The 225,807-nt window shown below is 35.9% G+C and overlaps 10 protein-coding genes and 1 long non-coding RNA gene across 23 annotated transcripts; 5 read left to right on the top strand and 6 right to left on the bottom strand.

The window, feature by feature from the left end:
- Positions 1 to 30,339: 30,339 nt before the first annotated feature.
- LOC137393120 (transmembrane protein 117-like) lies at positions 30,340 to 58,027 on the top strand. Of its 3 annotated transcripts, none has more exons than XM_068079541.1 (10): positions 30,340 to 30,437; positions 33,990 to 34,141; positions 34,400 to 34,520; positions 35,735 to 35,902; positions 37,503 to 37,746; positions 38,918 to 39,153; positions 40,734 to 40,991; positions 44,133 to 44,259; positions 56,687 to 56,800; positions 57,002 to 58,027. In XM_068079541.1, exons 2-10 carry the CDS (start codon positions 34,014 to 34,016, stop codon positions 57,430 to 57,432), a joined length of 1,827 nt encoding a protein of 608 aa, XP_067935642.1. In that variant the 5' UTR covers positions 30,340 to 30,437; positions 33,990 to 34,013; the 3' UTR covers positions 57,433 to 58,027. The 3 variants fall into 3 exon arrangements, with proteins under 3 accessions (XP_067935642.1, XP_067935640.1, XP_067935641.1); XM_068079539.1 differs by having other exon boundaries at positions 34,397 to 34,520; XM_068079540.1 differs by lacking the exon at positions 30,340 to 30,437 and adding an exon at positions 32,242 to 32,354 and having other exon boundaries at positions 34,397 to 34,520.
- On the bottom strand, positions 57,971 to 65,644 carry LOC137393122 (troponin I-like). The gene is made up of 5 exons (XM_068079544.1): positions 65,423 to 65,644; positions 64,490 to 64,670; positions 61,875 to 61,975; positions 58,446 to 58,531; positions 57,971 to 58,171 (listed from the first exon to the last, which is right to left on the bottom strand). Exons 1-5 carry the CDS (start codon positions 65,423 to 65,425, stop codon positions 58,081 to 58,083), a joined length of 462 nt encoding a protein of 153 aa, XP_067935645.1. The 5' UTR covers positions 65,426 to 65,644; the 3' UTR covers positions 57,971 to 58,080.
- A 1,034-nt stretch (positions 65,645 to 66,678) lies between these two features.
- Positions 66,679 to 77,789, bottom strand: LOC137393121 (bifunctional apoptosis regulator-like). Its single transcript, XM_068079542.1, has 6 exons — positions 77,433 to 77,789; positions 75,191 to 75,454; positions 73,149 to 73,276; positions 72,875 to 73,003; positions 67,715 to 67,772; positions 66,679 to 66,830 (listed from the first exon to the last, which is right to left on the bottom strand). Exons 2-6 carry the CDS (start codon positions 75,452 to 75,454, stop codon positions 66,807 to 66,809), a joined length of 603 nt encoding a protein of 200 aa, XP_067935643.1. The 5' UTR covers positions 77,433 to 77,789; the 3' UTR covers positions 66,679 to 66,806.
- A 134-nt stretch (positions 77,790 to 77,923) lies between these two features.
- LOC137394905 (ADP-ribose pyrophosphatase, mitochondrial-like) lies at positions 77,924 to 91,340 on the bottom strand. The gene is made up of 7 exons (XM_068081689.1): positions 91,084 to 91,340; positions 86,819 to 86,923; positions 83,805 to 83,891; positions 83,222 to 83,333; positions 81,033 to 81,176; positions 79,106 to 79,223; positions 77,924 to 78,924 (listed from the first exon to the last, which is right to left on the bottom strand). The coding sequence occupies exons 1-7, from the start codon at positions 91,290 to 91,292 to the stop codon at positions 78,812 to 78,814; spliced, it is 888 nt and encodes a 295-aa protein (XP_067937790.1). The 5' UTR covers positions 91,293 to 91,340; the 3' UTR covers positions 77,924 to 78,811.
- Positions 85,574 to 118,699, top strand: LOC137394903 (synaptic vesicle 2-related protein-like). Of its 2 annotated transcripts, none has more exons than XM_068081682.1 (14): positions 85,574 to 85,647; positions 100,510 to 100,808; positions 101,915 to 102,000; positions 102,312 to 102,482; positions 104,405 to 104,529; positions 108,086 to 108,149; positions 108,355 to 108,480; positions 108,864 to 108,992; positions 110,887 to 111,046; positions 111,272 to 111,379; positions 112,350 to 112,461; positions 112,596 to 112,677; positions 113,187 to 113,276; positions 118,177 to 118,696. In XM_068081682.1, the coding sequence occupies exons 2-14, from the start codon at positions 100,691 to 100,693 to the stop codon at positions 118,300 to 118,302; spliced, it is 1,497 nt and encodes a 498-aa protein (XP_067937783.1). In that variant the 5' UTR covers positions 85,574 to 85,647; positions 100,510 to 100,690; the 3' UTR covers positions 118,303 to 118,696. The 2 variants fall into 2 exon arrangements, with proteins under 2 accessions (XP_067937783.1, XP_067937782.1); XM_068081681.1 differs by lacking the exon at positions 85,574 to 85,647 and adding an exon at positions 96,658 to 96,752 and having other exon boundaries at positions 118,177 to 118,699.
- Positions 118,700 to 118,861: 162 nt separating this feature from the next.
- LOC137394904 (tRNA N6-adenosine threonylcarbamoyltransferase-like) lies at positions 118,862 to 131,335 on the bottom strand. Of its 5 annotated transcripts, none has more exons than XM_068081686.1 (10): positions 131,187 to 131,335; positions 130,439 to 130,509; positions 128,127 to 128,272; positions 127,227 to 127,448; positions 124,779 to 124,852; positions 124,444 to 124,589; positions 123,915 to 123,993; positions 122,880 to 123,112; positions 120,727 to 120,825; positions 118,862 to 119,345 (listed from the first exon to the last, which is right to left on the bottom strand). In XM_068081686.1, exons 3-10 carry the CDS (start codon positions 128,239 to 128,241, stop codon positions 119,306 to 119,308), a joined length of 1,008 nt encoding a protein of 335 aa, XP_067937787.1. In that variant the 5' UTR covers positions 128,242 to 128,272; positions 130,439 to 130,509; positions 131,187 to 131,335; the 3' UTR covers positions 118,862 to 119,305. The 5 variants fall into 5 exon arrangements, with proteins under 5 accessions (XP_067937787.1, XP_067937788.1, XP_067937789.1 ...); XM_068081683.1 differs by having other exon boundaries at positions 118,863 to 119,345; positions 130,417 to 130,509; XM_068081685.1 differs by lacking the exon at positions 131,187 to 131,335 and adding an exon at positions 130,858 to 131,036 and having other exon boundaries at positions 118,863 to 119,345; positions 130,417 to 130,509.
- On the top strand, positions 125,872 to 126,692 carry LOC137394933 (uncharacterized). The gene is made up of 2 exons (XR_010978412.1): positions 125,872 to 125,956; positions 126,079 to 126,692. It is a non-coding gene; the product is annotated as an uncharacterized lncRNA (long non-coding RNA).
- A 3,431-nt stretch (positions 131,336 to 134,766) lies between the features above and the next one.
- LOC137394050 (uncharacterized) lies at positions 134,767 to 148,761 on the top strand. Its single transcript, XM_068080768.1, has 4 exons — positions 134,767 to 134,920; positions 139,718 to 139,864; positions 147,377 to 147,556; positions 148,350 to 148,761. The coding sequence occupies exons 1-4, from the start codon at positions 134,767 to 134,769 to the stop codon at positions 148,556 to 148,558; spliced, it is 690 nt and encodes a 229-aa protein (XP_067936869.1). The 3' UTR covers positions 148,559 to 148,761.
- Positions 148,762 to 149,052: 291 nt separating this feature from the next.
- Positions 149,053 to 208,632, bottom strand: LOC137393409 (serine-rich adhesin for platelets-like). 3 transcript variants are annotated; one of them, XM_068079956.1, is made up of 17 exons: positions 208,508 to 208,632; positions 205,914 to 206,211; positions 192,042 to 192,200; positions 185,701 to 185,860; positions 180,350 to 180,535; positions 178,147 to 178,229; positions 175,657 to 175,760; positions 172,313 to 172,446; positions 171,983 to 172,111; positions 155,255 to 155,465; positions 154,614 to 154,740; positions 154,128 to 154,341; positions 152,095 to 153,235; positions 151,695 to 151,766; positions 151,508 to 151,565; positions 149,837 to 150,027; positions 149,053 to 149,631 (listed from the first exon to the last, which is right to left on the bottom strand). In XM_068079956.1, exons 2-17 carry the CDS (start codon positions 206,178 to 206,180, stop codon positions 149,535 to 149,537), a joined length of 3,333 nt encoding a protein of 1,110 aa, XP_067936057.1. In that variant the 5' UTR covers positions 206,181 to 206,211; positions 208,508 to 208,632; the 3' UTR covers positions 149,053 to 149,534. The 3 variants fall into 3 exon arrangements, with proteins under 3 accessions (XP_067936057.1, XP_067936058.1, XP_067936059.1); XM_068079957.1 differs by having other exon boundaries at positions 180,350 to 180,523; XM_068079958.1 differs by lacking the exon at positions 180,350 to 180,535.
- Positions 208,633 to 215,202: 6,570 nt separating this feature from the next.
- Positions 215,203 to 218,996, top strand: LOC137393431 (mitochondrial import inner membrane translocase subunit Tim21-like). Of its 2 annotated transcripts, none has more exons than XM_068079982.1 (7): positions 215,203 to 215,286; positions 216,772 to 217,026; positions 217,147 to 217,209; positions 217,736 to 217,833; positions 217,946 to 218,019; positions 218,161 to 218,263; positions 218,871 to 218,996. In XM_068079982.1, exons 2-7 carry the CDS (start codon positions 216,795 to 216,797, stop codon positions 218,985 to 218,987), a joined length of 687 nt encoding a protein of 228 aa, XP_067936083.1. In that variant the 5' UTR covers positions 215,203 to 215,286; positions 216,772 to 216,794; the 3' UTR covers positions 218,988 to 218,996. The 2 variants fall into 2 exon arrangements, with proteins under 2 accessions (XP_067936083.1, XP_067936084.1); XM_068079983.1 differs by having other exon boundaries at positions 218,865 to 218,942.
- Positions 218,997 to 219,545: 549 nt separating this feature from the next.
- On the bottom strand, positions 219,546 to 223,545 carry LOC137393430 (CAP-Gly domain-containing linker protein 1-like). 3 transcript variants are annotated; one of them, XM_068079979.1, is made up of 8 exons: positions 223,371 to 223,545; positions 222,360 to 222,558; positions 221,900 to 221,980; positions 221,367 to 221,562; positions 221,163 to 221,259; positions 220,596 to 220,625; positions 220,001 to 220,187; positions 219,546 to 219,725 (listed from the first exon to the last, which is right to left on the bottom strand). In XM_068079979.1, exons 1-8 carry the CDS (start codon positions 223,452 to 223,454, stop codon positions 219,553 to 219,555), a joined length of 1,047 nt encoding a protein of 348 aa, XP_067936080.1. In that variant the 5' UTR covers positions 223,455 to 223,545; the 3' UTR covers positions 219,546 to 219,552. The 3 variants fall into 3 exon arrangements, with proteins under 3 accessions (XP_067936080.1, XP_067936082.1, XP_067936081.1); XM_068079981.1 differs by lacking the exon at positions 223,371 to 223,545 and adding an exon at positions 222,843 to 222,934; XM_068079980.1 differs by lacking the exon at positions 220,596 to 220,625.
- Positions 223,546 to 225,807: the final 2,262 nt, after the last annotated feature.

Genomic DNA, 225,807 nt, shown 5'->3' with positions numbered 1-225,807 from the left:
CTCTTTTTTATCACTTTCACTCAGTATGGTCCATGATTACGGTAATTTTACAATAAGTTAAGTTAATACCTCCAATGTCAATTTACAATGATTTGTTAATTTTTTTGCCAGCAAGTCCATTGTGCAAAAAAACAATTTCTTTATAAGTCTACAATCAAAAAAAAAATATGTTTTACTATAACAAGAACAGTGTCATCTGTCCATCTGTCTATTCATCGCCAGGCTTCAAGACTGGGAGAAAAAATAGCTTTCAACGATATTCCAACATGTGACATTCAGATTGGGCGACCGACACGCTAACACTTGCATAAATTCTGAATAATTGCGCAGCAACTAATTTTCTGCGCTTTATCGACACATCTGAGGTTCTCCAACAGCGAACTAGACTACCAGAGTACTTGTATATATATATACTAGAGATGTAGGCCGTCTTCTCTTGTAAATGTGACAAGAGAAAATGTGATATTTTCAAGGGTTAACTATGATACTCTCGTTATTCAAGTTGAATGTGAGAACTTGCACTGACTAAACACGTTACGTTATGTGGAATTTATTACGTAGTATAAAGCCAAAACTACAGTGGAATCGTGGTTCTTGAACGCTTCGGTTTTCGACTAACTCTGTTTTCGACCAAAAATTTTGAGATTTGTTCCTCTCGGATCTCGAACATAAATTCGGTTCTCAACCAAATCGGAACATGTGCATTGGAATTGGAACACCTCCGGAAACAGCATAGAAACATTCGTTAACAAAAGGAAAAACAATTTATGCTTCATAAATTCTTTACAAAAAGGTAGGAACCATCTGGGACGACATTTCCTCTACCGAAGAGATTTGCTAGGGGATAACCCTTCCAGTCGAGTTAACCAAAATTGCTTTGGAAAAGGATTCTATTTCAAAGATGTGAAGTAAACAAGCCATTGCGGTTTATATTTTCTTTTTTCTACGATTTTTGATGTAACTGATCTGTCGGATTTTTTGCTGTTTCATTATCGATTTCTGCAATTTTCGGTATAGTATCTCAACCTTTATTGTTTTTTGTTTCAAGAGGAAAACATACGGAATGTTTATTTTTGTTTTCTTTGTCCATCATCACAAATAGAAAACCTTTTATTAAAATTAAACACAATCTATATCTTCCCGTTTTTATTTATAGTATGCAGTATACAGAACAGCTGATGGTGTAAAATGTTGAAAAAATACTTTACCGAAGTTGTTGTCTCGCCTTGGAACGGATTAAAATTTACATACATTTATTTATGGGAAAAATTGTTTCGGATCTCGAACAACTGGTTTTCGAACAACTTCTGGAACGGATTATGTTCGAGAACCGAGGTTCCACTGTACATAAATTCTTTACGCTATGTGGAATTTACGTTCTAGGAAGTATACGCCATAGGAGCGGCTACTGTACATGTATTTATTTGTTTGCTTTCTTGGAAAGCAAATCTCTGGCTTAATATGATTTTTAAATATAGTAAATGCAAGTATTATCCTCCTTCCCCACCACTGATTGGTTGCATATGTGTTCATTGCTGTGAATGAGAAATACAACATATACTATTGGCATTTCAGCTTATACAAGGAAATATTGAACTAAACTTATAAGATGCGTTAACCAAGCATGAATAAGAATAATTTGACAGAATCAGAATTCATGAGATATGAGAGGAAACTTGTAGCTTATTATATTTGTTAGTGTGTTGATTGTGACATTACCGCAACAGTAGAGTTGTAGAAATTACATGTAGACTTTCAGATTTAATTTAGAAATAACCAGCTGATACTGATCCAGATACTTCTTCTTGGCTACAAATACTGACACCAAGATGAGGGCATCTCTAATCTGAACTGCATTCAACACCAGGATACGGGCATCTCCAATCTGAACTACAGTGGACACCTGGATAAGGGCATCTCTAATCTGAACTGCAGTAGACACCAGGGTAAGGACATCTCTAATCTGAACTACAGTGGACACCAAGATGAGGGCATCTCTAATCTGAACTGCAGTAGACACCAGGGTAAGGGCATCTCTAATCTGAACTACAGTGGACACCAAGATGAGGGCATCTCTAGTCTGAACTACAGTGGACACCAAGATAAGGGCATCTCTAATTAATTTGTTTTGTTAAATGTCATATGGAGGGGCATACAAACTGATAGTAATTATCTAATGTAAACACTATCTAATTTTCTTGTTTTTCCCCGTTAACAGCATTATCAATCTTAAGGCCCATGGCTAACGAATTATAGTTATATAATTAAATATGATGAATTAAAGTTTATAGTAAATATTATGCAGTATTAAATACTTTGATGCACAATAAATTCGACATCGTTTCACTCATACAAGATCAAGCCTTTACAAAAAACCAAGAATGCTCAGCTGAGAGAGCATCGTATCCTTTTCAGGCATTGTGGGAGGTATTTCAGCAAATAGCGTCTTTCGTATTGTAAAGCGAAAAAACTATAGGGCATGTACGCCATAGCCTGGGGGCCAACTGTATTCTGTTTTAAATGTCACTGTTGGTGATAATCCTTTTACGTCAATGGTTGGCCCTGTCTATCCATTCAACCGATCTAATAATGATCGCATTGCAAAATTCAAAATCTAAGCTCCATTTCAACAGACCGGTTTGCAATTTATATATGACCTTTACTGATAGGTTATTGAATTCTAATTAATCACACAAGTCATATCATAATAGACAAATGATTATACTAGGGGATCATAGCTATATATTAATGAGTAATTATCTGCCAACGGTTTCGCAGTCTGCAATTAAAATTGTAAGAAAATGAGTGTATATTTATATGTAATCGCCTGCCTATGATTACACAGTCCGCTTTCAAACTTGGTGAAAAATGAACTACAGTAATAAAAATTAAGGCTTAAAGCTTTATATATTTAGCTTTTTAAATAGGATTCAAGTCTAGTTATTTTGTCGTAAAGTTCAGGTAATTTTATTAATACTCATGTCATTGCTGTATCAACCATTGCCATCATTTCATCGAATGACGTTGAGCTTAATATTAATAATGCTCTTCTGTCAGCACTTACTATTACTATTACTCACTTACTCACTCTAGGGGAAAATAACTCTACGGTCAGCACTTACTATTCGTTTGAGTGATTTTAGCCTCTCAACCTTTCTGAGGCCATAAAATATCCCAGGCATGGAGTCTCATCTCATGTATGCATGAATGCAGCATGAATGCAGCATGAATGCAACATGAATCCCAGGCATGAATTTCAAAGCTTAATAAAAGCCGGTGTCCTTACACCAGCCGAGAGTCAAATGATTTATGCGAGTTTATAATCCTGTGGTGACACACAAGGCTTGGTGGTCGTCTCCTGGTTGTAGTGATAATACAATGTGTCACTCCAAATAACCTGTTTGCATTATTAATAGTAGGTCACAAGTAATATCTTAGCGTTTTTCTGCCTGTGTTGATATAATGAAAAGAAACGCGTGTTTCAGGAGCATTGTTGCAAACAATGATTCTGTGTTTGTTGGCTCTTGGCTGTCCATGTCTGAGTCCAGCGGCAAACAATTTTGACGACTGGAGATATGCCCAGACACGGCAAGCGAGCTAAGGTTGGTTGTCATTCCTGTCACTACCAGTGATCCTTTTACTAGTGGCCTTTTGTAAGGTAATTGACCCCTAACCTGTAGTCTGCTGGTCAGGAGTTCTAGACCACTAGGCCACGGCTGCTTTGAGTCTTCAACAAGTGGATATATTTAGTTCGTTACGGGGCTTGTTACCCAGTCATATTTGCCTTACACCATTGTTCAGCTGAATTAGCATATGGTGCACCCAACCATACGACATTAATTCGTTCCAGTGTTGGCATCATAAGGCGAAAATGTCATATAGAGGGCAATAGAAACTCAGTAATTATTTAATGCAAATACCTCCTAGTAAAAAACATCAAAATTTCATATATGTACTGTGCATACTCATTTTACATGTAGTTACAAAATATAACTTTAGTGTATTGAGTGGTTACGATCTACAATAAAATGTAGCAGTTTAATGTACTATGTGCAGTACGTACCATAAGGAGTTTTTACCTTTGAGACAGACATATAACATAATTTTTGAATTCAGCTTAAATGAATTTAGCTTACTCAACAAACACTTAAAGCTAAGTTCCAGCAAGTATGTTGCTAGTTTCAGCACGTATGTTGCTAGTTTCAGCCCGTATGTTGCTAGTTTCAGCCCGTATGTTGCTAGTTTCAGCACGTATGTTGCTAGTTTCAGCACGTATGTTGCTAGTTCCAGCACGTATGTTGCTAGTTTCAGCACGTATGTTGCTAGTTTCAGCACGTATGTTGCTAGTTTCAGCACGTATGTTGCTAGTTTCAGCACGTATGTTGCTAGTTTCAGCACGTATGTTGCTAGTTTCAGCACGTATGTTGCTAGTTTCAGCACGTATGTTGCTAGTTTCAGCACGTATGTTGCTAGTTTCAGCACGTATGTTGCTAGTTTCAGCACGTATGTTGCTAGTTTCAGCACGTATGTTGCTAGTTTCAGCACGTATGTTGCTAAACTAAACTTAAATTTGGTCATCGTCTAAAACTTTATTATCTATCTGTTTCCGGTTTCGTTTTTATTATTATAACTAATAACGTTGAACTGAGAGAGAGAGAGCGAGCATCATATCTCTTTCAGGCCTTTTGTATAACTATACGTGTATATTTTGGCCACCGCTAACAAAAATACTATGGCTTGGACAGTTACTTGATAAAACATAAAAAGGATTGAGCATTGTTGTTCAGAGCAGTTGTCGATAAATTAATGGCATTCGATCCTTACGTATATAATGATCGTGCACAAACTGATAGCTGAATCTCTCAGCTATCCTACTGAATAACGCTAAATAATTGTTGAGGCAGATAAAGTCCTACCTTCTCATGTAGACTTCTAGAGAGTAAACTATTTCAGCGATGTCTAGGTACAATATGTCGTTTAAGGGCATTTCCTGAGCTAGTATTAAACATTATTGGTACCTGTACGAATGTGTCACTGAACTGTGCTACACAAACTGCGAGCAAAAAATTTACACTCCAAAAACAGATCTCAATTGGTTGAAGTATTTAGGAATTCGAACTTTTTGTACATCACTAAATGGCTGATCAAGATTGAAGTTGTTTGCTAGCACTGGCCAAACATGCCTGTACATTTCAGCTAGTTACAGAAACTGATGTTTAAAATGACACAAGATTTGGTGATTTTATATAAAGGACTCTGCTTAACAACACGGTGTTAACCGGTTGTCTGACCTGAACATGAGCCAACAGGGTCGTTAATATATGTTTAGTAAAAAATTGGCTTGCTGATTAATATAAATTTAACAGGTTAAATTATGCTCATAATTTTCATATTAAACTTTCACAAGAGTTGTGACAAAGTCATAGCCATATTGACAAACATCCGTAGTGCTGATTCACGATGAGTACCGCTAGTCGGACACTTGTCATTGATTGTCAGACAGACAATAGGTTCAAGTTTGACTAGATCAGATTGATGGTTTTTATTAGCAGAAGACTTGATGGGAAGAATCTTAAATGTCAATAAAGTAACAAAGTATGCCAACCGCTGTAGAGGCACAGCCATACTTTGTGGTTCATCTTAATAGACAACTGGCTAGGAGCCAACTTTAAGTGACTTTTGTTTGGCAAATGCCTAGACACACAATAGCGATTAAGAATAAAGGAGGACTTTAACACACTGAATTTTTTATCCAATTCATATTGCAAAAAGTATTTTTATTGAAGGAATTAAGAGAGTAATGTTTAATGCTTATTCCAATACATGCACTGATCGTCAGCATAGGATTTTTTTACTAAATATGTTATTAGTTTTATTCTTGATCATAATGCCACGATCGTACACAAGCGAAGCGAGTGTTTGGGAGCTTTATGATAAATGCATATGTGCACACAACTCCCGAAAATTATCCAACAACGGCCATAACCAAACCCTTGTACCGAAATCCTATCAAAAAATTTAACCATTCTTGTGTGGAGTCGTTTAAATATAATAATGATACAAAACACATATAAACCTATTTAAATATGTTACCAAGTCTTTGAAAAGTGTCGACAATATCCTAAAATTTACCCATCTGATCGGAGTATACATAACTAGAAGGATTAATTTGGTCTAAAATCGCCATTGAAACCTGACAAGCCTTTTTAGTTAAAATTAAGACTGGCCAACGAAACGCCCATAAAGCCATGCGACAGATAGTAGAACCATAAAGCCGTGCGCATTTCACGAGAAAAACGTGCGCATTTCACCAGTCTATGGCATTGTCCAACTGCCGAAGGTTTCTGTAATAAACGTAGACCGATTTACAGGTACGAAAATGTGGTACACAGTTTATCAGCCTATGTTTTTTGTCCAATTACCAAAGGTTCCATTAAATTATCTAGAACATTAGCCAAATTACTTTACATCTTATGTACAAGCTAGGGCCGAACTACAATGCCCCTTTATGACAAGAACATTTCTTTATTTTGCTCCAGTTTGCAGAAAACTTCCAGACACACGTGAATGCTAATGCTTGCTTTCTGTTACAGAACCATTCTATCAAAACCATTCTACATCTTGTCCTGTCAAAACCATTCTACATCCAACACAAACAACTTGCAAACTGTGTATATTACACAGCAGCTTGCCATTTTACTTCTAATAATGCATTTCTCCTATTGCAGGGGAGAGATATAAACATACGGTCAAACATGCATAACTTGCCCTCGAATAGCTTGAACACATGGTTAACTCGAACGGTTTTGTTTAGTCCGTTCCCACGATAAATTGCTTCAGATAACTCGACCTCGACTTCGTTAACTCTAACTGTTTTTTGCCCAACAGCTACCGAGACGGTTGTTATCGCTTTAGAATATCACTTTATTCCAAGCCATAGAGATAAACCTCAAGTTTTAGTGGTTCGTAGGCTTCGTTATTACCATCATCGTCATGACATTTTTGTTAACGAATTTTCTAAAGGTTTGATGAAATTTGATTTTTACCAAACATCCGCTTAGCGATGCTATTTTGAAAGCAAGGAAAAGCGAGGTAACCTTCGCATGAACTTCAAGAAAAATCGGCAAAATTGATCTTGGTTAAAACGCTCAAAAGAAAAAGATGTATTTTCTTCTGAGCATTTCAACAGCGATCAAGATTTGCAAATTTTAACCTGAAAACGTCCTGACAGTCACATCACATAAAACAACAAACAAATCTCAAGTGATATATACTATACTCTATACTTTCTAGAGATGCCCCGATTCTAATTTCACCAGCCGATTCAGATCTTTTGTGTTGCATAGATAATTGTTAATTTTACAATGCAAATATAAATATAATGCAAAGAAAATATAACAAAACAGTCCATGTTTCTTAAAATCTGTTATTAATAATGGTAATTATTGTTAGTGGTACAGCTTTCTCTGTGATAATGAAGTCTCTCTTCTACTGCTGAACAAACTGCTGAGCCTGTACAAGTTTAGAGCAAATAAATGTTTCTTTTAATTACCGTTAGTGCTTCAATTCTCCCAGTGAGACGTCTTTATCTCCTATCACTATCGATGTAGCCAGTCGTACTGAAGAAGGAATCACTTGCCACAGATGATGGAGGACAGGCTAAATGCCGCTAAGACACTGAGGTTATTTTATGGAATACAAACGATACATCGTATCATCAGGATCAAAAGAGAGATAGATAACTTTATGCATCAACTGCTCAAATTACTTTTGCAATGCTAGTAAATAGGAACATTACACCGCATTCTTGTTGCTCATCATTGTTCTCTTGTTCGTGATTGGCTGCAATATATCATATTCCCTGCTGTAATTTGGGAAATACCGCACTATGTGATTACGTCCTAATTGAAGCCAAAAGATTCTTCAGCTGTGTGGATGTTCATTAGGCTATAAACATGAAATAGATTGTGTGACATTTCCGGAATTCATTAGGTAAAAGTAAGGAACTTGCAGCTGAGGATTTTTTATTAGTGTAGCAGGCTAAAATACGGTTTTCTGCTAAATAGTTGATTTGTAAAAAGTATCTGAAGTTTCCGATTTTTTAAGAAAAGATCGGCCGATACCAATTCAGATACTTAACACCCATATCGACACCGATTCCGATATTAAAATCGGGGCAACTCTAATACTTTCTGATAAAAAAATTTTAAACTTTACATTAGAAGCATTTAATTTGAAACAAGCCATCCATCCTTTTGATTTATATTATAGTTTGTATATGTAAATGTATCTACTAATAAATACATGGACTTATGACAGTGCTCTGATAACTTGAGCGCTCTAATAACTCAAACACTTTCACTCGGTCCGTGAAGTTTGAGTTATCAATGTTTGACTGTATAATCTTTTCCTTTCGTTATTGCTGTTTGTTGTACATAATAACACCCAGTACATTACAGCTACCATTGCAGCTACCATTGCAGTTCTCCTATTGCACTGCAGTGCCATTTGACTGCTAATATTGCATTTCTCAACCAGCAGTACCCTTTCTTTTTTCCATTATCACTTTGGTCATGGGCTGTATGACAGGGGAATTTCTAGTAATACATTTGTGAAAGATTTAAATGAATGTTGGTGTCACTTGAACTTGTTGACGGACATGTCACACATGTCACACTCAGATACAAGCACAAGAACCAATGACTGGAAAGATATTGTAGCAGAGTTGGTTGCTTGTAATTTCCCACCGAGTAGTTAGATGAAATTATATACCCGTACTATATATATATATATACTGATATTATAGCATGATAGTGCACAAATCTTTCATTAAAACAGATAATTTACAAGCTCAACAAAATAAAAAATGCTAACAGTAAAATAAAATAGGCACTAACGTATTTTGTTCAGTTATTTTATGACCTTTTAATGACCTTTTAATGATAAAATATGATCAAAGCGTCCTTGCTCATCCATAAATCGTGATGGCACTCATTCAGCGTTATCTAGATGTAAATCAGATACTATATTAGGACAGAGGCTTTTTCTTTTCGCTTGTTGACATATGTACATACAGGCGATTCTTATCATCCTGTTTTAATAACAAGTCTCTTCTTACAAGGTAAAATTATTCAGCATCGTCAATCCATACGGACTTTAGTTTATCGCTTTGGTTTGCTAGTTGTGAGAGTAGGCTTATATTTTTAATCAGGCTGCACCTTACTGGCGAGATCGCAAAAACTGGTACGGTAGACGTACAAAGTAAGCTTCTTATTACGTAAATTCTAATTAACGTAAAGACTTTACATGTATGTAAAGTCTTGCTTCCTATTACGTAAAAAGTTCCATATAACGTAAAGCATCATGTAGGTGCAAGTTCTCAAATCCGATTTGAATTACGAAAATCTCATAGTTGACCTTAAAAACATAATTTTCTCTGATCGCACTTGGGAGAGAAAAAGACTTATAGGTGTATCGCTATTGTATATCCTTGTAATTTTTTTCATGACAGCAGTCCTGCTGCATAAATACAAATGCAAAGACCAAATTAAATTGATATTGAAGGTATGCGCGCCGCCTAACTTAATGTTAAGTTTTTATAATCATGATATCAAAACCGAGTGAAAGTGATAAAAAAGAAAAGTTGTCGATACAAACCGATAATACCACAGTTATTGTACATTAAAATTGTAAATTAAAAGGTTAATTTAGTTTTTTTCCTTTTTGAAGGGCCAAAGGGTTAGTTTGAAATGATCTTGGAACGTATTAGGCAATTTACGGATATTTCACTGTTCACATAACATAATATCCCTCCAATGGAAACATTCTCGCAAAATATTCTATTGTATTTCGCAATCAGATGATCACGTGTTTTCATTAGGTGAAATTCGGCCATTATAAACTTGGTGCTCGTGTGACGAATTTTTACTCATCTGCTTCATTGTGCGGGCCACAGTATGCATTTTAAAATAATTAGTCACTTCATCTGACCAAAATGGAGCGTATCTTTTATAAACCCATAATGCTAACATCATAATACTAACATAATGATACCTACATGTAGGCCTACATGTGTCAGTTGGTCTATGGCAGTTATGAAACCAATTTTTTTATCCATAACATTTCATATTGATCAATACTGCAATACTAACTTTAGCCACTACTGCAAATCGTGTCCAGGTTGATAGTATTAATTGCAGAGCTTCGTAATTGTGTACTTTAATTTTGGTAATAGTATATTGTTGCCTGAAAATTTGGGTTGACATATTTGATGTTTTACAACAATAGTACTTTTTGGCAACTGTATGGTTAGAAGCTTTGTGTTTTTATGTAAGATTTGCAAAAACTACTTGATAAATGGTTAAAAGGTTTTTGTTCAAGTTATATGCTGTGCAATCAATCAACTGTTAATGGTACTTGACACAAAATATGTTAGCTTAAAGGTTGACTTGCAACAAAATTCACATTAAAGTTATTTGGTATCAAAAGATTCACCATGTCTTACTCTGCTGTGTTGTAAGTGCTAAATATGTGGAAATGTGATTACAAGCTCTTAAAGTCTCAAAAATGAACAGTTAATCGCAGCTATCACGAAAACGTCGTAGTTTGGAATCCCTTTATTTCGGCGACGTACTCAACTCGACGTTGTTATTTTTTTGTCACATGCTGTTATCACTTGAAATGAAAGGCCAATAAAAGGCTCAATATAAAATGTTTCGTAACACTAGTTTATGGCAAACACTTCAAGTTTTACCGAAAAGCTCTTATTAAATATAGATGCTCGCTACTTTACAGTTTTGTTTCAGTTTTGTCTAATCATCTAGTCGTAATCTGATCATGTGACCCATACTTCTTGCCAAATAGCGCGAACAATTTCTGCAGCATTTTTCGATTATCACAGGTGACCAACAGGCTTGTCATGTTTATCAGAGGATGAAATGCACTCCTTCGAGCTAAAGTTAGAAAATTAAACGAATTTTCACAGTAAGTTTTAAGATATCAGCGCTCAAAGTGACAGCATTACGATGATGATGAAATAGACACGTAAGGACAATAGACATGGTTTTATTGAATGCGTGAAGTACATGTATATTTGTGAAAATATTTCGACGAATGAGGTTGCGTGAAAGTGTAAACAGAAGCCATCTTGCACAACTACGTCTCATTTGAGTCGTTTTGGAAAGAGATTTTATGGCGGTTTTGTGATAGCGGTGATTAACTGTTCGTTTTTAAGCTTTTAAAAGCTCGTAATCACATTTCCACATATTTTGGATCTACAACACAGCAGAGTAAGACATAGTAAATCTTTTGATACCAAATAACTGTAATGTGAATTTTGTTGCAAGTCAACCTTTAAGCAAGTAGCCAATAACAATGACAAAAAAGGCTAAATAGTTCTATGAATATTACGGTATATGTCGACGACTGAAATATCTATGCAAAAAACAACCTGTATAAAAATTAGAACAGGTGACATACACAACAATAGAATGTCTGTGCCTTACACTATCATAAAGAAATCAATTTTGTAGCTGTATGCTGTATCACGCTAGGCTCCTACCAAGCATAGCTACCTAGCAAGCATAGCTCCTACCAAGCATAGCTACCTTGTTTTAATCACGCACCAATATTACTGTTAAAATTCTTTATAATACATCGACATTAACCCTTTCGCAGGCAAGTTTTATTGGGCTATTTGAGACCCCCTGGGCAGATTAATTTTTCACAAATTGATTTTAAAAATTCATTGATACACTTATATTTATGATACTGCATATGGGCATTATGTTTTTATTATACAGGCAAAGTCAAATAAACATTTATAAGTCAAATTCTTATATAAGTGTTTCTCTAGCTATAGTAATTTTGGAAACATTTGCCCTTGCAGAGGCCTACACCACAGTCTTGACATCATGTGCTCATTATTGTTCCTCTAAAGCTTTGCCTTTGCCTATTGCCTTTGGAGGACGCCATGACAGTAAAGGAAAGTTGTTTCACTCTGGGAAAACATTCAGAAAGCAGAAACAGAAGCATAAACAAGCTGCAAACACAAAATTTCCATTTTATTCAAATACGTTTTTATTTCTGATTTTTCGTTCGTTCAGTATTGCAAAAACGATCGTTTTTTTTTCTCAAAACAGCTAAATTTTTGGTTGCTAACAGAGACCAATATATTTTAGTTTACTGTTAGTCGAAAAATTAAATAAAAAATGTAATAAGCTAACCAGAAATCAATTTATAAAAAACGCTCGCGCGGCGACATAATAGTCGCTCTGCCCATTGGCGTCAGTATCGCGAAATGACAATAATGTCGCTATGCCTGCAAAAGGGTTAATAATAGAACTACATAAAATACTGTTTTCTACACATAAATTAACCTTTTCAGCTCTAATCCTGAAATATACAGAAAGAAGTTGTTATACCCTTAGCCGAATCCCGAGTTGATCGGAATCGACTTTTTATATATCGACTTTGCTATATTGTAATTCTGTAACAATAATTCGGAAGTAAACATTTTACGCTTTCAAATGAGTACCAGTTTGCTCTAAGTTGGAGCTAGTAAAGAAGACCAATGAGACATTTCTCTTAAGTTGTAATAAAAATCTGCTATATCGGCGAATTTTGAAGATCTTTTTTTTTAGCAGTATCATTACAATTCAAATATTATATTCCAACTCTACAACTTAACCACTTTACCACAAGGTCTAGATAAGTCTCTAGAGCAGATGTGATGACAAGATTCACTTACAGGTAAGTACTAAATTTTGAATAAAGGCTGAGCAAAAAATTTGTTTAATAATAACAATAATTTTACTATCTGACTGAGTATGACAGCTGTGATAGAAGTTTTTTGCGAGTTGAGTCAACCTTGATGTAAGTATGACTTTGTTTCCACCCAGCTTTACTACTTGCTGCTAGAACTGGTCATTTTGACAATAATAATTACTTAATAGCAGCTGAATACAATCAGAAGTTGACAGACCATGTTTTACATAATCACAATTATCTCAGCTTGTAAGGCTGAGATAATTGTGATTATGTAAATTTTCATAAACTTTTTCACTGCTCATGCCAACAAATGTGTCTACAACCTAAATTTATAGTTTGCCAAGTCGAGTTAATTTTTCATGCTTTTAGCAGCTAGTACCATTTTAAATCGTTTTCTGAATTGAAGCAATTTTTTGATTTCGCTTACAAAGTTTTTTGATTGTACATGGCTACACTAAGTTAATATAGAAAAGTAGCTTCAGATGTTTTCTTTCTAAATAAAAAAACAGAGTTATGGTAAAATCAATAAAAAAGGAGGCATGTGTACCTGCAAATTAGTAACACTGAGTCTATAACTTGTTAGCAGCCAATTGGTTAATTGGGCACGGATGCCCGCAATAGAGTTATGTAATCCAGTATGAAGGGTCAATGCTATATGATCCTCAAAAGTATCCCAACTCTATTTCAAGTTGAAGATCTGTCAGAAAGCTTGTATCATAATCACATAACAACCATTTTGTGAGAAAACAATAGTCGATTTATCAGCTTATCTATATATATATTTATGTCCGTGCGTCGTCATCAGAAATCCGGCTATAGATCTTAAAATCTTGGAACAAATACTCCGTACCGAGGAGGACTCGATCTCGGAACAAACTGCTCACCAGTCTGACGCCTTGAACACTAGACTACGGAAGTCGAATTGCTACCCTGCCAATATAAGTCATTATATCAGAGCAAAACCTAACTGCTTTGCGTAGGACGAAGGTCATAGCATAACGTCACGGCTGTTTGCTCACATTATTAAACTGGCTAATAGCAAAACTCTCACTACTTCTCATTGTTTATAAGACAAAAAACTTTTCTCAAGATATGTAGTTTGAAAGTTAGAATGGCAAATGTTGTTATATGTTAAATACAAATCTATTTTCTGTCCAAATACTCTTCTATTACACGGGCAACACTGGGTGGCACAGCTAGTTCTGCAATAAATGTCACATTCATTTTTAACTGTTGCTAGCAAAAAAGCTTTTCATAGCTGTACATGTACTCATTATAGATACAACCAGTGTCGATACGTATTTACTTTTATATGATATACTGCTGCAAAAGTAGATTGTTATATGATTACTGATATATTCTAACTTTTGAAATGTTCATTTTTGAGAACATGTTTTACCATTAAACCTTTCAAAAATCATTTTCAAGTTCTAACATCTCTAAGTTCACAACAGACTTGACTTAAGATTATAAATGAAGAACAGTAGACGCTCCTGCAACGTATACCTTCTATAATGTAAATTCCAGATAACATAAAAAATTTATGTACAGTTTTTGCTACATACAATGCAACAATTTTCAAATAACGTAGTGTCAAGTTGGGGCGAGTTCTCAAATTCGATTTTAATGGTAACATACCTTGCCACACTTATGAGAGAAAAATTGACGTACGCATAGCATTGTATCTATTATATATACAACTTCCATGACATTTTAGCTTGTCTTGTCCGATCATCAGATGTGTCGATAAAACAGAGAACAGGTAGCTGCACAATTGTTCATAAATACTTATCGATTGGCGCAGATGTTGCAGTGTCAGTCTACCAATCTGAATGTCACGGGTTTGAGTTTCGGTGAAAGTTCTTTTTAAACCTAACCTTGACACTGCTCTTTCTATAGTAACAAATATATTTTCGTTTAGGTTTATTATAGACATAAAATATTTGTTATTAGTTTTACTTTGCAGAATAGACTTCGCTGTCTATAAAAAATAAAAAAATCGTTGTAAATGGACATCGAAGGGGTGGAACATACCCATCAACTTCTTGTAAAATTACCGCAATCATAGTCTATAAAACGAGCAAAATTGATTAGCAAAAGTAGAAAAGTTGTCGATGCAAACTAATAATATTGCAGTTATGGTAGACAAAAAATTAAAAAGCCAAGTCTATTTTTTTCATTTTTATATGGCCAAAGATGTTAGTTTAGAAAGATCTTGGAATGGATCAGGCAATTTACATGTCATTTACTTTTCGGATAATGTAAAATCCCTATAACGTAAACGTCCCTGGAACAGATTATTTACGTTGTAGGAGCGTCTGCAGTACAGCTAAACACAGAATTAGCAGGGTAAAATTTCAAACGTTCTTCACTCCGAACATTTATACCTAACAGGTAATGAAGCAGCCATGGTGTTACTTATAACAAATAATGAAGTTGCTCTAGTTGTTGAATGATGAAAAAAAGCTTTTTGTAGGTGTATTTTTCTCTTTACTTACACAAAGCATAATGTTGAGTTAAGATTAAATGAACCTAACCTTCTATTCCATCGTCTGAGTATTTTCTAGGAGTAGAGATTCACCCAAAGTTATCTCCCCAACAATGTACTCCTTAGAAATTGAATCGGAAAGAGGTTTCATAGGTATTGTTCAGTTGTATTGAAATTGTTCCTGAAGTTTCATAAACCTTTTTGATAAAATCATGGTCTCTTACAGTAAAGACTTGTATTACATGACCTAGACATCATTGAACATTTACTATAAACACCGATATTCAAATTACTGTACATTCTAAAATCCTTCAATTATTTTGTACGTACCTTCTAACAAACTCTATTACTTTGTGTCTTTTTCATTTTTCAGACTGCAAATTTTTACTTCATGTCAACTTACAGTATTTCAATACGGTGATCAATAATAATAATGAGTATGAGGTATGTGAATCTTGGTTGATTAAACAGCTAAAATCAATGAACAACAGGCAATATCCGGTAGAATGGAAGCTCCGCCCATGTTAGCTGAGGAGATAACTTCAACTAGATCCCCCACTGAACTCAGTTTCAGAAGTCAGCAACTTGATCAAATCAAGAATTTTCAAAACACCACTGTTAATGACCTACATTTGATTGTTCTTTTAAAATATGTACCTTACAAAGATATCACTCCGGAAGATCAATCCGTTTTCAAGCTTAGCGATGATGTCTCATTATGCATGTGAATGTCAAAGTAATAGCTTGGCAACCATAACAACGGTATGTCAAGTTCTGTAGTGACAATAGATTACTTATTGCTTTGCAAGAATGTCACCCCTTTTTGAAGTAATAAGATCACTTTTTCTGGGCCAACTTTCTTCTGTGAGCAACATTTCTTTGATAGGATTGATCCTTTAAATTGTTTTGATCTAATTTATGTCAACCTTAAACCATAACTGCCACGTACAACTTTTATCGTTTTTGCTAGGTAAACCAGACACGCCGATTCCGATTTTGTACTCAAAATAAAGATTAGTCCACTAACTTTCAAAGTCATGAAGGCTTTTTTAAAGCGTTTCAATATCCGTCTCGAAAACAATGCAGTCGACAAACCCATTATTATCTAAATTCAGCCTGCAAAATAATCTCAGTCTTTTATGAAAGGTAGATAAACTATTTAAAATTGCTCGTAGCTTGCTACAGGTTGTTTAATGGGCTGAACGCCAAAAAAAATGAGCCTAAAAAGCGCGGTTTTATCACAAGCTAGCATTGTTATTGCGCTTTTTTGAGCTCATTTTAAAATATGCTATGTTAAATAGCTTATCTACCTTTCAGAAAAGACTGAGATTATTTTGAAGGCTGAATTAAGATAATAATGGGTTTTAAGACACTCATCTCTATTATTCTACGTAAATTGGACTAAACATCCCTAACTTCCGTTCCTAAAAAGCTAGCGTACATCACATATTTATGGGTGGCGTTTGTTGCGCCGATTGTGTTTGTTTTCGAAACCGATATTAAAACGCTGTAAAAAAGCCTTCATTACTTTGAAAGTTAGTGGATCAATCTTTATATTGAGTACAAAATCGGAATCAGCGTGGCTGATACACATACCTAGAAACTATGACAAAAGTTGTACGTGACAGTTATGGTTTAAGCAAGCATGATGACCAGCCCATGGCTATATTTTATCGATTTTTAAATGTATCACACTTTAGTCACTCCAATTTGTATCATAGGAAATGTGATGTTTTTGTGAGCATTTAGAGAGAAGGATTATATGGAGATGTGTGTCTAAAGTTCTCAATATGCCCAAATAACTACGCAATAAATCAGATATAATACAAAAAACAATCAAGCGAAGTATTTCGCGCCAAAAGTATTTCCAAATGGAACATGATTAGCGGGAGGACAGGGTGGATAAAAACACATCTGGACAGGTGCCAAGTGAAGGTTAGTCGTTAGTCAACATACTAAATTACCTGATATGTAATGCAGAGCAGCAAATCTCTGCCGGCATTAAAAATAACCTTCACCCTTTTGCTACAGTCATTAATCTGAACTCATCATAAAAAAGACAGACGACTAGCAATCACCTAGATTTGCTAAGATTGCCATGAAGGCCATATTCTTCAACTAAACTGGAATGTTGGGTACAGGATTTGCTTCGGCTGGTGAGCTGTGAGCTATGCCAGGTCTGATCCATGAAATCTTAATTACACGTCCTTTGAAGTGAATTAAACTGAGTTTGCTCTACTAGCTAAGGATTGAGCTGTGAAGGCACAAACCTACCTAGCCAATGGCGGTCACATAATGTAAATGAATGGAAGTGTGCGGTATACACAGAACATCATTAAAACATTGAAGCTTGTAGACATTTACTATTGGCTGCTTTGTAAGAGCTAAATTACACTTGAAAATTGAAAAAAGCTCTTTTGCACAAAATAACAAATTTTTTTTACTCAAGCTTTTTTTAAGTTCCGTATTGATAATTAATATAAAACTTAAAATAAAAAGACCATCAGGTAAAAGAGAGGTCTTTTTAGGAGATGGGTTATGCCTATTGGGCTGGCTAATGATGGAGAGAATAGGTCAAATACATTGAGAAACTCTGATCTAGCCGCTTTCAACCTTGTTTAGGCTTTAAATTGTTTAGCTTTTTAATATCAGAAAAAATTGTGGAAGAGAGAGGACATGTATTGCACTTCCTAGCATACCTCTACTGGAAGCACCATAAGTATTTATATGTCCATTACAGTGTCGTGAGGTAATGCTTGATAGAGGCATATTAATTATTCATTTATGTAAGGTTTATATGGGTTGGTCACACACTTGCTATTGATCAAAACATATCGAGGTAAGGAGACAGAGTTAGTTGAAAACTGACGATACGCACTATCAGTTAATACCGATAGTTAGCTAAGATGATAAAAGTAAAAAATGCTTTCTCATCGCATAACTTTTGGTGTTATTTATACAACCATTATCAATTCGTATTATATGATTTGCAAAAGTGTTAGTTCTTTATTAAATTATCTATGGCAGTTATTTCTATAAATAAAATACTATTTATATAGAAATCATCGTTATATCTTTATTATCATAGGTTGTGGTTTCTGACAAAGGAAAATTAAGCGGTTCTCCCAGATACTAGCTTGTGGTTATAAACATAAGGGCTGACGAAGAGCTGCTTACTCCTACCAACTCCTCATCCCAAGGTCATGTATAAAGGTCATTCGAAAGCAGCGAGGGACTGATCTGATGCATTAGACTGATTAGAGTCATCTCACAACTTTCAAACGTTCCCCTCTGCCACAAACCCTGAGACACACCGATCTGCCTCACAACGTCGACACACCCAACTCTCTATCTCCAAGTTTTGATACTTATATTCTGTCTTAAACTTTGTCATTGGTAGAAAGACGCTTGAGTTTACATAGGCGTCTCATAGTTGACATAGGAATATTATACTCATGGCTTACAAATCCCAATAAAAACTACAAAATTAGTGTTTGTTAAAATCCCAATTAAAACTACAAAATTAGTGTTTGTGAAAGTTTTGAAACCTACGTATAATAATAGAACAATGACACATATTTTCAGTTTCACAGCCACATGGGCACTCACTAAAGCTTGGTTCCCATATCGATTGCGAAATTCCGGCGGTAACTTGCGCAGCAAAACGCTTGCGATGCTAGGCTCAGCGGGTTCTGTTCACATATAAGGCTGCATCGCTAAACTAATCGCATAATCACATAAAATGTTCGCTGGCCACGCCGTTTCAATAATGGTAACCTTCCCTTGTACAGTGCATTTTGGGAAGGTTTTGCCTGCGGCTTTTCGAAAAATTTGAACAGCGCTAAACTCTTGGTTGACCGCCTGCAACTACCGGAGGTCCTACTCGGCGGTACCCGGCGTGTAGGTTCACATTTCACTGCAATAGCCAGCAGTGCTGTCGCTGGTGCTTTACGACATACATGTATGTGGGAACCAGGCTTTAGCCATGTGGTTTTAACCATGTGAGTCAGGATCAAGTCTGCCATTCATTGTTAAAGCCTCTAAATGATCATAACAATAGCAATTATTATAATATGAATGTTGATATTCTCCCAAATAGACAGCAAAAGAGCGGCTAACCTAACCACCAGTGACAAGAAAATATGCCTTGACTGAAACCACTTGCAGCAGAATGTCATGTTTGGTGACACGACGACCGATGGGCTAGTTGTTGTACATAAAACAGCTGTTATTGACCCCCACCACTTGTTATCAACAAAAATTACAATTACAGTGTTCCTACAGGATTGGACTGTCTTATACAAACTGCATACAAATGTAGATGACCGTCAAGAAGAGCACTAAGAATGCATCTGAGGGCAACTTTAACATTCTAAACTAAAAAAGGAGTTTTGAAGAAGGCTCAACCTTTCGAAAAAAATTTCATGCTTTCTAGTGATGCCTATGGCATCTTACGTTGTTAAAAAGAACGAAGATGAAGATGACACAGCGTTTTTGGAAAAAAAACAACTAATGAAAATGTTACAAAATAGTGAATGGAGATACACGTACCTAGCAGGGTAGACCAGTGATATCTCTCCTGTACTGTCAGGAGTTTTTGAAGGGGTTCTACCCATTGACTGTTGAGATGCAATAGAAACACTGTGCTGATGGGCAGCAGCTGGCTGTGGTTGTGATGTCGTTAGCAACATTTGGCGGGGGCTCCTCATGATATCAGGTGGACCCCTCGCAACACCAAGTTTTCCACTTGTAATACCAGGTAAGCCTTTTTCGATACCTCTGGGAATACCATCTGGTCCTTTTGTTATGCCAGAGTGGGCTCTTTCAAATCCTGGTAGTCCTCTGGAGATACCAGCTGGCCCTCTTGTAATGCCAGGTAAGTGATATGAAGTAGCTGCAAAATTTTTAGAACTAATCTATAACCTTTGATGCTTTTGCTGCTTTTAGTCTTCATCTATTAAAAATGCCATTGATATAATGCTTTTGAGGTCTTTAGTACTAGACCACAAGGCACTTGGCATAAGCTATAAAACAATGTACATAATAGTCATGCCAATGAGAATGGTAGTTAATGGTCTAGTAAAATTTAACTGTATATGTAAGTACCTTGTCAAAGATTTGCATTCATGAATTTTGACAAGTATATCTGGATTATCCGAGGCATAGCTCAGACAAATAAAGATATAAATGCAAACGCATTCATTACATTAGGTATTACTGCAACTGGTATAGATTATTTATATACCGTTATGCGTAGTTTGGAAATTTTTAATGTGTGTAACACTGAGCTACAGAACAGTCTGTGGATACAAATTATCAAAGATTAGGTCATTCTGCACCGCACCAGAAACCAAGTGGCTCTGTCTGGTGTCCATGTCATAGTAAGTGAGTTTGCCAGGTGAGTTCATGTCCTGGTTATTGCATGGCTTGTGAGCGAAGAGCAGATCAGCAGGAGCAGAGTGAGGATGCTCGTGTTGGTAAGACAAATCTAAAGGTGCTGTTCCTCTAAAATAAAACAAACAAATGAACAACTTTCTCCTGATATGTAAACAAAATATGTCATGCTGAGACAGAGGTAGCGTGTAAGTGGCTATTGTAAGACCAAATTCTCATTGCAACAAAATCTATAACAATGCATTATGGAAAAAGCCAATGCCAACGTACTCCCAACGGTAACGGCTATTCAGGTCTTAACCATTTCACAGTATTCGAGTCCACTGCTTTTCATCACTTAAAAGCAGACTTGAGTTTTGCTAAGATTGAAACTGATGCTGGTAAATGCTTGCTTTTTGTGGAGAACTGTTTACTCCATTTGAGTGGTTGATGATACAATTCTTCATTCTGACTTGAGAGCAAGTCAAGCTCTTACTTACCTTGGGCGGTACAGCTGTGGGTTCAGATGAGCTGGAACAAAGCAAGCAGGCGGTGCTGGTGGAAACCATGATAGATGTTCATTGTTAGCCAAAGCTGTTGTGTAGCTGATGAAAGACTTGTGAGGCTGAGACATTGTGAATGATACTATGATACTGCAGGGCTACAACTACTAGCGGTACTGTCAGTGCTGCAATGCTACGCTATAATCTACTAGGATCATAAAATATGCTTGTGACTTATAGACCACGTGTTTGGCTTCCCGCCAGTACTTGTCACTGAATTGCGCTGTGGCTATCTATTCAAAAATTGTCATATGCCTATGCATGTACTTGTTCAAGCGTAAAAAGGGTACAACATAATTATATTTTATTACTTAGCCCTGCAACCATGCGCAGGCATAACTATCTTTAATCGCAATTCCCATAGGGTTTTAGCGTGCCAGCTTCAGGTCAATGCCCTGCATACAGACTTATAAAAACAAACACCATGTAATTATGAGCAAGCATGGGAAAGTTTCCTTGATTTTCGAAGGATTGGAAAAGTACTTCACCTGACAATGAATGATAGAACCATCGGTTGCGTGCGACAGCCAAGAAAATAATCTTTCAGCTAACCATAAAGTTTGATTAGCTAATTTTTATTCCATCAACAGCATTTAAGACTAATCACATGTCTAGCATGGTCCTGCATTGCAATAATGGTGTAGAGGATTGCTCCATGATCATGTGAAGGAAAGTGGAGGAAATGACATATTCATATTAAATTTACTTCGTTCAATAGTTAGTTTTAAAAGCAGAAATAAACCTACTCGCAATATTGACAATTGAAATTCTTTAAAATTTACTGGTTTGTGACAAAGCTCTTGCTTAATTCTGCTTTTACCTACAATGTTTGATATGATTCTGCATTACACGCAGCAGCACCTGGCAACTACTGCTTCAAGCTTGAGCAAGTGATCTTAGCTTTTGTACAAAAAATGATGAAATTCAGAGCCTTGTTTCGAGTACTCGGAATAATCTTCTTACTCTAGCAAACTTGTTTAACTTTCTGATATATGGATTGCACTATCACTTATCATTGCTGAGGTCGTTCGTTAGCATATTATTAGTGTCAGTACACCAAAGCTATAACCATATCGCTATATTTAGTCTGTAAATTGTGGACAAATCCTAAACATTACAAGCAACTACAAGCGCTTGACATGCTCTAGGAAACATGCGAGTGTTTACATATACTGCCGAGTGATTTGGGCAAGTCAGCTGAGTCTGTTGAGCAGTGTATCTGTTTGTGTACAACATTCATTCGTAATACTGTGGTACGCAGCCCAACCAACATTGCAGCATTGAACAGCATAATATCTCACATGTGTCCTGTGTGGGCGCTAGTAACAGTTTTAAGGGAAAGCGTAAAGCTATAGATAGTTATAAGCTGTAAAGCTAAAATCTATAAGTTTGCATGCTAATGTCAAGGAAAGCAATTCTCTTCACAGTTGAGTCTTGGGCTAGCACATATCGATACATGCAGTATACTGAAACACTCTTTACCTGCTTACAGCTTACTCCTGCTCAGTTTCCATCTGAAATAACTCAGGTTACAGCAAATCTGCCTTTTGTTCCTTTCAGTAATGCTAAGATATGTCAATTATAACTTTTTAATGGGTCTAAGAATGTTCTAATAAATTGCTAGTTTACTTCAGAACACAAGCAGTGACTTTTAATTTTTGATCTCATAAGCAGTGTAACTCTAGTCTTTTGCACGTGTTGTGCCCCCTACAAAATCCAAGTTTTTTGGAACGCTTATTTCCAAGCAAAATTTGAAGATGAACTTACAGTCAATTTGTTATTTGAAACTGACTTTTACTGCTCAGAGATTTAATTAGGTTTAGCGTTGTCTTAGCCTGACAGTATAAGGTTTCTATTATTTTTTTATATACTAGTAACAGCAAAAATCTTATAATTGCTTGGTGAGTTTGTAGCGGCTGTAGAGCTATAAAAATGCTCCTCTGCAAACAGATAGGTACAAAAGCTATATCTATACTTATCTATTGCAATTCAGTTTTAGATTAATGATAACCAACAAAACCTTGCAGTAAAATAAATTGTCAACTTGGTTCATGAATATTAATGAGTTTTGTACTCATGCAGTTTTGACAGAAAAATTACCATGAGGTATTTATCAGTTGTGTAGGAAAGCGATTTCTCATACATTTACTGTTAGTTTTTATTTAAGCAAATTGATGGCAGTATTGTAATTGTTTTTCCTTTAATGCAGACACCCATACAAAGCTTCAACTCGTTCAACACACCTCTCATGGCATTGCCATAAGTTAATCATGACTGCAGAAAGTTTAAAAGCTTTTGCATTGCTCGAATCTCATAGGCTAATTTCATAAGCACGCTACGAGATTTTAAAAATTATTACAAATAAGTATGTATTATTGACCAAAATACATGGCAGAGTTTCATTTTTGAGCAGTGGTGTACTTCCACAAAAGACTGAGTTAATTGGAGTTATCAGCCTTACAAGAAAAGATAAGTCCTTTATTCAATACAACTGTTGTCCTTGCATATTTGTTGATCTAACACGTGTAAGACACCAGCAGCCACTAGGTGGATTAGGAAGGTGCCACCACAAACTACAGCATTGAAAGAGCACATTTTGGTCATTAGTGGCAAATCAATATATTGACTAGGGCTTCTTGCACGAAGAAAAATGCCCATATGTGAATTACTACATGGGCGGCCTACTGACACATGTGACTATCACAAGTAATTATTTGCACTACCTCCTCCTAGCTCACAATGATCTTTACACATATAGCAGAAGTATTACTAAATTCTAAATTTGATCATTATTTGCATTGTACCAAATGAATTCAATTTTGCGCAATAGCTAACAAATACGCCAGACAAGCGACAACCTGCAAGTAACTTATAATAACACTGTCTAGGTGAATGGTCATAAACAAGCTTTTACAAGTTTTATTTCAGCTTTGGCAAAACTCAGATTTCTTAATCATAACAATGCAAACATTTATGCTTATAAAATGAAACTACAGTGAAATTTAGAATATATGAAGAATTAAACAATAACTTTTTAAAACACCCAATATTATTGAGTAATACTACCTTTATGTCAAAAACCTAAAACTATTGTATCAAAGTTGCTCTACCTACTTTAGAGCTAAAGGTTTACCTGTTGGACATCCTTAATAGTGTGTTTTAAAACTGGAGAGAGCTTTTGATTATATTCTGTAACTGCGTCAAACTGTCTTTCACGGTCTACAGATAATGCAAAAAACAGTATTCTATTGATATCTCCTAGGCAAAGTCTGAACAGTTATGGGAACTCCTGTCAGCCAAACCGGGACTTGTTCAGGTATCAGAATCCATGAAATGCTATAACTTTGGTTTATGTTAAATCTGCAGTCGAATAACAAAGAGCTTCAAAGGCCTGCAAACCATTTGTGCCGTCAATTTTATCTAATGTCCTCATTTAATGTATCTTCTTGAATGTTTCGACCTTCAGTATTTTTAGCATTGGCTTCCAGTGTGACATCAGCTACCAATACGGAAAACCACTTGTGTGTTCTACAAGTCTGGCTTGCTTCTCCAACCTTCATTATTCTTAGCATTGGCTTCCAGTGTGACATCAGCTACCAATACGGAAAACCACTTGTGTGTTCTACAAGTCTGGCTTGCTTCTCCAACCTTCATTATTCTTAGCATTGGCTTCCATAGTGACATCAGCTACCAATACGAAAAACCACTTGTGTGTTCTACAAGTCTGGCTTGCTTTTCCAAAATTTATTGGGTAGCTTCTCAAAAATTGAGCAGTATATAATAGCCTCAAGTTCCGGATATGCATCTTCAGTAAACATTGACCTTAACTGCTCCTATACAACTGTCATGATTTCGATTATATGAAATGTTTGCTAGATTTTTGCTAGAATTTTCTACTGTCTTTATTTTCGCGTACAGTAGACGCTCCTGTAACGTATACCTCCTGTAACATAAATTCCAGATAACGTAAAAAATTTATGCGACGTTTTTGCTTTGTACTACGTAAAAAAATTCTAAATAACGTAAATGTCAAACCAGACGAGTTCTCAAATTCGATTTTAATGATAACCTGACTTGCTGCAATTGCAAAAGAGAAAACAGAATCTGTATAGCGTTATAATACAACTTCCATAATATTCTAATTAACTGTGATAGATTGTAAGATGTGTCGATAAAACAGATAATAGGTAGTTGTGCAATTGTTCATAAATACTTGAAGGTTGACTTGCAACAAAATTCATATTACAGTTATTTGATATGACCAGATTCACCATGTCTTACTCTGTTGTGTTGTAGGTACAAAATATGCCGAAAGGTGATTACAAGCTCTTAAAAGCTAAAAAACGAACAAAAAATCACAGCCACACGAGACCGCCGTAGTTTGGATTCCCTTTCCAAAACGGCTCAAATGTGACGTAGTTGTGAGAGATGGTTTCTGTTTACACTTTCATGCAACCTTATTGGTAGAAATATTTTCACAAATATAATTCACGCATTCAATCAAACTATGTCAATTGTTCTTACGTGTCTGTTTTATCGTCATAGTAATGCTGTCACTTTTAGCAGTGAAATCTTATAACTTACTGTAAAAATTCGTTTAATTTATTAGCCTTAGCTTGAAAGAGTACGTATCATTATCTGATAATTATGACGAGCCTGTTGGCCACTTGTGATAATCGAAAAGTGCTGCAAAAACTATTTGCGAAGTATTGGGTCACATGATTAGATTACGACTTGCCAATTAGACCATACCAAAAAAAACTGTAAAGTAGCGAGCATCTATGTTTGATACAGGGTTTTTGGTAAAACCCGAAGTGTTTGTCATAAATTACTGCTACGATAAGTTTTTTATTGAGCTTTTTATTGGCCTTTCAATTCACGTGAGAACATCACATAACAAGACAATAACCAAATTTCGTGGCTACGTCAGAGAAATAAAGGGATTCCAATCTATGGCGGCTTTTCGTTTTGGAGCTTTTAAGAGCTTGTAATCACATTTCCACATATTTGGCACCTACAACACAACAGAGTAAGACATGGTGAATCTTTTGATACCAAATAACTGTAATGTGAATTTTGTTGCAAGTCAACCTTTAAAGGCGATCGATTAGTGCAGGTGTTACAGCGTCGGTCTACCAATCTGAATGTCATGAGTTGGAGTATCGTCGAAAGTTATCTTTTATCGTAACCTTGATCTTAACCTAGGTCTTTGCACAAAAGTTTTATTTAACATATAACAGCAGTTACCATTCTAACTTTCAAACTTCATATCACGAGAAAAGTGTTTTGTGCAGTTTAAATAAATTAAGAGAAAAAATAAAACAACTGTAAAGGTTTACAAACTTTGTTAAACAATTACAACTTTACATTGTAACTTTCAAACTTCATTTCATGAGGAAAATGTTTTGTGCAGGTCAAATAAATTAAGAATCAAAATAAAACAACTATAAGTGTTTAAATATAAACGTGAATTTATTAGCAATTAATAGCTAAATTAAGTCTGTTTTGCTACGATTACAATAAAAGATGATTCGGCAATGATACAATTATTACGAACTTTGAAAACAAAATCCTGAATAGGTTGAACTAACAATAACAATTCGTTGCACAGAAGATATGATATAAACCACCTCCCAGAATAGGCGTTATAACTTTCTTAATATAATCAGTAGTTGTCCTACATTGCTTGTTATAACTTTCTTAATATAATCAGTAGTTGTCCTACACTGCTTGTTAAAACTTTCCTAATATAATCAGTAGTTGTCTTACCCTGCTTGGTTAAACTTTCCTACTGTAATCAGTAGTTGTTCTACACTGTTTGTTTAAATTTTTCTAATGTAGTCTGCAGTAGCAATGATATAAACTGCACAGGATAGGTGAAGGCGATCATATGGGCGGGTTTAATGATCGGGCTCTGTTGGGATGAACCCGAACTTAGCACCAGAACAAAAAAATATGCAGAATAAAGCCACCATTGAATTTACAAATATTAAGAACAATGGTGGTTATTTTACTGAGCTGTTGGTTTCATTTTGTTGTCAAATAAATATAGTTGCCCAATATTGTCACCGTTATGATCAGTCAGTTGCCATTCACAAGCATTCGTGATATTAATAGTTGCCATCATGAATGGCCCGAATAAGGTTTTATATTTAGATTTTGTGTATGAAAACTACACTGCACAGCTTTGCATGCTGTTCCATCTTATTGGCAAGGTCAAACAATGTGACGACGATGAAAGACTTTGTCATTTTATATTAGGGGTGGCAAAATATTAATCAAAAACTAGGGAAAAAAGGACGTTGTTCGAGTGATAGCAAGTAAATTATATTTAACTGTAAGCATAGATTACGACTCCTACTAATCTCAAAATTGGTAAAAATAGGTAATTTGAAATGTTTTATTTTCCATGGATCAACTTTTTTAGTTAGGTATTACCCTAACACTGTAGAAATTCAAGGTTTGCTATTGTGAACCGCGAGGGTTTACTGACTGAATGAATTAATAACACGATAACAGAGAGTCATGTTTTCTAAAACCTAACAAGGCAACACGACCGCCCCGCGAGATCTGTGTTAGCCCCGAAACCCAGGCTAGGACAATCCCAACAGAGCTCGATCATTAAACCCCGCCCATATGATAGTCGTCGCCTATCCTTGTGGGGGTTTTATATCATTGATAGAAGTGTGTGTGTGTGTATATAAAAAGGTTACTGTTCCAGCAGCAGATATCCAACAAAACTTGAAATACAACGATGCTGGTACCTTTAGATACTAATATAAATGATAAATTGGACTGTCTTTGTCTGACCAAACAGAGAGAGAATGTAGAGGCTATTCCTACTCAGGATAATACAATGGTCTGCGTAAAAGTATTGGCCTTTACCAACTTTCCAATTGAACCTTACGAAAAACCGGAAATAGAAGTTCACGAAAAACCGAAAAAAAGCATCGTATTTTATAGTTTAAATTAATAATTTTATCAAATTCTATTGTGTTTCATAGAGTTTCGATTCTTAGCGTATAAAATCGGGAAAAGGGTGTATAAAGTATATAGTAAGGGCTTTGAATCATAAGAGCCTCCGCGGTCTCTTGAATAGGAAATTGGATTGCAAATCTGCAGGTGCAATCTTTGTGAGTTTGAGTACAGCCGAACGCAAACTTTTAATATTTAAGATTCTAATAGCTATAGCCGGACAGACTGACAGATACTCAAACGTACAGACAAACTTTGAGAAATATATATAACTAGCGAAATGCTTGGCGTTGCACTGGTATTAAAAATCAGCTTATAAACAATGAGAGGAAATGTAGTTGTCTGCCACTTGCTATTAGCTTGGTACATTGCCAATGGCTAATTTGAGTAAGCTTACTAATAAGAGCTAACTACTTGCTCTCATTGAGAACGCATAAAATTACACTGCCGCTCTCCATGACGTTGCGCCATAGCCTAGAGCGGTAGCATATTTGCACGCATATAATAACATATATCGCCGAAAGAATCCATTGAGCTCATGTGGCTTAACACACACACACTAAAATCTTTTAGCGTAAACGTTTCTGGAACGAATTATTTACGCTGTAAGAGAGCCTACTGTACTTATAAAATTGTGCAAAAGTAGCAAAAATCGGGATAGTACCTAAAATTCATAATCGATTTTTAACTTTTCACTTTTGTTTCATAGTCACCTCAATATATCAATATACTAAAGTTGAATAGCATGTTTTTTATATGAGGCTCTGGATAGAAATGAGAAAACAACGTTCATTGAGGCTAAGTGACGTGATTGACTGTAATTAATCTGGACAAACATTACAAACACATACACAGCTACATGAGACTACAAAAATAAGCCGGTATTTCAGGCGTCAATACCAAACAAATCTACATAATAACTGGCTTTGAAACTGTATTGGTGTGATCCAATAAGTTGGTAAATACTATTTGCAAACACCACAGGCAAGGCCATTTTTAATAGACTTTTAATAAAAAGAAAAATGTTTGAATATCTTTTCATCAGCCAAGTGTTCACATATATTTACACATACAAGAATGTAATAGAATGTCTATTTCTCTGAGATGAAATATGACATTTTACATCATTCACAGCTAACATAATTAAAAATCTAGATAAAGGAATGGATACACTACAGTAACGACAGCACAAGACAAGGAGCATACAGACAAAAAGGTGCAACTTTGGTCCCCATCGTAAAAACTAACAGTACATATTTTTTGAAAGTTCTATGCTCTTTTTTTTCAAGTGCACACACACTACCCTACAAGACTCCTCAACTAATGGCTCAAACATCTTTTTTTGGCAATATTAAAAGATGAAACAGTGATAGATAAAGTAAAAGGGGACGCTTGACTTTATTAGTATTATATATGTATATGTTTATATTATTCTATTACAAACAGAGATTTTTGGAAAACATGCTCTCAGTCATATTAATCTATAATGCCACAATAAAGATTGCTCATATATATAAACTTCGTTTAGAACAAAACGCCAAAAGCAAACATTATGAGCACAATCATAGCGTAGTGGTGTGGCTGCAAGCAAACTACCTAAGCCAGCACACAAACAAGGAGAGCACAAAAGTTACACTTATGCTTTTTTGGTACTTAATTATGTATATCAGTCAATCGTTATACCTATCAGTACTACAGCGGTTGGTGACAAATGTATCACAAATATTCACAATTTAGGCCTATTGTAAATCAAATTTGATTAACTCCAGTTTTATAAAACGTCAGCACAGCCTGTTTTTAACTGTTCTTATACCAATGCATATCTTTACAAAATAAATAAGAATTACTTTTAAATAAATTATTCTTCCGTAAAAACCAAAGTTACTAGCTAACTAATAAAATGGCTAAGAAATAGTTGAAGCGTGCTGAGGTCTGCTAATAGGCTAAGCGCCTACAATACCTCAATTCGTTTTATTAGATATGAACCGTATACCGATTTTCATAAGCTTCCCAGCTTGTGAAGCTACCTATACTATACGGCTCTGTATTATCGTACGCCGTAAAAGCTGGCTAAGTCTAGCCTTAGCACCTACAATAAAATAGTGGACGACTCTTATAGTAAGTCACTAACTAAACAATATTGAGGTTAGTTAACAGTCTAAGCAAGGCCGATGTGCATCAACACCATTGCTCTACGGAAAGAAGGTTTCCTAAAACCGCCTACACACCTTCTACCTCTATTTGCGATGCTTCTTCACCGCGGTATATAGGTTAGTGGGACAAAGTGGAAATTGAAATAATTTTTTTTGTTGGAGTTGGTAGCTTCTGTAAATAGGATCAGAAATGTCAACAATTTGTGTTCTACTTGTATGTATGAAGTTAGTTAGTTTTTTAGTTAGTTTACTTGCCGTGGTACCTTGTGGAAAACATATTGTAAAATATGACTATTGATTACCACAATAAAGATTGTTCATATAAAGATTGCTCATATATATATGACGAAACCTTGCAAGGAGTTCAAGTACGTGTATTCCATGTGTGCTTTTACAGTGACTTACTCATAAGTTTCAAGCAAAAATTTGGCATTGGTTTTATGGTAGATGTATATTTTCACTATCAAAATCTGTGCTTGAAGTAGAAGACTAAAGAGCGTCTGCACCTTGAACAAGGGATGAATGTATTAGAGGAAAACTTTTATTGAATGAAAATCACGACGACAGAAAATGTTCAGAAAATGAGTTGTTTTGTCATGGGTGGATGTGGAAAAGTTATGTTATTCATAACCAATCCGAATCTACACACAACATCAGTGTTGATTTTGCTTTGTCATTTCATTCTATTTTGACTATGTTCAGTTTGTGTACTTTTGCTTTTTGCTTTGTCATTGGAGAACTAAATAGATTATTACTGGTTCAGGTATAAGTGAAGGTGTTAAGCTGTTGTGAGCAATACTGGTATTTACCAGTAAAAGTCAATTATTTATTCTATAATTCCAACAGTTAAAATACACAACTAACAAAATTCTAAACAATAATATTAATGACGAAAAAATAAGAGCCAATAAAAGTTACCCTTACTCGAACGGTTTTGCTTGCTCGGTCCATACGGCTGCGAGTTTCAACGTCAGATGAGAGTCATGCCAGTCGTTATATATAGAGGCTTGATAATTGATATAAGGAAGTACAAGAAGATCAGCTGATGATGGAGAAGAAAGCTCCATAGGTAGGGAAATGATAGAGGCTCCAGAGGCAGAGGGAAAAGAGAGGGAGACTTCAGAGGCTAAGGGAAGAGAGAAGGAGGCTTCAGAGGCAAAGGAGGTGCCTCAGCAGGTCCTTCAGGAAGGAAAGATAGCTAGATTGACCGCTAGACAGAGGCTGAGTCGTTGGAGCTGTTCTCTTTTATAGATGTGTCTATTAGCCTGTGAGGTGTTTCGTTGCTCAGGCTCTGTCCTTCATGTTGCAGAGGGTTAGCAATTTAGTGAATTTGTCTTAAGTGCGCCATGAGAGTATAATGATTGAAAATGGTGTCTAACTCCAATTGTCTTGGTCATGTCTGGTACAGGTCTGATATCTTTTAATGGTTTTCTGGCATGTGAATTGCTGTCTCTTTCCTCATGGGCTACTTCCACAGGAGGTTTCTAAGCTGCTTGTAGATGAGTATATGATGACTGTCTTTATTGCTAGTCCTCTAATGTATTAGGCGTCATGTTCATTGTAATGGTGCATATATGTCCCCGGGGTTTCGACGCTTCTCCATTACGCTATCTGCTTTAGCTAATACTTCTATACATTTTATTAGGTAAGGCCATCACTGAAGATACCTAGGAACATCTTATTAGAGATATAAATAAATCTATCAACGTTTCATAAACTAATAAAACTTTGACTTGAACACAATAGAGGTAAGATTAGTACTAAATTCCTTAATTATTGTCGAACAAATCAGCGTGCGCTAGTAAAAGTGGGAAAAAGTAAATATATCCATAGATATAATAGCTTGCTTGAAGGCTTTTAAGATAGTCAGCAAAACTAAGTGGAACTAGGTCCAATTCTGTTTTAGCATTCACACTTGTGCCCAGTATCCAGTTTTTCTATATGCACAGAGAATATTTTTCTGCTGTTGAGAGAGGCAAATCGAAAATAAAGGATATCAGTACTTCACTACAGCAACAAAAAGCAATATAAAAAGTATGTACATGTATATAACTTTTTTCTTTACATGCTGTAAAGGAATGTTGCTGAAAATTGGCTGCACTTGTTTGCAATGTTAATTTTATTTGTCCAACTCAAACACATGCTGACGGTACAGTAACATGGTTGATATTGTAAACTAAGAGTTTTTAACTTTATTACACCATATATAAAGAGATGCAATTTGCATTTAAACAGTAATTTCACTGAAATGCACAAATGTAAACAGCAGCGTTTATGACAGAAAAAACTTCTTTGTTTAAAAATTCTTTTTAAAATTACTAATACATGTACATGTATTTGGTTGCAATTTACTACATGCATATCTAAACAACAAATAAAAAGTGATATATTAAACTTAAGGAATTTTAAACGTCACGATCATTACTTGATATTTGTGCAAGCTATGAGCCTACATGGTGTAGCCTGAGAAAGCTTGACAGTTTTACACACTCCAACATATAACTCAAGCCATCAATGCAACAGTTTGTTACATGTTCAATGCACATCGGCTGCTACAACTCAATGCAATTTTCTAGACCTGCTATCGGTGACAATGTTATGATAGCTACTGGCTTTACCGTAGCCAATGGCTCCTATCCATGTGGTTCTGATCTGTAAACTCTGTCGATTTTTCTGAAAGTGTATGCTGATCTTTTTTATAAATATTTTAAACTGATATAATCCTTGTCACATAAGGAAACTGTCTAAGCAATTTTAAACTTTTCAACTCTTCCAAAGGCCATCAAACACAATGTGCCAGTTAACACTTGTAATGAGAAATTTAATTTACCCAAGTGACTAACTGAACATATCAAAGGCTGCTGATAAAAGCTAAGAATCTTTTTTAATTTAGTATATATAATATACTATTTTTGTTAATTTTTTGTTTCTAAGATGCTGGTACCACTGAAACTTAGTTGAATGATACATTTTATATGCAATGGTAATAGTAGGCTATTTTATATGCTCTCATGTTTGACGTGTACTTTCAGGTGTTTGTACTTTACAAATCTGTAATATGTAGTTGCAAGCTTCATATTACAACAGAGACATCAGAGATTGTATGTTTTGTTGTCGTTATGGAATATCAGAATAAAAACTTTTGGAGGACCATTAATTAGCTCAATTTGTTGCTTATATTTGTCTACCACATCCTTCATTTTAATTGTAACAAGTGGAGTAGCTACTTACTCCGCGCATCAGAATGTATTCTAGTTGCATGGGGAGATTAATCCTGTAAATAATTGTTGATAACGTAAAATGAGTCGATGAAGAGAATGCTAATAGCTAGATGTTGCATTTTCTACTAACGAGTTTCGCAGGAAGAGGTTTTCAAGGGTAATCTTTGATAACATCATTTATGACATGTAAAACATTGATCTAATGGATCAGATTTTTTTTAACATGCTAGATAGATTTTCTATTTTACATAAATAATATCTCTTGTAGGCATGTCAAATTGTTAACAAAATATTTTAACAATTAAAAAACCATAGAATTTTTTTTAATGACTCATGAAGTTGGTAGTAGGAGATGGTATCTACAGTATTTGCTATTTTAGTCCTCAGTAGTTTAATGTATCCTAGATTGTTTATAGCAGTATGCAAATAAGGTGTTATTGCTTGGCAGGCCAAAGAATCTCGGTGTATCTCTATGGAAACATCTGTTTCCGAAAATGCTCCATTGGGCTTATACGATGAGGAGACAACTCGGCCGCCTCCCACCATCGTCCTTCCAGAGTCCACTAATGACAATCTTCAAAAAAATAGTTTGTCTCCGCGGTAAGCTCGATGCTAATTTTTTAAGTTTCAGTATTTTTTATACCATTATTTGCCGTAATCTGGCAATTGTGTGGCTGCAAATTAGGAGTCGGCTGTTGGTCTTGTAGACGCATTTAACTTCATGAATTATTTCTCTTATATCGATACTATTTCTTAAGCTTTAAAAAAAGTAAGAGATGAGCTCATTTTTTGCAGTTGGCGTTGTACCGAAAACAATATCAGTTAATCACGTTCTTCACCGGAATTTTCTATTAGCAGGCAGTCAGAGAATGAGATGACTACACCTGATACAGAAAACTCTAACCTTAGTAAGGTTGAAGATTCTGTCGCTTCAAAGGATGAGGGAGAAAACTCAAAAGTTCCAGGGTTGAAGTTCAAGGTATGTAATTATATTTTTAAGAAAGCAAACCTGTTTGCCATGATATCATTCATTGTACTTGATACCATTCATTGTACTTGATACCATTCATTGTACTTGATACCATTCATTGTACTTGATACCATTCATTGTACTTGATACCATTCATTGTACTTGATACCATTCATTGTACTTGATGTCATTCATTATACTTGATACCATTCATTGTACTTGATACTATTCATTGTACTTGATACCATTCATTGTACTTGATACCATTCATTGTACTTGATACCATTCATTGTACTTGATACCATTCATTGTACTTGATACCATTCATTGTACTTGATACCATTCATTGTACTTGATACCATTCATTGTACTTGATACCATTCATTGTACTTGATACCATTCATTGTACTTGATACCATTCATTGTACTTGATACCATTCATTGTACTTGATACCATTCATTGTACTTGATACCATTCATTGTACTTGATACCATTCATTGTACTTGATACCATTCATTGTACTTGATACCATTCATTGTACTTGATACCATTCATTGTACTTGATACCATTCATTGTACTTGATACCATTCATTGTACTTGATACCATTCATTGTACTTGATACCATTCATTGTACTTGATACCATTCATTGTACTTGATACCATTCATTGTACTTGATACCATTCATTGTACTTGATACCATTCATTGTACTTGATACCATTCATTGTACTTGATACCATTCATTGTACTTGATACCATTCATTGTACTTGATACCATTCATTGTACTTGATACCATTCATTGTACTTGATACCATTCATTGTACTTGATACCATTCATTGTACTTGATACCATTCATTGTACTTGATACCATTCATTGTACTTGATACCATTCATTGTACTTGATACCATTCATTGTACTTGATACCATTCATTGTACTTGATACCATTCATTGTACTTGATACCATTCATTGTACTTGATACCATTCATTGTACTTGATACCATTCATTGTACTTGATACCATTCATTGTACTTGATACCATTCATTGTACTTGATACCATTCATTGTACTTGATACCATTCATTGTACTTGATACCATTCATTATACTTGATACCATTCATTATACTTGATACCATTCATTGTACTTGATACCTATGTCTGACTGCTATGTTTGAAGTAGTTAGATGAAGGCTCAGCGATTAACATTCTGTATCACAGGAAGCTGTAAGACGGGTCAGGCGTAATTCAGCTGAAAGCATCGGCCATGCCAAAGACCTTCTAGATCCCTCCGCCGCCAAACGCGATGGGGAGGATGAGCCAGATTTCTGGGACAAAATGAGCCAGTATACATTTCGCATGAAACATGACTGGCTCTATTACTTTCAGGTATGATGAGTTTTATTCATATGTACATATTACTGGTTTTAGGTATATGTACATATTGCTGGTTGATTTGTTGAGTTTATATCATACGATTGCTCATATAACTACAAGCACCTACGCCAAAATATTCCTTTATATTAAAACACCCCTTTCAAATTAATAATACGCCATTACTATTAACTACATGTATTATAGACAAATTTAAATAATGTGCATGGGAAAGTAACAGTATGTGAGGTGGTTTTTACATTCTACAATTATCAGTTCATATTTGTATAAGATGCTACTGCTTAAAGCTAAAAAAGCTCGAGTATTCTCACAAATGTTGCTACTCACAGCATTTAATCGCTGATCGATTAGCATAATAATGGGAATCAATTATCTGTGTATAAGTGGCAACTTTTTTACCACTCTCTGTAGCTATTCATGCATTGCGAATATGCTCTAATCATTACTACTACTAGTGTATTATTAGTATGTTGTAGTCATTACTAGTAATGCATTTCCAGTATTATCTAGTTATTATGTCTGACATTTAAACACTACTTAGTATATTGTGTATAAAGCTAACCATAGTATTTTATGTAATAAAGATACGTAATTTGATATGAATTTAGTAGATAACTCGCTATCTTCTGTTTTGCTTCTTTTTTTATCTCATCAGTCATTTATTTAGTCTCCTAGTTCTCTGCATTCTTACCCCTGTCCTTAGGTACTGGTTTATATTGTTGCTATGCCAAATGTTACTATATTATTAACTGTATATGCTGTAGTGCGGTAATTGATGGAGGCGAATAGAGTACGATATCAAATTGGAGGTAAAGGCAATATGCATAATTTCTGCGACTTTGATACTTGTTTTTGTGTGTGCGTGTGATAGCTTTTACAAATTGACACTCTGTAGTTGGACTAGACTCTTTTTGGCGTGTGTTTAATATAATGTGTACTTTTATTACGTTGTGTATACTTAGTACAATGTGTATACTTGGTGTAGTGGGTATACTTAGTACGATGTGTATACTTGGTGTAGTGGGTGTACTTAGTACGATGTGTATACTTGGTGTAGTGGGTATACTTAGTACAATGTGTATACTTGGTGTAGTGGGTATACTTAGTACGATGTGTATACTTGGTATAGTGGGTATACATAGTACGATGTGTATACTTGGTGTAGTGGGTATACTTAGTACGATGCGTATTCTTAATACAGATGTACAGCATGTATGCTTAGAGTAGTGTGTATCCTTAGTCTACTCTGTATGCTTAGTGTAGTTGGTATACTTGGTGCAGTGTGTATACCTAGACCAGTCTGTGTACTTAGCGTAGTCTGTGTACCATCCGCTTTCATGTCTGAACTATAGAACCGATGCACCAGGAAACGTTGAGATTATTAAAAGCGGTTTGAGTTGAATCAACAACTACCTACGTATTGACTCATAACCCATTGACTCAACTCCAATGACTCTTCTCTTATTCATCCGACGCTCCATCAGTCTTCATGCTTCAATGTTAGTTCTGGTAACCTCACTCTTTCCAGGAATATTATGTCCTAGTAGAAGGGCCTGCGTACTAACTCGTACAGAATTCTATGCGCTTGTTGCAGCACCCATATGCTAGGCTCTTTGTAGCCTACTTGGTGACCTTCTGCAACTTTCTGATATACGCGGAAGACCCTGTGGCTCACAGCGCTGCCGAGTGCAATATCATCGTCGTTGGTAACATCTATTCTTTTGTCATCACCAAGTACCCACCAAATGGCTTCAGCGTGCTCAAGGTCTTTCTCTGGATTGTCGCCATCATTGTCGGCATTCTAATAGGAAAACTCGTCATACATAGGATATTGCTCAGTGAGTGGCTTCTGTATGTCATACACTTTTTACTTGTTTATTCTCTAAAGGCTGTTGTGTGACCAGTCAGTAGAGGCTGCTGGTGTGTGCACGCAGTCGGGCATGAATGACTAAGTTTTCAGTCAAGATACATTTTTAGTACGCCTGTGCGTGCATGCGCTAGTTTGACCTTGCGTGTGCATTCAGCACGCTGAAAATGTAACTTTGTGTCTAGTCAGTAGATGGTATCGGGTCTAGACGCTAAAGAAACTCAATGTATCTAGTCAGTCATCGATGCACGAATGTGTCCAGACAGTGGCGTGTATCAAGTGTTCAGGCAGTACAGGGTGTCTGCGTGTATTGAGACGGTGGCGGGTGCATAAGTGTTCATCATTTAGTACTAAGAATTTTACTATATCAACCGTAACACTTTCACCTGACAAACATGTAGGGGTTGATTAGAGAGATTACAGTTCTGAGTAACCAGCTTAGTATGATAACGAAAGTGAGCTTAGTGCAAGACAAACATTTGTTTTACTGTCTAGAATGGCTTGCTAATCGTAGGTTTCATAGGTTAGCAAGCCATGTTTAGCTTTCTCCAAATTTATGTTTTTATGTTTCTTTCTAATTGATTTAGTATGGCTCATTAACATGGTCCACCTGAGCACGTGTGTTTCTTCTGCGCAGTTAGTACCTTTATAGCGGGAAAGGCAGCCAATCGTACAATGCTCCACTTCCTTAAACTCTCTGCTCAAATTTTCAACGAAATGTTTCTAATATGTTTCTTATCGTTGTTTTCCTTTTGTGGTTATTTTTTTATCAACTGCACGTCATTGACCTAACAGTGCTGTATGAAGCTAGTAATCCAGAACCTGTTTGTGCTTTGTCAAAAAAACAACATATAATCAGATTGAAGTAAACTCCAATTGGCTTGTGCCAGACAGAATTGGTGAAAATGATGTTTGCGAAGTGTGAATTCACCTGCCATGACATTAGTTTGTCTCTCTTTATGACTTGTTTTTTTTTTTTTGATAAAATGTACTTAGTTGAGTTAAGCTCAGCAGTATTTAACCTGGGGTTTCATTGTGTGATGATTTATTAGCTGCGTGGACACATTTGCGTTAGAATGTTTTTTTGTTTTAACAACAAGCACTGTTTATATCAGATAACAAAAGTGAAGCATTGCTTGCAGAAAGACTCTTCAGACTGCAGATGTTTCAAGAAGACATGGGTTCGTTTATGGTCATGTTTCTCACGACGCTGCTTTCTCTCTACATATTCTCATGGATTTACAATGGCTTCTTGTCACTCGGAGGACCTGAGATGAGTTACTACACCATAACTGGCTACATGGACATGAAGAATACAGCATTTATGAAGGCTGCAGCGTGTGGCACGTGGCTAGGGGACTTTCTCACTGCCTGGATGGTGAGTTCCGTAGCACATATTGTCTCATGGAGACCACTTTATGATGGGAGATAAGTTTATGTTAACATATTTGGATGTGTTTCTAAGTTATTCTTTTGGTGATTGAGTTTTATATGTTAATGGGTGTTCACACCTGTTCGCAAATGGCAGCACATTCATCTTCTAGACTAGGTTTCTTCTTATGAAGTGATTAAATTCTGAGAGTGGTAACTATATCATCTCGCGCTCTCAAGGCCAGACTTCAAGTTGAAATAACATGAGTCTTCAAAAGTGCCTAGGTGAAAACACATAAAACAGATGCCATGTATTTTATTAGTCTTATGCGCTTCACACAAACATGAGAGTATGCAAGTTACTCTGTACTAAAATATATCAGAAGAACTCATACCGGAAGAACTCATACCAGAAGAACTAATACCAGAAGAACTCATACCAGAAGAACTCATACCAGAAGAACTCATACCAGAAGAACTCATACCAGAAGAACTCATACCAGAAGAACTCATACCAGAAGAACTCATATCAGAAGAACTCATACCAGAAGAACTCATACCTGAAGAACTCATACCGGAAGAACTCATACCAGAAGAACTCATACCAGAAGAACTCATATCAGAAGAACTCATATCAGAAGAACTCATACCAGAAGAACTCATACCAGAAGAACTCATATCAGAAGAACTCATACCAGAAGAACTCATACCTGAAGAACTCATACCGGAAGAACTCATACCAGAAGAACTCATACCAGAAGAACTCATACCAGAAGAACTCATATCAGAAGAACTCATATCAGAAGAACTCATACCAGAAGAACTCATATCAGAAGAACTCATACCGGAAGAACTCATACCTGAAGAACTCATACCGGAAGAACTCATACCGGAAGAACTCATACCGGAAGAACTCATACCATTGCTTGCTCGAAAGCACCAATAAGTGAAATTTGATTGTTGTAAGCATGATTAAAGATCAGAATCAAAGCACTAGCAAAACATCTTGCTGTGCTGTCTCATGTTTTTGCTGCAACACTCAGCTGTCGCATGCTGTTGCTGTTTCAACTACATTGTGGATATCTTTATTGTGGTTAGTCATTAATAGTGTAGCCTGGTTCACACTAGATTGCTGTATGTCAGCGGTGTACTCACGGCGATCATTCGTCGCTATGTGCGCTGTAAACCGATGCAACTATCAAACTTTCCCAATAGTTCGCTGAGCACCCACGACAGCCTGTGTAATTTGCACCACTTCGGTGATGGTGATTAGCCGTTGTAGATTGATTGATCTGTGTTTTCTTTCATGACAGTTGCTGCAGGACTAGTAATAGTAAACGCTGATTCACACTGTATCGACACACATCAGTGTTAATCCCGCAATACTTCATTGATCTTCTGTGATAACATTGTTCACACTATCACAAAACCCATCCGTGGTTAAATCAGTCAATACGCTGAAACAAAGTGATACAAATCATGGATAATCATGATGCAACTGCAGTACTGCTAGTTAAATCATAATTATTAATATAATAGTGTATACAGAGCCTTGATAATATAATATCATACTGGCACCCATTGTAGGTCACAGATGTCATGCTACAGGAGCGGTTTTATCCAGAGTATGCAAAAGCGGCCAAAGTCTGGTGGAGGACTGGCTACCATCGAATCATTCTTTTCTGGTGCATGGCTGTTGTAGCTACCATACTTGTAATTATGGTAATTGCAACCGATTGGATACGCTGGGACAACATAAATGCTAGTTTTCTCGCCACTAATGAACTTTCAAGGGCCTTTCTTGCATCGTTCATCCTTGTTATGGACCTTTTGATTGTAATGCAGGTGAGAATAACTTGAGTGTCCTAGTTCTCATTCACTATGCTGTTTAGTGTTTTAGTAAGTAGTAGGATATACATGTATGATCAACTGTAACTGACCTCAGCTCCATCATATCATATAGAATATATAGTAGAGAGGTTGGACAGACGGCAAGTCTAATTAGTTTGACTGTAGGAACTAAAGCTGTTGTATATATCATAGACTTAGTCATAATAAAGCCTGGTTTCCATATGATAGCGCAATGACCGTGCGAGGCCCAGTGATCATGCGCAATGCATTTCTTGGGCTGCGATGAAGTGCTTCCATAGCGCGCGTAGGCGCCATGCTTGCATTGGACAGGGTGGATAATTTCCTTACTTTTTCATACGGGAGACCGATTTCTTCGGAAAACAGCCCTCTGTTTGAATTGTGGGATAGGTTGAAAAGGTCGCGCGGTGTATTGTGGGATACATCATCGCGCATTCGTCGCAAGGATCCATTCTGTTGGATCCTTGCGGTCAGCGTATGCACGTCGCGCGATCGTCGTGCTGACGTTTTCACAGCCGGCCTACGCACGACGTCGCGCGCCTTGTTGCGCGTCTTGCACTGTCATATGGAAACCAGTCTTAACTGTCATTGCTAGCCCTGTCTCTTGCATTTCATTTGTGAACAAATAGACATATACAGTAATACTTCAACTTACGAGTGCTCCAACGTACGAGAAACTTGAGATACGAGCCAGCTTTTAAGCAAGTTTTAGCACTAACATACCAGCCATGTTTGAGATACGAGCACGTGAGTCAGTTTGCAAGTATGCCGGAGGTGTTTTATGAGAACAGCATCACTCTGTATCTTTCAACTGCTCAGGTTATACTTTTGTACCGTGTTTTTTGTGCGCGGTTTTCAGTGCAGAATTATGTGAATTAGAAGTACTGTGCGTAGACTGAAAGTTTACCAGTAAAATGAAAGATAATTCAAAGAAATAGCAAATGATAACAATTGATATTAAACAGAAAATTATTGAAAAATACGCCAAATGTGTATGCGTGATTGAGCTAGCTCAGCAGTATGACAAAAATACATCCACAATTATCAAACAGAAAGATTATATTCAGGTCATTTAGTTTGCAAAAGGACTAACCATGGTTTCTAAACGGCACCGCGATCTTCACAACCGCTGATGGAGATACTGCTCAGGCATTGGATAAAAGGTAAACAATTGGCCGGTGACAGCGTAACTGAAACGATGTTATGTTAAAAGGCCGGTGTTATCCATCAAAACTATAAAAAATAGACATTCGGACACGTTGGCTAGTGGGCGTGCATTAACCCTTTGTGACGACACCTGTATTTGTCCTAATCGAAACATGTTGAAAGGACAACAAAGGCAAACGTCCTTAGATAGGTTTATCTTAAAACGGCCGGCTGGTCGTGAAAGCCAAACAAAGGAAAAATTAGCTAACCAGCGAGAAACTTCAAACTATGAACGCCGAAGTAATTTTAATTACGTTAAGTTAAAAATGAAAGTTTGCTTTTAGGTTTGCTTCTAAGTTTGTCTTTTAAGACTTTGATAAAATTCAAACTTATCAAAATCAGCTGTTGTAATGAAGGATAACTTATATCTCCCTTCCTGGCAAATGCTAGCATTAGCTGCTATTGTATGTATTTAATTTTACATTTTAATTAATCACATTTCCTTGCATTATTTTTTATTTGTTGCTTTTTGAAAGCATGTGGTAAGTTAGGACAATAACCAACATGTTTTTTCTATTACAATATCTTGTTTTGAGTGTTTTATTTGCATTTTTTTAGAGTATGGAAACCAATCAATATATATTTAATTGTTCTATATTTATATAAATTGCACCAACATGCGAGTAAATTGACATACGAGCTCAGTCTCGGAACACATCAAGCTCGTAAGTCGAAGTATGACTGTACATGTATCTCATTGCTTTTGCTAACTTACATATATTACATTTAGAGATGTTTGTATACATGAATGTGCTTATTGAATGGCATAATACATTTATTGTAATTTCTTAAATGTGTGAATGACCGTTGCATTGCAGGAACATCGTATGGGGCCAATACTTAAATAACCTATAATGGTAGCTGTTTTATTGATTGTAGTTGTACATCTTCTGTGTTATAATTATGTAAAGAAAGGCTCAAGCTACCTGAGCACCTACCAGTTGATTAGCTGGCAGATTATTGCAGCCACCATTATTACTATGTCTTACATGTACATATGTATATATTGTCTCTAACCACCATCCACTATATCTTATATGTACATGCATATATACATTTCTCAACGTATGTCCGTATGTCGTATATTTGTCTGTCATTCCGGCTATAGCTATTAGTAGAATAGCCTAGCTGGGCAACAATGCTGACGCAATGTAATTGCATTAGAAGCTAACTAACTAGCTTAGGGGAATTTTCCATTGGCAATGTGCCTGGCTAACAGCTTGAAAGTTAGTTGTTTGACAAAGTTTTAAAACCTTTACAACTGTTTTTATTTTTCTCTTAATTTATTTCAACTACACAAAAACATTTTTCTCATGTTATGTAGTTTTAAAGTTAGAATGGGATATGTAATATGTTGTTATATGTTAAATACAAATCAATTTTCTGTTCAAAGACTTTTTATTACCCGGGCAACGCCGGGAAGCACAGCTAGTGCACATATATAGGCCTATATGGTCTCCAGCTACCATCATTGTATCTTACATGCACATACATTAACATTGTCTCTAGCTACCTACCTCCAGCTATCTTCAAAGAGTCTTTATAACATTTAAAAGTTTTGACCATTCAAGCAACTTGTAAAGAAATTATTCAAATTTTTTTTAAGCAAAGTCAAATTTGTCTTTTTCACCAGCTTAAACAACAAGGCTGTCCATGTCTCAGACCTCACATTTTATTGTCGTATATAATACAAATATGACTTCATAATACTCACCAAGCACTTCGCACCTCCATACAAGGGAAACTATTACCTACTGACATCTTATTTACCACATTATCTATAGATTTAAATGATATCTTGTTTGTTAAGACCAAAATTGTTGCAATAGATTAGAGAGTTAGTATAGCTTTGCATTATAATCTGACATTTTTCTCAGCTCACCTTCACTTATGTTTTGTACATTTTTGTAGGACTGGGATTTCCCTCAGTTTATGAATCACCTTGACATCAAGTTGCCAGGGCTCAACACGGCTGATCTCAAGATTACTGTTCCTAAGATCCTTCGAAGACTTGAGGCCTTCACTATCCACATTACTGGTATTTACTTGCTCTCTATATCAAGTCTAGTCTTTACCTAATCTGCTCTCTATATCAAGTTTAGTCATTACCTAACCTGCTCTCTATATCAAGTCTAGTCTTCACCTAACCTGCTCTCTATATCAAGTTTAGTCTTTATCTAGCCTGCTCTCCATATCAAGTTTAGTATTTACCTAATCTGCTCTCTATATCAAGTCTAGTCGTTACCTAACCTACTCTCTATATCAAGTCTAGTCTTTACCTAACCTGTTCTCTATATCAAGTCTAGTCTTTACCTAACCTGCTCTCTATATTAAGTCTAGTCTTTACATAACCTGCTTTCTATATCAAGTCTAGTCTTTACCTAACCTGCTCTCTATATCAAGTCTAGTCATTACCTAACCTGTTTTCCATATCAAGTCTAGTCTTTACATAACCTGCTCTCTATATCAAGTCTAGTCTTTACCTAACCTGCTCTCTATATTAAGTCTAGTCTTTACATAACCTGCTCTCTATATCAAGTCTAGTCTTTACCTAACCTGCTCTCTATATCAAGTCTAGTCATTACCTAACCTGTTTTCCATATCAAGTCTAGTCTTTACATAACCTGCTCTCTATATCAAGTCTAGTCTTTACCTAACCTGCTCTCTATATCAAGTCTAGTCTTTACCTAACCTGCTCTCTATATCAAGTCTAGTCTTTACCTAACCTGTTTTCCATATCAAGTCTAGTCTTTACATAACCTGCTCTCTATATCAAGTCTAGTCTTTACCTAACCTGCTCTCTATATCAAGTCTAGTCTTTACCTAACCTGCTCTCTATATCAAGTCTAGTCTTTACCTAACCTGCTCTCTATATCAAGTCTAGTCATTACCTAACCTGTTTTCCATATCAAGTCTAGTCTTTACATAACCTGCTCTCTATATCAAGTCTAGTCTTTACCTAACCTGCTCTCTATATCAAGTCTAGTCTTTACCTAACCTGCTCTCTATATCAAGTCTAATCTTTACCTAACCTGCTCTCTATATCAAGTCTAGTCTTTACCTAACCTGCTCTCTATATCAAGTCTAATCTTTACCTAACCTACTCTCTATATCAAGTCTAGTCTTTACCTAACCTGCTCTCCATATCAAGTCTAGTCTTTACCTAACCTGCTCTCTATATCAAGTCTAGTCTTTACCTAACCTGCTCTCTATATCAAGTCTAATCTTTACCTAACCTACTCTCTATATCAAGTCTAGTCTTTACCTAACCTGCTCTCTATATCAAGTTTAGTCTTTATCTAGCCTGCTCTCTATATCAAGTCTAGTCATTACCTAACCTGCTCTCTATATCAAGTCTAGTCTTTACCTAACCTGCTCTCTATATCAAGTTTAGTCTTTATCTAACCTGCTCTCTATATCAAGTCTAGTCTTTATCTAACCTGCTCTCCATATCAAGTCTAGTCTTTACCTAACCTGCTCTCTATATCAAGTCTAGTCTTTACCTAACCTGCTCTCTATATCAAGTCTAGTCTTTACCTAACCTGTTCTCTATATAAAGTCTAGTCTTTATCTAACCTGCTCTCTATATTAAGTCTAGTCATTACCTAACCTGCTCTCTATATCAAGTCTAGTCTTTACCTAACCTGCTCTCTATATCAAGTCTAATCTTTACCTAACCTACTCTCTATATCAAGTCTAGTCTTTACCTAACCTGCTCTCCATATCAAGTCTAGTCTTTACCTAACCTGCTCTCTATATCAAGTCTAGTCTTTACCTAACCTGCTCTCTATATCAAGTCTAATCTTTACCTAACCTACTCTCTATATCAAGTCTAGTCTTTACCTAACCTGCTCTCTGTATCAAGTTTAGTCTTTATCTAGCCTGCTCTCTATATCAAGTCTAGTCATTACCTAACCTGCTCTCTATATCAAGTCTAGTCTTTACCTAACCTGCTCTCTATATCAAGTTTAGTCTTTATCTAACCTGCTCTCTATATCAAGTCTAGTCTTTATCTAACCTGCTCTCCATATCAAGTCTAGTCTTTACCTAACCTGCTCTCTATATCAAGTCTAGTCTTTACCTAACCTGCTCTCTATATCAAGTCTAATCTTTACCTAACCTACTCTCTATATCAAGTCTAGTCTTTACCTAACCTGCTCTCTATATCAAGTCTAGTCTTTACCTAACCTGCTCTCTATATCAAGTTTAGTCTTTATCTAACCTGCTCTCCATATCAAGTCTAGTCATTACCTAACCTGCTCTCTATATCAAGTCTAGTCTTTACCTAACCTGCTCTCCATATCAAGTCTAGTCTTTACCTAACCTGCTCTCTATATCAAGTCTAATCTTTACCTAACCTACTCTCTATATCAAGTCTAGTCTTTACCTAACCTGCTCTCTATATTAAGTCTAGTCATTACCTAACCTGCTCTCTATACCAAGTCTAGTCTTTACCTAACCTACTCTCCATATCAAGTCTAGTCTTTATCTAACCTGCTCTCTATATCAAGTCTAGTCTTTATCTAACCTGCTCTCCATATCAAGTCTAGTCTTTACCTAACCTGCTCTCTATATCAAGTCTAGTCTTTACCTAACCTGCTCTCTATATCAAGTCTAATCTTTACCTAACCTACTCTCTATATCAAGTCTAGTCTTCACCTAACCTGCTCTCTATATCAAGTTTAGTCTTTATCTAGCCTGCTCTCTATATCAAGTCTAGTCATTACCTAACCTGCTCTCTATATCAAGTCTAGTCTTTACCTAACCTGCTCTCTATATCAAGTTTAGTCTTCACCTAACCTGCTCTCTATATCAAGTTTAGTCTTTATCTAGCCTGCTCTCTATATCAAGTCTAGTCATTACCTAACCTGCTCTCTATATCAAGTCTAGTTTTTACCTAACCTGCTCTCTATACCAAGTCTAGTCTTTACCTAACCTACTCTCCATATCAAGTCTAGTCTTTATCTAACCTGCTCTCTATATCAAGTCTAGTCTTTATCTAACCTGCTCTCCATATCAAGTCTAGTCTTTACCTAACCTGCTCTCTATATCAAGTCTAGTCTTTACCTAACCTGCTCTCTATATCAAGTCTAATCTTTACCTAACCTACTCTCTATATCAAGTCTAGTCTTTACCTAACCTGCTCTCTATATCAAGTCTAGTCGTTACCTAACCTGCTCTCTATATCAAGTCTAGTCTTTATCTAACCTGCTCTCTATATCAAGTCTAGTCTTTACCTAATCTGCTCTCTATATCAAGTCTAGTCGTTACCTAACCTGCTCTCCATATCAAGTCTAGTCGTTACCTAACCTGCTCTCTATATCAAGTTTAGTCGTTACCTAACCTGCTCTCTATATCAAGTCTAGTCTTTCTCTAACCTGCTCTCTATATTAAGTCTAGTCATTACCTAACCTGCTTTCTATATCAAGTCTAGTCTTTATCTAACCTGTTCTCCATATCAAGTCTAGTCATTACCTAACCTGCTCTCTATATCAAGTCTAGTCTTTACCTAACCTGCTCTCCATATCAAGTCTAGTCTTTACCTAACCTGCTCTCTATATCAAGTCTAATCTTTACCTAACCTACTCTCTATATCAAGTCTAGTCTTTACCTAACCTGCTCTCTATATCAAGTCTAGTCTTTACCTAACCTGCTCTCTATATCAAGTTTAGTCTTTATCTAACCTGCTCTCCATATCAAGTCTAGTCTTTACCTAACCTGCTCTCTATATCAAGTCTAGTCTTTACCTAACCTGCTCTCTATATCAAGTCTAATCTTTACCTAACCTACTCTCTATATCAAGTCTAGTCTTTACCTAACCTGCTCTCTATATTAAGTCTAGTCATTACCTAACCTGCTCTCTATATCAAGTCTAGTCTTTACCTAACCTACTCTCCATATCAAGTCTAGTCTTTCTCTAACCTGCTCTCTATATTAAGTCTAGTCATTACCTAACCTGCTCTCTATATCAAGTTTAGTCGTTACCTAACCTGCTCTCTATATCAAGTCTAGTCTTTCTCTAACCTGCTCTCTATATTAAGTCTAGTCATTACCTAACCTGCTTTCTATATCAAGTCTAGTCTTTATCTAACCTGTTCTCCATTTCAAGTCTAGTCATTACCTAACCTGCTCTCTATATCAAGTCTAGTCTTTACCTAACCTGCTCTCCATATCAAGTCTAGTCTTTACCTAACCTGCTCTCTATATCAAGTCTAATCTTTACCTAACCTACTCTCTATATCAAGTCTAGTCTTTACCTAACCTGCTCTCTATATCAAGTCTAGTCTTTACCTAACCTGCTCTCTATATCAAGTTTAGTCTTTATCTAACCTGCTCTCCATATCAAGTCTAGTCTTTACCTAACCTGCTCTCTATATCAAGTCTAGTCTTTACCTAACCTGCTCTCTATATCAAGTCTAATCTTTACCTAATCACTCTCTATATCAAGTCTAGTCTTTACCTAACCTGCTCTCTATATTAAGTCTAGTCATTACCTAACTTGCTCTCTATACCAAGTCTAGTCTTTACCTAACCTACTCTCCATATCAAGTCTAGTCTTTATCTAACCTGCTCTCTATATCAAGTCTAGTCTTTATCTAACCTGCTCTCCATATCAAGTCTAGTCTTTACCTAACCTGCTCTCTATATCAAGTCTAGTCTTTACCTAACCTGCTCTCTATATCAAGTCTAATCTTTACCTAACCTACTCTCTATATCAAGTCTAGTCTTCACCTAACCTGCTCTCTATATCAAGTTTAGTCTTTATCTAGCCTGCTCTCTATATCAAGTCTAGTCATTACCTAACCTGCTCTCTATATCAAGTCTAGTCTTTACCTAACCTGCTCTCTATATCAAGTTTAGTCTTCACCTAACCTGCTCTCTATATCAAGTTTAGTCTTTATCTAGCCTGCTCTCTATATCAAGTCTAGTTTTTACCTAACCTGCTCTCTATATCAAGTCTAGTTTTTACCTAACCTGCTCTCTATACCAAGTCTAGTCTTTACCTAACCTACTCTCCATATCAAGTCTAGTCTTTATCTAACCTGCTCTCTATATCAAGTCTAGTCTTTATCTAACCTGCTCTCCATATCAAGTCTAGTCTTTACCTAACCTGCTCTCTATATCAAGTCTAGTCTTTACCTAACCTGCTCTCTATATCAAGTCTAATCTTTACCTAACCTACTCTCTATATCAAGTCTAGTCTTTACCTAACCTGCTCTCTATATCAAGTCTAGTCGTTACCTAACCTGCTCTCTATATCAAGTCTAGTCTTTATCTAACCTGCTCTCTATATCAAGTCTAGTCTTTACCTAATCTGCTCTCTATATCAAGTCTAGTCGTTACCTAACCTGCTCTCCATATCAAGTCTAGTCGTTACCTAACCTGCTCTCTATATCAAGTTTAGTCGTTACCTAACCTGCTCTCTATATCAAGTCTAGTCTTTCTCTAACCTGCTCTCTATATTAAGTCTAGTCATTACCTAACCTGCTTTCTATATCAAGTCTAGTCTTTATCTAACCTGTTCTCCATATCAAGTCTAGTCATTACCTAACCTGCTCTCTATATCAAGTCTAGTCTTTACCTAACCTGCTCTCCATATCAAGTCTAGTCTTTACCTAACCTGCTCTCTATATCAAGTCTAATCTTTACCTAACCTACTCTCTATATCAAGTCTAGTCTTTACCTAACCTGCTCTCTATATTAAGTCTAGTCATTACCTAACCTGCTCTCTATATCAAGTCTAGTCTTTACCTAACCTGCTCTCTATATCAAGTTTAGTATTTACCTAATCTGCTCTCTATATCAAGTCTAGTCGTTACCTAACCTGCTCTCTATATCAAGTCTAGTCTTTATCTAACCTGCTCTCTATATCAAGTCTAGTCTTTACCTAACTTGCTCTCTATATCAAGTCTAGTCGTTACCTAGCCTATTCTCTATATCAAGTCTAGTCTTTACCTAACTTGCTCTCTATATCAAGTCTAGTCGTTACCTAACTTGCTCTCTATATCAAGTCTAGTCTTTACCTAACCTGTTTTCCATATCAAGTCTAGTCGTTACCTAATCTGCTCTTTATATCAAGTCTAGTCGTTACCTAACCTGCTCTCTATATCAAGTCTAGTCGTTACCTAACCTGCTCTCTATATCAAGTCTAGTCTTTATCTAACCTGCTCTCTATATCAAGTCTAGTCGTTACCTAACCTGCTCTCTATATCAAGTCTAGTCGTTACCTAACCTGCTCTCTATATCAAGTCTAGTCTTTATCTAACCTGCTCTCTATATCAAGTCTAGTCTTTACCTAACCTGTTCTCTATATCAAGTCTAGTCTTTACCTAACCTGCTCTCTATATTAAGTCTAGTCATTACCTAATCTGCTCTCTATATCAAGTTTAGTATTTGCCTAATCTGCTCTCTATATCAAGTTTAGTCATTACCTAACCTGCTCTCTATATCAAGTCTAGTCTTCACCTAACCTGCTCTCTATATCAAGTTTAGTCTTTATCTAGCCTGCTCTCTATATTAAGTCTAGTCATTACCTAACCTGCTCTCTATATCAAGTCTAGTCTTTACCTAACCTACTCTCCATATCAAGTCTAGTCTTTATCTAACCTGCTCTCTATATCAAGTCTAGTCTTTATCTAACCTGCTCTCCATATCAAGTCTAGTCTTTACCTAACCTGCTCTCTATATCAAGTCTAATCTTTACCTAACCTACTCTCTATATCAAGTCTAGTCTTTACCTAACCTGCTCTCTATATCAAGTCTAGTCTTTACCTAACCTGCTCTCTATATCAAGTCTAGTCTTTACCTAACCTGCTCTCTATATTAAGTCTAGTCATTACCTAACCTGCTCTCTATATCAAGTCTAGTCTTTACCTAACCTGCTCTCTATATCAAGTTTAGTATTTACCTAATCTGCTCTCTATATCAAGTCTAGTCGTTACCTAACCTGCTCTCCATAACAAGTCTAGTCGTTACCTAACCTGCTCTCTATATCAAGTCTAGTCGTTACCTAACCTGCTCTCTATATCAAGTCTAGTCTTTATCTAACCTGCTCTCTATATTAAGTCTAGTCATTACCTAACCTGCTCTCTATATCAAGTCTAGCCTTTATCTAACCTGCTCTCTATATCAAGTCTAGTCTTTACCTAACCTGCTTTCTATATCAAGTCTAGTCTTTACCTAACCTGCTCTCTATATCAAGTTTAGTCTTTACCTAACCTGCTCTCTATATCAAGTCTAGTCGTTACCTAACCTGCTCTCTATATCAAGTCTAGCCTTTATCTAACCTGCTCTCTATATCAAGTCTAGTCTTTACCTAACCTGCTCTCTATATTAAGTCTAGTCATTACCTAACCTGCTCTCTATATCAAGTCTAGTCTTTACCTAACCTGCTCTCTATATCAAGTTTAGTATTTACCTAATCTGCTCTCTATATCAAGTCTAGTCGTTACCTAACCTGCTCTCCATAACAAGTCTAGTCGTTACCTAACCTGCTCTCTATATCAAGTCTAGTCGTTACCTAACCTGCTCTCTATATCAAGTTTAGTATTTACCTAATCTGCTCTCTATATCAAGTCTAGTCGTTACCTAACCTGCTCTCCATAACAAGTCTAGTCGTTACCTAACCTGCTCTCTATATCAAGTCTAGTCGTTACCTAACCTGCTCTCCATAACAAGTCTAGTCGTTACCTAACCTGCTCTCTATATCAAGTCTAGTCGTTACCTAACCTGCTCTCTATATCAAGTCTAGTCTTTACCTAACCTGCTTTCTATATCAAGTCTAGTCTTTACCTAACCTGCTCTCTATATCAAGTTTAGTCTTTACCTAACCTGCTCTCTATATCAAGTCTAGTCATTACCTAACCTGCTCTCTATATCAAGTCTAGCCTTTATCTAACCTGCTCTCTATATCAAGTCTAGTCTTTACCTAACCTGCTCTCTATATTAAGTCTAGTCATTACCTAACCTGCTCTCTATATCAAGTCTAGTCTTTACCTAACCTGCTCTCTATATCAAGTTTAGTATTTACCTAATCTGCTCTCTATATCAAGTCTAGTCATTACCTAACCTGCTCTCTATATCAAGTCTAGTCTTTACCTAACCTGCTCTCTATATCAAGTTTAGTATTTACCTAATCTGCTCTCTATATCAAGTCTAGTCGTTACCTAACCTGCTCTCCATAACAAGTCTAGTCATTACCTAACCTGCTCTCTATATCAAGTCTAGCCTTTATCTAACCTGCTCTCTATATCAAGTCTAGTCTTTACCTAACCTGCTTTCTATATCAAGTCTAGTCTTTACCTAACCTGCTCTCTATATCAAGTTTAGTCTTTACCTAACCTGCTCTCTATATCAAGTCTAGTCATTACCTAACCTGCTCTCTATATCAAGTCTAGCCTTTATCTAACCTGCTCTCTATATCAAGTCTAGTCTTTACCTAACCTGCTCTCTATATTAAGTCTAGTCATTACCTAACCTGCTCTCTATATCAAGTCTAGTCTTTACCTAACCTGCTCTCTATATCAAGTTTAGTATTTACCTAATCTGCTCTCTATATCAAGTCTAATCGTTACCTAACCTGCTCTCCATAACAAGTCTAGTCGTTACCTAACCTGCTCTCTATATCAAGTCTAGTCGTTACCTAACCTGCTCTTTATATCAAGTCTAGTCTTTATCTAACCTGCTCTCTATATTAAGTCTAGTCATTACCTAACCTGCTCTCTATATCAAGTCTAGCCTTTATCTAACCTGCTCTCTATATCAAGTCTAGTCTTTACCTAACCTGCTTTCTATATCAAGTCTAGTCTTTACCTAACCTGCTCTCTATATCAAGTCTAGTCTTTACCTAATCTGCTCTCTATATCAAGTCTAGTCTTTACCTAACCTGCTCTCTATATCAAGTTTAGTATTTACCTAATCTGCTCTCTATATCAAGTCTAGTCGTTACCTAACCTGCTCTCTATATCAAGTCTAGTCGTTACCTAACCTGCTCTCTATATCAAGTCTAGTCTTTATCTAACCTGCTCTCTATATCAAGTCTAGTCTTTACCTAATCTGCTCTCTATATCAAGTCTAGTCGTTACCTAACCTGCTCTCCATAACAAGTCTAGTCGTTACCTAACCTGCTCTCTATATCAAGTCTAGTCGTTACCTAACCTGCTCTCTATATCAAGTCTAGTCTTTATCTAACCTGCTCTCTATATTAAGTCTAGTCATTACCTAACCTGCTCTCTATATCAAGTCTAGTCTTTATCTAACCTGCTCTCCATATCAAGTCTAGTCTTTACCTAACCTGCTCTCTATATCAAGTCTAATCTTTACCTAACCTACTCTCTATATCAAGTCTAGTCTTTACCTAACCTGCTCTCTATATTAAGTCTAGTCATTACCTAACCTGCTCTCTATATCAAGTCTAGTCTTTACCTAACCTGCTCTCTATATCAAGTTTAGTATTTACCTAATCTGCTCTCTATATCAAGTCTAGTCGTTACCTAACTTGCTCTCTATATCAAGTCTAGTCGTTACCTAACCTGCTCTCTATATCAAGTCTAGTCTTTATCTAACCTGCTCTCTATATCAAGTCTAGTCTTTACCTAACTTGCTCTCTATATTAAGTCTAGTCGTTACCTAGCCTATTCTCTATATCAAGTCTAGTCTTTACCTAACTTGCTCTCTATATCAAGTCTAGTCGTTACCTAACCTGCTCTCTATATCAAGTCTAGTCTTTACCTAACCTGTTCTCTATATCAAGTCTAATCTTTACCTAACCTGCTCTCTATATTAAGTCTAGTCATTACCTAACCTGCTTTCTATATCAAGTCTAGTCTTTACCTAATCTGCTCTCTATATCAAGTCTAGTCTTTACCTAACCTGCTCTCTATATCAAGTTTAGTATTTACCTAATCTGCTCTCTATATCAAGTCTAGTCGTTACCTAACCTGCTCTCTATATCAAGTCTAGTCGTTACCTAACCTGCTCTCTATATCAAGTCTAGTCTTTATCTAACCTGCTCTCTATATCAAGTCTAGTCTTTACCTAATCTGCTCTCTATATCAAGTCTAGTCGTTACCTAACCTGCTCTCCATAACAAGTCTAGTCGTTACCTAACCTGCTCTCTATATCAAGTCTAGTCGTTACCTAACCTGCTCTCTATATCAAGTCTAGTCTTTATCTAACCTGCTCTCTATATTAAGTCTAGTCATTACCTAACCTGCTCTCTATATCAAGTCTAGTCTTTATCTAACCTGCTCTCCATATCAAGTCTAGTCTTTACCTAACCTGCTCTCTATATCAAGTCTAATCTTTACCTAACCTACTCTCTATATCAAGTCTAGTCTTTACCTAACCTGCTCTCTATATTAAGTCTAGTCTTTACCTAACCTGCTTTCTATATCAAGTCTAGTCTTTACCTAACCTGCTCTCTATATCAAGTTTAGTCTTTACCTAACCTACTCTCTATATCAAGTCTAGTCTTTACCTAACCTGCTCTCTATATCAAGTCTAGTCTTTACCTAACCTGCTCTCTATATTAAGTCTAGTCATTACCTAACCTGCTTTCTATATCAAGTCTAGTCTTTACCTAACCTGCTCTCTATATTAAGTCTAGTCTTCACCTAACCTGCTCTCTATATCAAGTCTAGTCTTTACCTAACCTGCTCTCTATATCAAGTTTAGTCTTTACCTAACCTACTCTCTATATCAAGTCTAGTCTTTACCTAACCTGCTCTCTATATCAAGTCTAGTCTTTACCTAACCTGCTCTCTATATCAAGTCTAGTCTTTACCTAACCTGCTCTCTATATTAAGTCTAGTCATTACCTAACCTGTTCTCTATATCAAGTCTAGTCTTTACCTAACCTGCTCTCTATATCAAGTCTAGTCATTACCTAACCTGCTCTCTATATCAAGTCTAGTCTTTACCTAACCTGCTCTCTATATCAAGTCTAGTCTTTACCTAACCTGCTCTCTATATCAAGTCTAGTCTTTACCTAACCTGCTCTCTATATCAAGTCTAGTCATTACCTAACCTGCTCTCTATATCAAGTCTAGTCTTTACCTAACCTGCTCTCTATATCAAGTTTAGTATTTACCTAATCTGCTCTCTATATCAAGTCTAGTCGTTACCTAACCTGCTCTCCATAACAAGTCTAGTCGTTACCTAACCTGCTCTCTATATCAAGTCTAGTCGTTACCTAACCTGCTCTCTATATCAAGTCTAGTCTTTACCTAACTTGCTCTCTATATCAAGTCTAGTCGTTACCTAACCTGCTCTCTATATCAAGTCTAGTCTTTACCTAACCTGTTCTCTATATCAAGTCTAGTCTTTACCTAACCTGCTCTCTATATCAAGTCTAGTCATTACTTAACCTGCTCTCTATATCAAGTCTAGTCATTACCTAACCTGCTCTCTATATCAAGTCTAGTCTTTACCTAACCTGCTCTCTATTTTAAGTCTAGTCATTACCTAACCTGCTTTCTATATCAAGTCTAGTCTTTACCTAACCTGCTTTCTATATCAAGTCTAGTCTTTACCTAACCTGCTCTCCATATCAAGTTTAGTCATTACCTAACCTGCTCTCTATATCAAGTCTAGTCTTCACCTAACCTGCTCTCTATATCAAGTCTAGTCATTACCTAACTTGCTCTCCATATCAAGTCTAGTCATTACCTAGCCTGCTCTCTATATCAAGTCTAGTCTTCACCTAACCTGCTCTCTATATCAAGTCTAGCCTTTATCTAACCTGCTCTCTATATCAAGTCTAGTCATTACCTAACCTGCTCTCTATATCAAGTCTAGTCTTTATCTAACCTGCTCTCTATATCAAGTCTAGTCTTCTCCTAACCTGCTCTCTATATCAAGTCTAGCCTTTATTTAACCTGCTCTCTATATCAAGTCTAGTCTTTACCTAACCTGCTCTCTATATCAAGTCTAGTCTTTACCTAGCCTGGTTTAGTCTTTAACTAGCCTGTTCTCTATTATTGATTCTATTTCTCTTTTTAATTATAACTGCCTATCATCTGATCATCTATATTCATCTGACAAACTCAGTATATTGCTCTCCTAGCCTTGAACTACCTCGCCAACCATTTTCAGTTCCTCCTTTTTACATTACCTCTTCTGGTATCTACCTTACTGTCTTTTGGTGTCTGCCTTACTGTCTTTTGGTGTCTGCCTTGCTTACTGTTGTTGTTTCTATCTATTTCATTTAACTCACAATATCTGTTTTTCTTCATCTTCTTCATTTACCCTATGTTTTTATGTCCCTGGGTTTTTACCTACCGTGTCAACTTTTTCTTGGCCGGCTGCACTTAGCTTCTTTTGATACATCAATGCTTCTTTCCACCTTCTTCATCCATGCTCTTGAGCTACTGCTCCTAGCCTTGCTTTTACCTCACTAATTCTGTACTTCTTTTGGATAGTCTCCATGCGCCTTTCTTACTTCTGTGGCTTGTTTACTTTTGTAGGCAAATGGTTCAACTATGGTATAATTTTCCTGGTGATGATACTGGATTTGAACATGTGGAAAAATCAGATATTTTACGCTCCCGAGGACTTTGCTCAATACACAGATGATGAAGGTAAGTAAAAGTGTTCTACTTGCATATAAGTTTATTTGTTCTGTTTGTTTTAGGCTACCATAGCACTATTTAGTATTGCTGAAGTGACAGTCAACTTCCTCTATCTTTTCGGCATTGTAGCTTTTATTGAAGGAGTCAATAGATGGCAGCACTTTATTTCGCTTTAGCTTGCCCTGCTTAGCTCTGATTTTGTTATTGCAGGCTTCATATATTCATTCCGACCAAATGATACAAACGTTGGCTATCTGAAACACGAAGGAGCAAACGTCATCTTGGCAAATTCAACGCTTCCTGTTGAGAAAATGGAATCCAAGTATTTGGGGTTTTCCTTAGGCGTTAAAGCAATAGCATTCATTCCTTCATTAGCAGTTTTGATAGCGTTTATAGTTTTGATAGTAAAATATGGCCGAGTGAAGAGAACCAAAGCCGACCCATACGCTGGGCGACTTCAGAAGAGTTTACGATCAAAGAATAAGATGACCCTTTACACAATCGTTAAAATGAAGCTGCTGGGTAGGAAAAAAGTTACTAGCGAGTCAACCCAATTTCAAGAAGTTGAGAGCAGACACTCTGTTAAATCATGTCCACCTGCAGGCCTGGATGAGCCTGATAATGCACCAGCGGAGCCATGAAGGTCAATAGAGGCATTTCAGCATTGTGGCTGAAAAAAGAATCGCCGTACTGTGGTGTTAATAATATTATTATAGCTGTGGTAAGTTGCATAGTAGGGCTGCAAAATCTTAATTATGTTTAACTGTCGAAATCGCGTTAACAAAACATTTTTATTTGCTAAAACGCTACACTTTACACTAATCAATTTTTTCATCTCCTACATGGTTCATGTTTCAAGTGCATATTTCCATTACTTACACTTTACACCTTTGCCTTTATGGCACTACTTATTATTTCTGTTTGAAATTGATTTTTGATTTTATTTGTTATGTTTAAGTAGTATTTTTTTATTAAGCCTAGTCTGTATTTATATAAGAATCTTTTTCTAATAATTATTCAAGTCAACTCCATGCGTAAATGTTACCATGAATGTAGCTCCGCATCCCCATTCTTTTGGTTGTGACAGGATTTCTTTTTATATTCATTTTTTTCACATCAGGTATTGGTTTCTTCTTTGCCAGTGACTTTGTAATGTACTATAGAAAAAATTGCGATAACTTTGTGATTGTCACACATGTATTAAATCAATACAATATTGAGACGAACAATTGTTAACAGATTGTGTTATTGGCTCTCATATAAATCTAAAATGTAATGAATCTTCAATGTTAGACTTCCACAGGTGCTTCGACATGCTTGGTAAGCGCTTTAGCAAATTCTTCAATATGTGCTGGCTTACTCCCTCGAATAGCCCTTGTTCTACAATACAAGGGTCAACAGAATTAAAATATCAGACATAAATTTAGTTTAACCGTAAACTTGTCAGAGTGTTCACTCGGGCTATACATAGCAGGTATACCTGTTCTCTATTGGAGTTTGTTTGATTGTCTTGTGAATCTGGTATGAAATCTGAATGAAAGATTTGAAGTTTCTGCTCAAATTGGATGTTTAAGACTAATGACTGGTGTTATAAACCATCCAATATTACCATCAAAAACTGTACATTAGTCTTCTGATATCCAGGATTACTTACTTGCTTGTGTCTGATCGATTGACTTTCCTGAGAATAGGTTTGACGAACTTTCCCTTCAGCTGTATTTTCATTTGCAGCTCTTTTATCTAGACAGTAAATAAAAGAGCTGTTTTGTAAATGGTCACCAATCCTAGCCTTACCGAACAACAATACATGCTCCCATAATTCTGGTTTCTAAAATTAATCACAGTTCTATCAAATGTTTGCATTTTATTGCGCCAAACTTCTTTTTATCAAGTGTAAGTAATTTAAGTAAATTATAAACATGGAACAGTAGAAGAGCTGTACAGAGAAATCACATGGAGGTAAGTCTTTCATTTTATTTATCACAATTGATGGGGCAGTCCTTTTGATTCTGGCAACAGAATGTGGAATATGAGCCTAACCTTGAGAATATGGTAAATTGATATTCAATTTATTAGATTATCTAGTTTTGAAATCCAATTGCAATATATATAGTTACATATAAATTTATTATTACTAAAGCGTTAGCTAAAAATAATTCTACATCAAAAATAACATAAGAGAAAGATACCTGAAAATCGCTACAAATCTTTTTAGCTTCTCATCACCTTAAGATGTCATTGGGCAAGACAGATTTGTAGTGACTTTTAGATAAGCATTTATTTCTCTTACCTATATTACTATATACATATTTATATAAATATTCATCTATATACATACATTGTACACACATGTTACATGTATGTACACACGTGAATATATGCATATATTTATATACTTTTGTTTTCTTCATTTGATATATATATTGTATGTATATGGCAATTATAAATGCCTCTGCACTTTTGACAATAAGATACCCAGCAGGTATTACAATATAGACTGGGAATTCTATCAAAGAAACGGCAACTCACAAGCTGCTGACCATGCATGGAGCACTATCTGAAGTCCAATACTGCCAGGTTGTATCTTAGTAGAAAAGATGGAGGCAGGAGCTCAAAAGCACAACAGACAGTAAAAGAAGAACATATCATGAAAGCCTATGCCGTTTCCATAGCCACCATTGACAAGTTGTTAGATGAATTTCATTTGATTGCTATGACAATGGAACTGCACACTGATGGTGAAGCCGAGGGCCACACCAAACCTCACCATGGTGCCTACCACTGACTGAGGTTGCCAACCTCCACCAGACATACATGTGGCTAAACAAAGGTGAGCTAATGGCCAGTACAGAGTCGATAATCACGACTCCATAAACTTGCTCCTGCCGTGGAGGAGCAAGTTCCCCCAACTAAGCAACTCCATAGGCAGATTTATCACGCTAGAAAAGATCCTCGATGCAAACTGTGCAAGGATGCGTCAGAGATCATCCAATGCATCATCGGTGGCTGCAAGCAGCTAGTAGGAAATGCATACACTGAGCGGCATAATTATGTGGCTGGTGTAGTGTAGTGTACAGAAGCCTATGCAATGAAGATTGCATCAATAAAACACAACACTGGTTAGAAGCTCCTGATAAAGCCAATAAAATGGCCGTACTAAGCTCTTCTGCGACTTTCACATCCAGACTAACAAGCAAGTTTTGGCAAACCAGCCAGATATCATGGTGGGAGACAAGGAGAGCAAGAGAGCTACATTAATGGACACAGCAGTACCCAATGAGTACATCTCCTCCTCGGAGAGGAGATTAATGTGCTGGCATATAAGAACAACTGTAATTCCAGAAGTCATTGAAGCTTTGGGTACAATAGCACCTGCACATCAAATGTTGTTTCCCCAAATATCGGCAACGATCAAAACAAGTCAGTTGCTATTGGTGACGGCTAAGATCTTGAGGTGAGTGCTCAAACTCCCAGGTCTTTGGTAGGAGGCCCAAGCTTGACTAGACATTATCACCCACTTGGGTTAACTGGGTGAGTAAACAACTTTCTTATTTACATGTACATATCAAGTGAAGAATGCAAGAGTTCGGTTAAACCATGGTCACTTCCAAGTCATCAATTTGGAGCTGATGGTTCTTAAACAGCAAATTGTCAGATGCTTTTCAATAAAGAAGAAACCTTTTTGAAGGAGTTCTGAAGCTTTATAACATGGAACTCTTATTTGTGAACGGGACAATAAATCTTAGCTCTGGTTATTGAAAGCAGAGCTTATCTATAAAGCAACCATAGCAAATTATCATTGTCCAAGTAGTATTATATGTAATGTATATCTGATATAAACGTTGTTTGGACATAAACAAAGGTTTACTAATGGAAATAATATACAATAGCGTATTTAATTGCGCTGTCCCACAAAACACAGAGACAGCCTCATCTATTGAATACATAGTAAAAGTTGCGCAAGCCAATAAAAGGTACCGAATGACTGCTTTAGTGTTTGATAGTATTAGTGCTTACCTTGCTGAGCAACTGTATAACTATTGCAGCAGTCTTGTGGCACCTTAGCTAAATTTACTATAAAACCGCTCATTAGTGTAATTATAGCTGAACTAGCTTCACCTAGAGTGAAACTATGATGACTAAATTTGCATCATGGCATATTCAAAAATATCTCATTACCATTTTCTAATCAAGCGCTATTATAATCTCTCTGAAGAATCATTGATATATATACACATGTATATATATACACATGTATATATATATACACACACATATACACACACACATATATATATATATATATATATATATATATATATACACACACATATACACACACATATACACACACATATATATATATATACACACACATATATACACACACATATATACACACACATATATACACACACATATATACACACATATATACACACACATATATACACACGTGTATATACATATATATATATATATATATATATCTATATATATATATATATATATATATATATATATGTATATATATATATATGTATATATATATATATATATATATATGTATATATATATATATATATGTATATATATGTATATATATATACACATATATATATGTATATAAATATATATATACACATGTATATACATGTGTATATATGTATATACATATATATATGTATATATACATGCGTATATATATATACGCAGAGTATAGCTATTTGACCATGATGGTAAACCAATAGTGATAAGCTGGCTAAACTTTCAACTCTTCTGATATTATCATTATCTTTATTTTAAATACATCTTCTGCTAAATCATTGTCAGTGCTAACCATATTTTGATAGCTATGATAAGCTATCACAATGCTTAAATTGCATTGAAATAAAATTCAATACATTTTTTATTTTTAAATTAGAAAGTCCATTTCAAGTCCTTGTAAGCCATCATGAATACCCAGTGAATTTTGCAAATATTTAGAATGGGAACCAATGAGTGTGTAGGAATAGCTAACTAAACTCAAACCACTGACTTGTTGTTTATCTAATAGGCACACATTGAGACCAACTTGACTTACATCAGCTTCTTGTTGACATAATTTCTGTTCTAGGTCATATTTTTCCTCTTCTGCTTGAACCAGCTTTTTTTGGAGGCCGTTGCACATTTTTTCCAGATTTTCTGAAACCATTAAAATTGGTTGTAAAATTAATCTGTTTGCTAGTATGCATTGATATCAGAAGTAACTTTTCAGCAAGCAATAGCTCATAGCTCTAACAGCTTCACTATACTATTCAAACATTTGTACAAAGTTTAACAAACTATTGAAATTAAGTATGCTACTGACTCAATGCTTCCGGCATTATTTGTTGTCAAAAGCTGACATGTGTAACCTCTCTGGCAGCTGATATTACAATGTTGCATTCAAAACTAAGAGATGTAAATATTGAAACAACAACATGAACAGTGTCTTTTTTTAAGTTTTGCATGAGCCGCAGGTTGAATGCAAGACTCAGCAGTAATAAGTTGGATAAGATGGCTTGACAGCTTGCGGGTGCTCATGTTCCTGATGTTCTATAACGCTTAAAGATGTAGTTGCGTCAAAAATGAAATTAGGACCCATAAAAGGCTAAAACATCAGCTACAATTTGATGCCATTTTTGTCTTTGTAGACCAACCCTGTCCAGAGATATATGCGTTTGAATGAGGCCCTCTGTTAAAAAGCTCACGTTCCAGCGGGTGCCAATTTCGTGACGTAACAAGCTTGTTATCTGAAACGAAACCACGAGCGATAAAAATGAGGTCGATTCGTTAGCCAATCATGCGTGCGAAATTTTTATATAGGCCGTAATAAATGTTATCACTCGTAAAACGCGTTGTCTGTGGTCTCGAAGATTCTCATCATAGAGAATTCATTCTCGTTGTTTCTGATTCAACGCGGTTCAACAATTACTAAGTTATACATAGTTTTAAAATGGCTTCAAGTTCGAGCGACCGCTACTCAGAGTTTTCTGAGCAACTTTAAGTAAAATATTAGAGTAGACAGCCTATGGCCAAAGCTGACAGGCGTCAGCAGCGTTTTGCTGCAGAAGAAGACATAATGGAGGTAAATTAACTTAGAGTCTTCTATACTTTAGTAAATGTAATATTTTTTATAGTCATAAATACATGTACTAATTAATAAAATGATAATTCTTTGCTATCTTCAATCATCGTTTCATAGCTTATCTGCCGTTTTACCTAGCTATAATATTTTTTTCGAATTTTCTTTGGTAAATTAGAGTCATGATTACAAATTATTTTCACTCGTAGGAAGTGGGTAAAATCGATTGATCATTGCAAATCTTTAATTTCCAGAACCAAAGCTTCGAATCGTTGGCTTGGCGTACTTGCGCCTTTATTAAATGTTTATTCGTTTTTAAAATTACACTCGCAATCTATTCAACTCCCAATTTGGAAGCTGTCAATAGATACGCTTTAGAATGACATATCTATGAATGACATATTTATTGCATCTACTTTGTTTACATTTACTTGTTTTACTATTTACAGAATGTTTATGTCGTCCCACCAGCCGAAGAAGCTTTGTCAGTGTGGAAACTGCCATAAAGGAGAAAGCGAGAATTGAATGCGTGCTGGATGATGTTTTGTTGAGTTTGTTGCAGTAGATGAATTTGTCTTATTGTATCAGCTAATACTATGTGAGTGGCCACGACTTGATGAATATCTTTAATAAAAGCTTCATGCCGAGATGAAAATATTTTTGCTTGTAAAAATTATATAATAAAATAATATTGTTAAAGATAATGCAAAACATGATTTGCAGAATATTGTAGTGAATCGGATATGGTATATGGGTGTCCGCAGAACTGAAGAATGTGAGTTCAAATCCAGTTTGCAGCAGACTTCTCATCCTTAAAACTCTATCCCTGTCTATATTCTTTTCAAAGAGGTGGCTTGCTTATTTCATTAATTTAGTATTCGGTAAGAATACTACTAGCAATGATATACATCAATGTATATCATTGCTACTAGCAAGAAACTAGTACGTAGGCAATATGTAATAGGCGACATAATGTGGGCGGGGCTTATGGGAGGCTGTATAGGGTAGCTGCAAAACTGCTGATACAAAGACCGCGTTCTACATAAAGTGACTTGACAGAATTACCGTAGACCGGTAGAATTGGTAGTCGGTACCCAAATGTTTAAACAACATTTGGAGAAAGTGAGTAGAACAAATTTTCAATTTTCGTTATTTGAGGCCTTTGAAACATTCATAATAATGCATCTGTAGCAGGATTTAAAATTTTATTCTAGCTAACATGAGCAAATACAAAATAAGATATATGCCAATAGAGCCGCGTAAGACTAGACTTTTATCGCAAATAGCCGATGTGAATACGAGAGATACAGACAGGTTGCCAAACGCGTGACATCATTTTTGGCGAGGCTGGGCACGTTTTTGTGGCCTGAGCGTTTTTACGGCGATCAGATTTTTTCGGTTTTAATCTTCAAATATCTTGGCAATGCGATCGCGTAACACAACAAACAACATATCAACTGATAGAGAAAAAAAAATGCTTTCTTTTAAGATCAACTTAAATTTTGACGCAACTACATCTTTAAAATAGAAGGATATGGCACGTAATAATACCATGCCTATTTATAGTTTTGCAGCTGTGCAGTTACATGTACCTGTTGTGATGTCAATTAACGAAGGAAGCTCCTGAACCTTCTCAGCTATAAGCTTCTCCTTTTGCTCCTTTTTCTCAAGAGCCTCTTTGCGCATCTCCTCCCTCACTTTCTCCATAATAATCTTCTTGAGAAGAGCTTTTTTCTCAGCCGTCAGGCCACCGAGACCTCGTCTCCTTCTCTCCTGATGGGCAATAGCAGTCTTTAGCAATGACAATTACTCACTAAACAGCCTGGCAGTGAGGATACTGCATATCTACAAGTCTAAGAAATCGACATAGTGGCCTGTCAGTAATATTTTTATTTAATTTCAACCTCTGCAGAAGGATCTGAATATTTATGGAAGATTTAATGCTGTAGCTCTCATTAACATATAACCGGATGGTTATATGTTAAAACATGGCAAAACACTAACAAATGCTTCGATTATCTTTTACCATGAAAAGTAAAACAATTGTAATCAACCTTGATTTTGGATGCATGTTTTATGACTGGGTTGTTATGGCTGAGCACACTTGAATGACATTTAGTAAGATTTGAGATGTAATGGCAGGTGATAGCAGAGGTAAACAAATGAATGAGTATCAAAATATCCTAGGTAAATCTGTATTTTGATTACCGCACTAAATGTATTTCTCTATGCGTCAAATATGTGAGAAAAGAATGGTTTGCAACTTAGCAAACCATTTTATGTAACTCGGCATAAACCTATAAGCACTATTCTGTATTTAGGAAGATAATCACACATAGCTTGGGTTATTCTGACACAACTGTCAAAGACCTAACTTACAGGAGACTGCATCGAATTCAACAAACTTTCATTATTAATATGCAGCAAAACATCAAAACCATAGCAAAGCAACAGACATGGTAACTCATTGAAATCGATGATAAATATAGCAGCAACAAGAAAGCATGAAGCTTGGTATAACTTACCATATTCTTGCAATGTAAACAGTGTTTAGAGACGTCTCATGCCACTACTACGAACACAGCAATTGTTTCTACCATTCCTGCTGAGATCCGAAATGCTCCACATAAAACAAACCATTCATTATATCCACAATCGTATTTAGTACCAATTAGTGAGAAAGGGCAGCTAGACTAATTTTATGCCAGCACACTAAAATCAGTGAAACAAACTGTACTAGAATGTAAATGGTGGCATAAAAGATAGAGCGGAAGATTTGTGCTACTGTCAACTATAATGACCTGCATAAGATCTTGGAGAATAATAATAGCTCACAACTGGCATAATTAATCGCTGTACCTTGACACATAATACAGCGCGTAGTAGGAACGCTACAGTAGTTACTCCAAATAGATACATAAACATGTACCGTATGTACCGTATGTATAGTAACAAGTACAACACGTGCATCGTGTAACTCCATATGCATAACAGTAAGTTATGCTTATAGTATGTTATAAATAACTCACAATGAGCTATATTTGAATGAAATACATATCCATAACAAAAATAAAACAAAGTTATCACAATGCCACAAGTTTGCGATGATAATGCGTTCCCGAGTATAACAATGAGCAGAGGTGTGGTTAAACCTTTCAATTGTGCTGTTGATGGACTAGCTCTCGAAACAGGCACTTTATATAATAAATGGGTGTACAGTACATCTCTATATAGAACAGGACATCTGTAAGTAATTTTGGCGTCAACCACCATATGTAACTCAAACAGTAGAACATGAACATGCTTAAAAATGGTCGCAGAAAAACATTAAAATAAGAGATATTTTGCGGTGCATGAAATGATTTACCAATATTGATAAGGTCAAGAAGAGCTTTGCACAGACACTGAATAATTAAAAATATACTTATCCAAAAATGCACATCGGTAAAGCAAACCAAAAACTTTATGTGTAAAATCTGTGGAGCAATGAACGAGCCAGCCATAAACCACCAGCTGTACGTCTCACTGGAGCTACTTCCACACCCCTCCACTGCTTGCTGGTATGAGTCAAATGTTTTTCTATCGTATTTATAGAGATAAAGGAGTGCCAGCCTTGGTGTGCGGCGTAATGAGTACAAAAGGAAAAATGTGTAGCCTCTGTTTATATCCTTATACTCCCAGAGGTTTGTAGGCGAGAGTGAGCGAGTTTTTTCCTGTTCAATACTATTCAAGATCAGTCGCTGATGCATAGGGTTGTGCATATAAAAAAGAGATTCGAGGTCTGCTTGACATAACGATACGAGCATCTGCCCATCTACCCGCTGGTCAGCAAATGTTTCTCTATAAGAGTCTAGGCCAAGGCTTTCCAGCCATTGCGAGACGTCCTCGGTGTCCCACTTTTCTAAGGGTCTAGCCGCCCACAATTTGGAGCTCCTATTAATTACACAGAGGCAATAAATCCCATTTCACAACATGTGACTATTTCTGAAAAAGGCAACCATATGGCAGTGTGGCAGTCAACAATGACCATAATTAGCCAACAAAATCAATAGTTCGAATGTTGCGCAATGATGGGTAGTAAAGAGGAGTTATCATACCTTGATGACTATCAAAACTGACTAACATTATAACTGATAAATGCATTCCATGTAAACAAAAGAGCAGCAAGCCCAATGCAGGCAGGTAAAAACTCTGAAGCCGCGTTTAATGTCAGCATGATTTAGGTGTACTGTAGGCTGGTGATAAGCCTTAACACACAGGCACACGCACACACACACCCACTGGCGCACGCACACGCACTAACAATACACAATCTCTGCCAGATGTCACCCAGGAATACTTCTTACTCCCTAGCTAGCACGGTGCGATGCATTGTGAAAGTCAGTGCTGCCAACCTGAGTGTTGGCAGCACGTAGCCTACTCCTTGCACCCCATGACTATCTATTTGAAGATTTGCTACCCAAGCAATCTTTCATTAAAACTTAGTATTTTTTTCGCTTGACGATATAAGAGTTGCCTTTTGGCTCTGTAAACCGGCTGCACCCTGTTTGTGAGGCGAAAAGACCATTGGAGATCATCCCAAACTCATTTATAAAACAACCGCAGATAATGTCTGTTATCACAGCTTGTCTTGAAGGGATTGCAGCATCGGGGAAACATGTATAATGAATTTGGATAGAAAAGAGTAGGGGAGCTAAGGCTGTCGGCACTAGCTTTAATACAGCAACTAAGGTGCATTGCAGGTCACCTCTTAACCCAACCATACCAGGAATTGGTCTACATATGACACTGGAAACCAGCATGGACTTAGCACAAACCTGTTTTGAAAGAGAAAGCGTTTCTTCTATATCAACGCACTGTTGATGATGATGAAGACTGGCAAATCGCGTAAAATGAGCATTGATAAAAGTCAACTAACTATTGCATGAACCCATTTCTTTCCAAATGCATCTATAGAAACGAATACGACAGACACAAATGACATAGACATCTGAGATTTAATAATGTCTGCTGGCATCGAGATGATAGCACCTCTACATCTAGTGCTCCCTTAAAGGTTCACTTGCAACAAAATTCACATTACAGTTATTTGATATCAAAAGATTCACCATGTCTTACTCTGTTGTGTTGTAGGTGCAAAATATGTGGAAATGTGATTACAAGCTCTTAAAAGCTCAAAAGCGAACAAGTAATCGCAGCCATCACGGAAATGCCGTAAATTAGAACCCTTTTGCAAATCGGCTCAAATGGGACGTAGTTTAACAAGATGGCTTCTGTTTACAATTGAATGCTACCTCATTCGTCGAAACATTTTCACAAATATAGTTCTCGCATTCAATAAAACCATGTCTATTGTCCTTGCGCGTCTATTTCATCATCATTGTACTGCTGTCATTTTGAGCACCAATATGTCACAACCTACCGTAAAAATTCGTTAATTTTTTAACCTTAGCTCGAAGGAGTGCATATCATCTTCTGATAAACATGAGGAGCCTGTTGGTCACCTGTGATAGTCAAAAAATGCTGCAAAAATTATTCGTGCTGTTAGGCAGGAAGTATGGGTCACATAATCAGATTACGACTAGACGATTAGACCAAGCCGAAACAACACTGTGAAGTAGCGAGCATCTATATTTTGTATAGGCTTTTCGGTAAAACCCGAAGTGTTTGTCATAAACTAGTGTTACGAGACGTTTTATATTGAGCCTTTTACTAGTTTTTCAATTCGCGTGATAACATCACGTGTCAAAACAATAACCAAAATGTTTGAGAACATCATCAAAATAAAGAGATTCTAAACTGCGACGTTTTCGTGATGGCGGTGATTAACTGTTCGTTTTTGAGCTTTTAAGAGATTTTAATCACATTTCCACAAATTTTGCACCTACAACACAGGTGCAAGTAAGACATGGTGAATCTTTTGATACCAAATAACTGTAATGTGAATTTTGTTGCAAGTAAATCTTTAAGCTTAAAGAGATGTCACAAGTGATGAGGATGTAATCTGTGATAAAAAATGAACTCGCCATCTATAATACAATACAACTCGGCTAGTTGTGGCCAAAAGTATTAACACTAGTGCCTTTGTTACCTAGTTCATTTAGCGAAAATTGGACCAACTTTGAAAAAACATTACTTACTACATAATTTATTTTAGCCATGCATATTCCGCATCATTAGAAAGCTGCGCAAAAATCTTTCTAACGAGATCAAAACCTCTAACAAGAAATCAATTTTCGCTGAGGAACTGTCCTCTGAGATTAATTCCAAATTTTGCACCAAAATAACTCCGGTTTTACATGCCCCAGAGACTGCTGGGATAGTTTTTGTTTTAGATAAATGTTTTTAAAGGATAGAAAATCTTCTGAGTAATCATTTGATATGCATATTGTCTGGTCTGGGTAGAACAGAGTGGTGGTAAAAGACAAAAACCTAATTGATTACAAAATGATGAAGGGTGGTAATACTTTTGGCCACAACTGTAAATATATAAGAACAAACTCAACGGTAGGGAGTTGTGCAAGCTGAGAGAACAAATGTAATAGATGACTTTATCATTGACATGCATGCGAAAACATCTCAAACAGAGCGCATTTCTTGATATCCTGTAAAACCTCTAATTGAACGCCACTCGAGAAAAGGGTTGAAAAATACACCTCCACAAATCTCCAATTGAAGGCCACTTCCATTTGACCACCACTTTGACATTATTTCATCTTTTTGAGCCAATAATATCAACTGATCAGTAGAAAAGTGTCCATAAAATTGTATTAATAATAAATCGTTTATATCAATAACAGTTAATACTCTCGTTGTGTAATTTCAAAGCTTTCCATTTATTCCCTTAAAATTTTGAAAGCAACACCGTAGTAATAATCAATAACGGTATCAGGCTAGTAGTAGTTCTATGTTTAATGCAGTCTTTCTAGTTCGAAGAAGCCTACAGATTAAAAAAACGGTTTAAATTTATGATGGTAGATGAAACTTGGAAAGCAACGCCATAGAAATAACTACTAACTGTCTCGGGTTTATAGTAGTGCTTGTTTAAGGCGGTCCTAATACTGCGAAGAACATGCATATAAAATCTGGTTCGCAATTTTTGGACCAAAGGTTACGTTTAGCGAGCAAACTTTTAGTATCGCATTAGTGCTAAAGGCAGTGTGTAAAAGTTTTGCTCTGTCAAAAATTGGTTGGACGTTAAGTTCGTCTAGTTTGGCAGTGCGGAAGAAGAGTTGAAGCCAGAAGATATTGTGGAAGGTATTGGACAACTACATGTAGAAGATGTTCGTTCCATCGAAAGCAACAATCAGAACGCAGCTATTCGAGCAAACGATGAAAATATTTTTGTTTTAAAAATGTTAGTTTTTGTTTCTGCATGTAATATAACCATTTTATGTCACTTGTTCATAAAATATATTTGTATCATTTGATAAATTTTTGTTGTATAACTAATAAATACGCAGATTTATAGCACTTTATTTAATAGCATCCTTGCGGCTATCTTACCACGGCTTACAGTAGATCGATGCTCTTAACTCCACTTCTATTGCACATAAAAAGCTAGTTTTGGCTGTAAGCTGTAGCAAATATATCAGTGAGTGCAATGAGTTTTTATTCAACAATGTTAAATATAAATATAAAATAAAAATATGTCTTTAAATTTAGAATGAAATAGAAATTGAAAAGTCCAACAAGTTGCAAAGAAGGACACAGGCTATAATATCATCGCAGGTCAATTTCCAGCAATAGATATCAACTGGTAGAGATATTTCTGGGTTTCTCGATGCCCATTTATTAAGATGTCTTTGACAAGTTAGAGGTAAGTTAGCATATTTAATGCATTCAAAATTTTTAATATCGGTTCCGCCGAAAAAAGAGGACAAAATATAGGTGACATTCGCTTCGCCCGTAATAATGCTAAATTTATCTTCTGAAGAGCCATTTGAAAATTAGACTGCCAGCCTCTATTTGAACGCCGCCTCCAATTGACCGCCACTAAAGAAGGGTTGAAAAATAGAGCGGCATGGCGTTCAATTAGAGGTTTTACGGTAAACTGAAGTTGAAGGCAATAGGATTCCAGTCAGCTTTGGTGATAACAAACACACCAGGTGATGTGAAGTGTGTGATGCCGCGAGAGTGCGTGTCAACAGATTCCTAGTTTGTATTTCAACTTTCAAGATACATATATATGTATATATATATATTGTATACCGTACTTTTCAGACTGTTACCCGCTACTTTTTTCTGATGGTTTGAGCCATGCAGCTTATATAAGGGTGCGGCTATTCTGTCGCTTTTTCTTTTACCGCTAGGGCGCATTAACCAGAATCTCCGGTTTGTGCGCCTCGAGCGGTGAAAGAAAAAACGAAACAATGCCTAACGGTACTGTTCCGCTAGGCACTAGGTTAAAAAGCGTCGGCTAATACGGAACATGCTGTTAGGTACTGTTTCGTTTTAAACAGAAAAGTTGCTGCTGTGTTAAAAAGCAAAGTCCTGAGTTCTGCGGCCTATACAAAAATGCGGCCTATGTATTGTTTTATTATCATTTTTTGAAAAATAAAGCAGGTGTGGCTTATATAGGGGTGCGGTTTATAGTCCGAAAAGTACAGTATATACATATGCCTGGACTACTGTTATCTTTGACCACATATTATTAATAACAGTTAGCTTTAGATTACATCTTGCGTACCTATGATTTAGCCCATACTTCTCTACAACGACAGGCTAGTGGCTGTTTATATCAACCTACAGTTTAACCCTCTTACTGTCGTATGCACATTTATGCGAAAACTATAGTCGACTGCCATATGTGCACTTTTGTGAATTTCCCAGCAATTACATAGTAACTTAATTTTATTATTCGTTGACAACATAACCAACGATCTTGAGCATTTTTATGGCATTGACAGTGTTGTTCGAAACCTCGTTTAAAAAATTAGCCTGAATTCACGAAACAATTTTAAATTTTTGTTTGGAAATTTCCAACTCAAAAATGTACATTTTTTTCTTTTTGACGTTTGAACTATATAGCGTTATTATGGCTTTCGTAAGAACTTCCGAGTTAGAAAACAAAGAATTACTTATGTTGATGACATTCTCGCCGATTCAGATTTTAGTGATTACACAGATAATTAAAGTAGCAGCACTGACTCTGATGGTGGTGAAAGTAATAGTTTTGTAAGAGAAGTAAGAATAGTAAGGAACGTTGTAGAGGATAGTTTTAGCTTCGTAGCGATCGTAGCTTCACATAGCTTTAGCAAATGCACAAAGTATAGATAAATTGAATTTTTTGCATAGCACTGTTTATTAACATGTTGGCAAAATAAAATATATAACAAAAATGTTCTAGATGGAGTTCGATGTTAAAAGAAATTTGTATACATATCATGAAGCTAAATCGGCAATTTATGGCAAAATGGCTGGTAGTAAAGGATCATATTGGACCAGTCGAGTTAGCTCTCCTAGATTGTACTATGCATTTTTACAGTTTTCATAGTTTGACAGAGTTAACAATGGGAAATTCTATGTTTTCTTCTCACAATTAAGCTATATAATTACAAAACTCAGTTTCGTAATCTTGCCTAATATGGTTGCACTGAGGAAATAATACAGGCAGTGATCAACGTGTTTGATAAAAGACTTCTATGCTCAGGGTTTGAACTCTTGACATTACATTTGCTATATTAATGCTCTACTAACTGTGCTAAACTGACTGACCTATATACATGCATAACAATCTGCACTACAGGAGCAGTGTTCCATGAAATTAAAAAGTTTTTGCATAAAGGAAGAGTTACAAGATCAGACTGCCAGAGTTCTAGACTTTCTCTATGGTTTATCTTCGTGTATTGTGAAAAAGCAGGCCCACTGCAAGTAAGGTCGGGCTCAATTCAGTCAATTGGCCAATGCAACCCGAACTATGATTGTAGACATAGCAACACGAATATACAACCTTTCTTATATCGCTGAAGACTTACCCAAAGCCAAACATCATGAAGTACACCGTTGCTATAGCAACAATAGCTATGACCACACCTATGAAGAAGCCACAGGAAGCTGCTGTGATGTCCTCTTCATCACGGTGTTTCTTTACCAAAGCTTCGAAACTGTAAAATTAATATATCACAATCTTTACATATGTACGATATAATTATGCTACACCTGCAAAACTGGCCAGCAAGCAAAAGCAAATATAAAATCCAGATATCATAGTAAGTGTTTGAGATAAGGAGCTACTAGAATGCAACATACCCTTCAATAGCATTCACATTTTCAGCACTTGCCATAGTTGACTCAAGTCGATAATCATATTTTTCTGGGAACAGTTTTTGAATCGAAGACTTGATTTGCACATTTTCTTGGGGTAAGCCAACTAATTTCTGCAAATCGAAAACAAGATAACAGTGTATCATTGTCAGTGTGATGCGCTTAGCCGCAATTTGGATTACCGTGGATTATTGAAATATGCTGCTTTAAAAGAAAAAAAATTTGAAAATCAAGCAAATTTGCAAACAAGACTTTTGAGGTAAGGCCGTATCCTGGTAACTGGAAGACTTACACTATATCTGATCAAAACACATCAGGAAAATATTGTTCTATTTTATTAACAAATTGATACAAATAAATAATGTCGATATTAAAAGATAACATAATTTTTAAATAGTAAACCCAAAATTCTAAACTAAACTATTTTTTACTTCCTAAATCAACAGTGGGAAGTTTTCTTAGTAAAGTGATTTAATTGGACTGTGACTGTGAAGCAAAACTCACACCTTTATGAGTTGTCTTTCCAGTTTACTTGCATGTAGATGTAAGCAAAAGCTTATCAAAGAAGGCAACTCTTATAAATTCCAATGAAAACACTTCCAGCATTTCTGGTTGCACTTTGTTAATTAAACAATTTCGACAAGTTGTGCAAATGCAATATTGTTATTCTTTTACCTTAAAGTTACCTAACATTTAGCAGACAACCCGATATATGGTTACATTTTGATAAACAAACTCGTACAGAATGCAGAAGTTAGTTCATTCATCATTAAACTATTCAATTATTTCTAAATGATGAGACACTCCATTCAGGCCTAGATACTTATTAACATAATACAACAGAAGTTTGTTGATACAAACTATTTAACTAGCAATGATAATAATACAGTATTAATCGCAGCAATAACTCAAAGTTTAGGTTAACTTGCGATGATTAATTACGGTTGTGCTTATATTGTTGACATTTATATAGTGAAACATCTACATACGAATTTTGTTCATTTCAAGACCTGCTTATATTAGAACATTTACATGTTAGAGCAAATATTTCGATAAAAACATACTGTAATTTATAAATATTTTAGCCTCCAACTTACTTTAATAAAACTTCAACTGTATTAATGTAATTGTCTTTAATTAATACTGCAGACAATTACAGATAGCAATACAAGAAGTACAATCTAGAAAGATGTAATTTAAAGGACATAAGCAAAATTTAGATAGAATAAAAAGTTTTTTTATCGTTATTACATTAAAGACAGGTGATAGGTAAAGATGGTAAATAAATATGCTGCGTAACTTACTCGTGTTCGAATCAGACAAAGTTCAACAAACTTGGCTTACATATCTCTTGACAATTTTATATTTATTTACATTTACCTTTCAGTGTTGTCTTTCAGTCTCTCTTCTTAAACATTGAGGAACTTTAAATGAAATAAGTTGGAAAAGACTTTGAGAACAGAGTTGAATGATTATTAGGTGCTAGGTTAGGACAATGAGAAGAGGTTGACTATACATGACATACTCGGCATGATATCTGTTGACCCACATGATATCTGTTGACCCACATGATATCTGTTGACCCACACTATATCTGTTGACCCACACTATATCTGTTGACCCACACTATATCTGTTGAACCACACCCCAACCTAACTGATTAAATCATGTCTTCTTAATCTAAACCATAGAACAATTTGTAAAATATTCTCCCATTTAACATGTTACGTTAAGGCATAGATTGGGCACAACTTTGGCGTCTACTGAATGTACATTCCCTAGCTGCATTTCATCTGACCGTAAATACCTAACACAGCTGTTGGGCCACATACTAACCTATATCATTGCTTAGATATGAGCTGACAGCTGAGAGAGCTTCTTATGCTTCATTCATACTACCAATGAAGACGATAAACGCAGTGATGGACGAAAATGCCACGTCATAAATATGAGAGTAGGCCTTACGCAATGCAAACAGCATCAACAGCAAATTGTACCTAACATAGTATACTTCATTAGCTGTTTACCTCTCTGCATGAAGGACATTCCATCCTCTTACCAACATCACACCAGTGTGCAAGGCAGTGTCTGCAGTATGTGTGACCACATGTAAGACTTGTTGGCATCACAATTAACTCAAAACAAATAGCACATGTTAACTCTTCTTCTAAGGCAGAAAGACAGCTTGTAGAATCACGGGGAGTTAGAGTTTTGTTTTCATCGAGACAACTCAACTCCGTACCATTCTCTCTGTCATCCAATCGATCTCCACTACCATCTTCAGATTCCATCTAACGTCAATGAGAGATCATTGAGTAAATCCTTATAGATTACACGTATAACTAATTGCTGTATAAGATAATGTTAGAGTTTCCTATAAGGTTGAAACATTTTTTACATGTACATTCTGAGAGAGTTTGATCTATGCTCCGTATTATTTCGGTGATGAGAAGGTTCTATTTCAGTTAATAGACTTCACCATAATTTCACTTACTGAGTGACTGGCTATTATGATATAGCTATCTACATGCTGTCAGTTTGTTTGTTTATAAACTGTCTAGAGTTTAAGAAATGAACATCTGACACTGCATAATAATAGTTATTAAGACAACTTTATTTTATTTTCATATAGTCATAATATGCAATATGTCGCGCAAGCACATGCTAAAATCAGAGCAGATAAACAGACATACCTAATATATACAAACATTTATAGATATTAAAATGTAAAAGAACAGTATGCTTAAATTTATACATTACAAAACACTTTTTTAATTATATTACGACATGTTGTAATTAGTATTAAAATGTAAAATTCTCATACAAACAGAAAGATTCACTAGTAATTTTGGCTTGCATCCATGTAGTATATGAATTTCTACGGGAGATTGTTGCCTTCGGTGTGTCTCTCATTTCTCTAGTATATATAATATTTATCAACTGTCTAAATGTATTTTAACAACACATACAATGTTTGCCTACAACACGAAAGCATTTAATTGATCATAAAACAAACCTCATTTGGCATGAGGTTGCTCGGAGATCTAAAGAGAGTTGAAATGGAAACATATTTAAACGATTGTTAAATACAATTCATATTATGCACAAATAAAAACACTTCAGAACAGCGCTATTTCACAGCGAAAAAATTTACTATAAAAATAACCTGCCTACTTTTTATCGAAACCATAAACCATAAACAACTTGCATTTAGTAGGCCCATGCCATTAAATTTTTGTTTCATAAACTCTATTTATTATGTAGGACATATCAAGCATTCACAGACTTCAACCCTTTCCAACAAATGAAAAGACAACAGCTAAGAATTTAAGGAATCATTTTCTCCCAAATGGCACATTGTACGGAACAGCATACTAGAAACTGGGTGACACATGCCAAGTTGGCAAACACAATACTGCCTCTAAAATGTTATTGAACCATGGCTCAGAAGGGTTGATAAACTAAATAGGCATTAAAAATGTTATGAATAGCTTTCATAAATTTATATATTCATGTTTTGAGCAAATGGAATTCTTTTCGGTCTTTCACTGCAAACATGGTGTCACTCAAGTTAAAACTGCCAAGCTCTGTAATAAGGACTAATGAGACCGTGTCTATTAACCAATTTTACATGTAACTGTTATATCTTTTTCAAACCGCTATGTGTGCTTGTTTTCATTTGCTATTCTTCTTAAAAATAACTTTCACCTTACTGCCTCGTTCAACTTGTGAGTGATTGTCAGCACAACCTATGCCATGCGCACATTTGTGCAACTGTTTACCTGTGCAACTTGTTTACACATGTTCAGCTAAAAATGCAAGACTTCTCAAATAATAAATTAACGCAACATTTGTTTCTCTGTAATTATAATAACAAACGCCTCAGCTGTTAATATATAGCATGACTATGACATCTTTACTAACTTGTTTATAACTTTATAAGCAAATGAAACCTGCACAACAATAAAAGTTAACTTTCTCTTACATTAATATGGATTTCATATTTTCTTAGCTTTTTAACTATTTCTAATTAATTACATGTAGAAGAACGATCTGAAAGCGCATAGTGATATATACGTAAAATGATACGCGATTTGAATCGTTGATCAGGAAACTACTTTGGGCGTTATGATGATGAAAAGCAGTATCAACAGTTTAGCACATTAGTCAAACGAAAAGGGGTAATACAAAGAACTAGAGAGCAAAACAAGCAAATAAAACGTGGTTCACCAGATTCCTAGGCCTTTTATTTTATAACGTAAAGCTTACCTGAATGTACAAACGAATGAAGGCAATAATTACCCTCTTCAAAATGCGCTGTTATGAACAACGCATTAGACACTATAAACAACTGAATATGTCACAAGCCCGACTGGTACTTATTTAGCTGAACAATGTGCATTAAGTAGTACAAGCGCTAGATGAATGGAACAAGTGACAACGTCTTCTCGAAGCTTTTACAAAAAGCGTCATCACACGATGAAGGAATAGTTGAAACTTGCAATTTCTTTCATTATTATTTTTTGGACAGTGATTAGGCCACAAGCTAAGTTGTTAAATCGGATGTTTAATCGCTACATATTTATGTTGCGCAGTATATACGATTATCGTAAACATCGTACGTCAACGGTTGCCGAATCACCCAGCTATAGAAAGACGCAAAAGTAAACCGTGGAGATGACTCTAAAAAATTTAAAATTTATCTTATACATTTACGTTGGTTAAAACTGTGTCTTCGGTTATCTGCGAGCTCCGTCAAAAATTGCGCATAAAGTTTATTCAGATCACATATCGTTGTCTGCATATGAAGATTTTTATCAGTTTAATAACATTTACGATTTCCAATAACAATGCAATATAATTTTTAGTGTTGCAATATAAAGTAGATGTAATTTTGACAAAGCAAAAGAAACAATATAACAAAATATTTCACATAGCAGAAAAATAGTCACATATAATTAAATACAGCAATACAGGTTTCTAAGCATGATACCCATGGTAAAGGAATGTTTAGGTGTTCAAGTGAGCTACAAAAAATTGGAGCATACATAAATCACTGTCAGACATTTCAACACAACGGAGCTTGGAACACTTGGGCTATGTTACACAGAGCTTGGAACACTTGGGCTATGTTACACAGAGCTTGGAACACTTGGGCTATGTTACACAGAGCTTGGAACACTTGGGCTATGTTACACAGTTCTACTATTTAAACAATTAAATACTCAGCTACAAACAATGATAGATAAATGTCTCAGTAACAATTGGTCTTCTGTTGCAACAACATCCAAAAAACAGTAATCTATGTTGACTATATTAACTTTTATAACTATATTAATCTATGTCACTTCGACGTGGGAAAACTCGTGAAACAATTGTCCTGTATTAATGGAAGCTTCAGCACTCTTAATGGCTTAAGAACACTGAAACCTATAAAATAATATACCATATTTTGACTTGGTTTTTTTAATTTGGGACCTATATAATTAATTGATTTAAATAAAAAACCTAGGTTCATCACATCAAACAGCAGCAGACGTCCATATAACATGTCCTGTGTCGTTAAAGAAGACTTGCATCAGACAAGCACTACATATTTTAGACTTAGAGCAATGATGGAGATGATTGAACTTTCGTAAGGTTGAGAATCACCAATCGGCATTGTGAAGTTCTGCTACCTTCTTTATAAAGTCTGAATGACTCGCAAACAATTTTAAATCTTTATTGATATCAGTCCACTTGACTCCAATAGCATCGTCACCTAAAATATGGTGTCAAACGAGATACCATAGAGCATACCAACACACTAGCACCATTCGAATCTAGTACATACATGTATGTACAGAAATGCACATTATATCCAGTACCAGCACTCAAATCAAGACTGGAATGTTGTGCCTACCAGTATTTGTATTAAACTAAACAGGAATAGTATGATATACCAGCATTCAGAGTGAAAGCCCCTACAGATACTCCGGAGTCATCATGAAAATTGTAAGCTATAGTCTCCATCCAGGCATTGTCGGTATTCCTAGGGTCATCTACATAGCCTCTGTAGACCTAGACAACAGAAAGTAGGAAAAGCAGGAAAGAGTATGCTATAACGAGTACAAACAAAATAAGGATCAACCCTTATGGATAGCTCGTGACCTTATTATAATGACAGTCATTTGTTATTGTCATTGACCGCTGCTGTGTGTGCGCAAGCACGCTGATCAAATATAAATTATTCCATGAGCAAATTACTCTAAATTAAAATCATGTTATTTATGCACTAATTTAAAAAAAGATATAAACTTAACTAATAACATACTTTTTACCATTACAAGTATTTTTAAATTTTACACACATTTTATATGCTCATAAATTTCATAGCAATACTCAAACAGTGTTGTTCAACAGTGGGAATGTTTCAAAATTAACTTGAAAAACATATTGCGGATTATAGCAAGTCAGAGACTCTAAATTAGCATACAGTAGATGGTTAATAATATAACTATGATAGCTGTTTTAATGAAATTTGAGATACAAACCAGTAAGATGCTATTGCCATCACTGAATGAATTAAGGTCCTAGCTCATATATCACTGCATTGCCAATTCTGAAAGGTTTACTGCAACAAAATTCACTTTACAGTTATTTGATATTAAAAAGGTTCACCATATCTTACTCTGCTGTGTTGTAGGTGTAAAATATGTAGAAATGTGATTAAAACCTTTTAAAAGCTCAAAAGTGAACAGTTAATCGTCGTCATCACGAAAACGACGTAGTTTGGAATCTCTTTATTTCGATGACAATCTCAAAAGTTGTGGTTATTGTTTTGACATGTGATGTTATCACGTGAAATTAAAGGCAAATAAAATGCTCCATATAAAACGCCTCCTAGCAACAGTTTATGACAAACACTTAAGGTTCTACCGGAAAGCCCGTATCAAATATAGATACTCACTACTTTACAGTTACGTTTCAGCCTGGTCTAATCATCTAGTCGTAATCTGATCATGTGACCCATACTTCATGCCAAATAGCGCGAACAATTTCTGCAGCATTTTTCGACTATCACAGGTGACCAACAGGCTCGTCATGTGTTTCAGAGGAAGATATGCACTCCTTCGAGCTAAGGTTAAAAAATTAAACGAATTTTTACGGTAGGTTTTGAGATAGCAGTGCTCAATGTGACTGCAATACAATGATGATGAAATAGACGCTTAAGGACAATAGGCACGGTTTTATTGAATGCGTGAAGTATATTTGTGAAAATACTTCGACGAATGAGGTTGCATGAAAGCGTAAACAGAAGCCATCGTGTTCAACTATGTCCCATTTGAGAGCTTTTGGAAAGGGATTCCAATCTACGGCATTTTCGTGATGGCTGCGATTAACTGTTCATTTTTGAGCTTTAAGAGCTTGTAATCACATTTCAACATATTTTGCACCTACAACACAGCAGAGTAAGACATGGTGAATCTTTTGATACCAAATAGCTGTAATGTGAATTTTGTTGCGAGTCAACCTTTAACTGAGCTTCTCTGCATTTGAGTTATATATTTTTATTGTTTTTCCATATTTTCTTCAAACGGGTATCTCACTAGAGGTAAATATAACAACAAAATCTTTTTGATCTCTATAACATATTAAAATTTTAAAACAAAAAAATGTGTAATTAAAGTGAAAACAAAACCAAATTTAACTTGTCTAACCAATTTCATGACTTCAGTAAAGTATGATTGACTATAATAGAGCACTTGCTATATGGTGTCAGATTTTTGCAAATCCTAGTGTTGAAGCCAAGAACCAGTACAAACAGGAGACTACAACTACTAATTACCAACTACTGCCTGAATGGCTACTAGGGTGAGCACTACTAACCTCTATCCCATGAGCGAACAGCTCATCCACTTGCTTACTGACTTCTAAAACTTTCCCTGGCTCTAACTCGAGAGTGTTCATTGCTTCCTCACTGAATTCTCGTCGCAGTGTAACATTTACATTCTCCCCTGCATCAATCATGCCCTGCGAAAAGGTACAAATTAGATAATAACACTACAAATAAAATGTTGCCAGAAATCTAGATGATCCCAAATTTTAAGAAAAATAATAACAACAGTAGGTGCGCTGTGCATTTCGGTCAACCCTAGGAGTGTAACTTGCACATTTTATTTCTGCCCTTCAGCCTCACCATATCAACAGCTGTCTAGAAGGATAATGGTTGAACTATTGCTGCCATGTGCTGAAACGTAAGAGTCAGTAACAGTGTTTATGATATAAATATAAAAATAACTGACAGAGAAATGTGCCAAAGGCCTACTTATTTGAATCAAATGAACCAAAACACTGATATGATTCATTTTAAGTTACTACAAACAGTAAAAGTAAAAATCGCTACGCCACTGTTCACAATAAGCTAATATAATAAAATATTGACAATAACCTAACTTACAAGATACAAAAAAAGAACTTGTCAGCTGGCATCGACCTTTTGAACCATATATTACAGTTTTAAAATGTCTCCAATAAATGATGTGAACTGGGGCCTGTTACTATTTCAGTGATTTCTATTCACAGGTAAATATTTAAACTAAAGATAATAGAATATCTCCAAAAGAAAAAATGAACATCTAATGCAAACTTTCACCATTCTTACTAATAGTAATATAACAGAATCAGCACTAGATTGGAAACTACGGCGTTTAATAGACATAAACCTGAGGTTTGTGAATCCTGGACTGGTAGAGCCATTAAAATGATTAAATGAACAATTTGTACTCAGAGGTTAATGGCAGGGAAAGTATTCCATAGTTTCATGTTAGCAGTACTAGCAAAATAATGCCACAACTGCTTGTATCCGCTCTAGAATGGATTTATCAAAGCTTTTTCTACAAGACTGAAATTGCATTCATTTTTAAACCTTATGCATAGACTAACATAAATGTGTAAATAGGACGCAGGCGTTATTTATATCAACATGGGCTTTAAGTATTGTAGGCTATCTAAAAATCGCTGGAGAAAGCCTGAAGATTATAGAAGCACACTTATCAATCAGGACAGTACACCTAAAACTATGGCAGCAAACCTGAATATCGCACACTTAAAATAATCTGACATGTTGATAAGACTAGAGCGATTTCAAGAAGCGACTTTTTATCTGGAATGAAAAAACAACTTTAAGATTACATTCAATATAAATTATTGTTACTAAGTGTGTAACACCAATGATATAAAACCCCACAGGATAGGCGACGGCGATCATATGGGCGGGGTTTAATGATAGGGCTCTGTTGGGATGAACCCGAACATAGCACCAGAACAAAAAATATGCTGAATAAAGCCCCTTGTGAATTTACAAATATTAAGAGCAATGGTGGTTATTTTACTGATCTGTTGGTTTCATTTTGTTGTCAAATAAATATAGTTGCCCAATATTGTCACCGTTGTGATCAGTCAGTTGCCATTCACAAGCATTCGTGATATTAATAGTCGCCATCGTGAAATGGTCCAAATTTGGTTTTATATTTAGATTTTGAGTATGAAAACTTCACTACGCAGCTTTGCCCGATGTCCCATCTTGTTGGCAAGGTGACGACAATGAAATACTTTGTCATTTTATATTAGCGGTGGCAAAATATTAATCGAAAACTAGGGAAAAAGGACGTTATTCGGGTGATTGCGGGTAAATTATATCTAACTTTAAGCATATATTACAACCCTTACCAATCTCAAAATTGATAAAAATAGGTAATTTGAAATATTTGAAATTCAAGGTTTGCTATTGTGAAAAGCGGGGGTTTACTGACTGAATGAGCTAATAACACGATAACAGCGAGTCATGTTTTCCAAAACCTAACAAGGCAACACGACCGCCCCGCGAGATCTGTGTTAGCCCCGAAACCCAGGCTAGGACAATCCCAACAAAGCTCGATCATTAAACCCACACATATGATAGCCGTCGCCTATCCTTGTGGGGGTTTCATATCGTTGGTATTACACACTTAGTAACAATAATTCTTATTGAATATAATCGGACAGCAGAGTTGCTGCACCGCTTCAAGATGACTCACCCCCGGTATGGCCCACACACCATGGTCACGTCTCACAATAGCAACAAACTGCAATATTTGCTTGGATGAATTTGGATTGATCACAATATTTCCACTTTCATCTCGCTTCCACCTAACATGCATGAAATAAAAAAAAATTTTATCACACAATTAAAAAGAGGAGATGGAATGCCTCTGAAGATCAGTACTTTTTTGTCAAGTTTGTTCAATGGTACAGCAGAAGAGAGTTTGAAAATAAAACTTGTTTTTTGTGTAAGTTATCACCACTCTGATAGAGGCTAGCTGATAAAAACAGCAGATATTTTCTCAAGTACCAATCTTGTTCCTGTAGGTGGCTGTAGTCTGCAAAAATGATTCAACAAGTTTGCACATAAAGTAACCTTATCATAAGTAGTTGGCTGCTGTAACAAGGGACAATTCTATTTAACGAATTACTCCCTTCAAGGCTTATTAAATATTGCTTTTTTATTCACTTGGTAAAAACATAGATGTTTTAAACACTTGTTGATGTTACGACAAATTTTCTAATAGCAAATCTTTTGCAAATCTTATCCTGATAATAGTGAGTCATTGGTAGTTTCACCTTGTAACAATGGGATCGGCTGCGTGGTTCGGACCCCACTTGCCCAGTGTTCCTCTGCCTTTCAGCCCAGTTCTCCCAGCGGGATTCCTACAGCAACAATAGAGTATGATACCACACAAGACTGAGTACATGTGCAAAATGCATGTCAAAGGATAACAACGCTAATAGACAGTTAGCTGCAGAAGGACAGCAGTTTTATCTCCATCTGTAAAGTGCATTGACGCTCAGTGATCGAGCAGTTTGACAATGAAATGAAAGAGTAAATCGCGTGACAACGTGAAATTTGTTTAAACAAAGATTCGACTGCAGAAGTAATATATGGGCCTTGACAATTTCATGACCCAAATTAGCTATAAGCTGAAACCATATAGCAAGTGCTCTATCATAGTTAGCCTACCCATACTTTACTGAAGTCACGAGCATGTTTAGTCAAAATTGATTTGTTTTCACTTTCCCTTATTTCAGTTTGTTGTTTTAAAACTCTAATATGTTATGAAGAATAAAAAATCTCTTTTGCTGAAAAAAAATTTAACTCGGACGCAGAGGCTCAGTAGAGGTTTAGGAACAGTGGGGGAACAAATAAAGCACACAAGCCAAATTCTTTGATAAAAATTTAGGTAATTGTCAAAATGAAAATTTTCGAAAGCGCATAAATAGCTTGCAGAAATACCAACTTATGCATAAAAATTACAGTAGTTTATGAAGCAATAAGATATCAATAGAAGTTAGTCATTTCCTAGTTGAGATATGCATACGCTGCTATCTAACCATAGACACGTAAAGACATCTGAATTATCTGATGTATTATGAATAGGTATAAATATACCTATGTGAAAACCTGACTAATGCCTTATTCATGCAATAGATTAAGGACAGTACCTAATAATGAAACTCCTGAGCTGCTATAGAAATAATACATGAGAAACTGATCATATCGCTAAACATCGTTGTGACGGAAAGAGATTAGAAAACACAAGAATGACATCATACATGTACATGCAATTGTGGCACTGTGCTAAGCGAGAGGAGTGCAGTGTCTTATATATGGGTCTGTTGCAAGAAAATATAGCTCCATCACAAAGAATCATACAACAGACATCATAGGTTTTGAGCTGATAAATTATGTAAGCGTGCCAGGAACTGTAACGGTTATGACACGCTTGATAGGTTGTCTGACATGACATGTCTATACACTAGAGATTGCGGTTGAAGTGTCAATGCAACTGAAGAACTATTATGACGCTTTCGAGCATCTGCCAACCTACTTCTTAGGTAATTAATTAGTCATCAGCTAGTGAGAAAAACTAATCACTTGGAAACCTTTTTTAATGCTTGTAAGCAGCAGGTAAGCAGATGAAACCAAAAATTCTTCAAGACAAAATCCCACTCCATGTCTGATTCAATGCTAAAATAGGAGCGAAAAAGCTGAAGACAAGCGGATACAAAAATACCTAGCAATCAGATTTCCTAAATTGTAACTTCAACTTAGTTCACTAGAGCGGTACCTTACAACTTGAATATGAATTTGCTACTTGAAAACATAACATTGCTTAGTTATTGGCTGATTATAGCATCCCTCAACTTCTATTGGTTAATCAAATTTTTGACTGATTCTCCTAAATGTTTATTGGCTTGGTAACGACATGTGAAAAAGGAAAAGCCCACTCAAGCAGAAAATTTTACAGACATCTGTGGCATAATAGCTGCATTGCTAGAGGCTACAGTGCGTAAGCCTCCAAGAAAGAATATTTGTTAAGTTTGATAATGATGGCAGTGGTCAATTTAAGATTACTTCATGCGTGAATAACTAACTAGTAACAAGTGTTCTTGAGCTGAGCCTCTGGTGAGTACAATAATTATCACAGCCTTTCATCTTAGTTTTCAAATAACTTCAGCTATAGCTGCGACTTGAAGCTCATCAATGAACCTAACTGCTACTCTAATAGCTGACTAGATGGTGAACCCTAGCAAGGGCTCCATCAACGAGTTTGGGTCTTCCATATTCCTTTTATGTAAAAAACTAGAGAGCATAAAACGTAAATTTGGACAAAACCTAATTACTACTTAACAGTTCTTTTAGCTTGAAAACCAACATAATTCATTACATGGCCTCTTTTGCTCATGAGCAACGTACATAGCAGTTATACCAACAGCTGCAAATCTTGGCATCGCAGATATTCTTATTATAGCGAAACAAGGATAGTTGTTTGCAGGCAAGCGAGCAACCTCAACTGATTCAATTGAAATATTTGGGCACTACCTAATATTTTGCTTGGTTGTCACTTGCGATTTTAATTATGGGCATGTCTGCTAGTACTTGAGGAGATCTAGTAAGACACAGTTAGTACAAGGCACACCAAGTAAAGATACTGTAATAAAAACTACTTTTGGACTAGTAGCTCTTTGCTACATTTACTATTCTCAAAAATAGTGGCAGCGACTGACCCAAGGCAGCAATTTATCGCCTTCTCTTTAACACAGAGAGTCATATACACAGTGACAAACAGCCATAACTAGATAAATGAACATGATAACCATGTCTACATAGCAGACGCATGTCGACATAGAAGCATATCTACATAGAAGAAGCATATCTACAAAGCAGACGCGTGTCTACACAGCCGAAGCATGTCTACATAGAAGAAACATATCTACATAGCCAAGGTATGTCTACATAGCGGAAGCATGTCTACATAGAAGAAGCATATCTACATAGCAAAGATATGTCCACATAGCCGAAGCATGTCTACATAGAAGAAGCATATTTACATAGTAGAAGCATGTTTAGGTAGAGCACAGCAAGCCTGCAGCGTATACCAGTAATTATTGTATATTGAATGCTCAATGGATCGATGACTTGACCAAAAGTGTAAAGTGCAAAGTACAATTGTAATTTGAGATATGTAAACAAGTTGTGGCCTTTGATAACAAGCAATAGTCATAGGATATGCATCAACTAATCTGAAAAATATTGATTAAATTAAAGAGGCAAGGGGCCCTAGGCGTAGGCTTACAAAGGGCGGCCAGCTGTACCCTCATCTGAATCTAGTTCATAGACTCCGGTATGGCTCCTTCGATCGACCTTTCCATCGAGACTGTTGAACTTCAATCCTCCCAGACTGCAACAGAGTAACTATTCCTGACTCTTGAGAAGGGTGAATACACTATCAGAGGCTAGTTATCTATAATCATGGGAACAGGAAAAAAGAACGGCTCAGATCATCAGCCACTCATTTATATAAACGACTTCCGATGTCAACACAGCGTCTAATGACACACCGATAAGCACACCGACACCTTGCTCTATCTAGAGAGATAGCAAAGATAGCATAGAGGTCTATGGTCACACGTAAAACAGTTTTGTGCCATAATGATGTACTCAGATAATCAATTGTTGTGCAAAGCAGTTTTGCCAACAAATATCACGCTCAGGCGTTGCTTTAATTCAGAATCGAATTATCATTTGTGAGTATTGATAATTATTGAGGCAAAACAAAAACTTAAAAACCCATCACTAAACTTTGCGGTAAGATCTGTTGAAGATTAAAACAGCCAAACAGCTATGATTTTGGGTAGCAGCTGTTAGCTATACTAAAATTAGAGAACTAAAATGTTGAAGGTTATACTGTACGTTTGTACAGGTACAAGTTAATTATCAAACAATATTTCATATCATAATCCGCACTCCCTTCGCACATCGTTTAGTTTAAGAATGATAGACAACTCCTACGCACACGCAACCTATCAATTAGAAAAAACACTCAGTAATATAAACATTAAAAAACCAAATTTCATACGACATACATACTACATACATCTTGTTTCAAATATACATAAATATTTCAAAGGATACACCTTGTGTATGTACAGTATGTTTGTAGTATTCAAATGTATAACTCACTTGTAACCTATGCAAGATTGTGTGTATAATTAAACACACAACTCAACATACATTCAAACCTTGATTTATGATCACCTCAACTTTTTAACAAACATGTACAATAAAAAATGTAGGTAAATATTTGTCTCGACATGTGAATGAATTTTCAAAATATGGCATTCAAATTTTTTCGAAACATTGGTTTGCTTCAAATAGTTTGTTTTTAATACTAAATAGCGCTTTATACTTTCCTTTTCTAGTTTTAGAATCAGAGTAGATAGTGAAAGAGTAAAAATATCAGGAAGCAGACGATGTTTTTATTAGAAAAACATCAGAAAAAATATTTCAATTAACTCTTTAACAACTCATAGCAGTCATAAACAGTAGTTGTTATGATGAGGAAGTGAAGGAAAAATTATGGAAAAGTAACTTAAAACCAGTGAATATAGAGAAGGCCGCTGCCATACTTAAAGATAGAATGTAAAAGATATGAAATATAGAAAGATCAAACATCAAGTCATGTAAGTTAGACTAACTTCTTATCTCTATCAGCACCTTTACCTTGTCCTGCGTGCCGTCCTTACTGTAAATTGCCAAGGTTACGCCTTGACTTGTCTTACACATGAAGGAAAGGTGACAAAAATCATTTTTTAATATTGTTTTATTTACGTAATTTAGTTTTTCTCATAATTATTAAAATATGCTTAAATATGTTTAAACTAAATTATGAATTACTAATTCACAATTTAGTTTTAAACATGTTTTATATAATGCATTTGTTTTAATGTCGTATCTAATTCTCTGACGGATTTATCGTCAAGTTTTTGAGCTGTGGATCGAATTAAACGAAATGCAATGTATTCTTATAACAACATATGATATATAATTCAACATTCGACGCAAATATCATGACAGATGTATGTCAAATTAAAGGACGAGGTCATAGTTTGATAAATTAATGTTAAGATCTGCGAGTCTAAACTTTATGAATAAATAAATGTATGGCGCAGCAATAAGAACGCTAAAAAAACGACTCCAAAAAGACAATGCAGACTGGTGGTTTGAAACATGACATACCAACTAAACTAAAAGTAATGGGTGACTATCAGCTATAGCAAAAACTATGTAATCATATTCAAGGCTTCAGCTGCAACAAACACCAAATATTTAAGCAGCTGAAAGAGAAGTCTAAAGAATAGCATGATCTGAATACACCACATGATAGCCTCTTACATGTACATGATCTGAATACACCGCATGATAGCCTCTTACATGTACATGATCTGAATACACCGCATGATAGCCTCTTACATGCTCAGTTGCTCATTCATTGACCGGATTTCTGAAATTAGCAAGTTTATTGACCTAATACTATTGATAAATCCAGGTTATCTATAGATAATAAGGCCAGTTAGCAAAGGTAATTCATCTTTGTTACGCTAGACCAGGGGTAGGGAACCTATAACTCTCGAGCCATTTGTGGCTCTTTTGATGATTGCATCTGGCTCTTTAATAAACCAGTGGAAAAATAATCCGTAATTTGGCTGTTAATTTAATTAACATAATAATGCAAATAATGCTGAAATTACAGTAACAATATACAAAATAAAAAATAATGTCCATTTAATGGAAATATGGTTTCATTGGCAACCTTTTCATGTGGCCCGCACAGCAAAGGGTTTTCATTGCTTTTTGCACTCCCCTCTGCGCAGGCCACACGAGTCATTTTTAGATCAAAAAGTAAACCCTTCAAACCAAAAGATGGCTAAAAAGATCGTTCTTTGAACATTTTTGTTCTAAGTTAATCCAGTTTTTTAATAATCTAAAATTGCTCAAACATACTAAGTTTGTTGGTCTTCCTTTTCAATTTTATGTTTTCGAGGTTCAAACTATACATATGGCTTTCCTAGAATTAAATTTTGAAACATATGGGTTTTTGGCTCTCTCAGTCAAAAAGGTTCCTGACCCCTAGAGGAATAGAGCTAGACAATAGAGTTTGCTGCGAGAGAAGCTAATTACTACTAATAGCAAAACCTTCGCGCAGCATTACAACAATACCAAGTTTGCTTCTACATTTGTTTGCGATAAAAAGAAACATACAAAGTGTTTAAAACAATAATGGTTAGAAAGTCTGCTAATGGAAGATTGTGCGCTAATCTAGTTTTTGAGTGATTTTACAATTCACAATCGTCCTTTATTAGAATCTTAAATGTAAACTGCACATAATAAAATGCTGTACGTGCGCTTTCGACAATTCAAAACAATCATAAGTTGTCTGTGAGCGGATGGTAATTGTTATCCGTGCTTACAGGCTTCTCATTCCGCAAGTGCTATCACACTAATATTGCTGTTCATGTGAATTTTTGGATTTTTGTCATATTTTTTTAAAACCGTGGATATTTCGAGGATGAACTTTCTCATTGGCTGGCCAATAATGAACTTAAAAACATTAAATTTTCCTAGCATTAGATGGCATAGCCATACTTGCCAAGTAGTTGAGAAAAAAAGTGGCAGATTTTTTTCTTCATTGGTACCTACATAGGAGGCCCTTCTACGATTTTATTCAACGTTCAGGTACTCTACTATCAATGTGAGGTCATGGTCATTTGCCAATGATATGTCGCAGCTTCATGTATAATCTTTGTTTATTGATGAAAAACTGTAGAGTAAATCGTTAGACATCAATGTTGCTAAATCTAAATAGCCCAGGTTTTATGGCAGGCATACGGTTTAATAGCGATCTGTTTCATTGTTGCTAACTTTGTGGGATGATGCAAGCTCACAACTACAGTAGTAAACAAAGGGGAAACAGCAAGTAAAAAATTAAACCACTACTTTTATTGAAAAAGCTGGAGGAAAAAGGGAGACTGACTTAAAAACTGGAGGGTCAAAACGGCCGGCCCGGCTAAACCGAGAGACTTGGCAAGTATGGGCATAGCTAGAAAAACTACATGTCAACTTATACTAGAGCCTTCTTAAAATGTGGCAGGTCCTGGCAGTGCCTGAACCAACAAAAACAAAACAATTATTTCGGAGAATCTCATACAACCAAAGTTTAAAAGCATTCATATACTCACAAACATAGAGTTAACAATAAACTAGGCCTCATCATAAGATGTCCATGGAAGGCGCACAAGCCTGCAGCTGTTTGTTATGAAGTAGAGAAGTTTTAGGGATCAACCAGCAACAACTGCGTACATAACACTCAAATACTTTAGCATATCAATATATATCACAACTGCCTATCACAACTACATAGCACAACTGTATATTACAACTGTATCTCACTACTATATATTACAACTGTAACATATAAGGGATTCTTTCAAAACTGCACATTACATAATTCAAGCAAGGATTGACCAACAAAGAACAAGATGATGCCTCAAGCGCTCTAACCTAACAGGATCAGCCCAAACAGGCTGGGAGAGGACGTGCTTCATCGTATAATCCTCGGGGTCATAGGAGGACCAGGGCACATGCCAAGGCACTTTCTCATCAGGAACACCACATCTCATCTGATCATCATCTCTTATGTATGGCACAGGGTTGGCTTTGCGACAGTTTGTATGAAGCCTAGCAAGCATATTTCCTGCACGTCTTGCCATTCACTTCAAGCCTACGACTGCCAGTACTTAGCATTAGTCCCTTCGAAGCCTTCATAAATATCAAATTTCAATTAGAATAACCTAACTGCTGCAAGTACCTGTAAAGACGTTTATACATGGGATATCTAATAATTCAGGCAAACTTATTTATAAAATGGGTCGCGGTCACAGAAACCATGGTTAAGTCGCAAACCACGAAGTTGAGTTATCCGACATTGAAGTTGCTCTAACTGAATTTATAATATTGGTAACGATTTTTGTAACACGTGCATCTGGACCAATCACAGAGTGATCTTTCTGAATCTGAAGTCAGTTTAGCCAATAGAAGTCTTTAACCCTCGGAAAACCCCATTAAAACCGTTGCTATGCTAAACAGGAAGTACTGAAAAATGGCGTCCGATAAATATAATCGTTTCTTTTTTGCCAATTTTAAAGATAGCTTTGACATTTTGGACACTTATAATGAGTACTTTGGTATTCCAACTGATTTCAAAAGCAGTGAAAGTAAAGGGAACTATGATGATATTTTCCTAACAATTCTTACAAGCTTATTACAATATTTAACTCTAAGAATAATTATTCGATTTTATAAGAATGTTTTCAGACTTAATTTTAAGAACAATCATTCGAGTTTACAAGATCAAAGTATATAGTGATCGATGGTGTGCAATATGTTACTGTTGTTATTTTTCTAAAGATTTTGTTGATGATTTGGCTGTGCCCAATATCACGATACTGCCAAGCCGTTTTTAATATCTGTAAAATTAAGTAATACGTTTTTTTTTATAAATATAAAGCTATTTCTATGACAACCAGCTAAAATCTGTTTAGATTTTTAAATTTAGCATAATTTTTTGAATATAAATACAAAAATCTAGACAAATATCACAACTTCTTGATATTTGTTGCTATGACGTTTTGAAGTGTAAACAAAATTGTGCATTGGTTTTCGTTTCTCAAACTTTAACGCCAGTTTTCTCGGAACTATGTTTTCGCACTAATGGTAAACATGCATTCAGTTTTTTGACCATAGAATCTGCTGTAATTAAGCTAGAATCAAAGTTTTTTTTGCAAAATAGCTGCGAGAAATTTTTCCTTCTACTAGTGTAGATAACTCTAAATCTTATAATCCCGACTTAACCATGGTTTCTGTGATCATGACACAAATGTGTTCTGTTACATGTAAAAGTTTAGTTTTTTCAAGTTTATATAATCTTTACTGATGACTCATGATTTTGCTTGGATATTATTTAGTCAGGTGATCATTTTTTGAGGTTTTTCAAAATTGCCAACCAGAACACATGCTCCAGAATTGAACAGAAATCAGTCATCAATTTTTTAGTAGCTGAAGGGTGTAAACCCTGTGAGATTTACAGGAGCGTGGTGAATGTTTATGCGTAAAACAGTTTAAGCCAAAAAAATATCTGCAAACAGGCAAAATTACTTAAGGCAGGAGAGGTATTGATGATGAAGAAATCAGGTAAACTAGTCGGTTTGAGAACCTTTAATATGATTAAAGCTGTTAATGAGATTGCTCAATCTTGAGAGCAGACTAACAGTGGAAGATGCTGCCAAGAAATTTGATGCGTCAGTTGGTACAGCTCACAAAAATTATTCCTGAGAACCTGGCTTCCTCTAAAGTCACCTGTGGTTGGATTCCCAAACAGCTGACTCAAGAACACAGACAGAAAAGCGTCGAGTTGTGTTGACAGAACCTTTTTTCAATATGAAAGCGAATGTGATGAGTTCTTTAAAAGGATTGTCAATTGTGATGATGGCTGGATTTGGCAATGAAGCGAAATCCAAGCATCAGTCAATGCAATAGAAACAAAGCGAATCTTCTGTCAAGAAAAGGTTCAGGTCACAACGATCCACCAATAGTCATGCTTACTGCTTTTTTAGAACATGCCAGGGTCTATCACTATTTCCTATCTTGAAAAAGGCATCACTGTCAACAGTACCACCTACTGTGAACTTTTAAAGCAGGTTAAGAAGGATGTAAAGAATAAATGTAGATGTGTACAGACAGCTGGAGTTGTCTTCCGCTAAACCGATGCTATACATTTAGACATATTATTTTATTGGCAGTAATTAAATTTCAAATAGAATTTTTTTTCAAATTATGCTATACAACAATAGCAATGAAACAAAAAAAGGGCAACAGTTAACCACTATAATAGAATAAATGGTTTGATATATAGCGTTTAAAATACCCTTTTCTGCTAAGAGAACGGATATTAGTTAAAACTTGTTAAAGCAGCTAGCAATGATGTTTTCGAAACAATTGTTAGATGTTGTATGCAATTTGTTCATACCACATAAGTTGAAATGAGTTGAAAATCTGCAACTGTCTTGTAAAAAATGAAGACACTAAGTTATAATACTAAGTTCATAAAAAATGGGTCAACCAACATTAGTACCAAAGCGCTCAAGTATTTGGGCTAGTAGTCTTGAACAATTGAGTAAAATTGTACAACTACATTTGCCGATTTTGAAAACTTTAAAATAGCCATACACCGAAGCATAAATATATGACAAAACTGTATGGTTGAAAACCTAAAACTGACAATGCTACTATGAAGTCAAAATGTGTGCATCAATTTTTAGAAAGCCACGGGCTATTAGCTAAAGTTTTAAGAAAACATTAAAAAACTGAGTTGGTTGTGGGTTATGCAAAGCTCTGCAAATTCTGGGCAAGTATGCTCTGAATGTGTGCCGCAATTAGAAGTTCAAGCATTTTAAAGCACAACAGAGCAAAAATAAGACTAGGTACTGCAACAATCGAAGCATAGTGTAACAAAAATTACGAATTTAGTTAATAAATAATGGAATAACATACCTAAAAAGTTAAAACAGCTAGCTTTGTATTAGCATTTAGAAAAATGTTATTATATAGGTTATTGATCTTACATACAAGTATGTATATATATATATATATATATGTATATATATATATATATATATAAAACTATGTGTACTAAAAAACTACAAGTTTAGGTAAAACATTTTATTACTTAAAGTTTCATGCAGTAGGCTTGCACTCTTCAGATAAAATGTTAAAAATAATAAATATTCTACTAGCAGTAAAGCTGTATACCCTAGGACACTTATGTATTCGCGGCATCTAACTTTCGCGTTTTCGCGGTGTAATCCTTTCGCGAAAATTTAATGAGCGAAACTAAACTATCATAATGAACGAGCGAAAACGCGAAGTTAAATAGCTTTGTTCATTGATATCCACAATAAAATTGTAATATTAGAAATGCAGGCAACTTTCGTCTGTGGTTAGGATAAATGGGAAATTTCTGGTAAACTCATTATAGCTAATACACCAACTGAGCAGCATGGCAAAGCAATATCAGTTTAGTCACCGAATTTGTAACTGGTGAGAATGAAAGTCTGGTAGGTGAAGTCGTAAAATTGAAGAATAATTATTGCAGTGATGAATTTTATTACCATCCAAAAACAACATCAACCCTCATCAGGTCCAACCACATTATCTCTTTCACTGCCAATCATGTACAAATTCGTTACCGGCCTAGTGCCAGCCATTTTACCGAAATTGCCGATATTGCTTCATGATATGTATACAGTATTTTTCAAGTTCTACTTTAATTATCTGTATAATCACAAAAATATAAACTGGCTATTATGTCATCAACAACTAATTACCTGTTTTATGACTCGCGCGGGGTAGTTAATGAACTCACAGAAAAATGTTCGTTTTTAGATTAGAAATTCTCAAACAAAAGTTTAAAATTGCTTCGTTGTTTTAGGCTGATTTTATAAAGAAATCTTCGGACAACACAGTCAATTTCATAAAACACTTAAAGACCGTGGGTTATGTGGTCAACAAATAATAAAATCAGGTTACCAGACAATTGCTGAGAAAGTCAGAAAATGCGTTTATGTCAGTGACCCCTAGAAAACGCATAAATGCGTTTATGGCAACGTAAGGGTTATACAGTTTTGGTTGGGAAGTTGGTTGTTACCTATCTATTTTCTTCTTCTTGGATTAGAGTGTGAAAGTCACGGCAGGAGGGACCTAGACGTCATTGATAGTCTAAGAAACAAATGGCAGCAAGTGATCAAATTGAATTGTCGATCTCACCCACACATTTAAACCTGTGGTTTACAAATACGAACTATTCCCAAATTGAATTTTTTTCTTATTAGTGAACTGGACCTGAGGAATGTAATGTTTTTTCCACTGCATTTATTTTCACACCACTATATTTTCGCACTCATCAGAGCCACGAAATTAAGTTGCAGCGAAATTTTACTCTGTGTGCTACTCACGAAACTAAATACTAGCGAAATATAAGTGTCCTAGGGTAAGAGCTAAAAGCTAGAGTCTTAAGTGACACTGTTTCTTAGCAGGAATTGATTGGCATGACGGCAACTGGATAGCATTTCGTTGCGCTTATTTAAGGTGGCTAATTGAGACTTGCATATTATGTAATACTTCTCCCATATACAGAGTTCGCATTTCTTAGTAGTAGGGCTATAAGGTCTTGCAGTTTTTAAGATTGACCATTTGATGTTGTGGTCTAGTCCGCTATCCTTTAGTTGCCATATATATTTACTTAGCTCTGTGATATGCAATATATATATAATATATTATAATATATAATATATTTATAATATAATATTATATATATAATATATATATATACGACTGCCTAGCCGTTAGCTTCCTTAGCAATGGTTATGAGTAGTAATAAGCTACATACAACTACCTCAGTTCCTATATACATTTGAACACTACTGTTTACTTATAATACAAGGATAGCAACAACCCTTAACAGACTAATGAACATTTTTTTCAAGGAAACTCAAGGCTTTTGTCAAGAGTCAACACACACAGTGTAATAAACATATCACACATTAATTAATAACATGGAAATGCTGATTTTGACCGGTCTCAATATACAATAAAAATATGACTATTCTCAAGCTATACAAAAACTTGGCATTTGCTGGGGGCTTTCGCGATATATTTCCAGTCTTTAAATTATGAAATAACAAAATTAATTTGACGTTATAAATCTTAATAATATTAAAAACAACAACAAGCCAACAAATTTATGTAATTATGCTAATACTAAACCATTTTTAGAAAAACCGCGTATAACAGAAGAATTAATATCTAATAGCGAGAGTAGTCGGTTCCTCTTTGGGCTAAATTTTTTACCGGAAACTAGAAGTAAGCTTGTGATTTTAAAATATAAATATTGTGACAAGCAAAATTTCCAAAAAACATTTTTATGAATGTATAGACTGAAACGGCTTCGACTAAACTCCAAGTTTATCTAAGAACTTAGGTTACTATAAAAAGTTATTTTAGCGTGTCATATTGCGCTACGAAGTAAACATGCCAGATGATCTTCTTAAATGCGTCCACTGAGCATCGATTTCAAGATTTGTTGGTTTCAATCAATAAATTTAATCCAAAATGAGGTATGCAATTACTTTTTAAGGCTTAAATATTTAGTAAAATCTATAAATTTGTTCTGGCAAGTTTGGCTATTCCTTAAAACGGCACGAAAAGCGTTGTGCATCATTATTTACCAATGTGATCTCTTTATATATATTTTTTTTGTCAAGCTTTAGAAAGATTTTTGCACATCACTTTAATGCATTTTCAATGCAAATGTAATAGTTAGCATGGTTTTAATATTTTCAGTTTAGCATATATGTTAAATAAACTAACAATTGGATAATTCTAAAACTAGATGGTTATTTGGACAGAGACATCACAGTTCGAATTTTTACTTTCAAACATTGAAAACTGCCCTGTGCAGTTTTTGTATCACCTGTGTGTTATACGATACTGGAGACAAGATAAATTGCTTTAAATAACAATATAAAATGTTGCATAAACATACCAGTTTATGCTTATTTTTACCGTTTGCTTTTACAGAAATGTTGAACTATATACGTTATAACCTATATGAGTAGGTATACATTTTTGAATTGACTGAAGTGAACATACCCTAAAATAACAGTCGACATAAACGGAGATGGTTTCTGCTTAAGGGTTAATGTTTTGGTTCCTCCTTGGTATAAGGCTTCCTTGGTCTTGGCTGTCAATATACTGGAATTAATGTTTTACCTAATCATTTTAACATTGTTCAAAGTTCATCCATTTTTAATTCATGTACATATATAATAGCATTGCGAATCATGTAATGACAGGAAAATCTTTTGATGATGTTTTAAGCATGTCGCTGTCAGGTTGTTAAAGTCGTTACGTCATTTTTAATGGGTATGAAGTGTTGCTTGGGAAAATTACGATTACCGACCTGGTGTTGTACTTAATAAAAGGTAGCCATTTTGTTTGTGATTAAATATTGTATTTTTTGTTTGCACGCATTTTTACATTTCACTTCAATTCACGATTTAAAGCTTGATATGAAAATGTATCAAAATAGTCACATAATTTTTATGTCTTACAACTGAGGGTAGAGCATTCTAAACCAGATAAATCAGCATTTTATATCACAATCTTTCTCATTTGATTGGGTTAGTTTTTGTATCATACAATTTCATAGTGAGACATTCACAATATGGCAAGGCTTATTGTTGTCATCAAAGCCTTACAAAATACCCAGATTCAACAATTGCTTATATAATAATGGATCAGAAAGCCTCATTTTTGATAGAAACACAGTTGGTCTCTAAATATAATAGATGCTAATATCAACTCATTTTAATGAGGCAGCTGAAGTTTGAAGCATTGACAGTCTCAATGTTGATGGTTTGAAAACATTTTATACGTCTAATATCAGCTCTTTACTGTTGTATAATGCACCTGCTTGGCACACAATTTCATCATCTACATGTAAAATAAGACTAGGGCAGATTCAACATAGTACACCCAGAATCATTTACCCTGACATATGCCATCAGGATAAACTAGCTTTGCTTTCACTACCACTGTTGTAAGATTTCAATTTTGGTGTTTGTGCAAATCATTTTGAATGTGTTAGTAGTAATCCTGACCATCTGCTAAATCAGAGAATTGTTTTTAATAATCTTAGGAGGTCTTCTCACGTAACAGGCACATTTACTGTTTAATGCTCCGAGATGACACACATTCAGAAAAGATCAAAGAGTTTTCTCTCAGTTTTTTATTAAATTTTTTAAAATTGACAACATCTATACATAATAAGTGAGTGAGCACAATCATTTCAATATTGTCAACCATATAAATATTTTAGTATACGTGTGGATAAGGAAACGAAAATAATTTTTACCTTTTTCTTGCAGCAAAATACTACCTAGACAACACCACTTTTTATGGTTTTTACTTTCTAACACTTATGTTTGTGCGACTAGTTATTTGTATGATACACAATACGGTTATGTCCAACAAGCGATAATATTGCGGTATGGGTCTTTACAACCAACTTTACTTTGTTCAAACCACTTATAATTGGTCAGATAATAAAATCTGCTCATCACTAAAAAGAATATTAGTGTATAAACAATTGATAAATATAATAATGTAGGAAGATGATAACCTATACTTCATTACAAGAACTAATCTTACCACAAATATAAAATTGAGAGCGTGGTCACCAAACTGATTTCCATGTTCATTTTGCTATAAAGTTTAAAGATGTTTATAAGCTGTTTTTAGCTTTGTCGCTATCAAACTTGTTCGAATGTCGCAGAAATGATGCTTGCCAATTTTTTTATTTTTAGCTGCATTGCAAATTTGAAAGCAACCAATCTGATCAATTTTTCATCTTATATGCTTATATAAAACATTGCTTAGGCAGCAATAGAAAATGCTTGACCAACAGCAGTTTGGTGCAAAATTACTTGTGCAAAGGGTATGCTGAGTGAAGTAATTATAAATTTGGTTTTGACATAGCTGACTTACAAAACAGTTGCATCGACAATTATGAGTTGACTACAAAACAGAATTTTTATGTCAACCTGAAAAATGGCTGGATTGTTATTGGTACCAAAAATTAGTTTTACGAAGAACTTTGCAGCTTTTGCTACTAGTTTATTTACGTATTTTAAAAAAATCAAATTTTGTACAAAGTGAAACCATTTGCCTTGTGATTGAGGTAAAAGTACATGTATTATTTAAGAAATTCATAGTTTTTGTCTTCAGTTTAACTGTTCAAAGTGATGAGTTATTGTAATCCCAAATATTTGGTTATCTAAAAATGTTTGGTTATTTGGCTATTTAAAAATGTGAAACACTGAAGCTGGACATTTTGCGATACAGTAATTCATTTTGACACATTAACCTATCATTGACCGATAATTTTCAAGGAGAGGTTTCAAGCTTAGACTTTTTATTTAGCTAGAGAAAATGTAGATAATTTAACATTAGCTGATTAAATAATTTTCTTTCCAAGCTTTGTTTTTTATCTTTTTAGTAGAAGTTATATTTGATAGTGAATATGTTAAATGTATTAATGTTATAATAGCATATATGCATCTGTAACCCATTGAAAGTTGGTCCTTCCAAGTTGGGATATTAGGATTTAAAATTCTCCCCTTTTATCCCAGCTGTTAAGAGGAAATAACTAAAGCATTTACTATGATTGCAACTGCTGGGTTTGATTTATTGCGTGTCTTCCATGTCTAATTTAGCGAGTCTCTTCAAGTGGCACAGTTAAAGAATTTTCCTCATTTATTCCGAGTTTCATTTTAAACTATTATTCTAAAGAATAGATAAAATCATGGATTTTTCACATGGCAAGTGCATAAGTAACAACTGCTCTGTCCAAACATGGCGCACTGCAGCTCACAAAAAGTATACACAACATACAGTCCTCTAAGTAAGATAGTTTTTATGTACTTTTAGCTGCCCTCAGTTTAGCCTCCAATTAACTTAGAAGCATTCAGCTGTTCATTTGGAGAGTTATTACTTCCAGAGGTGTAAAAATGTTATAATTCTAGCTAGCACTGTATATAAGGAAGGCATGAGATAGGCTTTTTCTATCTGCAGACGACAGCAAAGATAAGAAAATGTATTCCTTTTCATGTGGTTAATGAGATGTCCAATTGCCACCCATTACACGCTTCACTTTGCTAGCAGCCAGCAGTCCACGCGACTGATCACAATCTATGGATACCATATCATCTAGTGATAACATTTATGAAACACCCACTTATAAATCATAAATCGCATAATTATGTCACCCTAACCTGTTTGTATCATTTCAAATTTTTTCTTGATTTTCTTTAGTGAAGACTTTTCTCCATTGCGCTCCTATTACAAGGCTGGTACTGAGACTGTGAGGCTGCCTGGTGATGAGGATGACAAGTTGTATGACGTGGATTTAGCTGGTGATGACCACGAATCTGTAGAATTTGACGCTAGCCTTAGAAAGCGCACAGAGCGGAGCAAAACTGTTAACCAGGAACTTATGCCCACAGCATACGACATGGCCAGCGGAGACTTGGGTACCTCTCAGCCCTTTAATATATCTGGTAAAGTGAACAACAGCTACAAGAGCACTGATAGGCAGAAGGATGAGTCGGAAGGTGATTATATGGAGGTTATATTATTATACAGACATGACAATACTGCTGGCTTTATTAGCTATGAGTGTAAACTACACATCTATAATCAGTAATAAAAATTTTAGGTGTCATTTCTAGTTACATGTATATCGTATATCCTATATTATTAGTTGCACCACTTTAATTATGTATGAATACAGTCAAACATCCATTTACAATCATCTCTCTACATACAAAATTTTCAACACACGTAAAATTTTATCAAATGTCTCAATATATGAATTAATATCTAACATATTACATTCAAACTGTACTCACACTCATCAGATGTATAATAGAAATATATAATATAATATAGAAATATATAATATAGAAATGAAAAAGCTGGTAGAAATAAAAACTAAAATGTAAAAAGAATGAAAAATGTATAAATCAATTTAATTTTTAACTAAATCTAGCGTAAATTAGAAAAAGTTACACCGCATTTCATCATTACCAACTCTAGCACCAAACCTACGCATTTTTAAGTCTACCCTTTTTTACATATAATCTGGTAGAGTAACAGTGAGAACAGCTTTTTATCAATTGTTGCTATATTAATATATGAATTTGGTTTATAGCTATAATTTAGGATTTTTACCTTTAGTTTTTTTACATAGTTTCATATAACGTATTTGTTTTAGTGTCATGTGTGGTTATATGAAATGTTTATTATTGTTTTAACAATAACAAACATTGCATATAACTACAATGTATTCTGACAAGATTATGCCAACATGCCACATATGAAGCAGATATTAAAATGGATTAACTTCATAAAGGCCTTGACTATAATTGTTCTGTCACTTTGGATTTTAAGTAGAAAAGTCTCTGCTCTGATTTCTTACTAAATATCTGGTATGCTAGTTGCCTCCTTCCAGAACCTTACTTGTGGTGCAGCTAGGTGACATTGATTGTTGTAAGTCTTTGTACAAACCATATTTGTTGTGCAGAGATCATTTATCTCAGAGCTGGTACTATCACTGCTTTTACCTACCAGCATTGCTAGGTGGAATCTATGTATATTGTTGGCTCTCTTGTTGGGTCACAATGGCCCCCAGGCATTAATCTTTCTGTTACTGTTGCAGAAACCTATGAAATTGAAGATGCCATTGAGATGCTCGGCTATGGCAGGTTTCAGTTCAGAATTTCCTGTATTGCTGGTCTTGCTTGGGTGAGCATGTGTTTAGACTTCGCTTGCATGGTTTATCTTGATAAAAAGTCGTTAGCTAGGATATGCTTGTTTACCAGTTACAGCATTTAAATGCTGATTCCAACTGGTTGTTTAATACGTATGGTTTGTTGAAGAATATTCGTATATATGGCATGAAAGTTCATGGCCTCCTGCAGAAGATTCCAAATATAAACGAAAATAGATTTTGATATCACGATAGGGTCAAAGACATAAAGTTGAACCTATATTTTAATGCTCAACTAGTTAAAGCTGTTGTGTGAATGTTATACTTAGTTCTAGTGGGTTTTTAGACTGCTGATGCGGGAGAAATGATGGTGCTTGCCATCCTATCACCAGCTCTGCAGTGTGATTGGGGACTCGATGCGTGGAAACTTGGTCTCATTACCTCTATTGTCTTTGTTGGTATGATGATGGGATCAAGTCTCTGGGGTTACATCTCTGATAAATATGGCCGCAAATTTGTGAGTAGGATATATATATCTTCTGCATTATGGTTATTAACTGTTTTAGGTAAAACCAATTATAGCATTGCTTTTAATCCAACTATTGGGTGTTTGATAATCGATTAGAGGAATTCTTGTTATATGATACCATAGTCTCATCTATTCAACAGATGTTGATGGGATTTCGTTTTTTTTGTTATTTTGCGAACAACTGGTACAAGTACAAGCACTGGGGGCTGGTTTTATTTTCAGAAATGTCTATAGATGTAGTATAACACGTGAGAAAAAATAGCTTGTAATGCAAACACACAGGCTACACCTATTCCTATAAATTAGACTAGGTATATCTATTTAATTTTGCACCAAATTCTGGTGTGAGCATCTCCAGTGTTGTGCACAGTACGTGTACAGGACAAGCAAATGCGTAGGAACAAGTGGAAGCTAGGAGAAAAGCTATTATTTGTCCAATTGTGAATTTGTTTGTGATTTTCTACTTCACATCCACTAAACACCCATGAACTATTTCATTCAATGCAAACCATTTCAGTTTATCTTGCTATAAAAATCAATATAATACAATCGTCTGATTTCTTGCCAACACTGTAGATAAATTCCTGTAGTATTTTTCCATCAAGGAAGTCTAAAGTTACCTTTAATTAGTGCAGCAGTATGAATGGCTTTAAGTCAAACATTCTGTCTGACATTATGTCTTATAGCTCATCAATATTAGTTTGAATGTGCGTGAAGTGGTCACCGATGCCACAGTTTTGAGAAGGTTCCTCCAACGAAGATTGTTGAGAATGTGGATTTTTCTGTCAATGGAGTTTACACAGTAGGTAAGAGAGACTGGCATCAGTAAGTGCAGCATGGTAAAAGAGGCGTGGTATGAGTTTCTCTCAGAAACAGGGTACTCAACAACATAGATATTTTGATGAGGTGGGGAGAGACTTTTTCGATGGAAACCAGCTCACTAACAATGAAAAAGTAATCAAATATATGGCGAGGCTTCAGTGAAAACCAGCTACAGCGAACATTACTATCAGCCAGAAAGTATTGTAAAGAGACTTTCAACTCTTGGAGTAAGGATCCTTTTAGTAATAAATTAGTATTCACTGTGCAAAGTCTGGAAACAGCTATTTGAAATGAAACTTGTACTTTGCCTACCATTACTGATGTTGGTGACAAGTGATATTGAAATTGGAGATGGTGATTAAAGGTAGATAAATACAGTAATACCCTAAATAGAAAACTACTGACGGGTGATGTTACCCTGACAAGCGCTGACAGTATGTGGTTGCTGATTCCCCCCAACTCTGCACCAAAACTAAGAAGAAGTGAGGCAGAACTAAATGAGAATTATAGTAGTCAGCTGAAAGTCTTAAATTCTATTGGCAATCGGTCTTGAAGGATGCCAACTATCATCAGCCAAACAAACCATCTACAAGAAATATTATGCACAATTATTGCAGTGTAATACCACATCATCTCTCATGGAAATTTTCAGATAGTGCTGACCAAAAAATAAGCCTGGTTATGAAGAAAGTTTTTCTCTTAGAGTTGTTTTGACACAAACAGACTTTTAGGGAAAACGTGTAATCAGAATGCATTTTCTGTGTAATAAAATTGATATATTAGTTGTTGTAACATCAAACTAAAGTTTATGCCGAGTTTTCATTCACAATTTTACTTTACACCCTCAAGTAAAAATAATTGCATAATAGTATGCATCACAGTTTGTGGGATGTTCTTGCAAACATTGCAGCAATAATGACTTCAAATATTTTCATTCCTGAATTTTTTTAAATATGCTATTATTTTTGTACTGTTTTTGTATGCTGCATATTTTATTGGAGATGCATGATGTTCACAAGATAAATGGCTGCTAGAACCGTATTGCGCTAAAAAGGTATATATCAACACAATATTATTCATTCTTCTAGGTGCTGGTACTCTCTAGCATATTCACCATGTACTTTGGAGTGCTGAGTGCCCTCTCACTCACCTTTTACTGGCTCCTTATATTCAGGTGTCTCGTAGGCTTCTGCATCGCTGGTGGAGGTCAAGCGTAAGTAGGTCTCATCTTATGTTCCTTGTCAGTCACTCGCTAGATTAAACTTTGTGCTTTAGTCTGTATACAACTTACCAGCGCTTACACCCCCAATCAAGTCTCTACACGCTTTCTTTCTCAAAACCATCGCGTGTTGAAGCTAATATTCTTACAATGATATATTATATTCTATTTATTTCATTTGATAGCCTAAAAATTTAACAATAAATATTTCAGGTAATTCAGCTAGTTTCCTAACTTATCGTAATTCCTAATTTATTTCCGTATTTGTTTAAAATTTGGTCAAGAAGTATGGAAAAACTTAACTGTATATAAAAACTATATAAATAAAGTGCTAGTTAATGAAAAGTTGGTTTTATTGTTCCTTAGCCTTTAGATTAGAAACAGGTGAAACTTACCTAGATATCTTACTACTTACTACTAGTTACATTACTAGCTTACCTTACCTAGATATCTCACTACTAGTTACATTACTAGCTCACCTTACCTAGATATCTTACTACTTACTACTAGTTACCTTACTAGCTTACCTTTCCTAGATATCTTACTACTTACTACTAGTTACCTTACTAGCTTACCTTACCTAGATATCTTACTACTTACTACTAGCTACCTTACTAGCTTACCTTACCTAGATATCTTACTACTTACTACTAGCTACCTTACTAGCTTACCTTACCTAGATATCTTACTACTTACTACTAGTTACCTTACTAGCTTACCTTACCTAGATATCTTACTACCTACTACTAGCTAACTTACTAGCTTACCTTACCTAGATATCTTACTACTTACTACTAGTTACCTTACTAGCTTACCTTACCTAGATATCTTACTACTAGTTACCTTACTAGCTTACCTTACCTAGATATCTTACTACTTACTACTAGCTACCTTACTAGCTTACCTTACCTAGATATCTTACTACTTACTACTAGTTACCTTACTAGCTTACCTTACCTAGATATCTTACTACTTACTACTAGCTACCTTACTAGCTTACCTTACCTAGGTATCTTACTACTTACTACTAGTTACCTTACTAGCTTACCTTACCTAGATATCTTACTACTAGTTACCTTACTAGCTTACCTTACCTAGATATCTTACTACCTACTACTAGCTACCTTACTAGCTTACCTTACCTAGATATCTTACTACTTACTACTAGTTACCTTACTAGCTTACCTTACCTAGATATCTTACTACTTACTACTAGTTACCTTACTAGCTTACCTTACCTAGATATCTTACTACTTACTACTAGTTACCTTACTAGCTTACCTTACCTAGATATCTTACTACTAGTTACCTTACTAGCTTACCTTACCTAGATATCTTACTACTTACTACTAGCTACCTTACTAGCTTACCTTACCTAGATATCTTACTACTTACTACTAGTTACCTTACTAGCTTACCTTACCTAGATATCTTACTACTTACTACTAGCTACCTTACTAGCTTACCTTACCTAGATATCTTACTACTTACTACTAGTTACCTTACTAGTTTACCTTACCTAGATATCTTACTACCTACTACTAGCTAACTTACTAGCTTACCTTACCTAGATATCTTACTACTAGTTACCTTACTAGCTCACCTTGCCTAGATATCTTACTACTTACTACTAGCTAACTTACTAGCTTACCTTACCTAGATATCTTACTGCTTACTACTAGTTACCTTACTAGCTTACCTTACCTAGATATCTTACTACTAGTTACATTACTAGCTTACCTTACCTAGATATCTTACTACTTACTACTAGCTAACTTACTAGCTCACCTTACCTAGATATCTTACTACCTACTACTAGCTACCTTACTAGCTTACCTTACCTAGATATTTTACTACCTACTACTAGCTACCTTACTAGTTTACCTTACCTAGATATCTTACTACTTACTACTAGCTAACTTACTAGCTTACCTTACCTAGATATCTTACTACTAGTTACCTTACTAGCTTACCTTACCTAGATATCTTACTACTTACTACTAGCTACCTTACTAGCTTACCTTACCTAGATATCTTACTACTTACTACTAGCTACCTTACTAGCTTACCTTACCTAGATATCTTACTACTTACTACTAGCTACCTTACTAGCTTACCTTACCTAGATATCTTACTACTTACTACTAGCTACCTTACTAGCTTACCTTACCTAGATATCTTACTACTTACTACTAGCTACCTTACTAGCTCACCTTACCTAGATATCTTACTACTTACTACTAGTTACCTTACTAGCTTACCTTACCTAGATATCTTACTACTTACTACTAGTTACCTTACTAGCTTACCTTACCTAGATATATTACTACTAGTTACATTGCTAGCTTACCTTACCTAGATATCTTACTACTTACTACTAGCTAACTTACTAGCTCACCTTACCTAGATATCTTACTACCTACTACTAGCTACCTTACTAGCTTACCTTACCTAGATATTTTACTACCTACTACTAGCTACCTTACTAGTTTACCTTACCTAGATATCTTACTACTTACTACTAGCTAACTTACTAGCTTACCTTACCTAGATATCTTACTACTAGTTACCTTACTAGCTTACCTTACCTAGATATCTTACTACTTACTACTAGCTACCTTACTAGCTTACCTTACCTAGATATCTTACTACTTACTACTAGCTACCTTACTAGCTTACCTTACCTAGATATCTTACTACTTACTACTAGCTACCTTACTAGCTTACCTTACCTAGATATCTTACTACTTACTACTAGCTACCTTACTAGCTTACCTCACTAGCTTACCTTACCTAGATATCTTACTACTTACTACTAGCTACCTTACTAGCTCACCTTACCTAGATATCTTACTACTTACTACTAGTTACCTTACTAGCTTACCTTACCTAGATATCTTACTACTTACTACTAGTTACCTTACTAGCTTACCTTACCTAGATATCTTACTACTTACTACTAGTTACCTTACTAGCTTACCGTACCTAGATATCTTACTACTTACTACTAGTTACCTTACTAGCTTACCTTACCTAGATATATTACTACTAGTTACATTGCTAGCTTACCTTACCTAGATATCTTACTACTTACTACTAGCTAACTTACTAGCTTACCTTACCTAGATATCTTACTACTTACTACTAGCTACCTTACTAGCTTACCTTACTTAGATATATTACTACTAGTTACATTGCTAGCTTACCTTACCTAGATATCTTACTGTTTACTACTAGCTACCTTACTAGCTCACCTTACCTAGATATCTTACTACTAGCTTCTTATTTAATGTTGTATTTTCGGATACTCAGCTTCCATAAAAATGGTTTGTTGTGAAATGTGTTCTGCATCTCTTTATCACTTGGCAAGGCACCATCAGGCTTAAATGACAGGACTCCTTAGTAACAATTGAACAACTCTGGGTTTTATTGGAGTCTAGTAAACTCTTTTGTAAGCTTTTGCTTTTTTAATACGTGTCATTTGCATGACCAAGTTCTGCAGGTTTCTCGTAAAATGTTTCCGCTGTTTAACCATTCAATGCCCTTATAGTGTGACACTGTACTCGGAATATCTACCCAGCAAAGCCCGAGCAAAGTCTATTGTTGGCATCGAGGTAAGAAGCTTAAAAGACTCGAGTTTTTATTGAGAACAATTATTAACACCTTTAAGTTTTTGTGAATTATGTGTCTTACATCTCGAATATATGTTGACAAAGTCTATGAATGTGCTATAAATTACATGTTAGCGTCCAAATTGTTTTGTTGCTGTTTAGGTTTTCGGGTATTGTTGTTTTGATTGGCTTTTTTGTAATATTTCAGGTATTCTATGCACTCGGGTCAGTGTATTGCACGACTTTGGCTCTCGCAGTTATGCCAGTCATGGGTTGGAGGTGGTTCTTGGGTTTTTCAGCAGCCCCACTTCTTGTATTTATTATACTGGCCTATGTAAGTTATATTTAGTTATCTATCCTTTGTAGCATGTAGTGCTCAAAACCTGGGACATTTCTAGTATGTCTTCGTTCATTTGATAGGTTATAGCAAGATATTTTAACAGAAAAACTGGAGCGATCTAATTTAGAGAAATATTTTGCATGCCATAGCCAAATCATTATTATCAATTGTAAGGCTTAGAGGATTTCAACTCTGAGTTGATATGTTCTTTCTACACTCGTAGTTCTTAGCTTTATAAGTCACCAGTGACCAGGACGTGAATAGCTTACCGAGTTTTCGATGATTTTATTATAGTCGTCAACATTTGCTAATCTGGTAGCAACAAACACCTACACTTTGAGATACCAGCTATAGACATTAGTATTTTTAAATTTCAGTGGATGCCGGAGAGCATGCGGTTCAATGTGGCCCGGGGTCACTTGGATGATGCCAGCAAGACGTTGAAACAAATAGCAAGTGAAAACAAAACAGCCATGCCTGTGGGTCGGCTAGTCGTTCCATCCAAGGTGTGTCTTTCACTGTTATAATTATTGGGATCATTTCAGACTAGTGGCTTGGCGTTTAGTGTACATGCTACCATGATTATAGATGGTTTTAGTGCCAATCTACGGCTGAAACTCAACATTTAAGGTAATCGATTCTGTAATTTTCGTCATATTTCAAAACTATTGGATGTTGGAGCAAATATTACCAAAAAAATGCTATTTGTTGTTTTTTTACTTAATTCGCAAGCCACAAACTTAATGATAACATATTTCATGTTATAATTCAAACATGCATTATAAAAAATCTTGTCAAAGCTAAATGTAACAAAAGTATATTATATTTAAGAAATCAAAACCTGTAAAAAGATGCATTTATTGTAATTTTACATTAAAGGTTAACTGACAGCATTTTAAATTATATTTCTTTATAGCAATATAGTCCTGATATTTCATTTCTCAGCAATGATTTTGATTTTAAAAGAACAAAAAACTAATTTTGGAGACAAGAATACTTGCTTGCGAGTCTCAAAATTGTTGTTTGCTACAAGCTCCAAACTGTGACATAAGGAGACCATTTTTCAGCAAAACATATACCTACACGATACATGGAGTCAATCCTTCCGATTGGCCAATGTGTGAACACGATTACAAAAGTGCTTTTGCTGCCCACCATTTTGATACATTTTCCCCATTTAGTCGCCATGTTATATGTTTTGGTTACCATCATTACAGGCAATTATAATGTAAGGTTTATTCATTTATATGTGCCCCATTAACTTATTTACTGGCGGCTGTAGAATTACGATAATCGGCTTGTGCGTACATCTTGTTCAGTGTTCGCAAATAAATTCTTAACACAAATAGAAAATTGAATAAAAAATTGAATCTGTAAAAATTAGCTATTTTCAAAAGTCATCTGATTAAGACCTATTAATGCATGTTTTGCTTTCATGAATTGAGATTTTGAACAGAAGGTTTAGATCATTGAGTTAAAAAAAACTAGCGATTTTATTATAATTATATAGCCTCGCAGCTGTTTTTGGTGAAAATTTCTTTCGGACTGTTTTTGAATAAAGATCTATAATATTTCTGTCCATTTTCTTGACTTATAAATGTTGATAAAATTTGGCATTTTGTTGAAGCTACAAAATATTCAAACGCAAGTCTGTAATGTTTGTTACTGCTGTTAGCTAACCTTTAAAAGCATACAAATCGAAGCATAGCCTTGGTGATTTGGAAGACATGCGACAAATAGGTAGTTACATGTATGGTGATAGGTATACGGAGCTAGTTTGTCTAGGTGAGCTTCAAATCAGCCTAACTTATTTGTGTTTTTGGTTTTCATATTTAATATTTTCTGCATTTACCTATCTTTACTTATCATGTCCATTCTATTTGTACTATTTTTAGATTTTCTCTCTGCATCATTTTCACCTCTGTTTACTGTAACTGCGAGGTGGCTTCGTAAACTGTCTAAAGAATTTCTACAAAGATAATTTTCTATAATTGTTTACTGGAACTATAAGAAAAGTATTGGTTTTCTCACTACTCTTACCACTTTTATTCAGGTCATTGATTTTAAAACATAAAAAGTGTAAAGTAAAACCAAAGTATATGAAGGGCAACTGTATAAATACGTACAGATTTACAAACCAGCAATGTTTTCAAAAGTTGGAAAAATTATCAAGGGTGTAGAACCAAATCTTTTAAAATTATATATCATGTTAAGAACTTAATGTATTAAAGTGCTTGTAAGTCAATGTCTGACTTAAAAATGATTGTACATATAAGTAATGAAGTAATGCACATGTAATTCTGCCAATCGTATAGACAATTTACACCCTTTAAAAGAATCAATTTTATAATTTAAAAGATTAATTGCTCAAGTGGTTAAACACTCATCGGTCTTTCATAGAAAGCTGAGAGAGGTCGACTAGGAGATTTGTTTATACCAAAGCTGAGGATTACCACTCTACTCCTATGGTTTATCTGGTTTGCCAACACCTTTTCATATTATGGTATTGTCCTACTCACCACTGAGTTGCTTGAGATTGACAGCGATGATGTTTGTAACAGTGAGTCATTCCTACTATATAACATTGTTGGAGTTAGGTTCCCTCAACGGCATGTGGATCACCAAATTTTTGCCTTGACCCAAATATGCAATTGCCTTGACCCAAATATGCAATTGCCTTGACCCAAATATGCAATCAGTTCATTTAGGTGTTTGTTTATGATGTAGGTTCATTTAGGTTTATGATGTAATTTAGTATCATTGCTGGAATCACTGGTTGTTTTAGCTATTCTGGAAGGTTCTACCCCACCAGTTACTTGCGCCCTAGATTGTAGGCCATTGGAAACAAGCAACTATATTGAGCTAATCTGGACAGCTCTGGCAGAATTTCCCGGTAAGACTACAATAATTTTCAGCCGTTGCTATATGCAAAGCTCCTTTCTCTCACTGATAGTCGATATACAAGCTGGAGTCTGCTTTGCTAAACAGTCATGTCTCTACATACCAGTGCCCCAACATGGGTCCCCATTATGTCCTACATATGGGTCCCCAACATGCAAGAAACTCGAGATACGAGCTGACTTTTGAGCAAATTTCTTCCTTTAGATACAAGTAATTTTTTAGATATGAGCATCGAGATCCGGTTGTCCGTGGCCATGATATGGCCAAGTATGCAAGAATCGCTTTCGCGGACAGCATCGCTCGATCTTTTTTTGCAAATCAGTTTAAAAAAAGTTTTTAAAGGGTTGGCCAAAAGTTATAATGAATGCAAGGCATTCAGGAAACATACTAAAAAATAAGATTTCAAAATTAACGTAAGCTTATTGAAAGATTAAAACTTAGCTTCAAGTGTATGTGTTTAGTAAGCTAAATTCCAAGTCTCTATTACGTAGGGTTACAAAAGTTTAGTTTATCAAATGCGTTGCTCTCAAGTCTTTCAGACAGTAGTTATCCATGTCTGTATCGAAGGTAAAAATTCCATACAGTAGTGTGCATAGTGATGTTACATTTTATTGCAAATCATAACAACTAAATAAGTATTTGTTAATTTTTTAGCGCATGTACTGGATTGGAACAATCAAAAACGTTTTTCCACCATAATACCAATATCCTGTTTAGGTGTTATTTTTCATAGTATGCCGATGAATTATTAATTTGTACTTGGATATTTTATATAAGAAATAGTGTTTTAAGACGCGAGTAAATTGACATATGAGCTCAGTCCCAGAACGCATTAAGCTCGTATGTTGAGGTATGATGACTGCAATGAGAATTTTTGACAATCATGTATTGGTGTATTAATTATTGTGTTGAACACATTGCAAGAAGTGAACTAAAAACGACTCTTTTGGTTGCTCTTACAGGACTTTTGCTGACATTCTTTATAATCGACTTGATTGGACGAAAGTTCAGCATGGGACTTCTTTTTGTCATGTTTGCTCTGGCCACCGCCTTAGTCGCTGTCTGCAAAGGAAGGTCAGTTAGTCTACTAGGTTACCACAAACTTCTAATGATGTCTCTGTTGCGATTCTTTTGATCATCTCTTCCCTGATTAACCAACTGCTATTACAGAAACTTAATACCTTGAAGCCTCCTGATTGTCTTTGTAGAATCTTGTTGATTGTCTTCCTGTTCGCTGCAAGGTGCTTTATAGCCGGCGCATTTCAGGTGGCATTCTTATATGCAACTGAGGTGTGTATTATCTTCAAACTATGTTATCTAAAGTATTTTGTTAGTAAGAATTAGCAGTCTGCGGAATTTATTTTTGAATCAACTAAATACTTGGCTCAGCTAATAATAGCTCAGCGTCAGTATGTTGTTTTTTAAAAGAATGGTAGAGGAGGCCAATTTTTATCAACTCTGTGATGCAAGCTTTTTATGTAACAGAACCTGCTAGGATAGACCGAGTTCAAAATGTAATAATTGCAGATGGTTTTTGTTATCCTTGCAAATTTAGCAAACGAGCTTTGTAGTATAGGTTTAATTTTGGAAACCACGTACAATAAAATACTTCAAGCACTTGGCAGTCTTGGTATATGCATACAATTGCTGCCAATTCTTCAGTATTTTGATTAGTGTTAAGGGCATAGCAATTGACAAATCACCAAAGCAAATATATTCGTTTGCAGTTATTTCTCAAAATCCATTGTCCTGTGCCAGGTTAGTAGCTTAGTGACATGTGATGCATGTTACTGTTGCAGATATACCCGACTAACTGCAGGTCGATAGGCCTAGGAACTTGCAGCAGTCTCGCAAGGATTGGTGCTATCATCACCCCCTTTGTCGCTCAGGTACTCAAGCTATTCAGAACTTTCAGTGCATAAGCAATACGGTCATATCCTGAATAGGAAATTTATTTGTGCTCAAGTCGTTTGGCAACATCAACCTTTTTTTAAATATCGACTCTTTCTATCCTGAACATGCGCTTCTCTGTTTAAAGAATCCCTCAATTGGGATACAAATGTTAACTAACACAAAGCAAATAGAAATGTGATTTAATCATCATTACCTTTTACTTTCTTCTGTGTAGATTCACTCTCATTATTTTAATGAGACATTCTCGCAAAGATTCAATCCAATTGCATTTGTTTTTGTCAGCTTTCAATGATTTTTTACTATCGTGCCGGAGCAAGCAAAGTTGTACGATAGTAACATTGTTCGCTATCCTAACGTGCAAGTAACTTGCTATGTAACTTGCAAGCAAAGTTACATGATAGCAAAGACGGTTTCTGTGCCGATGTTGGAAAAACATCGTCACAGTAAGCAATAGCCTGACTGAACTACAAAATCCAAAATCTCATGGAACAGCTTTCTTCAAGTTTCACTAAGGGTGTTTAGTCAACATCTGCCTTTCCTTTAGTGCCTTCTGATTTTCATGGCCAAAGAGTAATGAAGTTTTCATGAGTAATTTTGTTACCTGAACGTTTCACACGAAAAGCATTTCATAAGTGGATGTACCTTCATAAGTGGAGGCACCACTGCGTTTGAGATAATCATCTGTATGAAGTCAATAACTTCATGGGTTAAGTCTTATATAATTCCTTTATAGCCCCTATTCATATTTTATATATTTTGCATGCTGCAAAACCTTAAGAATTGTAGTGGATAGCGCAATGCTTATACAGCACATACAGGTCAAGGCATATGCGAATTAATACAGTGGAACCTCTACTTATGAAAATTCAACATGTGGAATTTTGAAGTTACAAGTCTTTTAAAAAAATTGTTTCGATTTACGAAAGGAGTTTTTAAATACGGAAAACTTTTCCTATTTTAGCTCGTTTGCTTTCTGTGGGCATGAGGTACAATGCACCTGATTCGGTTTCATTTGCTAGCGAAAGTCAATATACGACCATTGTTTAGTTTTTATATTTCTATTGTATAATTCGGAGTTATCGCGTGTTACATCAAGGGTAGGGCAGCTTTAGTTTCAATAAAATCAAATATGCGTTTTAAACATGTATTTTTCAGTTCATGGTGATGTAAATAAATATTTTACTCATGTTCTTAACACATTTATTCTAAGAAAAAACCAAGACAGCATCACAACACCCACCTCTCTGACCATCATCCCCCTCTCCACAGCTTTCGCTTAGCCTCGTCTAGATGGCCAATTCCAAATGTAAACAAACATACAGTTTTTTGTTTTGTTCATTATTTCTCTGTTCTTATTTCTATGTGTGCTCTTTCTTGTCATTATGTGGTAATCTGTATATATACCATCAAACCTCTAATTGAACACCATGGCCCTCTATTTTTCAACCCTTTATCTATAATGGCCGTCAAATAGAGGATAAAGTTTAAATAGAGGTTGGCATTGTATTTTTTAAATGGCTCGTCAGAATTTTAAGAGGATTAACTTAATCCTTTTGTGGGCGATGGGATGTTGCCTATTTTTGGCACTTTTTTCCGGTGTAGCGACATTAACCCTTTTGGATGTAATAAATCTGCTAACTTACCTCCGACTGGTAAAAGATCTCTTAATAAATATGCATTGAGAAGCAAAAAATATATCTACCAGTTGATATCTACTGCTTGCAATGATACCATAGCCTGTGTCTTGCTTTGCAATTTTTTGCTTTTACAACTTGATGGAGCTTTCAATTTTTATTTCATTCTAAATTTGACGACATTTTCATTTTATAACTTATTAACAATGTTGCATAAAAGCTCATTGCACTCATTGATTGATGTTTGCTAGTTTCCAGCCAAAACTAGCTTTTTGTGTGCCATAGGAAGTGTCAATCCATTGTAAGATTAGATTACCACAATGATGCTGTCAAATAATATGCTATAAATCTGCAAATTTATATAAGTTATATAACAATAATCTATCAAATGCTACATATATATATTCATGAACATGTTACATAAGCCAACCATACGTATAATACATGCAGAAACAAAAGTTAATGTTTTTGAAACAAAATATTTGCTCAGCCAGTTGCGTTTTGATTGTTGCTTTCGATGGAATGAACATCTTCTGGTTGTTCTATACCTTCCACAATGTCTTTCGACCTCAACTCTTCTTCTGCACTGCTGAACTAGTCGATACTAGCGTCATAACAATTTTTTAGCAGAGTACAACTTTTACGCGTTGCATTTTGCATAAATGCAATGCATAAAAGTTTTACTCGCGAAGCACAGCTTTTAGCCTAAAACTAGTTGTTTATATACGATCGTAAATGTAAACCGTTTTTCACATACTTTGAAGTATTAAGAGACCGTGTTAAACAAGGAACTACTATTAGCCCGATACCGTTAGGAGTTATTTTTACGGTGTTGCTTCCAAAGTTTTAATAGAAAAAACGAAAAACTTTGGCGTTGGAAAATGAAAAAATTAATTGTTATTGATGTGAACAATTCATTATTAATACGATTTTGTGGACAGTTTTCTACTGATCACTTGCTATTATGTTCATAAAAATCAAAGAATGTCAGAGTGGCGGTCAAATAGAGGTGGCATTCAATTAGAGGTTTTACTGTATCACTATGTTTCCATGGTGCGCAGTACTGCGAAGCAGCCCCGTCCGAAGTCGAGGGGATTGTACGTTTCCATGCTGCGCAGAGGTTTTCAGCAAATCAGCCAGAGAAGAGAAATTGTATAAATCGAATCGCCTGATGGAGAAATAGAATCGATCACGGATACCGAACGTCCGAAACAGTCTTTTTATGCTTCTGTCGTCATTATACTTTTATTTACAATACACATTCACAAGGTTTTACAAACCTTAACACAATTTGTACAAAGTAATATATTTTTAAGTACTATATTATTTAAACGTTAATTTAAGACTTGCCACCTATTTTTCGAAAAGTGTTGGCATCGATAACAAAGTCCAGGAAAGTAATCACCTCATCATCCTCGTGAATGCAGACCATAATTAAATTTAGGCGAAAGAAGATCGGAAGAATAGAAAAAAAAAGATTAGCGGGATAACCTTTGTACTAGTTTATAGCCCTCGAAGAATCTGTCTCCACGGCATGAGAGCTATGCGCAGCCACTGCGCAATCGCTGTTTCCTTGCTGCGAATTTGCACTGGCTTCGCACTGATCAGTGCGCAGTGATTTCAGTGCGAAGACGCCGTTTCCATGATTCGGAGATAGCGCAACTCTGAAGCACTGCGCATCATGGAAACATAGTGTATATAAATCTGCATATTTGTTTGTCGATTGTTGGTCTGTCGAATGTATGTTCAGCCATAACAATTGAAATCTAGGAACGAAAAACCGTTTCACATTTGCATGCAACTCATAAACAACGCTTTTGCAGACAGGTGTGCTATCCACTATGCCATGCTATGAAATAATTAGCACGTAACGATTCTAAGTACAATTAGTCCAAGCCATGGCAAGCTGGCTCTTCGGCTTAGTGGTAGCACACTTGGCTTCACATCCGTGCAACTGCCAAATGTATAGCTTCGATATTCCTGTGATTCGATTTTTGTAACACCCAGATGGAAAGACAGCCCGAATTTCATGGGTATTAAAAACAGCTTATAAACAGTGGCAGGTAATGTAGTTGCCGGCCTCTTGCCATTAGCCTGTCACATTGTCAATGGCTAATTTGAGTAAGCTAGTATCTGTATTGCTGAACTTACTAATAAGAGCGGTGAGAGCAAGCTTTAGTGACTTTGTGCAACACAGAGTGCTATGGGTATTTCAACCTAGATAATGACTCATATCGCCGAATGAATCCGTTGCATCTTGTGTAGCTCAGTCGGTAAGTTTATCGCCTGATAAGTAAATGAGAGGTCCCGAGATCAAATCTTCTGCGATACGGATTTTTCATTGCTAGATACGAATCGCTATAGCTGGAGCAGACCGAACAACAGACGACAAACTTAAGTTACTGAAAAAAATTTTATTATTTGTGCAACACCGGGCATTCACCTAGTACAATAAATAAGTCTAACATTTATTACAAGTTTTAACTATTACATGTATTTATAGTTTATACAGATGTCATATCCCAACTTGGTGGGAGTTTGGAACGGATTAGGTCATTTACCGTAAAACTTGTATTTGAGTGCCATGGCGCCGTACTTTTCAACCCTTATGGTGGTGTTCTATTAGAGGTGGCATTCTATTAGAGGTGGCGTTCAAATGGATAGTATGTTCAAAATGTTCAAATTTACTGTATTTGTTGACTGCCGGTCAGAATTTCGAGAAGCATGAATTCCTTCTATGGGTGAAGTGATGCTGATGTCTTCTATATTTTGCACTTTCCTAGGAAAAAGTGACATTAATGCCGGCGGCCTTCAAATTTTTGCTTTACGGTTTTCATATACGTCGAAGTATCAGACAAAGTTAACATAATAGATGAATACAGTTATTACTCATTTCAATTTGAACATCTCAACTCAAGTTCAAACAAATAGCTTTGGAGTTAGAGAATGAACATCGATACACCATACGATGCTATTACATCGTATGGTGTTCCTGAAGAGTAATTTCTACTGATCAATTTCTATTCATCACGCAAAATAAATATCAAAGTGGCGGTGTAATAGAAGTAGCATTCAATTGATGGGTGGCGCTGTGTTTTTCAACCTTAACCTTATAGTGGCATTCAAATAGAGCTTTTACGGTAAATGGTAAAATCACTTTCTACTTACGAATTAGCTTCCAGAACGAATTACTTGGTTCCATTGTAGGCCTATATGCACTACCAAATATTTTTTATTCCAGGTGCTCCTGCAGAAGTCTATACAAGCCACTATAGGGATATATGCAGGCGTGGCGGCTGCTGCAGCTGTTGCCAGTGTATTTTTGCCCATAGAGACAAAGGGAAGACAACTTGAGGAATCGCATTAAGTCTCTCCATGTCCACTTTAGTTAGGAAATTTTACCAGATTATTCAAAGGATTTGTTATATTCATATTTTTATCCACATTCCATGTTTTATTTCTTCCAGTATTTTTCTATTCATAATATATATTTTTATTAGCTGATCTGATCTTTTACCTCTCAGCTCCAACAGCTCAGTTTGGCTGAAACATTGTTTGTCTCAACAACATTTTTGTGTCAGCTTATTATACATTGTATGTGCAATAGGATTTGTTCCATTTCATTGTCAGTTTTATAAGATATTTAAAGATTATGTATCAAAACTGATACATCGAGTGAAAAGATACTTTGCATGTAAATTTGAATGTGACGTTTCATAGTACATTTGTCAACAAATAAAAACATTCTAATAAATTTTGGTAAATTTGGGTAGTTACCCATGTAGGATAAAAACACGCTCGGTGCCTTTGTACAAAGAGTTATCTGTTCATAGACTAATATTAGCCTGTTTTTACTTTGGTAGTCTATTAAAGAAGGGTAGGTGCTACTCATAGATTCTACAAAATTGTATTTTATCGTATAAGATACTCAATATGTTCAAATAGCAACAAATGTATCAGCCAGACATGGCTTGCGAATGCATGAGGCTGTCAGTCTTTCGCTGCTCGAATCTAAAGGGTGGCGTCATCAGTAGTCCACCTTATGTTCTTTGGTCAGGTAAGATCAAAGCTTATAGCTAATCCAAACTAGTGTGTACAGTTGTTGCTAGCCAGAAAATATTTGGTTCAAGCTGAACTCACGATTATATATAACAATATAGTTACCACGGCAACTATATTGTAAATAGGTCAAAATAACTATTTTGATCTATTTACAGAATTAAATCACTTATCATCTGCAGTGTAAGTATTAACCACCTCTGATGGGATACTGATGTCTGCTTGCAGCATTAATCTCTTACTGCAGCATTGATCTCTTACCGCAGCATTGATCTCTTACCGCAGCTTTAGCTGATTTGGAGTTGGGACCTTCAATCTCGCCACGTAATCAATACCTCATCAGTCCTGAACCTGCCAATATAAATTATTCTCTCACCATTAACAAGCATAAATATCATTTTTGTATTACAATGATAATACAGATCTAGCATGCAAACGGTCAACTCTTGAGCTTGTTACATTTATGAGTATTTTTGTGCGGATGCCTTAACAGACACAGATTACCTGAAAGAAATCAGGCTGAAGCAATAATTGAAATTAAATTTTCTTGAGCAACAATAATTCTTAGTGTTTAAGAATAGCAAACATTCCTTTATATTCAACTCTAGCGTAATTGTTATTCATGACTAAACTGGCTTTCTAAAATTGTTTGAAACTGAAAAAGAGATCTATAATTACTTTTCATAACTTAAAATTTCGATGATTATAGAGTTGAAACTGGATTGGAAATGATGGCAGCTCAACATCCCACTTGGATATTACTAGATATTTTAGGTGTGAATCATTCTTGTTAATTTTGAACTAGGATTGGGTCATTTGCAATGACTCCATCGTGACCACGTCAATAATGCCTCCACAAGCACTGTCTTTATAATATAAACATAAATATAAAGGAATGGGATTTCAGAGTCACTACAGCCTTACAGATGTTTGCTTCATTGCCATTATAGCAGGTTTTAAAATTGACACAACTATGCATGTACAATAAGGCTTTAGTACCTTTTTATTGGAAAGCAAACTCACGAACTGCAAGCAGCACTTGCTAGCTGATAGTTGCACTTGATATTTTGATTTCAGTCAGCAGTAAGAAAGTGCATTAAAGATTGTTTTTAATTTCATGGAGCTTCCTTACCATGACCACAAGCAAAATAAAAACAACAGCTTTTGACAGTAACAGATTTCGAGGTAACAGAGGTCAAAAACCTCTACCAATCAAACAATAAAAGTTTTGAATTCAAGTGACAAATGCTTTACTATTAAATCAACTCGCACAATATTTTTAAATGCTCTAATGTATTTAAACTGTAGTAAACATTCAATTTAATTCACGGTAATGAGATTATGCATAACCTCTACAAAGAGTTGTCTGCTTTCGGTACATAAAATCAAAGAATTGATAGCTCTTTTAAGAGTTTACATAACTTGGACTATGTTTAGATAGTATTAATAATGAGAAATACATGTAAGGTCCAGGCATCATATTAGCCCCATTTCACCAATAAACTAATGCTTTTGCATAAAATATCAGATCAGCTTAAAAAACGGACAGCGACTGAACTACTTGCTACGTACTCTTGCTAGAGAAATTTGTATAAGCTGCTAAAAAAAAATATTAAAGTTTAAAAATATTTAAACTATTTTTGTGGTGTATTCTTAAAGATTTTTGCATATAGAATATATTAAACAAGCTTTTAACAGCTCCCGACTAGGTCAACCGATAGCATGGCAGTACCTCTGTGTAATACTTGTTTCCATCCATGGGGTAACATATCCCGTTTCATACATTAGAGAACCAGCTTGGGCTATCATTGCACCATTGTCAATACAATATCTGCAAAATAATAGATAGAAACGAAGCGAAATACAATTTTTATGCACAGGTAAAACAACAGTATCTGTAACAGCCAAAAATAATACCTAAGTCTTCTTTAGTAAGCATGTTTTTTAAAACGATAGAAGTTGTCACCTCGCCAAATGAAATAGATGAGCAAATGGTAGAAGCAGTAGCAAATGAATTTCCACTCTAAAAACCTAACAATCATTACTACCTACAAAAATAATTCTAGTAAAATTGTATACGTAAAGTGAATCCATAATCTTCAAGCCTACAAATACTCATAAATATTTATACCTGTACATTATGTACTTTTGCTAGACTACTCGAAGAATAGATTTGCAAAAAACTTTTGTCTTTAATCTATATATACATATATTTCTTAAAGTATGTATGTGTGTCCCTCCAGCTATATATCTTAAAATCTTGATTTTAAAATTCTGCATTCTGATGGATTTGAACTCACGACTAACGCATTGACAAGGCTCTTATCCGGATGGGCGCTCTACCACTAAGCCAGAACGACATAGTGATCAGTTGCGTTATCATATATCGCATACCCCATGCGTGCGTGTGTTAATTATTTTAGCCTTGCATTCGCGAGTTACGATGCTTTTGTTCAGAAATATTTTAGGACCTAAGTATATGCAACGACGCGATGCTTATTCGTCTTTTTCCGTTAGGGCTAATTTATTCGGTCCCATGACATCGACAATAATTTATCTCGAACTTAAAATTTGGCGATTTGTGTACTGATTATATACGTTATTAAAAGATATACGTCGCTGAACTTGCCATGGCAAGTTATTCGTATCCGTTTTACGGTATATCCGGTTTCCATTAAAATAAAAACGATTCGCAATGATAAAACTAATGTTAAAAGTTTACGGTTTACTAAAACATCTTCCAAGTATGTGTTTAGTAAACTAAATTCATTTAAGTTAGATTCAGCGTTTATATTACACGTCTGTCTCGAAAGTAAAAACTCTCCATGTAGTACATTGTAACGTTGTATTATTTTGGGCCCGCAGATCATAACCACAAAATTCAGTAAAGTCATTGTAGGTACCTATAGTTACTAAGGTTAACATAGTATTTTGGCATTATTTTTAATGATGATGATTAGTACCTATAGCCTACGATATTAGCCTATATGCCAATTTTTGCATGCCAACACTGAAATGAACTAAAATCATATAATTGTATACCAAATAATTTTTGATTGTAATCGCAGCGAAATAGACTATATTTAGCCATTACTTGCTAATGATTTCACATTTAAACACCTTTATCTTTTCATTTTTCCTTCTAATTTATTTCAACGAAACACTTCTTTCAATTTATGAAATTTTAAATTTAAAGTTGTTTGAAAACCTTTACAGTTGTTTTATTTTTTTTTAATTTAGTTGTCCTGCACAAAACCTTTTCTTCATGGTATGAAGTTTAAAAGTTACAGCTGCTTGACAAAGTTTGAAAACCTTTACAGTTGTTTTTATTTTCTCTCTTAATTTATTTCAACTACACAAAACACTTCTCTCATGATATGTAGTTTGAAAGTTAGAATGGCAAATGTTGTTATATGTTAAATACAAATCAATTTTCTGCCCAAAAACCTTTTTATTACCCGGGCAACACCGGATAGTACAGCTAGTACACTATAAAAATGGGGCTATGAGCAGCACTTACAAAATATCGTTACAACAAACCATTTGTTGTGTTATTTGCACAAAAATGAGTCATATAAACATATATATATATGAATTATTTTTGCAATAGACTCCAAAAGATAAAATTGGATACTATAATGCTGTACTTAGTCAATGGCCTCTGAATTGTGTTAACTGCTCTTGTGATAAGATTTCCTCAAAATGCAATTTACTCATCGACTCAAATTCATATCTACATCGATATGACATCACATTAACGTGACAGAGAGTTGCTCAAATTTTACATTTGAAGTGCACAGGAAATTATGGTAGGCATTCCAGTATTATGACACAAAGCTGTGTATCCTAGAATTTAAAATATTCTAGACTATATGTATGATCTACCGGTCATCTGTTGCACAGAGGCTTGCATTTCTCTCTGATGCCATGATTGACATCATCTCCTGTAGGCGCATGTTACAGCCAACACCCCCAACAACGAGCACCTGCTGGGAGCCGCAATGAGCCATGGCTCTCTCAGTTATCTCTATGAGCATAGCAAAGACTGTCTCCTGGAGAGAGAAGCAGAGATCGGCCGCTGTGTACTTGCCCGAGTTGAGGAGCGATTCTGCCTTCTCCTACATTCGTCAAACACAAAGTCAGCTTTACTGAACACCCAGTTCATCCTTTTTATCGAATCAAGAATAATTTTATGCATCACATTTCAAAATACTTGCTATAAATGCTATAAACTAATAAATATTATAAACTATCCTTACTGTGTATGGCAACTGTTAAAGATCATAATGGCACTTTTGAGTGTTTTAACCAAGCAATCAAGTTTTATCAATTTTAATCTTAAAACATCCTGGCAATCAGATCACCTCTAACATCAAAAACAATCACAAATGATAGAAAAATACCGATAGTTTCTGATATCAACTACAAAAACTTTGTGACAGTTGATCTTTAAAAGATCGTCTTCTATATTTTGAACGGTGACTATTTTACAGTTATGAAGCCTGCATCTCTAGAATTACGAAGTAAGGTAATAGTTCGGCAAACATATGGAGTACACATTTACTGTCAGCTAAAACCATCCTTACAAATAATGTTTTTGTTGAATGACCAAAACAGCAAACCCTTTAAATCACTTTTTACAAACCAAAATAGTGTTAGCGATGCGTCTTATTCACAAAATCTTCGAGCCGTAAACAATAAACATGCAGTTCAAATGCATAACAGGCGCAAAGAGCAGCAAATCTTGGGAACGCTGTAAATAGGGAATATCTAGATTCTAGAGGTTACTATCCATTCACTCCGCTTACACCAATGTTTCTATGAGTGCCCTCCTAGTATCATTACAAGACGACGCAAAAAAGCTTATTTAAAAATACTTCATTATGATGGAGCGCTCCTACCGCAATGCAAATCCGGTACCTCTATGAAAGATAGGAGTCCAGAGAAGGAGACATCCATTCCTTTAACCACATATGGCAATTCCAGAAATTTCTCACCTCTATAAAAGTGTGTTAAGATGATTACTACTAGATAGTACTAAGTACCAGCAAGACTTAAACATATGATGGACTTGAAGACTTTAACTAACCAAGTATAACATGAGTTTTATTCATGCAAATTTTAGTAGATCAATCCGGCTGATGAAACTGGGCAAGTAAAACAAAATTGATGTTCATTAAACACTTTATTGCTACAGACACTACCACAGCATATATTGTTATATTTGTGCAAATTGTTTGAAGTAAATAAAATCACAATACTTATACGCTTATCTAGAGATAATGGATGTTGTTAGCAGTTTCTATAGCAATAAGATGGCCGAAAGTGAAGATGAAGACCATGAGAGAAACATGACAAATGATCCATTGCGAAGCACATACTGAAAACAACCGTATCATTGCCACTTATCAACAGAAGTAACTAGCTGAACAGCAGACATAAAACTCACTTCTTAGCCATCTGTTCAATATTATAGCCAGGACTCGGGTCATTTGATAACTTTATGACTCTTGCGAATCTGTCAAGGCAGTTGCCAACTGCAATATCAATTGTCTCTCCAAATATCCTGTATCTCTGTTGAGAATAAGCTATTACCTGCAATTAGAGTGAGTTAACAAACGCATAAGGTGAAAGGAACTATACAGAGGGAGTGCAAGCTATCATGTAGTCACCATAATGTATGCCTCATACAAGCAGAGTTGCTATAAATAACAGGTGGATGCACCAGCAGCAGCAATAAATACTGGAAGACAAATATCTGTTCTAGGTATCAGTCATAGCTACCTGTGTATTGCCTCCACTGACATAGAGAACTGTAGGGTTGGAAGCACCAGTAACTAGTCTCCCCATCTCTATATCTATGTCGTAGGTTAAAGATCCTATAGACAATCACACATGTAACGCGGCTCATTTGCTTATTACACTCTCGTCTATACTAGCTGAATGCTCGGCGGTGCATGGGTAATAAAAAAGGTTTTGCACAGCAAATTTATTTTTAATCGAAATATACAGTATTTATCATTCTAACTTTTTAAATGAAAGTGTTTTGTTTATTTCTGTGTACTGTGACTATTTATGTGTACTGTGTTTATTTCTGCGTAATTCATATTGTACCGACTGCAGTGCCTACAACAGATCTATACTGATTGCAATAGTCTTGTTGGCCATGCGAGTTCAAACATTTTTCTTCATGCATGGGTATACATTTTTTTCTAGTATGGCTTCATGCATAATACTAGCTGAAGTGCTGAGCATGAAGACATGAAAGATTGGCATGTCTAATGAGTATGTGCCCAATTTATTCCATAGTAAAGCAAGTTGGGCAGCGTAGTGTAATAGATAAAGACCTGTCTGCAGAACTAATGGTTGTGAGATCAAATTCGGTGCGCAGCAGATTTTTCAGTCCTGAAACTATTTCCATAACTAGACAAACAGACAAACATTGAGATTTATATATAGATATATAAATTATACTATCTACCTACATTCTTCAGTCACTTGTTAAATATTTGTTGCTGTCAACCATCCTGATAATTGATGGGTGGTTCTCTTAGGCCACAGGTGTCAAACACATGGCCCGCGGGCCACATGTGGCCCGCCACCTCATTTTATGTGGCCCGCGAGGGCTTAATTACTCATTCGCCCGAGACTCATTCTCCCGTATTTATAACGTTGCTAGGCACACCAACGCGAGTTATCTTGCCTCTAAACTTTGTCTATTCCTTGTGTTGTTATTTTTACATTACATGAGAATAATTTTGATTAGTCAGAAAAACTTTTTTTCTGGCCAATCAAACAAACGTACATAAATACCTCAATGATCTCTCTGGCAAAAGTTATAACTAAATTACTACGCCCATTTCGACATCTACTGAACCGGAAATCATCGCTGTCACTTTAAAATTTATCGTTCGCGATCAATTTTTTTCAACTCGAGAAGTAAATATGCAGATTCAGAAGGGGTAAGACAGTGAAAGACTGCATAAATTAAATTGAAACATTATTTTTAATGTTTCGAAGTTTTTACTAACTTTTAATTTTGTCAATTTGCATCGTTACACTCGAATAAAAATGCACTTTTTAGGCTGTCAACCGTAGTCAGACAAAAGTTATTCGATCTCGATAGGATCATAGTCATTCTTAGAGCGGCCCCTGAAGTCTGAAAAGTCAAGAACAGAGTTACTGAACATAATTTTATTCTTTGAAACATGTTCATGACAGTTTATTTGAGTTATATTAGGATGTAGATTTGCTATGCTATGAAGATAATACTCGCGAGGAAAAATTCGAAATTATAGTTTCGTGATTTTCATGTTCATGACTAACTATTATTCATAACTTTGTATTGTATGTAATAAATCACTAATTTTAGTCAAACTCTGTATATTTTGTAATTTCTTTGGTGCAAGTCTAACTTTGTTTCAGCAAATAGCAAATAATTTTTTGATTTTTTGCTGCTTACATATTGATTTTGTGTTGCTGCTGTTGCAATTATTTAGTGTTTGCAGATTTAATGTGTGTATGCCAACAAATTCATGTTCTTAGCAGCTCACAATTTTTGATTTTACTGAAAGTATGCCCATGTTGATGGGTATTATGTAACTTTTCTGATTTTTTTTCGAAAACAAGTGTTTTGCATATTTTGCTGTGCAACTGTTCTGTTTGCAACTTTAAGTAATAAAGTCAAGAGTTATTTAATATCAAAGACTAGTTTAAGTTATTTTATATTATTCGATTACATTTCATTACAATTATAAGTTACATCTGGCCCTTTGAGGACAGCCATTACGCTGATGTGGCCCTCGGTGAAAATGAGTTTGACACCCCTGTCTTAGGCTATATGATATTAGTTTTCATTCAATGGATCATGGAACAATTTTGCACAACACTCCTACAAGATTGTGGTGATCTGGTGAGACTGAACTAGTTGGGGTTTGAAATGAAATCAGAAACAATAAAATGCGTTCCATTTTACTGCCTTGTTCTATATGCGTTACACAGTGATACTATAAGTCTCAAAATTTGTGGCCTTACACCAATTTCTTACTTTCTTCAATTACAATGACGTGATAAAAGCCTTACCACACGCATGCGGGTCGTAATCATTACTCTCGTCATTTCCGTCTTTCTTTGCGGCAAGAATGGTAAGTCACACATGAGTTTGCAATGAAAAACCTACCAGTAGATTATGAAGCTCTAGGCGGCAGAGATGTACAGATTTAGAAAGGATACGACCAATGCAATGGTTAACCCCAACAATGGGTTTTCCCCATAATTGAGCCACAGTTCTGGCAACAACGGCAGTGCATTGAAGAGGTGCTCCCATACCAGGCCCCTTTGTATAGCACACCACATCAATATCTGTAGGGCTAATCTTAGCCTCGAGCAAGGCCTCTTGTAGAACAGTCAGAATGACCTTTCTGTGATGCCTGGCTGTGTCTCTCGGGAGAAAGCCTACAAGATGACGCTATTTGTTGAATGAGTGCACCAACTTGACTCGTTAGACTCTTATATAGATCACTACATCATCCTCCTGAGATACTTCATAGAAGGATCAGAATTATTGCGCAACTAAAGTTATGGCTTGTATAATAACCGGCCTTACATAAGCCTCTAGATTATACAGTGCTTCATACCTACTAATGGCACGATGCTTGTTAACTTAAGGACATACTTCGGTGATCATCTGTAAACCCATTTAAACCCATCCGCGTTTACACAGCGAAATGAAACGACATAGTGCTCTCTGTAAACAATGTGTTCGCGGAAACAACGAAATCCTAGTCCCGCAGCAACTATCATAAAATAAAATATGAATGGAACAATCTGTTTCAGCCAATCAGCATCACTGAAGTGGTGCACAGGCTGGTGTGGATGCTTGGCAAACTATCAAGGAAGTTTGACAGCTGCAACCTTTCTCAAAATATCCACATTGCCTCGACGATGCCTTCGGTTTACAGTGAAGATAGTTGACGAATAGTTGCTGAGAGGACAATTTCAATGTATGGAGACAGCGTCAACCAGCCTTAACTGATAATGCCTCATTATCTCTACTCATTTTATTGTTGAAGTTTTTAAACCAAATACAATGGAACGGAAAAGAGAATACATAGAAAATGGCTGGTTACTAACCTTGGCCAGGAGGTGTGATATATGTTCTTCTAGGGTTTGATAACACTTCCCCATCCTTTATTATTCCAACTCCTATCTTATTGGCACTGCCTTCGAATCCAATGGCAATAACCATAATGACAAAATTATAGCTTACTGACCTGTTTCTATAACAAATTAATTGAAAATAACTGATACGAACAGAGTGACTCATCTATTTGAGCGTACATGCAAAATGTTTTTGAGAAAACTTTAGCAAATATCAGGCCTAGCTTCAGCGCTCTTATAAAAAATGTCGGACAAACTTATCGAAACAAAACAAGAAAAGTAGGTAAGTGGTATGGTTCCGCTGAACTTCTTTCCATGCCCAATACCTTTACTCATTATCATTTTTATAATATTACAATGGTGATAAAACTAAGATCCTCCCACAGAATATGAACACAAACTCACACACAAAAATATATGTGCTAATAGTTTCAATTCTTGCAGATCGAATAAAACTTCTCTATTATTTGTAAACATTACACTTTTCTACAATATATATTTTGCCGTGTGGTTCTTTTTCAAGTTGCATATAAACCTTGTTACAATTGATATAAACTGTCTTATATGAATATAGATATGTACATATCTATGTAGCAACTTAACAGACCTGCTACAATTTTATATCCTAAGCGCGCTATCCCGTCATTTGTGGATAACTCATTATTTCCCTGTGATTCACTAATTTCAAGATTCCAAAATGTTATGCGTGAATTTTTCCTGTGGTGTTTAATAGCTGTACGTATGCTCTTTATAATCTAATATAAAAAAAATACATAGTAACTCAAAGATAATTCTTAATAGTTTTTAATTGTTCATTATATATCCTTAGCTCACAATCACGACCTCTTAAATCAGTATACAATGTATAGAAATATTATTGTTATCCAAGCCATGATGAGGCATGTCTTTTATCAACCTTACCACAAAATTATGTAAATAAATGCATGTTTTATTGTAATGAATTTTTACGTATTTTTACAAACATAGGAATGAATATTCAGGACCATACTAATTGTTTGCAAAAAAATGTCTGTAGGAGAGAAAGGTTATACTTGCAGATTTGTTAGTAACTAGTAGGCAGCAGAGATAACTAGTTTGCATGCCTATATATTTTGCTCTAAATTATGATACCTCAGCATGCAATCAGAATTCAAACAACCTGCATCTTAACTTTAACAAAGGATCACAAGAGGTAGACCATAGAGCTTAGAAAGCCAAAAAGTAGAAAATGTAGCAGTTTTACTAGTGATGGTGGTCAAATTTCTGGTTATTCACATGCAGGGCAACACTAATCAACAAATATTGATTACGAGGTATTACATCACATAGCCTCACCATTATGAGCAAATGTCTCATTCCTGTTTGGCCTCATGTTCAAAAGATCAGAATCAAAAGACAAGCACTTTTCCATTGAGCATTGCATTTAGATAGTCAAGATGATAAGCATACTAACTTGAAATAAATAAAAGTAGAATTTCCAATAAAAATCATTGAATCTCAGTATAAACAGTCCCATTGATGACATATGCATGACTACCTCTCTATGCCTACAGGCTCTATTGACCACAGAGACACTGCTAAAAACTAAATCTCATATCACCTATTATTTCACGTTTCTTTGGACCTTGTGAATAGTCACAATCTATATTATGTATACTTTTATGCTATATATTGTACATGACATTATAAACTATTAAAACTGTTAACGTAAGTAAACTGGGCAGCTTTTTTGAAGTTTAGCTTGCTTGTAAGCTGAGGCAGACTACAATAAAGTTTAACAAAAGTTAAATTGCTTATTTCTACAGACACAAAAGTTAATGTATTTAGAAGCTAGCTCGAGCTAGTAAAGTTTAAAATTTACATTTCCATTTCTGATGCCTATACATCGACTACTTGTTGTATAAATGCAGTAATAGTCTGTATAACACATATGACTTACTGCTGTTGGCCACGGAAACATTATCCATTCCTTAATCTCATAAAATATGTTTAAAGAGACAGCACTGAGATTAGTTGCATAAAGGAAAAAGATAATGTGGACCAAATAGTAGCTGCTTTCGAAGTACTCATGGACTATATCCGAAGTTAAATTTGTAGCTCGCATTCCTATTTATTTGCTTTTTATAATTTATATAGGCCTACTGTAATAGTATTAATTAAGTGCAAATGACATTTTAATGCTCGTAATTGTGATCTCGCCAGACCGCCAAGGACAGCGGCAGAGGAAGCACGCGTAATAAGCAAGTAGATTAAAAACACGTACTGAATTTAGATTTTGATCCCACCTCGCAGTTGGTAGCCCTCTCCCCTGGCAGGCCAGTCCTTACCCTTGTCTTCCTGATAAGTCTGACTCTTGCTACAAGACCGGTACACAGGTCTATGATGTTTAACATTCCACCTACTACCAATTAATTTTCAGTATAAAAGGCACAAAGATGGCTGTAATAAAGTCTGTGAATGACATCTTTGATCTTAGCACCACTCCTTTTTACTGTGAACTACATAGAGATTTGCACATAGGAAGCAGCTCAACTAATGAGGTGAAGGAATCTTTTTAACCAAGTAGTGTTTGTGAGGTAAGACAAAAGCAGGTGCTTCATGTTTCTTAGCAAAAAGGAACAGGTATCATCTACATGTGCAGCTTAAAACTGTGCAACCAAACTAAATCATTAGTATTTGTGGCAAACTAAGAACCGTTCATTACCTGAAAAAAGTGAGCAATGCAGTAATTTAATAAGTATCCAATTCCTGACGACAGTTTCCATGCTTGGTGACTCTCTCAAAATAGACTTATTCAAACCTAACGTAATTATCTACTCGACTCAAGTAAAAGTGGCTAATATGTGAGGTTATAATTTCGTATTACTTTTTTATGGTAGTCTGACACGGTAAGAAGTGGCTTCATTTGATGCCTTTAGCATAAGCAAATAAACTTAATACTTATTTTTGTATTTAAAGAAGAAAAAATATTTGCAGTCTGTTTCACTTTTATGATCTTTGTTTTGCAACTGGTTAACGTCCTATCTAGCTTACCTTAAAAAACCTTTTATAAGAAATTCATTTCAGGTATTCATAGCTTTTAAAATATTAGTTTAAGTTTCTATGGATGCCGCACCAAAAAAACGATTGCATGTAAAATCCAGTCTTCACATTCAAAATTGTGTCGATTCAAAACCTGTGAATGTCAATAATGAGCTTGATGCACTCTGTTTCACACATAGACGCGTAATTGAAGAAAACGCGAATTGTTTTCAAAAAACGTTATAAAGTAGCCCGCTCAAATAGCCATAATTTTTTTGTTAAAACATCAAATTAACGATAAAAATACTTTAATACAAATATATCGAAAAACGTTCTTTAAGGGTTTACTAAATGGTTGGCCAGGAACTAGTGCTAAAATCGTCAGACTAAGAGTTGTTTTTTCCAACTCGGAAGGGTTTCGTTTTTTTGATGAGTGGACAACTCTAGAGCATTCACCATGACGTTTAACATCATCGATAATATCACAGATTTATTTTTAGAGATTTCCAAATGATAACATGCCAATTTATTTATCAAACTCACATTGCTCATGCAGCACTGCAACTCAGGTGTTTGTGGTAAGCATAATAAAATTAGTATGGTAAACGAGTTCTATGCAGACTAATTTTGTTTGACAAATTAGTAGACAAATTAAAAGTTCCTAAAATATTACTTGTTGAAGTCCAATAGAAAATTATTGAAGCCGTGCATAGCCCTTGTACCTTATATTAATTGGTCAAACTGAGCCAATCTATTTGTATTTTTATCAGACATATTTATGCTGACATTACCTCACATGTGTTTTTTTGTAAAAACTAAATGGTGTTTTAGAGAGGTTAAAAACCTGTCTGGTAATCCATCAATTTGGTTAGATTTGCTTATTTTTATTGATTTTCTGATGAATGCGTTACCTCAATTCAACTCATAGCTTAAAATTGAATAGAAAAACTCTAAGGCAATATTCGAGATGAGTGCCAGAATAGAGATTTTCCGGTACATGCTTAATAATTTAAACAGCCTATATCCTGATAGAAACAATGGACAACAACTAATCGATGGCCTCATGTCACAAGCAAATGATATTATTTGCATAATTTCACCCGGGTGAATTTTCTTTCGGACAATGGAATATAGATTTTTTGCGTTCATCTCTAGCGGTTCAAGTCAAGTTGTATGATAAAATACTTTTTCTTTATATAACCTACAAAATTTTAGGAAACACTTTAAATCTCTGGTGGGTATTACAGTTTGTGACATGCTGGCGGCCTTGGATTTCACATCCCAAAGGCCATTCATTTGAGTTCTGCTTTATCACATGCAGAGAAACCGCATGCACTTATCAGCCTGTGATTACGGATAACAAACTTTCCAAAATATTTTATTTTTTGTTGTTACTTTTTGTATGTTATTTTTTCAAAACTTAATGAATGATTATGTGCCTTTTGTCCAACTTTCTCTCATGTTTCTTAGTTACACATTTACTTTATTAACCGCTTTTTAGCTGCACTCAGATACAAGGTCAAGGTAATATACAAGTTTCTGAATAACAAAATTGTGTTGAAGTGCTGCCCATCTAGTTAGATTATGCCAGCTTCTCCCCTCGTCCACAGTACCAACACCTACCGCTTAACACCCATCTATGATCAACTAGCAATTGTCAAGTGCTGAGTCTAGGAGAAACTAAATACATGCAGATTATATAACACGATTTATCGACAAACAGATAAAAATCCATAAGCGCTATATTCGCGTGTTAATTACCAAAACCCCAGCTCTTCGCCAGCGGCAGTGGCAGTGTAAAGGTTGAGCTGATACCGACTTAAGCACAAAATTGAGGCTAATAGCCTCTCTTCAACTACTCGACTAGCATGCGACATGAAATACTCCAGTATATATTAGGTGAGTCTATCTATACTGTACAAACTGATCATCAACTGCCATTTCATCATATAATTAATGCTCTACGGATGTACCGCCGGTTTCAGGTTGCCTGTGAGAAGCAGGTACTGGACTGCGTACTATTATTGGTGAAGGAGGTTTCAAGGAAATTGAAGTGCAATCATCATCGGTGGATGCCCACTCGAGATGGATCAGCCTAGCAGTTTTACTTCTACGTTACGACAAACCTTTAATATTGGCGCTGCGAAGACCGGCTTACCACAGAGTAGTCTATCAGGTACCTAAATGTTTCATCATTAATCACAAATTGCTCTTTAGGCAGCTTGAAAAAACAATTTCATAACTTTAAAAACTATCACATGCATAATTGCTATACGGGAACAATTCAAGGGGGCTTTTGGTGAAATTAGCACCTGCTGATTTTTAATCACTTTTGTGTATTGAAACTGTTATTTTTAGCTCTGTAGTTGATAAACTTGTCGTTTGTCATAATCCAAAATAAAAATATTCTGTAAGACTAAATTTCAATGCTGAAAGACAAACAAAATAAGATATTCATTGTTTTTTACGTATTTATAAATACACATTTTTAAACCAAGTTTTTATTAGTGTTTTTTTTAAAAATATACAATTTAAACATAGTTCTAAGCCTTGAATAATTCATATATACCAAAATTTTGCAGAATTTTCAATTTCAGACCGCCAGTTTTGCATTTCGGTCTCAAAGGAGAAGTGCTTTGTAAATGTCATTCACTTTGTTTTGACATATAAAATAGGTTAGAATTGATAATCAAGTGACAGTTTTCGATTTACAATATCTATGGATGACAAAACTAAATCTGTAAAAAAGAACAAAATATGAAAGCAAATCAATAATAGAATACGAGCCTCCATAGAATCCTTTGATGAGCCAAGCTATTTTGATGTTATCGCTGTTTCAAATAGTCTGAACTAGCAAACAATTTACAGATAGAATTGTGACACATAAAATAATATCCCTTGCTATAGTTAGTCATTTTCACATTTTTACTTATTTCTATTGGTGTTGAGTAGCGAGAAGAACAAACATGTGAAGCAATGATACTTATATATGTTGCAATCTCCTAGCGCCAACATCACACATCCAGGTCAAAGATGATTGCTTTGTTATTCATAGGCAAGATCAATGCGAAGGTTTACGATTCTATTGTACGGACTGTAACACGCAACCAAGTTAAATTCCAGGCCCGGTTTATCATTTAAACTTCAGAGGAAATAGAATGTTAGCATCAACAAAATGCGCTAGTCACGCCTGACAATTATCGCCTGCCCTTGGAAATACTGTTCATTCAATGCCCTTGGGCATGCAAGGCTTGCATGGTCTCGATGAAGGGTATGAAATTATTAAATGGCTCATAAGCGGAACAAAGCTGACAGCGAAAGATGCCAGAGATGTTTAAAGTAATTATCAATTAAAATAATTAGTAGCTGTCTGCTTGAGCTGCGATGAGCGACTTGAATTAGTGAACCTGAGGCGCTTGTGCTCATGGAAACGGCAGCGTCAGCAAGAATGCATTGGCAAACCTCTGTTGACACAAACGCCAATCGCTAACTAATTTAAATTGCCTCAAGATCTCTTCAGACAATCAGGGAGGCAAGCATAACTTTGTTTTTTCCTTTAATTCATTTAAATACCAGTACTTGGTCTAGCGAGATGCCTGCCTCTGTGTCACGATCTCTTAGCAAGGCATCAGCCTCAACTCACAGTATCGGTTCGCACGGTAGCTGTTTCTCTTCAGGATTTTCATCTCGGCAAAATGTAACATTACGGTCTGGTAAAGAGTGGTGGTTGTTTGCTATAGCCAAAGGTAGGTTGATTTATATCGCACCAGCTAGGCTTATTTCAGATTCGCAATGTTATATGTGATGTGAGGGCTAACCACCAGAAGCTCAAATAAATATTATACCTACTTTATTGATAAATACTTGCTGTTACATTTACTTTTACATATTGGTGACAAAACAATTTGTATATTTCAGAGGTGGGCAACTAGCTTGCCGTTCTGTCAATATTGCTATTGGCTGATGTATGCATTGATTAAACCATAAGATATTTGAAACCAGTTATAGCTGTTGCTCTCGTCAGTTGTACAATATTATTGAACTATTATTAGATCGCTTTTTCAGTCTGATTACAACAAACATTTCAAAATTCTCGAGCAAACATGCACCGTGAAAGGCAGTAATGGTTCAGAACCGCCCTTACTAATATCAATAGCTGTTACAGGACAGTTACAAGTTTTCAGCTCAATTCAGCTTACGTGATAGGAACAAATTGCATACAACATCTAACAAGTATTTTGAAAATAATATCATTGCTAGCTGCTTTAATGCTCCATTCTCTTAGCAGAGTAAGGATATTTTAAATGCTGTATGTCAAACCATTTGATTTTAGTGGCTAACTGTTGCCCTTTTTTCTTTTTGTTTTATTGTTATTGTATGACATAATTTGAAAGACATTTCTGTTTAAAATGAAATTATTGCCAATAAAATAGTATATAAAGTAGTATAGTTGTAATGATGCGTTGTACTTTAGTTTAGTTTAGTATTTAATCATATCTTTCCGATAGTCTAATTCTACATCTGTGAATATTTCTCAAGAGAACATAAATGATTCCATGATAAGATAACTTTGAAAAAAGATTGGAGAGACACTATCAAACCAACAATTGTAAATGACGACATGGTGCAGATTGGCAAAGCTGTAACGGCTCCGTGTTGAACTCTTTTTTATCTTTCATGGATAAATCTATGACCATATGAATTACAATCTTAGTTTTATTCAGTTTCACTATACGTTTGTGCTGCCTCACATACAGCTCACCGAGTTGTTCTGTTACTAGATATAAGCTGGACTCCTTAATGATGAGTTGCATGAACTTACATGAAAATTTTAGTGGATTCTATCTAAAAGTATCAGTATTTTTCTATCATTTGCGATTGTTTTTGATGTTTGAGGTGATCTAATAGCCAGAATGTTTCAAGATTAAAATCGACAAAACTTGAACATGATTAGAATGCTCAAAAGAGAAATACGTGCGACATGATGTCACTAGTTGTTATCATTCCTATAATAGATATCAACTATTGCGTTACGAGCCTTTATTTTGTCAGACTACTTGCAACTATAGAGGTTTTAACAGCGATCATATTTTGCCGATTTTAATCTTGAAACATTCTGACAGTCAGACCACCTCAACATAAAAAACAATCGCGAATGATAGAAAAGTACCGATACTTTCTGATAAAAACTATTAAACTTTTGTGCAAATTCATTTTCCCACGACCAAACATGAGCGGAGCGAATGTTTGAGTTTTATGATAATTGCATGTGCACACAACTCACGGAAATTATTCATCAACAACGTCGCAAACCCTTGTACCGAAATCTCATCAACAAATTTAACCATTTTTCTGTTAAGTCGTTTAAGTATAATAACGATACAAAACACATAAAAACCTATTTAAATATGTTACCAAGTCTTTGTAAATTGTCGACAACATCTTAAAACTTACCCATCTGATCGGATTATACACAAATAGACAGATTAATTTGGCCGAAAATCGTTATTAAAATTTGCCAAGCCTTACTTTTATCAAAATTAAGACTGGCAAACGAAACACCGAGTGACAGAGCATAGAACCATTAAGTCATGCGCATTTTATGAAAAAAACATGCCCATTTCACCAGTCTATGGCATTGTCCAATTGCCGAAGGTTTCTGTAATTAACATAGAAGTACTGAAAAGTAATCGTTTCTTTTTTGCCGATTTCAAAGTAACTGACATTTTGGACACTTTTGAGTACTTTGGTATTCTAACTGATGTCCAAAGCAGTGAAAGTAAAGGAAATGACGATGATTTTTTTAACGATTCTTATGAGATTATTACAATATTTACTTATAAGTTTGGATGACTATTGAAGTGTTATAGTCACACTAACAACAGCGATGATGGGCAATATGTTACTGTTATTATTTTTTCTAAATAGTTTTGTTAAATAGATTTTCTAAAAATCAATATAAATATCACAACTTCTTGATATTGTTAGCTATGATGTTTTGAAATGTAAACAAAATTTTGCATTGGTTTTTTTATTATTACTGTATTACTACATTAATAATATTGGTTATTCTAATAATATCAGAGCATTTTACTTCCAATATTGCATTTATCCTATTGCGGAAAGAGATATAAACATATAACCTTTTCCTTTCATTATTGCTGTTTGTTGTACATAGTAACACCGGGTACATTACAGCTACCATTGCAGTTATTGTATTGCACTGCAGTGCCATTTGACTGCTAATATTGCATTTCTCAACCATCAGTACCCTTTCTTTTTTCCCATATCACTTTGGTCATGGGCTGTATGACAGGGGAATTTCTAGTTAAATAGAGAGTTTATGATTGGCTGTTTCTTATTATGGAAATGTTTCCTTTTCCATATCCATTTTCATAAACATAAATACTTCCATAACTTTATGTCAATGGGTATGGAAGTGTTATTTTAGAAACATGGAAATGTTATGGAAATGGAAATAATATGAAAATGAATAATGGAAATGTTATGGAAATGGAAATAAAATGGAAATGAATTATGGCAATGGTATGGAAATGGGAATAATATGGAAATGAATTATAAAAATGTTATGGAAATGGAAATTGTGACATACACGTAATCCCTGATGTGTGGCTATATGTGTGGCTATATATGTGGCTATATATGTGGCTATATATGTGTGGCTATATATGTGGTTGTATGTGTGGCTATATATGTGGTCATTAGAACTCGTTTAGTATTTTCAGCAGCCTACCATTCGGTTTTTTTACCCTTACGACGGTATTATATAAGTCAGTGAGTTGCATGTCAACCAAACGATAACATAACATCAATATATAGAATGTATATACTTGCTGTGCCTCCCGGCGTTGCTCGTGTATTACGAATCAGTTTATAAACAATGAGAAGTGATGAGATTTGCCTACCACTTGCTGGCAGGTAACTCTCCAGCAAGTGGCAGGCCATTGCCAATTCTAGTACACTTGCAATAAACGCTAGGCTTCTAATGACAGTACGCCATGACATTGCTTCAGCTTTGTTGTCCAGCTACAGCTATTCTAATAATAGCTATAGCTGGACATACCAAAAACAGAAAACAGACAAGCTTTGAGAAATATATATATACTAGCTGTGCTACCCGGCGTTGCCTGAGTAATAAAAAAGTCTTTGGACAGAAAATTGATTTGTATTTAATATATAACAACATTTCCCATTCTAACTTTCAAACTACATATCATGAGAGGAGTGTTTTGTGTAGGTGAAATAAATTAAGAGAAAAATGAAAACTACTGTAAAGGTTTTAAAACTTTGTCAAACCACTGTAACTTTCAAGCTGTTAACCAGGCACATTGCCAATGGAAAATTCCAGTAAGCTGCTTAATAAGCTAGGCTTCTAATGGTGGTAAGCCATGACTTTGCATCTGCATAGTTGTCCAGCTACAACTACATTATTCAATTAATTGCTATAGCCAGACAATCAAACCTAGAATACACATTCGTACATACTTTGAGAAATATATAATTATATAGATAGATAGATGTGAGAATTGGATCTTGACATCAAAATATAATACAATTAGCTATACTATGAGCTATACTATGAGCTATACTATGAGCTATACTACAAGATATACTATGAGCTATATTATTAGCTGTACTATTAACTATACTATGAGCTGTACTATTAGCTGTACTATGAGCTGTACTATTAACTGTACTATGAGCTATACCACGAGCTATACTATGAGCTATACTATGAACTATAGGCTATATATAACACACAAAGAGTAATATTTCTGGAGTTGACAATCTTTGCAATTATCACAAAGCTCGTAATACTAAAACAAACATTTTTGTTTTTCACATATGAAAAGGAAAGTTTTGTTTTGTTGTAAGTTAGAAAACAGTTTGGCCGTAAAAATAGCTATACATAGATTATTGCAATGATAATTTGCAGATGTCTCTGCATTTACTTAAACAACAGTATTTGCAGTTATATATGTATTTACCTAAACAGTGGTATATGCGGTTATACATGTATTTACCTAAATAACAGTATTTACAATTATATATATATTTACTTAAACAATGGTGCAATATTAAAACTGCAACCTTCCAGAGATCCAATCACTCTGAAGGCCAAAGTTTGTTTACATATAATAGCTATAATCTTACAGCTGTCACTTTCAGAAAATATATTGGCAGTTGTTGTGTTCATCTCTCAAAGCGGTCTTTGACCTTGTGAATTAGAAGCAATACGCTTAAATACTAATTAAAGGAGCGAGTAGAAGGTCAAGAACAAATGAAAAATTAGCATCGTCGATGTTGATAACAAGATGAAAGGTCTGTTGTGAGAGTATGCAGTATAATAGAGACTGGAGATACGCCATAATGACACGCTAGTGAGAGTAATATCCTCTATCCAGCAGCTCAATTCAGCTCATTCTCAAAATGATACTCTCGGCAGCTGAATGAAAAAATGGCCGACACTGTAAGACAATTTTCTGAAATTTGTTCGCTCTTACCTAAAATAATTTTTCCAGCTTTAGCGCACGCCAGCGATGGACGGAGAGGTTTCCAAAGTGCCAGCACAGAGAAAAGCCTCAGCTCCACAGACAGCAAGATGCTCGAATATAAGCAAAAATATGAAGAACTCGCTAAACTGAAAAAGATATTGAGTATGGTGAAAGGTAAGCGATATATAGTCTGCAGTGGGTGTGGTTGGCGTTAGCTGTCAAAACAAGTGAGTCTATCTTAACTTCATCATAAATAGCGTGTTGACAGGATAGGTGATAAATTAAAATGGCAATAGTTTTTATTTTCTGACTAATGCCTTCCGAGCATCATAAAAATAAGAAAAGTAAAATATGGTAATCTATATATATAAATCTGAAAGTTTGTGTGGGTGTGTGCTGTGTGTGCCGCAGAACACACAAAACACACAGGCATTTTTATACGCATGCGCATACGTGCATGTGTGCGTGTGCGTGTTTGTCCAGCTACTATAGTTATTAAAATCTTGCAATGAAGAATCCATATCACATAAGGTTTAATCTAAGAACCTCCCGTTCCCCAAACAATAGGCTAAATCATCGAGCTACACGAGATTAATAGATTTATTAGACAATATATGTCACTATGTGGGTGAAAATATGCATACCGCCCTCTGTCATTTCATGCCAACATCATTTTATGCTTGCTCTTCTGGCTCTTATTAGTATGTGTAGCAATAGGTTACTAGCGTGCTCAAATTAGCCATTGGCATTGTGCCAGGCTAATGGCAAGGGGCAGGCAACTACATTGCCACTGTTTATAAGCTGATTTTAATACCTATGCAACACTGGAGATTCTGCTAGTAATAATATATAACCTGATGAGGGACATTAGATCAGGAATCAGAAATATCAATATTAGTGTAGAGCTCTTTTTTGGCTTTGAATTTTACTTTATCTCATTTATGTTTAGTCATAGAATCTCTTGAACATTAATGTGGAATAATTTACTTCTTAAACTTAATATTCTACGACAGAATTTATTGAAAAAAGATAGAAAAATATCATATTCTTTATATTGTCATCAACAGGCTAATTACTAGTTAACCAACTATTTATTCCTTACATCACAGTGACTATAGAACTGCAAGACCAATGCTAGAAACCTTGACAAAATGGTTCAATGCACTGTACTCATGTCTTAGTGCATTAATCCGATCTACTACCTAATGTACATGTATTTGCTATAAGTTGATTAGTTTGTGCGTTTTTTGTTTTTAAAAGTAGTTTTTTCAATACATATTAAGCACAATGGTAAAACTGACCCTGGCACAACCTGAAAGATAAGGTTGAAAATTGCAGTTTTCAAGGTGGATTCAGTAAAATGACTCTACTACAGTGGTTCCCAACCTTTTTTTTGCTTTTACCCCTTTGCAAAATTGTCAATTACAAAATCCCCCTCCTGGAAAATGTGAAGTGTGAACCTATACTATATTGTATTCACTGGAAGGACTACACATGCAGGTACATATATGTAGGTCAGCAGCATATATACATGTATTTATTTGTTAAATAACTGAAAGTAGCATATATAGTAATAAATAACGTCAACATTATTGTTATTTCGGTACACCTAATGGGTGTGGGGTGAGATTATGAATTTTAATGAGACCGCTCCTGCTGATGCCTTTGTGCAAGTTTACACAAATCAGGCTTTATTTTTTATAATGCACATCTCAAGCCGCTCTCAAGGTCAAGTCGATTCTTTTCTCATTTTTAAGGTGCAGCATTGATGAAAATCCTACTTCGCATAGGTATAGGTACAGCTAAATGGCATCAGAATCTTTATTGCCTTTTCAGCAATGAGTAGAGAAATGTTTCTTGCTGAGAGCCAAAACTGGTCAATAGACATTGATCTGAGATCATCTTGCAGGGCAGAAATGTTGACCAACTCAACAAACTCCTATTGTAGCTCCTCTGAAATTTCTTCAACAGCGCGTTGAAATGGATTGCGTGTGATATTGAGCATCTTTTGTTTTCTGAAGGTAGATCAGGAAGTAGCATCCAAATTCTGTTATGAGATCAGACAGGTGTTCAGTAATGGTTGCCACTAGACTACCAGGAGCAGGTTTTGTCTTTCAATAATTCAGTGAGTGTGGGAAAGGATACCGTGTTCCCAGTGCAGGTTCGTGTATGCCAGAGTACCAGCTTTGCTTTGAAAGCATCAATGCTGTCATGAAAGGCAAGGAAATGATGATTGCTCCCTTGCAACTTCAAGCTCAACTTGTTTAGCCAGGCAAATGTATCAACCAGGTATGCAGTCTTAAATACATACTGTAGTTATCAGCTTTCATGGCTACTAAAAGTTCATGCTGGCCTTAACTTTCACGAAATTTCATAACCTCGGACATATGTAGCTCAAAGAGCCTGCCTAACATGTTTCCCTTGGACAACCACCTCACTTCAGTATGAAAGTTGTAAACACGACATCACTTTCAGAACATAATGCTGAGAACAATCTAGTATTTAGTGTTGATGCTTCGATGTAATTCACAACTTTTATGTTCACATCCAAGTTTGATTTCAACGGTTGTGGAATAGTTTTAATGCCAATGCTTCAGGGTGAATGAAGCAATGCCCTCCTTCTATATCAGGGTTCTTCTGCTTGATCTGTTTTACAAAGCCTGATCTACATTCTAACATAGCAGGTGCTCCATCAGTACATACACTTATTATCCCAACCTAACTTGGCCTTTTTAAGGAAATTTTCAACTGTTTTCGACACATCTTTTGCTGAAGTTGTTCTAAGCAAGGGCTGACAAAACAGAAACGCCTCTTCAATGGATGTGTCACGCACATATCTACCATACACCAATAGCATAGCTGGAAAGACTGGCAACATCAGTTGACTCACCAAGTTGTATTGCCCAAAACGGGGGGGGGGGCATGCTTTAATCTTAGCAACTACTTTCTCTTCAATATTTGCTGCAATATCATCAATGCATCGTTTCACAGTGTTGTTGGATGGTGAGAGGTCTTGAAATTTTTGCCCAGCTGGTTTTCCAAGTACTATTGATGCGCAGTCTAACATACATGTACATGGCTTGATCAGGGTCTCTCCTATTGTATGTGGCTTTTTACACTGAGCAATACGGTAGGAAACAGTGTAGGAAGCTGTAATAAGTGCATTACTATGAGCATAGAGATCTCCACTTGCATCAAGTCTACTTCTCTTTACTTGCCGCTCTTTGGACTAAAGGTAATCCTGGTCGTTCTCAGCTCGTGTGAGGTGATTTTTTGTGAGTGTTGCTTCAACTGAAAGGGTCTCATGGAGTCATTTGAGAAATTTTTCAGGCATATCACACATTGCGGAAGCCGATGACCGTTTTTCATAAAATACGGAAACCCATAATCCAAGTAACTCTCAGTGTAGGTTCGTTTCTTTGCCTTTGACGTCTTGCACTTATTAATAGTTGTAAAAATAAAGCGGGACTGACAAATATTATAAACGACCTATTATCTGTTTGTACAATAGTAATCATCTGTGACTGTATTAATATTTTTTATTTGATCTATTGCTGTAGATGTATGATTATGTGACTTATTTGTAGAAAAGCAAGTAAGACATATGTAACATGAGTGATAATAGGAAACAATAATGTGAACATATATGTAATTATACTTGTACAAAGAATCTTACAGAATTTTTTTTTACATTTGATGCAGTAGGTAATAAGTGAGTGTGTCCTTGTGTCAAATACATGTGAACTGTGAACAGCACAATGTACAACTAAGCATTAGTTTGACCTTAGTTATTAAGGTCATTAATTAAGGTCAAGCTGGCTTATTGGAATTTTTCCAAATTGTTGGCAAAGATTATTACATTTACAGTACCTACATGCAGGCTGTATTACAATGAATGTGCAGTAAAAGGTACTTGGTCTACCCCAGCCAGAATATACATGTAATAGAAGAGGAATGAGAACAGAAAACACCTCCAGGATTTTGTTAAGGCTTAAAAGCGCGTTTGCAAAATGCGAAATTATAAAAACTAAAACTCCCCCTTTAAAATGCCAAATTTCCCCCTGGGGGGCAATTCCCCCAGGTTGGGAACACTGCAGTCTACTAGGTTAGCCCATCATGTTTCCAAGTTAATAGAAAACAAATGAGGACTCCATAGGAAAAACCAGGGCAGTCACATTTTTGGAAGATTTGTAGTTACGTGTTCTACCATATACCTTCATACATGTAGTTTAATGTAGCATTGATATTACAGTGAAAAAACCTGTGTAGTCATAGAAAATAATAACATCAATGATTGTTAGAAAACAATGATTACTCCAATTTACTTTGTGGACAACCCTGGTTTTTCAGTTGTATCCAATATTTTAGAATGCAATTTTTGATGACTTCTGCTTAATAACCTATCAGAGCTCTGGCTCCTAAACAGTGCAGAACTGCTATACAACAATGGCTGCAACTGTTGAAAATTCTGATGAACATCCAATTGCAACAGATAAACCTAAAAAAGAAAAAGTAATGGTTCATTGAGAGAAGACAGACCTCAGTGATCACCAAACCTCAAAAAGTCAGATTTCCTCATCAACCCAAACAACTGTATAGCCAGATGCAACCAATAAGGCCGGCAATGTGCAGATATTAAATGCTTTTGCAATGTAAGAACCAGCAGTTATATGACATGCATGCGTCTCACGACGCTGACAAGGAGGAGGAGGCCGAGTGAATTTTTGACTTTTACAATTGTACCTTAGCTAAATCTTTCTACCGCTTACAGGCTCTATTGCTTATAGCTTTAACTATTGCTTATATTGTTTTCATAATAATATAGATATTGCATTACTAATATATCATTATTTTCCTTCAAATTAAGTCAAAATATAAAAACAGGTCATGTCCATACTGGCTAGCAGCAGCAAATGTCGTGACAATTTGGCTTGAGTATGCAGAAAATTTGTAAAATAACAAAAATGGAAGGATAATAGATGTAGTAATATTTTTAGAATAAGTGAAATGAATGTTGATAAAAACTACTCTCCACGAGGTTACAAACTTCAAAATTAATTTTTTTAAGCTTTCAAATTTTGTGACACAACTGGTTTATTTCTTTAGAGTTTTCAAATGTCTGGCACAGACCATAAAAATGTTTAAATTCCAGCACTGTGAAAAAGTATAAGATCCTGTTGTAACAGCACAAACAAAATTGATAAAGTTGGGTTTTTGTCGAGTCTCTTAGCTTTTTTTGAATTGGCGAGTATATTTTATGCATTTTTTATCAAAAACATTGTTTTTTTAAGTAAACTTTGTAGAAAAGCATATGAATGGCTTGTAATATGGCCAATATGTAAAAAACAAGCTATGAAAGTAAAGCATAACTCACTTGGACTTGTGCAATTTTCATGTAAATTTATTTTATGAGAGGAAATTTGAAATAAAACTAATTTAAGGAAGTATTTATGTATAAATGAAAGCATGATCTATTGAATATCAAGTTGGCATCACTAATTACAATTATATTAAAAGCATAAGACAGTGGGCTATTGAGTCTTTAATGGTATTATCACTGTCAGCTGGCTGTGTCACTAACTTGAAAACGTCTACCGCTCAATGAGCTAGCCGTTCATGGCCGACACAAAAGCTAAGAAGAATGAGTGCGTGGAATGAGCGGCTCTGTCATCCAAAGCCTTGAAATCTGACATCTAAAGCAGTTTTCTACATTTTGATGTCACAGCTTTTCACAATTCCTGATATTAAGCGACTTTGATGCTAGCTTGTCATATTGTACTTTTAATACGGACTCACATAAGGTGTCACGAAATCATTACAACTGGTACCCTGGCAGTCTAGTTTGTCATGAGTAATCATAAGGGGTAGTAATCACAAGTACAATTATTCTGTCTGTCGACAGGTGAGGGACACAGTTGTTAGAGTGCTGAAAATTGCGAGTTCAAATTCCGTATGAAAAATATTTTTTCTCAACTGTCAACTCTTGGCTTCGGACAAACACTGTTCAAACTGTAGCAACGATTGCTGCTCTGCTTGGACTTCACGTATTACACCGTACACATTGCCATTCTCTCACGGCCTATTCATTGTATTATTTTTCAATGAGTTGTGAGAGGGCTTCATAAAGGTGGCTGACACATAAACTTGCTTCTCCGCATCAACGTGTTGCAATTATGAGGTTTGTGACACAATTCTTGTTATCGATTATTTTCTAAGTTGCCTTTCAAAGACAGCATACTGCCCTGGCACAATTGATGTAATACAATGTCGTTTATAGATCACAGCATCCCGTTACTTTGTCAGTTTAATTCTGAATAAAAATGTTGCAAGCTCTCACAAGTGGTAGGAAGTTGAGTGCCTGAAAGAACTTTATACCTTATGCAGCTGGTAAAACAATTTTTTGCAGCCAATAATATGAAGGATAGAAAAACAGTCTGCACTCAAGTCTGGTTCTCATTTAATAATAGAAGCTGCCGGAAAAGCTTTTGGAATAGTAGAAACCTACGCTCTGAGTGCTGACACTAGCTAGCAGAGCAAAGGTTGAGCGATGTTCAACTTTTGCAAGAAGCTGCAAAAAGACCTGAAATCGTATTGTACAGGTGAAAGTCAGCACTTTTGCTGACTGAGCTGAGATTGCCTTCCCCATGACATGAGAAATACTTTAACACCTCTTTTATTGAGAGAAGACTTTTTCAAAACAACCTTGACATTCTATAGCATCCTGACAATGCGATGTGAAAACAAGCCATTGAGCCTCACATCGCAGTGCTTTGATGAGTGCTATTGATTCCGGGATCTCGTGGCTGACCTGGAGACTATGTTTTAGGTGGGATGTATACGTAGCAGTGCCACAAAAGCTGATATGGTTTCATTGCCAGTAAAACTAATCACTAATCAATAATCAAAATATCAAAATATGTTCTAACTGTTAGCCAGGAACTCTGCACTTACTGTTAGTCAAGGAGTCTGATTTACTTACTGTTAGTCATTAAGTCTGCTGTACTTACTGTTAGTCAGGAAGTCTACTGTACTTACTGTTAGTCAGGAAGTCTACTGTACTTACTGTTAGTCAGGAAGTCTGCTGTACTTACTGTTAGTCAGGAAGTCTGCTGTACTTACTGTTAGTCAGGAAGTCTGCTGTACTTACTGTTAGTCAGGAAGTCTGCTGTACTTACTGTTAGTCAGGAAGACTGCTGTACTTACTGTTAGTCAGGAAGTCTGCTGTACTTACAGTTTGTCAGGAAGTCTGATGTACTTACTGTTAGTTAGGAAGTCTGATGTACTTACTGTTAGTTAGGAAGTCTGTTGTGCTTGCTGTTAGTCAGGGAGTCTACTGTACTTACTGTTAGTCAAGAACTCTGCTGGTCATGAATAAAAAGTAGAGCTGCTGATAATAAGTTAGATCAAATCTATAAAAACCTCTATAAAAATCAGCAGGATAAAGCCTGGTGAAATCAAGATCTGATTTCAAATCTGATGCTGGTAGCTTCTTGATATTTGTACTATAAATTCGCTACATTCACTTATCATGTTAGCCTGGGTTCCAAGGTTGCACCCAAAATGATTAGTGTTGGCAAGAGAACAGAAAGAGAAGGGGGTACAACTTGCAGCCCTCAGGCACTTACACCTACATGGTTGACCTAATATCGTGTGACTGATATTTCCATATATGTACGTTATTTACAGGACACTATGAGGAAGCCAAGCGATATGATGTCTTCCGCAGATATATTCGTCTAAAGAGGGCAATAAAACACACAATAATATATGTGAACCTGGAAGTGCTACCAGATATGTGCCATGCATTAGGTGGAGCTGGCAGCATGATAGTGGCGGCAACAACAGGCAACAGGAAACCACCAATAAGTGAGTCCATCAATCTGCTCCAATATGTCAGTGTAGGTCAATTACATATCAACCCGCTACAGTATGTCAGTGTATGTGAACCACGTATCAACCTGCTCCAGTATGTCAATGTACGTGAACCACATATTAACCTGGTCTAGTATGTCAGTGTAGATGAACCACATATCAACCAACTCCAGCATGTCGGTGTAGGTGAACTACATAGCAACCTGCTCCAGTATGTCAGTGTATGTGAACCACATATCAACCTGCTCCAGTATGTCAATGTAGGTAAACTACAAGTTTATGGTCAAGCGCGAGGCTATGTAACCAAGTACCAAAAAGTAGGACCGAAAGTCTATACATACGTACATATACAATATACCAACTAGAACAGTTTCAATACAGTTTAATTCTTGCTACAAATAGCTCTTGTGTATGCCTATGTCTTGTAATCAATTTTTTTGTTCTAGTAACTAACCAAACAGTTTGTGTCAATCACTATATGACGACTATATCAAAACAGCGGAGCGCTCATAAGCATGCACTGATCAAGTGCATGAAAAATGGTTTACTTGAAATTTAATTCCAATGTAACGGTAACTTGACCAAGCTAGGCTGATTATCAATACAGGACTCGACCCTTTGATCAGTGCTACTTTGTAATATATTTGTTCTCACAGCTATTCGAGTTTATTTTACTCTCATTCTAGGAAGCTCTCTCACTCTATTCATCGATGCATTTAATACGGTTTAACACTTATGAGCTGCAGTACAACAGCATGTATGTGAGACAAATATCATCATTCTTTAGCAAACATTCCGGAGTGTCCGAAAGCAGAGCTGTCTAACAGAATTCACACTCTCACAAAAAGAATCTCATTTATACGCAATCAGATAGAAGAACTGTCAGAAAGATATGAGGCCAGCAAGCAGTATATGGTATTCCAGCGATATAGACTTATGAAGGGCATGATTAAGGGTATATTGACTGACTGCATAGACTTACAAAACAACCAATGAATACTTTAAGGTCAATGGTACTTAACTACGCATTATATTCTTCAATGTAGTGCATTAGTGTAACCTTTTTGTAAGACGACTAGACTCCCCTTGTGTAATGATTGATTGAATATGATATTACAGATATAGGAGTGATTGCTACATAACAGCAAGGCTTTTATACGTCAGTCTAAATTTGGAAATTTGATCAATATGACTGCTAGAGCCGCGTAGGAAGACAAATCTACTTGTGTCAAAGTAGTAGTAACTTAGTAGAGAAGAGAGAGCAGCAGTCTTCTGATAAAAGTGGTGATAAAACTACCTCGTTATTTAGACTACGATTAGTTGATGAATATATGCATCTAGGGCTCCTTTGCTTTGCACGAGAATCTGTTGCGCTAAAGTTCTCCTTCTAAGCATCTCTTATCTACTGTAGAGGTCTGTTAATAAAACCTAACTTTACCTATTTGTTGGTAAATCGTTCAGATTTGAAAGTGATGAAAACTTAATTTTAGTCAGTATATTGTATTTTTTGTACAAAAACCTGTTATTATTGCACAGAATGGTGATTGGAATAAATATTGAATTCATATACATTGATATTCTAAGAATACAAATAAAGACTTGTTACGTTGAGCAAAACAACCTTGTAAATTCTTCCTGTAATACTTGCTATAGGTCAGTTTATAAAATCTTTTAAGTATGACAAGCCTATAAGAGGATAGGAGACTAGAAATAATAAATAACAATGAGATATCTATCGCTGTCGGTTGTTGAAGCCTGTGTTGGAGGCAGCGATTTAATGCCTATTACTTTGACTCATAATCCATAACAGCTTTTGACTTTGCTTTGAATGTTAGCAGTCGTACTCGAGCAGATCGTCGGAAATATTCCATGTGAGTCTCCAAGCAGTTAAGCGGTTAGCAATTCTTAGTTGAAGGTGCTAAAGGAAAACTACATCAAACTTGAGATTGCAACAAAATGTGAACCATGTAGGCTAAGAACTTTGCAGATCCATAAATATAGAGCGGGCTCTCTGCACAGCTCCTTCCTTTGGTACCTCTCTCACATGACGACTCAAGTCCACAGTGTACCTACAGCATAGTATATAATAGATAAATAACTAAAATTACGATACATCATTATAGTCCTGCAGTAAATGGTTACAATCACTGAAAGGAGCATGACGGACGAATTTAGTAGATGTAGGCTGTCACTCTCATGCGCCTCAGAGCAATTGACCAATCACAAAATGACTAGTCTATTGGCTTGTGGAACTAAAACAGTTAATCTGCTCACCTGTTGGATTGGTTTCCTTTTGGCTGTGTGAGACGGTCAACAATCTTCCCCATTTGAACTATTGGTGGTTGAGAGTGTGTTGGGCTAATCGCTGGAGAGGAATTATTGCTCTTCTGCTGGTCAAACTTATTAACCAAGTCATGGATAGGCACGGGAGAGTGAAGCCTTCTTCTCCTCGACATAGGTGATGCCTAGAGGGCAAAAGAAGTAGTGACACAAAGTATTCGATGATGAGAACAAAATCTTGGAATAAGTTCAACTGGAAATACGAGTGCCTTAGTTGATAATTTGAAGCTTGAATCGGCAATTATTTGGGGAGTTGTTTTCTCTCTTGCCCGAGCAAACTCAGCTGCGTAGTTTCACTTCGTTTTTCCACACTTACAATTTATGTTGGGTTACAAAATTCTAGTCACTTTGTGCGTAATTTGTTTTTAGCATAATTCTGAAGTTTCATGTTGATTGGCTCATTAGTTCTTGAGATATAAATGAAATACCGAGGGCACTTCTAACTGACCGAGTGATGAGACATAGCTGCTGACAGAACATTAGACACGCTGATTGAAATTTTTGGTAATGCAGAATCAAAAATAGACAAAGCTAAATAGCTTCTCCTCAGCACCAAAATTTTAAACTAAAACTACATGTATATGTCTTCTGCTATTCATAACAAATGTATAAACTCTATCAGCCTCAGCGTACTGCAAACATTACGGTTATTTTTTCAGCTAGTTTTAGAGCTAACTGAAAAAATCACTTATTTGAAAGAGTGTGAACAAATTCTTTAACCTATTTGATTTCTGTTCTTATGTTAGTTCTGCAAGCTTCGCGCTTCAATATGGTATTCAGCTCAAAAGGGATTGTACTATTCTAAGTACTTTCAGTCAATGGAAAATTGTTAATAAGGTCTTAGATCAGGGGTCCTGGGATCAGGGGTCCTGGGATCAGGGGTCCTGGGATCAGGGGTCCTGGGATCAGGGGTCCTGGGATCAGGGGTCCTGCTTCCATATACAAGATTGGATATTAATTTGTTAAAGAAGGTTAATTATTAGACTTTTAACTGTTGCAAGTTCCACAATAATTGGTATGCAGATGTTGAGCATTTGCGGTCATTGGTTCTTTATATGAGTGTCTGTTAAAAATCAATCATTCCTACAAGACTAAGCATTGCACATTGACCTCTTTTGCCATTCAACACTAAACAAACCTATCAAAAGTAAAGTGTGCACAAATCTAACATGATCAGGCAAATATATCTTCTAGCAGACATTGTGCAGAGATAAATCAGGCTGCAGGGTATAGATGACAGACGAGTCAGAGATGACAGACGAGTCAGAGATGACAGATGAGTCGGTGATGACAGATGAGTCAGTGATGACAGATGAGTCAGTGATGACAGATGAGCCAAAGATGACAGATGAGTCAAAGATGACAGATGAGTCAGTGATGACAGATGAGTCAGTGATGACAGATGAGTCAGTGAAGACAGATGAGTCAGTGAAGACAGATGAGTCAGTGTGCTAGTATTCAATTAGGCTCGTCTTTTTTAGAGAAGCTAAATCACGCAACCTAAAGACTATATTGAGGAAGATTAGCACATGCCATATGGACTAGGTGAACATTACACTATGTTCACACCAAGTATAAATGTAGCTATTCATGTGGAGAACTCACCTGTTGTGATTTTGAGCCAGTCGTGTCAACAAAGAGCTTCTCGACCTTCATAGACAGCCTGAAACATGCAATAAAATGTATGACTCGTTTGCACCAACTAGGAGCAGCCTGATGTCATTGATGTTATTACAGAAGGAAGTAGCTGTACATGAATTACAGCAAATACAAGACATAGCCAGACCCTTACCCTGGGCTGCTCTGTTTGCTGGTCAGTTCTGGTTTCTTTTCTAGTGGATGTTCATCCAGCTTGGGCTCCGACCTGCAGCGATCAAAATCTTAGCAAACTATTCTAGCAAATGTATATTATATCAATTTAATATTATTTAATACATTATTAGTAAAATATTTTTAATACAGTGAAGATAGAGGCATCTATCAAAAATCTTCTTACTAAAATGAGCATAAAGCTATTGCGTTGAGAAATTAATTATTAGTCCAAGATCTGCAGGAAAGACTCAAATAAACATAGCAACAAAAGGATGATTAACAAAGATATGGTGAATGATATTGCAAGCAATTCATTTCAAACGGAATGCTATAATAACTTTCTGTGAACACAACATGAATCTAGAATCATGTGCTCTTACTTCGATCTCTCACGAGGTGGTGTTGACGGAGTTGCGAAGACATCGGTGAAGCTAGACAACTCCTGATTCAGCGTTGTTATATCTTCTGCATCTTCATTGTCATAGAGTGTGCTGAGCCTCTTTAATTTGACCTTAAGAGGAACTGATTGCGGTGTCATCAGATACTCCAAAGGCTTGCTAAGTGTTCTTGTACTTACAGTTAGTGAATGAGTAGTGTGACCGCTACCTACAGAGTTGTTCTGTCTCGTTGTCTCTAAGGCTATGGGAACAAATACATCCTCATTATTTACTGGCTGATCCTGCTTATTAGGTAAATTTGGTTCATGATTTACACTATTCTCAGTCAATACATCACCATTATTATTAGCGCCATTTGAGTTTTGTTCATTCGTTTCTTTATTGTCACTGTCATTTTGACACGAAATGACATCTTTTATATCCAAGACATGTTCTTGCGACAAATCAGACCCAACCAGGTTTTGATTATCCAACTCCGTGTCTTCATTGACTAATGTCTCTGCTTCACCAATGCTAGTTTGAATCTGTGGGTTATCTGATGGGTCCTGTTCATGGTTCAGTTTGTTAATATTATTTGAATTTGTCTGCTCATTTTCCACGCAACCATCCTTCTTACAAGACGTGGTGTAAAACTCCTCATCCTGCATCTCCATGCCACTGTCCACGCATATACTATGACTAGGTAAGACAACTCCTGTATTTTCAGTATCAGAGTCTGAGGCAGGCTGTGCAGTCTTCTCATCAGTTATGTCTATTTGGTGCAGTGGAGAAGCGATATTGACTGTAGCTGATATCTGCTCAAATGACCCTTCAAGAGATGTATCGGAAGATGAGGCGCACCTATGAGTTGTGTGCTCTTGGATATTGTTGATATCCTCTCCAATTGTCCTCAGCATATCTCTATCACTAGGACTCAGCAGCTGGCTGTCAGAGCTCCGAGTTGATGGACTCTGAATTCCAGAATGGTTACCCTCAGCATTTTCCAGAGAGCCACTCATGCCAATCATAGAGAGAGGTCTTTGGAGAGAGTGTCGTCCGAAAGAACTGTAATCGTTGTCGGGCTCTCCATTGTCATCTGTACTTAGTAGTGAGTCTGCAGAAATGCTACTGGACACCGTTTGTTCTAAAATATGACCATCGAGTCACTTTACACGCTGTACTCTCAGTGACATGTTGCTAAAGTGATCAGATGTTGAGGAAAACAAGGAAGTTTTATTGTGGAAGAACGTTAAATAGAGTGATTTCAACAAGTTAACTTGAGCGCAAGCACTGGCAACTTTAAACAAAACACAATTAACAAAATACGTCGCAAAATGATACTACTGGAAAAAATTTCATATTTATACAAACTAAACCAACATGAAACTAAACATAAAACAGAAACTTTCCCAGTACAAAGACATGCAACACCGAAGGTCAATATTGCACCATCACCAACTATCAGCAATGACATAGTCAAAGAAAAGAAGCATGCTACACCTTTTACAACATCAGATCATTCTTATAAATCTTCCTTTAGACTGTCCTGGTGTCTCCTTAACTCATAAGCTTTTAAAGACCAGCTTTTAATTTAGAAACCATCTTTGGCACTTTGTATAACTTGGCATGAACCAATAGTAAAATAATCGATCGGATGGCTGGCCCACGTTTAATTTTACAAAAAGTTAAGTCAGCATTAAAGTGATTAATAAACATAAGAAGAACAAACAGCTACAATTAGTCTAGTTGATGCTTCGATATAATGTAGCTAATATGAACCTTATTCTTCGTAAATATCCATTTGTTTTCCAGTGTATCATGATCAAACAATTTCATGGTGAGTGAAACTCTAGTTTAGCAGCAAATGACACTAGTTAACAGGTGTTCCCTCTAAGTTGTTACATGATGGCGGTGCCACCCAAAATAGCCACTGATCTGTATATCGATGCAAAGGTAAGAGTAAATGATGTTTCTCAGGCTATTTTCAGATGCGCCAGTAAGACATTAAAATAATTTATGATTGAAGGTTTGATTACCTTGAATGTGGAAAGAAGGGAGTCGAATACGAGGAGAGGTAGGCGTCTCTGTCACGACTTCAGCGCTGCCACTTTCACTACTGTGGCTGTCACTTGAAATCTTTAAACTACCTTGGGTAGTCTTGGTGTAGTGCTTAACTCGGGTCGGACTAACCCGCCGGCCCCGTTCTATTGACCTTCTATTCTGACTTGAGACACTCGATGAGCTCAACGTCTACCAGAACATGTATGAAACTGATTGATAAGCAATCAATTTATTATCCATTTTAGTTATTAATCGAGTCAATCAAAACTAACTACAACACATGCTCAAGTTGTGCCTGGAATGTTATAGAACATGAATAACTTTGCAAAAACTATATCCGATGTCAACACTATTACTAGATATTAGTATCTCAACACCATAATACTCTCTGCACAATCAGGTAAAACACAGGCTATAACACAGGCTATAACACATGACTAGCTTAAAACAACTTAATCTACCTTTTCAACACTTGCCCTTTTCAAAGAATTTCTCTTTAAAGGTACCCATTCTTCATGAGTTGGTGGTTTTTCGTCTCGTCTGCTGAGTCTGGCTGGAGACTCAACTGAGCGTCTCTTTGCCCTTGACCTAATAAAAGATGATCACACCATGTAAAAAGAAAAACAACTGCTGCGTCAACACAAAAATAAAGTCTCAAATACCACCACAGTTGTTAAGCATTTGTTAATACTAATACCAAGGATGACACAAGTTATTCCTATGGCAGTATATCTTGTAACAGATTTACATTAGCAAGCATAAAACACAGAAGTGTATAGTTTAAATTAGAAATATCATTGTAATTGCTTTATATAAAAATTGTTTTATTAAATGCCTCTAAGCATGAGGTGAACGTCAACAAAATAATTCTCACAGTTGTGTACTCCTTGTTTCACAAGAGAAGATAACTACACAAATTAAATCTATCAAAACTGAACTCCACAAGCTGGTTTTGCAGGTTTATCACAGTATGTACACACTTTCCATATTGATTTTATGCTATTAAAAAACATCATAGAGCATGAATTATTTATTGTGTGTAAAAATACTTTTAAAAAGTTTTGCACCACTAAACTAGAATTTACAGAGAGTATCTCCTCACCTTTCTGAATTTCCCAAGTAGTAGTTCGGGTCATGAGCTTGTTTTATGCCCCATTGTCTAAGTTTCTCCTCAAATTCGCTACTGCTTTCTTTTAGCAACAACCCGGCTCGATCAGCAGACATGGACCTCTGTCTATTGAACTGTTTTCCACCTTTTTTCTTGTGTTTAGTTTTTGAATGGTGACCTGAGGAAAGCTTTGACTTGGATACTTCTAAAATAAAATCAATATTTTTCAAGAATACTGCCAAAACACTAAATAGCTAGCCAAGTCCACGATATGGATGCTTATGAGCTAGTGAATTTAAGTCATATAGCCCATTTACATCTTATATTTTCCTTTACATTAGGAATTAGTTATCTGATTTGACTAATCACATTTTAGATACATTTGTTAAGGTAGTAACCTTTGTCCACTTTTCGAATGACTAGAAAGGTTAAAAATGTAACAATTACAGAGCCAACCAGCTAAATATACAAAGAGTGGATCCAACTGGGCTACTAATACTGCTGCCAGAGACTGACCACTGATAACAGGTTTCTAAGTCATCAAAAGGTGCATTTACCTTTAGAGACACTGCATTAAATTTGTTAACAAATGTCAAAGAGCGAGAAAAATATAAATTATCAGCTAACTTTTCAAGTGCTAATATGGATCTCTGTGATATGGTATATCTAGATATTTAGTTAGGCTGTATCTCATAGTAGACATATACCAATAGATGTATCATTGTACACCAGTAGATGTATCATTGTATACCAATAGATGTATCATTGTATACCAATAGATGTATCATTGTATACTGCTAGATGTATCATTGTATACCAATAGATGTATCATTGTATACCGATAGATGTATCATTGTATACCGATAGATGTATCATTGTATACCGATAGATGTATCATTGTATACCAATAGATGTATCATTGTATACCAATAGATGTATCATTGTATACCAAGAGATGTGCTTCATGATGATGCTGAGAAATTGTGTCTAAAGCCCAAAATAATAAACCTTTTAGCAGCTAACCAAAAAAGCTAAAAAAGATATATTGAGGACCATTCTTCACATCTGTCCTTTGAAGACTAGCATTTCTCAGCAAGTGAATACCGTATGACTATAAAAACTCTCATGCTAGCACGAGAGTTGAAGCAGAGCCAACAGATCCAACCAGCTCATTTATAGCATTATATTGATGACCGAGTGAGTCCTCGCAATGTTGGCTCAACACTGAACTAAACTACTAGTCACTGATTGATGCCCATCTGTGGGTGGATAAGCACGCCCTCCTCACTAGAATGCAACCATAGCTACATGTATGAATAGGTGGCTGGTAAGGATAGAATACTTAATAAGATGTATGGTTAGTAACGCTGTAACTAGCTGATGCCTGACTGAACGCAAATTACTTGCACCAAAATTATAGAGTTCAGAGAAGTGCAGAATACGCAATAAGGAAATGAATGAAAACTATTTTAATTGAAGAATATTTCAAGTAGGTAATATTACACGTGTTCATTACAAACATAACCAAACAATCAAATACTTCTTTAGGTATAAACCTGTACAAATCAGCAGGATATTATAATGGCTAAAACAATAGTTCAGAGACTATTTGTAAAGAAATAAAATTAGTATGGTAAAAACATATAATGTGTTGGCAGAGTTGAAAACCATGAATACTGAATTACGTATCAGCTGTCCGCATCTGTTCATATGATGATCCAGTCTAAACTAACCTCTGGAATCATTTCAACAGTTTTCAAGCAGTTGCCATAGAAACTGGCGCAAACTTGGTATTTGATTAGCTTCACATTTACATGTAATAGTATTATTGTTCTTCAAGCATTGTTGTTACTATTTGAGTTGAAAATTACATACACAGATATCAAAACATGAAACAAGCAAATTTTGTTGTTGTATAGTTAATTAGTTATATATCTATATTATTTCATTGAGATTAGTTTTGGGCCGCTATACTTGTTTATGCAAATATTAATATTACAGTAGATGCTTCTACAACGTAAATAATCCGTTCCAGGAACTTTTACGTTATAGGGTTAAAAGGTGATATGAACAGTAAAATACATGTAAATTGCTTAATCCGTTCAAAGATCTTTCCAAACTCACCCCTTTGGTTCTTGAAGAAGGAAAATGACTAGACTTGCCTGTTTTAATTTAAGGACCGTACCGTAATAGAAGCATAAATGGTTTGTAATGACAATATTTCTCTTTTTTCTTATAATTTTCCCTCAGTTCACTGTTCATGATTGTGATAATTTTACAAGTTATGGAGAAGGCACACCTTTAATGTCAATTCACCTCAAGTTTTTTTATTCTAGACAGCTAGGTCTATTTTGCAAATAGACCTTGGTGTCTAGAATAAAAAAACTATCAAACTTTTAGGCATATAAAACAACAAAAATGTTTTATATGTCTAAAATAAAGTAAAACAAAAATATAACTTTATTTTAAGAACGGTGTCTATCTGTCAGTCGGTCTATCGGTCGGAAAGGTTTGAGGTTATAACAAAAGATAGCTTTTGATGGTCGGCCAACTTGTGACATTCAGATCGGTAGACTGACACTCTAACACCTGCACCGAATTATTGCGCAGTTACTTATTATTCGTGCTTCATCCACACAACTGATGATTTCTTATGGTGAACTAGGCTGCCATGGTACTAGTATATATAATAGAGATAACTCTATACTAGTATATATAATAAAGATAACTAGGCTGCCATGGTACTAGTATATATAATAGAGATAACTCTATACTAGTATATATAATAGAGATAACTCTATACTAGTATATATAATAGAGATAACTCTATACTAGTATATATAATAGAGATAACTCTATACTAGTATATATAATAGAGATAACTCTATACTAGTATATATAATAGAGATAACTCTATACTAGTATATATAATAGAGATAACTCTATACGCCATTTTCTCTCAATTGCAGCAAGAAAGCGACATTTTTAAGGCTATACATGAGATGCATCACTAACTACTACACATACCAGTGCATCACTAACTACTGCACATACCAGTGCATCACTAACTACTACACATACCAGTGCATCACTAACTACTACACATACCAGTGCATCACTAACTACAACACATACCAGTGTATCACTAACTACTACACATACCAGTGCATCACTAACTACTACACATACCAGTGCAACACTAACTACAACACATACCAGTGCATCACTAACTACAACACATACCAGTGCATCACTAACTACAACACATACCAGTGCATCACTAACTACTACACATACCAGTGCATCACTAACTACAACACATACCAGTGCATCACTAACTACTGCACATACCAGTGTATCACTAACTACTACACATACCAGTGCATCACTAACTACTACACATACCAGTGCATCACTAACTACTGCACATACCAGTGTATCACTAACTACTACACATACCAGTGCATCACTAACTACTACACATACCAGTGCATCACTAACTACTACACATACCAGTGCATCACTAACTACAACACATACCAGTGCATCACTAACTACTACACATACCAGTGCATCACTAACTACTGCACATACCAGTGTATCACTAACTACTACACATACCAGTGCATCACTAACTACTACACATACCAGTGCATCACTAACTACTGCACATACCAGTGTATCACTAACTACTACACATACCAGTGCATCACTAACTACTACACATACCAGTGCATCACTAACTACTACACATACCAGTGCATCACTAACTACTACACATACCAGTGCATCACTAGCTACTGCACATACCAGTGTATCACTAACTACTACACATACCAGTGCATCACTAACTACTACACATACCAGTGTATCACTAACTACTACACATACCAGTGCATCACTAACTACTACACATACCAGTGCATCACTAACTACTGCACATACCAGTGTATCACTAACTACTACACATACCAGTGTATCACTAACTACTACACATACCAGTGTATCACTAACTACTACACATACCAGTGCATCACTAACTACTACACATACCAGTGCATCACTAACTACTACACATACCAGTGCATCACTAACTACAACACATACCAGTGCATCACTAACTACTGCACATACCAGTGTATCACTAACTACTACACATACCAGTGCATCACTAACTACTACACATACCAGTGCATCACTAACTACTACACATACCAGTGCATCACTAACTACTACACATACCAGTGCATCACTAACTACTACACATACCAGTGCATCACTAACTACAACACATACCAGTGTATCACTAACTACAACACATACCAGTGTATCACTAACTACTGCACATACCAGTGCATCACTAACTACTGCACATACCAGTGTATCACTAACTACAACACATACCAGTGCATCACTAACTACTACACATACCAGTGCATCACTAACTACTACACATACCAGTGCATCACTAACTACTACACATACCAGTGTATCACTAACTACAACACATACCAGTGTATCACTAACTACTACACATACCAGTGCATCACTAACTACTGCACATACCAGTGCATCACTAACTACTACACATACCAGTGCATCACTAACTACAACACATACCAGTGCATCACTAACTACTACACATACCAGTGCATCACTAACTACTGCACATACCAGTGCATCACTAACTACTACACATACCAGTGCATCACTAACTACAACACATACCAGTGCATCACTAACTACTACACATACCAGTGTATCACTAACTACTACACATACCAGTGTATCACTAACTACAACACATACCAGTGCATCACTAACTACAACACATACCAGTGCATCACTAACTACTGCACATACCAGTGTATCACTAACTACAACACATACCAGTGCATCACTAACTACTACACATACCAGTGCATCACTAACTACTACACATACCAGTGTATCACTAACTACTACACATACCAGTGTATCACTAACTACAACACATACCAGTGCATCACTAACTACTACACATACCAGTGTATCACTAACTACTACACATACCAGTGTATCACTAACTACTACACATACCAGTGTATCACTAACTACTACACATACCAGTGTATCACTAACTACTACACATACCAGTGCATCACTAACTACTACACATACCAGTGCATCACTAACTACAACACATACCAGTGTATCACTAACTACAACACATACCAGTGTATCACTAACTACTACACATACCAGTGCATCACTAACTACAACACATACCAGTGCATCACTAACTACTACACATACCAGTGTATCACTAACTACAACACATACCAGTGCATCACTAACTACTACACATACCAGTGTATCACTAACTACTACACATACCAGTGCATCACTAACTACTGCACATACCAGTGTATCACTAACTACTACACATACCAGTGCATCACTAACTACTGCACATACCAGTGCATCACTAACTACTACACATACCAATGCATCACTAACTACTACACATACCAGTGCATCACTAACTACTGCACATACCAGTGTATCACTAACTACTACACATACCAGTGTATCACTAACTTCTGCACATACCAGTGCATCACTAACTACTACACATACCAGTGCATCACTAACTACTACACATACCAGTGCATCACTAACTACTACACATACCAGTGCATCACTAACTACTGCACATACCAGTGCATCACTAACTACTACACATACCAGTGCATCACTAACTACTGCACATACCAGTGCATCACTAACTACTACACATACCAGTGCATCACTAACTACTACACATACCAGTGTATCACTAACTACAACACATACCAGTGCATCACTAACTACAACACATACCAGTGCATCACTAACTACTGCACATACCAGTGCGTCACTAACTACTACACATACCAGTGTATCACTAACTACAACACATACCAGTGCATCACTAACTACAACACATACCAGTGCATCACTAACTACTACACATACCAGTGCATCACTAACTACTACACATACCAGTGCATCACTAACTACTGCACATACCAGTGCATCACTAACTACTACACATACCAGTGCATCACTAACTACTGCACATACCAGTGCATCACTAACTACTGCACATACCAGTGCATAACTAACTACTACACATACCAGTGCATCACTAACTACTACACATACCAGTGCATCACTAACTACTACACATACCAGTGCATCACTAACTACTACACATACCAGTGCATCACTAACTACTGCACATACCAGTGCATCACTAACTACAACACATACCAGTGTATCACTAACTACTACACATACCAGTGTATCACTAACTACTACACATACCAGTGCATCACTAACTACTACACATACCAGTGCATCACTAACTACTACACATACCAGTGCATCACTAACTACTACACATACCAGTGCATCACTAACTACTGCACATACCAGTGCATCACTAACTACTACACATACCAGTGCATCACTAACTACTACACATACCAGTGTATCACTAACTACAACACATACCAGTGCATCACTAACTACAACACATACCAGTGCATCACTAACTACTGCACATACCAGTGCGTCACTAACTACTACACATACCAGTGTATCACTAACTACAACACATACCAGTGCATCACTAACTACTACACATACCAGTGCATCACTAACTACAACACATACCAGTGCATCACTAACTACTGCACATACCAGTGTATCACTAACTACAACACATACCAGTGCATCACTAACTACTGCACATACCAGTGTATCACTAACTACTACACATACCAGTGTATCACTAACTACAACACATACCAGTGCATCACTAACTACAACACATACCAGTGCATCACTAACTACTACACATACCAGTGCATCACTAACTACTGCACATACCAGTGTATCACTAACTACAACACATACCAGTGCATCACTAACTACTACACATACCAGTGCATCACTAACTACAACACATACCAGTGCATCACTAACTACTACACATACCAGTGCATCACTAACTACAACACATACCAGTGCATCACTAACTACTACACATACCAGTGCATCACTAACTACAACACATACCAGTGCATCACTAACTACTACACATACCAGTGTATCACTAACTACTACACATACCAGTGTATCACTAACTACAACACATACCAGTGCATCACTAACTACAACACATACCAGTGCATCACTAACTACTGCACATACCAGTGTATCACTAACTACAACACATACCAGTGCATCACTAACTACTACACATACCAGTGCATCACTAACTACAACACATACCAGTGCATCACTAACTACAACACATACCAGTGCATCACTAACTACAACACATACCAGTGCATCACTAACTACTACACATACCAGTGCATCATTAACTACAACACATACCAGTGCATCACTAACTACTGCACATACCAGTGTATCACTAACTACAACACATACCAGTGCATCACTAACTACTGCACATACCAGTGTATCACTAACTACTACACATACCAGTGTATCACTAACTACAACACATACCAGTGCATCACTAACTACAACACATACCAGTGCATCACTAACTACTGCACATACCAGTGTATCACTAACTACAACACATACCAGTGCATCACTAACTACAACACATACCAGTGCATCACTAACTACTACACATACCAGTGCATCACTAACTACTGCACATACCAGTGTATCACTAACTACTGCACATACCAGTGTATCACTAACTACAACACATACCAGTGTATCACTAACTACTGCACATACCAGTGCATCACTAACTACTGCACATACCAGTGCATCACTAACTACAACACATACCAGTGTATCACTAACTACTGCACATACCAGTGCATCACTAACTACTACACATACCAGTGCATCACTAACTACAACACATACCAGTGCATCACTAACTACTGCACATACCAGTGCATCACTAACTACAACACATACCAGTGTATCACTAACTACAACACATACCAGTGTATCACTAACTACTACACATACCAGTGCATCACTAACTACAACACATACCAGTGCATCACTAACTACAACACATACCAGTGCATCACTAACTACTACACATACCAGTGCATCACTAACTACAACACATACCAGTGCATCACTAACTACAACACATACCAGTGCATCACTAACTACTACACATACCAGTGTATCACTAACTACTACACATACCAGTGTATCACTAACTACAACACATACCAGTGCATCACTAACTACAACACATACCAGTGCATCACTAACTACTGCACATACCAGTGTATCACTAACTACAACACATACCAGTGCATCACTAACTACTACACATACCAGTGCATCACTAACTACAACACATACCAGTGCATCACTAACTACTGCACATACCAGTGCATCACTAACTACTGCACATACCAGTGCATCACTAACTACAACACATACCAGTGCATCACTAACTACTGCACATACCAGTGTATCACTAACTACAACACATACCAGTGCATCACTAACTACTACACATACCAGTGCATCACTAACTACAACACATACCAGTGCATCACTAACTACTGCACATACCAGTGCATCACTAACTACTACACATACCAGTGTATCACTAACTACTACACATACCAGTGCATCACTAACTACAACACATACCAGTGTATCACTAACTACTGCTCATACCAGTGCATCACTAACTACTACACATACCAGTGTATCACTAACTACTACACATACCAGTGCATCACTAACTACTACACATACCAGTGTATCACTAACTACTACACATACCAGTGCATCACTAACTACAACACATACCAGTGCATCACTAACTACTGCACATAGCAGTGTATCACTAACTACAACACATACCAGTGCATCACTAACTACTACACATACCAGTGCATCACTAACTACAACACATACCAGTGCATCACTAACTACTACACATACCAGTGCATCACTAACTACTACACATACCAGTGCATCACTAACTACTACACATACCAGTGCATCACTAACTACTACACATACCAGTGCATCACTAACTACTACACATACCAGTGCATCACTAACTACAACACATACCAGTGCATCACTAACTACTACACATACCAGTGTATCACTAACTACTACACATACCAGTGTATCACTAACTACTACACATACCAGTGCATCACTAACTACTACACATACCAGTGCATCACTAACTACAACACATACCAGTGCATCACTAACTACTGCACATACCAGTGCATCACTAACTACTACACATACCAGTGCATCACTAACTACTACACATATCAGTGCATCACTAACTACTACACATATCAGTGCATCACTAACTACTACACATACCAGTGCATCACTAACTACTACACATACCAGTGCATCACTAACTACTACATATACCAGTGCATCACTAACTACTACACATACCAGTGCATCACTAACTACTGCACATACCAGTGCATCACTAACTACTACACATACCAGTGCATCACTAACTACTGCACATACCAGTGCATCACTAACTACTACACATACCAGTGCATCACTAACTACTACACATACCAGTACATCACTAACTACTACACATACCAGTGCATCACTAACTACTACACATACCAGTGCATCACTAACTACTGCACATACCAATGCATCACTAACTACTACACATACCAGTGCATCACTAACTACTACACATACCAGTGCATCACTAACTACTACACATACCAGTGTATCACTAACTACAACACATACCAGTGCATCACTAACCACTACACATACCAGTGCATCACTAACTACTACACATACCAGTGTATCACTAACTACTGCACATACCAGTGCATCACTAACTACAACACATACCAGTGCATCACTAACCACTACACATACCAGTGCATCACTAACTACTACACATACCAGTGCATCACTAACTACTGCACATACCAGTGCATCACTAACTACAACACATACCAGTGCATCACTAACCACTACACATACCAGTGCATCACTAACCACTACACATACCAGTGCATCACTAACTACTACACATACCAGTGTATCACTAACTACTGCACATACCAGTGTATCACTAACTACTGCACATACCAGTGCATCACTAACTACAACACATACCAGTGTATCACTAACTACAACACATACCAGTGCATCACTAACTACTACACATACCAGTGCATCACTAACTACTACACATACCAGTGCATCACTAACTACTACACATACCAGTGCATCACTAACTACTACACATACCAGTGCATCACTAACTACTGCACATACCAGTGCATCACTAACTACAACACATACCAGTGTATCACTAACTACTACACATACCAGTGTATCACTAACTACTACACATACCAGTGCATCACTAACTACTACACATACCAGTGCATCACTAACTACTACACATACCAGTGCATCACTAACTACTACACATACCAGTGCATCACTAACTACTGCACATACCAGTGCATCACTAACTACTACACATACCAGTGCATCACTAACTACTACACATACCAGTGTATCACTAACTACAACACATACCAGTGCATCACTAACTACAACACATACCAGTGCATCACTAACTACTGCACATACCAGTGCGTCACTAACTACTACACATACCAGTGTATCACTAACTACAACACATACCAGTGCATCACTAACTACTACACATACCAGTGCATCACTAACTACAACACATACCAGTGCATCACTAACTACTGCACATACCAGTGTATCACTAACTACAACACATACCAGTGCATCACTAACTACTGCACATACCAGTGTATCACTAACTACTACACATACCAGTGTATCACTAACTACAACACATACCAGTGCATCACTAACTACAACACATACCAGTGCATCACTAACTACTACACATACCAGTGCATCACTAACTACTACACATACCAGTGTATCACTAACTACTGCACATACCAGTGTATCACTAACTACAACACATACCAGTGCATCACTAACTACTACACATACCAGTGCATCACTAACTACAACACATACCAGTGCATCACTAACTACTACACATACCAGTGCATCACTAACTACAACACATACCAGTGCATCACTAACTACTACACATACCAGTGCATCACTAACTACAACACATACCAGTGCATCACTAACTACTACACATACCAGTGTATCACTAACTACTACACATACCAGTGTATCACTAACTACAACACATACCAGTGCATCACTAACTACAACACATACCAGTGCATCACTAACTACTGCACATACCAGTGTATCACTAACTACAACACATACCAGTGCATCACTAACTACTACACATACCAGTGCATCACTAACTACAACACATACCAGTGCATCACTAACTACAACACATACCAGTGCATCACTAACTACAACACATACCAGTGCATCACTAACTACTACACATACCAGTGCATCATTAACTACAACACATACCAGTGCATCACTAACTACTGCACATACCAGTGTATCACTAACTACAACACATACCAGTGCATCACTAACTACTGCACATACCAGTGTATCACTAACTACTACACATACCAGTGTATCACTAACTACAACACATACCAGTGCATCACTAACTACAACACATACCAGTGCATCACTAACTACTGCACATACCAGTGTATCACTAACTACAACACATACCAGTGCATCACTAACTACAACACATACCAGTGCATCACTAACTACTACACATACCAGTGCATCACTAACTACTGCACATACCAGTGTATCACTAACTACTGCACATACCAGTGTATCACTAACTACAACACATACCAGTGTATCACTAACTACTGCACATACCAGTGCATCACTAACTACTGCACATACCAGTGCATCACTAACTACAACACATACCAGTGTATCACTAACTACTGCACATACCAGTGCATCACTAACTACTACACATACCAGTGCATCACTAACTACAACACATACCAGTGCATCACTAACTACTGCACATACCAGTGCATCACTAACTACAACACATACCAGTGTATCACTAACTACAACACATACCAGTGTATCACTAACTACTACACATACCAGTGCATCACTAACTACAACACATACCAGTGCATCACTAACTACAACACATACCAGTGCATCACTAACTACTACACATACCAGTGCATCACTAACTACAACACATACCAGTGCATCACTAACTACAACACATACCAGTGCATCACTAACTACTACACATACCAGTGTATCACTAACTACTACACATACCAGTGTATCACTAACTACAACACATACCAGTGCATCACTAACTACAACACATACCAGTGCATCACTAACTACTGCACATACCAGTGTATCACTAACTACAACACATACCAGTGCATCACTAACTACTACACATACCAGTGCATCACTAACTACTACACATACCAGTGCATCACTAACTACAACACATACCAGTGCATCACTAACTACTGCACATACCAGTGCATCACTAACTACTGCACATACCAGTGCATCACTAACTACAACACATACCAGTGCATCACTAACTACTGCACATACCAGTGTATCACTAACTACAACACATACCAGTGCATCACTAACTACTACACATACCAGTGCATCACTAACTACAACACATACCAGTGCATCACTAACTACTGCACATACCAGTGCATCACTAACTACTACACATACCAGTGTATCACTAACTACTACACATACCAGTGCATCACTAACTACAACACATACCAGTGTATCACTAACTACTGCTCATACCAGTGCATCACTAACTACTACACATACCAGTGTATCACTAACTACTACACATACCAGTGCATCACTAACTACTACACATACCAGTGTATCACTAACTACTACACATACCAGTGCATCACTAACTACAACACATACCAGTGCATCACTAACTACTGCACATACCAGTGTATCACTAACTACAACACATACCAGTGCATCACTAACTACTACACATACCAGTGCATCACTAACTACAACACATACCAGTGCATCACTAACTACTACACATACCAGTGCATCACTAACTACTACACATACCAGTGCATCACTAACTACTACACATACCAGTGCATCACTAACTACTACACATACCAGTGCATCACTAACTACTACACATACCAGTGCATCACTAACTACAACACATACCAGTGCATCACTAACTACTACACATACCAGTGTATCACTAACTACTACACATACCAGTGTATCACTAACTACTACACATACCAGTGCATCACTAACTACTACACATACCAGTGCATCACTAACTACAACACATACCAGTGCATCACTAACTACTGCACATACCAGTGCATCACTAACTACTACACATACCAGTGCATCACTAACTACTACACATATCAGTGCATCACTAACTACTACACATATCAGTGCATCACTAACTACTACACATACCAGTGCATCACTAACTACTACACATACCAGTGCATCACTAACTACTACACATACCAGTGCATCACTAACTACTACACATACCAGTGCATCACTAACTACTGCACATACCAGTGCATCACTAACTACTACACATACCAGTGCATCACTAACTACTGCACATACCAGTGCATCACTAACTACTACACATACCAGTGCATCACTAACTACTACACATACCAGTACATCACTAACTACTACACATACCAGTGCATCACTAACTACTACACATACCAGTGCATCACTAACTACTGCACATACCAATGCATCACTAACTACTACACATACCAGTGCATCACTAACTACTACACATACCAGTGCATCACTAACTACTGCACATACCAGTGCATCACTAACTACAACACATACCAGTGTATCACTAACTACAACACATACCAGTGTATCACTAACTACTACACATACCAGTGCATCACTAACTACAACACATACCAGTGCATCACTAACTACAACACATACCAGTGCATCACTAACTACTACACATACCAGTGCATCACTAACTACAACACATACCAGTGCATCACTAACTACAACACATACCAGTGCATCACTAACTACTACACATACCAGTGTATCACTAACTACTACACATACCAGTGTATCACTAACTACAACACATACCAGTGCATCACTAACTACAACACATACCAGTGCATCACTAACTACTGCACATACCAGTGTATCACTAACTACAACACATACCAGTGCATCACTAACTACTACACATACCAGTGCATCACTAACTACAACACATACCAGTGCATCACTAACTACTGCACATACCAGTGCATCACTAACTACTGCACATACCAGTGCATCACTAACTACAACACATACCAGTGCATCACTAACTACTGCACATACCAGTGTATCACTAACTACAACACATACCAGTGCATCACTAACTACTACACATACCAGTGCATCACTAACTACAACACATACCAGTGCATCACTAACTACTACACATACCAGTGCATCACTAACTACTACACATACCAGTGTATCACTAACTACTACACATACCAGTGCATCACTAACTACTACACATACCAGTGTATCACTAACTACTACACATACCAGTGCATCACTAACTACAACACATACCAGTGCATCACTAACTACTGCACATACCAGTATATCACTAACTACAACACATACCAGTGCATCACTAACTACTACACATACCAGTGCATCACTAACTACAACACATACCAGTGCATCACTAACTACTACACATACCAGTGCATCACTAACTACTACACATACCAGTGCATCACTAACTACTACACATACCAGTGCATCACTAACTACTACACATACCAGTGCATCACTAACTACTACACATACCAGTGCATCACTAACTACAACACATACCAGTGCATCACTAACTACTACACATACCAGTGTATCACTAACTACTACACATACCAGTGTATCACTAACTACTACACATACCAGTGCATCACTAACTACTACACATACCAGTGCATCACTAACTACAACACATACCAGTGCATCACTAACTACTGCACATACCAGTGCATCACTAACTACTACACATACCAGTGCATCACTAACTACTACACATATCAGTGCATCACTAACTACTACACATATCAGTGCATCACTAACTACTACACATACCAGTGCATCACTAACTACTACACATACCAGTGCATCACTAACTACTACACATACCAGTGCATCACTAACTACTACACATACCAGTGCATCACTAACTACTGCACATACCAGTGCATCACTAACTACTACACATACCAGTGCATCACTAACTACTGCACATACCAGTGCATCACTAACTACTACACATACCAGTGCATCACTAACTACTACACATACCAGTACATCACTAACTACTACACATACCAGTGCATCACTAACTACTACACATACCAGTGCATCACTAACTACTGCACATACCAATGCATCACTAACTACTACACATACCAGTGCATCACTAACTACTACACATACCAGTGCATCACTAACTACTACACATACCAGTGTATCACTAACTACAACACATACCAGTGCATCACTAACCACTACACATACCAGTGCATCACTAACTACTACACATACCAGTGTATCACTAACTACTGCACATACCAGTGCATCACTAACTACAACACATACCAGTGCATCACTAACCACTACACATACCAGTGCATCACTAACTACTACACATACCAGTGCATCACTAACTACTGCACATACCAGTGCATCACTAACTACAACACATACCAGTGCATCACTAACCACTACACATACCAGTGCATCACTAACCACTACACATACCAGTGCATCACTAACTACTACACATACCAGTGTATCACTAACTACTGCACATACCAGTGTATCACTAACTACTGCACATACCAGTGCATCACTAACTACAACACATACCAGTGTATCACTAACTACAACACATACCAGTGCATCACTAACTACTACACATACCAGTGCATCACTAACTACTACACATACCAGTGCATCACTAACTACTACACATACCAGTGTATCACTAACTACTACACATACCAGTGCATCACTAACTACAACACATACCAGTGCATCACTAACTACTGCACATACCAGTGTATCACTAACTACTGCACATACCAGTGCATCACTAACTACAACACATACCAGTGTATCACTAACTACAACACATACCAGTGCATCACTAACTACTGCACATACCAGTGTATCACTAACTACTACACATACCAGTGTATCACCAACTACTACACATACCAGTGCATCACTAACATACAAAAGAGTCTGACGATACATATGATACATATGTTCCATTTCTATGAGGCAATTTGACGAGTTAACCAATGAAGATTAACTTATAAAAGCAACTCCTTATGATATCTACATGTAAATAATAAATGGTAATTGTTAACATACTAATACTATCTGCTGAATGAAAACTAGTAAGCAATTATCTCTCCGTCTAATCAGCATCACAGGTAGTTGTCTTCCAGAATGGAGTCAACTGGATACACAGCCTCATATACTGATGTGAATTAGTGTTGTTTGAGGAATAAGAAGCATTCTTGGTTTAGTTGGGCAGGAAAGAAGCTAACAACTGATGTCATATTTTACCTTTATTGGTCTGCTTTCCTTTGCCAACCCAGCGCTCCAACTTCTTGGCAAAGTCTTTGTTCTTAGCCGTGTTCAACAAATCGAGTTGGTGCTGTAAACTTTCCATCGGCAAAGACTTGGTTCTGCCATCTAATACAAAACTGATGTATTACATCTTATGGAGCTGAGGCAACAATTTTGTATAATGACAATCTCGCTGAGGAAGTCTTAGATAGCTCTTTTACCATGTTTGAACAAAATTTTATCATCTATTTTACTCAATGTACGTTGAGATGGATAGCATTAATCTTGTTTACAAGGTAAGACAATTAGCTAACGCCCCATCCTTACCTACAGCATCAAGGCTATCTGTGCTGCTTTGATTATGAATAGCCTGTGGGTGAAACCCTGGAGGGGAGAGTGCGGGGAGCACTTTGTCGTATGAAACCGCCTCTTCATACGATGCTGCGTGAGTTTTTCTATAGCTACAAAATTATTACTTTAAATCATTAATCTGCTAGCATTATGCATTGAGTTTTTTGTGCTGAAGGATGAAAGGGAAATTTTTTATACAGAATTCTTCAACAGGCAAAACTAATGATGCCTGATGCAGTCTACCAAGATAAAACAAGTCTCTCCAATATATATCAACCATATAATGTATGAGCAGATATAGTAACATATCTGAGCATATATCATAACATGTCAAAGCATACATGGTAGCGTATTATAGCATATATGATAACATATCATATCACATGTTAACATATCATAGACAATATGATAACATATCCAAACGGATACGATAACATATTGGAGCACACAACGCAAAACAATTTCAAACAAATACATTACAAAACAAAATTTTATATTGGATAAAAACACAGCATTCTCAGTATCCTTGATTAGTACAACTCATCAAGGAACTCAATGTATAACTGTAGCTGCATTTCTCTCCCCATTCTCCACTAAAATATGGTGATTATTAGCTGCGAGATGGTAGGTCAGGATGATTATTAGCTGTGAGATGATAGGCCAACCGCATTTGTGAAATATCCCAAACATTGTTTTTAGGCCAAGCTGTGAAGCCTTTTTAAATAGACAATTGTACTGGCTTGAAAATATGTGTTGGTGATCACAATGACTGGGTATCTTCTGCAGCTTGCATCTCACTATTAGTAATTCACCCTGCCAGCTATCCGTCATTGTTTACCTGATATTTTTATACTCTAATGGAAGTAAAAACTATGTCACAGTTATGTTTTAATTCAATATATGACATTTAATATGGGCATAGGATATCGGGCATTTAATATGGGCATAGGATATAGGGCATTTAATATGGGCATAGGATATAGAGCATTTAATATGGGCATAGGATATAGGGCGTTTAATATGGGCATAGGATATCGGGCATTTAATATGGGCATAAGATATAAGGCATTTAATATGAGCATAGGATATAGAGCATTTAATATGGGCATAGGATATAGGACATTTAATATGGGCATAGGATATAGGGCATTTAATATGGGCATAGGATATAGGGCATTTAATATGGGCATAGGATATAGGGCATTTAATATGGGCATAGGATATAGGGCATTTAATATGGGCATAGGATATAGGGCATTTAATATGGGCATAGGATATAGGGCGTTTAATATGGGCATAGGATATAGGGCATTTAATATGGGCATAGGATATAGGGCATTTAATATGGGCATAGGATATAGGACATTTAATATGGGCATAGGATATAGGGCATTTAATATGGGCATAGGATATAGGGCATTTAATATGGGCATAGGATATAGGGCATTTAATATGGGCATAGGATATAGGGCATTTAATATGGGCATAGGATATAGGGCATTTAATATGGGCATAGGATAAAAGGCATTTAATATGGGCATAGGATATAGGGCGTTTAATATGGGCATAGGATATAGGGCGTTTAATATGGGCATAGGATATAGGGCATTTAATATGGGCATAGGATATCGGGCATTTAATATGGGCATAGGATATAGGGCATTTAATATGGGCATAGGATATCGAGCATTTAATATGGGCATAGGATATAGGGCGTTTAATATGGGCATAGGATATAGAGCGTTTAATATGGGCATAGGATATAGGGCATTTAATATGGGCATAAGATATAGGGTATTTAATATGGGCATAGGATATAGGGCATTTAATATGGGCAAAGGATATCGGGCATTTAATATGGGTATAGGATATAGGGCATTTAATATGGGCATAGGATATCGGCATTTAATAAGGGCATAGGATATAGAACATTTAATATGGGCATAGGATATAGAGCATTTAATATGGGCATAGGATATAGGACATTTAATATGGGCATAGGATATAGGACATTTAATATGGGCAAAGGATATCAGGCATTTAATATGGGCATAGAATATACGGCGTTTAATATGGGCATAGGATATAGGGCATTTAATATGGGCATAGGATATAGGGCAGTTAATATGGGCATAGGATAAAAGGCATTTAATATGGGCATAGGATATAGGGCGTTTAATATGGGCATAGGATATAGGGCGTTTAATATGGGCATAGAATATACGGCGTTTAATATGGGCATAGGATATAGGGCATTTAATATGGGCATAGGATATAGGGCAGTTAATATGGGCATAGGATATAGGACATTTAATATGGGCAAAGGATATCAGGCATTTAATATGGGCATAGGATATACGGCGTTTAATATGGGCATAGGATATAGGGCAGTTAATATGGGCATAGGATATAGGGCATTTAATATGGGCATAGGATATAGGGCAGTTAATATGGGCATAGGATATAGGGCATTTAATATGGGCATAGGATATAGGGCATTTAATATGGGCATAGGATATAGGGCAGTTAATATGGGCATAGGATATAGGGCATTTAATATGGGTATAGGATATAGGGCATTTAATATGGGTATAGGATATAGGGCATTTAATATGTGAGCAATAGGAAGCCTTAAGCATAAATTTCAATGCTTCCCCTGGCACATTTCAATTAACAAACTATAGCTGTAACCGGGCCACAGTTCTAATTACATCAATATATAATTAAACATAGTAAAATGAGACGTTTTAGAATGGCCAGTTCAAAGTCAACCAAATGAGATCGGACACTAGTAGGTACTAGAGTGGATGATTCACGCAATAAGTAACTGATCTGAGGATTCACAGTTTTCTTGGCATGATGAGATAATTACCATTGATGCATGGGAAAGTGATTCAGTTTTGAGCCTTGTTGTAAGCATATCAGTGAGCCTACCTGTGAGCACACCTTTCAGCAACTTTGTAAACATTCCGGGTATGAATAAAATGTTGCTGGCTCTTCTCAGCCATATAGTTCAAGCCAGGATGTACAATCGCTAATGGACAACAGTTTTGCTAAGGCCCTTCGCCAGCTTTTGACTTACAACAATGACTGAAAACACAGGTTTACGACAATTGGAAAAACTTACGATTAGAGACATGCTGTTTAAATGTGAAAGAAAACAAGATAAAACCTACCAACCCATATTGTTCATGATGAAAATATTTCTGTCATTGCCTTGCGATTAGTGTGGTGTTGCGCCGGATAAGCTTTTCCCTTACTGGGGATAAGAGAAATACCCGCTAGCTAGTTCTGTGTAATATAGATAATTGCTGATATACCTTGTTTGTCTCTCTGGTTGTGTTCTCTCTCGCAACTCCACATTAGCTGAGAAATCATGCTCAGCATCCAGCTGGTCTGGCAAAGAGGTAAATGCATCCACAGGCTACAAAGGGAACCAATAGACGGTGATACCCAACACATGATGCATGGCAACACCGCAAACCTTTCTTTTAACTGACCTTCAAATTAATTAATAATTTCGACAATAAAAACTTTATAAATTACCAAAATAACTTTGAAAAAAATATGGTAGAAAATGAAGTAGCGCAGACTACGGATATGTTCATCAGTAATTCGCTTTTTCAAAGCAAAGAAACAGCTCAAGATGGACTTCTAAGAGACTCAATGGAAGCAGCTAAACGATTTTCGATACAGAAACTTAAAAAGAAGCTCTTTTAAATTTCTGCAAAGTGAATCATTTAATCGACCGTGTCAGCATATCCGTATCTAAAAAACTGTTTCTTAAAGATTTCAGGCATTGCAGAGTTCAACTCCAATATGTCTAGAAAACTACCTAATCAATCAATAGCTAACTTTCTTGTGAAAGGGAATACTTCATCAAATATTTTGTACTTATATCTGCCGAAATACTGCTCCTCTTCGAGAGCTTATTTCTCCTTAACAAGAATGAATGCGGAGTCATCAATCACACGATCTTCTCTAACCGTAACCAACATGTACAGAGAATATTTCAATACAAACTATTGTATGTAGCCTAACTAGGAGCCTTGAGTGGACATTAAGCTGCCAGATACAAGATAACCTGCGCAGTACCGACTAGTAACAGCACTATAATAGGAATAGTAACAGTACTCTAATAGGAATAATAATGGTAGTCTAATAGGAATAGTAATAAAAGTTACAAACATGAGTCCACCAAGTTTTACTGATTCATCAATCAAACAAACACACAATTAATCATCAGTCATGACACATTCAGATATTCTGAAGTAGGTCTATGTGGTAAAATCAGATTCCTGCATGACTCCATCATGCCATGTGTGAATCTGCTGGAGATGTCAACAACAACAAAGCTTATGATGCTATGGATGTGATGACATGTTTACAACTGCATGGATCTTTGCAATGAGCAAATCACAGAAATGATAAGATGTACTCCTCCATCTTCCCACACCCACAGGAATCTTATACACCACAACTAACCACTAGATATAACTGCTAGCCACCAAAGTGTTTACCAATATCAAAGGCAATTTTGCATTCTCTGCCATTTGTCTCATAATCGAATTAGTTATGTCCCATGTCCTGATCTGCGCCATTCATAGAAAGTAGATGGGCTGAATGGTATTACCAATACCCTAATCATGTAATTGATCACTCTATCGCAGTTGACTGATCAATCTCTTTCTATATAAGATAGGTTGTCTCCATGGAGTCAAAGTCATGCACAGAATGCTTCGACGAATTACTTTTACATAACTTTACCAGTGAGACTGGTTATCATCCAACTCTAAGAACAACTATTGGCTGTACACACTAGACACTAACAGTCGCAATATTTCTCATTGCTGACACTCCCAGCACAATTAGTGAACGCTCTCTAGCAGTTAGTAGAGGTGACTGCGGCTGTCTATGGTTGCGGCTTGATTGTGACATTTCTATTCAATCCATAAAGCTGCATGGAAATATGCTCAAGTGATTTCTGGTTTTTGCAAGACCTGATTCACTCTCTTGACAGGAAGGAAATGGTATCCAGCGGGAAAGAACAGGTGAAGATACGCTAGCATTTCCATCCTGTTTCAGTGGTTGGCTGATAGATGGGTTTGGTTATCCTCGCCCTCTAAATGCTGCCAAAGTGCATCAATGGTATAGTGCGGTGCTTTTACAGATGTTGGTTCTGCAAGGGTATCCAGTTCACCCTCCGAATTGTATAAAGGTTGAGGGTTTAGCCTCCATCGGCCCGACCCATGTACAGGTAGTTGGTAGTGGATTACATGTATTACCACGAACAAGTTCATATAGCTAGACCTAACTATGAGTCACACACAAGTTATCTAACGAAAATCTCTATAAAACATTGTTATATAGCCAATGTTAAGGTCAAGTTTTAACTTCAAATGACAAAAGGAGAGTCATTATCAAGCAAAAATGTGAGAGACTTAACTATCTTGTGGTGCATGACAAGCTTGTGTTGCAATAATTATCATTTGCCAGTCACTAAATGAGTTTCCTCGATTTTTTGGCACAAGTAAAATATGCGTGTCTAATCTAAGTAGTAGTTGTAGTTAAACCAATGCTTGTAGTCAGCGAGGGACTACTAACTGATGCATTACACAGACTGATAGATGATTAACAGAACAACTAAACTTTAAGCGCTAGAAGACAACTCTCTGACAAACACAAACTGCAGATATCTTACAGTCAGTGTGTTAAAAGATTGCACTGCGGACCAGGTGTTATAAAGCACTGGACTAAAACTCCTCAATTGGGAGGCGGAGTAATAAATAAGGCCTCCTGTAGACACTGACCTGTGGCGGAGAAGATGGATGAGGACAAAGGGAAATGCTTCGGTCTACCAAAATCTGAGAAGGAGTGCTTGTAGGAAGAGTTTCTGGCAACAAAAAACAAATTATAGATGATACAATACTTAGACACGCATCATAGCAATTCCCCTGACGTAACAAGAAAAGTACTTCAATAATCTGATATGCAATAATGAAGTCTTATGTAGGACATAATGAAGTGAACACAGACCAACAGTTGAAAAAGAGGGACGCTTCCCGATGATTTCTTCACAATGCGGTAAACAAAATTCTGGTTTTTCAACAGAGCCTGCGATGATTGTATCTTGGCCCATCATCTGTTTTCATTGTTTACAAGTTGTGAAAAAGAACCGTTGCAAATGCAGGCTTATTACTTGCTGTAATTTTCCAAAACAAAACATGCCCCAATTATTACGGTTACTATTATAATGTGACCCACACGGAGGTAGACCAGCTACAAGCAGACGTATCATGTTGTGAAGAGAACATTTCTAGAGCACTCCCAAAGTTAGTTACTGACTGACTCACACAACTAGTGAGAGAATACAATTGTCATTAATATGGCTCTTGTAAAGACAACCACACTTCATTTAATGTGTGATACCAACTAGAAGGCTACATTTTCAGTTGCCAAAATAAACAGCAACAACTGCTGATGCTAAGATATTATGACAACAAACAGCCAAGGCATCATCTAACATTTATAATAGAAATGGCTGTTTTTCACACAATTTGACTCACTTAAAATCCTATTCGTGGTTTGCTTCTTGTAAAATTTTTTAACCCAGTAACTCAGCCTCAGTACCCAGTAACTCAGCCAGGGTTCTACTAATTGGCGTACTCCCAACTGCATTATCACAACAATAAATGTTAACCAGGTTCTGAGAGAGTCAAGCGTATAAGTCCAGGTAGACATCCCTACTACAGGTAATGATAATATACCGTCTGGCCTAATTGTGGTTTATCAACAATTGATGTTCAAGGTCAAGGACAATGGTAACTTAAAGTTTTTATCTTTATAGAAAGTATTTTTTGACAGACCCTACTAATCGGTATAGCGGTTCCATATTTTTAGAGTTAAAATATCACTTTTCTAAGTAGCAGCATCAATATTCAAGAAACACTGCAACATACCGTCGTACTGCGCCGTACCGTCTGCTTTTCGTTAATTTCAATAAGTACCTAAACATGAAAACTACATTTAACAACAAGAATTTCTAAATGAAAATTTCTATTACATTATTGGGCCTTTCTCTGCTAGTTATACTCACAAAAAAGAAAGCCTTAGTTTTTTATGATGATTCCATCATAGAAAAAACCTTAGTTCTTACGACTCCATCAGAAAAAAATCATGATGGTGGCCGATTCATGACAAGCCCATCACAGTGCAACTTTATACAATGCACTAGACAATGCTTAGAATGCATTAATATTAAAAAAGGCCTCTCTTCTATTAAGTGTCCATACAGCAATAGCGTAGCGATACACCCTCACATGGCTCTGTAATACTCTCATTCTGTCGTGATTCAATGACGCTGTTTGAAAATAAAACAGTTGCTCGATACGCCATCTTTGCGCTATGGAAATGGCCTTGGCGACCCACAGCGTCGCATTTGTGCCCCCGCATAAGTCTTGCTTTTCTGTTGCCTCATTATTTTCATTATTATTGTTATATCATTTCATTCAGCAGTCCTTCAACCAAACATTAAAATTAACGCATACTCTCTGCTAGACGAAAGATTTGCGCCTTTTGTGCTGCGGTTCTGTTTCACGGAGCGAATACCTGAGCAACAATGTATTTTGTTGTATCATAGCTGGATGCAGAAGTAACAAAATCTGTTGATTAACTAGTGCCATGTGCATAACAAATAACACCATTAGTAAGTCTTTTTCTGATCATCGAGGGGTTTTTCTGTCATTGACCTCTTAAACACACGATCTTGACATAAAGCGTCGCACAACCATCGCGCTATATGGAAGCATAATCTGTCCGTTGGCACAGTGTCGCGCTTCGGCACTGAAGCACCTGGTGTCTCTACACTATCACTGTATGGAACCCTAGTACATATGCCACTATAAGAACATGCACACAGAACATAAACATCTGTAGCAGTGGTGGTTGATAAGTTCTCTCTCGAGGAGATGAGCAAGTCAGCGAATGCGGGCTTCGGAAGACAACAATCCTCACCATTAGGTTGATGAGACTTATCACCAGAAGTTCCAAGCCAGATGTCACCGAGGTCTGGTGGAGTGGGCGGAGTTTCTACATGTCTTTGGCCAAAGTGGGTGGGACTACTAACATGCGAGTTCCCAAGGTCGAAAGAGGTTTGAGCACTAGCAGGAAGGGAGGCAGGCAAGGTTCCTATAAACACATCTATTTCTAGACAGCTATGTACATGCAGACTTATACAAAAACCTGTCGTCTACCTCAAACATCTGTGGATTATTATTCTTAGTACATATTATTTATATTATATGTTAATTATATTATACAATACATATATTATGTTACATGTATTACATATTATTTATCGTCGTAGAGGTTTTCGAGACGGGTCTATAAGTATTGCTATCTTATTAAACAGCAATGTACTTCAGAAGTTTTATTCATGAAACCTGCTAATTATACCTTGACATAGCACCTGCTGCAACTTGCTGATCACACTTTGGCATAGCATCTGCTGCAACTTGCTTATGACACCTTGGCATAGCACCTGCTGCAACTTGCTTATGACACCTTGGCATAGCACCTGCTGCAACTTGCTTATGACACCTTGGCATAGCACCTGCTGCAACTTGCTTAGGACACCTTGGCATAGCATCTGCTGCCACTTGCTTATGACACCTTGGCATAGCACCTGCTGCAACTTGCTTATGACACCTTGGCATAGCACCTGCTGCAACTTGCTGGTTACAACTTGGCATAGTCTCAGCTGCAGCTTAAACTTAAGATCAGATGGCTATACACATTCTGTGCCAACCATCTAATTCCTAACTTAACCATCTATTTAGCTGTCCCAAAACAACTGAGACTGATGCTATTCTATTTCTTCAAGCCAAGTGACAGAAATCAGGATTTCATCCTCATTTTAGCTGTTTATATAGCTTCAATGCAGTGGTTTTTTTAAACAAGTTTTACTTTTTCAGCAGCAATTTTGCCAGACTGGTGCTTTCTTTGCAATACAAAGCTGAACGAACAATGTTTATTCATATGCATATTAGATTTACATAAATTTGACAGTTTGATTGTGTGCAGCACCACCTACTTTCTGTCAATCACTAGAGTCACAAACTATGGCTATTCCTACAGTCACAGAACTGTAAGAGCTTAACCAAAACTTGCCTCAGCCCGCTTAGATTATATCTTATATCGCATCTTTTAAGCAGATGAAAATACTTCTACCATTTGAGCTCTGCTGAGCCAACTACAATATTCAACTGCCAGTACTCATACAGTCACGGTAGTCAACTGCTTATAAAATACAGCTGAAAACTTGATGACTTCGCTGCTTACTGTACACTGCTGACTCTTAAAATGAATTGCCTGTAGTGGACATCAAACTATCATAAAAAATTACTAAGCCATCACAGTTACAAAAATTGTAGTCAAATTCACATTGATGTCTCTTATTGATATGAATTACAGAGATCTTTCATTTGTCATGGTTAATTGGGCCTTAGGCCAACTCCGAGAGAAACTCTGTAAAATAGCAACTAATTTTGCCTGCTATTACCTACCTTAATAATATTTAATAAATTCAAGTTTTTGCTAATTGGAACCACTTTCCTCGTTTTTTTAGATTCATTAAGTTATTTTGAGAGTCGAAGATACTTAAGAGCCATAATAAAGGTCACAAACGTTTGGCACTTTTGACACTGTAAATGTAACAGGAAAACAGCGAACAGTGACGGCTGCTATTACAATAATACTCTCAGAAAGATCTCACTGGGCTAGAGTATGAGAGAGATTTAAGTATTTTAGATATTTTTTATTTATTGTCTTTAATTTTCCACTTTTTAATGAATAATCTTTTACCCTGTAAAGTACAGAAGCAGCCAAAGCTGAAGTAGCAAGGGATTACTGTACTGCAGGGTTCAAAAGCAGCGAATAGAAGGGCCATGTAGTGATAGATTGTATGTCAATTTTAGCTAACCAAACGGTTGCATTATGCAGAATACAAACACATATGTTCTTCTTCCTTGTCACTTTTACACAACTGGTTGAATGTGAAATTTTGACCAACAGGCCTAGTTATTGACCCGATTGTGTGAGAATAGTGAAGCGCTTGCGCATGTTTTAAATCAGGGGATTATAAATACCAGAAATATTATGTTTCAGGTTCAGTAGGCAATAAATTTATAAATACCAGAAATACTAAGATGTTTACAAAATAGCTATCTGTATTTTCAGCAAAAAGTACGTAATCTCAAGCTTAACTACTGAAGCGAATCACAGAGCAACCTTTACTGTAGAGTTGGTAGCCAGTTCTTTAGCAGAGAGTTGGCGACCATTTCTTTAGTAGAGAGTTGGTAGCCATTTCTTTAGTAGAGAGTTGGTAGCCATTTCTTTGGAAGAGAGTTGGTGGCCATTTCTTTAGTAGAAAGAGTTGGTGACCATTTCTTTAGTACAGAGTTGGTGGCCATTTCTTTAGTACAGAGTTGGTGACCATTTTATTAGTACAGAGTTGGTGACCATTTTATTAGTAGAGTTGGTGGCCATTTCTTTAGTAGAGAGTTGGTAGCCATTTCCTTAGCAGAGAGTTGGCGACCATTTCTTTAGTAGAGAGTTGGTAGTCATTTTTTTAGTACAGAGTTGGTAGCCATTTCTTTAGTAGAGAGTTGGTAGTTATTTCTTTAGTAGAGAGTTGGCGACCATTTCTTTAGTAGAGAGTTGGTGGCCATTTCTTTAGTAGAGAGTTGGTAGCCATTTCCTTAGCAGAGAGTTGGCGACCATTTCTTTAGTAGAGAGTTGGTAGTCATTTTTTTAGTACAGAGTTGGTAGCCATTTCTTTAGTAGAGAGTTGGTAGTTATTTCTTTAGTAGAGAGTTGGCGACCATTTCTTTGGTAGAGAGTTGGTAGCCATTTCTTTGGAAGAGAGTTGGTGGCCATTTCTTTAGTAGAAAGAGTTGGTGACCATTTCTTTAGTACAGAGTTGGTGGCCATTTCTTTAGTACAGAGTTGGTGACCATTTTATTAGTACAGAGTTGGTGACCATTTTATTAGTAGAGTTGGTGGCCATTTCTTTAGTACAGAGTTGGTGACCATTTCTTTAGTAGAGAGTTGGTAGCCATTTCCTTAGCAGAGAGTTGGCGACCATTTCTTTAGTAGAGAGTTGGTAGTCATTTTTTTAGTACAGAGTTGGTAGCCATTTCTTTAGTAGAGAGTTGGTAGTTATTTCTTTAGTAGAGAGTTGGCGACCATTTCTTTAGTAGAGAGTTGGTGGCCATTTCTTTAGTAGAGAGTTGGTAGCCATTTCCTTAGCAGAGAGTTGGCGACCATTTCTTTAGTAGAGAGTTGGTAGTCATTTTTTTAGTACAGAGTTAGTAGCCATTTCTTTAGTAGAGAGTTGGTAGTTATTTCTTTAGTAGAGAGTTGGCGACCATTTCTTTAGTAGAGAGTTGGTAGCCATTTCTTTGGAAGAGAGTTGGTGGCCATTTCTTTAGTAGAAAGAGTTGGTGACCATTTCTTTAGTACAGAGTTGGTGGCCATTTCTTTAGTACAGAGTTGGTGACCATTTTATTAGTACAGAGTTGGTGACCATTTTATTAGTAGAGTTGGTGGCCATTTCTTTAGTACAGAGTTGGTGACCATTTCTTTAGTAGAGAGTTGGTAGCCATTTCCTTAGCAGAGAGTTGGCGACCATTTCTTTAGTAGAGAGTTGGTAGTCATTTTTTTAGTACAGAGTTGGTAGCCATTTCTTTAGTAGAGAGTTGGTAGTTATTTCTTTAGTAGAGAGTTGGCGACCATTTCTTTAGTAGAGAGTTGGTGGCCATTTCTTTAGTAGAGAGTTGGTAGCCATTTCCTTAGCAGAGAGTTGGCGACCATTTCTTTAGTAGAGAGTTGGTAGCCATTTCTTTAGTAGAGAGTTGGTAGTTATTTCTTTAGTAGAGAGTTGGCGACCATTTCTTTAGTAGAGAGTTGGTGGCCATTACTTTAGTAGAGAGTTGGTAGCCATTTCTTTAGTAAAGAGTTGGCGACCATTTCTTTAGTAGAAAGTTGGCGACCAATATTTTTAGTAGAGAGTTGGTAGCCATTTCTTTAGTACAGAGTTGGTGACCATTTCTTTAGTAGAGAGTTGGTAGCCATTTCTTTAGTAGAGAGTTGGTGACCATTTATTATAAATAATATAAATTAAATTATAATTATATTATAAATTAAATTATAATACAGGTGTATATTACAGTTCTTATAATGAATATTATGCTTAATGTTTCAAGTTCAGGGAGTTTTTGTAAGAGTTTAAGTAGCATTAAAAGCTTATCTACTTTAACAACCATATTGTCACTTATTGGTGACAATTTTAATATAAAATAAATTTAACGTGGTTATAATAAAAGTGCTCTTAGCACAGCCACAAAACTACATTCAACAATAAAAAATAATCTATAAATTTATGATCTGGAGATCAACTAAAGAATATTTTATCTGGATCAGCTATTTGTCCAACACACACACAGTCCAAGCATGTGGTACAGAAGGACTGTCAATCCTTGCATTTTATTGGCTCGCTCACAATTGCGATTGATTTGATTGGCTTGCTCACAATTGCGATTGATTTGATTGGCTCACTCACTATTGCGATTGATTTGATTGACTCGCTCACTATTGTGATTGATTTGATTGACTCGCTCACTATTGCGATTGATTTGATTGGCTCACTCACTATTGCGATTGATTTGATTGGCTCGCTCACAATTGCGATTGATTTGATTGGCTTGCTCACAATTGCGATTGATTTGATTGGCTCACTCACTATTGCGATTGATTTGATTGGCTCATTCACTATTGTGATTGAAAGAACCTATAATAGTGATTTGCTTATCAGGCTGATAGTGAAACTTTCTGTTTTAAATATAACAGATACCTCGTTTGTATAAAGAGCCAATCAAATAATTATTTATTACTGAGATTCTAATGTCAGAACTTAGTTTACACTAAAGTATCTGTTTAAGAGAACAGTAGCCTTTACATGACAGGAATTCTCCTGCTGTAAGCGATCGTGACGTAACTTCAATGGGTCAGTTTATAAATGTTGATAAGTAGATAGTTGAGCAAATACAGAATCCTAAATACTTATTTCTAAGTGCAAACATAAAAACTAAAATGCTTCTACTGAAGGCCACTCTAGTGGTTTGTGTTAAGCTTTGATTTAATCGTATGTAAATGCATCACATTTTTATTCAGAGGAATCACAACTCCTAAGGATTACTTGACGTTACAGCGAGAATTTCATAGTTGGAAGGATAAGCAGCTGGAAGGACATGCACCTTGGGTGATGAAAAAAACAGGTAATATCACACTCTTTAGAGTATACCCACCATGAGCCTTAGCAAGCTTGCGCTGAGCAAATCCAGAACTGGCTGTACTCGGAGGAATTGGGGTTGGTAAGATAGATTCCCTGTTGACGTGACCAGTTTTCAGGAGTTTGCTCATCTTACCTAGTGTGCCAGTTAGCATATTGCTTCCAGACTTGTGTGTCTATAGAAAAACAAACTTATGTATGAATGGCTCTTTTGAAGGCATATCAAGGCTCATTATATCGAGCTAGTAATGGAGATGCAGTATTTAGTAAAACAATAAGTCAGATTAGACACTGCATTTTTTTGCTAAAGACAGCAGATCCTAATGCTATACACCTGGCCTCATTCCAGGTCTCCAATGTATCAATTCCAGCAACATAATATCCCTTGTTTTACAAAGAGTGACCTTGACCTGACTGTACTTGTAAAAGCAAACTTAGCGAGCTAGCTCTACAAATCCTCTGTCATTCTACCGTAATGAAATTGAAGTCTATCAAAGTAAAAGTAGCTCATGTTCGCAAGAAACTTAGAACACAAAATACGCAGCACGCATTCACACCATATATAAAGTGAAGGAGATTTTTAACCACCCTTCTATCTACTACATATGAGCAGATAACTCCTGTTGATGACCTGGTTATCGCGTTGTTTCCAAGAGTAAATCTTACTTGAACATTGTTATTATGAACAGATGTTGCTTTAATTCAATCTTCGAAATTGGCTAGCCAATTTTAGGAGGATTATATTATAAGAACAACCTCTAATAGAATTGCATGCATTAGCAGAGTGTAGTTATTAATAGCACTGGCAGCAGGTGTTGCCAGGTTAATGCATGTAGTTACAATCATATATTACTATATATCTATCAATACATCTATCTACAAATATAAAAAACAAAGTTAGTTTTTCTGTCTGTTTGCTCATGAAAATGAAACTATAGCTATTTAGGTAAAAGCAAACATATGAATCTTTTGTAACTTTTTTTTTGGGGGACACTAATTACACTATTTTGATCAGGGTCCTCCTTGGGGGTCTACCGGCATCTTTTTGGACCCTTATATACTGCAGTCTATAAATAAAGCTATAAAAAAACTGGGAGTTAGCTCTACTTCTCCAGTAAATAGATACGAAAATTTTATTCTCAAATTCTTTTTACTTACTTTCGGCAAGTAAATAGATTTTGGCATATAGGAAACAGATATATATACAGTGAAACACGGATTACTCAAACTTCAAGGGACCGAGCAGAAGTGTTCGAGTTATTAGAGCGTTCAAGTTATCAGGACAGTCATAAGTGCACGTATTTATCAGTAGATACATGTACATATACAAACTATATATCAATCAAAAGCCTAGATTGCTTGTTGCAAGTTAAAGGGTCTCTCGTGTGAAGTTTTAAATATTTTCAATCAGAAAGTATACATATTTTTTTATCACTTGAGATTTGTTTGTTGCTTTAGGTGATGTGACTGCCAGGACGTTCTCAGATTAAAATTGGCAAAACTTGATCGCGGTTAAAACGCTCAAAAAAAATACATACGTATTTTTCTACCGAGCGTTTTAACCAAGATCAATTTTGCAGTAAGTCAGTTATTACAAAACTGCTTTACTATTAAAAACCCATTATCAATTTTGCCGATATTACTTTAAAGTTATCCAAATTTTACCTCGCTTTTCTTGCGTTCGGAGGGCTTATCACTAAGCGGATGTTTAGTAAAATTTGATTTTTGCAAACCTTTAGAAAAGTCGTTAATGAAAATATTTGCCAATGTTGGTAATAACGAGGCCTAAGAACTACTAAAAGTTGATGTTTATCTCTATGGCTCGGAATAAAGTGATATTCTAAAGCGATAGTAACAATCGTCTCGATAGCCGTTTGGCAAAAAACTGTTCGAGTTAACAGAGTTTCGGTCGAGTTATCTAAAGCCATTTATCATGGCGTGGTAACGGACCAAGCAAATCCATTCGAGTTAACCATGTGTTCAATATATCCGAGGGAGATTTATCCGAGTTTCACAGTATATATTAACGTAGCCTACATCATTTTCTTCTCTTTCTGTTTATAAACGACCTCCTACACACACACACACGCACACGCGCACACACACCACTCGTTCACTTTGCACAGTAGCATCTATAAAATGCACACAGCAATAGATTTTGAAACCTCCAAATAGGGGGGGGGTCTTCCATTCTACCGTCCATGACCTAGCCACCTGCTCTACAACACTCACTGCAAAGAAAAGCTTAGTCGAATAACTCCCAGTTTTCTTATATTTTTACCTAAATATCTGCATTTCAATTTTATAAGTGAGCAGACAAACAGACAGAATGACTAACATTGTGTTTTAGAAACATACATTTATTCGCATGATCTGGGAGCATCGATATCTTACTATACAATATAGTGGTGCTTAACAAAAATCATATTTAATGAGATTACAAAGCCTCACTCCTAGCAACTAATGTTGTATAGAGCCAAATATTTGGATATCCAACTTACTTGTATTAAGCTACTAACATAGGCTAAGTACTCCGTAGTAAAAATGTTTACCACACAGTTATTATTTGAATGAAACCGGACATTTGCAAGATATTTATTTGCATACAACAAAGCTCTAATACCAAGATTAACCCTACTCATGGAAATGCAGGGTATATAAAAATGTCCCCAATCATGACATGACAGGTCAGGCATGTGCTGTTTCTGACATCAATAGTCTCTACAAAGCATACCCACAGATACATGATTCACTGCATTGTATCCCATTTTCACACACTGTTTCCATTGTGTAAACGAGGCAGATTTGGAATTGTGTGCAGGTTGTGTTACTGCACGATAAGTGTTTCAACGAACGTTCGCGTGTTGCGGATTAACTCGGGCACTTTATTAAAAAAATTTACGAGTAACAAAGCTAGCTTGACTTGACCGTTTTTCCTGTTTCCATCCTGCGGATAATGCAGACCTTTGGATTAACCGCATCATGGAGCAAGAGTGATAGACAAGTATTGCCGAGCACTCTCCTATTTGCACTCTCCTACCAAAGGTCTTCTAGCATGTGTGAGACTCACTCTACCAAATACTGATTAGACAAGCTAACAGCAGCTGGCTCAGTCTTAAGAGGTCACTGGAATCTTTACTATTGATGGACTCTGGTATCTACATATACATGTATATACACGTACTCCACATTTATGTATATATAAATGTGGAGTACATTTTTTGAATTTTGTTATTGCGTATATTGTTATTACCTAGCAATGAAAAATCTGCATAGCACTGGTCCAGATCATGGGACTTCCTGATCTAGAGGCGCCAAACTTAACCATTAAGCTATCTATGATCATTTGCCCAATCCATCTATCATTGGGCAAATAATCATTAAATTGGTTAAGAAACTCGCGGTTTAAATGCTTGCTTAGGGTTAATAACTAACACTGTTGACCGTTACGGCAACAATTGTTAAACTGGTCCATAACGCGGGTTTTGTTTTAATAAAGATTTTAGTAAAGATCTAGCTTTCCAGATAAGCTGCTCAAATTTATTAGGTAATTATTGTATTGCCTGAGCAACGCTGGGCATTTGTTTAGCAACGTGCTCGCCAACTGGCCAAATGGAAAACAATACATGAGCTGTTAAGGATGAGCAGGTTAGTTGAAGAACAAGCAAGTTAAAAATGCAAGGAAAGTTTTGATGACATCTAGTCAACAGCCTGTACATATGGAGTAATGTTGTACTGATACAAATTGCTATGCTTTGTAAAGTAGCTTTGTTTGCTGGCTTCTACAAGTCTTGCTTGCAGTACTGCTGTTGCGTGGAGTACTTCTATTACTGATGTTATGTAGAGTACTTCTATTACTGCTGTTATGTGGAGTACTTCTATTACTGCTGTTATGTGGAGTACTTCTATTACTGATGTTATGTGGAGTACTTCTATTACTGATGTTATGTGGAGTACTTCTATTACTGATGTTATGTGGAGTACTTCTATTATTGCTGTTATGTGGAGTAATTCTGTTACTGATGTTATGTAGAGTACTTCTATTACTGCTGTTATGTGGAGTACTTCTATTACTGCTGCTATGTGGAGTACTTCTATTACTGATGTTATGTGGAGTACTTCTATTATTGCTGTTATGTGGAGTAATTCTATTACTGTTGTTATGTAGAGTACTTCTTTTACTGCTGTTATGTTGAGTACTTCTATTACTGCTGTTAGGTGGAGTAATACTATTACTGATGTTATGCGTAGTATTTCTATTACTGATGTTATGCAGAGTACTTCTATTACTGATGTTATGTGGAGTACTTCTATTACTGCTGTTATGTGGAGTAATTCTATTACTGTTGTTATGTAGAGTACTTCTTTTACTGCTGTTAGGTGGAGTAATACTATTACTGATGTTATGCGTAGTATTTCTATTACTGATGTTATGCAGAGTACTTCTATTACTGATGTTATGTAGAGTACTTCTATTATTGCTGTTATGTGGAGTAATTCTATTACTGTTGTTATGTAGAGTACTTCTTTTACTGCTGTTATGTTGAGTACTTCTATTACTGCTGTTAGGTGGAGTAATACTATTACTGATGTTATGCGTAGTATTTCTATTACTGATGTTATGCAGAGTACTTCTATTACTGATGTTATGTGGAGTACTTCTATTATTGCTGTTATGTGGAGTAATTCTATTACTGTTGTTATGTAGAGTACTTCTTTTACTGCTGTTATGTTGAGTACTTCTATTACTGCTGTTATGTGGAGTAATTCTATTACTGCTGTTATGTTGAGTACTTCTATTACTGCTGTTACGTGGAGTAATTCTGTTACTGCTTACGACTCTTTGAGCAACAAATGCTGGTAAAAAACCCAAGGAGTTCCCCAACAAAAGTTTAGGTCGACAAACAATTAGTAAAAGCGACAATGGTACTTGATTGCACTAAAAAAGCTCTCAAATTCGTATTGAATAACTATGTCCCGCATTTGAGAATAATTCTATAAATAAATCTACATCATTAAAAACGTTTGCTTTGCCTACAATTTACAAGCAGCTTGTTTGTAATTATGTTAAGTATGTTACAAGTTTAGTATTTACAAAAAATTTTATTGTAACGAAAACGATAATAACGATTCAGAAGTAGAATAGGCCATTTCGCCATCATTCAACAATACATAAGGAAGTGTAACACCGTACACTACCGTATATGTTACATTTATTTAACATATACAACATTTATTATTATAACTCTTAAACTTCATATCAAGAAAAAGTGTTTTGTGCGGGTCAAATAAATTAAGAAAGAAAATAAAATGACTATAAAAGTGTTTAAATGTAAATGTGAAATAATTAGCAAGTAATAACTAAATTAGGTCTGTTTTGCAGTGATAACAATAAAAGATGGTTTGTCAATGATACAATTAATACGAACTGAGAAAACAAAATAAAAATCCTGAATATGTTGAATTAATAACAATTTGTAAATATAAGTGTGTGTGTATAAAAAAGGTTACGGTTCCACCAGCAGCTATCCATCAAAACTATGAATGTGACAATACTGGTACCTCTCGATACTGGTACGAACGTATAGCAGTGAGGCGCACGGGAATACTTGTCTTTTCACTTTGTAGATTTAGCTATTGCCCTTAGGAGAAACCGGAAATAGGAGTGTAACGGCACATTTGAAATTGAAATGGCACATTTGAAAATTACAAATGTACTTTGAAATGGCTTTCACAAAACATTTCAAAAGAAAAACATGTATGTAAAAGGTATTATTCATTAAGAATAAAATGTACATATTTAGTTTGTAACCTGCGAGAATAAGGATTGATAAAGAGTTGAAAACGACTAGAATGCCTCAGCCTAGTGGTTACGCGCGCTTGTTTGTAGTCTCACGATCTGAATGTTGCGAGTTCAAATCCAGTACAAATGTGATTTTTTGCTGCTAAAGCTTTATCGCTATAACTGGACAGACGAACGACAGACAGACAAACATTTATATATCTATATATAGATTATAGATCTTTGAAAAATAGTACTGTTTCTCTTTTCTGACATTTTGAGGGGATATAAGAGTGGTGGAATTGAGAACGAATCCTAGAAAGCATATGACTAACTTGAAAGATACTAAGCGAGAGATGGGGAGACTGCGTTAACCTTGGCCAATATATCGTATGCAGTTACCTTCACAACTGCACTGCCACTGCACCCTCATAATTACAAGGATATGCGTTGAAGGAATATCAGAGCAGAATAAGTTGCTCAGAGTTGTTGTTAACTGAATACCTTCCTAAACAAGGGTTACTAGTATCTGAGAAGCCCAAATTCTCACCAGTTCAATATATATAAGTACATACCTTAAGCTTAGGAGGTTCAGGAAAAGCCTCTGAATAGTGTTCGACAGCAGCCGCTGCTCGTGCTGTCTCCTCTAAGTACCTGTGTTCCCCTGACAGCGAGAGATTATCACCATGCTGTTTCTCACTGGCATTTGGAGGAGCTTTATGCTCGCCATGGCCCTATAGGAAATAGGATACAGAGAGGTGAGAGTAAAACAACAATAGTGATGCTGAAGAAAAATAATAACAGTAATATTGCCTCTGTGGTCATCGGAGTTAGTTATTGGGATGACCTTGAGTGAGCTTCTAGTTCCAGCAGCTCTGGTTCTGGTAATTAATTGGTAGTGGTTTCAAACAAACGTGGTAATAAGGTACCTTGGTGAAGTCTAGTATAAAATTATGAATACAATTTTGATGAAAATTAGGCTTAACCCTTTCGTGGATGGATTTGTAGGGTGCCATGTGTGAAGTATTTTGCTAAAAAATGCGAAATTTTACTATACATGCAATATGCTGTATAATAAGTAAATACAAGCATATTATTACATTCTTTTACATTCTATTTGTAATATATGTATACAGCTTACAGATAAGAGCTAACAAGAAAATTTGAGTGGCATAGTTCACAGAATTTACTTGTGGTAGGCTTTGAAACAAGCGCCTCTGCATAAACCGACACCAGTCTTTGCACCACGTTCTGATGCCTGTTCCTTTGAAGACTTGGTCACGGCTTTGCGCACAGACTTGGCACTTTTTACGTTTATTGTCAGGTATTTGCTCTATAAAATGTTTTTCAGTTTGTCTAGCTTCAACAGGACAGAGGCTCAGACGACCAACCTTCTTTCTCAACAAAATCTCATTCACCCTCTGAATCATCCAACAATGAACCTACAACATCTTCAGTGCGTCTTACACTTATTGTTCTACGTTTTCGTGTAGTAACATTGGATGTGGTTTCATTACTTTCATTTCTACTGGAGGTCACCATATGCATATAAATCTGAAAAAATTCTCTCAAAACGTACGTGGGCTGCGATCATGATTTTCGACTTTGTTAGTAATATAACAGAATGAAACTAGGCTATAAACAAGCGCTGATATGTTGCAAATAGGAATTGGGAAATTATTATTTTTTACAAACACTTGGTGTGACAGAAGTTGCGATTTAAAAAGACGCTACCGAAACCGACACTTTGGTCGTTTCCCCTTGCGAAAAACATGATCGCCGGCGACATTAATGTCGCTCCACTTGTAAAGGGGTTAAACTGTACAAATTATCATCGCATTTTTACATTCCACAGCATTCTAGTTTTTCAAGACTCTACATTCAATAGTATGATTGTAGCAGACAATCCTAAAACAAGTAGAGAATTGATAATTATCCCCAAACATATCAGAAACTTGCAATAAAACATAGACAAGGCTCAACAAGGCCGATGAAATGCCTATCATATCTAGGTTTCACCAAATTTCTTTTATGGCATTTAATATAAAACTAGATGAATTCCCGGTGTTGCACAAGTAATAAAAAAGGTTTTGCATAGACAATTTACTTTTAATCAACATATACAACTACTATTCTTAACTTTTAAATGAAAGTGTTAGTTTTTTTCTGTGAAAGTTCACTGTTTATTTCTGTGTACTGTATTTATATCTGTGTAATTCATACAGTACCAGCTGCATTGCCTATACAGATCTATACTGATTGCAATATTCTTGTTGGCCATGTGAGTTTAAGCATTTTTTCATGTATGAGCACAGATACTTTTCTTCTGGTTTGGCTTTACGCATAATACTAGCTGAAGTGTTAAGCGTGAAGAAGCCGTGAAATATTGTTAGGTGTAGTAAGTATGTGCACAATTTAATCCATAATATAGCCAGGTGGACGTATATCCATTATAGTGTATTGGAGAAATGCCTGTCTGCACAACCAGATGTTCTGGGTTAAATCCAGTGCAAAGTAAAGTTTTCATTCCTAAACCTTTATTGCTGTAACTGGACATGCCAACAGATATAATACAGTTGACACAGATTAATTTATGGAGATTGTGTTTTTTTTAACAATTCCTGCACGACTAATAAAAGTACAAGGTCAAGTTTGGCTTCAGCCTTAGTTTTCATTGTCACTTAAGGTCAAAATATGCATCGAATTACTCTCGGATCCATTTTTTGCAACTTTAAAAACACAAAATGTATACCTAAATGTCAACATAACCTTTGAATGACATGCAAACAAAGCGCAAATGTTGGAAAAACCAATTTGTGATTTGCCTCCCTTGATCTGTCCTTAACGTGATAGTAGGTTGAAATAACCTACTAGTCATAATACGCCGACTAGTTATAGTAGACCGAGTATACTGATGTACTGCTGCTAGCAGGATACTGTATATATATATATATATATATATATATATATATATATATATATATATATATATATATATATATATATATATATATATAACTATATTTCCCAACTAGGAGGCTTCTATCAATATATAATCCATGTTAGGAGGCTCTGAAAAATTAGGAGGCGTCCAGGGAGCCTCCTAATTCTAGCAGTGTTTATAGTGCTTAACAACCCTATAGAAGTATTTTAAACATGATTCCCATAATTGCCTTATATATCTATATTCATATATATATGGAAAAGAGGAGACAACTCCAACAAAAATGTGTAATTTTCTATCAATAAATTACAAAATCTAGGAGGCTCTTATATATGGAACTAGGAGGCATATATCAATTTTAAAATATTCTTACTTTTAAGTGTTTTGGTATCGTTTCAGTTAATAGCACAATCTATTTAAAAACATATTGCAATAAGCTTATGACTAATCATCAGCCAATACAAGGAATTAGCAGTTATGTCGGATACAGTCAGTTTTGCTAATATTCATGATAGCTTTATTAGATTTGGGAAATAAAGTTGTATATTAACAAACTACAATACATTACAATTTATTTGCTGACCCTCTTTATGGCTTTCAAGACTGCCATTTAAGCACTCCCTTTTTTTGCACGGTTTCTCATTGATCTGCTCTTTTTTGTGAAAATTCACAATAATTGCACATTATGGTTTCCACTGATGTTTAAGCATGGCTGTAGTAAAAGTTTAAATAAGTGTATAATCAGTACAATTCATATTTTTGCTGCCGTTGCATCCAGCCACAAAATAAATCTTTTTTGAAACTTTTCATCCGAATGCAATACCTAAGAGAAGGTTTTTTAGTCGAAGAATTGATTTTTTAAATTTATTGAAATAAAGTGGCAAAAGTATAACCACAGTATATAACAGCTAGCGAGATGTGGCTGTTATAATGTTGCTGTGGCTGTTAGGACTATTAGTTCTTCACCCATGTAGTCTACTAGAGCTTGGTAGCAGCGGAATAACTACATGTAAGGGAGCACGTCACATTTGGTAAGTTGTTCATGTTATTTTAGTCAATTTACAGTTTATTTACTTGAAACATACAGTTGTAGAAAAGCAGTATAAATTTTATTTAATAAAGAAATAGGACTAGCGTGAAAAAAGTATGTTTCAATTATTATAATTTTTAAGGAATGTAGCATAGAACATGTTTGATATATATTTTTTTACACCTGTTTATGTCATCCAACTGCTGATATTGTTCTGCATAGAAAAGTCAAGAAAGTTCAGCATTATAATACCATAAAGGAGAATATCAAAACTTTTTGTAAAATCCTAATTTTGGACTTTATTATTGTTACACGAATGTTCGGTTTTGTAACATCAACACAGACACGCCAGCTGACAATTAATAGTTATTTTAGTGAATCAGTTAATTCTCTAACATTAATCTATTTTCAGTTATTAATATAATAATTTTTGATGTTTTTTTATAATGATAAGTAAAGTTATTAATGTGGTTCTACCAACAGTCAAAACTGTTGTTAGAATATCATGATCATTATGTAATTGTATTATTGTTATCATGAATAGTGAGAGTTTGCGTATTTCAGTTATGATTTTGTAAGTAATAGTAGTACATGCATAGGCATAAGCAAGTAAGTGGTGTATATGCGGCCTTTGAATTTTAAAACTTTTAATATTTAGTTTGAATCTTGTGTAGTAATTGTGTAATAATTAAGAGCTTAGCTGTTTTATAGAGCTTCAGTAGTAGGAGGCAGACATTCAAGTTTGCCAAAAAATCTAACCAGTGAACTAAAATGTGTATTTTGCATTCATTTTGGTTTGTATATCTGTTTATGCTATTTGAATTATCTATTCATTTTTTTAGAAACTTGGTAAGCATTAATGCCAGTATATTCATCAGATGGCAGAGAGTATTAGACAAAGTTGGATGCTCTTTTCTAGAAAAGGTATGTTGCTAATTACACGTTGGTTTGCATAAAAAATATGTCAAAATAATCAAGGTTTCATCTACCGAATTTTATAATATTTTTTAACATGTACATAAGTATAGATTACAAACTATAAAACATTATATCAGTAAGGTTGTATTTTGAAATGTAGTAATGTTTGACGTTTTGGCAAAGTTACTATGATAAGCAAAACTTTAAATTCACCAACACAAAATATACTGTACAAAGTTTTACTGTAACTAGCAAATGTATACCTGACGTAAGAATGTAACAGCATGCCCAAAATTAGTTTTTCTTTGTATAGTTGCAAATAATCAATAATCAATGACGCTTCATAATCAAATTAATCAATTAGTTATAGATAACTGCTGGATGAGAAGCATTGATGGCCCACACCAAAGACTGATTTGCAGACATAAAATTAAAGGTATGCGATATTGCAATAAGTTGCTGTCAACTAGCACATTATACATGCGAGCCAAAAATTAGTGTGATAATTTGATATAGCCATAGCTTCAGTAAGAAAAGTTGTCAATTTTTACAGGCATTGTATTATTTCAAACGCTTACATAAACCATTATGCCACTTTTGTGTTCTATTCATCTATTATTGGCAGATTACATAATATAAATAGCGCAAACCAATCAAAGGAATGTAGCATAGCAAAGAGATTTAGTATTGCTCTTCTTAGTCTTTATGAGTCATGGTTGCAATTGCTGAGCAATTGCATAATTATATAAAATGAATAGTTTTCCATGGTTACTCATTACCACTTTTAGTTACTCAGTCAACACTGAGAGTAATTATCAGTTTTGAGATATCATGTTTAGAGGCAGGAGTTGACAAATATTTTGTTGGTTTTTACTCTTACCCTACAGTATGCGAATTTATGCTAAATCTGTCAGCAACTGCCGTATGCACATTTTTGCGAATTTTCCAACAATTGCGTGGTCACCTAATTTTATTATCCGTTAAAAACATAACGGATGATTTTAAAACTTTGATGGTATTGTCAGTGTGGTTCGAATATTTCTCTAATAGATTAGTCTAAGATAACCAAGCAGTTTCAAATTTTTTATTGAGAATTTCCAAAATAAAAATGGACATTTTTGTGTAAGTTTTGTTAAGTATCGCGCAAGTCAGAAAACATATAATTACTTACATGTATGTTGATGACACTATAGCCAATTCAAATTCAGATTTTTGTGATTACACAGATAATTAAAGTAGCAGCAGTGACTCTGATGATAGTGAAAATAATAGTTTTTTAAGTGTAAGGGACATTGTAGAGCATCGTTTTAGCTTCGTAGCGATTGTAGCTTCACATAGCTTTAGCAATGCACAAAGTGAAGGTACATTGATTTTTGCATAGCACTATATGTTAACATTTTAGCAAAATAAAATATATTACAAAAAGTTTCTAGATAAACTTTGAAGTTGAAACAAAATTGTATACATGCTTCATGTACATATCATGAAGCTAAATTGGCAATTTTCGGTGAAATGGCTGGCGGTAGGCCGGTAGCTTAATTTGTACATGGGTGGCAGTAAAAGGGTAAAGCTATAACAGAATTAGAGATACAAGTGTATGTATTTCCTTTTGAATGATTTAGTGAACTTGGATGATTCAAGACAATGAGTTTGGCGAATGATATATATGTATAAGATGCTGCTGAAGTTGCGCAATTCAACTCATGGCTTTTAATTATTACCTCAAAATGTTGAAAACACGCGATAGGAAGGGCCAGAACACTACTAAAACTCATAGTTACTCAAACCTGAAATACAGTAGGTTTTATACAAATTGCTATACAATAACAAAACTGCAAAACTATTGGTTAAAATATAAATAGCAATATATATTATTATTTTTGGCCTTCGATATCGGGCAGCGTGTATGCAGTTTGTTTGCTGATGTTAACAAAAGTTTTACTAATAAGCTACATAATTTGCTCAATTATTTGTGTCAACTTTAAAATTTAAAACAAATGTAGTGTTAGCACTTTTAGAATATACTACAAACAACGCAGAGGAACTTTTTGTGGCATCTGACTTGAATTTAAAAGTTCTCTGAAAATGCAACTTGTATTTGCCCATTTTAATACTTTAAAATGTCATAGGGAGCTCATAATGAAAGCAACTTTAATATAATTTCAAGATGCTCAAAGCGGTACGGATGTTATGTTGACAAACATTAAACGGTCACTCTGTACTATGGCTAATAAGTATTTACATGTATTTAGATTTTGCATTGATGCTTTCAATTAGGTAGTGTAGAAAATCTATTTACATTAGCTAAATTACCAGCATGTGCAATACTCAGCTTTGTTTCCTATCCATCCCAAACATTTTGCCAATGCTTATAATAATTCATTGCTCTTTTCAAATCTGATTTCTGAACCAAAGGTAGTTTTAGCAGTATAAGAACATATACTTCTCTTCCTATGGGTCTACTCACTTTTCTGTAGCAGCAAAGGCCATTGTTTTTAGAAGGTCTGTAAGAATTTTATTACTTATTTTGACTTCCATTGGTGCTCGCAGCAATTATAATTTCAGTACAATTTGCATCAATAAAGTTATTATTACTTGTTTGTAAAGTATTTGGAGCAAAACAATATTTTATGTGCACAGCAAACATTTTTGCTGCAAGCTTACCAAAACAAAATAAAACGTTTATTTTTATGTTACATTTTAATTAAACATCATGTTCTATTCAGTTATTGCTGTCAGTACTATGCAGTTATTGCTGTCAATGTTCTTTGTGCATTCTTAGCACACTTTTATGTTAAACTTCCAATGCATTAAACACTTTAGAAATAAAGTGTCCAAACAAGGATGCATAACATGAGATTTGTCACTGGCCTGTTTTGACCTATATCTAGCACTCTTTAGCCAAAGGTGTCTAGCTTTACTAAAAAATTTGGTAGTGAAATTGTACATAAATTCATTGCCTGCATACACGTCAATCATGATGCCTATGCTCTTATTATGTGTGTTCTACTATTGCCTTCTTAGCTAATTCACTTTCTACTTCTCAATAGCCTCAGCCTCCGAATGAAAGCTATTGTTGTTATTCCTATTCTTTGTAACTTTATAATGAAGGAGGTTGTGGTTGGGCAGCTCATTTGCTTTTCACTGTTTTAGAAATATTGCAGCACAAGTATAACTGCAGTAATAAAATCTTCACAGAATTGCATAATGTGGTCTTATTCTCCAAGGTCTTCTCACTAGCAGAAATGACCTATGTACTTATGCAATTGTGGTTTGTGCTTAAAGTGACTCATTCTCCTAATGTGGCATGGCTTGCTATCTTCTTGCATGCTAGTCAATTGATTAAATAGATTGTAAGAAACAAGCCAACCTCTCACTCCTACACAACCTAAAGACTTATCACATAAGTTCAACCTTCTAGCGAGATTGTAGCCGCTAAACATTTTGCTTTTTTCACGCGTCTAGCCATTTAGGGTTTTGCAGCAGCAGAAGAACAGACTAATCATGTCACAATTGGTATATTTGTTTGTCACATTTGTTTGATATTACTTTTGCCAATTTTGTCATTGAATTAATTGTACCATATTATGGTGAAAAGGCATCATGAAAAAGTATTTTACTTCGCCTCAATACCAATGCAAAAGGTTAGACCGGTAGTGGCCATTTTTTTACCTGTAGGGCGAGCCACTTTAAATACTATATCAAAGCAACTTACTGATGTCATCAAATTGTGACGGCAAACAACAATGCATAGGTTTTCGCAGCTAAGTTGGATTTGGATTTTACTGCCTTAATTGCAAGATCGTAATATTGTCAAGTTAAAAAGGTCAAGAAACCCCAACTTTATAATGCTAAAAGAATGAAATTATTACTAATTTTCATAAAATGATAACTTTGTAATTATACACGAGGGTAGCTTTGTGAGATTAACCGACACACATTAAAATAGTTATGGTAACATATAGCACAGTAGCCAGCAATTGATGAATATCTGTGACTCTGTCGATGCTCCTAACTTTTGTAACTTTTTAAAAAGCATTAAAATAATTATGGATGCTTTTTATTCTGATTGGTAGTGTTAGCTGATTGATAGCACCAAACAGGCAGAATTATTAGTAGCCTATACTTTACTGCCCTGAGCAAGCAAAACACTGTATCTTGATATTTGTAAATTGTTCAGCACAAGCACAAACGCGTTTTGGTCGAACCTGGCATCAGTATTAGCAGTATTTTAGTTGCTTTTTTTTTATTTATTATGGTGAGATATCCAACAATCTTTACCGAATTTTTTTTTTCAAGAAACTTTAAAATCAAAGGAGTTATTTCACTTAGGGCATTTTGTTTGCTTAAATTGACAATTTACTAAGCTGGCACTAGGCAATCAAAACGCCCTATCACTGCAGATAGGGCCTTTTGATTGCTTAATTGGACTGGTTTCTCATTGTTAGTTTGCCACAAGACCATTTGCCATGACTGGATTATCAAATGATTACAAGTTTAAATTCTGATATTAACCCGCAATTAGTCAACAAAATAATATATGTTGCAATTCCTATTACTCATCCAGTCAACACATGGATTAAAGCCCTGTAATAGCCATATTTAGCTCAAAAGTTAAGAGATGATCAAAGATCTAGGTATCCTTCAAACCTGATGTCATGAAATGAAAGGAGTAAGTAAAATAGTAGTTTAAAAAAGATCAAACGCTTTTATTGAAAATAATTTAAAGCAAACAACTGAGTGCAATAATGTCAGTATTTTAAAAAAGCAAAACCTTCCAATGGACATGTAATTAAAACAAATTTTTCATCAAATCTCTGAGTCGAATCTTTAAATCGAGACTTTTGTCACTTAGATATCGTCCTGTCATAATAAATATATTATGATAAAAAATATAGCAATAAGATGAGCACTTAGAAGTGCACTAGCTTGTATGAGCTGCCTTAAAACAACCAAATATATATGCTTCAGTTTCGCTTCCCTTTGTTTATATACTCTTTGATTACATAATGCTGCTCATAATGTCCAACTTTGTGTATGTTCAGGCCAATCAAAACGCTGTATCTGCAGATAGAGAGCTTTGATTGCCACTTTATGTGTGGTAAATGTGGATAGGGCATTTTGCACATTGTGAAAAGTGCTATTTCTGGTGGTCTCAGATATATGAAATTTCGAGACATGTTAGATCTCAACCTAAATTACATATAAGCACAAAAAAGTGAATTTTGAAAAACTTTTCAGATAGGGCGTTTTGCTCGCTTAGGGCAGTATAAAGTTATGATAATGTATTATTTTCGTTGTAATTAACAAGTTGATGCATTTTAGTCGTAATTTGATACTGATTTAAACTAGAGGCTGAGTCATAAGTAAGTGACTGGAGTAAATGAAATCCTTTAAATCGTTGAAGCTTTAAAATCTATGTTTCAATTTTGTAGAAGAATATCGCAAGAGATAAAATATTACTGCTTCATAGAATTTTAGTAATGGGAGGTAGGGTTCTGGTCGTCATTGAATGATGACAACTTGTTCCATGAGGAAATGACTTTAGATTAAGATAAGGTTGTCTTTCATGTAATGAGATTTGTGAAATGCCTAGACTTGGTATATGTCTTACTAGCTTTCATGCTAATAATTGCATTCTTGTAAAAGACAAATTGCCTTGCGCAGCCACCACATTTACATTGCTTTCAATGAGTAACCAAAAGGAATAAAATAACAATGAGGACAAACTGAGGTGAGGATAGATGAACGAAAGGAGCTAATAAGCAGCCTTCACAAAGATTTCTACTTTTTTAGTGAAACTTTTTTATTCAAACAATAAAAACTTTAAAGATGTGGTTGCGGCAAAAAATTCGATTTAATGAAATTAAGACCCATAAAAGGCTAAAACATCAGCTACAATTTGATGCCATTTTTGTCTTTGTAGACCAACCCTGTCCAGAGATATATGCGTTTGAATGGGGCCCTCATTTAAAAAGCTCACGTTCCAGCGGGTGCTTCTTTCGTGACGTCACAAGCAATATATCTGAAAAGAAACCACGAGCGATAAATATGAGGTCGCTTCCTTAGCCAATCATCAGCGTGAAATTTTTATATAGGCCGTAATAAATGTTATCACTCGTAAGACGCGTTGGCTGTGATCTCAAATTTAGGAATTTTACTCTATTATTAAATCGCATGGACATCGATATTTACTAAATTAATTAACATCGTTACTTTAATGAATTACTCGATCGACACGTTTTATTGGCGAACAACATAATTGTAAAAATTGCTGCGAAGGTGACTTCGAGTTTTCTTGGCATCAGGTAGTAAAAGTTCTACGGAGGAAGATCGGAGAATGGAGGTAAATTTATCTTTTACTATGAGTCTCCTATAGAGTTTCCTGTTGAGTTTACATTCAGATTATATTTCCCTGTTTGAGGCTAAAATGTAATTTCCTGCGCGTGCGAGATACGTATGTACAGTGAGTTCTTGATGGCTTCTTTTTAATCTTTAGCATCTAGCAATACAATGGCTTAGATTGATGAATATACTAAAGGTAATATTTTAGTACTCATTAATACATGTACTAATTAATAAAATTATAACTTTTTGCTATCACTAATCATCGTTTTATGGTTTTTTATCGGTTCTCCTAGCTACATTTGCTTCAAATTTTCTGTGGCAGTTTTATCTAGTAAATTAGATTTATGATTTGACTTTAGATGTTCACTTTTCACTTGTAGAAAGTGAAGAAAATCGATTGATCAATGCAAATCTTTAATTTCCAGAACCAAAGCTCCGAATCGTTGGCTTGGCGTACTTGTGCCTTTGTTAAACGTTTATTCGTTTTTAAAATTACACTCGCAATCTATCAAACTCCCAATTTGAAAGCTTTCAGTAGATACGCTTTAGAATGACATATCTATGAATGACATATATTTATTGCATTTGTTTTACTGATTACAGGATGTTTATGTCGTCCCACCAGCCGAAGCAGCTTTGTCAGCGTGGAAACTGCCATAAATTTGGAAAGAGAGACTTGAATGTGTGCTGCATAAACCATGTTTTGTTTGAGTTTCTTGCAGTAGATGAAATTGTCTTATTGTATCAGCTAAAACTATGTGAGTGGCCACGACTTGATGAATATTTTTAATAAAAGCTTTATACCGGGATGAAAATCTTTTGCTTGTAAAAATTATATAATAAAATTATATTGTTGAAGATAATGCAAAACATGATTTGCAGAATATTGTAGTGAATTGGATACAGTATATGGATGTCCGCAGAACTGGAGAATGTGAGTTCAAATCCGGTTTGCGGCAGACTTCTCATCCTTAAAACTCTATCCCTATGTATATTATTTTCAAAGGTAGTAAGAAACTAGTTTTCAGTGTTGGCAATGATATACAGCCCCGCCCCAAGGATAGGCGACGGACATAATGTGGGCGGGGCTTTTGGGAGGCTGTATATCGTTAGTGTGGGTAGCGGCGGAAGTGTGCTGATACAAAGACCTTATTCTACAGTTAACTTGACAAAATTACCGTAGACCGGTAAAATTGGTAGTCGGTACTCAAATGTTTACACTGCATTTAGAGAAAGTGAGTAGGACAAATTTTCAATTTTCGTTATTTGAGGCCTTTGAAACATTCATAATAATGTATCTGTAGTAGGGTTTAAAATTTTATTCTAACCAACATGAGCAAATACAAAATAAAATATATGCCAATAGAGCCGCGTAGGACTAGACTTTTATCGCAAATATCCGATGTGAATACGAGATATATTGACAGATAAATTCACTCGTGACATCACTTTGGGCAAGTCTGGGCATGTTTTTTTGGCCTGAGCGTTTTTACAGCGACCAGATTTTTTCAATTTTAATCTTCAAATATCTTGGCAATGAGATTGCCTAACACAACCAACAACATATCAACTGATAGAGAAAAAAAATGCTTTCTTTTAAGATCAACTCATATTTGACGCAACCACATCTTTAACATTAAAACTGGCTATAGCCTCATTGCGGTACGTCTGATAGACGTCCAACCTCAATCAATGCAGAATACAATGCGAGAGAGCCTCTTTATACAGTCAGTTAGGAAGTTCGAAGACTCTCCAACAATTGGAAGAACAGAAGGCCAGAGTACATTTACTTCTAAGAATTTAATTAGACTTCGAACAGCGAATTGTATGCTGATAATAAGTGATAATGGAAACATATGTTCATTTGATAGACTTGAGTTGGAGTTGAACACATTGGTGAACTTGCAGTACGGCTACACACAGCTCCAAAAGCACAAGCCACACAGCAGCCAAAGCTAATTATTATAATGACAGCTAATTATTATAATGACAGCTAATCACAGAGGAAGCTGTATTGAGATCAGCTGTAGTAAAGTAAACATCAGTGTTTTGTGAGCTTGGCTGAATGGGGATGAAACGATGTTATGTATTGTATTTATGTAATTCTACAGCAGATTTAAAAAAGCTAATTACAGCTTTGCAACTCTTTCACTACGGAATTTTTGGCTTGTTCCGTTGAAACTAATTCATGCCAAAAATTTTTTCTGGCGTACATACTACTTTTACTGTAAAAGCTAGAGTTTACGTAATACAGCCTTAGTCTAAAATTATTTTTTGAACCAGCAGACAACTCTGCCTAAGAATTAATGCACTCGAAAAAAAAGCTAAGTTTAATGTTTCTTTAGTTTAGTGAAACCGGCTGCAAAAACATGCAATTATTTTAGAAGTTTGACCAAAACGCAAACCCCCATGCAATATTGTTATCAGAAATATCTGAAGCCCAATGGTGAAGAATTTCACTGGCAGAAATACTTTTAGGCGGCTGTTCACACTTTATTTTTTTATCCATCCTAAACTAAAAATAAAACAATTTGGAAACTAATTTTATGCTGTGAATTTTGAGTAAAAAGAAAACTAACTGGTTCATTTTTTTTAGCAAAATCATAACCGAATATCCTAAATTTATTATGGCAAAAGTTTGATTGGCTCTTTTAAATCTACGATCCGTGATCAAAGTTTTGTATAGGTACTGAGGTGAGCCGTTTAAAAGGCTTTCTGTAGCGATAGAGATAAAAGAACTTTAAATCTTCTCATTCTCAATTTTCTGTAGTAGTTGCTATTAGTAGGGGACAGCGGCTACACAAACTAGTTAACAAATGACTAACAAAGACTACCTTATAGGCATCAGTGACATAAGCCATACACTAGCGTTCTTCAGATACCAATGCCTGGCCAGCATATGGTCTTCACCATTGACTCTAACATGAAACATTTATAATTTAAGGTTTCTGCAAAAGGAGCTGTTTACTTTTCTTAAAAATATTTATTTCTTTCAATTGTGTGATCATCCTGAGAGGTCATGTAAGTGCCACAGGACATTCTATCAAAATTTGAATGCTCGAGAAAGCACGTAACCCATTACTCTGTAGCATAGTTATTTGTAATCAACTTTTCATCATAAGAAAACATTTGAGAGTTTTCCTAAGGCTTGTGTTTTTTTAAACATCCTATGCATTCAAAGAAGACCGTCTCACTGATTCTACTTACCATCCTTTCAGCTTGTCGCCGCAATTCCAGCAGATCCGCTAAATCTTTTTCCGAGTTTATTTTATTGAGTTTAAATTTGACGGTTTCCTCAAGAAGGCATGCCAGAGCAAGTAGACACTGCAGCCCCTTTGGCGCAGCCAAATCTTGAGCGACACAATTATCAGAAGTCAATGGCTTGTCTTGATCTCTACGGGTTTGATTAATGAATTGGAAGAACTCCTGTTCCCGTTGCTCGTACTCAAGCATTCGAGTGTCATTGTCACTCATGGCTTCTCTCAGATCAAAAATCACGGGTTATCTGTAATCATATATGAGTGAAGTGAACAGCTGCCGTTTTAAGGCAGCGTTCTGACACCGTGTCTACTAGTGGAAGTCATCAAGGGATGCTAGCAATGACTACATTAGTAATATTCACTGTAAAACGTCACTATGAGAAGCAGTGTTACAAATAGTTCACCTTGGCATGCTCTTTACTACGTACAATATTTTTCACATTCCTGTCTGTTATCAGAGAACACAAATCAATTGGCTAAGTGATCATAGAATTGAGCCGACATCAGAATCAAAATAAACAGGTGGGTGTCATGCTAACTTACATGTAGATAAAGGAAACGTAATAGCAAAGCAAAGCCAATAGAACTAGGCATCTCCAAGGCAGTGATAATTACTGCCCATATGGCTGTAGTTATGACAAAGCAGTGGCAGCAAATACCAATTTCGTACTCTATGCTCTTTGGATTATATCGTAGTATGAATAAAAGCTATGCAAACTTTTGACTTTGGCATTTGACAGTGAACATTTAGCGATCGATTTTATGCTCTAAGTGTGCCTTCTCAAACTGGCTAAACTAAATAACCTAACAAGTTTGTCAGTAACTACTGCAAGCTTCCTTCATTGATGCTGTAAATTGTGGGTAAACATGCAGACTATTACATGTTTGTTTACCCCAGAGGCCAGTGAGTTGCATTGTGAGCTTCCCTGTAAATTAACTCTAATTCCTTTACAAAAGACTGTTACCCTTTTTGCCAGTTGATAGTAGGTTGTGCATAAACACTCCTCGAAAGAGCTACACCCGTGTTACGTTACAAGTAGTGGTTAAAGGACATTCTTTATGAGGCATTGTTCAGTGGATCAGAACTGCCAGATGACAGAACACGGAGTAGATTGATCCTACACTTGTGAAATGTGGCTAATGCGACATCTTATTATGTTAGATAGGGTAGGCATGTCACACTCTTATCGAACAACAACTTTAAGAGATAATTCCTAGCCGCAGAAATCTTCTGATTTCATGGTTAAGTGTTTTGTAGACTAAGGAAGTTTCCTTATAACGAAATCATGCCTATGACAAGTTGGCCCGTTCTCTACCATGGTAGGTAGTGTGTCAACCCTGAAGCTTGCTCAACAGTACTGAGAATATGGGCAGCACAACCTGCTGAATGCACGGCGCTATAATTTATTATAGAGATTGGCCATGATAGTTTCGTTGTGGTAATATATAAGAATTCCATAACAAGCAACAAGTGTGTCATAGTTAATTGATAGTATTGTATAAGCTTGTTAACAGTACAAGCTGAAATGATTGTCTCCGCAAATCTGTCAAGATGGGGAGTCAATGACAGATTTGGCCACAGACTATAGCTAGAGTAACTAGCCCCCCACTGTAGCAGAGAGAAGTGAAACTGAAAAGATATGTTGGTATATCTCAATGATATGTAGGCTTATCTGATGTATTATATTATCTACATTTAGGCACTATGATACTTATGTAAGTCATGTTAGGTTTCGCCTCTTATTGGATTATGTACTGATGAGGGTCCTAAACATCCCATGTTTGTTTGGCAGCTATCGAACTGCAAGTCAACCTTGTTGAAATACCAATAGTACTACTGTTATGGAAAAGCTTTCGATCGATTAGCTTTCGATGAAAGACTAAGCCCGAGACACTGGTTACTCTGAGATTGTCAAAAACGAAAACGAGATGGGAAACTAACTATACTACAGTCAGAGTCATGACAAACTAGGCTTGGCACACCTGAAATACTCAGAAAATGGAAAAACGAATGCAAGATGGGATATCTAACTATACTACAGTTAGAATTGAAGCCAATAGATCAGGAATACAAGACCTAATCAGCTACATTTTTTTCAACACTCATTGCAACTTTTGAAAATGATTGAGGTTTATTGTTCAGTCATCAGGATATAAAGCAAGAATTTATGTAGATGATAACTTGTCATATACGACCCCTGGTGCGCTGCCAAGCTATACCAGTACAAGTTCAGGATTCCTGCAATTTTTTTATCATCTATGTGAGTGGCAGTCTGCCAATAGAACGGAGTTCCTTTCTCGTTAGTTCCCACTATGAGATCATGCGAGGATAAACAGATGGGAAAGCAACTAGGAAGCAGTGATAGTCCTATGTTACCAACTGAAGCTTCCTAATCCAATGTTGTCCGAACTGAGCTTAGTTGACCATTTATAGTTAAGCCTCAAATTCATGTACGTTTAGGGTAGACTGCCCAAGACTAGTGCGAACTATTGCCTATATTAGAAAAAACTTGAACATCTGCTGGAAAAATGCAGTCTTACCTTAAGCAGTTTTTAAGGATAAATGCGCATGAGCAAGGGCTCAAGAGCGCTATGAATCCTCTGACGCAGAATCAAATACAGCCTTTGTTGATATAATCCAGTCGATGCTGGTCACGGTGTTCATACATTTCTAAGTAGCAGAGGAGTTCAAGCAGTTCTTATGTGGCTGGCCGGGCATTTAGTAACAGAATACCACTGAAAGCGAGTTAAACTTTAGCCAAATGCAACAGCAGAGTAGTTGGTGGCACTCACCATTATCTACCCGCTCATTCTCTAAGGACTATGAGGCTAATTGAACAACTAGCCTATCAGCTGCTGCTAAACCAAGCGTGGCAATGCTCTAGATGTCTCAAGCCTCAAAAATCCATAAATAAGACAAATTATCGTTCCATTACAATCAAGAGAAACTGAATGAAATACAGTTAGATACATTAGTGAACAAACCAGGCCAACGCAATCAGGAAGGGATGGATGTACCATTTGCTGCCTTGTGCTGCTCTCTGGTTGCCTTGTGCTGCTCTCTAGTAGCCTTGTGGTTGTAGAGAGCAAATGTTTTATATCATGGCTCCCTTAATTCGTTTCATAGATAGATAATTGACAACTTTGAACATGACTTACCGGCATCTAAAAACAAAGCGGTCTACAATCCTTCATCGATAGAAAAAATACCATAAGCTACCATTAATGGAGCTTTTTAAAGTCTACGTACAAAGATTTTGCTTTAGTTGAAAGCAACAATCTAGTATTCATTTTATTGTGAGATTTTGCATCTTATAGCATTCCACCGACAAACAAGCTATAGACACACTTGTAATTCGGAACTTTTGCACTTTGTGTTGTAGACAAAACCTAAACCTCTTTAGACAGACATCATACTTAAACCACTTATTTGAGCTATTTCAACATTTAATATTTTTATTGCCACATTTATTAGCAATGACTGTCCATTTGCTCATGAAAATGTTTGAGCTTCCAGCAGCAAATCAGAACAGAACACACAAGTCAATTCTAAATATGGCCCTTGTCAACACTCATGATTGCAATTTTTGAAAATGATTGAGATTTATTGTTCAGTCATCAGGATATAAAGCAGGAATTTATGTAGATGATAACTTGTCATATACAACCCCTGGTGCGCTGCCAAGCTATACCAGTACAAGTTCAGGATTCCTGCAATTTTTTTATCATCTATGTAAGTAGCAGTCTGCCAATAGAATGGAGTTCCTTCCTCGTTAGTTCCCACTGTGAGATCATGCGAGGATAAACAGATGGGAAACAGTTCCTTGCTCTGTAACAGACTGGTAAGTAGGTAGCAGACTGTGGTGGGTAGGTAGAAGACTGGTGGATAGGTAGAAGACTGTGGTGGGTAGGTAGCAGGCTACATGATGGGTGAGCAGTAGGTTGTGGTAGATAAGTTGTGGGTTGTGAGGGCAGATAGCGGGCTATGTTGGGTAGAAAAGCAGATTGTGGTGAGTAGCTAGGGGGTTGCATTGGTAGGTAATGGTCTGTGGTGAAGAAATGGGCCGTGATGGGTAGGTAGTGGTCCGCGATAGTAGGTCATGGAGGATAGGTGGTGGGTTGGAGTGAGTAGGTAGTGCACTCCGAGAGAAGTACAGAGGAGAGCGCATGTTCTGGTAGTTGTTTACCAGAACAGAAGGAGCAGCTCGACCTGTCCCATCCCACTTCCTAGCTGGAAATAGGGCTAGGCTACTAAACACTAGAGTTTCTGTCTTTGAAAATATTAGTGCTAAAAACCCAAGCATGTCTTATAGTAAACCAATAAACATATTCACAATTAGGTTAGGGCTGCTTTGTAACTCTATGTAAGACAACTACAACTCACATTTAATACTATCTGCATTTTTTCCAACTATCGTTATTTCTACGTAGAGCTACATGCAAGTTTTTTGAAACTGATTGTCATTTTTAAGAAAAAATTTACAAAACTCAAAATAAAAAATTGCATGCTAAATTGTCCAACAGTGATGAAAATAAACTGTAGCAATTAAATTTTTATCTAATATCTAATTTCTTGTCAGCTCCTCATAAATATATTCTTAATCGTACTGTACCTAACTAAATCTAGATATTCTTAAAGTCTAAAGCTGTATACATTCCTAATGCGCATTAATAAATACAAAAAACATTAAAATATGATATTCAATTAAGACAAGTAGCCGTTATTGCCACATGTCTAAGAACACTTCACACCAGATTGTTTATTCTTTGTGTTTCATTGGAGAACTAGGGGCTACATCAGTTAATTATTATTATACTCTACATCTATTAGCAGTGTCTCAAAACGTTCCTGCAAACTAAGTACTAAGACAAATGGTGAACCTCTACATTACTTTACGGTCTTCAGATGGTGAAAGGACAACTCCAAGTTTGACCGTGAGTCAACTTAATACATACAGAAAAGTTAATATTTGTATACAAATTCTAAACTTCTGCTTAAGGCAAATGATGAAACAACTTAGTAAGCTCAACCACAAGCAACAGTCGGCCTTTAATACCAACATGTGTAGACATTGTAGCTAACTTCATCCTTAGCGAAACATTAAAGAATTTAAATGATTTTTGAAGGAGAGTTGAAGTTAGACCGAACAGCAAGGTTAAATGGCTTGAGAATTGGTAGATAAGTTGTGGGTTGTGAGAGCAGATAGCGGGCTATGTTGGGACCTCAAGGCCAAAAAGAACTGATGAACAGAGCATTCATTGAGGAGTCCTCAATGAGGACTCATTCACAGATAAAACTAACCACAGATCAGAGTGTCTATGTTACCAGTGCAGTCCTTTTGGTGATAAAGTGCTTTGTTTGTTACCCATGCTTATCTTAAGAACATTTTAGAAACATAGACAAGAGTGAAATCAACATCTCATGCAGTGAATAAACCTAAAATGCTGGACAAACAATGTAGATTGATAATTGTATGCATTTATTAGGATTCTTATATTGTCTACCTTCTGATTTCTATACATCATGGCCTTAGTTGCAAGTTTATTATCTGAAAAAACAAAAACTTGCGACAGCAAAAAGACACAAGATGGTTGTTTTATAATGCAGCACCTATAATAAGTCATAGGTACTGAAGGCAGTGAAACTTGGCAGACTGACTAAAAAATTGATTTAGTTTTAAATAAATCAGAACTATATTGTCTTACTGTATATGTTTATAATCTGAACAAAAAGGGGAGAAGTTCACGTTGAATGGTTTTAAAAATATGAGATACAAGGTACACCGCTGCTGATATCTGTGAGATTTATTTTCATTCTAAGCAAAGCTATAGTAGTCAAAACACAAAGGAAAAATTCTTTGAGCTATAGAAAGTTCACTCTTAGCAGTTTGATGAAAAATTTGGAGTAGTTAGTAGTAGCTGTCTAATGCTATAAACCGTAAACCAAATCACTGTCACAAGGCACAACAATTATAACTTATCAACTACTTTTCAAAAGTTTGTGAGACTTTTCTCAAGTTTCAAGTTTTCATAAGAATTCCATGATTTACTCTGTATTTAAACATCATTGAAAGGCTTATAGGATAAAAGAACACATTCGAACCAGAGCTCTGGTGAGACCTTGCCACCTTTGTGTAGTCTGATATCTCAGTATACCATCAGCAAGCATTTTAAAAAAACATGTGACGAATTCTAAACAAAATATTTACAAACACAAAAACTGGTCTTGAAGCAGGCCCTGATGTATAACACATAGTAACAGCTAATGATATTTCATCACCAAATTTTCAAATTTTTAGAACAAACCAACATGTCATTTCAGGATACGTGGCTGCAAGTGCCTAGACGTTATTGTCAATGTTTTTAGCACCAACCCACTATGATCAAGACTAACTGAGAGAAGGACAGTGACAGCAACAATCAGACATACCTCCCACCAAGAGTGAGATCACGTGGCCAGTAGCAACTACCATCAGTAGGAGGTATTCCTACCAAGAATGGGATCACGATCAGTAGCAACTAAATTTTACCATCAGAACTGTGGTTCATTGAAAACAAACTTCAAGTATCCCTGTGGTTCATTGGAAGCAACTCACAAGACTTGTGGTCAAGTCACTTCCAACGTAACCTCATCATATAATCTTACAAACATAATAATAACCATTAAAAAAGAAAATCAAATCAATAAATCTTGTCTACTATAACTCAGTGACAACCTAAACTGAGTGGAATTCATCAACAGAATGAACTGCTAGCTGCTTGTTGAAGGCTGCGCGGAATCACACGAAAGTACAGAAAAGTTTAATTCGCTTCATTCATTTGATATATATATTCAATTTATTTATTTCATATATATTTGATTTCAATCCAAGGTGACTCGAGGAAGCAAAAAAAGAACCCTCATATTGCTAAGACTTTTGAGCGCACTTAGTAAAATCTCCTTCGCGCACATCTTTCTACAAGTTATCAAAATAAACAAATAGTTCCTAGGCAATTATGTAAATATGATGAAAACATTGCATCCAATATGGAAATACTTTAAAACCTTAATATTCCTTTGAAAAGAAGCATGAACATACAAAAATATGGGAGTATTGTAAATATTAGCAAAGGATAGATTATTGATGAAAACGCAAAAATAAATGCTAAGATATTACCAAACGTTGTAAGATCAGAAGAAAACAAGCATGGTTGACAACTCAGCATATTTGACAGCTCAGCATATTTGACAGCTCTTCTTGACAAAGAACCAAAAAATACTAACTGTACAATGTTTTACGGTTATCATTTCGTATTTTGGTTTATGAGTGAATCTAATTACATCTCATAGAATAGATTATACCCATCACCATCTCTATACTTCTCAACTTTTTCTTATTAAACTTTTGTACAGCCAGGGTTAGTACCACAGATAATATTATATTACAGTGATAATGGTTAATAGATGAATAATTTATTTTTAGCCTGCTCAATATTTGTATGCATATTGTTCAAGTATAACAAAACTATTGCATAACTTGTAATCAATCGTGCTTGTTTCTCATTATGACAACTACGTTGACTGAGAGGTTAATTATTGTAAGCCTAAGCACAACGCACTATCTGACGACACAAAAACTGCATAGTTGTCCTCAAATAAATATGAAAATGCTGCTTATATGAACAAAATAGCCCAAACGTTTACTCTCATTGTCTATTGTTTATAATGCAATAATACAACAATTACAATACTGTTATTTATAATATATTACATAACATTTGCAGAGACTAAATAGTAAATTATAAGAAACGGAAACTTTACAAAAACTGCACTATGAAATTATTTAGTGCAAACAGTAAAAGTTTTAAAAGTAACTGTTCAAATGCCAATGCAGTCATTCCTTTATATATTTTTTAATGTATAGGTTACGAATATCTGTTAGTGAACGTGCATTTATATAGCTAAATAGTGATACCAACCCGTAAACTGCCATGCTGATAAACAACGATTTCAGGTAAACATTAATGCCCTGGAATCATGGGCTAACAAATGGAAAATGCTATTTAATGTATCTAAGTGCTCTGTCATGGTTTTTAATGACAAAAATAACTCTCCCTCAGCTGAATACTTCCTAGGCACTGAACAATTAGAAATAGTTGAAGAAACCAAATACCTAGGTGTTATCCTACAATCTAACCTGAAGTTTGACAAACATATAGACTCCAAAGCCAGAAGGGCGAGACAGCAGTTAGGCATGATTAAGCGTGTGCTATATGAAGCTCCTGAAAAGGCCAAACTCTTAGCATATACTAGTCTTTGCAGGCCACATATTGAGTATGCCTCCACTGTGTGGGACCCTTCTACTAAGCTACTACAACATGAACTTGAAATGGTGCAAAACAACGCACTACGTTTTATATGTAAACTGAAAGGAAGAGATAGCATCACCAAAGCTTTAGATACTTTAAATATGCAAACACTATGTGAAAGACGGAAGGTCAGTAGACAAAATCTGCTAATGCGACTCCTCTCCTCTGACCAGAATCACAACTCATTAATTACCACCTATGATGAATTAATGCAGGACCGAGTTAGTACGACTGTCACACGAGCTGCTGGAAGAGGCGATCCTCCTACTATATATGCAAGAACGTCTGTTTATCACAACAGCTTTTTACCAAAGACTGTTCGTGAATTTAAAAACTATACATCACATCAACAATAAACAATTATTTGCTAATATGGCAATAAATTACAATATTATCTAGTGTTAACAACTGCTCAACATATGAGGCGTGCCGCTTGCCGCAACCGGCTTTAGTACGTTCTATGAAGAAGATGTAAGAAGAAGATGTAAGATGAAGATGCTTACGAAAAATAAAGAAAGATATAATTAGCTCAAGAGCACATCAATATCCTTATAGAGTTGAATGCGCATACGTTGCAGAAAGGGCTTGATCATCTGGTTATTTTGCAAGCATTTGCATACTTTCAAATCACGCGCATCTAGTCGTTGTACTCGTTTAGCTTTTTCTAACACTGTGCCATGATAATATACTATTATTATACGCAGCATACGTCTCGTAACATCGTAACACGGTAATAAAATTTTAACCTGAATTCTTTTGCTTGTATTATTGCTGAAAATAAAACTAACAACCGTCTCCCTAGCTTAAATGTAAAAAAACGCTACAACAAGGTTATACGAAGTTACCATTCTATTACAACGACTCAAATATACACGTTAGTTTGAACACCGCAAATGAGCTTGGATAAGTTACCCGCTTGAACTGCAAACTTACCATATAGCCTAATAGCCGTAATAGCTTCCATACTATAGGTAATAGATGGTTTTTCATTGAAAGAAAATTTAATTTTTAGGCTCTCAAAATAGTTTTTTGCTAAGAAGATGCCAACACTTGGTTTTAATTAGTGTTTTTGAACATTTTGCATTTACCTCAGATGTTTCGTAGGTAGGCCCTACATGTGTTTGGCACAGCTTTTGTTTTTTGCTACTTGCATTATACAGTAATGAAAATTTAAATGTTGAACTTTTTGGTGACAGTATCTTGTTTCGTAGCGTACTCAGAGACATAAATAATGGTATACATTTTACCAAAGCCTAATTGAGATGTAAAAGTTTGCAGTGCGATTGAAGATGCACTTTCATAGGCTGCTACTAAGAGTAGTATCATATTTGCTTGTTTAAGTAAACATTTATAGCTTATTATCAGTCCCAATTAGAAACTAAATGGCAATAAATATGTTGAGTCAAACAAACCTTCAGTTTTGTGTTAACCACCAAAGTCTTAGTGTTACTAACACCATGAAATAGGAGTATCACATTCAGAACTAAGCAAATAAAGCATCCAATATAATGCACTTTCTAAAAACCGTACTATTGGGATGGATTTGCTAAACTCAACTATTTCTAATAGCCTTATGCATCAAGCTGTTCTGGGATTAGCATAGTAATATGCAAGCCAGCTTTCATGGAAAGCCAATGGACTATCACATAACGCTGTATATAAGGATATGTAAGCCAGTGTATAACAGGATGGGTAAAAATAAGTAACGAAGGAGGGTACGCTAGTGAGACAGAAGAACAAAGAGTACAGAGCACCAAATACTGTCTACAAGCGACGAGACTATATATGGACATTTGTGGATTATTATATATGAACATTTGTGGATTATTTGAACATTAATTCATCTCTGTGCAGCTTTAGCTTGCGTAATAAAGAACTCATCATTCACCAGTCATCTTGCTTGCAACAATTACAGTTGTGCATGAGAGCTAATACTCATTCAGTATAAGACAACTTGTAACCAGAATCCACTTAGTAGTGATTGCAAGTGCCGTAATTCGCTATATTGAGGCAAGTGCAAAAATTCACTACACTATATAGGGCCTAGTTCATTTACCGCTGTTGAATTTTTGGCATATCACAAGCTGTGCAGATAAACATTTGTTCCTGTACAATGCATAGCGTTCAAATATAAAAAACATTATTTGAAGTACATGTATATAACATGCAGCATTGAAGTGCATACTCGATATTAGAAAGATGTTCAAGATCATAAACCCACTCAAGGAATTAAATAACAGATTTAAACATGTGAATTAACTTCCCTTTTTGTAATTTTTTTAAACACCAAATATTGTTCAATCTACTTAAATTTGAAAGCTGCATTATTCCAGGAAGACTTGTGGCTGAAACATTTTTTGTCATTTTCATCAAAGTTTATTATTGCTCTTTGCTACAGAGTAGAATTTGCCAGAGAAGCTATTTGATTCACTTCCAAACATGCTATCCTTTTGTAGCTTGTCAACAGGACTGTTTGGGGATGACTTTGTCTACCTTGAGATTAGTATCAAAGACGCTTCCTCAATATAGACTATGCTTCTGTAAGAACCATCAGTATCTACTCTTAATTTTGCCCAATAGACCAGCACCTCGAGCAATCACCACTTGTGCAAAGTTCTTACAAGTTCGCAAACAGGAAGAAAGCTCTGCAGATAAGGAAATTGATATCCAACGAGAGCGACCTTATGAGCACTTGACTGCTGGTCAAAAAGGTACTGCTGTCAGAACATCTGAATAGAAGTCAATTGGATAGTTAGACTGACCGCAATCATAAATAAACTAGTTTTCAGATGTAGAATACGTTTGCTAACATCCTTTTCTTTCTGTTGTAGTGGCGCAAGCTGGAGCAGATCTCACTTCTTTACTAGTTATTATTGCTGGACTTGGTATCACAGGTAAGTATTCTGCTGTGGAGTTGTGTGAAGCCCTCATCTTTTTATCAATAAATTAGATGTTTGCTTATCATAGCAGCTTTATTAATGTCTTGCTTTTTGGCTACTAAGGCTGTAACAGTTTGACTAGCAAAAATATGAGTATTTCAAACGACACACAGACCATGCTGTTAATTCTTTCACAAACAATATTCACCAGGATATGCAGTAGGCTTTGGTTTAGCTCTTCAAATAAAAGAATGTCATAACATTAAAGTACATAACAGTACTACTTGGCAGCAATTACTGGAAGATGGGCGCTAGTGCAATAGAACTGTTATACATAGTCAATTCGCTGATGTGATGCGAAGTTCCTTCTGTATCACATCAGCACAAACTGAAAAATTGGGCAGCGCAGTTGTCAGTAGTGCATATTTCTGAGTGTTATTATAATGACTATTTTAATACAGCTATGAGTCACTACAGACCTTTGTAATATGGACGGATTATATTATTATCATATTATATCTCAATGATGTCATATTTGTAGGTGTGCTGTTTTATGCTGTCGGCTCAGAACTTTTTTCCTCTTCCGGACCTAATGCAGTTTACAGCGCAGCGTTTAAGCGTTGCACCAATGATATACAAGTGAGTGCAAGTGACTACTTCTTGTTAATAATAGCACCCATCTCTCATAGCCCTGTATCATTTTTTTATGCTTTTACACGCAATTGAGAAAAAGATTCTTCATCCTTTATAGGTGTTGGACGCGCTTGGGCAGCCCGTGAAAGGACATGGGGAGACAAATCGGAGAGGGAGGCGACAGCATGTACAGTGAGTTGATTATGTTACATACGCCGCACTGTATAGGCGCAGCTATTCACAATGTCGAATGGTTGATGACATACACAGTTTTGCTATACTACAGCATGTACTATAGTTTGATTACGCAGTTAGTTTTTTGTATGAATGCAGGCATACAGAGTTCATGAACAATAATGGGGAACAGCACACTAGAATTAAATTCTATTTGAAAGGAGCCTTCAGATCCGCTGTTGTTCATGCTGAAATGTTTAAGGTTGGTATTGTTTGCCTTTCCTCCTCAGCCATTCTGTTACTGTAAAGTTCTCCATTTGTGTTACAGGTTTCAAAATCCTGCGTAAACTCTGTCCAGAATATTTGTATTTATCCTTCCACACGTATGACAAACATCGTTTTCTGTTTTGTGACACCAACATAATACATCTACCATCATATGTTTCAGTTTATGAACTTTCTGTTACTACAAACTTCAACTCACTATTCCGGCTCCTACGGAATACTATTAGTCAACGAACTTTCAAAACATGTTTGTTTAACTCACTCAATAACTCCTGATTTCTGTCGTTTCAATTTATTTCTCCTTTTAGCATGTAATGAAAAACATATTTTTGTTGATGATTACGAATAGAAAGCTATATATACATACAAATGTAACATGTTATTTTCTCTTGCAATCTCTGTCAGGTTTCTCTTAACGGAACAGAGATTACATATCTTATTTCCTCTGAACCAGATGCTCAATGCATCAATAGAACTCATGTTCAACTGTCAAGATAACCATTCAAGCTCTGAATTGCTTAGTCTGTGGGAATTATCATCTCCTGTTGCTAACTTAACTGCTACAGGGAGATTTGAAGTTGTAGAACTTGGAAGGCAGACAGGAGTTTGAGTATCTGGTGGTCGAGCTAGAAGGTTACCCTCCTAAGAGAATGGAGCTGGAAAGGCGTGTGGCCCAGCAACCATCTTACTCACAATGGTAGATGAGCCGGTGTAAAGTGGATGCAACAGACACAGAGGTAGCGCATGTCCTGATGCAACAGAGAGCTTGGACATGGGTGCTGTAGAGGAAAATGTACTATGTAATATCATCTTGTGCTTTTAGTCTATCTTAGTGCAATATCACAGTCCTCTGACATTGACTCACCCATTGTTTCATGCTGAAACTGACACACAAGGTTTTGAGTTTATGGAACCAATATTATGATTTTTTAATAATATGCTTTCAGATTACCAAAGTAAAAAAAATAATACAAATTTATACCCTAAGAAAACATTGAGCAGATATTGAGAAACAGATTCACAATGAAATATCAGAAAATATAGATTCACAATGGAAGCTAGTCATGGCGGGAAGCTCTACTTTGATAATTATAACGAATATCTTTCAATAACTCTGTTTGGTTGAAATAGATTAAAATGAGCAGAAGGACAATAACTATGACCCTCTTTACTCTAACTTTATAGCAGCACTCCACAATCAAACTCAGCCACAGCCATCAGCCACAGCCATCAGCCACTTGAGATCCTACTAGAGGTTTTCTGTTATTAACTCTTTGGAGGGCTTGGTTGCCGGGACGGCTGTGACCTATCACCCGTTCTTGTAGGTGGTTTGCTGCTTTGCGTCGGTGCTGTGGTTGGCCGCTCTTCTTCTAGTTCCTCCTCGTCAGCTTCATCAGCAAGATCCTCAGAGTCACCCAACTCCTTACCAAGGTTTAGCGCTACAGTTGCACAACGAATAATCTAACTGGTTGCTAGTAGTAATATTGAGGTGTGACAGTTGATCTTCATGAACAAGTCAAATAGGCTCATATATAAAATTAGTGGCTTGTTTGCTAGGTAAGATTAGCGTTTCATTGACAGGAAGTATTGACGATTGATTTCTCATTATTCCAAAACGATATATGCTATAATTTACACAATGAATGTTACAGTATTAAAACATGGGCTTCGTACTTGGCGTCCTAATGTTAAATACTTGATTTACCGTGCTTACCTTCATGTAGCTTTTTCAAGGTTTTAACCAGTTTTTCCCCTCTTTCTCCTCCTCCAAACTCTTCTTTCCACTTTGCAAAACGCCTTGCTTGTGGATCTATTTTGGGTTTTGGTGCGCCTCCTGTTCTAACTTTGACTGTGCTATTGGCATAGTGATAGACCTGGGTACCCCCTTCCATCTGTGCATCCTGCGGATAGTGTATTTATCTCCAAATAACTGAGCGTTCAAATCAATTCAACTAGTTCTCACACTCAAACAGAACTAAGTTCACAAGTTATATTCATGTTTATGCGTGGAATAATGTGTAGGAGGAGATAAAAATAGTGTTCAATACATGGGCCAGAGTCGGTAGGGCCAGACACTAAATGTTACGAATATTTTAAGGTACACAAGTCGCTGCTGATAGCATAATGATGCACTCTGGGAACATTGTGTTGTTCATTAGATTTCTCATGTGTATTAGTAAAAAATATATACAAAGAAATCGTAGGCTATGCATACCAAGGGTAGAGCAATGAAATGAAGAAGAGCATTGCAAGGCGTAGGTAAGCAAAAGCCGAAAGGTAAAGAGAGGAGATAAATAAAAACATGTTACCTCCAGTTCTTGTTGCTTTTTAACAACATCCTGAAACATGGTTTCAATAGTGTCAGACATTCAGCCTATGTTCACCTGTCTATCTGTCACTCTAGTACTGGTCTGTAGACAGTCATAGTTAATATGAAAAAGTCTATCTAGATCATGCTGCAGACTAAATACAGTATATTCAGCCTACTCCTGTCTTTAGTAGTACCTACTACCCGTCACTCTAGTACTATTTGAACTATATGTAACTATCCTTCATATTTACTGTGTTTCCATGCTCAGAATGGATTTGGAGTTGCTTCCACCTCATATCATAGAAATAGTAAAATCTGAACGCGATAGATGCCGTTTCGCTCCACTAAATTTATGCGTAGGCATTCCTTGTGAGAGTACTATTTTTGGAAATATCTATACATATAGTGCAACTTCGAATTGTTGAACCGGTAGATTGTGAGCTCAGTAGGTATCTTCCAAACCCATTTGAAGCCTGAAAACAAGGTGATTTGCTACTGTTCTTATAAGTTGGCTAATTTGTAGTAAACATCAATACCTGTCTAGCGACACTGTTGGTACCCATACCTTGTAAGCCACATCATTCTCATCATATACGGTGTAGGTTTTCCTTAGTCTAGACTTTGGTGCAACGACTGTTTTTGACTTTGTCTCATCAGCAGCTCTAAAATAGATGTCACTGACAACAATAGGCCTGCTACAGTTAAACATTGAGTCTTCCATATCACCATGTTTTCTTTAGTTAATACTGACTAAAGCTCTTTTACTTACTCCATTTTCTGTCTTCTCAAAGCTCGTGTTTTGACAACCTCTTGATAGCTCTCAAACATGTAGTTTCCTGTTACGGCTGGTGTGACTTCCGCGGGATTTAGCCGTCGTACATCTGTGTATGGAACTAAGGCTGCATGCCCTCTGGCGCAGTGAAAGTATCTCTTTCCATTCATTGTACCATTGTGTGTTGAACCAACTGATAAACGAAGTGTAAATTTTGAAAGCTTAATCATTGTTTTCTAATAACTTGTAAAATCTCAATCGATGTGTTTTATGTCGTTGTAGATTATTTACCAAAAGAGTAACACTGGACTTTATTTATCCTATTTTTTGTAGTTTTGTAAGAATGAGTTTTTCATCCCGCTATGTTATCAGACAAAATATGGATCATCATGCTTGCTTGTATAAAAATAAGCAGATAACTCCCGCCTGATACACTGATCAATGATAATAAGCGTACCTTACTGCATGTATATATATGCGAGTTTGATAATGTACACACATTTATGACATCCAGCTTTTGATATACTTACTATTATCATCACACTTCACACCCACATAAACTGGTGGTGCTATAACATTTTCATCTAAAAGTCCAACGAATAGGACCACACCTGCAAAAGAAAGGACATAAGCTTACTCACTTGTAGTTGCGATGGAGAATAAAAAAAAAACATTGTTACTAATTGCTCACAAACTTTATTTAAAAATGCAAATGATTATTCCATAATGCAAAAATATTGGGGGCAATACATTTGTTCAATGACTTAATGATAGGGTGAGCAGGAGTATAAAAGTTTTTTACATTTGGAAACTTCATATACAGAAGCACAGGTGCTAATTATGTACAGAGCTAATCTTTGTGTCCCACAGCATTGGCCTAAACGAAGCAAGATTACAAGTTCATCTATCTTGCTATCAAAATTCCAGCATCGTTGAGATTAACACCAGAGCTTTAGCAGATGGTAATAGCAATTTAACAGTTATGTTTACCATTTTGTTTTCCGTCAACAACAACTCTGTCTCCAACCTTAATCCGCCAATCGGATTGCTCTGGTCGAAACATTGTTGATGTCTTTTGTGCGCGCTTTAATACAGGCTCACTGAGAATCGATATATTTGTAAAGTTGTCCTTCCAAAATCGTTTACATGGCCCACAAGTACACCCAAAAGGGTCTTTTTCTTGTTCATTCTAGAAATTAAAACACAGAGCATATTTGATTTCATTTTTTATATCAACCCAACATGCTACACAAAATATAAAGTGTGTGCATCAAACTTGCAAAAAGTGTCAAGTAAAGCCAGTTGAATTGCTATGAATCTGGGAGGAAGAATGAAATTTTGAGTTGATGTAGTTTAATGTAGCAAGAGAGGGTAACGATGTTAAAAAGTTGAAGCACCAAACTTGAACATAATAGGTTAGAGTTCATAGGAGAAAATAGAATGACAGGACACTGAAGCACACATGGCATTCACCATGAGCTTTTGCTGCCACGAGGTGAGGCTAAGAGAAGAATCAAAATCTTTCCACACTTCAATCACCTCCCTGGCAAGTTTTTCTTGTCGTACTTGCTACAATCCACACAATCAAAGTGGTATTTATTAAATTTGCTTAAAAGTAGAAGATTGCATGTTGACATTTAATAAGCTTAGCTTTTTTTTAACTCGAACCTTTATAAAGTCCAAACCACTAATATATTACTCTGTTAAACTCAAAATATAGTTATTTTAAAATAAGCACGCTTATTGATGAATTACTACACAATGAGTGTAAAATTGATACTTTCAACGAATGATTGTGGTTACATTCACAAAAACTTACTTAAAAAAGATAAATTGAACGAGTTAGTAAGAAAGTATGACAAAACCTACATTCAAAAACCGACAGACAACGTCACTGTAACCCGACACAGTTTTTTCCAGTCTTAATATTAAATTACATTATATATATATTGGGAAGGAAAGGAAGTCGGGGTATATTAGTGGCAAAGCCAACTTGTTTACCTGTGCTGTTATTGAAGTTACCGAAGTTCCGATAGAATTGGGTTCAGTTTTCGTTGTTGATTTTGCATCACCTTTTACAGACATTTTGATGAAAACCTGTTGAACAAAAAAACTTTGCAACCCTTCTATGTAACAGCTGCAGTATAGATGACTGTTACAACGTTGCAATATAATGAACGATTCCGCCAACACGGAGGCAAAAATAGCTTATGCGTTGCTAAGATCAAAACCGTAAAATAGCCTCAAAGATTAGATAACAACCACAACAACAATGTGCCAAAATAAAAGTTATGTTGTAACTCATTTTTTTAATTAAAATTGTTAAAAGTAAATTAAAAATAATAATAATAACAACACTGTATTTTTGTTCTCACCCAGAGGAAGGACAACTACTAACAGAAACATTTTGCGTACCGTGCTGCTAAAGGCCCAGCCAGAACCTTTTAAATGTGAAAACAGTGGAGAGTAGCAGCCCAGTAGCAGAAGCCCGGATGGCTGCTGTATAATACATGTATACATAACGTGTAAAAATAAAAACGAGTAGAATAACCTTACAAGGTTACATGAGTACAGAGAGACTATTTGACATACATTCAAGCAAAGGCGAAAAGAATTTTTTATATTTTCTGAACACAATCTTATCACGTGAAGCTCACCCTGCATGATTAATAATTTAATATACGTTATCTGGCATTTAACCATCTCCGTAAATATTCAAACACGCTCAAGCTACTGTGTGAGCTTAGCATTATATTTTTATAATGAAGCAGAAATTTTGGACTGACTTTGGACATAGTAACATGAATTGCCTATTTCCAACACTTTTTAACAACAATAATTTTTCAATATTGCCATTGTGCATAACTATGGGTTGGTGGAATTTACATTTATACTTGACCCGTGCTGGAGAACCAAGATATTTTGTATTGATCGCTATTTAGTTATCATCTAACAGAAAATGAGAGCGAAATAGGCTTAAAATCACTTGTAAAAGTGTAACCATGCCGTCACAATTCAAGGAAAAATCCACTCAACAGCCATCAAAGGACCTGCCAAGCATTATCAGCACCTTCATTTGAATATGAAATGCACATGACTAATCATGAACAAGCGAAGAAGCTCTACACAAACTATCACTTTGAAAAATTAGATGAGACATGCAAACATATTTTTATTAAGATTATAGGATTTCATAACATAGACATGTGCAGACATAGACATAGCCTCTTATGTGGAGTCGTAGTCCAAAATGTTGAAACAGTCGATGCCAAGTCAGCATTGAAGAGGTACAACATTGGAAGGAATCGGGGCGGAGGCCGTGTGGCAGACGCTGCGAATAAGAGCGGAGAGATCTGCCACACAACTCTGATAATACTTGAAACTTGTAGCTGTCGTAACAAGCTCGTCAATGGAGGACTTCGAGGAGACATGAGCAGATACAAGGTAGTTTTGTATCAATTGCATGTCTTTATAGATGGCAGACATCTTCTTCTCATCTGAAATTAAAACTAGTTAGCTGATATGGGAATCATATATGTTAAAAGTTATTGCACAAAATTATATAAGCCATGAGTTTTATATATCGTATACAAGTGTTGGCTTGTCCTGCAAGTTTACGAAGTGATAACCTGAATACAATTAACTGCACCAACTAAATACAGACTATTTAAAAAGTTGAGAAAAGTAAGCATTTTGCAAATAAAAAATACGTTTCCCAAAACCATGTTTGCAAATAATCCCAAGAAAGTCTTATAAAATATTGCATCAAGCATTTTTTGTTATTCTATATAATCTCCTTAACTGTGGTTAATGTCTCTGTTTAAATAATCAAAACAATTATACACACCCGGTTAAAAATATATAAATGGCGTTAACTAGCTTATGAATTAAAACATTAAAAAATATATACTACTTCACACAATATGATATAAATACAATATAATATTCATTTAAGAAAGATAGTATAGTTTATAAAGTTGTGCAGTATAGTAACTTTGTAACGGCAGCACATAGCCTTCCGGAGGCAAAAATCAATACTTTTGCTTCCGGAAAAGTAATGATTTTTGCATGGAGGCAAAAATCATTACTTAAATTTTAATTACTGTCACAATAAAGAAACCGAGAAATACATAAACCCTTCTACATAGTAACATTACAAAAATCAAATTAATAACCAATTGTTATGACACATAAACTACAAATACATTAAATTAAAAATACATACATTGAGACCAATCAAAAGCAGCAAAAGCTTCTCGGTTCTTTTCCACGAAAATCCGAACCTGCTGCTTAGCCTTATTGTCACCGGGTGTCTTAAGCATCTCTAGTAAGCTGACTCTAGTACCTGCCTGCAATCATTCAGTCACTGCTAAGGTTAGGTAGTACCAACTTGCAATCATACAGTCACTGCTAAGGTTAGGTAGTACCTGTCTGCAAT

The sequence above is a fragment of the Watersipora subatra genome, chromosome 4 (genome assembly GCF_963576615.1).
Source record: "Watersipora subatra chromosome 4, tzWatSuba1.1, whole genome shotgun sequence".
Lineage (NCBI taxonomy): Eukaryota > Metazoa > Bryozoa > Gymnolaemata > Cheilostomatida > Watersiporidae > Watersipora > Watersipora subatra.
This window is presented reverse-complemented; position numbering and strand designations above follow the sequence as displayed.

Coding starts and splice junctions, on each gene's coding strand:
- LOC137393120 (XM_068079539.1), top strand. CDS start 34,014: ATGGAAACATCTGTTTCCGAAAATGCTCCATTGGGCTTATACGATGAG. Junction 34,521..35,734: donor TTCCAGGGTTGAAGTTCAAG/GTATGTAATTAT, acceptor TCTGTATCACAG/GAAGCTGTAAGACGGGTCAG. Junction 39,154..40,733: donor ACTTTCTCACTGCCTGGATG/GTGAGTTCCGTA, acceptor CACCCATTGTAG/GTCACAGATGTCATGCTACA.
- LOC137393122 (XM_068079544.1), bottom strand. Junction 58,532..61,874: donor TATGTCAACAAGAAGCTGAT/GTAAGTCAAGTT, acceptor TTTACTGTCTAG/ATAAAAGAGCTGCAAATGAA. Junction 58,172..58,445: donor AATCGATCAGACACAAGCAA/GTAAGTAATCCT, acceptor CTTGTATTGTAG/AACAAGGGCTATTCGAGGGA.
- LOC137393121 (XM_068079542.1), bottom strand. CDS start 75,454: ATGGAATCTGAAGATGGTAGTGGAGATCGATTGGATGACAGAGAGAAT. Junction 73,277..75,190: donor AATGTCCTTCATGCAGAGAG/GTAAACAGCTAA, acceptor TTCGATTTGCAG/AAATTAGTTGGCTTACCCCA. Junction 66,831..67,714: donor CGCTTTCTCTTTCAAAACAG/GTTTGTGCTAAG, acceptor TGTAATTAATAG/GAGCTCCAAATTGTGGGCGG.
- LOC137394905 (XM_068081689.1), bottom strand. CDS start 91,292: ATGGCAAGACGTGCAGGAAATATGCTTGCTAGGCTTCATACAAACTGT. Junction 83,892..86,818: donor GGTACAGCTGGCCGCCCTTT/GTAAGCCTACGC, acceptor TTGTTGCTGTAG/GAATCCCGCTGGGAGAACTG. Junction 78,925..79,105: donor GGCTTTCACTCTGAATGCTG/GTATATCATACT, acceptor ACCATATTTTAG/GTGACGATGCTATTGGAGTC.
- LOC137394903 (XM_068081681.1), top strand. Junction 102,483..104,404: donor ATAAATATGGCCGCAAATTT/GTGAGTAGGATA, acceptor TCATTCTTCTAG/GTGCTGGTACTCTCTAGCAT. Junction 112,678..113,186: donor CATTCTTATATGCAACTGAG/GTGTGTATTATC, acceptor TTACTGTTGCAG/ATATACCCGACTAACTGCAG.
- LOC137394904 (XM_068081686.1), bottom strand. CDS start 128,241: ATGGTTATTGCCATTGGATTCGAAGGCAGTGCCAATAAGATAGGAGTT. Junction 127,449..128,126: donor TATCACACCTCCTGGCCAAG/GTTAGTAACCAG, acceptor GTCATCTTGTAG/GCTTTCTCCCGAGAGACACA. Junction 119,346..120,726: donor GAAACAAGTATTACACAGAG/GTACTGCCATGC, acceptor TTATATTGGCAG/GTTCAGGACTGATGAGGTAT.
- LOC137394050 (XM_068080768.1), top strand. CDS start 134,767: ATGCCTGCCTCTGTGTCACGATCTCTTAGCAAGGCATCAGCCTCAACT. Junction 139,865..147,376: donor GATATTGAGTATGGTGAAAG/GTAAGCGATATA, acceptor CGTTATTTACAG/GACACTATGAGGAAGCCAAG. Junction 147,557..148,349: donor CAACAGGAAACCACCAATAA/GTGAGTCCATCA, acceptor ATCATTCTTTAG/CAAACATTCCGGAGTGTCCG.
- LOC137393409 (XM_068079956.1), bottom strand. CDS start 206,180: ATGAGTGACAATGACACTCGAATGCTTGAGTACGAGCAACGGGAACAG. Junction 178,230..180,349: donor TAAGTCTCATCAACCTAATG/GTGAGGATTGTT, acceptor TTTTGTTGCCAG/AAACTCTTCCTACAAGCACT. Junction 175,761..178,146: donor ATCCATCTTCTCCGCCACAG/GTCAGTGTCTAC, acceptor TTCCCTTTGTAG/CCTGTGGATGCATTTACCTC.
- LOC137393431 (XM_068079982.1), top strand. CDS start 216,795: ATGACTTTGTCTACCTTGAGATTAGTATCAAAGACGCTTCCTCAATAT. Junction 217,210..217,735: donor TGCTGGACTTGGTATCACAG/GTAAGTATTCTG, acceptor TCATATTTGTAG/GTGTGCTGTTTTATGCTGTC. Junction 218,264..218,870: donor TTCATGCTGAAATGTTTAAG/GTTGGTATTGTT, acceptor TTGAAGTTGTAG/AACTTGGAAGGCAGACAGGA.
- LOC137393430 (XM_068079979.1), bottom strand. CDS start 223,454: ATGTCTGTAAAAGGTGATGCAAAATCAACAACGAAAACTGAACCCAAT. Junction 222,559..223,370: donor TAACTTCAATAACAGCACAG/GTAAACAAGTTG, acceptor TTTAATTTCTAG/AATGAACAAGAAAAAGACCC. Junction 221,981..222,359: donor TGTTGACGGAAAACAAAATG/GTAAACATAACT, acceptor TTTCTTTTGCAG/GTGTGGTCCTATTCGTTGGA.